Genomic DNA, 227,599 nt, shown 5'->3' with positions numbered 1-227,599 from the left:
TGAATTTCAGGCAATGTATTCCACATCACAAAAACTCTGTGTGTATATTTGTTTCTGCTCCTCATTTGCTTTATCAAAGCTCATCGTGATTTTGAGAAGATCTATAAATCCCTCCTTAAACCCTCTAAGAGAAATAACCCCAGTTTTTCAATCCTCTCACTGTAATTGTAATCTTATCCTAGATTCTAGTAACTCTACAAGGTCTTTGACATCTTGCTTAAAAGATAATGAAATATGGTGCATGGAATTGGCCATAGTATTCCAACAAGAACAAAACAAATGACATATAAAAGTTCAACAAAACTTCCTTAATGTATTACTCTCTGCCTCCATTTAGAGATCAAAGGGTCTCCATGGTGCAAATGCATTCCTTTGTGTTAAATTAACCCTTTTCCTTTCATTATTTAAAATATATATTTTATTCATTAAAATATCTCTATGTAGATACATAGCCACTAAAGAGTTAGGTTCTACAGGAGCATATAAAGAAACAAACATACATTGGAGTTTGACTCTATCCAAAGAAACCAAAGGCATTTCTTACTTGTACAATATAATATGTATATATTTTTGAGGCACCTGGAGGGTCTGGTGACTGAACAGACACCTATTTAACTTCTGCAGAAAGACTTTACATTGTAGTCTTTCCCCATTGTGGGTTGGCAGCAGCTGTCCCAAGCTTTGGTGTGTCCCTCAGCAAGTGGTCCTCAACAATGGTAATTTTCCAGTCTACAACACTTGGTCGAGATCAACTCCTTCCTCTGAAAGACCAACAAATTTCAGGCACCAAAGAGCATCTTTCACCAAGCTGATGGTCCTCCAGGCATAATCGATGTTTGTCTCAGTGCGTGTCCTGGGGAATAGCCCACATAGCATAGTCCTGCATCACGGAACTACTCGGGACAAATCTTGACAAGAACCATTGCGTTTCTCTTCAGACTTCCATTAACTTTCACCTGTTTTATTTATTCATGCATTAGTATTTAGTGGCAGAGGCCACTTAAGAGTCAACCACATTACTGTGGGCTTAGTGTAGGCCAGACCAGATAACGGTGATAGATTTCCTTCCCTACGGGACATTAGTGAATCAGCCCCCTCCTATCTATCTCTCAGCCCCCTTGGCACACAAGCCTCATTCCTGATGAAGGGCTTATGCCCAAAACATTGATTCTCCTGCTCCTCGGATGCTGTCTGACTGGCTGTACTTTTCCAGCAGCATTCACTTCGACTCTAATCTCCAGCATCTGCAGTCCTCACTTTCTCCGTCTGAGTTGTAAGTAGAAAATAAAGAAAGCTTGTCCCTTCTTACTCATGTACTTATCTAAATGTCTTTTAAAATGTTGTAACTCAACCTGCACCCATCAGTTCCTCTGGAAGTTCATTCTACACACAAACCACTTACTGTGCAAAAAAAAAATTGCCCATCATGTTATTTTAAATCTTTCTCCTCTCACCTTAAAAATATGCCCCCTCATCTTGAAATTCCCGATCCTACAGAAAAGACACCTGCCATTCACCTTACCTACACCCTTCATTATTTTATATATAAGTCACCTCTAAATCGCCTACATGCCAGTGAAAACAGTCAGACCTAGGACCTTAATTGTTTACTATCTATGTTAACCTCATTGAGGGGATAGGGATAAGTATAATGTATCCAAATTTGCTGGTGATACAAAAATAGGTGGGCAGGGTGGGGAGGGGGCATAATGTGCTGAGAACATAAGGAATCTGCAAGAGGATTAGATTAGATTAGATTCCCTACAGTGTGGAAACAGGCCCTTTGGCCCAACCAGTCCATACTCACTCTCTGAAGAGTAACCCACCCAGACCCATTTCCCTCTGACTAATGCACCTAACACTATGGACAATTTAGTGTGGTCAATTCACCTGATCTGCACATCTTTGGACTGTGGGAGAAGACCAGAGGAAACCCATCAGAAACAGGGTGAATGTGCAATCTCCACACAGACAGTTGCCCAAGGCTGGAATTGAACCTGGGACCCTGGCACTGTGAGGCAGCAGTGCTTACCACTGAGTCACCGTGCACCCCACAGATATAGATAGGGTGAGTGAATGAACAAAACCCTGGCAGATGGAGTTTAATGTAGGAAAGTGTGAGGTTGCGCACTTCAGTTGGAAAAATCAAAAGCAGTTTAAATGGAGACACTTCAAAAGAAAGTGCAGCACAGAGGGATCTGGGTGTTTTTGTTCACAAAGCTTGCACCCAGGTGCAGCAAGTAACTGAGAAGTCAAATGGAATTTCGCCCTTTATTACTAGTGGGTTGGAGTTTTGAAATAGGGAACTCTTGTTTTAACTGTACAAGGCATTGGTGAGACTGCACCTGCAGTACTGTACACTGCTTTGGTCCCCATTTTTACAAAATGATATCCTAGCCAAGAGGCAGTTCAAGAGAGATTCACTCGGCTGATTCCTGAGATGGGGGAGATGACTGGTCAAGAATGGATAAACAGGTTAGGTCTTTTTTCATATGAGTTTAGAAGAATGGGGAGTGATCTTACTGAAACATACGAGATACTGAGGGGACTTGACAATGTAAATATTGAGAAGATGTTTCCATTAGTGAAGGAATCTCAAACTGGGGATATAGTTACAGAATAAGAGGACACTCATTTAAAGCGGACATGTGATTTCTTCTCCCAGAGGATAATTATTGCCTGGAATTCGGTACCTCAGAGAATTGTGGTGGCTAGGTTAATGAAAGTGTTTAAAGAGATGGTAGAATTTTTTTTGAAATGTAAGGGAGCTGAGGGCAATGAGAAGCTGGCATGAAAGTGGATTTGAGGCCTGGAGCAAATCAGCCATGATCTCATTGGCTTTTGTTAACCCCGTTTCTCTTTCCACACATGCTGCCTGCTCTGCTGAGTTTCTCCAGCAATTTCTATTTTTATTTCAGATCTCTAGTATCTGCAGTTGCTTTTGTCATTGAATGGCGGGGCAGGCTTGAATGGAGGGGCTGAATGGCCGGCTCCTGTTGCTATTTCCTATGTTCTGAGCCATGGGTAGGGAAGGGTATCATTCTGAAATATTGGCATCAGATAAATGATAGAAAGTAGAAACCACGCTGTCTCGAAAGCAAAATGTTCCCTTTAAAGTCGTGTCCCTGCGTCTGGTTGTTAGGGGGTTGCTAGGAGACTGACTGGTTATATTCCAAACAGATTGTAACCGCGATAAGCTCAGGCATTGAATCCATTAGCAACAGCAGCGAAGGAGAGAGTGCAGCAGGGACAGGGAGGGAGAAAAACAAAAACAGAAAGAGAGAGAGAGAGAGAGAGAAAGAGAAAACGAGAGTTGACAGAGAGAGACAGGGAGAGATTCAGACAGAGACACAGCGATGGCTGACGATGAGGAGGAGATTGTGTCGGGGCCAGTTTGCTCGTACCTCACGTACAAGTCCGAGGGGGACCGGCTGTACATGCTGGGGGAGTATGAGAAGGCCATCAACAGTTACACACATGTAAGTTTCATCGGCAGCCAGACAGCAGGGACTGGGGTCTGCGTTAACCATTGCAACCGGAGCTGGGGATACAGTGAGGAGAGTTTCAGGGCAGGACAACTTCCCAAAACCAGTTCACAATCGTCCAAATTGCTCAGAATCAGAATAGTCAATACAGGACGGCTGATGTCCCCCTGCATTGCTGACAGATATGACCCACCAACTAGGGGGAGCATGACTGATACTTCAGCATTGGCACTGCCTGGATAACCCTGCACTGCCTTGGTCAGATGGCAGCATCTTTGATTTCCTAAAGGTCATTTAAAGGTAACAGACCTTTTTTCTGAGTGTGTTTTAATGGGCTTTCTTCTGTTCCTAACACAGTGCTGTCCTGTCCTGGGTGTGGTTGATGGGGTCAGTGTCAAGGAAGCTATAGTTTTGGTTTAATAACAGAAAAGAGAGCTTTACTGGGTATCTAACCCCGTGCTGTTATGTCCTGTGAATATTTGGTGGGGGAAAGTGTAGAGGAAGCTTTACATTGTATCTAACCCCGTGCTGTCCCTGATCGGGGAGTGTTTGATGAGTACAGTTGCAGAAGGAGTTTTACTCTGTATTTAACCTGTTGCTGTGTGTAGATAACTTAGAGTTGCAGACTAAGTGTTGTGTGTCAAAGTTTGCACATGACACTAAGTTGAGTGGGAAGCAAAGTGTGCAGAGGAGGCAAATAGAATATTGCCCTTCATTGCTAGAGGGACAGAGTTTAAAAACAGGGAGGTTATGCTGCAGCTGTATAGGGTGTTGGTGAAGCCACACCTGGAATACTGTGTATAGTTTTGATCTCCTTACTTGAGAAAGGGTGTAAAGGCCCTGAAGGGAGTGTAGAAGAAGGTCACTAGGTTGATTCTGGAGTTGAGAGGGTTGGCTTATAGGAGAGATGGAGTAGCCTGGTACCATACTCATTGGAATTGAGAAGAATGAGGGAAATGTTGAAAAATATAAGGTTATGAAGATAATAAATAAGATAAAGGCAGGCAGACTGTTTCCTCTAATGGAGGAAGCTAGAACTAGGGGGCATAGTCTCAAAACAAAGGGGACCAAATTTCGGACTGAGTTGAGGAGGAACTTCTTCAGTCAAAGGGTTGTGAATCTGGGGAATTCCCTGCCCAATGCAGCAGTTGAGGCTTCCTCGTTAAATGTTTTTAAGGTAAAGATCGATAGATTTATTTGAACAGTAAAACTCTGAAAGGTTATGGTGAGCGGGTGGGTAAGTGGAGCTGAGTCAATGAAAAGATCAGCCATGATCTTATTGAATGGTGCATCAGACTCAAAGGGCTACTCCTGCTCTTGGTTCTTATTGAAGTACCCTGGAATATTTTGGTATTATGTGGTGATTGTGGAAAGTGTTTCTTTTAGGATTACTTCTGATCTCAATGAATGCATAAGGGAGAATTTTGAAGAATGCATTTTTCATGTGTATATCGTAGTTTTCTGTAATTCTATTGTTCCCAGTTCTGAGCCGAACCATTAACTCTGATTTCTGTCCACTGGTGCTGCCAGACCTACTGAGCTTTTCCAGCAATTTCTGTTTTTGTTCCTGATTTACAGCATCACAGTTCTTTTGGTTTTTATTCTGTCAAAGGCTCTTCAACAAGAACCAAAGAACAGGAACTGTCTTGTTGCCCGTTCCCGATGCTACCTGGCAATGGGAAACACTACGCTTGCTTTGAAGGATGCAGAGGCCTCCCAGTTGGGCAATAAGGAGTTCTATAAGGTAATCCTGGTACAACAATTCATTAAGTGGATTCCTTCCCTTTGATGTTTCTTCAGTTTTGGCAAAGCACCTTATTTTGTCTTTAAAGAATCTTAGTATCACAGAAGAGCATGGGAGGAGGTCATTTGGTCCAGCAGATTTATGGCAGTTCTCTGCAAAAATATCCCCCCCACCCCACACACATGCTCACACGCACGTGCACGCGTGCGCGCGCACACACACATATTTCCCATGGTCCTGCAATGGAGCAAGAACAGAGCTGGATCAGATAGTCTGGAACAAAAAGTTGACAGGACAAGCTGTAGCTGAACATTGGGTTGCCTTCAGAAAGGGGCTTGTTTGAGTACAGTAAGGGTATATCCCCACAAAAGAGAAACGGAATACACATCCAGAGCTCCCCAGATGACAAAGGAGGTAGAGATTTAAATAATGAAGGAAAGTGTCCTTACAATGGGGGTGAGATAGAAATTACAATCAAAAGGAATTCAGAAGGCTTGGGACATTGTGGGGGGTGGGAGGGGGGTGGTGAATGGTGGTGATGAAAATTTACCTAATACAAATTAGTTAAATGAAGAGGGATTATGAGAAGGGATTGCTGGTCAACATAAAGGAGAATGCCAAAGTATTCAATGGACATATCAATGGTAAAGGAGTAGGCATGATCAGAAACCCCCAAAAATATGAAATGAATACTTTGCATTTGGTTTTACCAAGGAGGTAGATACTAACTGGACATGGGCCAGTTTTCAAGGTTGTTAAGGAAGAAGTCTTTGATAGACTTAACGCTGACAAGAAACTGGGACCAGATTTTTTTTTATTCACTGTGGAACATGGGCACCACTGGCTGGCTAACATTTCTTGCCCATCCCTATTTGCCCTTTGCCCTTATGAAGGTGGTGGAGAGCTGCCATCTTGAACCACTGCAGTCCATGTGCTAAAAAGTGCATGGAAAGTTTTTGAAGAACGTGAGAGTGGAAATTATAAGGCACTAGCCATATTATTTCAGTCTTCTCTCGACTTAGGCAGGTACTTGAAGATTGGAGAAATGCAGATATTATGTCCTTGAACAAAAACTACAAGGATAACCCCAACAATTACAGACCTGTCAGTTTAGCTCTTATGATGGAGAAACTCAAAACAATTATTTGGCTAAGAAACATCTGCCACATGAGAAATGATGTGTTGTTTATGAAGAGCCAGTATGGACTTCTAAAGTTGTGTTTCACCAACTTGCTGGGGTTTTTGAAGGAGTCAATCAAGGTAATGCAATTGATGTGATGTACTTGGATTTTCAAAAGACATGTGATACAGTGGCACACAACAGACCTGTGAGAAAAGTTGGAGCTCATGGAATAAAAGGGTCAGTAGATACAAAGTGATCCTGGATACAAGGAGAAAGTGAGGACTGCAGATGCTGGAGATCAGAGCTAAAAATCTGTTGCTGGAAAAGCGCAGCAGGTCAGGCAGCATCCAAGGAGCAGGAGAATCGACATTTCGGGCATGAGCCCTTCTTCAGGAAGAAGAAGAATTCCTGAAGAAGGGCTCATGCCCGAAACGTTGATTCTCCTGCTCCTTGGGTGCTGCCTGACCTGCTGCACTTTTCCAGCAACACATTTTCGATCCTGGAAACAAAACTGGCTAAGTAATAGGAACAAAGAGGAGCGATCAATGGCTAATTTTCATGCTGGATGAAGATTTGTATTGGAGTTTCCCAGGGTCTGGTATTACACCCTTGCTTTTCCTGAGAAGTGTGATGAGATGTATTTTGGTAGGAAGAACATGGACAGACCATGTGAAGAGAGAGGTACGTAAATGGCCTCCTTCTTCAATGGAACAATTCTGTGATTCTATAAGTTGCATGTTTCCGCAACGGAGAGAGTGATTGGAAGAAGGAATTCAGCTGATTTTCCCACCTTAGTTTTTGTATCCAAGACAGTGAATCCATCATCACTGCTGTGCCAATTTAAATCAGCAACGACAAACCAGACCAAGTAATGTACCTGGAATGGCTCAAGTACTCATAGGGATATACTGTAAGTCTTGGGACATTGTGATGGAGCTATCCTTGAATTTGGAATCTCTTTGGTGAAGTGGGTTTTTTCAGTAGGTGGAGGGGGGAACATGTAGTCGTGTGAGACCTGACAAAGTCCTAGGAATGCATGACATTGATGCACTGTGCTGGGTACTGGCAAACAGAAATTTAAAAGCTTGTAATTCTTCATTAATGTGAATATAGGAGGTACCATTAGTAATTTTGCAGATGACACCAAAATTGGAGGTGTAGTGGACAGTGACAAAGGTTACCTCAGAGTGCAATGGGATCTTGATCAGATGAGCTAATGGGCTGAGAAGTGGCAGATGGAGTTTAATTCAGATAAATGCTAGGTGATGCAGTTTAGAAAAGCATATCAGAGCAGGACATATACACTTAATGGCAAGGTCCGAGGGAGTGTTGCTGAACAAAGCGAACTTGGAGTGCAGGTTCATAACTCCTTGAAAGTACAGTCTCAGGCAGATAGGATAGTGAAGAAGGTGTTTTGTATGATTTCCTTTATTGGTCAGAGTATTGAGTACAGGAGTTGCGAGGTCATGTTGAAGCTGTAAAGGACATGGGTTAGGCCACTTTTGGAATATTGCTTGCAATTCTGGTCTCCTTCCTATCGGAAGGATGTTTTTTTTTTAGATTAGACTTACAGTGTGGAAACAGGCCCTTCGGCCCAACAAGTCCACACCGACCCGCCGAAGCGCAACCCACCCATACCCCTACATTTACCCCTTACCTAACACTACGGGCAATTTAGCTTGGCCAATTCACCTGACCCGCACATCTTTGGACTGTGGGAGGAAACCGGAGCACCTGGAGGAAACCCACGCAGACACGGGGAGAATGTGCAAACTCCACACAGTCAGTCGCCTGAGTCGGGAATTGAACCCGGGTCTACAGGCGCTGTGAGGCAGCAGTGCTAACCTGTTGTGAAACTTGAAAGGGTTCAGAAAAGATTTAGAAGGATTTTGCCAGGGTTGGAGGGTTTGAGCTATAGGGAGAGGCTGAATAGGCTGGGGCTGTTTTCCCTGGAGCATCAGAGGCTGAGGGGAGACCTTATAGAGGTTTATAAAATCATGAGGGGCATGGATAGGATAAATAGACAAAGTCTTTTCCCTGGGGTGGGGGAGTTCAGAACTAGAGGGCATAGGCTTAAGGTGAGAAGGGAAAGATATAAGAGAAACCTGACGGGCAGATTTTTCACACAGAGGATGGTACGTATATGGAATGAGCTGCCAGAAAAAATGGTGGAGGCTGGTACAATTGCAGCATTTAAAAGGTATATGGGTGGGTATATGAATAGAAAGGATTTGGAGGGATATGGCCAGATGCTGGCAAATGGGACTAGATTAATTTAGGATATCTGGTCGGCATGGACAAGTTGGACTGACGGGTCTGTTTCCATGCTGTACATCTCTATGACTCTAATTAAGGGTTTTGTGATGTTAACAAATGCCGTGCACAGTTATGTAATTTTTATTGAAACCAATGTGCAAGTTTTAAAACCACAAAGGGAGTTACTCTTGTATTTTGTTTCTCAGGGCCTTTATCGAAAGGCTGAAAGCCTTTACGCTAAAGGTGAGTTTGAACTTGCATTAATGTTCTATCATCGAGGACATAAACTCCGTCCAGATGACCGGAATTTCCGCCTGGGTATTCAGAAAGCTCGGGAAGCAATCGACAATTCAGTTGGAAGTAAGTGTGTGTTTTGGGAAGGAATAGGTTCTGGTGTTCCCCTCCTTCCCTTTCTCTCCGTCTCTCTGATGTTCAGGCCAGGACTGAGCTCCACATGGAGCTGTTCACACAGAGGAAGCCACATAGATCATGTGACATGGGGGAATAAAGGGAATATAGACAAGGAAAGAGATGCTGGGGCAAGAAACCCCCTGGAGGGTGAAAAGGAGGGATGTTTCAGAACGAAAATCAAAAGTTTTGGAACTCCTTAGCTAATCTGGCAGCATCTGTGGAGTTAGTGTTTCAAGTCCTACATGACTCTTCTTCAAAACGGAATGAAAATGGGCATGGCTTTGATGGTTTTGCTTCCCAATTGATCACCTATGGGCGCTCCATCTGATTCAGGACAGGACAAAGGCTCCTTCTGATGCCAGTCCAATCAGAAATCTCAGCAATGATACTGTAGAAGCTGGGTGCTGCTGAGACAGCCAAGTACTTTGACAGACTCTCAGACTGGAGATAGTTTTGGGCAGGTATTCACAAATAGTAACTTAGGGATGGCAGAGGGCAAAGGGCCCCACCGATCATTGGGGACTGCTGGATCTTGGTTCTGCCTTTCACACTTACAGCTCCCTCTCTTTGGTATGAATCCTCTGTCACTTGATGGTCTCCACTGAACTGCCACCATGTTACCAGCCGGGTATTTTATAATGTGACAATGCTATTGTTAGGCCCCCGTAATATAAGATCTCGACATGGGTAATGTGGCATTGAAAAGTTTAACAGATGTTTGTTTCAGCTCCTCAGATATGCATACTTTATAGTCACAGGCTATACAGTGTGCACTAATGTTAACCTATTCCTTTACAAACAGTATCATTCTTTAATGAATATACCATGCTTTAAGAGGCCCCATTAAGATGAAATTTGATACTGATATGCCCTAAGGTTTCAAGCTATGATATTAGTTTAACCAAGGTGATAATATTACAGACAACCCTTTTTAAAGTGTTCTGAATACTGACAATGGAATATAACACAACACTTCCCTCCCACATAGCCGCCATCCCCCCAAACCCCACCTGCCTCAAGGAGTTAGCCTCCATGCAACTGGCACCCACTCAGAGGCACCCTATTACTGGCAAAGCACCAGCTTTCCCACATAACAATAACATTTCGGGGATTCATTGTGCAAACTGCTCCACAGCAGCCCTCGCCAATTCCCATCTTGACCAACCTCCTGGTCATTGCCAGGAAACAGCCCTGAGAGCGAGGATAACACTCCCAACTCATACAGGCCTGACCCAGTGCCCAAAACCTCTACAGCTTCTCTCTCTCTTTCTCTGTCTCCCCCTGCCACACCCCACCCACCCCATCCCGTAGATGCTGACATATGTGCTGAATTTTCTCACCATTTTCTAATTTATCTCAGGTTTCTAGCATTGGCAGTCTTTTTCTTTTGCAGTCGATGCATTAAGTGGTTTTTGAAATCAAGAACATGGTAGCGTAATGGAGGGAGTTAGGAAAAGGGCAAGAGAAATCTCCTGCTCGTAAGATCAGGGGAGATCAAATAAAGGGTCTAGAATTTGGGGAATCTTACAAAGGCAGTGAGTAACTGAAAATCAGGAGGTTCAGTCTCTACATGGTCACCATCACTTCAATCTCATAGAATTAACATAAAACAGCCCTATGCTGTTTGACCTGAATTGCAAGCAGCGAGGGACCTGAGCCACTGAGCCCTGAGTCACTGTCTAACTGTGTTACCTCCCAACAAGAATACTCAATAATTTTCTAATTCATTTAATTCCTACAGGCCCTTCCTCAGTGAAGCTTGAAACTAGAGGCGACCTGTCCTTCTTTTACAGAAGAGAGGAGGTGAGCAGCTTTAATCGGGACAAAATAGCTGGACTGATTCTGGAATTCACAAGGGTTATAAAAATAATTTCTCTACATGGATCAAGGTAGCAGGCTGGAGTCACTATTAGGGTTTCAGGGATGTATGAAGAAATTTGGGTTAAGAGATGGTAAAATTGTATTTCTTGGAATTGAGAGTCAGGTCAATATTTATTATCCTTCACTAATTGCCCTTAAGAACATGATAATCAGTCCATGCGAGTCATAGCTTTCCCCAGCAGTTTTAATACAACTGAGTGGTTTGCTAGATTATTTCAGAGAGCTGTTAAGAGTCAATCACATTGTTGTGGGTCTGGAGTCCCATGTCAGCCAGACCGGGTAAGGACAGCAGATTTCCGTCCCTAAACGACATTAGTGTACCAGGCGGATTTTTATGAAGACCCAACAGTTTCATGGTCATCATGAAGGACACAAAGTTTTCATTCTAGATATATTTAATTTACGGTTGTACAGGGCGTTGGTGAGGCCTTTTCTGGAGTGCTGTGTGCAATTCTGGTCACTCTGCTATGGGAAAAATATTATTAAATTGGAGAGGGTTCAGGAAAGATTTACCAGGATGTTGCTGGGCATGGAGTGTTTGAGATATAAAAATAATCTGGAAAGGCTAGGATGTTTTTCATTAGAGTGTCGGAGGTTGAGGGGTGACCTTATTGAGGCTTATGAAATCATGAGGGGCATGGATAAGGTGTATGACTTGGGTCTTTTCCCTAGAATGGGGGAGTTCAAAACTAGGGGACATGTTTTTAAGATGAGAGGAGAAAGGTTTAAAAAGGACATGAGGATCAACATTTTTACACAGAATTGTTTGTGCCAGAGAAAATGGTGGATGCAGGTACAGTTACAACATTTTAAAAGACATTTGGATAAGTGTATGACTGAGAAATGTTTGGAGGGATATGGACCAAGTGCAGGCAAGTGGGACTAGTTTAGTTTAGGAACATTGTTGGCATAGACTGGTTGGACTGAAGGGTCTGTTTCTGTGCTGTATGACTCCAAGGCTCTATGACATTGAATTTATATTAACCAGATGCTGTGTTGAGATTTAAACTGCGATCTTGTTTAGTTCTGTTGTTACTCCAGGACAGTGAGAGCAGACTGATCACAATTTCTATCTCTCATTAAGAAAGTCCTACCAAAAACCAAATCTCAATTGCGAAGGCAGAAATTAAACCTGAAGCAGCAGAGTATGAAAACCGAACAGGATGCACCGAAAACCAATAAAACAGTGCGAGTGCTTCTGGGAGAGCTATATGGAGACAAGGAGTACCTGGAGAATCTGCTCATGGACAAGGGTAAAGATTCACTGTCTGTATAAATTCACTGCTCGATCTGCCCACCTGTGTGAACACTCTGAAGTGACCATCAGATGTAGCACCAAGAGCTGGAGCCTGGAGTTAATCTTTATTTGTAAGTAGGTTGATTGTGGTGCTGCAACAACCTCTGAGAGTTGAATCCACCAACTCAGCGCACCCTCTGGTCAAACTGGAAGGTCCTCTATTCTTTGTGGTAGACTTCCACACCCCACAACAGCCCTCACCCTCCACCACCCCCATGTCATCCACTCTCTACTGTACAGTCTTTGGGCCCCAGCATCAACATTCTCACCCCTCTCTATGTCTGGGACCTCCTCCAGCCTCACCCTTTCATTTGTTGTGGTGGTCCCAGATACCAGAGGTCTCTCAGGATAAACCCAAACCCTTCCCAGTTCTATGTCTGACATTTAAAGCAAGACTTTTCCATAATTATTGTTTGTCCCAGTTAATTTCCTCCCAAGAGAATAACCTCTCTCTCCCTGGGAGGGAGGCCTGCACCTTCATTTGTGCTGACTTTCAGTGAGATCAGTTTGTACTCTCAGGAGGATCGTTCACCCATCCATAGTCTGTAATAGGCTACATTCTCAATAGGAACAAATTACTGCAGATGCTGGAATCTCTCCTGAAGACAACAAATGTTGAGATCAATGTGGTCAGGCAGCATCCATGGAGATAGAAAGTAAGCGAATGTTTCGAGTCTATTTATGATATAGTTTGTGGGGGGGGGGGGGGGGGGGAGGAGCACACACACGGGGTCTGGAGGTAGTGGATGTAGATGGCCAAGAACAAAAGATGTTGATAGTACAGATTAAGTGATTAGAATCATTCTCACACACTCTGTCCTCATAATCTGAAGTATCAACATCGTTTATTCACCAGCTGTCTACACCCACCACCACCAGGCCCTGCGCTCTCTCCTCCTGCAACTACAGCATAAATGCCATCCCCTCCACACTTCATTTCAGCTCTGCTGAAGAGTCATCTAGACTCGAAATGTTAGCTTGCTCTCTGTCCATGGATGCTGCCTGAACTGCTGTGATCTCCAGCATTTGTTGTTTTCACTTACATTCTCAGTGACCCAGCCAACATTTATTCCTCAATAACTGCCTAATCATCACCTAGAGCAAATGACCTGGTTATTACTTAATCACTATTTATCGAATGTTTCTCTGCACTGATTGGCTGCCACGCTTCCTACACTGCAACAATCACTGCACTTCCAAGAGTACTTTGCTGACTATAAAGCACTTTGAAATATTCTGAGGTGTGAAAGGTGCCACATAAATGCAACTTGCTGTAGGCGGTCACAAACCACTAGTGGGAGCTTCAGTCCATCTAAAAACAACAAACCTTTCACAATTTTAAATAAACTTTCAAACTGTCATAGAGTCATAGAGATGTACAACATGGAAACAGACCCTTAGGTCCATGCCGACCAGATATCCCAACCCAATCTAGTCCCACCTGCCAACACCCGGCCCATATCCCTCCAAACCCTTCCTATTCATATACCCATCCAGATGCCTTTTAAATGTTGCAATTGTACCAGCCTCCACCACATCCTCTGGCAGCTCATTCCATACACGTATCACCCTCTGTGTGAAAAAGTTGCTCCTTAGGTCTCCTTTATTTCTTTCCCCTCTCAATGTAAACTTATGCCCTCTGGACCCTCCACCCCAGTGAAAAGACTTTGTCACTTTATCCTATCCATGCCCCTCATGATTTTATTCTTCACTATCCTATCTACCTGCGACTCCACTTTCAAGGAGCTATGAACCTTCAGCAACACTTCCCACGACCTTACCATTAAGTGTATCAGTCCTGCTAAGATTTGCTTTCGCAAAATGCAGCACCTCACATTTATCTAAATTAAACTCCATCTGCCACTCCTCAGCTGATTTGATTAAGATCCCATTGTAATCAGAGGTAACCTTCTTTGCTGTCCACTGCACCTCCAATTTTGGTGTCATCTGAAACTTGCTAACTATACCTCTTATGCTCGCATCCAAATCATTTATGTCAGTGATGAAAAATAATGGGCCTAACACTGATCCTTGTGGCACTCCACTGGTCACAGGCCTCCAGTCTGAAAACAACCCTCTATCACCACCCTCTGTCTTCTACTTTTGAGCCAGTTCTGTATCCAAATGGCTAGCTCTCCCTGTATTCCATGAGATCTAACCTTGCTAATCAGTCTCTCATGGGGAACCTTGTTGAAAGCCTTACTGAAGTCCATATAGATCACACCCACTGCTCTGCCCTCATCAATCCACATTGTTACTTCTTCAAAAAACTCAATCAAGTTTGTGAGACATGATTGTTGAGCAGGAAGAGGTTCTGTGAGGTGCCAGCTGGAAGGCTCATTGCCCTGAACATCAGTGTTAATGATTCAAGTGGCTGTCACCGAGAGGAGGCTTGGAGAGAGAGTCCAGTGCTTCCCCACACAGACTGAGGAAAGTATCCCCTTCTCTACTGCCCCCAGCACCAACCACCCAGTCTATCAGCTGCTTTTGGAAGGGGAGCTAAATAGAAGGTTGAGTCCCCTCCTGTTCTGTTTGTCCAGCAGAGAGTCTGCTCACCAAAACAACCAAACAAAGGTAATCCTAAAAATGCCTCCCTTGACTCAGGACCACTCGGGTTCAGGAAGGCCCCACCCTGCAGCAAACTCTGCTGTTACCTGATCTCACCTTGGACAGGTGTAGTAGAGGGGGCACAATTTACCTCAGTACCCCAGCGCTGAGGGAGAGGGGGATTAATGAGTGCAAAGTTGGACATATGGGGATCGGTCCTCCTGAGACCTATCTGATGGTTCTGTTGCAAATGGGTCTGAAAGGGTTAATACTGGGCAGTAGCATAAGCGCCACCCACCATTGCAATCTCTAATGAATTTGGAGGCAGAACAGTTTAGGGTCTTCAAGGAGTGAGACCCAATAACCAGTTCCTCCTTGAAGTCACTGTCATAACCTCCATTATATCAGAGAACACAGGAGAAACTCAGCAGGGCTGGCACCATCCATACAGAGAGAAACACAGTTAAAGCGCCAAGCCCAGTATGACGCTCCTTCAGAACTGTCCTGTCACATGCTGCCAAAACTGCTGAGTGTTCTCCAGCATTTTTCTGGTTAGCTCCCGGTTTCTAGAATCCACAGCACTTTTCTATTAAATTGTAACTAGTTGCTAACAAACAATATCTTATTAAATACAAAGGCCTCTTCTAGTGAGACCAGGAATCATAGAATCGCTACAGTACGGAAACAGGCCATTTGGCCCAACAAGTCCACACTAACCTTCCGAAGAGTAACCCACCCCGACCTATTCCCCTATCCTATTATTCTACATTTACCCTGACTAGTGCACCTAACCTACACATCCCTGAACTCTATGGATAATTTAGCATGGCCAATTCACCTAACCTGCACATCCCTGAACTCTATGGATAATTTAGCATGGCCAATTCACCTAACCTGCACATCTTTGGACTGTGGGAGGAAATCAGAGCACCTGGAGGAAACCCACGCACACGGGCAGAATGTGTAAACTCCATATAGACAGTTGTCTGAGGATGGAATTGAACCCAGGTCCCTGGTGCTGTGAGGCATCAGTGCTAACCACTGAGCCACCTTCTCCCACACTAGACCCTTCAGTGTCTGACCCTTAGAAAGGATGATGGCAGCAACCTTCATGATGAGCAGCAGCAGCTCATAAAGCAACGTGAGCTGGTCCTGCCCTTCCAAGAGAGACATTCCGGGAGAAGTAGAAAGAGTGAGGGCTTGAGGAAGGGGGAGGTTGGTAGGTGGTGGTGGGGGTGAATTTATTGTAAGAATTGTTGATGCATTTTCCTTATTGTGAGATTGACAGACCACGATGTTCCCTATCCTTCTTTTCAGAACTGATGAAAACCAACACAGAAAGTGGAGGCACCATCCAGGAACTGATCGTGAATGGGATCACATTCCTGGATACACGCACTGAGTTCTGGAGGCAACAGAAACCAATCTTCGCCCGAGAGCGTGAGCAGCGAATAAAGGCACAAAGCTGGAAAACCCAAAGGAAGCAAGCTGAGACAGAGCAAACAACCTTCATCCTCCAGCGTATGGAGGAGATCGACATGTGTATGTGAGAATGACAACTCCTGAAAAAGATCCTTCATTGTTGCAGTAGGAATTTTCACTAGAATGAATCTCCCACTACAGGCACCTGAGTAACATGTAATGTGGTCAGGTATATTAATCTCACTCTCTGCCAAATTGTTAGGACAGGGACAGCACAGGGGTTAGATACAGAGTAAAGCTCTCTCTACCCTGTCCCCACATCCTGGGACAGGGACAGCCCAGGGTTAGCTGCAGCATAAAGCTCCCTCTACACTGTCCCCATCAAACACTCCCATTTATCTGTGTTCTGAACCACCAAGTCCCAGGGGTGACCCACGCTCAGTGCCGAGTCAATAGGGTTAGTGATCAAAAGCTGGTGATTACTGCTTTAAAAGTCATGAGTGAGGCTGATGAGTGAGGATGGTATAAATGAATGATGTGTCTTGAGGCTCACTCACTTTCATTTTTGCCTTGTGTTTGCTCAGTGTTGGCTGATGGTTATCCTGAGGAATGTAAGACTAAGGCCATGGAATTGGTGCAAATTGTGAAAGAGTGGTCACAGAGAGAGGTTCCTAACAAGGCTGAATTCCTGGGAAACCTGTATAACACCATCGGGCTCGCCCAGGTTGAGCTGGGAGAATTTGAGGATGCTCTGACAAGTCATCAGAAAGACCTGCAAATTGCCAGGAAATTGTGAGTGTAATCCATTGCTTATTACTGCTTCCAAACCATCCAGATAGGCAAACAGTGAAGGATGGGACTGGAGGCGATTTAAACTTATGGGATTCTATTTACAGAGACACACATTACTAATGTGCAATTCCTAATGCGACTAGCAGTTTCCACCTGTATAGGAGCACAAGAGTATTCTCAGTCAATGATATCTTCCTGAATACAACAAAACACCCGATTAATGCACAATTAATAACAAGCTTGAAATCCCAACTCTGGAGTTGGGTTCAGTTTTCCACAAAACTGTACTGACACAGTGTCCCGCAGCAGAGGCCTACGCTTCCTCATGGTTTGTCTGATTTTGAAGGGGATGATGTAGCGACTGTTGGGCATTTCCTGAGGGATTGGAATGAGGGCATGGGAATGGGAGGAAAGGGGGAGGTAAAATCCAGTCTTCTTCATTACCATTGTGAGCCCTGCCAGAAAGTATTGAGTTGGAAGGGCAGGTTGAATCTCACAGTCTAGACTCAGAAAAAAATGTTGATCAGTTGATGGAACTGGGAGAGGGAAACTGATGCCAATAGTGATAGAACAAAAAAAAGGCTCCTTTTAGCAGGGACAAAAACATAAAATACATGCTGTTTCAAATCCTTCAATGGCTTTGCCTCTTCCTATCTCTCTAATCCATTGTGATTCCTTTGTGAATGTAGTTGTGTGTCCAACCCTCTGTCCCAGGACATGTGACTCAGTGATAAACTTTTTTTTCTGATGAAGTGCTGATAAAGTAGTTTTATTATGTGAAGGCATTGTATAAATGTTGCTGTTGACAGTGCTCAGTATGTCTTGCGGCTCTATACTGCCAGTGCAACAGCTGAATGCAAGTCGATGGTGGGCAGAAAACCAGAGGCTTCGGGATTGAGAGCAGGGCTGATCAAAAGACTGAAAGTACCTGCCTGACTCTGAGCCTGGTAATGAGGGTCAAATCCAGCAACTCAACCTGAACAATTGGACAGAATTAAGATAATTAAAAATAGCATTACAAAGAAGTACTTCCTCATCATTGTTTTTATAATTGTAAACAGTGACAACTTAGAAGCAAAATCAAGAGCCCTTGACAACATCGGCAGAGTGTATGCAAGGATCGGTGAATTTTCAAAGGCTGTGGAGACGTAAGTATAAGGCTTGGTGTTGAGATGCCCATAAGGATTAACTTGGAATCCCATCGACAGGTGTGTCTGGTTCCAAATTCTGAAGGTATTTTGCATGGGAACAGGATCTTGTACAGGGGGGGGTGGGTAAACTCCTACCTGACGCTTAGTCCTGGTACAAGATTTCCTATAATCATAGGTTGTATTCTAGTGAAGGTAGAAGGGTAGAGTCCATTATTATAAGCATCCTACGCACCTGACTTGAGTTTAAGGCTGTAGGGCAAAGGTACTGCAGTATCCAGAGAGCAAGGTATAGACGTGACACCAGATTTCCAGCTTATGTTGAAGCATGAGTGCCCTTGGCATTTTGGGGTAAAGCACTGAGTCCAACATTGATTTCTCACCCAACATACTTGTGTTTGGAATCTCATTGTGTGAATAGTTATCTACATATTGATAGGCAATTGCTGTGACCTGTTTCTGATGTGATGAAGAAGAATATCAATGAGAGATTTCTCACTCTCAAGTTCAGGGCTTCCCAAAGTGGAGATTGGGACCTCAAATGGGGTCATGAGTTGAATTTTAGGGTCTGGTGATATCTGCTATGAATATAGTAGTAGCTGTCCTCCTGTTTTTGCTCTCATCGCCCATCTAGCCAGTTCTCACTGAGGGATTAAGACAATTTCCAAGCATTGATTTGTGGTCACAATAGGAAAATGTTTGGGAAGCATTGGAATCCAACCATCCAGCATTAAATGATTAAAAAAAAAGATTTAAACAGATCCTTTTCTCTTTTATGTTGATGATTCCAGATTAAAAGGTGAAATCACTGCAGTCCTACTTTCTGATTAATGATGGTTTAACCTGAGGGTCACCATGCCTCAAGGAAGGGAAGAGGTTGAGAAGGAGAGTCCTTCACAGCAACCGCAGCTGGTGGGAATTGAAACCACAACAGGGGCATCACTCTGTATTACCAACCAGCCAGCCAACTGAGCTAACTGACTTCCATGGTCCAGGTTTGCTGTCACAGTAAATAGTGAAGCTGGAAGCAGAAAGTTGGAAAGCAACATTAATAAATGACATGAGAGAGAAACAGTCTAGCAGCTGCAGTGTAGGAAATATGAAGTTATCCATTTTTGGATGTCAAGAAAGAGCAAAGTATTTTCTCAATTGCGAGAAACCAGGAATAATAGGGAAGTAGAGAGATTTCAGGGTTTCTTTCAAGTGTGGAGTTTACTAAAAAACTGTTATCGAGTAAAAGAGATAATATAAGATTATTGGCCTAAACCTTAAGGGCAGTGGATTGCAAAGGGAGCAGAGACGGCTAAACGGAGATGAGGAAACAACTATTCCTCTCAGAGGAAATTCTTTGAAACTTCCTTCCTCAAAGGTAGTGGATGCAGAATCTTTAAATATTTCTAAAGCTGAGGTAGGGAGATTCTTAATGAGCAAGGGCTTGAAAGATTATCAAGGGATATGCAACAATGTAGAGTTGAGCTTAAAATCAGATGAGCCATGGTCTTAGTGAATGGTGGAGCGGGCTTGAAGGACTGAGCAGTATCCTTTTGCTCCATGTGTTTGTAAGGATGGAATTTGCTTTCACTTCTTTGAAACTCTGTGGAGACCCCATTTCACCTTACCTTTGAGTACTGCACCTCAGGAAGAACTACTGGTCTAGGAGTGGGACAGATTGACCAGAATGATCATGGGTCTCTGGTTATGAGTTTGCATTGATTAGGATGGTGTTTCCTTGAATATAGAAGATTGAGGGAACATCTAATTGAAGTGATGTAGATGATCAAAGGAAGTAATAGTTGTTGGTAGAGAGAAAATTTTTCCCCTGATGATGGGGGAGGGGATGTCCAGAAAGAGGGACAAAACATTAAAATTACAACCAGGTTATTCAGGGGTGATGTCATTAAACAATTCTTCATACAAAGAGGGGTGAAATCTGTAACTCTCTCCCTTTGAGGTTGAAGGACAGTTTGTTTGAGATGGAGGATGGTGGTCAGTTGGAAATTTCAGAACAGAGATTGATCGATTTTTTTGAGACAGGGTGTTGTGTTTCAAAACCAAAGAAAGGTCAATGAAATTAAGATTCAGATCAGGTAAGGTCTAATTAAATGGGGGACAAGCTTGAGGAGTTGAATAGCCTTCCTTTGTCTTTGTGTATTGGGGTGTTGGTGGTGGTCTAGTGGTAATGTCATTGAACCAGTAATGTTCAATGCTCTGAGGATAGGGTTCAAATCCTAGATGATTGAACTTAAGTTCAAAAACTAGCCTAATGACAACCTAGTGATTGTTATAAAAATCCACCTGGATCATTACTGCCCTTTAGGAAAGGAAATCTCTCATTGTTACCTGGTCTGGTCAACATATGATTCCAGGGACATAGCAATGTGGTTAACTCTTAACTGTCCTCTGGGCAATAGATGTTTGCCCAGCCAGCAACACCCGCCATCCAATAAATGAGCAGAACAAAACTAATAACTGTGGGATTCTAGTTTTCTTAAAAAGGCTGGGCTTATTGTTATCACTGGAGTAGACCATTATTCAGCTCCTCGAGCCTGTTTTGCTATTTACAGAGATCCTGCCTGATTTGTAACCTCACTCCATGTACTTGCCTTTGGTTCATGTCCCTTAATACCTTTGGTAACGAAACTTTACCTATCTCAGATTTAAAATTAACAACTGATCCAGTGTCCACTGAGATTTGTGGAAAGCATTCCAAACCTCTCCCACCCTTTGTATGTAGAAATGCTTCCTGACATCTCTCCTGAATGGTCTGGCCCTAATTCTCAGACTTTGATCCTCGTTCTAGAATCTCCAACCAATGGAAATCATTTATCTTTATCTACTCTGTCTTGTCCTGTTAATATCTTGAAGACTTCTATCAGATCACCCCTTAACCTTCTAAGTACATGAGGTCTCTTGCTATTGAGTTTGTGCACGTAAGTAGATTAACCATTGTGCCAGAACAGTGGTCTATGATTTTGTGTAGCACTTTAACATAGCAACTGGAAAATCCCAATATTGTGCTCCATGAATTGATCTCAGCTGGTGTGTAGAAATATTACTCAGCACTTTAGGCTACGAAAAGGCAAAATCAATCAGGATTCCATCACCCAATGATTCTGACCAAAAAGCATTTGGCTGTGTGGATCATCAGACAGGGCATGATGAGGCTTGGATGTGTTAACTGATTAACCTGAAAACACACATCATCTAGACTCAAGACAGAAAGAGAGCTAAGTAATTAGGAAACTCATTAAATGTCACCATTTATTGTGAGGGTTTTGAATACAAAAGTAGAAAACTTTTGCTTCGATCTTAATGGGGTCTGGTGAGACCACCTCTGAAGGATTGTGAACATTATTGGTTTCTGTATTGAAAGAAGGGCGTAAATGCATTGGAAGCAGTTCTGGGACGATTTACCAGACTAATACTTGGACTGGTTACTGTGAGGAATGTTGGACAGGCGAGGGAGTCTGCTGAAGTTTGGAAAAGTTGTTTAAGAAAAAAGTAGTTTTTGTTAAACAAAGGTAGTAAGGGATATGAACCAAAGGCAAGTACATGGAGTGAGGTTATAGATCAGCCATGATCTCTATAAATAGTGAAATGGATGATGATACAATGTCTTTAAGAAGTATATTTTGTCGTGGATCTTTTATGAAAAGTGGTTGAGACAGAGGTGTTGAGGGGCTGTTCCAATCCAATAAAGTAAACAGCTTGTGAGGGTGTGGGTTTTTTATAAATAGAAACAGCATGAATGGGTGGAGTCAGGCTCCCACAGAACCAGGTTTTCATTTAACTTTCGGTAGTTGTTGGGGTTATGAAGCTGTCATAGATCTCTCCCTGCTACAGCAAAAGGCTTGAGCTCTCTTTCTCTGCCAGAATTTTTTTCTTCATGTTCTTTCCTCCTGGATTAGAGACACATTGCATGTGAGACAATCTGTTTTACTGAATTTGCCTTTACCAATGCTGTCTTTATGGGATGTTACTGTAATGGAATAGTTGCTGTTTAGTAACTAAGTAATCTGTTATGGTTAAGTTTTCCACTAGAGTTAAAGTTATACTAACCCTTCTTTCTTGTGTTTACATTATAACTGTAGATGAAGAATAAAGTCTGTTTTGCTTAAAGACAAGTAGTGTGACCAATCAAATTACATGTAGAACGCAGCACCTTATATTTGCCTTTAAATAAGATAAAAGTGAGGATCTCGGCTATCTCGTTGACATATTTAAAGGGGGTTTGGTCTGGTCCAAAACAGACATGATTTGATTGAAAGATGTAAGATCCTTAGAAGTAAATGAGGAAAGGATATTTCATTTTATGAAGAATTGAGGACTAGCGGTCACTGTTGAAAGATTAGGAGCAGCCCATTTAAGAAATTAGGCAAAAAAAATCCCTGACAATCTTTGAAACTCTCTTCCTGATAGGGCATCAGAAGTAAAGTCTCTGAATATTTTTCAGTCCAAGGGAGATAGGTTCTTCTTATGTGAGGAGTTGAAAGGTTATCAGGGGCATGTGAAAATGTGGGGTAATTGAATCAGCCATGATTTTATTAAATGGTGGAGCAGACTCAAACAGAAGAATGGCCAGCCCTTGTTCATATATTCATATATAGAACCAGAGCCAATGAGGAGAGTGCCCCAGTTTCCTTGACTGAGAGCACCTACCCAGGGGAGACTAAAGGCTAAAATTTGAACCTTTTCTAGTCTCTGTAGCTGAGTACCACAATCTGCTAGTTCCAACACACACAGGGAAATTCTGTGTGGTTTCTTTATGTTTCTGTGTCAGGCGAAGCAGCATTAACTGAGTCACTGATTGTTGTTAATTTTACCAAATTAAAAATTATCCCTTTAAAATTTCCTGCTTTTGGGAAACTGCATCATTTTATTTGGGATTTTGACAGTTGGTCAGAGAAGGAACCTCTAACGAAAACCCACCTTGAACGTACTTGGCTCTTCCATGAGATTGGGCGATGCCACCTGGAACTCGGCAACAATGTGGAAGCTCGAGATTATGGTCTGAAGGCTTTGGCATCGGCGCAAAAGACGGGAGATGAAGAGTGGAAAATGAACGCCAATGTACTTGTGGCACAGGCTGAACGTAAGATGGAATATTTTGCAAAGTCTTTCCCAAAATCAAACTCATGATAAATCCTCCCATATTCATCCAGTTTGGACATAAATGTAGCTTTAAATTTCTATTTATTGTCACTTTCCATAGTTTGTACTAAAAATGAGGTATGCCATTACAATTAAAAAAATCCATTTGGGATGATGAGTTTATAAATTTCATGTTTATAAATTTCATCATCTGGGATGTTGCAGAATTTTGAGGAGCTTGGTTCTAGGTTTCTGGTTTGAATATCTTTCTAACAGAAACTAGCTGAGTTCACACACATAGAAAGAGTAAGTCACTGCCTGAGGCATCCTAGAATGTCCTGTCAGAACTTTATTTGCCTGTCGGAGAATTGAAGACTATATTATGAAGCTAACATTAATTCTGGTGGGAAATGTACAAAATTTCAAGAGTTTTGATACAAGAGTTCATTGATCACCTCAGGCTCACTATCTAAGATTACCTTGTATATTTGGTCACTGCTCGAGCTTTGCGTTGGATACAATACTATCGAGAATGACCAAATGTGACAGATGGCTGGAGTCAGTGTCCTTTTGAACAGCATTTTTTTTAACACACTCAAGCCCCCTGCACATCCATAAAATTGAAATCCGGTTCTTGGAGGTTCCAGCTCTCTGCTGTGCAAAGCCAGTAGAGTTAAATCCAAGAGCTTCCAATCAGAGGAGCAAGAATATTAAAGGAAACACCCTCATGTGCTTGTCTGATGTACTTGGTGATGCAGTTCTGACTCAGTAGACAAAAAGGACACATGCTTCATCCCAGGACTGCAGAGGAAAATAACAGGAAGAAAATTCACACAATCCACAAACTTTCACTATTTTTTATTCTTCCAGTTAAACAAAGCAAACTTCAGACGGCAGTTACATTCTTTGAACAGGCATTGAGCAAAGCCAGGCTGCTGAATGATGAGCCAGCACAGGAGGCAATCTCAAATGTGAGTAACTCCTGTTTAATCCATGTGGTGTTTCATTGTTGCTACTTTCGGGTGGTTCGGAGGTACAGGGTCCCTGCCGATTTAGCAAAAACGGGAAAGACCCAGGCACTGACTCTGTTCAAATTGGCAGCTGCTGGATAATTCAGGGCAGATTCACCATCCTCTGAGTTTCACTGAAATGTTTGAAGTGTTGCCAACTTTAATCACAGCTCCGTTCAGCCTGTGTGTCCCTTGATATAATCCAGATACTGTAATGCACTGTCCAATCCGCTTCCTCCTCAAATCCCACTGCATCAAACTGACAGACATTTTCTTAAATAGAACATAGAACATTACTATGCAGTATAGGCCCTTTGGCCCTCGATGTAGCACTAACCTGTGGAACCAGTCTGAAGCCCATCTAACCTACACTATTCCATTCTCATCCATATGCCTAACCAATGACCATTTAAATGCCCTTAAGGTTGGAAAGTCTTCTACTGTTGCAGTAGTGTGTTCCACGCCCTTACTACTCTCAGAGTAAAGAACATCTGTCCTAAATCTATCACCCCTCAATTTAAAGCTATGTCCCTTGTGCTAGCCATTACCATCAGAGGAAAAAGGCTCTCACTGTCCACCCTATCTGACCCTCTGATTATTTTATATGCCTCAATTAAGTCACCTCTCAACCTTCTTCTCTCTAACAAAACAGCCTCAAGTCCCTCAACCTTTCCTTGTAAGACCTTCCCTCCATACCAGGCAACATCCTAGTAAATCTCCTCTGAACCCTTTCCAAAACTTCCACATCCTTCCTATAATGCGGTGACCAGAACTCCAAATGTGGCCACACCAGAGTTTTGTGCAGCTGCAGTATGATCTCATGGTTCCAAAACTCAATCTCGCTACCAATAAAGCCTAACACATCGTATGCATCTTAACAACCATATCAACCTGGGAGGCAATTTTCAAGGATCTATGCACCTGGACATCGTGATCTCTCTGCTCATCTACACTACCAAGAATCTTACCATTAGCCCAGTACTCTGTATTCCTGTTACTCCTTCCAAAGTGAATCACCTCACACTTTTCCGCATTAAACTCCATTTGCCACCTTTCAGCCCAGCTCTGCAGCTTATCTATGTATCTCTGTAACCTACAACATCCTTTGTCACTATCCCCAACTATACCGACCTTTGTGTCATCTGCAAATTTACTAACCCATCCTTCTATGCCCTCATCCAGGTCATTTATAAAAATGACAAACAAGAGTGGACCCAAACCAGATCCTTGCAGTACATCACTAGTAACTGAACTTCAGGAAAAATATTTCCCATCAACCATCACACAGGGTTGTTTCTACTTCCCTTCTTGAACAAGGGGACAACATTTGCTATCCTCCAGTCTTCTGGCACTATTCCTGTAGACAATTCAAGAATAAACCAAAATGTCCAGCAGAAACATTGACCAAATATAGCTCAAAAGACAAGAGAAAATAGTGTAAAATTAAAGGAAGAGCCCTGTAATGCTACTAAAACAAGTTGTAAGCCTGAAGATTGGAAAGAATTTAGATTTAAGCAAAAGATGTTCAAGAAGTGGAAAAGATAAAAGAGAATTTAAGAGTAAACTACTCACTGTGTGAAGAAAGTTTCTCCTCATGACACCATTGATGCCCTTGTTATTGATCTCATCTGAGTATTGCTTGGTTCTCGGCCCTTCCACTAACTGAAGCAGTTTCTCCCTGTCTACTGTCTCTGGACTCTTCATGGGTTTGAACACTTGATTGAATCTCCTCTCAACCTTCTTCTCTCTAATGAGAAGGGCCTCAGTTTCTCTGGACTAGCCACAAATTTGTTTCAGTAACTACTTTTCTAAATAATTTCTGCACCCTCTGAAATTTAGATCTTTTTATCAATTACCTCCTTTCATTATTTCAAAGAAGATGTTACTACTTCACAATTCTCTCCATCAGAATTCATTTATTTATGCCTCCAGCCTGTTCTGTGTTCTGTCGAAATATGTTACTATCCTCCTCACAATTCACAATACTTCTGAGCTGTTAGTATTTTGAAACTTGAAATGATGCCATGTACAGCTAAGTCCAAATCATTAATATATCCCAGAAGAAACAATGGTCCCCCAGCTCCTGGGGACCTCTCCTGTATTTTTTTCATTCATTCATTGGATGTGGGCATCACTGGCTGGGCCAGCATTTATAGCCCAGAGGGCAATTAAAAGTCAACCACATTGCTGTGGGTCTGGAGTCACATGTAGGCCAAACCGGGTAAGGGTGACAATTTTCTTCCCTAAAGGACATTACAGAATCAGATGGGACTTTTCCTGACAATCGATTCATGATAGAACATAGAACATTACAGCGCAGTACAGACCCTCGATGTTCCACCGACCTTTCATATCAATCTGAAGCCCATCTAACCTACACTATTCCATGTACGTCCATATGCTTGTCCAATAACAACTTAAACGTACTTAAAGTTGGTATCATCATTTGACTCTTAATCAGATTTTTATTGAATTCAAATTCCTCCATCTCCCATGGTAGGATTCAAATCTAGGCCCCCAGAACATTATCTGGGTCTCTGGGTTATCGGTCTAGTGATAATATCACGAGGCCATTGCCTAGACTGAACTGCTTACCCAAACTACTTCATATTCAGCTATCATTGTCGCTTTTATTTCATGAGTTCTAAATTTGCTGACAAGCTGGTCTTTTTGCACATTATTGAACACCTTTTTCAAGTCCATTTATACCACAGCAACTGCACTATCCTCACCAATCCAACACTTCATGAAAGAATTCAACCAACTAAGCTGAATAAGGTTTATCTTTAATATTCTGTTCTGCTTTTCCTTATTTGTTTTTGATTTGTCCAGATGACTGTTCATTTTGTCCCAAATTATAATTTCTAAAAGCTTTCCCATCACAGAGGTAAAACTGACTGGCATGTGGTTGTTGGTTTTATTCTTGTGTTCTTGTTTGAATAAGGTGTAACCTCAGTAATTCTCCAGCACTCTGGTACCACTCTGGGTGCTCTATGAGGAGAATTGGAAAACTTTGAAAAATGCACTTACCAAACACACTCCCACCATTCCCTTATCCTCTAGTTTCCTCTCTCAGTAACATTGGGTACATCTCATCTGGCCCGATTTTAAATATATGCAGCCTTTCTAATACCCTACTTCATCTGTTTTAGCCCATCCAGTGTTTCAACTGTTTCCTTTTTGGCAACTTCTTCTCCATTGTGTAGTGATTGGAACAGTCGTCCAGGTGGAGCTCATAGAATATGAGTTCCCTGATTGGAGCTGTTCATCCAGTCCAACAGGGAGCCCTGGCTGACAGAAATGAACAGGAGTGTCAAGGTTCTGGTCACTGTAGGAGCTGGCTGTGAGGGAGCTGGGTCAGTGTCATGTACAGCGTAAATAAAGGGGGACTTAATGGCAGGATACAGATCTTGTGTGATGTTATTGGAACTTGGTAAATGCAGCTGCAAAGTCTTTATTCAGTATCATGGCCATGCTGTCTGCCTTCTGCAATGATCCCGTTTTGGTCATTAATCAGCCCTTTTGTGACCATTTTATTATGCATATCTTTAAGGAAGATGTTTGAATCTGTTTTAATGACTGCTGCCTGTCTCCTTTCATCCCACTATCCCCCAACCAAGTGGTACTGAGCTTAATTGTGCCACTGCAACAGCTACCTATCTCTGATCGAGCAACCAGTACCAAGCTGGGCATAAACGCCAGGACTTGCTCTTTCATTATTATTTAATGTTTTGTAATCTGACCATATGAGAAACTGTTGCACATTTGTGTCTGTAAGTCTCATTAACAATGCACTGGTTCCACCACAGGCCCTGAAAGATAATAAAAGGCAGATCGAGCAGGCCGAGCAGTTGAAACAGAGGGAGATTGAGCAGCTACATGAGAAACAGAGAGCCCACCGGCTGAAACGTAAGAAATCTAGATGTGCCTTGTTGCATTCCCTTGAAAACACCAAACGCACATTTCCTGGCGGTTCATTCAATTATCTATACACAGGCTGGATGAAGTTATACCAAGGCTTTTACTTTGTGCTTTACCTTGAGATCAAATTGAAGTTATTTATTACTATTTATTTATATTCCAGCCAGCAGTAACTGCAGTGGAATAACAGTGTTTGCATAGTATGTATGGAGATGGTAACATAGTGGTAATATTACTGAGTGGTTATTCAATGGCCCAGCTGATGCTCTGAGGAGGTGGGTTCAAATCCTATCCCAGTAGCTGCTGGGCTTTAAATTCAATCAATATACCTGGAAGTGAAAATGATGGTGGCCATGAAACTATCATTGATTTGATGCTTTAACAAAAGACATCTGGTTCACTAATTTCCTTAGGGAGTGAAATCTACCGTCCCTACCTGGCCTGGCCTATGTGTGACTCCACACCACTGAGGAGACTGACTCTTGACTGTCCTTTGAAATGGCCAAGCTGCCCATTTCAAGGGCAGTTAGGGATGGGTAAAATTGCCATATTTGTCAATGATGCCCATATCCCATGGAGTAAGTCAAGGATGTTGAAGATATTTATGAAGATTACTATATCCTTTCCTATTTATTTATTCTTCTTCTCAGTGACGTAGCTCTCCGTAGATCACCTGCTAAGATTTCAAAGATCCCTAAAACCTTGATATCTGCTCTCTGAGAATTACATACCGAGATTGAAAACTCAGACATTTCAGTTGAGAGCTCACCAATTTTTATTTTCCTGTATCTGATTTTCTTATTCATGAAACTGAGCAACAAAAAGCAAAGTGTTTTGTGTAATTCAACATCCTCGATTCCTGCAGGTTCGATTACGTCAAGCTCCTGATTACTGTCCCCAGCATGGTGCTATAATCTGACATCAGAACAGCAGGCCCATTGTGTGGCATTTTAAAGACACGAGATACTGTCATTGATAGTTGTGAAAATAAAGGTGACAGACACATGTTCAAATTAGATTCTTCTGGACTGGGAGAACATATGATGGAGATCATAATGGAGCAAACTCTGTTGGTATAACAAAAGGATGGTCAGAATCTGATTCAAATCTCTTACCAACCTAGACGTTCTGTCTTCAGTGATGACCACAGGAGTTTGGTATCTTTAATCATGAACTTATTTTCTTTGTCCTTGATTGTCTGCACTAACTTTCGGGCTATTTTTCTTGGGCATAGTTCTGGTAACAGTTGACCTCATATACTGAATGTGGGTGTGAAATGTTCCCACGTTTTGGATGGTCAGGATTATGACCTCAATATTAACACTGTGGTCTTGATGGACAGGGCAGAGATGAATTGTTACAGAATGGGTTTGACTAGCTGGAAAGCAGATAACCGTCCTGTTCTCTGTTCAGCAACTGAATACCAGGAAACTCAAGCCAGTGATATTATGTATCAAGTCTCCACTCAGGATGTTCCCAGAGTGATGCAACCGTGTCATAGCACTGCACCTTGTATTTTGCCACATTGTGCATTGATTCTCTATTCAGCCTCGTCAGCTCACAAGCTTTTTTCTGACTTTGTAACACAATATAACTCTAGTACTTTTCCTCTAAGTCACATCTCTTCCATAACTGCAACTGCAGTTGTGTATATTGACTCTTTTTGTACTCAAGACTCTGAACATTGATTAGTAAACAGAAAATAAGTAATAATGAAGGATTTGCAATCACAGCTCAGGCAGGATTAATTTCTGTGATTTGCAGACACCAGCGTAATAAACAAAAGTAAGAATCTGATTGTTTTTTTTCAATGTCCTTCCTCAGAATCTTGCTTCTGAATACCAAGGTTGAATATATCAAAATAAAGTAATGGGACGAACGAGGGCCACCAAGATGCTGGGTTTGATTTTGTGAGGAGCAAAATTGAAAAGTAGTTATGTGAAACTTCCTTTGAACCTAGTTCAACCACATTTACTGTGCACTGTTCCTGTCTCTGTGTTGCAGAAATTAGTGTCAAGTTGCAGGAACTGCTATAAAAGACTGAGATGAAAAGATGTTTCTTCCATCAGACAGTTATGGAGTTTCAGAAATCTCTATTATAGTAACCTATGGATGCTTGTTTTCTTAAACATATCAAAACTGACATCAATGATTGTGACCAATCTTTCGCCTTTAAGGGAATCAAGGAACATGAGGATAATATGAGAAAGTAAAGTAAGTGTTGAAGATTGGCTTTGCTGTTATTGAATATTGGAGTGTCTTAGAGAGACCACATGACCTACTCCTGCTACTCCTTACTTAGTCATTAAAAACAATGCAGAGACACTGGAGAAGATGCAAAGATGATGCACAAAGATAATACCAGACAGATAAGCTGTTGTCGGGTACATTAGGGACATCTAAGTGACTCTTGCATAGGCACATGGAAGTTAGTAAAATGAAGAGTTTGTCCTTAGTCTGATCTTAGAGTAAGATAAAAGGCTGGCATAACATCAAAGGCTGAAGGGCCTGTACTATGCTGTACTGTTCTATGTTCTGTAACTTTAAGAAAGGCTGAACAAGCTGGAGCTCTTTTCTCTCAGGAAGGGAAGGCTAAGGGGTGTCAAGAGAGGTTATGAATATTATGAAGGGGTTAAATAAGGTGGATGCAGAATAGATGTTTCAATCTGGGGAACACCAACAAGAGCCATCAGTGGAAGAAATGAATCCAAGAAGGATTTCAGAGCAAACTTTCTTTTTGTTTATACAAGAGGTAAGAGTATCGCTGCCTAGGACAGCATTTATTTCCAATCCGTAATCGTATTTGAGAAGATGATAACAAGCTGCCTACTTGAGCTACTTGAACAGTGCTGTTAGATATGTAGGATGTGGAGATACCGGTTTTGGACTGGGGTGAACAAAATCAGGAGTCACAGATTATAGTCCAACAGTTTCATTTGATATCACCAACTTTCAGAGCGCTGCCCCTTTGTCAGGTGGAGTGAAGAGAAGCACACAGGCACAGAATTTACAGATAAAGGAGCAGCTCTCTGAAAACTTGTGATCTCAAATAAACATGTTGGATTATAATCTGGCATCATGTGACTTCTGACATTTGGTAAATAGTTCCAGGATTTTGACCTAGGAACTGGATGGCTTGCTGATCAATTGGGGCTTGCTTTGTTCCTGATGGTTTTGAGCTTCTTGAGTGTTGGAACTACACTCAGCCAAGGCAAGGGAAGCGTATTGCATATCACTCCTGACTTGCACCTCGTTGGAACTACACTTTGCTCAGTGCGTGATGAGAATGTCAAATTTGCTGTCAGATGGAGCATTGTGATTGGTGCATTTAAAGGACGGCTAGATGTTTACAGATAAAAGTACAGAGGAAATGTTAATAGTATGTGACCAAGTAGAGTGAGATTAGCGTGAACCATAAACACTGGAACAGGTGAGTTATTCCGAATGGCCTGTTTCTGGATTGAAAATGTAAAATTAACTCTCTATTCGAATGAGTAACATTTTTAACCTCTGCATTTTACTACTGTAGTTGGACCGCTGGTTGTTGATCATGTGAGGACTAAGAAAAAGAAACATACCGGTAGGTTCTTCATGTAGACAACCTGTACTCTGTCACAGGGACATCTGCTCATTCACATCACCACCACAACTCACCCCCCCCCCACCCCATGCATTTTAATTAACCCCCTGCTGAAAGATGGCTCACAAGGAATGGTTGTCATTATAATCCATTCAACAGTAGAAAATGAGATGACAGACAAATCAGACAGATATTTTGCATCAGTCTTCACTGCAGAGGGTACAGCTAGCATTGTAGAAATAACTGTCAGTCAGGAGTTGAAAGGGAGGGAGGAACTGAAAAAAATTACAATTACCAAGGAAATTGAATAGAGCAAATTGTTAGACACAAGAGTTGGCAAGTCCCCAGGTCCTGATGGATTTCATCCCAGAGTCTTAAAAGAAGTAGACAATGAAATAGTTGATACGTTGGTTTACATTTTCCAAAGTTCATTAGATTCAGTGAAGATTCCTTTAGATTGGAAAAGTTTTAATGTAACTCTTTAGTTCAAAAGGAGAGGGAAGCAGGAAGCAGGAAACTATAGGTCAGTTATCTTAACCTCTGCCATAGGGAAATGTTAGAAGCTATTATTAACAATGTTATAACGGACACTTGGATAAGTTCAAGGTAATCAGGCAGAACTAAATGGATTCATCAAAGGGAAATCATGTTTAACTAATTTTCCAGAATTCTATGAAGAAGGAAGTTGTGCTGTAGGTAAAGGGGAACCAGTAGATGTATTGTACTTAGATTTCCAGAGAACATTTGATAAGGTTCCACAGCCAGGGTCGCTGCAAATAATAAAAACTTATTGTGTTTGGAGTAACGTAGTGACACAGAGAGATGATTGGCTGGATTACAGGAAGCAGAGAGGAGGAATAAATGGGTCATTTTCAGGTTGTTGGATGTCCCAAATGGTGTACCGCAGGGGTCAGTGCTGGGACCTCAGCTCTTCACAATTTATGGAAACAATCTGGATGATGGGATCGAAGGTGCAGGAACTCTTCCTAATGACACAAAAATAGGTAGGAAAATGGGTTGTGAAGAGAATATAAGCATCCTACAAAGGGAAACAGATAGATTCAGTGAGTGAGCGAAGATTTGACAAATGGAGTGCAAGGTGGAAAAGTGTGAAATAGTCCATTTTGGCACAATGAATAAAAAAGAAATATATATTATACATCATCTAAATGGTGAGAGATTGTAGAGCTCAGAGAAGCAGAGGGATCTGGATGTCCTAGTGCATGAATCACGGAAGGTTAGTCTGCAGGTGGAGCAAGTAATCAAGAAAGCTAACAGAATTTGATGGTTTATTATGAGAGGACTTGATGCAGGAGTAGGGAGGTTATGCTGTGGTTATACAGGGCATTGGTGAGACTCCATCTGGAGTCCTGTGTACAGAACGAGTCACTACTAGTGATGCTAATGCTTTGGAAGCAATTCAGGGAAGGTTTATTCATCTAATCCCAGGAATGAGTGGATTGCCTTCTCAGGCAATGTTAGGCAGGGCTGGGCCTGTATCCTCCGGAATTTAGAACAGTCAGGGATGATATAAACACATAAGATATTGAGGGGATATGCCTGGGTGAATGTAGAAAGGATGTTTTCTCTTATAGGAGAATCTGGAGGTCACAGGGGTCATAGTTTGAAGATAGAGTGGGATGCCCATTTACTTTCCTCTCTGAGAATTGTGCATGTTTGGAATTCCCTTTCTCAAAAGGCAGTGGGTGCAGACTCTTTAAATATTTATGAGGCAGAGTTAGATAGAATCTTGATGATCGAGGAGATGAAAGATTATTAGGGATATGCAACAATGTAGAGTTGAGCTTAAAATCAGATCAACCATAAACTTACTGAATGATGGAGCAGGCTTGGAGGGCTCAGTGGTCTACCCTTGTTCCTTGTTCATATGTTCATTTCCATCCCTTGGACTCTGGTCATTCCAAGCCGTTGGACCAGTACATACACATCACCTTTAACAATTATTGTGAAGGTACTACCTGTCTGTATATCAAACTGGAGTGTAATATTCTCATTCATATTGGCTGATGGGCACTTCAACGCCACTTACCCACACTCTCCCCGTATCCCTTAATTCCTTGTAAGGATGGTGAACAGGAGGAGGAGGTTTGGTGAGTTTAACCCTTCAGTATCTCAAGGCTCCTATAACAATAATAGGATCCCTCCCATCACGCTAATTGAGATCCACTGACTCAGCACAGAACAGGCATAAACCCAGCAGTACCCTGGACTCAATGGTTTGACCGTCTGTTGGATCAAGTCCTGGGGCTGCGATGGAGCTTTGCAACTGAGCCAACCCTGGCTCAACAACTCAATCATGAAGACTGGAGAACAGTCAAGCCCGATCAAGGTGGCTGTGATGAGGAAAGTGCTGTGGTCAGTCCATTAGAGAAAAGATTAAATGTAGCACCCTTGCTTCTTCCTGGCTCCCCAGTTGGTTGTTGCAAACAGTCCCTGGAGATGGGTTCCTGGACTGCAGCCTGCAATACATGTTGATGTCGGTGCAGTATATATCCCGGAGAGAATGAATGCGGCTCATGTGACTGTGGAATTTCTGTAACCTGCCATCTTCCCACTGCAGCCTTCTCAACTGAGGAGCCCTCTTCTCTGGAAGCTGAAGATATCACTGATTCCACCCTCCGCCATCAGGGTAGGTAATCAGACCTCTGTGCAGTTCCTGTCTAGTCAAGCCTTTGTACAGTCTCTTCTGAATCAGGATTGGTGTGCTATGCTATGCCTTTATCTGACCCTTTAAATTTGGACCATTTCCCTCTCCTCCTTTCCTGTTATTTACACTACTGAATCCCAAAACCTCAATTTCCATATTTGGGATGAGGCATAGATGAAATGATAATTATTGGCTAAACTAATATTTGGGCGAAAAGTAAATATGGATATAAGTTACGACAAAGAATCCTGAGCGACCCGGAAAGATATTGTTTTTAGCGCTATATTTGGGGTATATTGGTTTAAAGTAGGATGTTTTTAACGGAGAGGCGATGTTTGGATTTCAGCTTACCAGACCAAAAGAAGCTTCAAAGCATTTACATTTTTAAAGATAATCTTTGACAATTATATTCAAACATGATCGATGTGTCCAAATGAGATGCACAACATAGTGCAGCCATCTCTTTTGCCCTTGTCACACGCCTTTCCCTGCCGTTCCTGCTGTTCGGAGGATCAATGTGGATTCGATGGGCTGAATGGCCTGCTTCCACACTGTAGAAATTCTACTAGATAAGTGTAATGACTGCATTCCATCTGCATGGACTGACCTGGGGTGAGGGTGTAAAATTATTCTTGTGTCCAAATGAACAATAGGCCAGCATGGGGAAGCCAGCCCAGTCCATTATACAACAGGCTGTCAAATGTGGAACTGCTGGACACAAATGTATGTGCCGGCGTTATACAGAATCCCATCTGTGGATTAGAAGGTAGCAGCATTTCCAACAAAAGCAGCTATCAAAATAGTATTTTTGTCAAGAGGAACCAGTGATTAGGATTTTCATAAAGTATTGAGGTGACGCTTTGTTGATTGAGCAGAATTATTTAACCTGATGTTTTCCTGCAATAGATGCCAAGAAGCCTGATGAGGCAATAGAAGCAGAGGAATCCTGCTCTGAGGGTAGGTTCTAATGTAGCCAGCACCAGTACCATCATCCCTCCCCCATCACGGCAGGGTTACACTATATCACTGAGACATCTGTGTTGAGAATGTGGTGCTGGAAAAGCACATCAGGTCAGGAATTCCTGATGAAAGGCGTTTGCCGGAAACGTTGATTCTCCTGCTCCTCGGATGCTGCCTGACCTGCTGCGCTTTTCCAACACCACACTCTCAACTCTGATCTCCAGCATCTGCAGTCCTCACTTTCTCCTCACTGAGATATCTGCACATCCTCAATCAGAATTCCAATTTGAAATACGTCCCTGATTTCTCAGCACACTATGGGGTTCCATATCTGTTTGGTGCTCCATTAGATCACAAATAACTTTCAAAGGCTTTTTGAGAAATACCTGAAAACATAGGAAAATACATGACTTTATGTAATTTGAATTGTGTTTGCTATCATCAGGAGTGGAGGGTTCGCTCAATTGACTGGATGGGTGGTGAGTGATGCCAACAGATTGGGTTCAACTTCCCACAACAGCTGAGGTTGCTGTGACAGATTCTCAACCTCTCCCCTTCCCTGAGGCATGGTGACCCTCAGGTTAAATCACCACCAGTCATCTCTGTCTTGGTAAGACCATGGTGATTTTACCTTTTAGTCAGGAATAATCACTGAAGTAATGCAGACTTTCCATTTCACTCTGAAACATTCCCAAGGGCTAGATACAAAGTAAAGCTGCCTCTACACTGTCACCATGAAACACTCCCAGGACAGGAACAGCGTGGGGTCAGAGACAGAATAAAGCTCCGTCCACACTATCACCAGGAGATTTTGTCTTTGGACACACACAGTGGTGGAGAATAGACATGCATTGTCTGAATGGGAAATGGAAGTTACTAAGTAACCCATTGTCCTTGAACTCCCACATTGTTATCCTGTTAAAACTAGGCCTTTACCTCACACAGTCAGACTAGATGTGGAGCAAAGTTTGTATTATCGGCGGAGGAAGAGAATCCTTTGTATTTGGAATATTTATTGGAATAGTAGCAGTTGGCCTTAGGGAGGACAAACAAATGCACTCCTTTCACAACCAAACACTTAAGTAACCCCTAACTACCAAGCATGGCCCCTATTCCACAATTGGCTAGGGTTTCAAGATCTTGTTCTGTTTTGGTACCAAGATATCGGAAAGCCTCCTCGTTTTGCTTATTTCTGAGTGCCCACATCCCACACAGAGGGAACCAGTGGGCAGGTTGCTGTGCCCTGACCCCAGGTAATTATCCACAGTAAAGGTTCAGGAGCATTCCTGTCCGTTGAAGATAGTTGATTAGTTATACACATTGAAGGGCAGCAAACAATACCAACCCTGGGGCAAGGCAAGGTGAGTGGCCCACTGTGGATGTTCATTTCTGCATTGGTATCATTCTGCATCACACACCAGAAATCTAAGAGAAGCCCCCTCCAACCCCAACTTAACAGCACATCCTCACTCCAATAAGGGATAACTCTCAGTTATCCCAAGGGATAACTGATTTGTGAACAGGGGCCTGATCTCAATGGCCACCCAGTTAATCTGCAGGTTCTCAGGGTGGGTATTACATACGGATCATTGGCAGCTGTGTTGCAGACCGTGCTGCATTGTAAACGGGATGTCCCTGTTTAATCTGCATTCAGCACTTTGTTAAAGCACACGCTGGGGATATCGTTGCCAGCAGAGGTATCTGTTTTAGAGTATTCCACTTATTCAGTTACCTAGGACCTTCAGTTCCCAGCACAATATTCTTGGTTTAGAAATTTTTCATCTCCTGGGGGTTATCAGAGGTTGGAGGAGCTTGGACTGCCTGCTGGATCCCAATGCCAGTGGCTGCAGCTTTCAAAGAGCTACCCCGGGAGGAATGTCTGAAGCAGTGAGCCAGACACACCACACTGACCTGGGGCCACCCCAGCCCAGGCTCCATGGAAGTGAATCACCATTTTATTCCCATCAGAGTCACATTGAATTGTTTAATGAGGAAAATTAGAGACAGTCAGCCGTATATTGACAGAGTTAACTTGCTGTTTGTGTAATTTCTTATTTTGATGCAACAGAATTCAGTTCGTCGGATTCTGTCTGTGGGCTTTATTCATCAGAAAGTGATCGCGTTTCAGATGTGTCTCCTCAGGGTAGGTTTGCTGGTTAATTGTGTGTGTGACACACGTGTGTCTGTATGTATGAGAGTGAGAGAGAGTGTGTGTGTGCATGTTTGTGTTCAGTGCTGGATTGCGGTTAGATCCACACAGAAGTGTAGAAGGATCATTTTAATAATGCTGTCTGTGCTCTTTCTCCTGGATTGCTCACTTATTGTCCATATCCATTGTTAATCTCTGGATTGAACATACAATCTGGAGTCCCTAATTTAAAGCACAGATGATTGGGCTGCTCAAATGAAATAAAGGGATTGTGATAAATACAGGATGGCTCCACACACATGGGTGCTCATGGGGAGCAGGTGAATGTGACCTTAGGTGAAGCATTACATTCACCACAATTAATTCTCATTGTCCACAAGCTGGAGGGATGCCTGAGAGAGAGCTGTTGGCAGGCTCGTATTGTTTAGCTATATAGCTCACCCTCAGCCAATCTCTTTTATCTTTTTATTAGTCTTTTGTTATTGTTTATTCTTACTGCATTCTGAAAAACATTGACGTAAAAAGTGTGCAGTGTTTCCCCTTTAGTTTTGCTGGTTACAGGCCTGTATCCATCAAGCCCTTTGTGTTATCAAAGAGCAATGGGCCTTAATGTGGAATTATATTTCCAAAATTAAAATAAGTGGATATGTGGAAATGTATTATAATAAAAACTGCCGCAAGGCCTCAGCAGATGATATCACATTTGTGAAGCGAGGATTGTAGTTTGCATCTCAGACAGAGAGAATATCAGCCAGAAATACCAATCCCTCCTCCCTCTCTCCACAGATGTGAGTTTCTGTACAGTCTACATGGGGCACTCATTTCTCTGCCATCACCACCATTTACTGTCAGTGCTCATGTGTAAGAGAGCCAGGGTGGTTTGTAGCAAAATGCTGATGCCTGGGAACTCTACCTGAGCAAGGGTCAACTTGCTTCAGGAGAGAAAATGAAAGAATTAGAAATACAAAGGTTAAGTGTAGTTTGCACAGTTGAGTAGATTTTCTTTGACCTTCTGTTTTTATACAGCAGAATCCAAGGTCTCTCTTGATTCAGCAGCCATTGCTAAACCTCCAGATGGTAAGAGAATTGAACGGGTTAGGTTCAGAGGGGAGCGATCGTGAATAGGCTGTATGTAAAAATTCAATGATGGTCTCAGATTCTCAACTGCTCTTTCTCATTTTGCGTTCGATCCAAGATGTTGCTGATGAAATAATTTCCCTGTTGTTTCTTGTTATCAGCCTCATCCACGTGTTTTCATTCCTTCTCATTTACTTGTCACTGTTATTGATTCCTGCTCTGTGCAAATCAGAGCTGAGTACTAATTCCTGATGTACAGGGCTGGAGCTGATTCTGAGAGATGTGATGAGGTGTTTAATTGTTCAGTCCTTTACTGTGTCATATCCTAGGATGATAGCACCTTGTTAGCTGACTGATACAGTAAAGCACGTTAGGTTCCTGCTCCCTGGAGAACTGAGCAGCAAGTACAATGGCAACATCCTGGCTGGGTGGTGAACATTGCTGTCTCACAGCACCAGGGACCTGGGTTCGATTCCAGCTCTGGGTGACTGCATGTATGGAGCTTGTACGTTCTCCTGTGGGTTTCTTCATACAGTCCAAGGATGTGCAGGTTAGGTGGATTGGCCATGCTATAGTGTCCAAGGTTGTGCAAGTGAGGTGGGTTAGCCATGGGAAATGCAGGGTTATTGAGATAGGGTCTGGGATGCTCTTTGGTGAGTTGGTGTAGACTCACTGGGCTGAATGGCCTTCTTTGGCACTGTAGGGATCCTAGGATTCTGAGCTTGGAAGCCAGCAATGTGCCTGAAACACCACATGTACCCCAGATGGAGCAATGAGTGCAGAAGGACTTGGAGTATCTGCTGTGCTTGATAGCCCTTGAGAATGTGTTTCAGTGAGGCACCTGCCTTTCACAATGACCGAAATGCTTAGGCAGATGCTGTAACTGTCTTGCTGGCTTTCAGAATTAGATAATGGCCACTTCATTACCATTAAAGCCCCTCATCCCAACATCACTGATACTCAGCCAGTGGAGAGTTGAGTGGAGTTGGATTTGTTTCCAGGTTTCTGTGGGTTTCCCTGGTTGACAGGAGCTCAGTGACTGTGATTGAGAAGCTCAGCGGCAGGGAGGGATTTATCCTCTGCTTGTCCCCTACCCGGTGACTGCCCACCCCATACAACCAAAACCTGTATCTTACACATTCCACCCACACCCGGATCAAACTCCACCCACACCCGGATCAAACTCCACCCACACCCGGATCAAACTCCACTCACATCCGGATCAAACACCACCCACACACGGATCAAACTCCACCCACACCCGGATCAAACTCCACCCACACCCGGATCAAACTCCACTCACATCCGGATCAAACACCACCCACACCCGGATCAAACTCCACTCACACCCGGATCAAACTCCACCCAGACCCGGATCAAACTCCACCCACACCCGGATCAAACTCCACTCACACCCGGATCAAACTCCACCCACACCCGGATCAAACTCCACCCACACCCAGATCAAACTCCACTCACATCCGGATCAAACACCACCCACACCCGGATCAAACTCCACCCACACCCGGATCAAACTCCACTCACATCCGGATCAAACACCACCCACACCCGGATCAAACTCCACTCACACCCGGATCAAACTCCACCCAGACCCGGATCAAACTCCACCCACACCCGGATCAAACTCCACTCACACCCGGATCAAACTCCACTCACACCCGGATCAAACTCCACCCACATCCGGATCAAACTGCACTCACACCCGGATCAAACTCCACCCACATCCGGATCAAACTGCACTCACACCCGGATCAAACTCCACCCACACCCGGATCAAACTCCACCCACACCCGGATCAAACTCCACTCACATCCGGATCAAACACCACCCACACCCGGATCAAACTCCACCCACACCCGGATCAAACTCCACTCACATCCGGATCAAACACCACCCACACCCGGATCAAACTCCACTCACACCCGGATCAAACTCCACCCAGACCCGGATCAAACTCCACCCACACCCGGATCAAACTCCACTCACACCCGGATCAAACTCCACCCACATCCGGATCAAACTGCACTCACACCCGGATCAAACTCCACCCACATCCGGATCAAACTGCACTCACATCCGGATCAAACTCCACCCACACCCGGATCAAACTCCACCCACACCCGGATCAAACTGCACTCACATCCGGATCAATCTCCACCCACACCCGGATCAAACTCCACCCACACCCGGATCAAACTCCACCCACATCCGGATCAAACTCCACCCACACCCGGATCAAACTCCACCCACATCCGGATCAAACTCCACCCACACCCGGATCAAACTCCACCCAGACCTGGATCAAACTCCACCCACACCCGGATCAAACTCCACCCACATCCGGATCAAACTCCACCCACACCCGGATCAAACTCCACCCAGACCCGGATCAAACTCCACCCACACCCGGATCAAACTCCACCCACATCCGGATCAAACTCCACCCAGACCCGGATCAAACTCCTCCCAGACCTGGATCAAACTCCACCCACATCCGGATCAAACTCCACCCACACCCGGATCAAACTCCACCCAGACTTGGATCAAACTCCACCCACACCTGGATCAAACTCCACCCAGACTTGGATCAAACTCCACCCACACCCGGATCAAACTCCACCCAGACTTGGATCAAACTCCACCCACACCCGGATCAAACTCCACCCACACCCGGATCAAACTCCACTCACACCCGGATCAAACTCCACCCAGACTTGGATCAAACTCCACCCACACCTGGGTGACTGGGTTTGTTCAGTAAAATTTGCTGCATCACAATGTGTATCTCACGCTGAATCAGTGGAATAATTTCAGAGGCTTACAATATGGGGACTCATACTCCCATGTGTTTAGAAGATTAAGGGGTGGGTGTAAGGATGAAGGTTAAAGAGACAATAGCAAGACACCTCACTGGAACATTACCTCAAATAGCAAATGAAAATATTATTGGGGAGATTTAAGTATATCTCAAAATTATTGAATAAAGTTTAAGTAATCTACTGTGTTTGTTCTATAGACGTAAAGATACTTCATGATCAGACAGTTCCGTCTCAAGAGAGAGAAGGAACTGAGCATGGTAGGTTCAGAATACAGTTATAGCGTCATAAAAATAAAATCGTAGAACCTTCGAACAGGAAAGGAGGCCATTTGGCCCATTGTGTCAGGACCAGCCTGCTTGCCAGCTCTTGGTCCTCAGCTTTGCAGGTCACAGCACTTCAAGAGTAAGTCGAAATGTATTTTTTAAATGTGGTGACCTATTTCTTCAGGCACTAAACTGCAAGTCCCTATTACCTTCTGGATGAAAGCTGTAATAGCTGTTGAAAAACAAATATTGCACCAGATTCCTGTCTGTGTTAAGGTTTTCTTGTTTCCTGTCCCGGTGTTTTGAAATGTGTTTCACCTTCTTGAATTCATGCACAGCTTTTCATTCCTTCTTGTTTAATCATTGGTGGGATTTTAAGTAGATTGCCCTGAGGCCTATTCTACACCAAGGGAATCTCCAGTCTGGAGTATGGCCACATCATAGAGTGAGTGCTGGGTACATTAATTAGCTCCTGACACAAAAGCAAAATACTGCAAGTGCTGAGTTCATCCATGGCTAAGAACAAACGTGACAACAATGGGGTATTGTGAAAAGAGATAAGTGTCATATGGAAAATAAAGAAAGAGGAATACAGGAAGAACATTGGCAATCCAGAAGAGAATGATGAAAGGAAATTCAAAGGGTTACAGAAAGATGACAATATAATTAGGAAGCAAATAAGGAATTAGATGTAATTATTTCTTTGATATGTCCTGCATAGACAACACAAAACCAAAGGGAAATTAAGATAGGCAGCAATGGCAGGAATATTGAATAGTATTGACTGGAGATCAGTCAGTTCACAATGCAGAATGATGCCAACAGCATGGTTCAATTCCCACACCAGCTGAGATTTCCATGGAGGATTCTCACCCTTCACCTGAGGCATGGTGACAGTCAGGTTAAACCCGCATCTGTCATCTCTGTAGTGAGAGCGCAGTTCCCTAGCCTGGTTGTGGCATGGCAGCTTTGCATGTACCTTATTGAATAGTGAATGAGATTCAAAAAGGACATCAAAATATTTAAGGCAGATAGGAGAGAGATAATTAATAAATTGGAGAAATAAAGATTAAATCATTTGAACCTGGTAAACAGAAATCTGTCAAAATTTTAAAATTACATTAAATTGTGTATTGGGAAAATGCTCAATAACATTTCAACAAATTTACAGCATATTTTTCTAAATACAAAATGAACTTTAATAAAGCTGAGGACGAGGTATTCAAATTTGATCAGATGAACAATGTGATTAATGATTCCTTGGAAAATAAAAGTCTAAACAAAATACCGGCATAAAGAGATTGAGGGTCATGTAGATTAATAAATTCAGAACATATAAATGCCAAACACTGGAGTTCATTTCTGGCAGAATAAAATGTAAAGAAAATGGTTCCTCTTGCAAGGAAGCCATAATTTGGTGATCGTAAGTGTAAGGGTTACTACTAATAAACTTAATGAGGCATTCATGAGAAATTTCTCAAGGTAGATAGAGAGAAACAATTATTTCTATTGGTTGGAGATTCTATGACTCAGCCATGTCTCAGTTTACACCTGCTGTAAAAATTAAAGCCTGACTTTATTCTGTGAAATGTATGTACACTTTCAGACTCCAATAGTGGTAAAAGTCTGAAACTTTCTTGCTCAAATGGCAATTGATGTAAGATTAATTGTTCATTTTAAATTTAATACTATCAATTTTTGTTAGCCAAAGGTATTGAGGGATATAGGGCAAGGGTGAGTGTTTGGAATTCAGTTGTAGATCAGTCAGAATCTCTTTGAATGACAGAACAGGTTCAAGGGGCTGGACAATGTCTTCCAATTCCTATGCTCTTTACTCAGAATCGTAGGAATATGGAACTCTCCACACAGAGCAATGGAAACAAACTTTTGGGATAAATTATGCCAGACAATAGCTCAGTATGTAATGGGAAAAGAAAAAGATATTTTGACAGACTAAGATGACATTGTGGGAGAGAAGGTGTGTGCACAGCATTGATCTGTCTCCTGAAAACTGTAACTGTAAAAAAAGGCACATCACCTCGATGGGTCCGGAAGACTGAATGTTGATTATCAAAGAGAAATGCACCAGGAAGTTGCAAGCACAGTCCAGGATGAGATTGGAGGATTGACAGAAAGGAGTGTGATAAACAGTGGAATTGTCAGCTTTTCCTCTGTGTCCCAGCTCAGAATCCTGATTCTTGCTGAAATGATAAATTAGACAAACTAAAAGTTACAGTAGAACATTTCTTTAACGCCTACAGTGGCTGAGATCTGCTGGTGTAAGAAAGCTGATGATGTTTCTGATGTAGCCAGCATAGAGTGTACTGAACAGTAACATACAGAATTAAACTTCAGCTCGTAACTTCTCATTTACTCTCTGGCCTTTCAACTCCAAATGGATTACTTTCTGAAATCTGGTTGATATGATCTGTACCTCCTCCATTATTGGTGTCATTCGTTGACCCAGTTAGTGCTGGGGAAGAAGGGAGCTGTTGAAACGGGGCAGGTTCTACGTGAATCATGCCAGGACCAGAATCCTGGCAAATCATATAATGAGAGCTACAGTTAGGGCTATAAATTAAACAATAGTGGGGAGGAAACACAAATTGCTGGAAAAGCTCAGCAGGTCTGGCAGCATCTGTGGAGAGAAATCAGAGTTAATGTTTTGGGTCCAGTAACCTTTCTTAGAAACAGTAGTGGGTCAGTTGATGGGGAATTAGATGATGGCAACTTATTATCGAAATGGAGAGAAACTTCAGAGTGTTTCAGTGCAGAGGGATCTAGGTCTCCTTGTGCAGGGAACGCTGGTATCCAGGTACAGCAGGTAATAAAGAAGGCAAGTGGAATTTTATAGAGTCATAGAATCATACACCATGGAAACAGACCTTTCAGTCCAACTAGTCCACACCAACCATGTTCCCAAACTAGACTAGCCCCTCCTGCCAGCATTTAGTCCACGTCCTTCCAAATCTTTCATATTCATAAACATATCCAAATGTCTTTTAAATGTTGCAATTATACCTGAATCTACCACTTCTTCTGGAAGTTCATTCCAAACTCGAACCACACTCTGTGTAAAAAACGTTGCCCTTCATGTCCTTCTTTCACCTTAGAAATATGCCTCCTAGTTTTGAACTCCCTCACTTGAGGGAGTTCACCTTATCTATACCCCTCATTATTTTATAAACCCTTCAACCTCCAAAGCTCTCGTGAAAATAATCCCAGTCTATCCTTATAATTAAAACTCTCCATTCCCAACACATCACAGGTAAATCTTCTCTGAACCCTCTCCAGTTTAATAATACATAACAGGGCAACCAATTTTATTTATTGCTAAAGGAATAAAATATAAATGTAGGGAAGTATTGCTGTAATTGTACAATTGCACCTGGAGTTTTGTGTACAGTTTTAAAGAGGGGTGTAGTTGTAATAGAGACAGTCCAGGGGAGGTTTATTGGATTGATTCCAGGGATGAGGGGTCTTGTCTTATGAAGAGAGGTTGAGCAGTTTACAGAGTTTATGAGAGTGAGAGGCCATCTAATTGAGATCTATAAGATGCTAAAGGGGATTGATAAGGTAAATGTAGAAAGGATGTTCCCTCAAGTAGGACAGTCTAGAATGAGAAGGTATAGTTTTAAGATAAGGGACAGCTGATTTAAAATAGCTGAGGGGAAATTACTTCTGTTAAAGGGTCATGAATCTGTGGAATTCACTCTCGGAGAGTGTGGTGGATGCTGGGAAATTGAGTAAATTTAGGAGGAAGAGAGACGCATTTTTAATGAGTAACTGTTTGAAGGGTTATGGGGAGCAAGCAGGAAAGTGGAGTTGAGGCTGAGATGAGATCAGCCAAGATTGTATTAAATCGCATAGAAGGCTCATGGGGACGTATGGGCTCTTCCTGCTCCTGGTCCTTGTGTTATTCTATGCGAGGGATTCATACTCTACATCGGTGCCACTGAGACTCCCACTTATCCTGCACCTTCTCTCTGTTTGTGGAGACAGCGACTCCTTCCTTCCCTTTCCACTCTCTTGTGCTTCAGTATCTTGAACACTTTTTTTTTGATCTGGCCTTTGCAGTTTCTGTAGCAGCAGTAATTTTATTTGAAGGTGATGTCCCCGGTTTTAGGAAGCTGAGTGAACTAGACTAAGCAACAGAAGCAGGGGAGCTTAGAGATCCTGAAAGGTTGGAACGTAGGACATACACAGTGCTGCAGAGTGACCTGGTGATAGTTGACTGAGGAGGAAATGCCTACTGAGACCTCAGGATGAACACAAGGAAAAGTCACTTTTTGCTCAATCTTGGCTTCTTCTGAGTTTCTGGTTACAGACATTTTCATTGCAAGGACCTCTTTCCCAAAGATCTAGCTGGTATGATCCTATATGGTCTATGGGGGAGGGGTGGTGAATCACAGGTAATAGAATGAGGGAGGGATATTGGAAGATGCAGCACACTTCTGAGCAGTTCTTCGATAGACAAAATATATGTACAGCAAATTGTGTGTAATCTGTTGTATTTACCCCATAGGCTCCCGAACATCCAACGGTCGTATCATTCCTGGCACTCCCAGTAATAGCCTTGCGGATGGAAACTGGATGGAGCAGGGTGGGTTTCTTCAGCATGCAGCAGGCAACATTAATTCCCAATACTGAGTCTACTGTCTCACATTCTCATTAGCTTGTTATTGCTTTCTCTCTGAGTTCTGGTTTGAAATACTCTTGCCATTGTTTCTCATATACCAAGCGCATCCATCTCTTCTTCCTGTTACTCTTTCCCATGTGGGGTCTTGCTATTCTGAAATCTGAGTGCAGGGGCTCTTTGTATTGATTATGGGCAATGGGTTTTGCTGGTTGGGCCAACATTTATTGCCCCTCCATAATTACCCTTGAGTGGGTGGTTAGAAGCTACCGTCTTGAATCACTTCATTGTGTAGGGACATCTCCAATACTGTTAGGGATTTTGACCCAGAGACAATGAGGGAACTGTGACATATTTCCAAGTCAGCATGGCATGGAGGGGAACTTGCAGGTGATGGTGTTCCCATGTATCTTCTGCCTTTGTCCTTCTGGATGGAAGTGGTCATAGATATGGAAGGTATTGTTTAAGGAGCCTTGGTGAATTTCTGCAGTGCATCTTGTAGATAGTCCACACTGCTGCTACCGCGCATCGGTGGGAAGGAAATCAATGTTGAATATTTATGGGTGTCGTGCTAATAAAGCAGCTGCCCTGACCTGGATGATGTCAAGATTCTTGAGTTTTGTTGAATCCATCTCCATCCAGACAGTAATAGTCAGGCTTTAAGGAGTCAGCAGTCAAGTTACTTGCCACAGAATTCCTCGCTCTTGTAGCCATTGTATTTATATGGCTGTCCCTCTTCAGTCTGTGATCAATAATAAGTTGCAGGATGTTGATAGTGGAAAATATTACTGGTTATGGTTAGAGTCTCTCTTATCTGAGATGGCTATTGCCTGGTGCTGGAAATGTTACTTATCACTTGTCAGCCCAAGTCTGGATATTGTCCAGGTTTTGTTCCATAAGTACATGGACATACACCTGAGGAGCAGCGAATTGTACTGAACATTGTGTGATCATTAATGAACATCCTCACTACTGACCTTATGGTGGAGGGAAGGACATTTATAAAGCATCTGAAGATGGTTGGGCCTGGGACACTATCCTGAGGAACTCCTGCAGACATATCCTGGAGCTGAATGATTGACTTCCAATAACCACAATCATCTTACACTGTGCCAGGTATGACACCAATCAGTAGATAGTTTTCCACCTGATTCCCAAAAGCTTCAGTTTTGCTAGGGCCCCATGATGCCACAATCAGTCAAATATGACCTGGATGTCAAAGACAGTCACTTTCACCTTGTCTCTGGAATTCAGCGTTTTTTGTCCATTTTTGGTTAGAGGCTGTAGCGAGGTCAGAAGCTGGGTGACCCTTGGGGAGTGTCAGTGAGTTTTGCTAACTTGATCTATCAGTTTGCTAATAATTGAATGTAGGCTGATGCGAGGTGGCTATTGGCCTGCTTTTTGCTACGTTACCAGTAGATGTCAGTGTTGCAACTGTGCTGGAATAGCGTGGAGGCATGAATGACTTCCAGAATCATCAGTAATATTATTGGAATGTTGTCACGGCCCATAGACTTTGCAATATCCAGTACCCTCAGCCCACTCTTGATATCACATAAGGTCAGACAAATTGCCTGAAGACTGGGATCTGTGATTTTGGGACTTTTGGGGGAACTCGAGATGGACCATTCTCTTGGTATTCCTGGGTGAAGATGGATGTTAATGCTTCAGTCATGTCCTGTGCACTGGGTGAGCTGGCTCCCCCATCATTGAGGATGGGGTGGTTATGGAGACTCCTCTTCCAGTTAACTGTTTAATTGTCCGCCAGGTTTAATTGCTCAAAAAGCAGTGGCTGCACCTCAGAAGTGATTTGTGTGGAAGTGGCAGAGGTGTTTCTGAGAATCCTGCTTTTTAATGAGCAGTGGTGAGGTCATGACCCGATCACCTGCTTCAGCAATCAGTTAGAACATAGAACATAGAAAAAATACAGCGCAGTACAGGCCCTTCGGCCCTCAATGTTGCGCCGACCGAAGCCTACCTAACCTACACTAGCCCAATAACCTCCATATGCTTATCCAATGCCCGCTTAAATGACCATAAAGAGGTAGAGTCCACCACTGCTACTGGCAGGGCATTCCATGAACTCACAACCCGCTGAGTAAAGAATCTACCCCTAACATCTCTCCTAATCGGTTCTGAGAGTCATTAGAAAGACAAATTATAGAGTGGCCAACAAGTTTGGAGAAACCAAATAAAGAAAGCATGCTCAATTGTACAGGGCTTTGGTGAATACCTAGAATACTGTTGTTATTTTGGTCTCTGTTTCTAAGGAAGGATATAGACACATTGGAAGTGGTAGAGTGAAGTTTCACTAGATTGGTCCCTGGGATGACAGGGCGGAGGGAATTGAGTCTATATCTCTGGAGTTCTGACAATTGAGAGGTGATCTCATTAAAATTCACACAAGATTCTGAAGGGGATTGTTGATAGATAGCATGTGGTATGAGGATAAAATTCTTTGTTCAAATAGTTGTGAATCTTTGAAACCAACTGCCCCAGATGATCAGGGATGAACCCATCATTAAATCGACTTAAGGCTGAGAGAGATGAGGAGTCAGTGGGAAAATAAGTTGTGATTAAAGGTCAGAAATGGCGGTATTGAATGGTGGAGCAGATTTCCAAGCGTTGAAACGTAGACTCCTGCTCTTATTTCCTACTCATTTACTTGAGACATAAATATCCCAGGAAACTGGAGAGAATTCCCCCACTATCCTTTGGGATGGAGATCTTTAGCATCCATCCATCTCTGAAAGACAGTACTTCTCAGTGCTGCTTCGGTTTTGTGCTCAGATCCCAGGAAGTCTGGCTTGAACTCAAAATCATCTCATGTCTCTCAACTTAGCAGTTGCACAAGGCTTCATTTCGGAATTAGATAAGGGATGTTTCCAGCACGGGGAGTAACTTTTCATCCAGTGTATTAACAAATATAAGTGCAAAAGCAGAATGATGTTTTAGTTTAGTTACTTTGAATAATGAAGAAGTGAAATGTAAAACTCATGTCACCTGCTACTTTCTGACAGTACATCTCAGCAAATCGGAAACATTGGCTGCGATTCAAAAGCTGGAAGTGGTCCAGGAAACCAACAATGTTCAAGAGGGTAGGGGAAATCTCTTTCCGCAGCATTATTAGTCCTCCAAGATGATTAAGATAAAGACTGCTGTACCTTTTAATTAAATAGATATATGAAATAGGGGTGGTTCATGGCTACAGGGAGAGAGCAAGGCAGGGAAATAAGTTTCATATTGTTTTAACAAAGAACCAATTTGAAGTTGTTGAATATAATGGTCTCTTCCTGTAAACTGATTTGCAGAATTATTCCTTCTCATGCCAGAATCTGCTATTTCTTACCCACCTGCCTTCCCCTGCCATCACTTTGTGTGCTGCCCCTCATAAAGGTGCCTTCTGCTTCTCCTGCCCACAAACATCACAGTAAAACCAAGAAAAATATCCTTCAGGGAAGGAAACTGCCATCCTTACCTGGTCTGGCCTACACGTGATTCCAGACCCAGAGTGACATGGTTGACCTTTAACTGCCCTCTGGGCAATAAATACTGGCCAGCTAGTCCCATGAATGATTTTTTTTAGCAAGATTATGAGATCTCCAGGACTCTGGTCCCATTGGAACAGTTCCCTCCTTCCCTCAGTACTGTTGCCAATATCACATGAATTTGAACCATTTCTTCCACACCAATCTTTGAACCATACATGTATCTCTTAAATCTTGTTGATCCTGTACCAATTATCTTGTGGATCAGCTAGTAACCCAGAAATTATTACCTTTTTGGTTCTACTTTCTAATTTAGCTCTGAGCTGCTCATATTCCCTCAGCAGAAGCTCTTTCCTGTCTCTTCCAATATCGCTGGTACCTACATGGACCACAACAACTGGACCTTTCTCCTCCCACTCCCAGTTCCTCTGCAACCCAGATGCGATATCCTGAACCTGGGCACCAGGCAGGCAACACAGCGTTTGGGACTCGAGATCCTGGCCACAGAGAATGGTGTCTATTCCCCTGACTGTACTATCCCTCATTACAATCCACTCCATTGTGAATCAGCAACTATGTGGACTGTTATCAGCAGCAATGAGTAAGAATCTACTTGCATTGACTTCAGTTCACTCATTGTTTAGTGTTTAAAGTTAGTTAGACTTCTCATAAACCATTACGGCTGAGCTTGTGTGACTAAGAAGGTATTGTTTAACCAACTGTGCTCCTGTACTAGTCTCTGAAGAGTTAAAATGAAATGTTAGAGGGAGAACCCAGTGCTGGTGAATCGCATTCTCCAGGTACGTTCTCACTAAAACCAACAGTTCAGTGCCACCATCACTGTGACATCTCCTTGCCTGCTCTCCATACCATCCTCCTTCCCCTGGGCTTTAAACTGAAGTAATTTTCCAGTCACTCATCAGAAATCTCCCCAGCAGTTTCCGTCCTTGTTATTTATTCTGATCATTCAGGGGCTGCTGGAAAATATGGACACGGACTAACTGTGATGAGATGTGCTTATTTTTCACCTCCCTGGTTACAGCTCCATGAATGACACAGTGTGTCATTGACCAGCTACCTCACTATTGGGGAGGGCAATGCAAGTGGAGGTCATGTCAGGTGGGAGGTAGCGTCCTGTCTCTAAACCAGAAACCCTAGGATTGACTCCAGGACCTGAGGCTATTGGAGGTGTGTTTATCAGTTGGCTTAGCAGGTCGATTACCAACCTGCAAATTATCTGAGAAACTTGATGACAGGTGATAGGAGTAGGAGAGATCTCTGGGGTCAATTATACACCAGAAGGCAACAGCAATTCACTGGCAGATCTTAGTCATGGCCTAATATTCAATCAGAAATGGAAATCCATGGTCATCAATGTCCCAGTCGGAACACAGTACATGGAGTGTGTGAACGTTAATTGTCAAACGTAAAATAAGGAAAAATAATATAAACTAAATAGTACAAGTAATGGGGTTGTAGAACAGAGAACCCTCAGACAATGTTTTAGAGGTGATGGGGGTACACTAATATCATGGTTACGTTACTGGGATCGTAATCCCAAGGCTTGGTCCATTCATCCAGTGACAACAATTCAACCCCAATACATCAGCTGGAGAATTTAAGTTCAATTATTCAATTCATCTAACGAAGTCCCCTTCACTTTGGGGAAGTGTGCTGAGGGTATTAATGGGGTTTCTATTGATGTCCTGTCACAGTTACAGCCACAGAGTGGGAGATGCCCTGAGAAAATCCAGCCTCAGATCCCGGCTGGATCCCCAAGGCAGTGCTGCTCTCTCCGCTACACTGCCATTGAGCTCACACCCTAGCAGCCCACTCTGTGTCATGTTAGTGATCCCAGGCCATCTCTCAGAGAAGAGCAGTGAGTTTATCGCAGTGTCAGAGCCAGGATTTCACCATTCATCATCACCAGCAACAGTTCTTTCTGTTTCTGGGATCTTGCTATGTGTAAACCGGTTACCAGGTAACCAACATCAATCATTGCATTTCAAAGTAATTTGTGTTTATGTTATTCTTAAGAGAATCATAAGGTTCTGAATTGGATAAGACGCAATATGTGAAAGACATTTTTCTCCAGACACAATGTTGGATTATCTGTCAGCTTTATTTGACATAACCTTTCATTTTTCTATAATAGATGACAAACAAGTTGAGGAAGAAGTGCCTGAAAAGGTTGAGAGTGAAGGTGTCGTGTCTGAGGGTAGGTTGTCAGTATAGACAGTGACCAGGGGGTAGTGACCTGTTATAGCAGCTCACACAGTGACCTTCCTCTGACCAGTTGTACTCTCTGTCCTCAACTCCTTATTAAAAATGCTGCTCTTGCTCCTTCCCCATAGGCATGTACACAAATCTCAGAAGGTCAGGAGGTACTCTGCTCTCATGGCTGTGTGACTGGGTTAGTTATCCCAAGACCTGGACTAATGACCCAGAGTCATGAGATCCAATCCCAGCTCAGCCGCTAGAGAATGAAATGAATCTGGACCATGGAAGTACCAGATTCTCATAAAACCCACCTCATTCACTCGTGTCATGTAGGGAAGGAAATCTGCCATCCTTACCTGGCCTGGCCTACTTGTGACTCCAGACCTATATCAACGGGAATGACGTGTAATAATTTCCTGAAATGTTCTTCTAAGTCACAAAGCATTGGCTTCATGGAGGCAGGTTACCCCATCTTCTCAAATGTATGGAATCATAGTATCCCTACAGTGTGGAAACAGGCCATTTGGCTCAATAACCCACACTGACTCTCCGATGAGGAGTATCCCACCCAGACCCATTCCCCAACACTATTACTTTACATTTCCCCTAACTAATGCATCGAACATAAACATCCCTGAACGCTATTTAGCATGACCTATTCACTTAACTTGCACATCTTTGGACTGTGGGAGGAAACCAGAGCACCCGGAGGAAACCCAAGCAGACACAGTGAGAACTTGCTCTAGACAGTTGCTCTAGACTGGAATTGAACCTGGGTCCCTGGTGCTGTGAGGCAGCAGTGCTAACCACTGAGCCACCATGCCAGGAGCAATACTGTGAAAGACAGTTTTCTCCAGAGGTGATCAGAATTTATTTGTTGACATTGATATCCCGATATGATACATAACCATTTACTTTTCTATAATAGATGCCAAACAGGTTGAGGAAGAAGTGCCTGAAAAGGTTGAGAGTGAAGGAGTCGTGTCTGAGGGTAGGTTTTCAGGAGAGGTCGTGACCTGTTACAGCAGCTCACACGTTGACCTTCCTCTGGCTAGTTTTACTCTCTGGCCTTGATTCCTGATTAAAATGCTGCTGTCACCTTGACTGCAGGTGTACGTACACAAACCCCAGAAGGCAGGAGGGGTTTGTTTGTAATGTGGCTGTGTGACTGTGTTAGTGACTAACACCCCAAGGCCTGGGCTGGTGACCCATTGGCAGGAAATCAGTTCCCAGCACAGCTGCCAGAGGATTGAATTTCAGTGAATAAAATAAATCTGAAGTAAAAAGTTTCTGTTCATAACAGGGACCATGAATTAATGAGGAAAAAATAACTCCAGACTTGCTAGTGATATACATATTCTGTAAATAAATCAAATTAAACTTGATCGGATTGTTTAAAAATGAAATGGTTTTGTAAATGGAAGGGCAGAGAGCAAATGTTATGTGAAAAATGTGCGATCACTAAACCTTAGCTAGAGTATTGTAAAACAAATGGTAGGAAGGAGAGAGTGTAGAAGAGATTTACTGGAATGATGTCCAGGGTGAGGTTAAATTAAGAGAATCTGGGATTATTTTTCCAGGATTTCAGGAAAGATTAAATAGAGGTTTTCAACATTAAGAAAAGTTTTGATAGTAGAGAACGGGGGAAGCTGTTTCCAGAACGGGACAGTCAGTAACCACAGGATTCAACATCATTCACACAACTTTCAGGGGGAATATGAGCGGCGCTATTTCAATGAAACTACCTATTATTGTCTGGGATCCTCTGCTTGAAAGTGCACCACATGAAGCCTCATAAAACCAGCCTGAGAGAGAGAGATCCCCTGACAATGGGGCAGAGTCAATGTCACAATCTGCAACTCAGACCCAAGTTCTCATTTTGGAACCGGGACTTAGTGTAAAAATGATATGAGGCACAATGTTTGATTTGTGGATTCACAGATCGAAAATTAAAACAACAGTCATAATTCAATTTGCATGTAATGTTACAGAATCTTTATCCATTGATCGAACTGAGGCTGGGGAGTTCAATCTTCATTCTCATGTTTGAGAACATAGAGAAGGAAATGTCCTCAAAGCTCTTCCTGATACTGAACTTCACTTCGGGGAAGTGTGCTGAGGGTATTAATGGGGTTTCCATTGATGTCCTGTCACAGTTACAGCCACAGAGTGGGAGACGGCCTGAGGAAATCCAGCCTCAGATCCCGGCTGGCTCCCCAGCACAGTGCTGCTCTCTCCGCTACACTGCCATTGAGCTCACACCCCATCAGCCCATTCTGGGTCATATTAGAGATCCCAGGCCATCTCTCAGAGAAGGGCAGAGAGTTTATCGCAGTGTCAGAGCTGGGATTTCACCATTCATCATCACCAGCAACAGTTCTTTCACCCGATTCTGTTTCTGGGATCTTGCTGTGCATAAACTGGTCAATGAACCTCAAAGTAATTCATTGTCTTTGAAACCCTCAAAGATGTTTCTGAATTGGAGCAGACACATCATGTGAGGGACATTTTTCTCCAGAAATGACTGGAGTTTATCTGTTGACTATATTTTACATAACTTCATATTTTTATGATAGATGACAAACAAGTTGAGGAAGAAGAGCCTGAAAAGGTTGAGAGTGAAGGAGTCGTGTCTGAGGGTAGGTTGTCAGTATGGACAGTCACCAGTGTGTAGTGACCTGTTATAGCAGCTCACACATTGACCTTCCTCTGGCCAGTTGCACTCTCTGTCCTAGATTCGTGCTGAAAAATGCTGCTGTCACCTTGCCTGCAGGTGCATGGATACAAACCTCAGAAAACAGGCGTGGGTTTATTAGTAATATGGCTGTGTGACCGTATTAGTGACCTGGACTGGGGGGGTGGTGGTGGTGGTGACTGTCTCAGGGTTTGGGGAATCAATTGGTAAATGACTGGGAGTGTGTGATTGCGGAGCTGGGTGGGGGGTCGGTGGGTGATTGGGGAGCTGGGTGGGGGGGTGGGGGGGTGATTGGGGAGCTGGGTGGGGGGTGGTGAGTGATTGAGGAGCTGGGTGGGGGGTGGGTGTGTGATTGGGGAGCTGGGTGGGGGTTGGGTGGGTGATTGGGCAGCTGGGTGGGGGGTGGGCGGGTGATTGGGGAGCTGGGTGGAGGAGTGAGTGGGTGATTGGGGAGCTGGGTGGGGGAGTGAGTGGGTGATTGGGGAGCTGGGTGGGGGGTGAATGGGTGTTGGGGTGATGGGTGGGTGGGGTTGAGTGGGTGATTGGAGAGCTGGGTGAGGGTGAGTGCATATTAAGGTGCTGGGGAGCGGGTTGAGGGTTTCAGCGATGCTGTAGTTTGCAGATGGTGATTCAGTGAGTTTCTGACTGACTTGGGAATCGGGATGAATGGGTGAGTGAGTAACTGAGGGACATACCCTTAGTCCATTCCTCCTCTTTGTTCTACTCCTCCTCCAGCACCACATCCTCCACCAACCTCCACTGAAAAACTCATGTTAGTGATCCCAGACCATCTCTCAGAGAAGAGCAGTGAGTTTATCGCAGTGTCAGAGCCGGGATTTCACCATTCATCATCACCAGCAACAGTTCTTTCACCCAATTCTGTTTCTGGGATCTTGCTGTGTGTAAACTGGTTACCAAGTAACCAATCACTGCATTTCAAAGTAATTAATTGTTTGTGATACACTTGGAGATGTTTCTGAATTGGATAAAACACATCATGTGAAAGACAGTTCTCTCCAGAGTGATCAGAATTTATCTGTTGACATTGATATCCCTATATGATACATAACGTTTTATTTTTCTATAATAGATACCAAACAAGTTGAGGAAGAAGTGCCTGAAAAGGTTGAGAGTGAAGGTATCGTGTCTGAGGGTAGGTTGTCAGTATAGACCGGGGGGTAGTGACCTGTTACAGCAGCTCACACATTGACCTTTTTCCGGTTGGTTTTACTCTCTGGCCTTGATTCCTGATTAAAATGCTGCTGTCACCTTGACTGCTGGTGTATGTACACAAACCCCAGAAGGCAGGAGGGGTTTGTTTGTAACGTGGCTGTGTGACTGTGTTAGTGACTGACACTCCAAGGTGTGGCTGGTAAATCTGGAATAAACCATTTCTGTTCATAACAGAGACCGTGAAAGTACCAGATTTTGTTAGAAACTCATCCGGCTCAGAAATATTCTTTAAGGAAGGAGATCTGCTGTTCCTTCTCCAGATGATTTTACAGACTAGGCCGTGTGGGTGTGCGCAGGCTGCAGTGTTGGGCCCTCCCTGGGTGGGGCGAGGGGGGAGGCAACTGGATGATTTTGGAAAAGACCCTCCTGTCCCATGGTCCATTTCTCTTGGTTAGCCCTGACCTGTGACCCTCTCAGCAGCAAATGTGGGAGTGAGTCTGTCCATTCCTCAGGGAGCAGTAAGCTGTGCATGAGGAGAGATGGAACAAGCCTGGCACTTTAGGTTTTGGGAATCAGGACCATCCAGGAAGGGAGGGCATGGACAGGCAGCCAGCTGGTGTTGGGATGGAGGGCTGGTGGAGGACAGCAGATTGCCTAATGCAGGGAGGGGGGTGTTAGGGATTGAACGTCCGACTGGTCAGCAGCTAGGGAGGGCCTTTTTCCTTTTCGGGGGGGTTGAGGACTCTCTGTGGTTGCAGCAACTGTGGGACCCCCGGAGTGTGGACTGGGCAAGGGAAGCGCAAATTAATACCTTCACAGCCACCTGATGCTGTTTTTCAATGATACTGATCCCAAACCAGGTCAGTGGGGTTGGGGAGATGGGTGAGGAAGTGGGAATGGAGGGGAAGCATGGGGGGGTGGTGACTGGTGAGAGTGTGGTCTTGGGTGAGGAACTGGTGGAATTAATTAGTAAATGACTGGGAGCTGGGTGAAGGTAAGTAGCCACAACGTGGTAGCTCAGTGGTTAGCATTGATGCCTCACAGCGCCAGAGCTCCAGGTTCGATTCCACCCTCTGGTGACTGTCTATGGGGAGTTTGCATGTTCTCCCTGTGTTTGCTTGAATTCCCTCCAGGTGCTCCAGTTTTCTCCCACAGTCCAGAGAGGTGCAGGTCAGACAGATTGCCCTTAGTGTCCAGGGGATGTGCAGGCTAGGTGGATTAGCCATGAGAAATACAAGGTTATAGGGGTAGGGTAGGTATAGGTCAGGGTGGGATGTTCTTCAGAAGGTTGGTATGGACTTTATGGACCAAATGGCTTGCTTCCACAATGCAGGGAATCCATGATGTATGAATAGATGACTGAGGTGCTGGGTGCAGGGGGGAGGGTTTCAGAGATGCTGTACTGTGTAGATGGTGAATGAGTGAGATTCTGATTATAACCTGGATGAATGGGTGAGTGAGTAAATGGTGTTCTCAGGGACATACTCACCCTTAATCCCTTCCTCCTCTTCCAGCAGCCTAGCCCCCACCCCTCTTGCAGAACCAGGATTTCACCATTCATCATCACCAGCAGCAGTTTGATCACCTGGTTCTGTTTTGGTGATTTTTCTGTGTGTAAACTAGTTACCAAATTAACAAGGATAATCCCTGCATTTCAAAGTAATGCATTGTGTATGTTAACCTTATAGAATCATAAAGGTGTAAGTTGGATACACATGATGTGAAAGACATTTTTCTCCAGAAGTGATCAAAATTTATCTGTTGACTATATTTAACATAACCTTGTATTTTCCTATAATAGCTGACAAATCAGTTGAGGATGAGTTGCCTGAAAAGGTTGAGAGTGAAGAAAGAGTCGTGTCTGAGGGTAGGTTGACAGTATAGATAGTGACCAGTGTGTAGTGACCTGTTCTAGTCACTCACACACTGACCTTCCTCTGGTTAATCTTGCTGTCTGTCCTCGAATCCTGATTTAAGCTACTCCAATTGCTTTTCCCCTGGTGTATGTACACTAATAGTTGAAGTTATTGGGCTACAGCAGTGTCTGGGACTGGTCATTGTGAGGCCTGGAGCTATCATCATCAGCTTGATTTGAGAATGAAACCCATGAGTTTCTTTCTTGGAGTGAACAATACAATTCTCCACCCACAGATTTCAGACATATGGCAGGAAGTGTCATGAGCTGGTGGGATGTGGAGTGCACAATTTACTTCCTTCTCTTTGTTGCCATTACTCTTTGTTGTAATCTTAAAGTATTTGGACTCAAAGTCTGATGTGTATCAAGGAGCAAATTGTCAACATTTCAAATGCTTGTTAAGAAATCATTCTCAGTCATTCCCAGTTAGTAACTGCAATCCTGCTGTGCCTCAAGGAAAACATCAAAGTATCTTTGCAGCCTTTCCTTCATCTTTCCCGGAACACTGTCCAGTTGAGAGGACAGGGTCCGGCTGGAGAGGTTATCCAGCCCCTGGACTCTGAGTCCTTGTCCAGCGTAATTGGTTTGGCAGGAGTCTTGCCTGACTCCTCGTGGAGCTGCCTTCAAGAGGGACAGTAGAATCTATTTGACATTCTGATTGTTAAACCCAGAGAAGACCATGAGGCGTTGCTGCTGGAATTTCTCTAACACTCTTACACAGTCCAGGCCCCACCACAGTACGGGGTGTGGTGACACCAACTGCTCTGCACACCTACGACTTTTGAAAAAGTGAGGACTGTAGATGCTGGAGATCAGAGTCAAAAGGGTGATGCTGGAAAAGCACAGCCGGTCAGGCAGCATCCGAGATGACTTTTTTTGACTTGTGGAGATCCTTGTTGTCAAACATTCACTGCTGTTTTTTCTGGAAGGCTGAGCTGGTCCAGTGATCCTCATAATCAATGACCTCTTGAGAAAAGTGGCTGCCTATGAATGGGAAGTGGTCACCACATCCCAGAGCCTCATCAGTGTATAAAAGAGACAGGATATATGACCAGCCCTGGGCTGATATTCCCATAGAATCCCATCAGTATGAAACCCAAACAGACACAAGGAGAATGTGCAAACTCCACACAGACAGAATTGGACCAGGTTCCCTGGCACTGCTAACCACTGAGCCACTGTTCTGCACCTAAATGAGTTTTGTTTTGGCAACATACAAGGACAGACTGAGCCTTGTGTCTGCAGAGTTCAGGAGGTTGAGAGTGACTTGCAAATCTGGCAGAGTGGACAATGGCATTGCCATTATCCACAACATGTAGATCAGCTATGTCCACAGTGATCGGTTTTGTTTCGGTACAGACACAACTTAATGAATCACTTTCGACCAGTCTCCAATATCCTTTCTTAAATATCAAGGACCAAATCAGGACACTGTACTCCAGGTGCGGTCTCACCAACATCTTGTACAGCTGTAACAAGAGTTTCCTGTTTTTGAATTCAAACTTCCTAGGCAAAATTCCATTTGACTTCTTAATAACTTGCTGCAACTGCATGCTAATGTTTTGTATTTGTTGCACAAGAACACCCAGATGTCCTTCCAAATCCATAAAACACATTAATGAAGTCTTGGTCTGACAAAAGTCAACCAACTTCGAAGATCTCAGCTAAAATACTACTAGGGCCAAGAATTTGTTGTTTTTCATCGACTTAATTGCTAGTTGTAACTGTTCCATCAATGGTACGCCATCCATGGATTCTGTCCCACTGGGGGATAGCCTGGGAAGTATCAAACACAACTCTGGCCTTAGCAGAGAAGGCCACATTCTGTGAACAAATTTTAAAATGTTGCTAATGTTGTTTAAAAAAAAAGTGAATGGGATTCGGCATTTTATAAATAAGTTTTAGCTCATAGAATAAACCCGAGCTGGAGTATAAAAACACAAAGGTTCAGGAAGAAGAGAGAGCAGAAGGAGATTTATCAGAATGGTGCTTCTGATGATGGACTTTGCTAAAGTGAAAGAAATCTGGGATTATTTTCATTAGGATCTGAGAGCATTGCAACTTTAATAGAGATGTTCAAAATTAAGGCAATTTCTAATCATGTGATGAGAGCATAAAAAGGGAAATGTTGTCAAAACTCCTCCTGTTCCTGAGCTGAACTCTGGTCAACGCTGTGGAGTGGATTTCTGCAGATTCTATTGAAGTCTGTTTCTTTTTGGATCTTCCAGTGTGTGAATTGCTTTACCAAGTATAACCAACAACAATCCACTGCATTTCAAACCAATCCATTCAGTATGGAATCCTTAGAACTATTTCTAAAACGTAAAAAATAAATTATGTGAAGGTTTAAAAACAGAAATGTTTAGAACTGACCTGTTATACATAAAATATATAAGCTCACATCTTACAAAATAGATGCCATCCAGGCTGAGGAACAATTACCTGAAAAGGTTGGCAGTGAAGGAGTGTCATATCTAAGGTTGAGCGGCCAGTGTATACCGGCTCATACATTCACCTTCCTCTTACTAATATTGCTCTTTGTCCTTGATCCCTGATTTAAGATGCGTCTCACTTTTCCCACAAGTTGTTTGGACACAGGTCTCTGAAGGTGGCGGAGGGTATCATAGGGTTCTGATTGTATAACCTGGACTTGAACTTCTGAGGCCTAGACAAATGATCCCAACGCAGCATCTGGGAATTTAAATTCTGTTAACAAAATTATTCTGAAATATGACGTTGGTCTCAACAACTGAGACCAGGGCAGTATTAGATTGTCTTAAAAATCGATTTGACTCAGTAATGCACTTTATATAAGGAAATCTGCCAGCCTGTATTGGAATTCAGAGAATTGAAAGGTGACCTTATTGAAATTTACAAAATTAAGAGCTTTGACTGGCTAAATGCAGAGAGGTTTTTTTAACCCCCTGTGGGAGCGTCTAGGATCAGAAAACATAATCTCAAAGTAAGGAGTGACCGATTTAACTCTAAGATAAAGAGGAATGTCTTCTTCTCTCAGAGAGTAGTGAATCCATGGAGTTCTTTACTTCAGAAAGCTGGAGGGGCTGGGTTGTTAAGAACATTCAAGACTCATGCATCAGATTAATCAGTAAACGGGATCAAGGATTTTGGGGAAATGGCAGGAAAGTGGGGTTGAGGATTATTAATTAGCCATGATCTCATTGAAGGGCAGAGAAAACCTGATGGGCTGAATGGCCTATTTCTACTTCTTTGCCTTATGGACTTACATGTGACTCCAGGCCACTTTGTGACCTTCAAACCTGAGTTCTCATTAAGGAACTGGCACTGAGTGTTACCAAGATGAATTAATAAGATGCAATGTTCGATTTGTGGATTCACGGGTAGAAGCTCCATAAACTAAACCAACAGTCACAGTTTAATCTGCATGTAGTTATACACACTCTTTATCCATTGACTGGATAGAAAGCTCTACCATCACGGTTAAGGGGGAAATTACTCCACGCTCCACCAACTTCACTTTGGGGAAGTGTGCTGAGGGTATTAATGGGGTTTCCATTGATGTCCTGTCACAGTTACAGCCACAGAGTGGGAGATGCCCTGAGGAAATCCAGCCTCAGATCCCGGCTGGATCCCCAATGCAGTGCTGCCCTCTCTGTTGCACTGCCTTTGAGCTCACACCCATCTGGGTCATATTAGAGATCCCAGGCCATCACTCAGAGAAGTGCAGAGAGTTTATTGCAGTGTCAGAGCAGGGATTTCACCATTTATCATCACCAGCAACTGTTCTTTCACCTGGTTCTGTTTCTGGGATCTTTCTGTGTGTAAACTGGTTACCAAGTAACCAACAACAATCACCACATTTCAAAGTAATTCATTGTCTATGAAACCCTTGAAGATGTTTCTGAGTTGGATAAAACATTACATAAAGAACATTATTCTCCAGAAATGATTTCAACTTACCCATCAACTTAATTTTACATTACCACATGTTTTTCAATACTAGATGCCAGCCAGATTGAGGAACAAGTGCCTGAAACCGTTGAGAGTGAAGGAAGTGCTGTGTCTGAGGGTAGGTTGTCAGTATAGATAGTAACCTGTAACCAGTGCATAGTGACCATTGTACCAGCTCACATGCTAACCTTCACTCTACTCCATGTCCTTGAATGCTGATTAAGGATTTTGCCTGCTGATGTATGTACACAAATGTTTGAAGATGGGAGGGTGTATGTAGTATCATAGTTGTACAACTTTCGTAGTAAAGCGAAGGTATAGACAAGTTACTCAGAAACAAGAGTTCCAATCCTAACACAGTATCTGGGAATTCATTTCACTTAATGAAATGATTGCAGAGCAAAACATTTATATCAGTAATGGAGATCATGAGAAACTGTCATAAAATCTATCTGGGTCACTAATGTCCTTTAGGGAAGGAAATCTGCCATCCTTACCCAGTCTGGTCCACATGTGATTCCAGACCCACAGTAATATGAATGACCTTTACTTGTCCTCTTGTGTAAACACAGCAGCACCACATTCTCAATTAATAAGAAATGATTGCGTTGCCAGTGATTCTGTGAATTAATGAAACTAAAGTTGGTGATGTTGCTTAAAAATTGAACTGGATGTTTATAAATGAAAGCACAGAGTGCAAAAACAAAGAGCCTGTGTTAAATCTTTCAAACTGCTTATCGGGGATACTGTAAGGCAGGCTGTAGAAAGGAAAGTAGCTTTACTAGAAATGATTACAGATGACTATTCTACATAACCATGTATTTTTCTATACCAGATGCCAACCAGGCTGAGGAACAATTGCCTGAAAATGTTGAGAGTGGAGGAGTTGTGTCTGAGGGTAGGTTGTCAGTACAGTCAGTAAGCGCAGCTTACTGTTAAACAGTTCTTTCTGTTTCTGGGGTCTTGCTGTGTGTAAACTGGTTACCAGGTAACCAACGACAATCACCACATTTCAAAGTAATTTGTGTTTATGTTACTCTTAAGAGAATCATAAGGTTCTGAATTGGTAAGACCACATCATGTGAAAGACAGTTTTCTCCAGACACAATGTCAGATTATCTGTCGGCTTTAATTGACATAACCTTTCATTTTTCTATAATAGATGACAAACAAGTTGAGGAAGAAGTGCCTGAAAAGGTTGAGAGTGAAGGTGTCGTGTCTGAGGGTAGGTTGTCAGTATAGACAGTGACCGGGGATAGTGACCTGTTATAGCAGCTCACACAGTGACCTTCCTCTGGCCAGTTGTACTCTCTGTCCTCAACTCCTTATTAAAAATCCTGCTCTTGCTCCTTCCCCAGAGGCATGTACACAAATCTCAGAAGGTCAGGAGGTACTCTGCTCTCATGGCTGTATGACTGGGTTAGTTATCCCAAGACCTGGACTAATGACCCAGAGTCAAGAGTTCCAATCCCAGCTCAGCCACTGGAGAATGAAATGAATCTGGACCATGGAAGTACCAGATTCTCATAAAACCCACCTCATTCACTCATGTCATTTAGGGAAGGAAATCTGCCATCCTTACCTGGCCTGGCCTACTTGTGACTCCAGACCTATATCAACGGGAATGACCTGTAATAATTTCCTGAAATGTTCTTCTAAGTCACAACACATTGGCTTCATGGAGGCAGCTTACCCCATCTTCTCAAGGGCAATTAATGAGAAAAAAATAGCCTTGTCAGTGATGCACATATTCCATGAATAAATAAGATTAATTTTACATGGTTGTTTAAAAATTAAACATGACTTTTATAAATAAAGGCATAGGATGAAAAATCAGTGAGGTTATGCTAAACCTTTTAAGTCATTGGTTAACCACTATCTAAAGCGTTGTAAAGTAACACTGTAGTGAAGAGAGAAGTCATCTCATGATGATGCCAGGATTGAGGTTAAACTAAGGGAATCTGGGATGTATGTCCTTTGAAGCAGAGAGACTTCAGGAAAGGTTAAATAGAGATGTTCAACACTTTTAAAAAAAGACTTGACAGAGGTAAAAGAGAGAAACAGTTTCAACAACAGGACAGGCAGTAACCACAGGATTTAATGCCATTGACACGAGTAACCTTTTCAATGCAGCAAGATATTTTCTGAACCTCCCTGTTTGAAAGGTCAGTAATTAATAACATCAAAATGAAGTTGAATAAATACTTGAAGAGGAGAAATTTACAGGATGATGAGGGGGAAGCTGGTGCTGGGGGAAGGTGTAGCAGTGTATAGTTCTTTCCATCACCATTTCCAGCACAGTGAAGCAGTTTTACAGAGATGTGACCATGTATCATTGTTACAAACGGCACCCTCACACAAATTCTCATTATCAAACTGGAACTTAGTGTAAACAACACATGAGACAATAAGGCACAAGGTTTGGTTTGTAAGTTCACAGGTAGAAACTTCTTAAACTAAAACAATAATCACAATTTAATTTGTGTGTAGATATCTGTTGATTGGACTAAAGGCTGGATGAGTTCAAATCCCACTTCCATGGTTAAGAACCTAGAGGGGACAATGTCCCAGTGCTTCTCCCATTCCTCAATTTGTTACAATGTGGAGGGGCTGGTGTGGAACTGGGGTGGGCAAGGTCAGAAGTCACATGACACCAGGTTTGAAATCACTTTCAAATAAACCTATTGGACTATAACCAGATGTCATGTGACTTCTGACCTTGTCCAATTTATTACAGTAGTGACAGGAGGAGTATGCCAATATCCAGCCCCACTACTTCAACATTCACACTATTAGTATCTATTTGTTGATTCAGTTTGCAATAAGGCCAGTTCCACTCTTTGTTACAGTGTTACACTGTGTTACAGTCAAAGGGAAATCAGGCAATTTTAAATTAGGATTACTTGTCCCCCCTTAAACCCAAGGCAACAGTGTTTTGTTTAACTTTTTTTTAATCCCATACCTTATTGAATTCAGCCAAGAATTCTGTAAACTCTGGTGTTTTGTCTTTCGGTCTTAGAAATAAACTTGGAAATAGTAAAATGAAAACAAAGATCAGGCTTATTATCATATCATTTGGGTCGAATTGCCTATTCCTGTTGCTATTTTCTACGGAAGGAAATGACAAATTATGAATTTGTTAAAAGTTAAAGCTATTGGTATTAATTTACATGACTTAGAGTCCAGTAGGTCAGTGTCCAAATTGGGAGTTTGTCAATTGGCTTATTTTATACTATTTTCTTTCTTGGGAGTTAGAATTTCAGTAAAAGGTGCAACAATATTTTTGCGCCAGGAAATTAGTCCAGTTTAGCAGGTGAGGTCTGAGATTCTTTCTGAGGATGATGACTTCTGAGAGATAGCCTTCTGGCTGTGAAGGCCTGGAACTGCGCTTGTCTCGGTGTTAACTCAGCAACCGAAATCAGAAATTAAACCTGTATTTAAAGGGGATTCAATTATCTGTAAAAACCACATCTTATTTTTCTTTGTTTTGGATTGTGGATTAAAATGGATAAAGGACTCTTTTAAACCAAGGACTGTGGAAGGAGTTGCTGCACATTTAGAAACTCATTACCAGAACTCAATGTGAGTTGTGTTTACACTGTTGCTTTGTTCAAGCAGTGGGAGTAGATGTCAGCTACTCTCTCACTGTGGGTGTGTACAAAGCAAGATTCACCCCGAGACAGATTGCTGACTGCACCCACCAATCAGGACCAGTGGTGGAGACCAGGAGTCATCAGCATGACAACTCCTTATGATTGGTTCCTAAGCAAGTGTGGGTGATACTCAGAAGAAGCTTTGAGGCAGCAACAGAGGAAAGATTTCTCTCTCTTTCTCTGTCTTTGTGCAGTAAAGTAACCAAAATCTGGAAGATATTCTCTCCCAAAAGGTTCTATAAACTGGTGCCTCTAACCAGTGTCTGAAAGATTGAACACTTATTGAGTCAATTGCCATGTCTGCATTTAAGAACTGAAAGATCTTGGAAAGCATAGAAAGTCGTAAATTAGAAGGATATGGGAAGCTAAAGGGATGCTTTGTTGAACCCTGTAGAGTGGTACTCTTGAACTGTGTTTCCCCAATAACATCCATGTTTGTTACTCTCAGTCTTTTTGGAGGTGTGTGGGGGATAGGATTTAAGAAGTGGTTAGACGTTCAGCTAGGGGAATCATATTGATAATTCAGTTTTGTTTGCCAGTGATTAGAACTGACTTCTTTGCAATAAATAACATTTCTTGTTAAGTACAGAAACCTGGTCAGTGTTTTCTGTTAATAAATTCATTAGACAAGAAGATTTTGAGTAAACTGATTAAATCTGAAGGGCTTTTGCCCAAAACATCGATTTTCCTGCTCCTCGGATGATGCCTGACCTGCTGTGCTTTTCCAGCACCACTCTGCTCTAGATCTGATCAAACCTTTAACTTTAGTGACCAGCCCAGAAACAGTGGGGCTTGAATATCAGAACATTTCCCCAAGTGGCTCCTGACAGCTCAGTTTCAATTACAAACAAAGCACTGTGGATGCTGAAGATCTTAAATAAAAAGCAGAAAGTACAGAAGAAATTTATCAAGTCTGGTAGCATCTGTGGGCAGAGAAACAGAGTTAAGGTTTTGCATCCTTTTTCAGAACTTTGGGATTAGTTTGCAATTCATATGCTGTGTTCTCAATTGGACATCAGACATCACTAGGAAGCTCTTAGTCACAATAGGTAGTCCTCAACGTTCACTCAAAACTGCAAGCTGACTCCGTTTGTAGCAGTGTCACTGTTAATCATCATCAGTAAAAAGCTCTTCCATCTGGTTCTGGGATCTTGCTGTGCCAGAACTGGTTAACAAATAACCAACAACAATCACTACATTTCAAAGTGATTTGTTGTATATGAAAACACTAGAGATGTTTTTGAATCAGATAAAACTCTATATGAAATAAATTTGTCTCCAGAAATGATTAGAGATTACCCATTGACTATATTTTACATAACTGTGTATTTTTCTGTAATAGATACCAACCAGGCTGAGGAACAATTGCCCGAAAAATTTGACAGTGAAGAAGTCATGTCTGAGGGTAGGTTGTCAGTGTAGCCAGTAACCAGTAACCTGTGCATAGTGACCAGCTTTAGCAGCTCATACATTAACCTTCCTGGTACTAATGTTGTTCTCTGTCCTCAAATCGTCATTAAAATGCTGCTGTTGCCTCACTTGCAAAATTCCTTTCTTAATAGCGATTAACTAAAAATATGAAGACTCAGCAAATCTTTAACACTTTTGTTCATTTCTAAGAACAACTTGCTTTATTTTTATGACTCCTGCCTCCCTGTCACAGCCACATGTCCTTTTCTCCCGTCTCCCTGACCCAGGCTCTAACTCCCATCTCCCTGACCCAGGCTGTAACTCCCATCTCCCTGACCCAGGCTGTAACTCCCATTTCCCTGACCCAGGCTGTAACCCCAGTGTCCCTGACCCAGGCTCAAACTCCCGTCTCCCTGACCCAGGCTCAAACTCCCATCTCCCTGACCCAGGCTCAAACTCCCGTCTCCCTGACCCAGGCTGTAACTCTCATTTCCCTGACCCAGGCTCAAACTCCCGTCTCCCTGACCCAGGCTGTAACTCCCATTTCCCTGACCCAGGCTCAAACTCCTGTCTCCCTGACCCAGGCTGTAACTCCTGTCTCCCTCACCCAGGCTGTAACTCCCATCTCCCTGACCCAGGCTGTAACCCCAGTTTCCCTGACCCAGGCTGTAACTCCCATCTCCCTGACCCAGGCTCTAACTCCCATCTCCCTGACCCAGGCTGTAACCCCAGTGTCCCTGACCCAGGCTGTAACCCCAGTGTCCCTGACCCAGGCTGTAACGCCCATCTCCCTGACCCAGGCTCTAACTCCCATTTCCCTGACCCAGGCTGTAACCCCAGTGTCCCTGACCCAGGCTCTAACTCCCATCTCCCTGACCCAGGCTGTAACTCCCATCTCCCTGACCCAGGCTGTAACCCCAGTCTCCTTGACCCAGGCTGTAACTCCCATCTCCCTGACCCAGGCTGTAATCCCAGTGTCCCTGACCTCGGCTCCAATTTGCAAGGCCCTGGCTCCCTCCATCAAGCCTGATGGTGAATCCTCCTCTGGACCATAATCAGCTTTTGAATTGTCCCAGTTAGATAATAACGTAATAATATAACCAAACTGATGTATAAGTAGAAATAAATGAGTTGATAGCTACTACAGAGACAAAGTTGCAGAACTGGGAACTCAATATTCAACGGCTTCTGATATTCCAGAAGAATAAGCAAACAGGAAAAGGAGGTGGGATAGCTTTGTTAATAAAGGTTGATGTCAGTGTAGTGTTGAGGATTGATATAGATGCAATAGATGGTGACGTGCTCAATTTGTGTTGAAATGAGGAATAGCAAGAGAAAGAAGTCATGGGTACGAGTCATCTATACATTGCCAAAACATTACCTCACAGTTGGACAAAAGTATCCATCTAGAAATAATGGAAGGGGATTAAAATTGTCATGGGTGATTTTAATCTGCAGATTGACTAAACAAATCATATGAGGAAGGTTATCACAGAATGTGTAGAGTGAATCAGGGATTGTTTCCTACAGCAGTATATTGCAGAATCTACCCAGGAACAGGCTGCTCTCAATCTACTATTGTGTAATGAGGAAGGATTAATGGGAAATCTCATGGCCAAAGGTCCTCTAGAGACTAGCGATCACATTGTGACAGAATTTCAAACTCAGTTAAAGTCAAAACAACCTGGGCCTCATACCAGTGTCCCCACCTTAAAGAAGGACAATTACAGAGGTACAAAGAACGTCGTCTAAAGTAGGTTGTAAACAGAACCATTGGGGAAGATCAATGGAAGAGCAATGGCAGACATTTAAGCAAAGTTTTGACACCATTTAGCATAAATATATTCTGAGAATAGGGGACTCAGTGAGAAGGAGATCACCGGGCCCTCTGCTGCTGATGGCTGAGCAGGTATCTGCTGTCTAGCAATCACCTCGTGGCAGTGGCCCAGCAATTTCTTCCTTGACCACCTCAAGATATAAAAGCCCCCAGGAAGGCCTGATGCCCTCCCCTACCAAACAACCACCTTCCAACCCAGGGACTACATTGAGGTGTAGCGGGAGGGAGAGAGAAAGTAAAATCTATTGTGGGCGGCTGGGTGGCATGGTGACATTCATCAATTCTTGTGTTTTTATACATTTCACTGTCTTGTCTTAATGCCATGGTTTGTGTGACCCTCTGTCTGACCCAGTAATGTCCTTCTACAGAGGTTTCAAGGTTGTCAAGGTGAGGAGTGGGAGTAGGGACAAGCTCCCACTACCTAGAAAGTGCTCCTCACGGCATGCATCTCAAATAGTCTCTGACAACCAAGTCCAACTCCTGGCCTTCCCGTGTGGCTTCACCTCGAAGCCTGGTGGAACTGTTTCTACTGATAGTAGAAGGTCTTGGTGCCTTAAAAGCAATGCTTTGAGTAGATAGAACTCGTCAGTCTGGGAAAGCAGTCTGTCTAAGAGAGGGAAAACTCTTACTTCAAACCTGCACTGTCTTGCGCCCATATCCTCTCAGGAGTAAACCCTAAGGCAATCCGACGTTGTCTTCAATCCCGTTCTGGCAATTCCTGTGAAGACACTAGTGCCAAGCTGTATTGGCCCTTGCCCTTCTCTTGGACAAGATCAGTGACATGGAGAGGGGAGACCTGCTACATGGGAAACTGCCAGTCTTCCATACAACCTTACCCAGGCCTTCGCCCTGGAGAGAACACTCCAGCATCAGCTCACCATGATGGCACAATGCGGAAACCAGCAGTCTACCGGTGATAGACTGTGCTCAATTAGTGTAGAGCAAGGTGCCGGGGCTGCCATCAACAGTGAAAGGGGCCATCACGCCTCACTGGACAGCTACCACCCACCTCAAGCTGTCCCGTCACAGTCTGCCCTCCCCACTCGGTGCATGGGGCTTGGGGATATAAGTATCATGAACTGCGGCCTGTAAACACTGGACCGAGCACAACAAGATGACAAAGAAAGAAGCCAGCACTCAGACTAGGATGTTGGAACATATGGACCATGACCACTGGTCTATCAGATTTTCGGGAGATCAGCGACACACAATTAACAATGAACTGCTGAGACTCTAAGTGGAACACCTGAAGAGACATACCTCATAGAATCAGGAACCCTACGTGAGAGAGACTATACCTTCTCCTGGCAGGGGCAAGTCCCAGATGAGACCAGAGAGCATGGTGTCGGCTTTGCTGTGAAGAATTCGCTGCTGAAGGTGGTAGAGCCGAGTGAGAATGGGACGGAGCGGATTTTCTCAATTCGACTCCACACATTTAATGGGCCTGTCAACCTTGTCAGTGTCTCTGCCCCAACCCTCCACTCTAACAAGACGCAAAGGACAAGTTCTACGACCAGCTCTCAATGATAATACGGGGATCCCAGGTCAGGAACAGTTGCTGCTACTTGGTAACTTTAATGCTAGAGTGGGCGCTGACCACGACTCCTGGCCAAGCTGCCTGGGGCAGTATGGGATTGGCAGGATGAATGACAACAGGCAACGACTGCTCAAGCTTTGCACGCTCTGCGGACTGTGTGTCTTCCAGACCAAAGCTCAGCACAAAGTGTCTTGGCAACATCCCCGCTCCAAACACTGGCACCAGATAGACCTGATAATCGCCAGTTGCCACCACCTGAGAAAGGTGCTCGTGCCTTGCTGCTATCAGAGTGCCAACTGCAACATGGGTCACTCTCTAGTTTGCTGCAAGATCAGACTGGATGAGAGTGTAGAAGGATGGGTTAGTAAATTTGCGGATGACACTAAGGTCAGTAGAGTTGTGAATAGTGACAAAGGATGTTGTAGGTTACAGAGATACATAGATAAGCTGCAGTGCTGGGCTGAGAGGTGGCAAATGGAGTTTAATGTGGAAAAGTGTGAGGTGATTCACTTTGGAAGGAGTAACAGGAATACAGAGTACTGGGCTAATGGTAAGATTCTTGGTAGTGTAGATGAGCAGAGAGATTTTGGTGTCCATGTGCATAGTTCCCTGAAAGTTGCCATCAGGCTGATAGGGTTGTTATGAAGGCAAGCTGTGTGTTAGCTTTTATTGGTAGAAGGATTGAGTTTTGGAACCATGAGATCATGCTGCAGCTGTACAAAACTTTGATGCGGTCACATTTGGAGTATTGCATATAGTTCTGGTTACCACATTATAGGAAGAATATGGAAGCTTTGGGAAGGGTTCAGAGGAGATTACCAAGGATGTTGCCTGATATGGAGGGAAGGTCTTATGAGGAAAGGCTGAGGGACTCGAGGCTGTTTTTGTTAGAGGGAAGAAGTTTGAGAGGTGACTTAATTGAGACACATCAGATAATCAAAGGGTTAGATAGGGTGGACATTGACAGCTTTTTTTGTTGGATGGTGATGGCTAGCATGAAGGGACATAGCTTTAAACTGAAGGGTGATAGATATAGGACAGATGTGAGAGGTAGGTTCTTTACTCAGAGTAATTGGATGGGCAATGCCCTGCCTGCAACAGGAGTAGACTCGTCAACTTTAAGGGCATTTAAATGGTCATTGGATAGGCATAGAACATAGAACATTACAGCGCAGTACAGGCCCTTCAGCCCTCGATGTTGTGCCGCCCTGTCATTCTAATCTGAAGCCCATCCCACACCTACACTATTCCATGTACGTCCATTTGCCTGTCCAATGACGACTTAAATGCACTTAAACTTGGCGAAACTACTACTGATGCAGGCAAAGCATTCCATACCCTTACTATGCTCTGAGGAAAGAAACTACCTCTGACACCTGTCTTATACCAATCTCCCCTCACTTTAAAGTTGTGTCTCCTTGTGTTTGCCATCCCCTTGGAAAAAGGCTCTCCCTGTCCACCCTATCGAACCCTCTGATTATCTTGTATGTCTCTATTAAGTCACCTCTCAACCTTCTTCTCTCCAACGAAAACAGCCTCAAGTCCTTCAGCCTTTCCTCGTAAGACATTCCTTCCATACCAGGCAACATCCCAGTAAATCTCCTCTGCACCCTTTCCAAAGCTTCCGCATGTAGGGGCAAGAAAACAATAATGTAGGATAGATGGGCTTCAGGTTGGTTTCACAGGGCAGCGCAACATTGAGGGCCAAAGGGCCTGTACTGCGCTCAATGTTCTATGTTCTAAGTGTAGCTGGTGTAGAATTGTAGCTGGATCACTGAAAGTAATAGAAGATGAGGTAGAGAGATGTTTGAAATATCAGGGCTGTGAGAATGAGGAGTTTGGACCTGGGTAGATTCCTGATGAAGGACTTACGGTGGCACAGTGGTTAGCACTGCTGCCTTACAGTGCCTGAGACCCAGGTTCAATTGCCGACTCAGGCGACTGACTGTGTGGAGTTTGCACGTTCTCCCCGTGTCTGCGTGGGTTTCCTCCGGGTGCTCCGGTTTCCTCCCACAGTCCAAAGATGTGCGGGTCAGGTGAATTGGCCATGCTAAATTGCCTGTAGTGTTAGGTAAGGGGTAAATGTAGGGGTATGGGTGGGTTGCGCTTCGGCGGGTCGGTGTGGACTTGTTGGGCCGAAGGGCCTGTTTCCACACTGTAAGTAATCTAATCTAATCTTATGCCCGAAACGTCGAATTTCCTGTTCCTTGGATGCTGCCTGACCTGTTGCGCTTTTCCAGCAACACATTTTCAGCTCTGGGTAGATCAACCATGATCTTGTTAAATGGCAGGGCAGTAATAAAGACCTTTTCCTGCTTCTATTTCCTTTGTTGTTATGTGTCAGTAGTTTCCAAAAATGGAGAACAAGCTGGACAAATGGGCACCTGCTTGCCTGAGGGTTTTAAGATGGTGGGTGAGGTCACCTGCTCAGATTTCAGTGTGGCTGTGATTTCAGGAAACAATTCTTTCTCTAAAGTATTAACTGCACTTGAGTGAAGCATCCAGCCACAGCAGGCACACCATTCCTGGCAACTGAAATAACTCCACCATACCTGGGAGATAGAATGAAAATTTAAATCTAAATCAAAATTTAGCCTGCCACATTTTACAGTGCAGTACAAAGGAAATGCTGCACTGTCAGAAGTACAGTTTTTCAAACTCAATGTTCCAAAGAGGACCTGTCTTCTTTCTCAGGTGGAAACAAAAGAATCTATGGCATGATTAAAAAACTGGAGGGGAATTTTCCCTTGCTGTCTTAACTCAACATTTATCTCACAATCAACATCACCCTCTTTCCCTTCGGTTTTTCCTTTGTTATGTAGGGTTACCACAATCCTGGCTGATTGGCCCACTCGGTCTCCAGCTGGTTTAGATTTAGTGGGTGTTTTTTTTACAAACAGATGTCCTTTCTGTCACTGAGTCCCCCACTTACCCAGTCTCAGTGTGTGCCAGCGTGCCTGCGCCAATAGCTGGATTCTTCCATTGCCAGCAAGTCCTGGATGACAATTCAAACCTGGAGGATTCAGAGGCATGAATACTACAGCCTGCGCCACCAAAACCCAACCCCACTACATTCCCTCAAGCAGATTAACCAATCATTATCATTCCTGTCTCTGTGAGATCTTACTGTTGTTCATAATTGGGCGCTGCTTTTTAATTCATCAGCAACTGCATTTTAGAACATCTTGAGGTTATGAAAGGCACTACAGAATCCAAGTCCTTTCCTTTTAATGTATTTGTGTTCACATGCAGTAAAATAGCTACTTTTCAAGAAACAAATGTTTCAGAGAAAATCCTTAAATTCTTCTCATGCAGGATTTCTAGTTTGACTTTGATATCCAGACAGTTTGGTGTCTTGTCAGCCTAGCATGTGAAGAATAATCATGAAGGGCATGGATAGGGTGAACAGCCAAGTGTTCCTAGTGTGGAGGAGTCAAAACTAAAGGGAATAGGTTTAAAGTGAGAGAGAAAAGATTTTAAAATGATTTGAGGGGTAACTTTTTCATGCAGATGGTGGTGCAGGCGCGTACAATTGCAAAGTTTAAAAGGCAACTGAATGGGTACATGAATAGGACGTGTTTAGCGGGATATGGGCCAAATGCTTGCAAATGGGATGAGATCAGATTGGGTTGTCTGGTCAGTGCAAAAGAGTTGGACCGAAGGGTCCACTTCCATGCTGTATGAATCCATGACTCTATATTTCATATAACTGGGTGAAATAGCCGAAAGTGGTCGTAATATATTGTTTGCTTAGAATTCACAAAATAATCAGGATTTGTTGTTATTACCAAGTAAAAGAGCTCAGTGGCTCTGGTGTCCATTCACATCCAAACAAACATGAAAATCCTGCTTTTATCCTAGATAAGTGAATAATAATCAGTACTGTTTACGTCTGTGGGAATTCATCAATGTGATTGGCTGTTCAGTCTGTTTGGTGATTTCACTGTTGCAGGACACTGGAACTCTCTTACTGATTGTAATCGAGTTCTAGAGGGTCCCAGACTTACACATTTACTCATTCTTGCTCACAATCCCATACAGGGGCGTCATTATAACAATCCAACATATAAACATTTCCTGTACTTAGGAACAGCTACTTTATTTTCTCCTGCACTGCATACACATTGACTTGCAAATGGACTCCAGAATGGAGTGTGTGTGTGTGTGTGTGTGTGTGTGTGTGGGGGTGGGAGGAATTCTCCAGCGTCCCAACCAGCTTCCTCCCTCAACCAACATCAGTGGACACATATTCACCATCTCAGAGTTCTCTGCAGCATTATACTGCGCTGTGACAACTGGATTTGATATTTATGAGCAAAACAGCAATAAATATAAAACATTATTTATTGTGAGTGCTTTTGAATGGTGCTGAATAAATAGAAATAATTTACATTTATGTGGTACCTTTTACATCCTCTGGATGGTGCAATACATTTCACAACCAATTAGGTACTTATCATGTACTCCCTTTTGTCATGTCCAGGTAATATTGCTTTAAATTGATAAAGACATTGCATTATATATATTATCTAAAAAATGACAAACACTAATGGGCAACCTGCAAAATGTTCGAGGAGAAAGTGAGGACTGCAGGTGCTGGAGATCAGAGCTGAAAATGTGTTGCTGGAAAAGCGCAGCAGGTCAGGCAGCATCCAAGGAGCAGGAGAGTCTCCTGCTCCTTGGATGCTGCCTGACCTGCTGCGCTTTTCCAGCAACACATTTTCAACCTGCAAAATGTCCTCACCAAACTTCAATATTTCACTTCCAAGCATGTGAGAGGAGAGGTGAGCTGTGAAAAGAATTAGTTGATGTTGCAGGCAGGTCAAACTCAGCTGAAGAGGAAACCTGAAGCCATGATGATCAGTTGGGATCGATAAATTACGATTCTGTAATAATTCTTAAACATCTCCTAGCCGAGAGCACAGCAGGTACTGGGATTTCAGTGTGAATGCTCCTGAATTTGTTGGCGCTTGGTAATGAAATTGATTTTTTAAAAGGTGCAATTGGAGACCAAAAATGATGTAATTAAACATTCTGTGACATAAAGAAGGAATTGTACATTCCTGCGAATGGGCCTTAACTTTTGGTGCTATTCTGTGCTGTGCTGTTGCAGGATTTTTTTACTGTTGTTAGATATTATGCAACAAGTAATAATTAGTCAGAGCCATCTGTTGTATGTAGAAAGGACCTCAAAGGGCTAATAGTGAGGAATGCTATACGCACCAACCATCACAATCATGTGATATGGGACTTATAGCAGAATAGCTCAGGATCTCAAAGGAGCAAAGCATAACATCTGGTCCTCTTCAACGTCTTTGCCACAATGTCTATTGTTACGACACGGGGTAAAGCCCTCTGCTAATTTAAACCAATGACATAGAAAAGATTCACACTGTGCTGTAAATCTGTTAAAATTTGAGAGGCAAAGACTTATCCCAGGGGTAACTATTTAAAGTAAAAATTAACAAATTTATTCTTTAAGTCCAACAGAGAGTATTAAAACCAACAACTATTTACAACGCCTTTTTATTAAGCCTATCTTTTACCTCCCACTCTATAATATTAGTCTGATAAAAAAACAAATTAAGACTTACTAAAAAAAATTCAACTTTCAAAACCAGTCAGCTGTTGAATCTTCTCATTGTATCTTCCACTGCAGATTTTCCTGTCATCTTTTTGATATTCTGTTGTGCAAACTTCTTACAGCCAGCTATCTATTGGACAGCTCTTCTGCTGGCAGTCTGTACTTGTTGGTGGCTTGGCAGTTCTCCCTCAACTGCTCAAAAATGTCCAGTTTTGTACCCCAAAACATTGGATCATTTTGGTTTTAATATTATCAAAATATTAAATTCAAACTTGATTGGATTTTGGTATCTTGGGCATAATTTAAACTGATTGGCCTAATTTGAATGTTTTCGTCTCATGGTAACCCAGCTGCTAGATGTGTTGGCCAAATGTTACATTGTCAGTTTGATCAGAACACTTTATGCTGTTGTTAGGCCGGCCTTGCTAGCTTTTCAACTCTCTTAAAGGCACAGAACTTCAACACCTTCACAACACCTCCCCCTTTAAGAAAAAGTGAACTATCATAATGAAAAGATGGCTTCTGTTTTTTTTCTCTATTCCTTAACCACAATATCAGGACATACTTATGACTTTAACCTAAGTTCATATTAACGTCTTCCCACATAAATATAAAACATTGAATACATGTCAATCTTTGCTTTATCAGTTAAATCCACGATAACGCATCTATGATTACATTCTTATGACCCACAACATGTACGATATGTAAATTAAAAGTCTGTAACTTAAAACTCCAATGAAATAGTCACATATTCTTGTCTTGAAAGCATTCCAAGAATGTAAGAGAATTGTGAACTATGTACACAACTGTCTCCAACATATCGTTTGTGACATACACATTAAAATGTTGTAAGGACAAAGCCAAACTCAATAGTTCTTTATCAATTGTGTACTATTTTCTCTGATGGATGTTCAGTTTCTTCGAAAAGTAACCAACTGGCAATTCAATCCTATCATCATCTTCCTGTAACAGTACACCTCCAACTTCTATGTCACTAGCATTGGTGGCGACTTTAAAAGGTTTTGAAAAGTTTGGTGTAGCTAAAACTGTACCATGGTTAATATTGCTTTCAAAATGATTGAATGCCTCCTGGCATTGTTCTAGCCACCAAAACATTGTATTCACCAAATCAGTTAACGGTGCCACTACACTGCTGAAGTTTGGAACAAACTTCTGATAAAATCTGCTTAGTCTAAAGAATCGAAGCACTTCTTTCTTCGAGATTGGTTGTGGAAATTTCTCGATGGCCTTCATCTTTGCGTTCTGTGGGGTTAACCTTCCATGACCGATGTTATGTCCCAAGAATGTCGCCTCTGCGTTCGCAAATTCCATTTTATTTGCTTCTCATAGTCATTCAAAGAGCTCTGCCAACTGTACTATGTGATCTTTCCAGGACTTACTAAAGATCAGTACATCGTCCAAATGGACTGTACAGTTTGTTAACCCAGCCACAACTCTGTTCATGAGTCTTTGGAATGTGGCGAATGCATTCTTCATTCCAAAGGGCATCACTTTAAACTGATATAGCCCACTTGGGGTTACAAACGCAGAAATTTCTTTCACCATCTTTAACAAAGATACCCGCCAGTAACCACACAGTAAATCCAACTTGGTGATGTAACTGGCTTGTCTGAATTTCTTGATACAGTCCTCCAATCTCAGAATTGGATATGAGTCTGATTTTGTAACGGCGTTGACCTTCCGATAATCCACGCTGAATTGTTGACTCCCGTCCAGCTTGGGAACTAAGATATCGGTGAACTCCACTCGCTCTGGCTTGGTTCAATGATGTCCTTGTCAAGCATGGCCTCCACCTCCATCTGGACCTGTCTGGCTTTGAAAGGATTGAGCTGATAGGGCGGTTGTTTTATCGGAGCAATATTCCCTAAGTCTACTTCCATGCACAATTGTATTAGTTCTCCCCATCTTACATATATCCTTATACTGCAGGAACAAATCTTTCAACTGTATTCTCTGGTCCTGAGAGAGATAGTTTACTAACCTAATCCATTCCTCAAGGACTTCTTCATTTTTAAAATCTATTTTGAGGCACATCAAGATCCACATCATCTGGATTTGATTCCTCACTCTGCGGGGCAGTAATAACACCTACTTCTCCAGTTCTTTCTCTCTAGAACTTGTTCTATACCATTTTCTTCCTATCTGGCATGTTTACTAGATAGTTCACCTGACTCAATTTGTTAGGGACCACCAAACCTAGCTTTGAGGGGATCTCCTATCACTGGTAACAGTACTAACACATCAAACCCCACCCCCACCCCCCAAATGGGGAAAACGTCCGAGTCTCAGAGGTTTTATCTGCCACATGCTTCATTCTATGCTGTGCCCCTCCTGAGGTGCTGTTTAGCTAACTCACCTACTCAATTTAATCTCTCCCTCACCTCTGATACATAAGTGTGAGATCTCTGACTTTGGTCCTGTTAAGTTTTCTTTATTTAATTTCAAAGGGCCACTCACTTCATGCCCAAATATTAACTCAAAGGGAGTGAACTGAGTAGATTCATTTGGGGCATCTCTAATGGAAAACAACACGAATGGGATACTTTTATCCCAATCATTTGGGTAATCCTGACAGTAGGCTCTCAACATGGACTTCAAGGTCTGATGCCACCTTTCTAAAGCTCCCTGGGATTCAGGATGATACACACTGGATTTAAAGTGCTACATACCTAAGCTATCCATAACCTCCTTAAACAGCCTCGCAGTAAAATTTGACTCTTGGTCCAACTCAATCTCTCTGGGTAGCCCATACCGTGTGAAGAAAGCTACTAACTCCTCTACCACCATTTTTGCCTTGATACTCTGCCTCCAGAAATCTGGGAGACACATCCATTATGGTTAACAAATACTGGTTCCCACTTTTCGTTCTCGGGAGGGGACCTGCACAATCAATTATAACCCGTGTGGAAGGTTCTTCAAATGTGGGAATTGGCAACAAAGGAGCTGGTTTTATTACCGCCTGTGGCTTACCTACCATTTGGCAGATATGACACATTTGGCATAAGTTAACCACATCCTTGTGCATTCCTGGCCAATGAAAATGTTTTTGTACCTTAGCCTGAGTCTTTCATACCCCTATGTCACCTCCTACAGATAGTTCATGTGCTACCCATAACAGCTCCTGTCTGTATGCTACCGGCAACACAATCTGGTGCACTTCGGACCATTTCTCCTCTGCACTAACCTGCCCTGGTCTCCATTTCTGTCTTAGGATTCTATCTTTCAGATAATGACCCTCAGGAATATCCTCTGCCTCCTTTTCAGAGTAGGTATCCACATATATATCTTTTATCATCTTATATAACTGAACCTCAACTCCTTCATCTTTCTCTTCAGTTTTCGCTTTGTACGGTGACTTATGATAGGTGAATCTGTCTGGGAAAATACCAGGATATATCTGTTTTAAGTCCTCAGTTTCTTGGTCTTCTCTACAACAAGGGGTATCACTCCCACTTGGACCCTGCGAAATCACTCCCAAGAACAAACTGATTTCCTGGAACTGACAATCAGTTGATCATTCCCACTGTTACTTCCTCAGTGTTGAGTTGGCACTCCAACCTGATCTTACATAAGGAAACGCTAAATTTCTGTCCATCTATACCACAAATTATCACATTCTCAAGTAGCAGATCAGAAACAGTACAAATATGCTCATTTCTAGAATGACTACAGTGTGGAAACAGGCCCAACAAGTCCACACTGACCCTCCAAAAAGTATCCCACCCAGATCCATTACCCTACCCTATTACTCTACATTTCCCTTAGCTACCGCACCTAACCTACTCATCCCTGAACACTACGGGCAATTTAGTCTGGCCAGTCCACCTAACCTGCACATCTTGTGGGAGGAAACCAGAGCACCCGGAGGGAACCCATACAAACCTGGGGAGAACATGCAAACTTCACACAGTCACCCGAAGCTGGAATTGAACCCAGGTCCCTGGTGCTGTGAGGCAGCAGTGCTAACCACTGAGCCACCGAGCTCACTATCAGCGACTGGTTAGATCCTGTCTCTCAAAATGATAACTTCTTGTCCTTCTCCCCCGTTCTTTCTGAGTAAATTTTACCCACAGAGGCAAATTCTTTGTAGAGATCAGGTACTAACTCCATACCCAGCCCCTGCCCAGGCTGTGCACTCTCCTGCAGCTCCTTGGCTCTTCTTGGGGTTTCCTTTACTACTTTCACTGATGCCACTGGCTTAGCTTCTTTTACCATAACATTTCCCACAGCACATTTCTTTAACGCCCAGCACAATGACTTTATGTGTCCCACCTTCTGGCAGTGAAAACTCCTTTTCCCAGTGCCCTTCTGAAACCACCAGCACTATAACTTTGTGTGTCCCACTCCATTAGAGTGAACACACCTGAGGCCTTTCACCTCCAGTCCACCTCTTGGGCTTCTTTTTTAACCTGTGGAAAACTCTTACCAGTGTTCTCTACTCTTGGTTTCATAGTGTAGGATCTCCCCTTTGCCCAACTTCTATCCCTCACAGGAAGAAATTCTGGCTGGCAGTTTGTCTTATGCACCAACATGTATTCATCTGCTACTTCTGCTGTCCTTCTTACTTCCTGAACTTCCTGTTCCTCCATGTGACTTCTTATCATTTCTGAAAGTGAGTTGTTAAACTCCTCCAGCAGAATAATTTCTCTTAGGCCTCATAGGTCCTATCTATTTTTAAAGCACACACCCATCTATCAAAATGACTATGTTTAATTCTTTTGAACTCAACATAAGTCTGACCTGGTTCCTTCTTTATGTTTCTGAACCGCTGTCTATACGCTTCTGGTACCAATTCATAAGCACTTAAAATAATCTGTTTGACCTCTTCATAATCTCTTGACACCTCGTCTAACAGTGCTGCAAATACCTCACTTGCTCTGCCTACCAGTTTAGTCTGAACTAGCACTACCCATAAATCCTCAGACCACTCCATCAGCCTAACCGATTTTTCAAATGAAAGAAGGCTTCAACATCTTTCTCATCAAAACGTGGCAAAGTTTTGACATATTTGTATATGTCACGACCTTCTTTTTTAATCTCCATCCTGTTAATTTTATTTTATTAAGTTTCAACTTCTCAATTTCAAATTCTCTCTTTTTGCTCAGCTAAAAATCTTCTGTTTCTTTTTCCTCCCTCTCTTTGCTTATATTCTAACTCCATTTTCCTCAATTGTAATTTGTTTTTCTACCTCCACTGCACTTGTCTGGTTCTCTGACACACTGAAGTGTTTGAATAATTCCCTGACAATTTCAGCTTTACTTTTGTCCTTGCTAAACCCAAATCTAACTTCTTTGCTAATTCTAAAAGTATGGCCTTTTTCTTTCCTTCTAAACTTTCTTGGGAAAGTTGAGAATCATCTTCAAATCCCAGGACTTATTTAGCAATTTCAAGAGCCATTTCTCTCACTTTTAATTTAATTAACCACAAGTCACCGAAATTAAATAAATTGTCTGACCTCTGGGACACTAACCTGAATCTGTTTAAATCAATTGAGCTTTCTCGTACCCAAATTTATTCAAATCTGTCCAGATCTCAGACTGGATCTGTCTAAACCTGTTCAAATCACAGACGAAAGCCCCCAAGCTGTTATGACACAGGGTAAACCATTTCGATAATTTAAACCCAATACACAGGAAAGATTCACCCCATGCTGTAACCTATTAAAATTTGAGAGGCAAAGACTTATCCCAGAGGTCACTATTTAAAGTAAAAATTAACAACTTTATTCTTTAAATCCAACAGAGAACATTAAAACCAACAACTAGTTACAACTCCTTTTTCTTAAACCTATCCTTTACCTCCCACTCTACAATACTGGTCTGATAAAAAAAATCTCGATTAAGAGTTACAAAAAAAAATTCAATTTTAAAAACCAGTCAGCTGTCAAATCTTGTCTTTGTATCTTCCTCTGCAGATTTTCCTGTCATCTTTTCGATGTTCTGCTGCACAAACTTCTTATAGCCATCCGTCTTTCAGAGAACTCTTCTGCTAGCTTGGAAGTTCTCCCTCAAATGTTCAAAAATGTCCGGTCTTATACCCCATAACATCAGATCGTTTCATTGGTTTTAATGCTATCAAAATACTATATTCAAACGGGAATGGGTTTTGGTATCTTGGGGCATAATTTAAACTGATTTGCTGAATTTGAATTTGTTTTTGTTTCATGGAACCCAACTGCTGCTAACATTGTTAGCTTGATCAGAACACTTTGCGCTGTGTCAGGCAAGCCTTGCTAGCTTTTCAACTCTCTTAAAAGGTACAGGACCTCAACACTTACAGAACACCATCATGTCAATGATGTGTAGGAGCCAGTGTTGGATTGTGGTGGACAAAGTTAAAAATCACACACCAGGTCATAGTCTAACAGGTAGCAGTGCTCCAAATAAACCTGTTGGACTATAACCTGGTTTTGTTTAATTTTGAACTTTATCATATCAATGTAATGCTCCAGCTGAGCCTATTGACAACATTATAACTGATGTAACTTGGAGAGCAACACAGTTTGGTGAATGTATAGCCATGGCAGATTCAAACCTGATATTAGATGCTGAGGTTACGTGCGAGAAACAGGTTCAAGCAGAATATTTAACATCCTTATCTTCCTAGGAAGGATCCTCAGTAACTGTGACAGAGATGCAGGTGCAATTCTCACATAACAATTAAGGGTATTATCTGTGAAATCAGCATGTTGATACCATCACTGAGGGTAAATAAGAGAGTCTAAATGAATCAACATGTTAAATATTTACATGCCTCAGCAGAAATACACAGGGAGATTGAGAGTAAAACTTTGCGATACACATTGAAGATGTTGTACAGACAACTCCACAGATGCCACCACTGAGAAGGAATGGAGAAAGTGAGGTCTGCCGATGCTGGAGATCAGAGCTGAAAATGTGTTGCTGGAAAAGCGCAGCAGGTCAGGCAGCATCCAAGGAGCAGGAGAGTCGACATTTCGGGCATGAGCCCTTCTTCAAGAAACGTCGACTCTCCTGCTCCTTGGATGCTGCCTGACCTGCTGGGCTTTTCCAGCAACCCATTTTCAGCACTATGAAGGCATGGCCAATATCCAAAAATTCAAGATGCTGCAAAGAAGAAATGATCTGTTTCAGTAGAGAAGACATCCTCCATGGAGGAATTCCAAGAGTCTAAAGGTCTTCAAGTTGAAAGGGAGTTACAAGCCATGGACTGTTAAGGGGACAATCAAAGACAATGGCCTTCCACCTACAAACTACCAATTTCCCAAGTCTGGAGAAAACATGTTCCAGGGAATACTGAAACCTCCAGACTGCTGGCATGAGCAAACACAGAAACTAGAGGGAAGATGGGTGGTAGTAAACACAATTATCATCATCATTGATGGTCCCTCACAGACGAGGAAAGGATGATAGCAACAAACTTCATGGTGAGCAGCAGCAGCTCATAAAGCAACGTGAGCTGGTCCTGCCCTTCCAATATAATTAAGCAACTGTATGTTTGAAACTTTCAATACAATGGACCTTCACTTTAATCAATATGAACCTTGATTATTAAGCACAATAAAATTGCAACATCTATATCACATGAATGGTTTATTTCTGTGCAAATGCTACTACACTTAAATTATTTTATGCCATCCACAATTACTAGCATGCTGAGGCAAAATATAAAGTTTATGTATCCCCTGTGCTTGACATCCCCACCGCCATAAAAACCTTTGTCATTATTTGATTAGTCAATATGAGCTATTCCACAAATTAATGGTAAAAATAGGTATCCTCGTGAATGCATATGACTTCTTTTAGATGACAACAAATAGATGGTGGATACGGTTCAATGTTGAGACGTATGAATACGGGAGAGAGGATGAAGAAAGAAAATTTGTTCAATGAAACAGCAATTGGTACACAGACGAGGAAAGAGACTGATGGAACATAATAATTACCTTTGTAAAACCACGAGATCATAGGTTTCATGAAAAGGGCAAACAAAAAATGAACCCCAACCTCTTTCTAAACCCAGCATATTAGAACTTTTATATTTCAACTTTCTTTTCACAGAGACAAAGACACAAAGTGGTGACACAGAAAACACAACCGGAGAAGTTAAATTAGAGCAAGGAGAAACAGCAGAGGATGGCGAAATAGAAAAGGAGACAGCAGAAGAGGTTGAAGCAGAAAAAGAAGAATCAGCAGAAGAAGTGACAGAAAAAGAAGAAACAGGGGATGACATTGAAAATGAAAAAGAAGAAGCAGCGGAAGAAGAGACAAATAAAGGAGAGACTGCAGAGGAAGCTGCGGCACCAAAGAATGAGTGAAACATGTCAGGGAATAACTCTCCTCAGCCCACCTTTGTTGATGTGATAATGTCTAGAAGCATATTTCTGTGTAACTAACTTTGTTTTTATTAATAAATGATATTACCTTTAATTTTTAAGTTCGGCCCTTGTAAGCATGAAGACATTGATTAGATTACTTACAGTGTGGAAACAGGCCCTTCGGCCCAACAAGTCCACACCGACCCGCCGAAGCACAACCCACCCATACCCCTACATTTACCCCTTACCTAACACTACAGGCAATTTAGCATGGCCAATTCACCTGACCCGCACATCTTTGGACTGTGGGAGGAAACCGGAGCACCCGGAGGAAACCCACGCAGACACGGGGAGAACGTGCAAACTCCACACAGACAGTCGCCTGAGGCGGGAGTTGAACCCGCGTCTCTGGTGCTGTGAGGTAGCAGTGCTAACCACTGTGCCACCGTGCCGCCCACTAATTGCTATAAGTACAGATTATAAATAACCACCTGTTTGTTGTTTTTAATTCCATTCCTAGCAGACTTGCATCAGAGCTCAGCTCAACTGTTTTCTGTACCAGTTTGGAAACTCTGACGGCTGTGATCAGAGGAATAGTCATAGTCATAGAGATGTACAGCACAGAAACGGAGGTAACCAATCAGTCCCTCAAACCTGTCATACTAATCAATGATTTCATGGCTGATCCATATCTTAATTCCATCCATTTGCCTTGACTTTAATCCTTTAATCCATTCATTCCCTCGGTTCAAATCAATGGAAATGAACAACAGGCAGGTTCTACCATCGATGGCTAATCTGCTCCGTCAGTTTTATACCTGGGGAACAGCAATAGGTGCACATCTTGATAAAGAGAAAATATTAACAAGAGGTAATCATGTTGACAAGTGGGTAATTACCCCAAAAAATGATTCAAGTGAGAAAATCGGAACTTTAGAAGAGTGAAAATATTTGGATATTCATTCGGTAAAAGAAAAATAAACAAATACAAAAGGTTTCCAGAAATCACAAAATACTGTGGATGGTGGAGATTCAAAATAAAAGCAGAAAACACTGGCAACATTTAATAGGTGAGGTGGCATCTCCGACTGAAAGAAACACATAATGTTTAATCTATTATGACGCATGGTCAAATCCAGCAATCCATTCACTTCTCAAAGACACGAATCACCACCTCTCGGACTAGGCTTTGGACAACAAATACAGAAATGTCATTATTCTTACATAATTGAGTCATAACAATTAAGATGCAATGATTTTATCTTCTTATCAAACTTTCTCAGTCTTTAATATCCATCACTGAATGTTTAACCCCTTCCTCAGAACTTGTGTGCAGTGACTAGGGAGGTGAGAAAAACACTGATAGTAAAAGCAATTTGTTTTAATTTTTGGCATTTTTCTGTTTGCATGCAGTAATATTTGTACACGTGATAGTTTTTGGTTTATTGGAATGTGATGTTTGTCTCTACCAGTGCTTATACACTTTATGTGTGTCTACGTTAGTAATTATTATATTTATGGTGTGAGAGCACACTGTGAAATAAATGTGTAAACTTGTGCTGTATCTGTACATATATGTCCATGTGTATCATATATTTTGAAATTATATTTAATGTGAAAAGATTTACATTTAAATATTACAACAAAGCCACAATACCTGCAGGCAAATGTGAGAATATTGGCTTTATATAAAATCAATGTCCTGATTTCTCATTGGTATAACATTAATGTAAGACAATCAGCATTATTTAAAAGATTTCAATATTGTTTTAAACATCAAAGGATGAACAAATGTAAATAATGCAACAGTAAGACATATTCAGCACAAGTTTCAGTTTAAATATGTGTTAAGTAGAACCTCCGATGGGATAGTGATGGGGACATAACAGATCTCACTTCCAGAATGTGTGAAAATTACCAGCCAAGCTTCTTTGCTCACCCACACTGCCAGTGCATGTCAGAGCGAGTACCACCGTGTCTCGTGTGAGTGCGTCACCAGCATAGGATTGCAGTGTGACTCCAAGAAAGTCTCAGCAAACTCATCTTCTTAACTGCAATGTCCAAAAGGTACCACACACGAAGATGCTTAAAAAGAGCCCATTGTGTTTGGGATGGTATCATAGCATGGATGGAAGATTACCTCTGATGAGTCATCTAGACTCAAAACATTAATAGCTCTCTCTCCATGGATACTGTGTGGCCTGCTGTGATCTCCTGTATTTGTTCTTTTCAGTAATAGAAGACAGAGTTGGAATAAAGGTGGCATTTTCAGAATGAATATCTGTGACTAGTTGAGTGCCACGGGGATCAGTGCTGGGGCTGCAAGTAAGAATTAATGACTTGAATGAAGGAAGTGTCAAAGCCAAGTTTCAGATGACACAAAAATAGGTGGTAAGGCAAGTGGTGAGGACGGCATAGAGAGGAGTATAGACATCATTTGAGTGGGCAAAAACATGGCAGATTGAACATAACGTAGAAAAAATGTGAAGTTGTGCATGTTGGGAGGAAGATCAGAGGAGCTTTATTTAATTAGGAGAAAGATTGCACAAAGCTGCAGCACAGAGGGATGAGGAGCCCTCATGCAAAAGCTAGCATGCAGGTTAGGTAGGTAACAGGGAAGGCTAATGGAATGTTAGCCTCGATTCCAAAGGGAATCAAGCATAAAAATAAGGAAGTGTGGCTGAAAATATACAAGACACTACTTAGACCACACCTAGAACATTGTGAAAGTTTAGGTCCCCTTGGCTAAGGAAAGCTATATGTGTATTGGAGGCTAACCAGGAAAGGTCCACTAGGTTGGTCCCAGGCATGGAGGGATTTCCTTATGAGGAAGGGCTGAGCAAGTTGACCCTGTGCTCACTGAAGTTGAGAAGAGTGCGAGGCAATCTTATTGAAATATACAGAATTCTTCAGGGGTCTGACAGGGTAGGTGCCAAGGTTGATTCCTCTTGCAAAGGAGTCCAGGAGCAGAGGGCATAATCTCAGACCAAGGGGCCATCCAGTTAGATCAGAGATGTGAAGGACTTTCTCAGTGAATCTGTGGAATTATCCACTGCAAAGGGCTGTAGAAGCCGGGTGTTAAGTATACTCAAAGTTGAGGGAGAAAGGCAGGAAAGTGGAGTTGAGAATTATGACATCAGCCATCACCTTGTTGAATGACAGAGCAGTCTCGATGGGCTGAATTGCCTACTTCTGCTCCTACACCTTATGGTCTTATGATGCCACATCAATGAGGCAGGTAAACCAGAAGTTTCAGCAGGTCAGCCACTGACTCAACACAGGATGTGCAGGTAACTCCGAGCACACCACACCACTCATTGTATCAATGAGTTCAGTTAATTACAGTACCATTTGGGAGGGGGAACTGGAAAAAGCATGAGGGAAAATGGAATAGAAAAGCTTTTTACTCTTTTACAAATACTTTTACAGATGTAGGTGTTGCTGGTATGACCAGAATTTGTTCTCCCTAATTGCCTTTCAACTGCTAGGTTCACTAAGTCCTTTCAAAGGGCAGTTAAGAGTCAACTACATTGCTGTGGGTCTGGAGTCACATGTAGGCCAGATCAAATAAGGACAGCAGATTTCCTTCCCTAAAGGACATTAGGGAACCAGATGGGTTTTCTACAACAATTGGTCATAGGTATTATGTTCACTAGGAGACTAGCTTTCAATTCCATATTCATTGAATTTGACTTCCACCAACTCTTGTGATGGGATTTGAAACTAAGCCTGCAAGGCATTAGCCAAGGCCTCAGGATTACCAATTCTTTGACATTACCATGGTGCCATCATCTCCCACAGGACTGATTGTAGGGTAAGATGAAGTAGGAGGTCTGGAGCATAATCTCAGCATGGCTAGATGGGCAGAATGGTCTATACTTGTGTTGTAAATTCTATCTGACCTTACTCTGAGGTTAGGGGGGTCCTAGTGCTTTGTGACCTAATGGTGCAGTTGGACAGAAGGAGATCAACACTCCTCTACTCCAGTGATTAGTAGATTAAAGACCAGTGTCAGCCTGGGCTGCCATTGTTTATTTTGTTATATAATATACCAAAGAACATTTACAACACCTCATAAATCCAAGCAGTTTTCATCATACGAAGGCTATTTGCTAAGACAGCACTTTTAAAAACAAACAGCAATACACTGTTGCAGCAGCGAATGTACCAGACGTAACGTGGTACCCATTGCACCTAGAATCCCCATTGAGCCCCAGCTCTATCCCTTTACTATACAGGCTGCCAGACAGAAGGAACTACTGGACACTGACTCTCCTTTGGGTGATGGATCTGCTTACTTTATCAGAAAAAGGTAAGGGGAATACAGTAACTTGATACCAAGAATTAAGGAAGTTCTGAACTCAATCAACTTAAACCAATGATCGGGACATTAAATAATCGATTGATGGTAATTCAGTAAATGTGAAACAACTATTTTCAAAAATAGGTAGGAGGGAAACCTACTATTTGATTATATGTCTCACCTGAATAAAAGTCACTCCTTTCCTTGTTAATTAATTGACATCACCCCTTATCAGTAATTTTGGAACTGACCTCAACATACCTGTAAATTACTGTGAGACCTTATATTCAACAATTCAGTTCAACCCCATGTGAAGTTAACTTCTCCCCATGCTCCCAGCCCCAAATTTTTCTCCTCTTTCAAAAGATAGGGGCCACTGGTATCTCATTCAGTTGGTGGATCCCCAGTTTTAACCCAGTCAGTGAATGCTGAGAGTTGGCAGAAAGAGTCACATCTGAGTCCAATCCTGTGCTCAGCCAAAGTGGCAGTGATCAAGAAGAGGAGCCCTGGCCCATTTTCTTTGAGCCTCTCTCCTCCCTGTTCCCCAGGATGACATGGGCTGATGGCATTGTGGCCAATTGGAGAGTCTCAACAGCTGACAGAGCTACATCACACACCAGGAAACCAATCTGGATGGAGTGGTTCAGAAGCAAATCTGGCACTGCCCAAAACTATCAAAGAGCTCATTTGGCAGAATTATAACTTCCCTTAACATTCACAAGCCAACAATTGCTTACATCTGTGGAATATGACAATCAAACATATCCGTACTCTTAAAGATTAATTTAAAAAAACAAATAGAATCAGCTGCGCTTTACATCAGCTTTTAAAGTTCTGGACTTTCTCACATTCGAGGAATCTCCTACAGTACAGACTGAAATATTTGTTAGTAACTGCAAAAAGCGATAAGAAACAGGTTCAACAGTAAATCGTCCTTTCCCCACTCATTGTTCAAGCTGAACGGGTATAAAAACAAAGTTGGGTTGTTGGGAGGGGAATTAGAAATGCTTATTTTGTTCTCAACGTAAGCTGAATGTTCTAATTACATGCAGTGTGCAAGTAGACCCAAAATCCTTGGAGAGGGTACAGGAGATTTATTACAATGAGGGACCACAGTTATGTGGAGAAATCGGAAAACCTGAGTTTGTTCTCCTTACAGCAGAAATGATGGAAATGTTAAACAAGCAGGGATTGTTCCTTGTGGAAGAAGGCTTGGTAACTAGAGGAAAGAGATTAGAGGTAGAAGAAACCAGAAACAATATTAGGAGATATTCCATTACACAAGAGAGTTGCTATGATCTGGAAATCACTTAATGAAAGGACGATGAAAGCAGATTCAATGGTAACTTTCAAAATATTAAATAAATATTTCAAAAGGGCACATTTTGCAAAGCTATGGGGAAAGAGCAGTGAATGGCTTTAAATAGATAGACCTTTTGAAGACCTGGTACAGATCCCATAGGATGAATGGTCTCCTTCCGTATTGTGTTATACTATGATACTATGAGGTGAAATGGAACATAATACAAGCAGCAGGAGAGCATCTAACTCTTTGAGCTGACACCAAGTTCGTGACTGACATATCTCAACTTGATTTCCTGCAGTATTCCCACATACCTTAATTTTTTAGTACCCAGAACTCTCTGTCTTGAATATAATCATTTCACGACTGAGCATCAATAACTCGCTGGGATAGAGAACCAAACAGATTGACAATCGTTTTGAGCAAAGAATTTCTCATGTCAGTTCTAAACCAACCTCTTATTTTGACTGTGACTCGAAGTTCTTAATTCCCCAGCAAACATCCTTTTAACATTGGCCCTGTCAAATTACTTAAGAATTTCATAATGAGATCACTTCTCATTATTCTAATCTCCAAGATTAGTCTACTCAAACACTAGCCATAGGAAAATCCCCTCATCCCAAGAAATAGTCTAGTTAACCTTTGCTGGACTCTTTCTAAGGCAACTATCCTTTCTGAGGTAAGACGACAAAAACTAGTGGAAAAACAAAACACAAATAATAAACTGAGGAACTAAGAGGTGGAAACAGATATAACACAGAACTGAAACCATTTCACTCAAATTCCGGTCACCATACTTGATAAATGGCATTAAATTTGAGAAAACTTTACAGAAACAAATAACTTCATGCTTCTCCTTCTACATAAACCAAAGCACAAAACAATTCATTTTATTTTAGCTTTTTTTTTAAAAACAAACACACAGGAAATGACATTACGGTCAGAAAATAGTGCACATTCCACAGTAGAAATTTCCTTGTGATGTTGCAGGAAGTGGTCTGATATCACTTCCAAATAGCGTCGCAAAGTGGTTTAACTGGCTGGCAGCCTCTGACCAGGCTGAGGACTGTCCCTTAAAAAGGGAATTTCTAATCAACTGAACTGCCCCATAGTCCTAAAAGGAAGATAAACCTATAAATGTGAATGCTTGAACGTGCACAGTATTTGCCTTGGTTCTGTTACTCCCTCAAATATAAAGGATGGATAGTTAGATGATGGCCCAGTGGGACAGCTGGAAACTACAGAAGCACAGATTTTATGAGATTTGCCGCCTTTGAAAAGTGAAGGGGAGGTAACTGGACAAACACCCGTCTCCAATTCTTCCACATTTAGGAACATGGAGCCATTCTGTTCTGTATTTAATTCTTTTGAAGTACTACATGTTAACTTGGAAAGACTTCTTGTGGAACGCTTGCAGGGAGCTTGCGATACACAAGAAATTTTCCCATCTTGTTGAGATCCATGATACTGAGAGTACAGGAGAAACCAGAACAGGACACATTGACTGGGATTTTCAACCCATTCACTGTAACGGGCAGAAGCAGTGTCAGCTGTTCTAAAGAAGAAAGTGGGCACTGATTGTATTCTCTCGTCCCCACTGCATTTAGCTTCAATTAAGAAATTTATTATCAGTCATCTTATACCATCCAAAAATTATATACTAAAATAAAGTCAGATTTCCTTCCAATCAAAGCTCAAAAATATAACCAATATTTCTTTGAAGCAACTGTAAACACTATGCTTATTGATCTATTAAACATTGCAGATACTACAACCTCAGGATTTCATTTTAAAAATCTTTGTTTTTAAAAAGAATTATCTTCTTTTTCCTTCTACTGTTTGTCCAATGATGACATTAATTTGGACGTAAATCATCTCATGATCCTGTGTCAGAATCACACTAGGAAAATAAAAACATATTGTTTTTTTAAAATAAAAGTAATAGCAAACTGACTAATTGAAAAGCCTCCATTCAATCACAGTACAATACTCTCATTATCATATGTGACAAAATCTAAGGCAACATATTATTAGAAACCAAGACATCGGCAAAGCTACACCTGTGTTACACAAGGAGGAATGGACAGAACCACCCAGAATGGGATCGGGATTGCTTAATCTCTTCACATTGGTTTCCTCTCTGCTCCAGCAGCCTCCAACCCAACCCCAATCCACTGCGCTCTTCATGCTGTGCCACATCGCTGGTAAATGGGTTACCACAGTAATGATGTCTTAATGCATCTGTAGCGTTGGGAGGGGAAGGCGGCATATAAACCAAACATGACCCCTCCCTCCCTCCAGAAAAACATTTTTTGTTAATTTCTTTTCTTTAAAAATGTGAAAACAAAGAAGAAAATGTTCGACTTGTGTTGCTAGGGAGACCAATATCTCCCGTGCGCCCCGCAGTCTTTACACCAAGTTCTTTGTGTTCAAGTGTGTTTTGTAGTGTTTGGTCAGGTGGTCACTCCTCATGAAACGCTTGTGGCACTGTCCACACTCGAAGCGTTTGTCACCTGTAACACATAGTTAGCACAGAACTTTAATTTTTCACAACAGATAAAACATTACTTCTGCATAGCCCTACATCAGACACTTAAACACAAAAATATAATGTAACATTCCCAGTGTGGATCTGAGGGAGTACTTTCTCAGCCCACTCTATTCCCTACAAGCAAACGCCGCAGAACTGCCATCCCAGAGTCACGCCAAGTGGTGCTTAACACACAGCTTTATCCCCACAGCGCAAACCATCATTTTCTGAGATGGAAGGCAGCCACAGACTGAAGGAGTACTGAATTGTCAAGATGCTGTCTTTCAGGTGACACCCCATTATTTCTCACAGATGAAACTAAATACCCATTATTGCAAAGAAGAGTGGGGGTGGTGGGGGGGAAGAAGGGGGAATTCCGCCTAGTGCCCTGATAAACATTTATTGTCTAAACCAACATCTCTTTAACAAAAGGAGAAAGTGAGGTCTGCAGATGCTGGAGATCAGAGCTGAAAATGTGTTGCTGGAAAAGCGCAGCAGGTCAGGCAGCATCCAAGGAACAGGAAATTCGACGTTTCGGGCATAAGCCCTTCATCAGGAATGAGGAAATCTTAGCCTGCTGGACACACTTTCCTCATTCCTGATGAAGGGATTCCCGAAACGTCGAATCTCTTTAACAAAAAGTGATCACACAACATCAAAGAAGTGATCTAGTGTGATCTCATTGTGCACACATTAACTGCTATCTTTCCTTTATGATGGTAGTTTATTTAATTCATTCATGAGGGAATCACTGGCTAGGCCAGCAGTTAACAGTCAACCACATTGCTGTTTGTGTGTGTAACATGTAGGCCAGATAAGGTAAGAATGGCAGTTTCCTTCCCTGAGGGATGGTAGTGAACAAGATGGATTTTTCTGACAATCAATAATAGTTTCATGGTGATCATTAGTCTCTCAATTCCAGATTTTTTATTGAATTCAAATTCCACAATCTGCTATTGCAGGATTTGAATCTGGGTCCCTCAAATGTGAGCTGGGTTTCTGGATTAATCGTCCAACGGTAACACAACTAGGCAGTCACCTCCCCAATAAGTGGTTGGTGTAGGTCATTCTATTATAATGCGACAGTTACATTCCTCTGCTGCCCCATACTCCAGAATATCGCTACACCCATTCAGTGTAACGATCACATTATCCAAAATTGACAAAAATTTGTCAATTGTGTTGTAGACAATTAGAGTTAACAAAACACATGTTATACCAGAATGACATGTACACTTCAAAAGCACTCATTGACTGTGAAGTGCTTTAAGATGTCATGAAATCGTGAAAGACACTGGAGAAAGTGGTGTTCTTTGTAACCCATGGAACATCTTGTCATTTCTAAGTTTTTTTAAAAACTAGATTTGAGTACAAAGTTGGGAAATAAATGTTTACTTGAACATGCCTTTTTTACAAAATATAGTAAAACATCAAAATCAATGCATTAACAGGTTTAGAAATATAAGGGCCTAATCTGAGTACCTTGGGAGCAATAGATTATGGTGCACGAATTTACTATTATGTTAGTGTTAGTGAACAATGGCTATTTTGTGGATGGGTCTTCAGAAGGCATTTGAGAAAGTGCCACATGTGAAACTTTCACAGAAGATATTTGGAATGAATAGGCAAACCAAATTAAAAGCTCTTATGACACAACCAGAACTTAGTATATTGCATGCATTGGGTTAAAGATGAGTACCAAGCATTACGAACAACATTACTTGGTGCAGCACTGACCTGTGTGAGTTCTGGAGTGCCTCTGTAGCTCATCACTACGAGTGAACCTCTTCCCGCAATAGACCCAACTACAGACAAACGGGCGCTCCCCTGTGTGCAAGCGAACGTGGGCTCGTAGCAAGGATGTTTTCCGGAATACCTTCTCACAACCTTGAATGTGGCAAACGTGCTTCTTCTTCCCTAACTCTCCGCTCCTAGATTTAAGACAAAATATTTAATTCCAGTTTTAAGTACCAGGTGGATTAACAAGATTAACAACAAATGCAGATTAACAAGTGTTACGACATGGGGTAAACTCTCCCGCTTAATTTAAAGCAGCAACACAGAAAAGATTTATCCCGTGCAGTAATCTGTAAAAATTCAAGAGGCCAAGAACTAATTAAAGTAAAAACTAACAACTGTATTTCTTAAAGTACAACAGAGAATAATTAACTAACAACTATTTACAACTCCTTCCTCTAACCTATCTTTTACCTTCCCCTTTGACAATTATAGTTCGATAAAACTCCCAATTAAGATTTACAAAACAAAACTTCTTATCTCAAACCCAGACAGCTTTCAGTTTTCTCTGTGTTCCCGTTTTCTTCTTGTTGGGGATTCTGCTTCACAGGTTACTGATCGATAAAGGTACCTTTATCAGAGCTATTTTTCAGGCAGTCTTTACACACTGGTAGTTTGGCCGTTCTCCTCCCAACTGTTTGATTTTTTCTGGTCTTATATTCCCAAAGTATTGGATTGTTTCATTGGTTTTTAAGATTGTCAATATACTAAATTCAAACTGGATTGGAGTTTGAGGGTATAATTTAAACTGATTGGCCTAATTCAAATCTGTTTTGTCTCCAGGCAACCAGCTACCCTAACTGCTGGACCAAAACCTTACATTGTTTCTTTCTTCAGAACAATTGGTGCTGTGTCAGGTAGTTCTGTTGCTTTTAATTCTCTGAAAAGGTACAGTACACCCACATCTTCATAACATCTCCCCCCACTTAAGAAAAAAATGAACCATCATAACGGAAAGATGGCTTTTTTCCCCCTTTTTTTTGAAACACATTACCCGAACATTCGGATAACTTTAGTTATATGTTCACCTTAACTTCTTCCCATCTACCTTACATATTATATTATATATAAAAGATTAATTAAATACAAATCATATCCAAACTCTATCAGTTAAATCCGTGATAACGCATCTGTGATTACATTCTTACAAGTCTCAACATGTATGATTTTAAAATTAAAAGTCTGTAACATAAGACTCCAATGAAACAGTCTCATATTCTTGTCTTTAAAGTGTTCTAAGAATGTAAGCAGATTGCGATCTGTGTATACAACCTTCTCCGACACATTGTTGTGACATACACATTAAAATGTTCTAAGGCCAGTACCAAACTCAATAGTTCTTTTTTGGTTGTGTAGTATTTCCTCTGCTGGATGTTGATCTTCTTCGAAAAGTAATCAAGAGGCAGTTCAATCCCATCGTCATCTTCCTGTAGGAGCACAGCTCCAACTCCTATGTCACTAGCATTGATGGCAACTTTAAAAAGTTTTGAAAAGTTTGGTGTAGCTAAAACTGGTTTGGTGGTTAATATTGAATTCAAATGGTTGAATGCCTCCTGGTATTGTTCGAGCCACCAAAGCTTTGTGTCCTTCAGCAAATTGGTGAACGGTGCCACTACGCTGCTGAAGTTTGGAATAAACTTCCAATAAAATCCACTGAGCCTAAGAATTGATGCATCTCTTTCTTTGAGGGGAGGGTGGGGGGGAGGCGTGGGAATTCTTCGGTGGCCTTCGTCTTTGTATTCCGTGGGGGCAACCTTCCATGACCAATGTTATGTACCAAGAACACCACCTCTGCTTTCCCAAATTCTGTTTTATTTAAGTTTATCGCCAGTTTTGCTTCGCATAGTCATTCAAAGAGCTCTGCCAACTGCACCATGTGGTCTTTCCAGGACTTACTAAAGATGACTATGCGATCCAAATAGACTGCATAGTTTGTTAACCCAGCCACAACTCTGTTCATGAGTCTTTAGGATGTGGTGTATGTGTTCTTCATTCCAAAGGGCATCACTTTAAACTGATATAGCCCACTTGGGGTTACAAACGCAGAAATTTCCCTCACCATCTTTAACAAAGGTAACAGCCAGTAACCACGCATTGATGATGTAACTGGCTTGTCTGACTTTCTCCATAGAGTCCTCCAATCTTGGAAGTGGGTATGAGTCCAACTTTGTAACATCGTTGACCTTCCGATAATCCATGCTGAATTGTTGACTCCCGTCCGGCTTGGGAACTAAGATATCGGTGAACTCCACTCGCTCTGGCTTGGTTCGGTGATGTCCTCATCGAGCATGGCCTCCACCTCCATCTGGACCTGTCTGGCTTTGAAAGGACTAAGTCGATAGGGATGGTGTTTTGTCGGAGCAATATTCCCTATGTCTATTTACATGTACAATTGTATTAGTCCTCCCCATCTGATTTTTACATATGTCATTATACTGCAGCAACAGGTCTTTCAACTGTGTTCCATGCTCCGAGACAGATAGCTTACCAACCTATCCCATTCCTCAAGGACTTCTTCATTTTTTAATCTATTTTGAGGCACATCAACATCCATATTATCTCAATTTGATTCCTCAGTCTGCGGGGCAGTAACTAACACCTGTTTCTCCAGTTCTTTCTTTCAAGTATAATACAGTTTCAACATGCTCAATGACATACTCTATACCATTTTCTTCCTATCTGGCATCTTTACTAGATAGTTCACCTGACACAAGTTTTTCTCAATTTGACAGGGACCACTAAAACTGGCTTTGAAGGGATCTCCTATCACTAGCAACAGTACTAACATGTCATTCCTTCGGGAAAACATCCAAGTCTCAGAGCTTTTATCTGCCACTTGCTTCATTCCACACTGTGCCCTCCTCAGCTGCTGTCCAGCTAACCCAACTGCTTGATTTAATCTCTCCCTCACCTCTGATACATAATCTAAATGTGAGATCTAAATGTCAATTTTGCTTTAATTAATTTCAAAGGGCCTGTCACTTCATGCCCGAATATTAACTCAAAGGGAGTGAACTGAGTAGATTCGTTTGGGGCATCTCTAATGGAAAACACTAGGAATGGGATATTTTTATCCCAGTTGTTTGGGTAATCCTGACAATACGCTCTCAACATGGTCTTCAAGGCCTGATGCCACCTTTCTAAAGCTCCCTGGGATTCAGGATGATACACACTGGATTTAAACTGCTGTATATCTAAGCTATCCATAATCTCCTTAAACAGCCGAGCAGTAAAATTTGACCCTTGGTCTGACTGAATCTCTCTGGGTAGCCCATACCGTGTGAAGAAAGCTACTAACTCCTCTACTACCCTTTTTGCCTCCAGAAATCTGGGAGACACATCCATTATGGTTAATAAGTACTGGTTCCCACTTTTAGTTCTCGGGAGGGGACCTACACAATCAATTATAACCCGTGTGGAAGGTTCTTCAGATGTGGGAATTGGCAACAAAGGAGCTGGTTTTATTACCGCCTGTGGCTTACCTACCATTGAGGCAAAAGTGAGGACTGCAGATGCTGGAGACTGGAGTCGTGTGTGTGGTACTGGAAAATCACAGCAGGTCAGGCAGCACCCGAGGAGCAGGAGAATTAATGTTTCAGGAAAAGCCCTTAATCAGGAATGAGGTTGGGACCCTTGGGGGTAGAGAGATAAATGGGAGGGGGTGGGGCTTGGGGGAAGGTAGCTGAGAGTGTGATAGGTGGATGGAGATGGGGGTAATGGCAATAGGTCAGGGGAGGGTGCAGCGGGGAGGTGGGAAGGAAGATGGACAGGTAGGACAGGTCATGAGAGCGGTGCTGAGCTGGAAGGTTGGAATTGGGACAAGGTGGGGAGAAGCGAAAAGTCCTTGGAGGAGTGGGAGGGGGAGTTGAAGTGTTTGACCACAGGGCAGTGGGTTTCCTGAAGATGTCCTCTGAAGTACTCTTCATCACAGGAATTGCAAAACCTGCGCCCACACTCTCCCCTCACTTCTGTCCAAGGCCCCAAAGGAGCCTTCCACATCCATCAAAGTTTCACCTGCACTTCCACAAGTCATTTACTGTATCCATCGCTCCTGATGCAGTCTCCTCTACATTGGGGAGACAGGACAACTACTCGCATAGTGCTTCAGAGAACATCTTTGGGACACCTCACCAACCAACCCTACCGCACCATAGCCGAACACTTCAACTCCTCTCCCACTCCACCAAGGACATGGACCTCCTCCATCGCCACTCCTTAACCACCCGACGCTAGGAGGAAGAACACCTCATCTTCTGCCTCGGGACCCTCCAACCCCATGGCATCAGTGTGGGTTTCACCAGTTTCCTTATTTCCCCTCCCCTACCTTATCCCAGTTCCAACCTTCCAGCTCAGTACCGCCCTCACGACCTGTCCTACTTGTCCATCTTCCCTCCCACATATCCGCTTCACCCTCCCTTCCGACCTATCACTATTACCCCCACCTCCATCCACCTATCACATTCTCAGCTACCTTCCCCCCCAGACCCAACCCCCCTCCCATTCATCTCTCCACCCACAAAGTTCCCAGCCTCATTCCTGATGAAGGGCTTTTGTCTGAAACATTGATTTTCCTGCTCCTCAGATGCTGTCTGATCTGCTGTGCTTTTCCAGCACCAACTCTTGCTTACCTACCATTTGGCATGTATGACACGTTTGGCAAAAGTTAACTACATCCCTGTGCATTCCAGGCCAATAAAAATGTTTTTGTACCTTAGCCTGAGTCTTTCATACCCCGAGGTGATCTCCTACAGGTAGTTCATGTGTTACCCATAATACTTCCTGTCTGTATACTACCGGCAAAATAATCTGGTGCACTCTGGCCCATTTCTCCTCTGCACTAACCTGTCGTGGTCACTATTTCTGGCTTAGGATTCTATCTTTCAGTTAATAACCCTCCGGAATATTTTCTGGCTCCTTTTCGGAGTGTGCATTCACATGTGTATGTTTTATTGTCTTGTCTTTCTGTTGCAAGTCTCTTAGTCTTTCAGAAGTAAACACTTCTGTCTGACCCTCTGTCTGTTCAGCTTTTTCCTGCACCATTACATCAAACAGTATCCGCTAACTGAACCTCCTTCATCTTTCTTGTTACTTTTCTCTTCATGCTATGACTTATGAGAGTGGGATCTGGCTACTACACAGTCTGGGAAAATACTAGGATATTTCTATTTTAACTCCTTAGTTTCTCCGTTTTCCTTGGGCTCCTCCACAACAAGGGATGTTGCTCCTACCTCAGATCCTGCCAAATCATTTCCAAGAGCAAACTGAATTCCTGGAACTGACACTCTGTCAATCACTCCCACTGTTACTTCCCCAGTCTTAAGTTAGCAGTCCAACCTGATCTTACATAAGGAAACGCTAAATTTCTGTCCATCTATCCCACAAATTACCACACTCTCGGGCAACAGATCAGAAACAGTGCCTGGTCGCTGATCCCTTTTTATCAGTGACTGGTTAGATCCTGTATCTCTCAAAATTATAACTTCTTGTCCTTCTCTCCCTGTTCTTTCTGAATAAACTTTACCCACAGAGGCTATAATAACACTACTATTATAGGACAAGCCAAACTATAATAACACTACTATTATAGGACAAGCCAAACAGAGAACAGCCAGGGAATTCCTAGAGGCATGGCACTCATCCACAGATTCAATCAATAAGCACATCGACCTGGACCCAATATACCGACCACTGCAGCGGATAGCTGGAACTGACAACCGGAAGCGGCAGATTCAAACCACTACAAATGCTGGAGGAAAGATCACAGAAGCGCTTCACAGGAGGCTCCCAAGCACTGAGGATGTCACCGAGACAGGGGACGAAACATCTGCAACACAAATTCCCAGCTCGGCGAACAGAACCACAACAACGAGGACCCAAGCTACAAATCTTCTCACAAACTTTGAATCCCTTCACTAATGCCACTGGCTTAGCTTCTTTAACCACAGCTTTTCCCATAGCACTTTTCTTTAACGACCAGCACTGTGACTTTACGTGTCTCACTTCCTGGCAGCGAAAACACCTTTTCCCAGTGCCCTTCTGAAACCACCGACACTGTAATCTTCTGTGTCCCACTCCATTACAGTGAACACACCTGAGGCCTTTCACCTCCTGTCCACCCTCTTCGGCTTCTTTAACCTGTGGTAAATTCTTACCAGTGCGCTCTGCTCTTGGTTTAGTAGTGTAGGATCGCCCCTTCTCCCAATCTCTATCCCTCACAGGACAAGGTTCTGGCTGGCAGCTTGTCTTATGCACTGACATGTACTCATCTGCTAATTCTGTTGCCCTTCTCACTTCCTGTTCCTCCACATGAATTCTTACCATCTCTAGAAGTGAGTTTTTAAACTCCTCCAGTAGAATAATCTTGCTTGGAGTCTTATCTATTTTCAAAGTACGCACCCATCGATCAAAATGACTATATTAAATACTTTTGAACTCAACATAAGTCTGCCCTGGTTCCTTCTTTGTGTTTCTGAACCGCTGTCTATATGCTTCTGGTACCAATTCATAAGCACTTAAAATAGCCTGTTTAACCTCTTCATAATCTCTTGACACCTCGTCTAACAGTGCTGCCAATACCTCACTAGCTCTGCCTACCAGTTTAGTCTGAACTAACATTACACATAAATCCTCAGACCACTCCACCTGCCTAGCCAGTTTTTCAAATGAAATAAAGAAGGCTTCAACATCTTTCTCATCAAAATATGGCAGAGTTTTGACATATTTATATATATTACTACCTTCTCATTTAAAATTCATCTGGACCGATGCATGAGTAGGTAGGGAGCAGAAGGATACAGATGCTTAGGAATTGGGCAACAGGTTTAGACAGTAGATTTGGATCGGCTCAGGTTTGGAGGGCCGAAGGGCCAGCTCCTTGGCTGTAAATTTTCTATGTTCTTTAATTTCCATTCTGTTAATTTGACTTTGCTAAGTCACAACTTCAAGTTCAAATTCTCTCTTTTTTGCTCAGCTAAAAATCTTCTCTCTCTTTTTCCTCTTTCTTTCTCTCTTCCTTTATCCTCTAACTCCATCTTCCTCAATTAAAATTTAAAATTTTCTACCTCTACTGCACTTGTCTGTTTCTCTGACCCACCTATGTGCTTGAGTAATTCCCTGATATTCTAGCTTTACGTTTGTCCTTAGTCAAACCCCATTCTAACTCACTTGCTAATTCTAAAAGAATGGCCTTTTTCTTTCCTTCTAAACTTTCTTGGCAAATTTGAGAAACATCTTCAAGTTTCAGAATCTCTTTCGCAATTTTAAGAACCATTTCTCTCACTTTTAATTCAATCAACCACAAGTCATCGAAAGTAAACAAACTGCCTCACCTACATTTTATTTAAAGATCTGGGACACTAACCTCCAGGTGTGTAAATCTGCTGGGATACTTCGTACCCCCAAATCTGTCTGAACCAGTTCAAATCCTGGACCCAAGCCCCCAAACTGTTACGACACAGGGTAAACACTCCTGCTTAATTTAAAGCAGCAACTCAAGAGGCCAAGAACTATTTAAGGTAAATACTAACAACTTTATTTCTTAAAGTATAACAGAGAATAATTAACTAATAACTATTTACAACTCCTTCCTCTAACCTATCTTTTACCTTCCCCTTCGATAATACTAGTCAGATATAACTCCCAATTAAGATTTACAAAACAAAACTTCTTATCTCAAAACCAGGCAGCTTTCAGGTTTTTCTGTATTCCTGTCTTCTTTTCTTCTTGTTGGGGATTCTGCTTTACAGGTTACTGATCGATAAAGGTACCTTTAACAGAGCTATTTTTCAGGCAGTCTTTACATGCTGATGCTTGGCAGTTCTCCTCCCAACTCGTCAATTTTCCCCAAAGCATCGGATTGTGTCGTTGGCTTTTAAGATTGTCATTATACTCAATTCAAACTGGATTGGAGCTTGGTATTTTTTGGGGGCATAATTTAAACTGATTAGCCTAATTCAAATTTGTTTTTGTCTCCAGGCAACCAGCTACCCTAACTGCTGGACCAAAACCTTACATTGTTTCTTTCTTCAGAACAATTGGTGCTGTGTCAGGTAGTTCTGTTGCTTTTAGCTCTCTTAAAGGTACAGTACGTCCACATCTTCATAACACAAATCACTCAAATAAACAAGCTCAGTTCATCTTCACCAGAAATGCCAACTTTGCAAAACAAGAGACAGAAATGCTGAAGAAAGAATTTCCAGAATTACGTGCAGTAAAGTAAGATTTGAAAAACCAAGGGACCATCAAGTTATACTAAATGTTTACATTATAATAAATCTTTATAAACCACTATTTGCACTGAACATAGGTACAGAAGGAATTTATTAGAATAGCACCAAGAATGAAGAACTTCATTTTTCATCTGTGGACAGACCGGAGTTTATGATGGCACTGTACATACCGTTAGTTTGCCATAACTAGAGTGTGCAGTTTTGGTCATCACACTAAAGGGAGGGTGCAATTGCATTAGAGAGGGATGGGAGGAGCCTCACCAATATGTTGCTTGGACTGGAGCAATTCAGCTGTGAAGAGAGACTAGACAGGCTGAGAAAGCTGAGAGGGCACTTAATTGAGGTGTGCACAGTTCTGCGGGGTATAGACAGGGTAGATAGAGAGAAACATTTCCCCTTAGTACATGGATTAATGCAAACAGAGTAGAAGGCTTAGAAGGAATTTGGTGACAATATTTTTTAACCCAGAAAATGAAAGTTATCTGGAACTCACTGGCTAGAAGGGTGAAAGGGGCTAGAAGCCTTCTATAGAAAGAAAGTGGTTAAACTTGAGAGGGTGCAAAGAAGATTTACAAGGATGCTGCTGGGATTGACGGGCTTGAGTTATGGAGAGAAGCTGAATAGGCTGGAGCATTGAAGGCTGAGGGGCAACCTTACAGAGGTTTATAAAATCAAGAAGGGCATGGATAGAGTGAACAGCTAATATCTTTTTGCCACGGTGGAGAAGTCCAAAACCAGAAGGAACAGGTTTAAGATGAGAGGGACAAGATTTAAAAAGGTCCTGAAGGGCAGCTATTTCATGAAGAGGGTGGTGCATGTATAGACCTAGTTGCCAGAGGAAGCAGTGGATACAGGTACAATTACAACATTTAAAAAGCATCTGAATGGGCATATGAATATGAAGGGACTAGAAGGGTATGGGTCAAATTGTGGCAAATGGAACTTGGTCAGATTGGCACGAGGTCTGCACTGACGAGTTGGACCGAAGAGTCCGTTTCCGTTCTGTATGACTCTATAATCCTCAAGCCTTTAAGAAGTATTCATACAAGCACTTGAAATGCCATAGCATACAAACCTGAGTGTTGAAAATGTGCTGAAAAACAGGATTTAAATAGATACGTGCTTGATAACCAGTGTGAACACAATGGGCTGAAGGGCCTTTTTCTATGCTCTAAAACCTCCATGACGCTAAGCTCAGGTTTTACTTCTTAGAACAAAGAAGACTAAAAGGCAATTTCATGGAAATGGTCAAAATCACAAACACAAAGTTCAGTTTCTAATGGCAGAAGGGTTGGTAACTACAGAACACATAAGCAGATTGGCAAAATAACCAGCGATGACATGAGGAAGTATTCTTTTATAGCAGTAGTTGTGATCAGGATGTGCCGCCTGAAAGGTGAATGAAAGCCTTTTCAAAAATAATGTTCACAGGGACATTAGATATGTGCTTGAAGGGAAGGTGAATCACAGCACTCCAGCAGAACAGCAGGCGTGATGGGAGCAACTAATGGCTCTTTGGGTCAGATCATCCCCTTTTACATTTTATTATTTATGATTCTACGTATAAATAAATGGAATTGTAGAATGTAAATCCAAACAAAATTCCATTAATAAATAATAGAAACTGCCTCATCAATGTTTCTGCTCACTCTATGTTAAGCAACAGTACAAAATATTGAAAAAGTGAGCTGGATCTAAGACAGGAAAATAGATTTACACTTCAGGTATACTCCGGATTCAGCCTCAAAGACTTTTTAATCTTAATTTTGTCTTGTCACACCTGCCGTCCTCATTCCGTTATTTGTTTAAAATTATCTTTCCATTTAGTTTATTTCCCTTGCTACACAATTCTCAGAAGTACTGTAACACAGTGGATATTGAGGGAGAACAGGAACTGAACTCCAACCTCATTTGTCTGATGCCAGCTCCAACGGAGTGAGTAATACAGAAGCAACTGCTGTGGGCACAATGCTGTTTCATGATGCCGGTGGGTCATATATCAGTCATGAGCTATTTCCAACTGGAACAGTCAACTGACTCATGGGCAGGAAACAGCGAGTGGGGAGAAGGGGTTCTTTTTCAGGTTGGTGACCTGTGACCAGTGAAGTTCCACAGGGATCAAGGCTGGGACCGCTACTGTTTCTAATATATATTAATGACTTCGAGCTGTAGAGAAGTACAGCACGGAAACCTTCGGTTCAACTCATCCATAAAACCTAAGTTAATTTAATCTCATTTGCCAGAATTTGGCCCATATCTCTCGAAACTATCCAGATGCCTTTTAAATGGTGTATTTGTACCAGCCTCCGCCACTTCCTCTGGTAGTTCATTCCTTACACGTACCATCTTTTGTGTGAAGAAGTTGCCCTTTAGGACTTGAAGGAAGGAAATGAATGTACGGCAGCCACAAAAATAGATGAAATGGCAGGCAGTGAGAGGGATACAAACAGGTTACTAGATTAGATTACTTACAGTGTGGAAACAGGCCCTTCGGCCCAACAAGTCCACACCGACCTGCCGAAGCGCAACCCACCCATACCCCTACATTTACCCCTTACCTAACACTACGGGCAATTTAGCATGGCCAATTCATCTGACCCGCACATCTTTGGATTGTGGGAGAACGTGCAAACTCCACACAGTCTGTCACCTGAGTTGGGAATTGAACCCGGGTCTCAAGCGCTGTGAGGCAGCAGTGCTAACCACTGTGCCACCGTGCCGCCAATGGAGATAGTGATAGGTTAAGTGGGTGAAAAGTTGGCAAATGGAGTATAATGTGGGAAAAAGCAAGGTTGTTTATTTGGAAGAGAGAACTAAAGAAAAGTGTAACGGAAGTCTTACTTCAACTGTACATGGTGCTGGTGAGACCGCATCTGAAGTACTGTGAGCAGTTTCAGTCTCCTTATTGAAAGAAGGATATCATTTCATTGGCGAAAATTCAGAGAAGGTTGATTCAGAAAGATGATTTCTGGTATGGAGGGATTGTCTTGGAAGCAAAGGTTAAACAGGATGGGAAAACAACCACTACAGCTGAGAAGACTGAGAGATGATGTCATTGAAACATATTGGATTTTTAAGGGGCTTGACAGGATAAATGCTGAGAGGATGTTTCCCTCATGGGACAGTCTAAGACCACAGGGTAGAGTCTCAGGATAAATGGGGGCAGTGATTTACGGCTGAGATTAGGAGGAACGTCCACTGTGGGAGGGTCAGAATTCCTTGCTTAATAGAGTGAGTGAGTGTGTGCGAGTGACAGAGTGTATATGTGTGTGTGTGTGTGTGTGTGTGTGTATAGTTACGGGGAAAGAACAGGAAAGTGGATGTCAGGAATGTCATATCAGCCATGACCCTACTGAATGGTGAAGCAGGCTCAAGGGGCTGAATGGCCTACTCCTGTTCCTATTGCTTATGGTATTATCCTTTTCCTGAACAGGATGGCAAGTGCACAGAAAATTTTGCCTTCATCGTCAGTGGGTCAAATGCTGTCAACCCTGACCTAACAGCACTGCGGGAGGCACCTTCCATTTCATGGCCTGCGGTGGGCTCAGCAACACCTTCACAGGGAATGATACAGGGATGAGACAACAAGGGTTGCTCTTATCACTCATGTTTACATCACATACATGAACAGGAGAAAAGGGAAATCCAAAGGTAGAATTAAAGACAGGAATGGAAAGAAAGCACACCTTTTCTCACCATCCTTGCAATTTGGACAAGTGCAGGCCATTCTTTTCATCTTCTTGTTCTGTTGCACCTGCTGCTCTGCAATCTCATCAGTTGGTAAGGCTGGTTCCATGTGTAGCTGGCTAAGCTGGCTCGAACTCAGTCCAGTGATAGTGATGTTGTTGGCAGAAACTGGGGACATGACCCCTGCCTGCACATTTAACTGTTGCTGTCCTGTCAGGATTAAAACAACATTTTTCATGAGTTAGGAAGAGAACTTTACAGCTGAACAGGAGACCATTCAGCCCATCAGACCTGTGCTACTTGCCTGAAAGAGCCATATATTCAATTATCTATATTCTAGTCTCCTACCTTGATTCTTTTTCTATGTCATATGATTATTCATGTCCCTTATAAAAGTTGTTAATGTTTTCACTACTGTTTACATTGGGTTATCCATGGTTTAGCAATCTTTTGTAATAAAGGAGTCAGTCTGCAAGGAACACGGTGCTGTGCATTAATCGGTGTATTTTCCAATATACACAGGTGGACCACACTGAGAACTGAATTGATAATCCTAATTTAGTTGTCATTGCAATTCCTTACAAATTTGGGATTAGACAGCAAATATTGTCCAATTAGAGAATCATATCTAATGGTGGACATGGCTTTGCAAGTTCTCAAAATGTGGGCTGATTAGACATGATCAGTACCTTATTGCAAACAGCCAAAGGGACCTGCTCTTCAATATTATCCTCCAGTCTTTGAGGTGTATGACCTACAGGCTTGGCATGAGACCAGAACTGAAATTTAATTCTGTTCTTTACTTTGCAGAAATAAAGAACATGTACATGGACTATGCCTGTTTCAACTCATCAAAACGGTCGACAGCCATTCACTGGTACATTCTGCTGGGCAATGCCCTGACCAATCAGGCTCAACCTGCTTGGTTTAAAATGTAAACAAAGGCTGGCAGTTAACAGTCCATCAGCATTAATAGGTGCATTCTCCATGGCAGTGCTTCTACCAGACAATGTCCATTTACCAACCAATCGGTTCCTGTCTCATGTGGTATTAAACATTAGTTTTTCCCTGGAATTGGCATTCTAGCAAATTATCCCGATGAGTATAGGACGAAAAGCTTTGACATAATGTATCATTTTTCAGCAATCTTCACACTCTGTACTACCAAATGACAGCTTCCATAATTTCTTATGATTTGGGATTCCTACTAGATCTCCTCAACTTCTGCCTTTCAATGGAACTATTAACAAACGCCCAAATCAAAAACTTGACGACACTTCAAAATTACTTCAATAGTTGGAAAATAATTCGCAATTTCCTGTGGTTGTGCCAGGTGTTATATAAATGCAAGGCTTATTTTTTCTTGTCACTCTCCTTATCCCTGGTATTATCTTAATGAAGCTCTTCTTCACTCAATCTATGGCCTTGACAATCTTCTCAAAACAGAAGTCTAAAGAGGGGATCCTAATGGAAGTTTTCTCATCCGATAGGCACTGAATTCCAGAATCTTCCGTTTCTATCGCCCTGCAACACAATAAACAGTGGCCCAGCTGGCAGACCCCACATCACTTGAACAAATAAAACATAATTCCAGATCTTAACAATCCTTCAGAAGAAAATCTTTCTCCCTGATTTCCCTTTAAATTTCTGCCAATGACATAATGTCCCTAACTTCAGTTATTCAACTATTCATCTAAAATATCCAGAGTGAGTGGAGGAAGCAGTTAGGATCAGAAAACAATGGGACAGGATACATGGAGGGATGGTGACGGTGGTGTCTGGAACATTGTCTGTAAGTTATGATTCTATGAGTTTGACTACATCAGGCTGTTGCCTGACTGGTCTGTGAGACAGCTCTCCCAATGTTGGCACTATCCCCCAAATGTTAGTGATGAAGACTTTGCTGGGTTGACAAGGCGGTTCTGATATCGTTTTTCCAGTGCCTAGGTCAATGCCAGGTGATCCATTTGGTTTCATTCTTTGAGACTTTGTAATGACTGATACAACTGAATAGCTTGCCAGGCCATTTCAGAGAGCAACTGGGAGTCAACCGCATTGCTGTGGGTCTGGAGTCACATGTGGGCTAAACTAGATGAGGATGGCAGATTTCCTTCCCTGCAGGACATTAGTGAACCAGATGGATTAACAATGGTTTCATGATGATAATCTTAATTCCTTAGTTTCTGGATTAATAGCCCAGTGATAATACCATTATTCCACTGCTTCCCCGATGTCCTGGGGACAAATTTGCGACTGTAGTTGGAGAGAGTTTAAACTAAAATGACAGCAGGATGGGTATCTATATAGGGAGATGAATGACAGGAAAATAAAGACTAATTACAAAGAAGAAAGGTGATAGACAGAGAATTCAAAGGATAGAATCGAGCAGGGTCACACTGAACATGACTAAGAATGCTGAAAAGACAAGCCTTAAGGCCTTGTATCCTCATTCATGAAGCACTTGCAATAAAATGGATTAATTAATTGCGCAAAGTGATCTAAATGGGTATGATTTGGTAGGCATTACAGAGATATGGATGCAGGGTGACCCGGAATGGTTACTGAATATGTAGATGTTTTCAGTTTTTAGAAAGGGAGTCAATGGTGGTTTCTATGACTTGGGTTCTGAAGTTAAATAAAATAAATGGTGATAGAGTTGCCAACTGGCTATGATAAATTGGGGATCGTTGTTTAAGGGATGAAGGTAGCTAGGCAATGGCAAACATTTAAAGGGTGCAGGAACAAACCGCAAACATTATTCATTCCAGTCTGGCATAAAAATAAGATGAGAAATATGGTCAGATCATGGTTACCAAGGGAAATTAAGACAGTATTAAATCCAAGGAAGAGGCTTACAAATTATCCAAAAAGAGCAACAGACCTGAGGTTTTGGGAACTGTTTAGATTCCAATAAAGGAATATAACAGATGATTAAGAAGGGGAAAATAGAGTTTGAGAGTAATCTTGCAGGAACGTACAAACTGATAATAAAAGATTTTATAGATAGCTGAAGAGAAAAAGATTAATAAAGCTGAACACAGGTCCCTGATAGTCAGAAGCAGGGGAATTTATAATGGGGAACATTGAGACAATTAAATACATATTTTAGTTCTGTCTTCATAGAGGAAGGCACAAATAACATCCCAAAATATGGGAAACACAGAGGTATAATGGGAAGGAGGAAATGAAAGAAATTAGTATTAGTAAGGAAATGGTACTGAGGAACCTAATGGCAGATAAATTCCCAGGGCCTGATAACCTTTATCCCAGAGTAGTTAAGAAAGTGGCGCAGGAAATAACACGTGCATTTGTGGTCTTCTAAATTCTATAGACTCTGGAACAGTTCTTTTGAGTTGGGCGGTAGCAAATGTAAACCCACTATTTAAGAAGGGAGACAAAGAGAAAACACCAAATTATAGCTTCGTAATGTTAATGGGAAAAATGATGAAGATCATTATAAAAGATGTAAAGCAGAGCACTTGGAAGATTGTGACAAGATCAGAGAGTCAGCATGGATTTACAAAGGGTAGGTCGAGCTTGAGAAATCTGCTGGAATTTTCTGTGGATGTACCTAGTAGAGTGGATAGGGTGGAGTCAGTGGATGTGGTTTACTTAGGTTTTCAAAGGCTTTTGATGAGGTCCAACATAAGAAATTAGTACTCAAAACTAAAACACATGGAATTGGAGGTTGAAATGGATGGAGAACTGGTTTGCAGACAAGTAACAAAGAGTAGAGACAAACAGTTCTTTTTCCGAGGGGTTAGACAGTGACTAGCGGGGTAGTATAGAGATCAGTGCTTGGATCCCAGCTATTCACAATGTATATTAACGATTTAGATTTTGAGGAGACTAAATTTCATATCTCCAAGTTTGCAGCTGACATAAAGCTGTGGGAGGATGGGCTCTGAGGAGGACAGGAGCCATGATGCGGAGGTGTTGGAGTGGGGTGGACAAAGTTACAATTCACACACCAGGTTATCCTCCAACAGGTTTATTTGGAAGTACAAACCTTTGGAGCACTGCTACTTGACAAAGGAGCAGCGTTCCGAAAGCTTGTACTTTCAAATAAACCTGTTGGACTATAACTGGTATTGTGAAATTTTTAAACGATGAAGAGGAGGCAGAGATGCCTCAGTGCAATTTGGACAAATAAGTGGGCAAATGCATGGCAAGTGCAGAATAATATGGATAAATGTGAAGTCATTCACTTTGGTAGCAAAACCAGGAATCTGAATGGTGATAAATTGCTGAAGCAGGGTGCTGCTCTGAGGCTTGCGTGTCCTCATGCTAAAAGCTGCTGTTGTTGTAAGCATGCAGGTGCAGTAGGCAAATGGTATGTTGGCCTTCATAGCAAGGATATCTTACACAAGGCAATGCAATATTGTGTGCCATTTTGGTCTCCTTACTTGATTGGTTACAACTTGGTGCTAGGCACCGAACCAGGCCAGGTGTCAGATCTCTCGATGGAAGAGTGTTCTGGTGACAGTGAACCCAACTGCCTCACCTTTACCATAGCCATGGAGCGGGATTGGAGCAGACAGTATGGGAAGGTATTTAATTGGGGGAGGGGAAATTATACTGCTATGAGCCAGGAGCTATGAAGTATAAATTCAGAACAATTGTTCTACGGGAAATGCACAACAGAAATGTGGAGGCTGTTTAAGGAGCACTTATTGCGAATGTTGGATAATATTGTCCTACTGAGACAGGCAAGGAATGGTAAGGTGAAGGAACCTTGGATGACAATAGAAGCACCTCGTCAAGAGGAAGAAGGAAGCTGACTTAAGATTGAGGAAGCAAGGATCTGGCACAGCTTTACAGGATTACAGGGTAGCTAGGAAAGAACTCAAGAATGGACTGAGGAGAGCTGGGAGGAGCATGAGAATACCTTGGCAGGAAGGTTTATGAAAAATCCAAAGGTGTTCCACACTTAAGTGAGGAACAAGAGAATGATCAGAGAGGGTAAGGTCAATCAGGGATAGTGGAAGGAACTTGTGCCTGGAGTCTGAAGAGATAAGGGAGGGCCTAAATGAGTTTTTTGCTTCAGTATTCACTAGAGAGAGGGACCTTGTTCATAGTGAGAACACAGTGGACCAGGTCAATAGGTTTGAACAGATTGATATTAAGAAAGTGGATGTGCTGGAAATTCTGGGAAACAGCAAGATAGATAAGTCCCCAGAGCAGGACCAGATATATCCAAGGTTACTACAGGAAGTGAGGAATGAGATTGCTGAGCCTCTGGCGATGATCTTTGCATCCTCACTCTCCACAAGAGTAGCACCGGATGATTGGAGGGAAGTGAATGTTTTTCTTCTGTTCAAAAAAGGGAATAGGGAAATCCCTGGGAATTACAGACCAGTCAGTCTTACATGTGTGGTAAGCAAGGTACTGGAAAGGATTCTGAGATATAGGATCTATGAATATTTGGAAAAACATAGCAAACTATGTTTAAAGATGGTCAGCATGGCTCTCTGAGAGGCAGGTCATGCCTCACAAGTCTTATTGAGTTCTTTGATGATTTTACAAGACAAGTTGACGAAGGTCAAGCATTGGATGTGGCGTACATGGATTTCAGTCAGGCATTTGATAAGGTTCCATATGGTAGGCTCATTTAGAAAGTTAGGAGGTATGGGATACAGGGAGATTTGGCTGTCTGGATACAGAATTGGCTGGCTGAGAGAAGACAGCAAGTGATAGTGGATGGAAAGTATTCTGCCTGGAGCTCGGTGACCAGTGGTGTGCTGCAGGGATCTATTGTTGAGCCTCTGCTCTTTGTAGCTTTTATAAATGACTTGGATGAAGAAATAGAAGGGCGGGTTAGTAAGTCTGCTGATGACACAAAGGTCAGTAGTGTTGTAGACAGCGTCGAGGGCTGTTGCAGCTACAAGACATTGACAGGATGCAGAGCTGGGCTGAGAAGTGGCAGATGGAGTTCAACTTGGATAAATGCGAAGTGATTCATTTTGGAAGATCGAATTTGAATGCTGAATACAGGGTTAAAGACAGATTCTTGGTGGTGTGGAGGAACAGTGGGACCTTGGGGTCCACGTACACAGATCCCTCAAAGCTGCCACCAAAGTTGATAGAGTTGTTAAGAAGGCGTATGGTATTTTGGCTTTCATTAACAAGGGGATTGAGTTTAAAAGCTGTGAGGTTTTGCTGCAGCTCAATAAAACCCTGGTTAGACCACACTTGGAATATTGTGTCCACTTCTGGTCACCTCATTACAGGACGGATGTAGATGCTTTAGAGAGGGCGCAGAAGAGATTTACCAGGATGCAGCCTTGATTGGAGGGCTTGTCTTATGAGTGAGCTAGGGCTTTTCACACTGGAGAGAAGAATGAAGAGAGGTGACTTGATAGAGGTGTACAAGGTAATGAGAGGCATAGATAGAGTAGATAACTAGAGAGTTTTCACCAGGCGGAAGTGGCTGTCACACGGGGTCATAATTTTAAGTTAATTGGAGAAAGGTATCATAGAGATGTAAAGGGTAGGTTCTTTAAGCAGAGAGTGGTGGGTGCACGGAATGCACTGCCAGCAGTGGTTGTAGGGATATTTAAGCAATTGCTGGGCAAGCACATGGACGGCAGTAAATTGAAGGGTGTGTAGGGTAGGTTGATCTTAGATTAAGAAAAATGCTCGGTATAACATCATAGGCTGAAGGGCCTGTTCTACGTTAACTATATTCATTAGTTCACTGGGGAATGGGTGGGAGGGATAGAAGTCTTATGGAAACCTATAACATTCTGACAGGATTAGACAGGGTAGTTGCAGAAGAATGTTCCCAATGACTGGGGAGTTCAGAACCTGGGATCACAGTCTAAGCATAAGAAGTAGGACAGAGCTGAAGAGAAATTTCTTCATCCAGAGAGTGGTGATCATGTGAAATTCCTGCCACAGTGTGTGGCCAAAAATTGAAGACTTTCAAGAAATATGTCGTTCTTCGGACTAAAGGGATAGAGAAAGTGGAATCAGGGTACTGAGTTGGATGATTAGCTATGATCATATTGAATGGCAGAGAAGACTCAAAGGGCAAATAGTCTACTCCTGCTCCTATTTTCTGTGTTTCCATGCCAGTGTTGTAGCTGTATTGGGACAGCTTGGCTAGGGGCATAGCAAGTTCGGGTGCACATGACTTCAGTACAATTGCCAGAATAATGTCAGTTTTCATTGCCCGTGTATTATCCAGTGCCACAGCTGTGTTTAGAAATCAAGTGGAGTGTACTGAATTGGCTGAAAACTGGCCTCTCAGATGCTGGGGACCTCAGGAGGCTGAGATAGTTCATCCAACTGGCACTTTTGACTGAAAATTGTTGCAAGTGCTTCAACCTTACCTTTTGTCCCGATGTGCTGAACTCTCCCATCATTGAGGATGGGGATATTTGTGCAGTCTCCTCCTGCAGTAAATTAATTGTCCACCACTATTCAAAATTGAATATAGTAGGACTACAGAGCTTAGATCTGATTTGTTGGCTGTGGGACCATTTAACTCTGTCTATCACTGGGTGTTTATGTTTGGCACGGATGCTGTCCTGTGTTACATCTTCACCAGGTCAATATCTCTTTATAAGGTATACCTGATGTAGCTTCTGGCATGCCCCCTGCATTTTTCATTGAACCAGGGTTCATCGTCATGGCAATGGTAGATTAGGGAATATAGGCAAAAGTGAGGACTGCAGATGCTGGAGATTGGAGACGAGAGTGCAGTGCCGAAAAAGCACAGCAGGTCAGGCAGTATTCCAGGAGCAGGAGAATCAATGTTTCAGGCAAAAGCCCTTCATCAGGAATGAGGGAATATGCCTGGCCACAAGGCTACAATTGTGGTTTGAGTACAATTCTATTGCAGCTGATTTAACTATTTATGTCAAGTCTTGAGCTGCTCAATCAGTTCAAAATCTATCTCATTTAGCACCACACAACATCTTGGTAGTGCCACAGAACATCATGGTGTCTACCCTCATTGTGAAAACAGGACTTCATCCCGACAAGGAAGGTGCAGTGATTGCTTGTACTAGCACTGTCATGGACTTGACTAGCTTAGCTCAGCAGTTGAGCCACTCTTGGTTTGAACACTGAAGACTCACACCAAAAGTACGCTTTCCTTTATTAGTCAGAGTATTGAGTACAGGAGTTGGGAGGTCATGTTGCGGCTGTACAGCACATTGGTTAGGCCACTGTTGGAATATTGCGTGCAATTCTAGTCTCCTTCCTATTGGAAAGATGTTGTGAAACTTGAAAAGGTGAGAAAAAATTTGCAAGGGTTGGAGGATTTGAGCTATAGGGAGTGGCTGAACAGGCTGGGGCTGTTTTCCCTGGACCATCGCAGGCTGAGGGATGACCTTATAGAGGTTTATAAAATCATGAGGGACATGAACAGGAAAAATAGACAAGGCTCTTCCCTGGGGTGAGGGAGTCCTGAACTAGAGGGCATAGATTTAGGGGGAGAGGGGAAAGACGTAAGTGGAGGCTAGTACAATTGCAACATTTAAAAGGCATATGAATAGGTAGGGTTTGAAGAGAATATGGCAGGGTGCTGGCAGGTGGGACTAGAATGGGTTGGGATATCTGGTCGGTATGGATGAGTCGGACCGAAGGGTCTGTTTCCATGCTGTACATCTCTATGATTCCAAATACATTCTGTGTCTTTGCCATTGTCAGTGCTTCTTTAAAGAGGTATTCAATGTGGAGGAGAATAATTCATCAGCCAAGCTAGGAGGCTGTAGGTGACAATCTGGTGGAGGTTTCCTTGCCAATGTCTGACCTGTTGCCATGAAGCTAGAGTCAATGTTGAGAACTGCTAGGGCAGCCTTCCTCAAACTGTATACCATTGTGCTCCCACCTCTGCTAGATCTGCCCTGCTAGTGGGACAGGATACACCAAGGAATGATAATGGTGGTGTCTCAAACATTGACTGTAATGGATGAATCTGTGAGTATGAATACGTCAGACTGTTGCTTGACTAGTCTGTGGGACAATTCCCCAAATTTTGGCACTTGCCCCAGATAGCATTGTAGAGTCATAGAGATGTACAGCATGGAAACAGACCCTTCGGTCCAACTCGTCCATGCCAACCCAATTTAGTCTCACTTGCCAGCACCTGGCCCATATCCTTCCAAACCCTTCCTATTCATATATCCATCCAGATTGCTTTTAAATGTTGCAATTGTACTAGCCTCCGCGACTTCCTCTGGAAGCTCATTCCACACACGTACCACCCTCTGCATGAAAACTTTGCCCCTTAGGTCTCTTTTATATCTTTCCCCTCTCACCCTAAACCTATGCCCTCTCATTCCGGACTCCCCACCACAGGGAAAATAATTTGGTTATTTATCCTATCCATGCCCCTCCTGATTTTAGAAACCCCAATAAGGTCACCGCTCTGCCTCTGACGCTCCAGGGAAAACAGCCACAGCCTATTCAGCTTCTCCCTATAGCTCAAGCCCTCCAACCCTGGTAACATCCTTGTGACTCATTTCTGAACCCTTTCAAGTTTCACAACATCTTTCCAATAGGAAGGAGACCAGAATTGCATGCAATATTCCAAAAGTGGCACAACCAATGTCCTGTACAGCTGCAACATGACCTCCCAACTCCTGTACTCAATACACTGAACAATAAAAGAAAGCATACCAAAAGCCTTTTTCACTATCCTATCTACCTGCGACTCCACTTTCAAGGAGCTATGAACCTGCACCCCAAGGTCCCTTTGTTCAGCAACACTGCCTAGGACCTTACCATTAAGTGTATATGTTCTACAAAGATTTGCTTTTCCAAAGTGCAGCACCTCACAGTTATCTAAATTAAACTCCATCTGCCACTCCTCAGCCCACAAGCCCATCTGATCAAGATCCCGTTGTAAACTGAGTTAACCTTCTTCGCTGTCCACTACACCTCCAATTTTGGTGTCACCTGTAAACATACTAACTGTACCTCTTATGCTCACATCCAAATAATTTACATAAATGATGAAACGTAGTGGACCCAGCACCGATCCTTGTGGCACTCCATTTGTCACAGGCCTCTAGTCTGAAAACCAACCCTCCACCACCACCCTGTCTTCTACGTTCGAGCCAGTTCTGTATCTAAATGGCTAGTTCTCCCTGTGTTCCATGAGATCTAACCTTGCTAACCAGTCTCTCATGGGGAACCTTGTCAAAGATATTAGGAAAGTGGACTTAGCAAGGTCAAAGGGATGAGACTGCCCCTGTCATTTCCAGCGCTTTCGTCAGTATCCACTGGTCTGTCCAGCTTTATTCATTTGAGTCTTTTTAAGACTCACTACAATTGAATGGTCTGCTACGCCATTCAGAGGTCAGTTTAGAGTAAAACACATTGCTGTGGGTCTGGAGTCACTTTTTGGATATGACCACATAAGGATGGCAGATGTTCTTCCCTAATGGATAGTAGTTGGCTCACCATTAGATTTTTAATTCCAGATTTCTTTTACTAAATTTAAATTCTATCATCTGCTATGTGGGATTCAAACCCAGGTCCCCACAGCATTACATGGGTATCTGGATTACTCGTCCAATAACTGTATCACTATGTTATCACCTCATTATAAAGTGGTAGGTTTGAAGGACTGTCCTTAAGGTAGAATGAAGAGGTTTAGGGATGTAATTTCAGAGTTTTGTGCCCAGACATTGAAACCATGTCCAACAAGGATGCAGCGATTATATATGGAGGTGCACAGGAACCCAGAATTATAGAGGTGCAGAGATCTCCAAGCTGAGTGGTGTTGAAGGGGATTAAAGAGACAGGGAATGGTTAGAACACTGAAGGGATTTCAAAAAGATAATCATTTGAAAATTGAAGCGTCAAAGAGATTTTCCAGCACAGAAATAGGCCCTTTTGCCATCGTGTCCACATTGGGTCATCAAGCATCCATCTATTCTAACCACATTGTCCCAATCAACGTGCACTGCCTGCTCCTGCTTCTGCTGTACCACTTGCTTTTACTGCAGAACACTGGACCAGGGCTCTGCACAAAGTGTATACATCTTTACAGTAGGTGAGTCTTGAACACAGGACTCTTGGTTCAGAGGTATGGACACTGCCACAGCACAACAAGAAGCATGTCCAGATATATTAACTGAATTTAACTTGCACCAGCTGCTGTGGTGGAAGTTGCATTGATACCTCCACAGGATCAGCCTGGGCCTCTGGATTGTTAATCCAAGGGCATTACAAATGACATGCTATGTGATTTGAAATGCTGAATGGCGTCTTACTGTTTCCTTCCATTATTTCAATCGTTCCAATAAATTCCTTTCATTTACACAAAGTCCAAGAATCAAAGCACAGTAAAGGAGACCATTCGACCACCATGTCTGTGCTAGTTCTTTAAAAAAGCTATCCAATTTGTACCACAAACTCCTGCACTTTTCCTGTAGCTCAACAAATTGTTTCCATTCAAATATTTGTCCAATTCCCTTTAGAAAATTACTATTGAATCTGTATCCACCAGCCTTAGTCAGTGTATTCCCACTTGCAACAACTCATTATGTTAAATTTGGTGAATTGACACTTGTATAAATTGCCTCTCACCTGCAGCATTGGTGACAGTCACTGGAACTCCGGGCACCTGCAAGCCGTTGATGCTGATGGTCTGAATTGCCTGACCAGTGGCAAACTGCGCGCTGTTCAGGTTAATGGCACCCCCAGCTGGTGCAATTCTCGGCAAAGCAGTCCCCTTCCGGATCAAAGAGCCCGCAGAGGTTCTCTTTCCACCTGCGGCTGGAGCAATCCGGGGAAAGCTGCCAGAGGGACTGGAGCCTTGCTGAAGTGCCGTGGAACTTTTCACCTGCACTGCCTGCCAGTTAACCTGTCCTGAGGAGGGTATGGGTTGACTCCTGATGATAACCGGTGGGGAGCTGTGCTCACTGGTCTGAATCTGCAGGCTCTGTGGGGATTTCTGGGGTACGGTGGGAAGGTTGTGACCACTCATGGAGGCTGCCTGCACAACGCGGATGGCCTGCTGAGGAATGGTCTGGACCGCCTGCTCCTGCTTCTGCTGCACCACCTGTACCTGCTGCAGAACATTGGAGCCTGGACTCTGCACCAAGAGTATGTTGGCGCCTGGCTGGATGACATTTCCTGATGAAGCCTCCACAAGTGTGACTGTTTCCGCCACCGCTGCAGGATTTGTTGATTTCCTCCTCAACCTTTTGCTGAGCTTCGTAGAACCACCTCCTCCACACACAGCATCACTGGCCAACTGTATGGCTGTTCCATCACCGGCGCCAACCAAATTACTAATTGGCACAGACAGGGCAACGTTTCCACCACTTGCCAGCTTAATGACGTTGCCCTGGCCTTGTACAGTTGTGCCCCTGGTCTTCTGCACTTGGGCAGGGACTGATAAAGCGGGTTTCACATGCATTGCCTGAGGGGAGACCTTCTGTGTATTGGCTGCTACTGCAGTGGTCACAAATGCCTTGTTGGTGCCTGGAATGATCTGGATCTGACCTGTCATATTTTGCTGAACATTGGCAATCTGAAGGGACTGCCCACCCAGGGTCTGGACCTGGGGGACTAACTGATACTGAACGTTCTGCCGTGAGCCTTTGTTGACCATCGCTTGGCTCTGAATGGCCAGCACTAACTGTCCAGAGAGAGAGGGGCTTACGGCTGGACCGGTGACCTGTGATCCCTGGATCTGAAAGACTTTTCCATTAGCTCCAATGAAGCTGAAATTGCCACCATTTTGCCCATTAGGTGCTGGAGCTGGCTTCAACAGCGGCAGTTTCTTGGTGACCATCTGTACAGCCACTGGAGAGGGTGTGGAGCTGGATTCCACGGCTGGGGGTCCAATCTTGCTGCATGTTGCTGCCAGAAGAGCCAGAGGAGATGGCTGTGAATCCTGTAACAAGAGCCAGAGAAAGGAAAAAGGGGAAGAAACAAAGCAACTTAGAGAGTCTTGTATTTCAATAACGCCCTTCAAACCTTCAGGTTTCCAACCACATGTGGCTACTTTTATAATATAGGAAATCTGGCAGCTGACTTGTGTACAGCAAACCCCCGATGTTGATTGAGACATAAATATTGATTAGGACAATGAAGAGAACGTTCCTGTTTGACTCTGATTTCTCCCGTGCCATCTTTTATGCAATATACTGAGGAAGGTAGATCCAAAGCCCACACAGCCATGATAGGGGAAGAAACATAAAAAGTGGGGTGAACAATATTAATTTAGATGCATTTGCAAAACTTAGTCTCAGCACAGGGCCGGAAATTTGAAAATATCAAGTGGCTAAGTATGTCAGGGAAGGTACCCACTTGGTGCACGGCACTCGGCTTCGCAGCAAGTGGGCAGAAGCAATGATAGAGTCACAGAGATATACAGCATGGAAACAGACTCTTTGGTCCAACCCGTCCATGCCGACCAGATATCCCAACCCAATCTAGTCCCACCTGCCAGCACTTGGCCCATAACCCTCCAAACCCTTCCTATTCATATACCCATCCAGATGCCTTTTAAATGTTGCAACTGTACCAGCCTCCACCACTCCCTCTAGCAGCTCATTCCATACACGTACCACCTTCTGCGTGGAAAAGGTTGCCCCTTAGGTCTCTTTTATATCTTTCTCCTCTCACCCTAAATCTATGCCCTCTAGTTCTGGACTCCCCCACCCCAGGGAAAATACTTTGCCTATTTATCCTATCCATGCCCCTCATGATTTTATAAACCTCTATGAGGTCACCCCTCATGCTCCAACACTCCAGGGAGAACAACCCTAGGGTATTCATCCTTTCCCTATAACTCAAATCCTCCAACCCTGGTAACATTCTTGTAAATCTTTTCTGAACCCTTTCAATTTCACAACATCTTTCCAAGAGAACAAAACTGGTCCTGACAACGAGCTGACTCCAGGTGTTACAGACTCCTGGAGCTGAAATGTTGTTTGATGGTAGGTGCTCCAAAGCAGAAACATCTCCCTTACCTCAATCATTGTTGATGCTGCTGGCTGCAGGTATTCACAGTGACTAATGGTGGCAGTGGCAGCCATAGTGTCCTGCTGGTCTGAAAATGAAAGCACAGTGCCATTTATAAAGAGCATGTGGAAATCTCTTCATGAGACCTCAGGGGTTTGTTTCAACCTGCATGTCTCACTCTTGGATTTTAGTTCACTCTTCCTTCAGTGGTCCCTAGCCCTGCCAAACTTTACTTTCCTCTTCTGTGAATAGTAGGATTTGATTTCAGCAGGTCCTAACTGCTCTCAGCCATCTCTCACCTGCCTGACTCTTGAAATCAATTGCAGAAACTGTTCAATACCAGACATCTTCCTTTGTGCCAGGTATGACTCCAACCAGCAACAAGTTTTCCTCCTGATTCCTATTGAATTCAAACGAAAATACAGTGGATGCTGGAAATCAGAAATAAGAATTTAAAAATGCTGGAAAGTCTCAGCAGGTGAGGCACCTGATGGGTCATTGACATGAAATGTTAACTGTTTCTCTCCAGCCTGACCTCCTGAGTTTTTCTAAACTTATTTGTCGTTCTTATCCCATTGTCTTCAGTTCTATTAGTATTCAATACCCATGCTCAATACCACACTTGGTCGAATGCCATTTTGATGTCAAGAGTAGTTACTCTTACCTCATCTCCTGAGTTCAGCTCTTTAATCCTCATTTGGACCACAGTGAGATCAGGAACTGAGTAGCTCTGGTGAAACCTGATCTGAGCATCAGTGAGCTAGTTATTGTTAAGCAAGTGCTGTTTAATAACACTGTCAATGACAACTTCCATCATTTTACTGATGATTGTGAAAAGACTGATTGAACCACAAGTGACCTGGTTTGTCCTACTTTTGTCGGACAGGATATACCTGGGCAATTTTACACATTGCAGTGTAGATGCAGTGTTGTAGGTATACTTGAACATTTTGGCTAGTTCTGGAGCATAACTTTCAGTACTACTACCAAAATACTGACGGGGCCATAGCCCTTCAGCTGATTCCTGATATCACAAATAATTGAATAGTCTGAAGCCTGGTATCTGTAATGCTGGGGACCTCAGGAGGCTGAGATGGATCATCCACTCAGCAGTCTGGCTGAAGGTGGTTGTAAATCACAGAACTCTAACAGTGCACAAGGCCATATGGCCCACTGTATCTGTGTCAGCTCTCCAAATAAACAATTCACCCAGTTCCATTCTTTTGCATTCTCTCTATAACCCCTACACATTCTTCTTTTTAGAATAACTCTCCACCTTCTTTTTGAATGCTTGGCTTGAACCTGCCTTTATCACACACTCAGCGTCGTTGTGTGAAAAATATTTACTCTTGTTGCTTTTGCATCTTTTGTCAATTCCTTTAAAACCATACTCTCTCATTCACAGTCTCTTTCCAAGCTGTTCTCCTGCCTTGTCTTTTGCACTGGATTCCCCCATTCATGAGGATGGGGATACTTGTGGAGCCTCATCTTCCTGTTAGTTATTTAATTATCCACAACCATACAGAAATGCAGCACTACAGAGCTCAGATCTGATCTGTTTGGTGTTGGATCACTTAGCCTGTCTATTGCATGTTGCTTCTGCAGTTTGGCATTTAGTACTCCTGTGCATTGAGTTCACCAGGTTGACACCTTTGTTAGGTATGCCCAGATACGGAATTTTTCACCCAGCAGAATACTGTATATTGCAGCAGTGCTGAACACAGTATCTTATACCCAGCAGGATACCGTATACTACTTCCTGAGCTTAATACAGTATATTATGTATACATTACTGTATATTGCACCCAGCTCTAAACACATTATGTCAATTGCCATGTTTATGTATTTTACATCATTGAACACAGTACACTGCACCGTCTGCTGGATACAGTACATAATACATAGCTCGTAAAAAAGTTTATTACAACCCAACACTAAACATAGTATATTACAATCAGTGCTGAAGTACAGTATATTACACCAATCCATACTTTAAAATAGCATATAACACATCCATCCAGTCCATATCAGCATTTATATTCCAGGCCAACCTCCTTCAAACTCTCTTTATCTCAAACAAACTGTATTTCCTTCAATTTCATTGTTCCTAAAGTGCTTCTGAATCTTGCCCTTCATCGAGACTATTTGCTTCAACCACTCCTAGTGGTTATATGTTGTTGATTCTCAGCACTCATTGAATAAAGACTTTTCTTTTGCATTTCCTATTGGATTTACTGGCAACTATCTTAGGTTGATGGCATCCAGTTTTGCTCCTTTCTACAATATTGCAGCTGTGTGCATTGTGATCCCATAGGACTGTACAACAATATCTAATATTTTACAGTACTGAGCACAGCAATTGGTGCTAGAAGATCAGAGTGAGGCATGATGGGTATTGCTGAACAAAGAGACATTGGAGTGCAGGTTCATAGCTCCTTGAAAGTGGAGTCACAGGTAGATAGGATAGTAAAGAAAGGTTTTGGTATGCTTTCCTTTATTGGTCAGAGTATTGAGTACAGAAGTTGGGAGGTCATATTGCGGCTATACAGGACATTGGTTAGGCCACTGTTGGAATATTGCATGCAATTCTGGTCTCCTTCCTATCAGAAAGATGTTGTGAAACTTGAAAGGATTCAGAAAATATTCACAAGGAGGTTGCCAGGGTTGGAGGATTTGAGCTATAAGGAGAAGTTGAATAGGCTAGGGTTGTTTTCCCTGGAGTGTCGGAGGCTGATGGGCGACCTCATAGATGTTTATAAAATCATGAGGGTGATGGATAGGATAAATAGACAAAGTATTTTCTCTGGGGGGGGGGGGGATTCAGAACTAGACAGCATAGGTTTAGGGTGAGAAGGAAAAGATATAAAAGAGACCTAGGGAGCAAGTTTTTCATGCAGAGGATGGTACGTGTATGGAATTAGCTGCCAGAGGAAATGGTGGAGGCTGGTACAATTGCAACATTTAAAAGACATCTGGATGGGTATATGCATAGGAAGGGTTTGAAGGGATATGGGCTGGGTGCTGTCAGGTGGGACCAGATTAGTTTGGGATATCTGGTTGGCATGGACGAGTTGGACTGAAGAGTCTGTTTCCGTGCTCTACATCTCTAAGACTCTATGTTAGATAGTAGTTTAGCGATCACTAATTTCAAACTCCAATTCACAAAGTGCAACTTTTAGAGACTCCATTTAGGTCACGCAATTGCCGACTTGTAATAGTCGATAGTTAATCTCCTGTCAATGCTTCTTGTAGCATGTGCTTGCCCCATCGTGACCAAGAGGATACAAGACAGGAAGTGGGGCGATGGTCGAATGTTGACATTGCTGCATGACCCTAACCGGTGGCACATGACCCTCTACCCCCAGCCTCTGAACCCATCACCCTCGAAACCCACCACCCTCCCTCTGACAACAATCTGGAGGGAGTAGAGAGGGCAGCAACCTGTGGATTTCATTGCCAACCCATTGCTTGCCCATTGATGGGCACTTTGACATTGCCAGGGCAAAACTGCAGCAGCAGTAGGAAAACGAAATGCACAACACTTTCCATTTTCCTTTATATTTTTCCGGGGGGAAAAAAAGAGAGAAAATGTTAAGAATTATCAATATTTTGCAATGCAACAGATGCAAGGTTTTGCAATGCAGCTCTGGCAAGAAAATATTCCCCGTCAGGATGCATACGATTAATTATATTTTGCAAATCTCCTTCTCCTCCCACCCCCTGCACAAAGTGCGCCTTTAAGTGTCGGAGGGAAATAAAACAGCGGCAGCAGCGGCGACGGTGGCGGCCGGAGGGAGGGAGGGAGCGAGCGGCTCGGTCCCGGCCCTGGCCCCATCCCCCACCCCATGGGCCCCGGGGCCCGGCCGCCGCCTGTCAGCCCGCTTCCCCCGGATATCCCTCACCTCTCGCGGACCCGGTCGCCCCGCCGCCTTAAAAAAAGATTTAATTCCCAATTATTTATTTTAATTTTTTTTAAAAAAGCGAACCTACCGCTCATGATGTTTTATTCACTTTAAGAGGGTCAAAGTGGAGCGCGCCGCCGCCGTCCAATCGGCTCCTGCGTCCCGCCCCCCCACACCCAGACCGACACCAGACCCGGCCAATCGGACGCCGGATTGGCGACGTTCGCGTCTGACGCCAAGCCGCAAGGGAGAGAGATTTTCACACTCCCGCTTTCTGATTGGCCGGCGCTCAATTTTGACCGACAGCACGGTGTGGGCGGATCCTACATATGCCTGCAGTTGGATTGGTCATAATTCTGACTGATGGTGCTGTGGACCACCAGAGATGCGGCAGGCGATGGGGGCGTTATCTGCATTTGGGAGTTGATTGGCCGACAGCTGCGTGGGCGGGGCATTGTCGGAATGATTGATGGGGGGGAATCTGGGGATCGCTGGCGCAGCTGCAAATGAACCAGAGGCGGCCAGCAGCCATTGTTCACCCTGGGGAAAGGAATGTTCTAACAGGCTGCAAAACAGGCACCGCCCTGCACTCAATGTGAAACCATCCAATTGCAATGAACTTTTTAACTTGACATGTCTTCAATGTTTGCAAGTCCAGTCGTAGTTTGAAACAGACAGGATGTATACCTAAATACAAGGAACAAGCTTTGAAAAAAGTTTGCAAGCTTTTGCATAAAAAGTTGGGACTTTTCAGCAGGCATTAACCAGCATCACTTTTGAAATAACTCCACAGTGGTTGGTATCCTGTCACCCTCTTTATTTACATGTGTGCCATCCTCGGTACTGGTCCAGCTCCCTCCTTTCATTCCTGATGAAGGGCTTTTGCCAGAAACGTCCTTGGATGTTGCCTGATGTGCTGTGCTTTTCCAGCACCACTCTAATCCAGCTCCCTCAGAGCCAGCTCTCAGAGTGAACAGAACCTCTTGACACAACTGTTTATGTCTGTCAACAAGGGTTAACAGCCCCAGTCAGGGAACTCTTAATCTGTGAGGTCCATACAGCTGAATTGGTTACAATCACTACTTTATTACCTATTTTGGAAAATATTCAGGAACACAGACTTACAAATGGGTGAACTACAAGAAGTCCTGTCAGTGTAGAAGGTAGTTTGCACAAAGGTAGGTCCCACCACCAAATGGGATCTAACTAACCAGGTAATATATTTTAATGGTTTGAGGATTTAGGTCATTGTCATGCTGAAATGGCTGGCTTCATATTTTCTAATCAACCCATTCAGAGATGTTATTACACATTGGGACTGATTAGGGATAAAACATCTCACTGATTAGGGATAGTCAATATGGCTTTATGCATGGGAAATCATGTCTCACAAACTTGATTGAGTTTTTTGAAGAAGTAACAAAGAGGATTGATGAGGGCAGAGCGGTGGACATGATCTATATGGACTTCAGTAAGGTGTTCGACAAGGTTCCCCATGGGAGACTGGTTAGCAAGGTTAGATCTCATGGAATACAGAGAGAACTAGCCATTTGGATACAGAACTGTCTCAAAGGTAGAAGACAGAGGGTGGTGGTGGATGGTTGTTTTTCAGACTTGAGGCCTGTGACCAGTGGACCACCACAAGGATCGGTGATGGGTCCACTACTTTATGTCATTTATATAAATTATTTGGATGTGAGCACAAGAGGTTTAGATAGTAAGTTTGCAGGTGACATCAAAATTGGAGGTATAGTGGACAGCGAAGAAGGTTACCTCAGATTACAATGGGATCTTGACCAGATGGGCCAGTAGGCTGAGAAGTGGCAGATGGAGTTTAATTTAGATAAATGTGAGGTGCTGCATTTTGGGAAAGCAAATCTTAGCAGGACTTATACACTTAATGGTAAAGTCCTAGGGAGTGTTGCTGAAGGTAGATAGGGTGGTGAAGAAAGCATTTGGTATGCTTTCCTTTATTGTTCAGTGTATTGAGTACAGGAGTTGGGAGGTCATGTTGCAGCTATAAAGGACGTTGGTTCGGCTACTTTTAGAATATTGCATGCAGTTCTGGTCTCCTTCCTATTGGAAGGATTTGTGAAACTTGAAAGGGTTCAGAAAAGATTTACAAGGATGTTGCCAGAGTTGGAGGATTTGAGCTATAGGGCTGTTTTCCCTGGAGTGTCAGAGGCTGAGGGGTGACCTTATAGCGGTTTATAAAATCATGAGGGGCAAGGATAGGATAAGTAGACAAAGACTTTTCCCTGGGGTCAGGGAGTCCAGAATTAGAGGGCATAGGTTTAGGGTGAGAGGGGAAATATGTAATAGAGACCTAAGAGACAACGTTTTCATGCAGAAGGTGGTACATGTATGGAATGAGCTCCCAGAGGAAGTGGTGTAGGTAAGTACAATTACAATATGTAAAAAGGCATCTGGATGGATACGTGGATAGGAAGCGTTTGGAGGAATATGGACTGAGTGCTGGCAAATGGGTCTCAATTGGGTTGGGATATCTGGTCGGCATGGACGAGTTGGACCAAAGGATCTGTTTCCATGCTGTACATCTGCATGACTCCATGACTCTAAGATTCCCTTGGATAAGTGGATATTTTTTGGCTGAGGTTATTAACCAACAACTACAAATTTAGGAGATAATAACGTTATCTGTAGAGGCATAGTCACTGTTGAGCAGTATATTGATGAAACTAAGAACAAAGAATCAGCCAAACTATTTGAATCAGCCAGTTATAAAATGGAATTCAGTGAACCTTGTAAATTTGAGGTCTGCTTCCAAAAATTAAAATACCATGAACACCACAATATGGAATGAACTGCCAGGGCAAGTAGCAGATGCAGGTACAGTTATAACATCTACAAGACATTTAGACAGGTACATGAGTAGGAAAGGTTTAAAGGGATATGGGCCAAACACAAGCAAATGGGAAATAAAGCACAAATTACTGGAAAATCTCAGCAGGTCTGGCAGCATTTGTGAAGAGAAATCAGAGTTAATGTTTCGAGTCCAGTAATCCTTCTCAGAACTTGAACGGGACCAGTTCAGTTTCTGGAAATGTGGTAAGCATGGAAAAGTTGGACTGAAGGGTCTATTTTCACGCAGTATGATTCTGTGACTCTATAAACAGAACCTTAAACATTATCCAGCCCAATCTTCTTTAAATTTGTTTTGGAATGTGGAAATCACAGTTAAGATCAACTCTTAAGCCCGTGGCCAGTTTAATGTGGTGATCGTGTTACCAATATTTGACTCCCTTACGTTACAACCCTGGTTATACCCCTCTGCTAAATTAGACCCTATCTTTTATCTCACACTCTACAATACCGGTCCGATAATAAAATCCTGATTAAGATTTACCAAAAACGAAACATTTCAAAACCAGTCAGCTTTGTAGATTTTCCTCTGGGTTTTCCCTTCTTTGGTCTTTCTATTAGATTAGATTAGTTACAGTGTGGAAACAGGCCCTTCGGCCCAACACGTCCACACCGACCCGCCGAAGAGCAAACCACCCAGACCCATTCCCCTACATTTACCCTTTCATCTAACACTGCGGGCAATTTAGCATGGCCAGTCCACCTAACCTGCACATTTTTGGACTGTGGGAGGAAACCGGAGCACCCAGAGGAAACCCACACAGACACGGGGAGAATGTGCAAACTCCACAGACAGTTGCCTGAGGCGGGAATTGAACCCAGGTCCCTGGCACTGTGAGGCAGCAATGCTAACCACCGTGCCGCCCAACAGTTTGCTGCACATTTCTTATGTGACAGGTACCGTTCAGAGAGCTATTTGGCTACTAGTCTATACTTGCTGGTTTTCTTGGCAGTTCTCCTCCCTAACTCTTCAAAATGTCTGGTTTTATACCCCAAAACACCCGATCATTCCATTAGATTGATGTCATTAAATTCAAATTCGATTGGATTTTGGTATCTTGAGACATAATTTATGGCCAAATTCAAATTTGTTGTGTATCATGGCAACTCAGCTGCACTATTGGTTTCACAGTCAAATGTTACATTTTAAATTCTTTCAGCACACTCTGTGCCTCTCTAAGTCCATGCCAACTTCTAGTCTCTCTTCAAGGTACAGTACACATCTACACCTTCATACCACTTATCATAAAATGTGGTGGATTCTCCCCCTTGAGGTCAGTCTAGAAAATACTGTTAGACTGTAAATCAAGAGGCAGACCTAGGCCATTCTGCTCATCAGGTCAACTATGTCTTTCAATGAGATCATGGCTGAGCTGATAATCGTCAACTCCACTTTCCTCCTTTAACCCCATTACATTTGGTTCCCTTTACTGACTAAAGATCTACCGTTGGACCATTCTTGCCCATTTCTCTTGTTGAGTGTTGCTGAACAAAGAGACCTTGGAGTGCAGGTTCATAAATCCTTGAAAGTAGAGTCGCAGGTAAATAGGATAGTGAAGAAGGTGGTTAGTATACGTTCTTTTATTGGTCAGAGTATTGAGTACAGGAGTTGGGAGGTCATGTTGTGGCTGTACAGGACATTGGTTAGGCCACTTCTGGAATATTGCGTGCAATTCTGGTCTCCCTCCTATAAGAAGAATGTTGTGAAACCTGAAAGGGTTCAGAAAAGATTTACAAGGATGTTGCCAGGGTTGGAGGATTTGAGCTATAGGGAGAGGTTGAATAAGCAAGGGCTGTTTTCCTGGACCGTCAGAGAGTGAGGGGTGACCTTATTAGTGGTTTATAAAATCAGAAGGGGTATGAATAGGGCAAATAGACAAGGTCTTTTCCCTGGGTTGGGAGTCCAGAACTAGAGAGTATAGGTTTAGGGTGAGAGGGGAACGATTTAAAAAGGTTTTAAAGGGAAACTTTTTCACGCAAAGAGATGGTGCATGGATGGAAAGCGCTACCAGAGGAAGTGGTTTAGGCTGGTACAATTACAACGTTTGAAAGGCATTTGGATGGGTATATGAATAGGAAGGAGGTAAAAAACAATGACTGCAGATGCTGGAAACCAGATTCTGGATTAGTGGTGCTGGAAGAGCTCAGCAGTTCAGGCATACTGCTCCTCGGATGCTGCCTGAACTGCTGTGCTCTTCCAGCACCACTAATCCGGAATCTGAATAGGAAGGGTTTGGGCCAAAAGCTGGCAAATGGGACTCGATTAATGTTGATATCTGGTCATGATATGGATGTGCTGGTGTTGGACAAAGGTGGACAAAGTTAAAATTCAGGAGAAACTGAGGACTGCAGATGCTGGAGATCAGGACTGAAAATGTGTTGCTGGAAAAGCACAGCAGGTCAGGCAGCATCCAAAGAGCAGGAGAATCGACGTTTCGGGCATGAGCCTGAAGAAGGGCTCATGCCCGAAATGTCGATTCTCCTGCTCTTTGGATGCTGCCTGACCTGCTGCGCTTTTCCAGCAACACATTTTCAGCAAAGTTAAAATTCACGCAACACCAGGTTATGGTCCAACAGGTTTTTTTGGAAGCACTAGCTTTCGGAGTGCTACTCCTTCATCAGGAGGTTGTGGAGGAAAAGATCGTAAGACACAGAATTTAAAGCAAAAGTTTACAGTCTGATGCAACTGAGATTATATTTTGAAAAAGACCTGGATTGTTTTTATGTCTTTCATCTTTTAGAATGACCATGTTGGTTTCAGTTCTTTCATATGCAAATCCCAGAATCTTTCTTAAAGTTACATTCTCAAGTGAATTTTAACAATAGGTGCCATGTCAGCCCAGATAATGCATTGAAGGTGTGAGGTGCCCTGTGTGAGACTGTCTGTGCCCCAATGTTCAGACTGATTCTATTTCTAAAAAATGGATTACCAGAATCTTACATGGATTATACAGTTTTTGAGCAAAATGAAATGTAATTCTGCAAGTACAAATTCATCCCACAAACTTATATGTGTGTTAGCGAGTTCTGAGAAGATTTGTAGCTCAGGTTGAGGTTCTGAATGTAGGTTTGCTCGCTGAGCTGAAAGTTTCGTGTGTGTGTGTGTGCATGTGGGTATATGTGTGGGGGGCTGTCAGTGTCTGTGACAGTGTGTATGTGTGAGTGTAAAGGGGTATCAGTCTGTGAGAAGGTGCATGTGTGGGTGTGAGTGTGGTTATGTATGTGTGAACGCATGGGAGAGAGCTTGTGTATCAGAAAAGGTCTGCGTGAGCATGTGAGTATGTAAGAGTGTGTGTGAGTGTGAGAGAGTGTTTAGTGCAGTGAAGTCACCTGTAGTGTGAATGAAGCTGAAAATGTGTTGCTGAAAAAGCGCAGCAGATCAGGCAGCATCCAGGGAACATCCAGCAGCATCCAGTGTGAATGAACCCAAGGCCCTGGTTGAGGCCATCCCCATGGGTACCGAACTTGGCTATCAGCCTCTGCTCAGCCAGTTGGTGTTGTTGCCTGTTCTGAAGTCCACCTTGGAGGATGGTCACCCGAAGGTCCAAGTTTGAATATCCTGGACCGCTGAAGTGCTCTCCAACTGGGAGGGAACACTCCTGCCTGTTGATTGTTGTGCAGTGTCCATTCATCGGTTGCTATAGCCTCTGCTCAGTCTCACCAATGTACCATGCCTCAGGGCATCCTTGCCTGCAGCGTATGATATAGACAAAGTTGGCCAAGTCACGTGAGTACCTGCCGCATACATGGTGGGTGGTGTCCCCACATATAATGGTAGTATCTGTGTCAACACTGTGACACATCTTGCAGCATCTGCCGTGACAAGGTTGTATGGTGTAGTCCTGAAAGCTGAGCAGTTTGCTAAGAACAATGATCTACTTAAGATAATATAGTTGTTTAAAGGTGTGAAGTTGAGGTGCTCATCCTCATTGATAGTGTGTTGCAGAACGCGAAGAACACGGTGTAGCTTTTCAGCTCCTGAGAAGTAGAGAACAATGAAGGGTACCCTGTTGGTTGCATGGCGGTCGATGAGTTGAGTATCGTACTCTGTTCCTATGAGGGCATCCTTGGGTACCAAGTGCTCATCATGATCTTCCTCATCTGAACGGATCCTATATATGTGTAGGGCTTCTCCATACGGGCTGGCTGTTTTAATAAGTTTCAGGTGGAAGCTGTAGAAGTGTAGCACTGTGAGGTTATCCATGGGTTTGCAGTAGAGTGAGATGCTAAGGCGCACACCCTTGATGGAGGTGCATGTGTACTACTCTTTAGTATCTGTCTCATTCTTGGACACATGCATCTCCAGCAAGGATGGGTACCTCACTCAAGAGTGCCCTCATAAGAACGGGGTACAATGCTCAACCACCACTACACGTGGGGACACCATCCAACATGTACGTGGCAGGTACTCATGTGACTCGGCCAATATCTCATTTACCATGGGCAATAATATCCTGAGGCATGGTACATTGGCGTGACTGAGCTGAGGCCACAGCAATGGATGAATGGCTCCTGAGAAGTACTGACCCACACAACAATCAACAGACAGGAGTGTTCCCTCCCAGTCAGAGAACACTTCAGTGGTCCGGGACATTCAACCTCAGACCTTCAGTGACCGTCCTCCAAGGCAGAAGTACCATAAGGAATACCAGGGGCAGTCTACCCAGTGCCCAGACCAATAATCCTATCCATGTAAGATAACGTGGTTTTTTTTACAAATTTGGACTGGCTCACAGCAGAAACCTTCCCTCTCCCTCTCACTTTTTGACCATGTGGAGACACCAGTGTTGGACTGGGGTGGACAATGTTAAAAAGCACACAACACCAGGTTATAGTCCAACTGAAGATCCGGAGCCGAATATCCCTGAGCACTGAGGTGTTGTCCAACAGGGAGGGAACACCCTGTCTGGTGATTATTGCGCAGGTTCGATACCCATGAGAATGGCCTCAACCGGGACCTTGGCTTCATGTCACACTACACATGACCCCACTATACTATCCATATACACACACACACACACACACACACACACAATCATGCAGACCCTCTCTCTCACACACACATACAACTCCCACACTCTCTCCACGCACATATCCTCTCACAGACTTATACATCACATTCACACACACTTTACCAAGCTTGCACACATGCAAATACAGACTCTCACACATGCACTCACATTCACACACACCCACTCTTTCTCTCTCTCTCTCTCTCATGCACACACACACACACACACACACACACACGTCTTGGGGATGAATTTGCATTTGCAGAATTATATTTGCAGACACATTCTATTTTGCTCAAAAAAAACACACAATCTGCAGGCAGTCAATCTATGTAATATTTTGTAAATTCCACTTTGGAAATAGAACCAGCCTGACTCAAGATTTGGATACAGACAGACTCAGAACCTCACACCTTTAATACATTGAGCTAAACTGTCACTTTTTAATAAAACCTTAAGTTATCTCAAGAATGTCACTTTAAATAAGTTCGGGGATTTACATATTAATGAACTGAAACCTGCAGCCCATTCTAAAAGATAAAAGATTTAATAACAATCTGGGTTTGTTAAATATATCATTTCAGTTGCACAACACTGTTATCTTTTGCTGTAGATTCTGTGTCTTATGGTCCTGTTCCACAGCTACCTGATGAAGGAGCAGTGCTCTGAAAGCTAGTGTTTCCAAATAAACCTGTTGGACTATAACCTAGTGTTGTGTGATCTTTCACTTTTTGATGCTAGCATTGCTCCTAACAGACATTCCTTGGAACTAGGAGAAAGTGAGAATGGCGGATACTGGAGAGTCAGAGTCAAAAAGGGTGGCTCTGGAAAAGCACATCCGGTCAGGCAGCATCCGAGGAAGGTTTCAATTGGCTGCATGGGTGGTACAGGGAAAGAAATATATGTAAAATAAAGAGTTTTCACAATGGTGTCTTCTTGGTCTTACTATATAAAACTTATAGAACCACAGGTGATTGGGGGAAAATATAGAAATATTAAGCATTACTGCTGGGCCCTGTTATGCCACAGTGTTAAATAACCACAAAAAAACAAAACAAAGACAGAAGTCAGACCAGATGGAGGAGTGTTGACCTGTTTCCAAGAGGCTTCAGAGATTAGTGTCTTTGGGTAAGTTATCACTTGGTTGTCAAGTGTTGCTTTATTGTTACTTAATACATCCTCTTAATTTTTTGCACTAAAACTAGTGACTGCCAACTTTTCATCCTGTTCAGAATATAAATAAAAAGCCAAGTAATTCACAGAACCTTGAAAATTGGTGGGTACAGATGAGAGTGTAAATTATCTCGATGCTGCTGTAGGCAAGAGTTGACTGTGAGAACATCGACTACCACTTTTCCTACATGGTGCCTGTGATTCTCTAAAACCTCACTTCATTGATGAAAAATACTCTGGGACATCCTGAGGTTATGCAGGTGCTTTAGAATTGCAGAGAATTTCAGATATTTCCTCTTGTTAAACTGCTATGTAAATTCAAATTGTTGTTGCTGACAGAGGTGAAACATGAAGCACTGTCTCTTGAGGGATGGGGGAAGGGTTATGTGGTAAAATTAATAAAAAAAGGTTAAATAATAAATGTTATAAGAAATAATAAAATCAACAAATAATAAAGCACAATTATTCAGTATTATTTAAAAATATAGTTTGAAATACATCTCATAAGACAGTCTTTTCCCTGAAGTAGAATTCACTCAACAACCCAAAATATAGAAAGTATCTAACGTAAAATTTTAAGTACAATGGAGCTTTCAGAAAAACAACATTGTACGAACATTAAAGTTCACAATAATTTTGCTTTCTCCATTTATTTTTCAAGTGGTGTAATTTGGAATGCAGACTCCAGTCTCTCCCGTTCCTTTCTCCATTTCACTCCCAATAGGTCACCCCATTTCTGCAGTCAGTAATAACCTTTGCAGATTTAACATACTCTCCCTTTCCAGCAACAAGCTTGCTTGTTCAAAATCAGTGGCTCCTTGGTGAATACATCTTCTTGGAGATGGTCTTCTTCGAGGCAGCTTGATGAATGATCTCAAATCACCTTTACTGCCCACTCTCTGTTGTACTGTATCAGGGCAAGAGTTTCATTCCATCTTTTCTGTCAGCTTCCTCACTGCCCTTCTGGAACTGGCACATTTACTGTTAATCACTGCAATAAAGTCACATCCCCTTCTCCACACACAGGTAATGTAGTCTGGAACATCTATGTCTCAATGTCAGAATCCACCTCCACCACCATCCCCATCAACTTCCCTGAACGTTCCTGGCTCCTGCTGTGATGAAGAGATCGCTGCCTTCTCCAAATGACTCATGAATCTAGAGAGGAGATTCAATGGGTACCCAACCAGGCCAGAACCAGAGACACAATCACACACTGCTTGGAGACATCAGACAAAAGACAGAAGCAGGATCAGAAACTCTCACTGACATTCCCTCTCGCTCTAAACCAGGGATCATTGGACAGTGATCAGTAGCAGGAACCTTGGCTGATTTCCCCTCTCTCTGGATAACCCTGAATGTAAGTGGATAGTGATCAGGAACAGGAATCCTGATTGATTCCCACTCCCCAACATTCCTCTCTCTCTAACCCAGGGATCACTGAATAGTGATCTGGAACAGGAATCCTGGTTGATTTCCTAAGATATTGAAACTGGTTGTGATTTTTCAACAGCAAAGTAATTTGAATATTTTCTAAAAGAATGAATCCTCTTTTTACAAATCAACAATCGACTGAAGGAGCAAGTCCTATCCCAGGACAGTCCATTCTGAACCAGGCTCAGAGAAAATGAACAAGGGTCTTCAGTCACAATCTAAAATCACCAACTAAACAAAAATCCACCAGAAGTCGACTTTGATTGCTGAGAATGTTGCTCAGTCTTTAAAAAAAACTGACTTTGCAGTTTCACACTGAGTTTCCATCAGTTTCTCTCCCTTTTCTCTGTCCCTGGAGGATGATGTCAATTACACCATTGGGTAACACTGTCAATGGCAGCAATACAAACCCATCAGGCACAAAGAGGGACACCAACTCTTGGGATAGTAGCCCAGGTCAGTGGGGAAATATCAAGATCACTGAACATATCTGGAACCATGTCTAGATCAGCGAGAAGTCTAATAATTTAATGATAAGGATCTGAGGTAGAGTCAACAGTGAAGACTTGTTTCCAATAGTGGAGAAGTCAATTACCAGAGGCACAGCTTAAGGTGATTGGTGGAAAAATTAGATGGGCATGAGGAGAAACACCCAGAGATTGGCTGGAAGTCTCTACCTAGTTTGGTGGTTGAGGCAGGAACCGTAAACTCATTTAAAAGGCTTGTGGCATTAGAATGAATGGCTATGTTATGTATGTAGTTGAGGGTGCTACCCCTTTGAGAAAACTAGCCAGAGTACTCTGAGGGTTTGGAGCTTGGGAGTTTAGGGAAAGATATAAAAGAGACCTCAGGGGGCAACGTTTTCATGCAGATGGTGGTACATGTATGGAATGAGCTACCAGAGGAAGTGGTGGCTAGTACGATTGCAACATTTAAAAGGCATCTGGATGGGTATATGAATAGGAAGGGTTTGGAGGGATATGGGCCGGGTGCTGGCAGGTGGGAGTAGATTGGGTTGGGATATCTGGTCGGCATGGACAGGTTGGACCGAAGGGCTGTTTCCATGCTGTACATCTCAATGACTCTATGACTCTAGCCTAGAACTGGCTGTGGAGGTGTAAACATCATTAATAAAGTGTTCCTGTTCAGATTTACCATTCATCTACCTTGTGTGTAATTCCAAGTTCTGAGTGAATCATCAACGTAACAGGCTAGTTTAAAAGCATAGGAGAGTGTGAAGACTGCAGATGCTGGAGATTAGAGTTGAGAGAGTGGTGCTGGAAAAGCACAGCAGGTCAGGCAGCATCTGAGGAGCAGGAGAATCGATGTTTCAGGCATAAACACTTCATCAGGAATGAGGCTTGTGGGTCAGGGCTGAGAGATAAATGGGAGGGGGGTGAGGTTGGGGGAAGGTAGCTGGGAATGCAATAGGTGGATGAAGGTGAGGACGAGGGTGATAGGTCAGACGGGGCCGTGATGGACAGGTTCAGAGGGCAGTACCGAGTTGGAGGCTTGGGACCCAGCTAATGTGGGGGGGGGGAGGGGAAATGCAGAAGCTGTTGAAATCCACATTTATCCTGTGTGGTTTAAAAGCATCTATGGGGAATGGACAGAAAATGAGAATTTGGCAGAGAGATAGAGGACATCAGAGAGATGAAGGGCATCCTCCTGTTCTGAGTTTCTATTCATGTTGCACAGACATGATGGGCTGAATGGCCTGCTTTTTGTGCTGTAACTTTTCCATGGGTCGATTTAAATAGGCTTTTTAACTTAAAACTTTTTTCATTTCAAAAATATACTTTATTCATAAAATTATTTGGACCTCTATACAATTGGTCATGCTATTCTTGTGCACACATTACATACAGACATCGAAATTTATTCTTCCTATATACAAGTCTGTACATTTACTTTCCAGCTCTTCTGCTGAGGCATCAGCGGAGCCCAACATTACTAGTCACTTCACAGGAACATCATCAAGCACAGTTAGGCACAGCCACATAAGGTGAGATTATGGCAGATGGATAACGGTTTGGTCAGGGAGGTACATCTGAACTTGTGCTTTAAATTGACAATGAGAAGGTGCTGGAGGGAATTTCAGACCTGGGCAGCTGAAGGCACTGCTGCAAGTGGCTCAAATCAAAGATGCTCAAATCGTCAGAATTGAGAAGAATGCAGAGACCTCTCTGCTGATGCTGCCAATCCCTGTGTACTCACCATGCCTTTAATATTTTAGAATCTCCAAAATGGTGCAGTGCAACAAATACCCACTGGCGGGAGCAGCTGGTCAGGGGTCTCAGCAGCCCCACCAGCAGGAATACAATGAAACTGCAGCATTGTCCCCTCAGCCCCTCCTCACTGGGATCCCCACCTTTGATGGAATAAGTGACTGCAGTGGGCAGGCAGTTTGGTTTCTCCATGGTGGTCTTGTTGCGGGTGAGACGTTTTCCCTGAGCTAACGGTTTCACTAAGAAATTCCCCAGGAGCTTCCGAGTCATCAGCTGTGATTTGTCCCTGGGGAGCTGAGAGAGTTTGTTGGTGAAATACACACCTGAGCCAGGGGTCAGTTCACACTTGGGTCTTCCATTTTCCTGGTCAACAAGAAAACCAACTTGCATTTATATTGTGCTTCTTTACAACAACTTATATTTATATCACACCTCACAAAGGAAAACATCTCTTTATGGAAACTTTACCAAACAAAAAGTGAGACCGAACGATAGATATTTTGAATCAACCTTTTTGGATATATTTGACACTCGCCTTGACCTCTGAGCTACAACAGCCTTGTTCCTCCTTAAAACAGTGAGATTTTGTCAAATAAACAGATAATCCCACTCACATGCCCACGTGTCTGTCCTCAACATGTTGCAGTGTTCCAGTGAATCACAGCACAAACTTGGGAAACAACACCTCATCTTCAGACCAGGCACTTTCCAACCTTCTGGACTTATTTCTGAGTTGAACACCTTCAGGTTGTGAACCTATTCACATTCCTTCCCTTTCTTTTAGTTTTGCTTGATCATTCTTGATCATTTTGCTTGAGGGATGGTATGTATAGGACTGATGTTAGGGGTAGATTCTTTACTCAGCGAGTCGTGAGTTCATGGAATGCCCTGCCAGTAACAGTGGTGGACTCTCCCTCTTTATGGGCATTTAAACGGGCATTGGATAGGCATATGGAGGAAAGTGGGCTAGTGTAGGTTAGGTGGGTTTGGATCGGCGCAACATCGAGGGCCGAAGGGCCTGTACTGCGCTGTATTTTTCTATGTTCTATGTTCTATGTTCTCTGTCACCATGTCTTCTCTCCCCTTCCCCCACCCCAGTGAGACTGTCTATTCTTCCCAGTTTGGCAGTTAGACACACCATGTTCTGCCATTCTCATATTCCGATCACTTAACACCCCTTCTCCTCCAGCACTCCACCTTCCACAGAATATTGCATAAATGCTGACCCCTCCACATTTCAGGTCAGCTCAGTTGAAGAGACAAATGTTAGCTTGCTCTCTCTCCATGGATGTTGGCTGACCCACTGTGATCTCCACTGTGATGCTGTGTTTTCAGCATCTGCAGAAATTTGCTCTTATATAAACAGATACAAGGGCTACTGGCCAAAAGCTCAGGTAATGACGTGAGTTTTCAGTAACTTTTTAAGTGAGAGCACAGTGGAGAAGCTGAAAGATTTAGAAAGGGAGTTTCAGAGCACAGAGACTCTGCAGCCTCTCTGATGTTTGGGTTAAAATTGCACATACACGGAGGAGTGCAGAGATCTCAGGGGCTGTTCGGGTAGGTGGAGATTCGATGTTTCGAGCACAAACTCTTCATCAGGAAGAGCTCAAAAAGTTTGATTCTCCTGCTCCTCGGATGCTGCCTGACCTGCTGTGCTTTTCCAGCACCACACTCTCGACTCTGATCTCCAGCATCTGCAGTCCTCACTGTCTCCTTGGTGGTTATTGCACAGATAGAGGGAGGGGAGGAGGAATTTGAAAATAAGGATGAGAATTTTAAATATTGGTGAGTGTTGTAGTTTTGGGAGTGAGTGTAGGTCAGTGACTATGACGGTAACAGGTAATGGGCATTTGGGATGAGTTACAATAAGAACAGAAAGTTGATTGAGCAAATGAAGAGGTGGCATTAACAGTGGGTCCTGAACCAAACAAAGAGGATCTGACTGACCATACCTCAACAGCACATGCCCAGGCTGGTGAACCATCCGGTAGTTTGTCTTTTACGGAATGGCTCAGAGGTAGAGCTTCCTGACATCTGAGGGGATTGGAAACCCCCTGCTCCACCCTATTCCACAAGGTGGTGACACTGGCATTGCCTGTAAAATCACAGACACCACAGACTCACTGGGAAACAGAGCGAGGGCTGGAACCAGCAGGCCCGGTCTTGAGCATATAAACAAGACACAGATAAACACCAGTAAATACCCCCAAAGGGAACCCAATTAATCATGTTAAATCTAACATTGTTTTCTACCAAAAATGACTCGTTGTAAAAAGATTTACATCCAAGCCAGTTGCGTGGAGTTCAGAACCAAATTAGCAATGATCTCACTGGTCTCCTTCTCCTTGCACCCATTTCCAGCATTGGCCCTTACCTGTGTTACCACGTTGACTTGAACAGTTCAACAAGATTCTTCAGGGCCTTTGCAACAAAACAGACTCCAGACGACAGGTGGAAGACCTGGAAAAATGGTGCACTGAGAACAACCTGGCTCTCAATGCCGGCAAAACCAAGGAACTCATTATTGACTTTCAGTGGGATGTTACTCATGCCCCCCTACACATTAACAGCACAGAGGTGGAACGAGTGGAGAGTGTCAAGCTCCTGGGAGTGGTCATCCACAACAAGCTTTCTTGGACTCTTCATGTGGATGCACTGGTTACAAAGGCCCAGCAACGTCTCTTCTTCCTCAGGCAGCTGAGGAAATTTGGTATGACGGCGAATACCCTCGCCATCTTTTATAGGTGCACCATCGAGAGCATTTATAGGTGCACCATCAAGAGCATTCTGTCCGGATGTATCACTACCTGGTATGGCAACTGTACCATTGAAGATCGGAGACGGTTACAGAGAGTGGGGAACTCGGCCTGGACAATCACAAAGGCCAACCTCCCATCTATAGAATCCCCCTACCAGGCCCGCTGTCAAGGAAAGGCCACCAGCATTCTCAAAGATCCATCTCAGCCTGATAATGTTTTTCTACAACCTCTACCATCGGGGAGAAGGTACAGAAGCCTGAACAGATGCACCAGCCGGTTTCAAAACAGCTTCTACCCCAGTATTATTACAATACTGAATGGACTCACAAACTCTTAACATTCACCTGTACCTGTGTTTTTGTTTTTGCTGCTGTTTACCTATTATTTACTTATCTATGCTACATAACTCTATGGTCTGCCTGTATTGCTCACAACTCAGAGCTTTTCACTGTGCCTCGGTACATGGGACAATAAATTCAATTCAATTTATGCTTTTTCTTGGATGTGTCTGAACGAACAAACAAAAAGTTTGCATTTCTCCAGCATCTTTTTCAACCTCAAGCCGTCCTGCGGCGCCTCCGTTGACAGTGAAATACTCCTGAAACGTTGTCACTGTCGCCTGCAGGAAACGTGGCAACCACTTTATGCACAGCAAGATTCCACAGAGAGCACTGAGATATCCATCAACACATTTGCTTTACAATATTGACCAATACACTAGGGAAAATGTCCCTGCTCTTGTTCACAATCATTGGCTGTGGAATCTTTTAGACACTATGGGGCAGGGAGTGAGTGGTCTAGTGAGAATATCACAGGACCAGTAAGGCAGCTTAATGCCCTGGAGCTACTGGTTCAAATCACACCCCAGCAATTCACTGGATAAATACGGAATTGAGAACTAACTCAGTAATGGCAATCAGAAAATGATCATTGTTTGTTGTTAAAGACCCAACTGGTTCATTAATGCCCCTTACGGCAGGAAATCTGTGATCATTACCTATTACTATAGTAACGTGGTTGATTATGAAATGGCCTAAGAAGCCACTTAGTTCTGAGTACTTACAAATGGGTAACAAAAGTTGATCTTGCCAATGACGGCTGCATCCCTTGAAAGAATAATAGGATCTTAATAATCCATCTCATAGAACAGATGGGGCTTTAGTGCATCAGAGAATTGGCCTGAAATATCTGCTCAAGTTTCTGTTTTTTGGGAACAGTAATCGCCAGCCTCTGGCTTAGAGGAATGAGAGCAGTGAATGAACAGACCCTGCTTTCCAAATGAAGCAGAGACAACAACAATCTTCAAAAAAAAGTTAAATAAATATTTAAACTGAAGGAAGATGCTGTCTGCAAGGACGATGCATGGCCATGGGATTAGTTTTGGTGACTTCTCTCAACGAAATAGGCTGAACATGATGGGCTGAATGGTCTCCTGTGGGCACTCAATTACCTGAGCATTGGAGGGGAGAATTTGTCCGGGTGAATCACTACACTCTCTGTTGGTACTTAGACAGTACAAGAGCATCCTAATCTCAGAATCCACTCCCCAAATGTCCCTAAAACCAAAAGAACTGCAGACACTGGAAATCTGAATCAAAAACAGAAATTGCTAAAAAAAACCTCAGCAGGTTTGGCAACAATTGTGGAGAAAAATCAATTAACAAAGAAGGGTGACTGCACCCAAAACGTTAACTCTAATTTCTCTCCCACAGTAATTGCTGTTTTTGCCCGAGATGTATCTGTCCAGGGAGAGTACACTGGGACACGGTCAGATGCATCTGTCCAGGGAGAGTACACTGGGACACGGTCAGATGTATCTGTCCAGGGAGAGTATGTTGGGACACGGTCAGATGTATCTGTCCAGGGAGAGTACACTGGGACACGGTCAGATGTATCTGTCCAGGGAGAGTACACTGGGACACGGTCAGATGTATCTGTCCAGGGAGAGTACACTGGGACACGGTCAGATGTATCTGTCCAGCGAGAGTATGTTGGGACACGGTCAGATGTATCTGTCCAGGGGGAGTAGACTGGGACACGGTCAGATGTATCTGTCAGGGAGAGTACACTGGGACACGGTCAGATGTATCTGTCCAGGGAGAGTACACTGGGACACGGTCAGATGTATCTGTCCAGGGAGAGTACACTGGGACACGGTCAGATGTATCTGTCCAGGGGGAGTACACTGGGACACGGTCAGATGTATCTGTCCAGGGAGAGTACACTGGGACACGGTCAGATGTATCTGTCCAGGGAGAGTACACTGGGACACGGTCAGATGTATCTGTCCAGGGAGAGTACACTGGGACACGGTCAGATGTATCTGTCCAGAGAGAGTACACTGGGACACGGTCAGATGTATCTGTCCAGGGAGAGTACACTGGGACACGGTCAGATGTATCTGTCCAGGGAGAGTACACTGGGACACGGTCAGATGTATCTGTCCAGGGAGAGTACACTGGGACACGGTCAGATGTATCTGTCCAGGGAGAGTACACTGGGACACGGTCAGATGTATCTGTCCAGGGAGAGTACACTGGGACACGGTCAGATGTATCTGTCCAGGGAGAGTACACTGGGACACGGTCAGATGTATCAGTCCAGGGAGAGTACACTGGGACACGGTCAGATGTATCTGTCCAGGGAGAGTACACTGGGACACGGTCAGATGTATCTGTCCAGGGAGAGTACACTGGGACACGGTCAAGGGAGCTTTACTTTCAATTTGAAAGATTGGATAAAGGGACTTCATGTATCTAAACCTGTGCTGACCTCATCCTGGGAGCATTTGTTGAGGACAATATAGAGGTAGCTTTACTCTGTACCTAACCCTATTCTGTTCCTGTCCTGGGAGTGTTTGGTGGGGGTCAGTGTAGCAGCTGATAATTCTATACCTTGATAGCATAGCCAGACAGTAGCTTGTTCCCCCAGATTTGTAAATTAAAAATTGATTTTTGTTTCACTCATTCTTCCTTTCTCTCTCTTTCTGCACCTGATCTAACTCATCGCATTTACTGGTCTTTTGTTCAGTTTTCATCCCAATTCTGATTCCCAGGTTAAGATGAGAGACCATCAACCCACTGATCACAGTAGGAGAGTTGATGTTTTGGGCATAAACCCTTCATCAGGAATATGGGGATGTCAGTGGACTGAGGGATAAATCGGAGGGTGGGGGTGGGCCTTGGGGGGAAGGTAGCTGGGAATATGATAGGTAAATGCAGGTGGGACGTGATGGTGATAGGTCAGAGTGGAGGGTGGAGCGGATAGGTGGGAAGGAAAATGGACAGGTAGGACAGTTCAAGAGGGTGGTGCCAAGTTGGAGGGTTGGATTTGGGTTGAGGTGGGGGAGGGGAGATGAGGAACCTGGTGAAATTGATGTTGATGCCATGTGGTTGGAGGGTCCCAAGGCAGAAGATGAGGTGTTCTTCCTCCAGGCATTGGGAGGCTTGGATTTGGCAATGGGGGAGGTCCAGGACTTGCATATCCTTGGTGGAGTGGGAGACAGAGTTGATATGGTCAGCCACAGGGCAGTGGGGTTGTTTGGTGTGTGTCCCAGAGATGTTCCCTGAAATGTTCCATAAGTTGAAGTTCTGTCTCCCCAATGTAGAGGAGACCGCATTGAGAGCAACAGACACAGTAGATGAGGTGTTTGGATGTGCAGGAAAGTCTCTGCCGGATGTGGTAGGATCCTTTGGGGTCATGGACAGAGGTGAGGGTGGAGGTGTGGGCACAGGTTTTATACTTTTTGTGGCAGCAAGGGAAGGTGCTGGGAGTGGAGGGTGAGTTGGGGGGGGGGGGGGGGGGGGGGGGGGAGTGTAGACCTAATGAGGGAGTGGCGGACAGAATGATCTCTGTGGAATGCAAACCAGAGGAGTAGCCATGGGCACCCACTTGGGCCCCAGCTATAGCTGCCTCTTCATTGGATACGTGGAACATCTTACACAGCAACACTGGCACCATCACCCAACTTTTTCTCTATTACATTGATGACAATATTGGTGCCACCTCATGATCCCACGAGGGGGCTGAACATTTCATCAACTTCACGAACATCTTCCACCCTGACCCCAAGTTTACCTGGACGATCTTGGACACCTCCCACCCCCTCCTGGACCTCTCCGACTTCATTTTCAGCAAACTCAAAACGGACATCTACTTCAAACCCACCAACTCCCACAGCTACCTGGACTACTCCTCCTCCCATTCCTCCTCCTGTAAAAATGCTATCCTTACTCGCAATTCCTCCGCCTCCACCGTATCTGCTCCCAGGAGGAGCAATTCCACTCCAGGACATCCCAGGTGGCCTCCTACTGCAAGGCTGACAATTTCCCCTCCCAACATGATCAACAATGCTCTCCAGCACATCTCCTCCACTTCCTGCACCTCTGCCCTTGAACAACACCCCTCCAATTGCAACAAGGATAGAACATCCCCCCGGTTCTCACCATCCACCCACTAATTCTCATTCCTGAAGAAGGCCTTATTCCCGAAACGTCGACTCTCCTACTCCTCTGATGCTGCCTGACCTGCTGAGATTTCCAGGACCACACTTTTCGACTCTGATCTCCAGCATGTGCAGTCCTCAGTTTTTCCATCAAGAGAGTCCAAGTCTAGTCTATCGACCTGTCCTTATAACTTAACCCCAGACAAACTAGTGAACCAGTGCCGGACACTGAATGCACTAACACCAGATACAGTTCATTGAAACTCTGTGCAACTAAATCCACTGAATTAAACCTGCTGACCCATAGCTGAAACCTGCCTTCTATTGGGTTTGTAAGTTCAGTCTTCGTGCTCCTGTCTTGTCCTTTCACCTGTCGGCACCTTGCTGAGTACCTGAGCTCTATAATCTGCAGGTGGAAGTGCACTCACTGTCCTGCTGCCAGGGAGGACCAGACACTGGGGCTTTGGAAAAGTCAAATTGCCCACGTGGCCTCTCCTCTCCGGTGCATCTCTCCTCCTTCCCCTTCCTCCTGATCCTGCTCTCCCCTTCCTCTCCCCTACTGCCTCAATGCTGTTTCCCGCTGTCTGTGACCTGCTCAGTGTACACAGGAGCTGACTCTGGGGCAGACAGCAGAGGGTGAGCCGTTCAGAGTCAACTCCAGGCTGACTGCACCACCTAGCACATCCCAGCAGCTCACCATGATTCTGACACATTGGTCAGGACGTGTCAAACACATTGTCCATCCCCATTTGCTCACGGAGCAGGGAGGGGGCTCTTGTTTGTCAATCTACAATCGCTTTGGAAGGGACAGCTGCCAATCACAAACCCAGAGGGAGAACAATCATCACCAAAGCAAATTGCACCTCGAACAGAGTTAAAAATCACGCAACACCAGGTTATAGTCCAACAGCACATTACCTGATGAAGGAGCAGTGCTCCGAAAGCTAGTGCTTCCAATTAAACCTGTTGGACTATAACCTGGTGTTGCGTGATTTTTAACTTTGTACACCCCAGTCCAACACCGGCAACTCCAAATCATGACCTCTAACAGAAACACACTGGGGGAGAAGTGAATGTTTGTCCCCTCTAATGCATCACTCTGCTATTAATCAAAATTAAATCCCGGTCTAGCAAGGCTGTATGTCTTGGTAAAGGTTTTAACGGGATCCGATGCCAAAAAATTGCAATTATTAATAGGTATGTTAGAGGGAGCAGGGTGATTGCACTGTCTGTAATGGTAGTAGAGACAGAAACCCTCATCACATTGAAGTGTGTAGCTGTGCCAAGACATACAAGGCTAGGATAAGGCTATAACAAGATTATAGGACAAGGCTATATGATAAGGCTATAGGACAAGGCAATAGGACAAGGCTATAGGACAAGGCAATAGGACAAGTGCTGGAAAGTAGGATTACAGTACAGTAGTTAGGTGGTTGTTTTTGACCAGTGTAACTTGATGGAATGGAAAGCCTTCTTCTGAGCTGTAGGCCTCTCTGGCTCTATGATTGTAATGCTTCCATACATAAACATGGTTAGAGACAAACGTTCTCCAATTTCAAATAACCTCCTTTCCCAGCCCCTGCCTCTCCCTTCGAGTCCTCTGACTGACCCTTCCTCCCATCGACCAACCAGGTCCTACCCTCTACCTGTGTTCGCCTACCCCTACCACACCACCCCGCTGACCCCCCCCACCCCCCTCCACCATCTTTATCTACAACTCCCCCTACACCCACCCCAGTCCTGAAGAAAAGTTACACCTGAAACGCTGACTTCTCCACCTTCTGATGCTGCCTGGCTCGCTGTGTTTTTTGTGCCTCCTGCCTGTCTCCCACACGAAAACAGCTGAACACTCACCCTTCCCATAGCTTGTCATTTTAATACAGCATCCTGCTCACATGCCTACGTGTCCATCTTCAGCATGTTGCAATGCTCCAGCAAATGACAGTGTAAACTGGAGGAACAACAGACGGGCAGTTTATCAGTTTCTGGACTTAATATTGAGTGCAGCACCTTCAGATTGTGGACCCACTCCCATTCCTTCCCTTTCTTTTAGCTTTTCCTGTTGCATTTTCTGTCACCACATCTACTCCCCCCTCCTCCCTCCAGTCCATGGGACTGTTAGTTCTTTCCAATTTGGCAGTTATTGGAGCCCCGAATACCAGTGAGAGGAACTTAAATTCAGTTAATAAAACGGTGGAATTGAAAGGTGGTAACGATGACAGTGAAACTAATTATTTGCTCTGATGAGCCACTGTTCACAAATGACCTTTAAGGATGTTCTTCTGACCCGGTCTGGCCAAATGTGTGAGCAAGCCATTCAACTCAAGCCATTTGCAATGGCCAACAAAACAGCAAGACCAGCTTCTGCCCATGTCCTGTATGAGAATAAAAGGAACGACTTGCTTGTTTATCTCACACCACTCCCTCTCGCTGTGAAAATGGGTCCCAACATTTTCATGGTGAAAGGGATCTAGTGAAAGCACCTTCATAGAGAAAGGAGAAAACTGAGAGGTGGAGGGCTGTAACTTTAAAAGTACAAATTAAATAATTATGGAATCATACAAAACAGATAAAGGCCATTCAGCCCATCACTCCTGTGCTGGCTTTCTGTCAGTGAGATCTAAATTAGCTGAAATCCCCTGCTGTGTCTTCTTTGAACTGCAAATCATAGCGTGGAAGCAGGCCATTCAACCCATCGAGTGCACACTGACTCTCCAATGAGAATCACATCCCAACCACCCCCAACCCTATCCCCATAACACTACATTTACCATGGCTAACCCACCTACTCCTCACATCCTTGGACACTATGGGCAAATTAGCATGGCCAATCCACCTAATCTGCACATCCACATAAATGATTTGGATAGGAGTAAAGGAGGTATGGTAAGGGGAAAGATATAAAAGGGAGCCAAGGGCAACATTTTTGTGCAAAGGATGGTGCGTGTATGGAGTGAGCTGCCTGAGGAAGTGGTGGAGACTGGTACAATTACAACATTTAAAAGGCATCTGGATGGGTTTATGAATAGGATGGGATTAGAGGGATATGGGCTAAATGCAGGCAAATGGGACTAGATTAATTTAGCATATCTGGTCAGCATGGATGAGTTAGACTGAAGGGTCTGTTTCCATGCTGTACATTTCTATGACTCTATAACTCTACATTTCCTCATTTTACCTTTGGTCTTTTAGTGATCACCTTTAATCAGAATCCTCTGGTTACTGACCCTTCTATCTCAGAGATTACTCCCTACTTATTGCAGCAAAAGCTTCCTTATTTTGGACACTTCTAATACATTCAGAACAATCCTTTCTTACTTAAACTATACAAAGCACGAGGCAAACCACATCTGGAATACCATGAACAGTTTTGGGCTCCTTATCTAAGGAAAGATACACCGGCATTAGAGTCAGTCCAGGGAATGTTCACCAGGTTGAACCGAGGTGTGGAGGGACTGTCCTATGAGGAGAGACTGAGTAGGTTGGGCCTGTGCTAATTGGAGTTTAGAAGAATGAAAGGTGACCTTATTGAAACATAGAAGAATCTTAGGGGACCTGACAGGTGGATCTTGAGAGGTGCTTCCATTATAGGAGAGTCTAGGGATTAGAGGCAATAATCTCACAATAAGGGGTGACCCATTTAGAAGAGGAGGAATTTCTTCTCTGAGGGCAACGAATGTGTGGAATTATTTTTACCACAGACTGTGTCATTAAGAATATTCAAGTCTGATAGAGATAGAATTTTAATGAGTAAGGAAATGAAAGGCTATGGGTAAAAGACAGGAAAGTGCATTTGAGGATTATCAGATCAGCCATGATCTCATTGAGTGGCTAAGCAGATTCAATGGGCTGAATGGCCTACATGCACTTTTTTGTCTTACGGTCTTGTGATGCCAGTTTCTCCTGGCTCTCCATATTAACCAAGGTTGCTCATCTATGGCATAAAGACAGAAAGTGCTGGGAAATCTCAGCAGGTCTGGCAGCATCTATGGAGGGAGAAACTGAGTTACAAAAATGGGCTGGACATGGCCCTCCAGCTGAGACCTAAGCTGTGATAATAACAGGATCGGGAACTTTCAATCTCTTTTACTGTGTGGTTTTAAACAATCTTCCCAACTTACTCAGACACTTTCAAAGATTTGTATTAATGTGAAAGGTCTGGAGTGAATCACATACATAAATATTTGGTAGTCTACAGATGAAATTTAATTCTACTCCTCTCTCTGGTTTATCCATCACAGAAATGCTATCATACCTCTGTACATTCTGAATTTTAAACTAATTTTTGTATTTTAAAAACTGACCATTGAAAGCTGCAAAAAGCTGACAATCTAAGGTTCACCTGACTTTTTTTGTGGACTGAAATATACCTGTGTCCAGAAAGAACTAAATGAACCATCCAACTGATGATGACTCCATACCTTTTCCTAACAGGCACTCACAAAATAATTTCAAATCGAATTGATCATTCAAATACAAAGACCCTGGATGTCTCAAACTCTTGAAATATGAACATTGCAATAAGAATCAAGCAGCTAACCCACATGATTTTGGAAAAGAACATCATGTAGTGACACAGCCATAGTTGGCGTTTACTTTTAAATTTCAGCAAGATGCTGCTAGCAGATAAAGCTCTATCAGAAAGGCTCTCTCAACTGTTCAACTAATTGTCAAGGTAATAAACAAGGACATCTAGAGAATGGACAAGGACTCTCCCCAATCAGATCCAAGTTCAACTTCATTTAATTCTTGCTGCAGAGTTTGTAGCCTGGAGGAACAACGGGAAGCATATAGTCATCCACGCGTCCTAGTCATACTCTCTTCCTCATTACAAGAAACCTCAGTTTACTGCTTTATAAGACCTTAATTTCATCTAAAGCAGGAGCTCATCTAAGAAACTGCAGCTCTTCTAAAAAAGTAACTGATACATTAGTATATTCGAATTGCATTTTATTGGGTGCAGCATTGTGAGCGAAGGAGGGAGTGCAGTGAGATATTGCAATTTTTTAAACTTGGAAGCAAGTGTATGATAAGAAGTATTTATTTATTTAATTAGTTAATTAAATTGGGTCAATCGCAGAATAAGAAAACACATCCCCTTCACATACAAACACTGGCAGTAAGAAACTACTAATAACTATGATGACGAGCTTGAGGACTATGCTACCTTGTGGAAGACTTTTGTTTGTTTAAACCTCCAGCCCTTCCTTCGATTGGCGTTTCTTCGTAGATGTCCGAGAATGTGTATCAGCTGAAAATGTGTTGCTGGTCAAAGCACAGCAGGCCAGGCAGCATCTCAGGAATAGAGAATTCGACGTTTCGAGCATAAGCCCTTCATCAGGAATGAGAGAGAGTAGCCAAGCAGGCTAAGATAAAAGGTAGGGAGGAGGGACTTGGGGGAGGGGCGATGGAGGTGGGATAGGTGGAAGGAGGTCAAGGTGAGGGTGATAGGCCGGAGTGGGGTGGGGGCGGAGAGGTCAGGAAGAAGATTGCAGGTTAGGAGGGCGGTGCTGAGTTGAGGGAACCGACTGAGACAAGGTGGGGGGAGGGGAAATGAGGAAACTGGAGAAATCTGAATTCATACCTTGTGGTTGGAGGGTTCCCAGGCGGAAGATGAGGCGCTCCTCCTCCAGCCGTCGTGTTGTTATGTTCTGCCGGTGGAGGAGTCCAAGGGCCTGCATGTCCTCGGTGGAGTGGGAGGGAGAGTTAAAGTGTTGAGCCACGGGGTGGTTGGGTTGGTTGGTCCGGGCGTCCCTGAGGTGTTCTCTGAAGCGTTCCGCAAGTAAGCGGCCTGTCTCACCAATATAGAGGAGGCCACATCGGGTGCAGCTGATGCAATAGATGATGTGTGTGGAGGTACAGGTGAACTTGTGGCGGATATGGAAGGATCCCTTGGGGCCTTGGAGGGAAGTGAGTGTGGAGGTGTGGGCGCAAGTTTTACATTTCCTGCGGTTGCAGGGGAAGGTGCCGGGGGTGGAGGTTGCTTCAGAGAACACCTCAGGGACGCCCGGACCAACCAACCCAACCACCCCGTGGCTCAACACTTTAACTCTCCCTCCCACTCCACCGAGGACATGCAGGTCCTTGGACTCCTCCACCGGCAGAACATAACAACACGATGGCTGGAGGAGGAGCGCCTCATCTTCCGCCTGGGAACCCTCCAACCACAAGGTATGAATTCAGATTTCTCCAGTTTCCTCATTTCCCCTCCCCCCACCTTGTCTCAGTCGGTTCCCTCAACTCAGCACCGCCCTCCTAACCTGCAATCTTCTTCCTGACCTCTCCGCCCCACCCCACTCCGGCCTATCACCCTCACCTTGACCTCCTTCCACCTATCCCACCTCCATCGCCCCTCCCCCAAGTCCCTCCTCCCTACCTTTTATCTTAGCCTGCTTGGCTACTCTCTCTCATTCCTGATGAAGGGCTTATGCTCGAAACGTCGAATTCCCTATTCCTGAGATGCTGCCTGGCCTGCTGTGCTTTGACCAGCAACACATTTTCAGCTGTGATCTCCAGCATCTGCAGACTTCATTTTTTACTCGAGAATGTGCATCACCCAAGTGACATAAGCACATTATTTAATTTACTGATGTTCGCCAAAAACACACTTATCTGTGCTCTGACACCCAGCAAGTACAGGCAGCTCTCATTTAAAGTTTCATAAATACGTTGCAAATAATGATTAACCAAGTCTGAAAGGTAATAGATCAGTTAACAGTGTGTCTGTCTGGGTGTGTGGGAAACTATTTTATCGAATAGCGTTCATACTGCAGTGTGACACACACACACACACATATGCAAATAGTGTCCCTCAGGCTGCGATGTGGCCGCGTGTAATTGACATTCGCAAGATCAGTTTCACCGTTCGTTTCCTCAGAGGCTCCACCCCACTTTGGTTCGGTAACAACAGTGTATTCCCACCATCTCCAATCGGTAATATGTCCACTTCGTCCTCCGACCCTAGCCTTGCGGTGGCCGCCATGAGAAAGAGTTACAAATGCGACCAGGACGTGAGTAACAAAATGTAACAATCCGATGTAACAAATGTAACCAGTTCTGACCCGCGAATGTATCCAGTTTCGGTGAAATGTATCGAGGGGAGGGCGGAGCGTGTTCTGATCTTTCCCCTTCGAGACCTCCACTGCATTAAAATAAACATTTTCACCTTTTTATATCATGTTTCACGAAATTAAAACAACACAAAGCGCCTCCCCATGGAAAGCTCGTTCACCTGCAGGTTTTATAACAGTGTAATTCTGACTCGGGCTCCATTTTCGCTTGTCAGTCAGAAGCAAATACAGAATTAAAATATTAGCTTAATTTTGCATTGAAGAGATAATGTCTACGATGAAATTAAGAATTGCAATTTGAGAGAACCAGCGATATCTAGGCCCCGCTGTGTCACCAAAAGACAGTCCTTGGGATGACATTCACGGTTGTCCACTATATTCGTCCGTCTGTACATTAAGCACAACAAAACCCCTGCGTTTATTTAGAAACTCTCCTGCACAATCACCACAACAATGTGCATTTATATAGCGTTTCCCACGTATTACAACACCCATCGCTGTTTACAGGAGCGTTATGAAACCAAATTTGACACTGAGCCAATGGAGTAATCGGGTCAGGTGACCAAAGTGGAGAAAGCAAATTCCAAGTTTAAGTCCAGATCAAGGGGCATGGCCTTCAAATAGGACCTCGCCTTTTGTTTAATCAACATGTCCAAGGGAACGGGTGGGACCTGAAGCCGGGGGGTGTCAGGAAGCACATCTTCACACAGCTTTATCACTAACATCTGGATAGACTTGAGGAGGGGCTTAGATATAACCTCAACAAAGCGACCCGGTGCCCAGGGCTAAATGAACTTTAAAAGTACATCCCTGTATCCAGCTGCTGTTCTGTCATTTCCGTGATATGTGTGTTTATGTTTCCCTCGCTCCTTCAGGCTTTTGAAGAGAACCAGCTGGTTTCTCTGGACCCTATGAAGCAGTTTGCCAACTGGTTTGAAGCAGCCACGAAATGCCCATCGATTCAAGAAGCCAATGCCATGTGCCTTGCTACCTGCACCAAGTAACCACCTTTGCTAATCTTCTGGCTGAAATTTACAGGGCATCTCAAAAAGTTAACTAAAAAGCCTGAATTAGAGTTAGCTTTTCAAATTACATGGGTTTCCCCACCTTCCTGAAACTGACTTATGAAAACTGTGTTGCAATATTGATATGAAAGTTCACTGTTATTTTACTGAATTAGGTTCACACCTTTGATAAAATATAAGCCAAAGAGCAAGTTTATAACTGCTCAGTAATGAGGTGCAATGCTAACAGACACGATTTAGGGTGAAATGGGGGAAGTGGAGTGGGAGCAAGTCAAGATGTACTGAGGATGGAAGCATGTTCCTGTGCAGTATAGGCTCTGGTATAAGTCAGCTGGGCTGAACAATCTGTTGTTGCGTTTGTTTAATTTAATTTAATTTAACTTGTGTGGAAAACATGGTGAGACTCCACTTAATGAGCACAGTTTTGGTCTCCACATTATGAAAAAGACATAACTTAACTGGAGAAGTTATAAAAAGATTTACAATGACAGGTTGGACTAGATTGGGTTGGGATATCTGGTCAGTGTGGACAGGTTGGACCGAAGGGTCTGTTTCCATGCTGTAGATTCTATGACTCTATGACTGACAGCACTGTGGATGTCCTTACATCCCCAAGGTCTGCAGCGGTTCAAGAAGGCAGCTCACCCCCACCTTCTCATGGGCAACTAGGGAGAACAATAAACACTGGGCCCAGCCAGCAAAATGCACATCCCATGGACAAATATTAAAAGTGTAGAGCCTAAGACTTCAGGAAAAACCAAGAAGAGGAACGACTGGATGTTTAAAATTATGAAATAGTTGGGTAAGTGGTGGTATACTGTACTGTCACTGGGACCCAGGTTAATGTTCTGGGGACATGAATCCCTCAATAGCAGGTGGTGAAATTTGGAATTAAAATCTAATCTAATGTATGATGTGGAGGAGCCAGTGTTGGACTGGGGTGGACAAAGTTAAAAGTCACAGAACACCAGGTTATGGTCCAACAGGTTTATTTGGAAGCACTAGCTTTCGGAGCAACGCTCCTACATCTGGAACTTCCACAACCACCTCTGAAGGTCCGAACATTACTGCTTCCAAATAAATCTGTTGGACTATAACCTGGTGTTGTGTGATGTTTTTAAACTTAGTCTAATGTAATTACCATGAAACCCTAATTGATTGTCATAAAAACTCATCTGGTTCCCTAATTCTTTTAGGCAGGAAAGTTCTGCCCTGTTCACGCTGGTAGCCGTGTGAGTCCAGACGATGAAATGTCCTGTGATTGTAACAAATTGCTACAAAGTTTGGTAGGAGGAATGAAACTGGATAGACCACCGAATCCTGACAAAGGCACAGGATACAACAAGGGCACCTGCGCGGTCCCCTTACAAACATCTGGAAGCTGATACCAAAATTGGGAGAGCTGCCCCAGAGGTGAATCAAGCAGCAGCCTGACACCGTCATGGTTAGGGAATCATACCTGACAGACAATGTCCCAGACACCCACCATCACCAGAGATGGGGTAGCATTATACAGTTGGGAGGGAGATGCCCAACGATACTCAGCATTGATGCTGGACCTCATGAAGTCTCATGACATCAGGGTAAAAATGGGTAAGGAAACCTCTTGCTCATTATGCTTATGCCCGAAACATTGATTCCCCTGCTCCTTGGATGTTGCCTGACCTGCTGCACTTTTCCAGCAACACATTTTCAGCTCCGATCTCCAGCATCTGCAGTCCTCATTTTCTCCCAATGCGATGAAGAGGCCAGTTCAGTGATGCTCAATTTGAGTTCTGCCAGGCCCATTCAGTTCCTGAGCTCATTGCAGGGATGTTCCAAACATGGGCCTGACAGCTGAGCTACAGAGCGTAGGGGAGCATGACTCCCCTTGATATTTAGGCTACATTTGACATCAAAGAGCATGACCAAAACTGGAGTTAATGGGGATCAGGACACTTCATGAATGAAAAAGAATGTAAAGATTTTTCCACTTGTTGGAGAGACCATAGTAGAAACATGAAAATAAGATAGTGATGAATAAATCCAATCAGGAATTCAGGAGTAACCCAGTGGTGAGAATGTGCAGCATGATCCACAGGGAGTACTGAAGAATCAAAGTGTTGTACCGGGAAGCTGAATAATTACATAAGTTTGAAAGGAACAGGAGGCTATTCTGATGAAGTGAGCTGACATAAACAGTGAGGGAGGAGATTGACATGCAACAGGATCACCAGCATAGACTCTGAACTGAATGGCTTTTCTGTGCTGTTTATTTGATGTAATCATACATTCCTGCGTGTGCTCAATTATTTGTTTAATTCTTCTGCTGATCATATGCCCTTTAGTCCTCACAATGTTCACTCCATGGGTTGGTGCCTGCTACCCTCTGAGACCACACTTCAGAAACTGTAGGCCTATCCATTCACAATGTGTATCACAGGCATGCTTTCATCTCACCTCATCTCTACTGACGTGCAGTGTCTACTAGTGATTGTAGCTGTGTATGAGAATTCCTGCAAATTACCCACCTCCCTTGTCCAAATTTGTTCCCACAAACCTGATGGAGATCTGATAAATCGCCTCAAGTGGAATTGAGCCCCACTGTCCAGCTCAATCAATTATCCTGCTGTCACATGATATGGCCATGGGAAGGACTCATGCCCGAAATGTTGATTCTCCTGCTCCTTGGATGCTGCCTGACCTGCTGTGCTTTTCCAGCAACACATTTTCAGCCCTCTTTCCTATACCAGAGGACAGCTGCTGGCTGGGATCACAGCTTGAAGGGAACGGGAAGAAAGTTAGTGGGAGAGGATTGGGAATGTTGGGGAGAAGAAGAATGGCTGTCTTTACCTTATAATTACTGGAATTGTTTTCTAACCGGACCGGGTCAGAGAGGAGGAATTTGTGTGTTTGTACGTGGGGTGATAGCATTCACAGATAACCCGGTGGGATTTGAAAGCAGGATCAGTTAGCTCAAATTCCATTTCTGTACCTTCTGTAGGGATGGAAAGCCGTCTGCTCGAATGTTGCTCCTGAAAGGGTTTGGACCTGAGGGATTTAAATTCTACACAAACCATGAGAGCAGGAAAGGGAGAGAGCTCGTAAGTAAATACTTTACAGGTCACTTTTGTACCAATTACAAATGCCAACCTTCATTATCAACTCATTACCACCTCTCCCCTTCTTATAATATCCTCACAGAAATACTGTGTTAAACATTCTGATTGTCAGTCTCCTGGTTTTGTGCGTCAAGGGCAGGACTGAATAACATGTTGTTATATCTGTTTTCTAGGAATCCAATCCAAATGCGGCAATAGTATTTTACTGGGAAGCCCTGAATAGGCAAGTACGTCTTCAATTTACATATTTGTTATTTTTTAAAAAGCATTCTTTACTTTTTCTCCCATTTCCACCTCCAGTGAAAGCTTGTTGACCTGAACTGTTAACTATGTTTTGCTCTCTAAGGTCTAGCTGAACATTTCCAGCATTTTCTCTTTTTATCTAACTTCCACCAGCTGTAACCTGTGACTTTGGATTTATTTAATGGATTTCAGGATGTATCCAAATGCCTTTCAGCTCATACAGCACTTTAATGCACGGTTACTGTCATTAAATGGAAAATCTGATGGGATACTGTCTCTGTGAGGGATAGATATTGACCAGGATACTGGTAAACATTCCCTATTCCTTATTGGAAAGTATAAATCATCTTTTGCAGGAACCTGATAGAGCAAGCAGTTTAACATTTCATGTGAAAGACAAACCCTCTGACAGTGCAGCACTCCCTCAGCACTGCACTGCACTCAGTGTCAGTGGCAAGAGATGGACTTGAACCTATGACTTTCTGATTCAAAGCAAGAATGCCTCCCAGTGCTGACTATTGGTATGCTTTACCACACAGTTAGGAGGAGAGGGAGAAAAATCAGCTAAGAGTTGTGGCCCTTATCACTAATTAAATAAAGCAGAAAATGCAGCATCTGTAGATTAGTTCTGGTGAAAGATTACAAACATGAAACGTGAACTGTGTTTCTCTCGTATTGATACTGCCTGGCCTGCCAAGTATTTACAGCAATGTCTTTGCTATTACTAATTCAGTATAGCATTCTCTTCCAAATCCATTGATCAATTTGCTGCCTCTATTCTGCTTCTGCTCCACTTGCTGTGAGATGAACAAGAACCCGGGTCCTGACCCTCACCAACATTCACTCTCCTCAGGTACGCATCGAAGGTCATGTGACCAAGTTGCCAGTCGCAGATTCGGAGGAGTACTTCCATTCTCGGCCCAAGAGTAGCCAGATCGGTGCTGTGGTTAGCCGGCAGAGCACAGTGATCCCTGACAGAGAGGTGTGTGTGTGTGTGTGTATATACAAAACCATATGGGTCTCATTTATGGATTTGTAGCAGAAGGAGACACAAAACTAGATCACACACTGGTAATTGGTAATCCATACGTTATCTGTTCCATCATGAAGTCTAGCCACAGACTTAATTTCCTGGTTTGAGGGTCTGATGCACAAAAGGAGTATTACAAAAACCCAATGTGGGAGCAAACTTCTAGACTTGAAACATTACCTTGCTCTTTCTTCATGGGTGCTGCCTGACCCACTGTGATTTCCAGCATTTTTTGTTTTCAGTACAAAAACCCAGAATACTCAGTCACCCTCACAGCTCAACCACACGACCTGGGTCTGCTAGACTGCAAAAACATCATCACCTCCCCACTTTACCTTTTCCAAGTTTGTGACAAGTGGCTTGCTTCTACTCCAACCCATGTTGTCCTCTTCTCCCATCGCCAGAACTTCAGCCCACTCCCTCCTCAGCGTCGATTACTGACCGTAGCTAATGTATAGAAACATTTCCCACTATTCCCTCACATCTTAAAGTTTTCTGTAGCTGAATGTTGTATTTTAAACTGTTCCAGTCCAGAATCTTGAGCAAAACAAAATGTGAGATTCATGAATAAATAATCTGAACAGTAATTTATAAATTCAACAACTTATTCACTAAATCTAAAGAAGGTTCCCCAATCTCGTATCTAAGTAAAGCTGCAAATCAGATAATTCAACACCATTCAGACAGTTTATGACTGACCTGGAACTTCATTCTATTTTCTCACTTAGTTCTGTAAATGTTAATGTCCTGACCTGCCTATTTCACATAAACCTGTTGGACTATAACCCAGTGTTGTGTGATTTTTTTGGCTTTGTCCACCCCCAGTCCAACACCTCCGGCACCTCCACATCCTGGCCTGGCCTGACAAGTGACTATCAGTTTCAGTATTGACATTTTGCACTAACTAGGAGAAAGTGGGGACTGCAGATGCTGGAGATCAGAGTCCAAAGTTCAGCTGTGCTTTTCCAGGGCCACACTTCTTGATTTTGCACTAACTCCCCACCCACCCTCTTAGCCTCAGCATCGTTTTTGTGAGAGAAAGTAACAGATTATCACTCATATTTTTGTGAAGCAACGCTCCCTGGCATTGCCCCTGAATGATCTGGTATGAGGTTGTTATGTCCCTCTCGTTCTTGATTCTCTGTGTCTACCCTGTCAAATCTTTTCATCCATCCTTAACTCCTCGTTTAGATCAACCTTTAATATTGTATGTCCTATTAGCCTGTCTTTACAACTTAACTGCTTTAGGCAGAGTATCATTCTAGTGAATCCAAGACTGATCGATCCTATGGAAGAAAACAAGGAGGAGCATGGGGGCCATTTGGCCTGTCAATGCTGATCTGCCAATCAACAAAATCATGGCTGATCTTCCACCTTGGCTATACTTTCCCACAATATCTCCCTTATCATTTGATGACCAAAATAACTAAAAGATCTGTTGGCCCTATCTTGAATATACTCAGAACGCTCTATAGAAGAGCATTCAAAACACTTGCAATTCTTTAAGTTCCGAAATTTCTCTTCATCTCAGTGTCAAATGGCTGACCCTCTGAGACACCTGAGGCAAGGGAACCACCCTCTCAGCATTTTACCTGTTGCAATGAGATCATCTTCATTCTTCTGACCTGGAGAGAATATGGGGACAAACCTGCAATTTCAGAAATCTATCTTCATGAGTAGTTATTGGATCTGAACGCAGTCCTTGAAAATTTTTATAATTCCTCCAGTGTGACATTTGTTTCATTCTCTCCTTTTGCCAGTTTCTGAGGAAGAAGAATGCACAGCTGGAGGAACTCTACAAAGACAGGGAGGTGCCAATGCCTGAGTACTGGTGAGCGATGTATAAAACCAGAGAGTTGGAAGCTTGCTTAGAAAGTTGAGAAATGGACTTTTCTGGTCAGTCTTATTCCAATTTACACATCAAGTCCAACGCCCTGATTATTCATTCCGCATGTACAAGCCCTGTTCACCCATTTATCCCTCTACTTACGTACAGCCATCACCTGTTTCCCAGCTTCATTTGGTCTCAGACAACTCTGCTAGACTCTACTACATAAGTACACGTGATGGCTACATGTGACTGAGCAGAACCCTCACTTCTGCGGTTATGATTCATGTAGTGATCAGAAAACTGAATTAGTTAATCCCGGGGATTATTTTATTCTTTCATGGGATGTGGGCATCGTCAACAAGGTGGCATTTTGGTATTCACCCCAAATTACCCTTGAGCTGAGGGTCTTGCTGGGCCATTTTAGAGGACAGTTAACGGTCAACCACATCACTGTGGGACTGGAGTCACATGTGGGTCAGGCCAGGTGAAGATGGCAGATTTCTTTCCCTAAAGGATGTTAGTGAACTAGATGAATTTTTACAAAAAAAAACAGTGTCATTCGCATTATAACTGAGACTAGTTTTCAGAACAATGAATTGAGGTTGTAAGTTTGCTCACTGATTTGTAGATTTGTTCTCAGACGTTCCATCACCATGCTCGGTAACATCATCAGTGAGCCTCCGGTGAGCTACTGGTATTCTGTCCTGCTTTCTATTTATGTGTCTTGGTCTCTTAAAGGTGGATGATTTCTGGTTCTTTTCATCAGAGGTTGGTAAATGGGGTCCAAATCAATATGTTTGTTGATGGAGTTCCGGTTTGAATGCCAGGCTTCTAGGAATTCCTGTGCTTGTCTCTGTTTAGCTTGTCCCAGGATGGCTGTGTTGCCCCAGTTGAAGTGGTGTCCTTCTTCATCTGTATGTAAGGATACTAATGATAGTGGGTTATGTCTTTTGGTGTCTGGTTGGTGTTCGTGTATCCTGGTGGCTAGTTTCCTGTCTGTCTGTCTGACTGATGTAGTGTTTGTTACAGTCCTTGCAGGGTACTTTGTAAATGATATTTGTTTTGCTGGTTGTTCGTACAGGCTCCTTTAGCTTCATCAGTAGCTGTTTCAGTGTGTTGGTCAGTTTATGTGCTACCATGTTGCCAAGGGGTTGGAGTAATCTGGTCGTCATTTCAGAGATGTCTTTGATATATGGTAGTGTGGCTAGAGTCTCTGGGTGTGTTGTGTCTGCTTGTTTGGGTTTGTTCTTTAAGAATTGGTGGAGTGTGTTCATCAGGTACCCGTTGTTTTTGAATAGATATTCTTCTGTATAGATATTCTTTTTCTATTGCTCGTAGTTTCTGGGTGCTGCAGTGTGTTGTGGCCCTTTTAAATAATGTCCTGATGCAGCTCCGTTTGTGGGTACTGGGATGATTGCTCCTGTAGTTGAGTATCTGGTCTGTGTGTGTTGGTCTGATGTCCTCCATTAACTGCTCGCTCCACTGTGACATCTAGGAAAGGGGCGTCTATTGTTGTTCTCTTCCTCTTTGGTAACATTTATGCCAGAAAGGACGTTGTTGATGATATTGTAGGTTTCCTCTAATTTGTTCTGTTCTGTGATGACAAAGGTCTCATCCGCATAGTGGACCCAAAGTTTGGGTTGGATCGTGGGGAGGGCTATTTGTTTGAGTCCCTGTATTACTGCTTCTGCTAAGAACCCTGATATTGGTGATTCCATGGGTGTCCCATTGATTTGTTTGTAGATCTTGTTGTCGAAAGTGAAGTGGGTTGTGAGGCACAGCTCTACGAGCTTGAGGATGCTGCCTTTGCTGATGGAGTTGGTGCTGTCTGGTGTTTGTGTCCTTGGTTCATCCAGCAGTGAGGCCAGTGTTTCTTTGGTCAGGCTGATGTTAATTATGCGATTAGGGCCATTACATCGAAGGAGAACACAACTTCATCCTCTTCTATCTTGATGTCTTTGATGTTCAGGAAGTTTTGGATGGAGTGGATAGAGTGTCATGAGTCTTCTACTGGGGATTTCAGTTTACAGTGAAGTTCCTTTGCTCATCTGTATGTCAGTATGACAATGAGACGATGGGTCTGTGGGGGGTCCTGATTTGTGTACCTTAGGTAATCCGTACACTCGGGGTGTATTGGATCCATCAGGTTTCATTTTTTGGAGATCTATCTTGTTAATTTGACCTGATTTATGGAGTTTCTTCAGTGATGCAGTGAGACGGTTTTCTAGCTGTGGAGTTGGGTCCATCGCCACCTGTTGGTAGGTGTTGGTATCTGTGAGCAGAGAGATTGCCTTTTCAATGTAATATGTTCTGTTTAGGATGACGGTCATGTGCCCTTTTTCAGCCAGTAGGAATTCAATATTTCTGTCTTTTCTGAGTCCTTCCAGAGCTTTCTTTTCCAGTGTGTTGAGAGTGTTCCTTTCTTTCTTTCTGCTTAGTGTTGGTGCTACTGTCTGTCTGTTGGCCAGCTGGATTTATTCCATGAGTCCTTTGTCTTTAAGGGTTGATCCTAGTGCTGCTAGGATGTCCTTTTTGCCCATGGTTGAAGTTCATCACTTGTACTAGGATGGCTTTTTCCATGTCTGAGGGTGGTCAGTCCAACAGGTTCTTTATCCAAATCTCTGAATTGTCTGTGTTGTTCTTTTTTGTGCACGAGAATTCCTGGAGGCCTGGCATTCAAACCGGGACTCCTTCAAGAAATGCATCAATTTGAACCCCATTTACCAACCTCTGAGAAAAAGAACCAGAAACATTATTACCCACCGTACCAGACCAAAACACACAAATAGAAAGTGGGACAGTACACCAGCGCTTCACCGGAGGCTCACTGATGATGTTACCGAGCATGGTGACAAAACATCTGAGAACAAACCTACCAGCTCAGTGAGCAAACTTACATCCAGAACCTCAACCTGAGCTACAAATCTTTGCCAAAATCGGAAGCTATGAATTGAACTTAAATCCTCACAGCGTTCAACCCGTGTGCCCTGATGGCCTTGGAATAACTAGTTCAGTAACATCGTCACCACGCCATTGTCTCCCATTGTAATGTGAGTTTAAAACTGAATCAGTAATCCTAAAAAAAATCATAAAAATATTGCCTGTCAGCTCATAGCAAAAACCCAACTGTTTCACTTCAGGGAATGAGTTCTGCAATCCTTTACCTACATGTTAGAGAGGTGGGGAGGATCAAGACCCTAATTCTGAGTTCTACCAGTCACTCAGTATCTTTTTGCAGTTTGCATTAATAAAAGAGTTACTATTTAATTCAAAAAGGAATTTAAGAGTAACTTATTTCTGAAGAGTGGTTAGAATGTAAACCTAGTGGTTACATGAAGGGAATAGTGTAGAAGGATGTAAGGGGAAGCTAGACATGTACATGAAGGAGAAAGGGATAGAGGGATACGGTGACCGAGTAAGGTGAAGAAGAGCATGGGAGGAGGTCAGTGTGGAGGTTAAGCAGCTGCATAGACTAGATGGGCCAAATGGACAGTTTCTGTGCTGAACTGTCCTTGTAATTCTATCTGTGCTATTGTTTTGAAGGGGAGGATATCTTCTGGAGCCCGACACCATTGAGTTCTGGCAAGGCCAGACCAACCGTCTACATGACCGAATCCAATTCCAGCGATTAAAAGGAGGGAACATTGCAGATGCTGCCATGACTCACGCGGCTGAAGGAGATTGGGTGTATAAAAGACTGTCACCCTGATAACTGCCAAGATGTTTGGAATTCAGTCTTCAAACCATTCCTCATCCAACCAGAGAATAATAATAATTTCTTTTAAATTAATTGAGTCCTGGCACATTTCACATCAGATTGTTATTTTAAATCAAAGGTTACACAATTGGGATTATTGTTGTCCCATTTTCCCCTCAGTTGAAGCAAAGTGCTCAGAGACACAGAGTAGTTTTACCTCTTCATCTTTATTCAGTGCCCTGGAGGGAGAGAGAACGATTGCCCTACGTGCACACAGATATGAGTTCACAGTCTTCTCTGGAACAGCAGTGTGTCAATGAACTACATAGCCATTTTACAGGGAGGAGCATCCAGATAAGGCAACATACATATTGATTGGGTGACCGTTACAATCAGCGAATGTCAATAGTAAAGATTAAGCCATCTGCTGTTACACAATGAATAACTGGCTTCACATAATGAATTCTTTTCACCTTACATACTGAATGCTACATCATCATGTTAAATGGCTCAATGCAATGACTGCTTTTCCACCTTGTTAACCCATTACCCTTGCCTCCAGCACCCCATTGTTAACTGTAACCTTTTATCTGATCTGAATCATGCTCAGCTGAACCTCTTCATTCACAAAACTCAGAACTTAACTCTTTCTCTGCCTCCGCTCAGCAGAACATCTTGTTTCACAAACTCAAAACTTAACTCTTTCCATGCCTGTGTATACTCTACTCACATTCTCATTATCTCCAAACCTTCCCAAGAGTTGAAACCAAAAGAGAAAATGCTGGAAAATCTCAGCAGGTCTGGCAGCATCTGTAAGGAGAGAAAAGAGCTGATGTTTCGAGTCTAACTGACACTTTGTCAAAGCTCTTTTCTCTCTTTACAGATGCTGCCAGACATGCTGAGATTTTCCAGTATTTTCTCTTTTGGTTTCAGTTTCCAGCATCTACAGTAATTTGCTTTTTTCCCAAGAGTTGAACTTGATTTCTAATCTTCGCAGTTGGATCGAGGCCAGTTACTTCTCACCCTGACATGCTGCACCTTGAACAGTAGAGTGCCACAAGGATCAGTGATGGGCCCACTACTTTCATTATTTATACAAATGATTTGGATGTGAGCATAAGAGGTGTAGTTAGTAAATTTGCAGATGAGACCAAAATTATATGTGTAGTGGACAGCGAAGAAGGTTACCTCAGATTACACTGGGATCTTGATCAGATGGGCCAATGGCTGAGAAGTGGCAGATGGAGTTTAATTTGTATAAATACGAGGTGCTGCATTTTGGGAAAGCAAATCTTATCAGGACATATACACTTAATGGTAAAGTCCTACGGAGTGTTGCTGAACAAAGAGACCTTGGAGTGCAGGTTCGTAGCTCCTTGAAAGTAGAGTCGCAGATAGATAGGATAGTGAAGAAGGCATTTGGTATGCTTTCCTTTATTGGTCAGAGTCGTGAGTACAGGAGTTGGGAGGTCATGTTGCAGCTGTACAAGACATTGGTTAGGCCGCTGTTGGAATATTGCATGCAGTTCTGGTCTCCTACCTATCAGAAAGATGTTGTGAAACTTAAAGGGTTCAGGAAAGATTTAAAAGGATGTTGCCAGGGTTGGAGGATTTAAGCTCTTGGGAGAGGTTGAATAGGCTGAGCTGTTTTCCTGGAGTGTCGGAGGCTGAGGGGTGACCTTATCGAAGTTCATGAGGGGCATGGATAGGATAAATAGACAACGTTTTTTCCCTGCAGCAGGACAGTCTAGAACTAGAGGGCATAGGTTTTTGGTGAGAGGGGAAAGATATAAAAGAGACCTAAGGGGCAATTTGTCACGCAGAGGGATGTACATGTATGGAATGAGCTGCCAGAGGAAGTGGTGGAGGTTGGTACAATTGCAACATTTAAAAGGCATCTGGGTGGGTATATGAATAGGAAGGGTTTGGAGGGATATGGGCTGGGTGCTGGCAGGTGGGACTAGATTGGGTTGGGATATCTGGGTGGCATGGACAAGTTGGACCTAACATTCTATTTCCATGCTGTACATCTCTCTGACTCTGTGACTCTATGTTGGTTACATTTGCTGACAGAATTCACCTCTGTCCGAGAAAGATTAAATTCATTTGACCAATTGATGTAGAATCCAGTTTTCGTCATTGACTGTGGAGGAGACCCAGAGTGTTTATCCATTTTGGATTCATAGCGCAAAATTAACTTTATAGTCATTTATCAGAAACAACTAATAAAGAAACAATGGTGTTCTTCCAACAATGTGCTTTAATAAGGCACCTTTATCCTAGTTAAAGGAACACAAGGAGTTTTTTGGAACATCTTCAGGTAAACACTTACCACTAAACCATATTTCAAAATATTATATTTCAAAAAGGGTAGAGAGATGGAGAGATTTAGGAGGGATTCCTTAGGCTTGGGTATCGGCAGCTGACAGGGTGGGCCACTGGATGTGAAACAAAATTGGAGGTGAGCAAGGATGTCCTCAGGGTGAGGTTTCACATAGACATCGTTCTGGCTAAAACTTTAATCTCAAAGAGCTCATTGGGTGTGGGGTTTGGGGGGGTGGGGTGAGGGTCTGTTCAGTAAGCAGGGCAGGGAAGGAAGGAAACAGATATCCTAACAAATGAGAGATGGGTTTATAGTTTGTTCCTGTTGATCTCCACCATTCATCCTCAGTGCTTCTGGGTTGCCTACTCTCCAGGATTGTTCTGCAGTCTCTTGGAAATAAAAAACAATCTCCAGGCCTTTGGTGCTTGTAAAGCATGGGATACTAATCACGGAGGGGACAATTACAAGGAAAATTGAATCCCTCAGGTGCTAGTTGTGAAAGTATAGGAGTCAGCAAAATGGCAATGTTAATGCAAAGCATCACCTAATTGGATAATGAAGCACCTATTCACTTTCTGATTGGCCACTGGGAGGAAGGTGCCGTGAACATGTGGACAGCTCAGTGGCAGGAAGGTGGGAAAGGTGATGGTTGGAGGTAGGACACCTCAAGGGGATGAAGAAGGTAACACTGAATCAAGGACAGGGAATATTGGGCAAGACTCCAGTCTTTTCCTGGCCTGAACTGACATGCAGACATTGAACAAAGACATGGTTGGATTGGAGGCGCACTTACTCCTCGAGTTTGGACCTGAAAGAAGACAATTTGGGTGAAGATGCAACTAATATTTGCACCCCCACAGAAGCATTACCTTTGTTGTTAGGGCTGGGTGCTAATGGGTTAATTACATCTACTGCCCTGTGCCACCTCATTAACTGTGATGTGTAAGCTAGAGATATAGATGTATACATCCTCTGGCTGTGTTAGGGTCCATTCCAGTTATCCTACACATTGTAACCCCGGCCTATTCTTTAAAGATTGTTTTTTTTTCTCTCTATGGATTGTCACACTTTTAATAAATAGTTGCATTTGGGAAATTGCAAAAGATTTCTGAGAATCACAACGAGTGAGTGACACAATGATGTGTGTTTTGAATCAGTCAGATAAAGGCGATGCACTCCTGTGTGGTCTGCTTCTACCAGTGAGTGTCTGATCTAGGTCAACCCCCATCATCCTGGTCAATGCCCTGTCCTTATTCTCTGCTCTTTGTATGGGCTTTTATAAGACCCAATTAGTTTCTCTATTGTGAGCTATTCCACTTGAACCGGCTATGGGTAGTGTTGTGGTAAATTGCTGGAATTGTGATTCTGGATTAATAAATCCCAGAGTAGTGGTTCTCAAGTTTTTGTGTTCAAAGGATGCCAATTCAGATGGGTTAGTATCATGTTCTCCACATACATTATAGTGCTATTTCATGAATACTATCATATGAAACTGCTGGAAATGCCTGTAAAGAATGCTTCAATAATACTTTTAAGGAAATAGGTATTTGTTTACATAGATCAATGGGATGCAAACAGGTCACCCATATTATATAAAAGACAATACTCACAACAAGGTGTCTTCTACACTGGAGAGATGAAATGCAGACTGAGTAGCTGCTCTGTGGAACATTTATCTTCGATCTGTAAAAATGACCCTGAGCCAACACACCTGCCCCAGATTTGCTGCAGTGTTCCAGGGAAGCCCAGCACAAGCTGGAAGAACGGTACCTCATTCTCCCCTTGGGAACCCTGCAGCCTTTGGGACTCAATATCCAGTTCAATGATTTTAAGGCCTGAACATCCCCTTCCATATCCTTTTCCCCAATCCCCACTTACCTAGCCCTGTCATGATATGGGCTGCTTTCAGCACAGTCAATCAAAGCTCCATTATTAGCATTTACAGGTTCAGAAGATACAGGAGCAGAATTAGGCCATTCAGCCCATTAAGTCTGCTCCACCATTCAATCATGGTTGACATGTTTCTCACCCCCATTTTCCTGCCTTCCCTCCATATCCCTTCAACCCTTCACCAATTCAAAATCTGTCTAACTCCTCTTTAAATTTAATCACTGTCCCAGCATCATTTGGGGTAGCGAATTTCACAGATTCACAACCCTTTAGGAGATGTAGTTTCTCCTCAACTCTGTTTTAAATTTGCTACCCTTTATCATAAGAACCTTTCATCCTAGAACAAAAGGAAGCATCCGCTCCACATCTATTTTATCCAAACCTTTTATCATCTTGAAAACCTGAATGTGATTCTTCGAAAATCCAGACAGTATAGGCCTAAACTGTTCAATCTCTCTTCATGCGACAACCCTCGCATCTTTGGGATCAATTAAATGAACCTCCTCTCAACTGCCTCCAATGCCACTATGTTGTTCCTCAAATAAGGGGTCTAAAACTGTGCACAATACTCCAGATGTGGTCTCACCAATATCTTGCATAATTGCAACAATACTTCCTTACCTTTATATTCTATTCCTTTAGCTTTAAAAGCTAACATTCCATTTGCTTTTTTTATTACCTGCTGCACCTGCATGCTAGTTTTCTGTGACTCATGAACGAGGACATCCAGATCTCTCTTCTTCCCTGGCTTATTATCAACTAGACCTTTGTCTATCTAATTTTCTTTCTCTCTCTCTAAGATCCGTCTCCATCTATCTGCTTACTCCATCTGTATGAATTCAATTTGAATTCGATTTAAAAGAATTGAAAGAAAAAGTTAGCTTAATGGTGACCGTGTAACCATGTTGATTGTTATATAGACCCATCTAATTCATTAATGTCCTTTAGGGAAGGAAATCTGCTGTCCCTACCTGGCCTGGCCTACATGTGACTCCAGACCCACAGCAATATTGTAAAAACAATGACTGCAGATGCTGGAAACCAGATTCTGGATCAGTGGTGCTGGAAGAGCACAGCAGTTCAGGCAGCATCCAACGAGCAGCGAAATCGACATTTCGGGCAAAAGCCCTTCATCAGGAATAAAGGCAGTGAGCCTGAAGCGTGGAGAGATAAGCTAGGGGAGGGTGGGGGTGGGGAAGAAAGTAGCATAGAGTACAATGGGTAAGTGGGGGAGGGGATGAAGGTGATAGGTCAGGGAGGAGGGTGGAGTGGATAGGTGGAAAAGGAGCTAGGCAGGTCGGACAAGTCCGGACAAGTCATGGGGACAGTGCTGAGCTGGAAGTTTGAAACTAGGGTGAGATGGGAGAAGGGGAAATGAGGAAGCTGTTGAAGTCCATATTGATGCCCTGGGGTTGAAGTGTTCTGAGGCGGAAGATGAGGCGTTCTTCCTCCAGGCGTCTGATGGTGAGGGAGAGGCGGTGAAGGAGGCCCAGGACCTCCATGTCCTCGGTAGAGTGGGAGGGGGAGTTGAAATGTTGGGCCACGGGGCGGTGTGGTTGATTTGTGCGGGTGTCTCAGAGATGTTCCCTAAAGCGCTCTGCTAGGAGGCGCCCAGTCTCCCCAATGTAGAGGAGATCGCATCGGGAGCAACGGATACAATAAATGATATTGGTGGATGTGCAGGTAAAACTTTGATGGATGTGGATAGAGGTGAGGGAGGAGGTGTGGGCACAGGTTTTACAGTTCCTGCGGTGGCAGGGGAAAGTGCCAGGATGGGAGGGTGGGTTGTAGGAGGGCGTGGACCTGACCAGGTAGTCACGGAGGGAACAGTCTTTGCGGAAGGTGGAAAGGGGTGGGGAGGGAAATATATCCTTGGTGGTGGGATCTTTTTGGAGGTGGTGGAAATGTCAGCGGATGATTTGGTTTATGCGAAGGTTTGAACTGTTGTTGACGTTTAAATGCCGTTTGAAGGAACTGGGCATCTTGAAATGTGCATTGAATGCCAGTCTTGCAAGGGACGCCCATTTCTTAAGAAATAAAATTCAGTTAAGGGCGTGGCTGATTATTCTAAAATAAAAACAGAAAATTTTGCAATCATTCAGGACACATTCCATTGAAAGATCATTGACTTGAAACATTCACATTTTCTCTCTCTCTGACAGATGCTGTCTGACCTGCTGAGTAGTCTCTGTACTTTCTGTCTTTAATGGTGATTTCCAGCATTTGCTTTTGATCAGTGTCTGGATATTGTGATAAGACCTTGCTCTTTTAGCCATCATTTATGTGGTGGGGATATTGTAAAATTACAATGTATGTTTGTATTTAGTTTCTAGTCATTCTGTCATTCAGAAACTCAGCACAAACTTTTTGGTAACTGTGTTAATGCTAAACCTGCTGTTAATAAAGACTCTAATCTCATAAAAAAAATGTCCTCCTGTGTTCCTCGTACATCTGATCCACAATAGCAGATTCTCCCACATTTCTGTTTGGTTTAATTTGTTCTTTACTCATTTATTCATCAACTGTTACATGAGAAGGACAATGAGCAATTTAACACCAAACAGACAACAGATGAAGATATCAGATCAGTTAGTTGTAAGAGACTGTGTGATTGTCCTAGTAAATATACTGACCAGGAGGAGGCCATTGATAATTACATTGTGTGTTACTGCTGCCCCATTATTTTTAAACTGTGTCCCACAGTTCCAGTCTCTCGAAGGACAGGGAATATCCTTTCAGCATCCACCCTGTCAAATCCTTCGAAAGATCATCTCCCATCTAAATTCTGATGGATAGCTGCACAGGCCCTTGTACTTCTTCTAACACATTTACATTTTTTATTAAACAAGGAAATTGAGAAATTAGTCCATAATTGCCATACTTTTTTTGTTTTGTTTTTATCTTGGAATCCTTACAGTGTGGACAGCCCTACAAGTCCACACTGATCCTCTGAAGAGTATCCCAGTCATCACCATTCCACTACATTTACCCCTAACCTGTATATACCTGAACACTACGGGCAATTTAGTGCAGCCAATTCACCTAACCTGCACATCTTTGGATTGTGGGAGGAAACCAGAGCACTGCACCCTGTGGAAACCCATGCAGACACGGGGAGAATGTGCAAACCCCACACAGACAGTTGCCTGAGACTGGAATTGAACCTGGGTCCCTGGTTCTGTGAGGCAGCACTGCTAACCACTGAGTCACCATGCCAGTATTTATTGCCTATCCCTAATTGTCCAGAGTGCAGTTAAGAGTTACCACATTGCTGTGGGTCTGGAGTCACTTGTAGACCAGACCCAGGTAAGGATGACAGTTTCCTTCCCCAAAGGGCATTAGTGAACCAGATGGGTTTCTCTTGACAACTGGCAAGAACTCCAGAAAATTAGTCAAATTGACTTAACCTTCATAAAACTATGGGGTAACTTTGGATGCTGCCTGAACTGCTGTGCTCTTCCAGCACCACTGATCCAGAATCTTCATAAAACTATGCTGAGTCTAACGGATTCTGTTTTGACTTTCCAAATATCTCATAATTATTACCTTAAGAATGGATTCAATTCTAACAGTTTCCCAATGACACATGTTAAACTAACTGGTCTCTAGTTTCCTGCTTTCTGCCTCCCTCCCTTTTTGAACATAGGTGTTATATTAGATTTTTACCAAACGTTTGGAACCTTTCCAACATCCAGGGAATTTGTGGTACATTACAACCAATGTGTCTCCTATCTGTGCTGACACTTCCTTTAGGGGAGGATGGAGACCATTGGGTCCAGGAGACTTGTCTGCCTTCAATCTCAATAGTTTGCTCAGCACTTTTTCCTTAGTAATGATGATTGTTTTCAGTTCAGCCCTTTCTATAATCTCTGTGTTACCTGTTACTATTGGGACAGTACAAGTATCCTTCACTGTGAAAACTGAGGCAAAATATTGGTTTAGTGACCCTGCCATTTCTGTGTTCCCCATTAGTAACTCCCCAGTCTGACCCTCCAAGGGACCAACATTCACTTTAGCTACTTTGTTTTCTTTGTGTACTTACAGAAGCTTTTGTTATTGTTTTTATATTTTGCACTGGTTTTCTTTCATAATTTACCTTTTCCTTTTTTAATACTTTTTTGTGGGTGGCAGGGTGGTAGTGGGTGGCATGGTGGCACAGTGGTTAGCACTGCTGCCTCACAGCGCCAGAGACCCGGGTTCAATTCCCGCCTCAGGCGACTGACTGTGTGGAGTTTGCACGTTCTCCCCGTGTCTGCGTGGGTTTCCTCTGGGTGCTCCGGTTTCCTCCCACAGTCCAAAGATGTGCGGGTCAGGTGAATTGGCCATGCTAAATTGCCCGTAGTGTCAGGTAAGGGGTAAATGTAGGGGTATGGGTGGGTTGCGCTTCGGCGGGTCGGTGTAGATTTGTTGGGCCGAAGGACCTGTTTCCAGACTGTAAGTAATCTAATCTACTATTTTGAGTAACCCTTTGTTGGTCTTTGAAAGTTTCCCAATCTTCCAGTCTGCCACTCACTTTTGCAATATTGTATGCCTTAATTTTTGTCTTTATAATAGCTTTCACTTCCTTGCTTAGTCATGGATGTATTTATACCCTCTTATGATTTTGCTTCCTTTCAAGAATATACTTTAATTGGGAGAAATTTAGCTTCTCCTTAAACATCTGCCACTGCTCATCAACTGTCTTGTGTGTTAGACTTCCTCCCCCCTCCATTAGCCCCAGATTTGCCCTCATGCCTGTGTAAGAATCTTTGTTCAACTCCAGAACACTAGTGTGGGACTCCAGTTTCTCATCCTCCAATTGAATTTGATAACCCAGCATTCTGTGATCATTGTTCCTTAGAGGATTCTTTACTAGGAGTGTATGAATTAATTCCACTTTATTACACAATACCAAATCCAGAGTAGCCTGTTCCTAGATTAGATCCAGAACATACTACGCAAATAAATCATCTCTAATATATTCAATGAAGTCTCCCTTGAGGCTACCTTTGCTAATTTGATTAATCCAGTCACACTGTGTTCTTCAAACTGGAGAGGGAATTGATCCAACATGATTCAGATGCACAAGCACCAACCACTGAGCGACACTGATTGACACATCTGCATGTTTTTTTCTGCAGCATCTAATGAGTGGAAGACACATTGCCATAACATCATTACACTCCAGCCCAATGATGCCCTTTAACTCAGTTGGGTGATGAAAAGGTTTCAACAGAAACCAAAATAGAAGATTGGAAAGAAACTGGGATTCAGTTTCTTTGTGGTGAAAGAATGAAAGGGGCTTGTGTTTGATTTGCTTGCTGCATGTCAAGTCTGTCTTGAATTTCTGGTTTGGTTCACGAGCTGATTCTATGAGGTGTTCTGTTAATTAAACTAGTACAGGAAATAGGCAGCTCCCTCAGCTGGCACAGCTAGCTACACCATCTGATTGCAAATGCAAAATTCTCAGCCAACCCTGTCAAATAACCATGATGTGGAGGTGCTGATGTTTGACTGGGGTGGACAAAGTTAAAAATCACACAACGCCAGGTTATAGTCCAACAGGTTTATTTGGAAGTATTCACAGCTATCTGATGAAGGGGCTGCGCTCCTAAAGCTAGTGCTTCCAAATAAACCTGTTGGACTATAACCTGGTGTTGTGAGATTTTTGACTTGGTCAAATAACATGAGTGAGGCTTTAATATGGGGATTTAATAGCAGCAGCCTCTGTTCATAAGTATAGAATTTGATGTAACTGTCTCAAAGAGAAAACAGCACAGATCAGAAGCAGAGGCTTGAGGGTAGTGGGTAGAATCTTCAAACAGTTTTAAGGCAGAGATAGCTAGATTCTTGACAACAAAAAGATGGAAGATTATCGGGGGATATGATCTTATTGAACGGTGGAGCAGGGCTTAAAGGGGCCAAATGGCCTATTCTTGTTCCTCATTCACACGTGTGTGCCCTCCAGCGACAGGCAACTGGCAACGGGCTCATTCCAACTTCACTGGGAAAGTGTTCTTGTTCAGGAGACTAGAGCGATCAGCAGTGATCTGCCAAGTGAGGTACTGGTGGCTCAGATGTACTGGGAGAGCTGACCTCCCCCCTGACTTGAGACCCTCGGTTAGGGCTCTCTCCTGCTTCCAGTTGGACCTCAGGGTCTTTCCCCCCATGTCCTGCAGAAGGATGTGCAGATTGAGGGGAATGGGGCTGGTGCTGCTGCTTGGTTATTGGTGGTGGGGGCGGGCCACTCTTCCCCTGTCAGCGGAGGTGGCCATTGGAACTGCCTAAGCTGCAGGGAAGTGCAGCTGAAGGTGGCTGAATGAAATGCCTGCTCTGGGATCTTGAGGAAAACATTCAAAATTAGGAAGGATTTGAACAGAATAGGTGGGAACATGTGATTCCTACCTTCTCCTCTCTGCGTTTCTCCGCAGAACTTGCTCACCTAAGGGACATAATTCTTGACGCTTGTATCATATATAGACACGGGTGGTTAAAAAACTGGCCTTCATTGCTCACTAAGCATCATAGAGATGTACAGCACGAAAACAGACCCTTCGGTCCATGCCGACCAGATATCCCAACCCAATCTAGTCCCACCTGCCAACACCCGGCCCATATCCCTCTAAATCCTTCCTATTCATTTATCCATCCAGATGCCTTTTAAATTTTGCAATTGTACTAGCCTCTATCACTTTCTTTGGCAGCTCATTTCACACACGCACCACCCTCTGTGAAAAAGTTGCCCCTTAGGCCTCTTTTATATCTTTCCCCTCTCACGCTAACCCTAAGCTCTCTAGTTCTGGACTCCCCCATTCCAGGGAAAAGACTTTGTCTATTTATCCTATCCATGCCCATCATGATTTTATAAACCTCTATAAGGTCACCCCTCCGCCTCCGACGCTCCAGGGAAAACAGTCCCAGCCTGTTCAGCCTCTCCCTATAGCTCAAATCCTCCAACCCTGGCAACATCCTTGGAAATCTTTTCTGAACCATTTCAGATTTCAAAACATCCTTCCAATAGGAAGGAGACCAGAATTGCATGCAATATTCCAAAAGTGGCCTAACCAATGTCCTGTACTCAATACTCTGACCAATAAAGGAAAGCATACTAAATGCCTTCTTCACTATCCTATCTACCTGCAACTCTACGTTCAGTGAGCTATGAACCTGCACTCCAAGTTCCCTTTATTCAGCAACACACCCTAGGACCTTCCCATTAAGTGTATAAGTTCTGCTAACATTTGCTTTCCCAAAATGCAGCACCTTGCATTTATCTAAATTAAACTCTATCTGCCATTGGCTCATCTGATCAAGATCCTGCTATAATCTGAGGTAAGCTTCTTTGCTGTCCAATACACCTCCAATTTTGGTGTCATCTGCAAAGTTATTAACTATACCTCTTATGCTCACATCCAAATCATTTATATAAATGATGAAAAGTAGTGGACCCAGCACCGATCCTTGCGGCACTCCACTGATTACATGCCTCCAGACTGAAACTTCTTTTAGAATAATGAGGGGTCCTTTCTGGGGAAGGTGGGACCTCTATAAAAAGGATGGGCTACACCTGAACCTGAGGGGCACCAGTATCCTTGGGGGGAGGTTTGCTAGTGCTCTTTGGGAGGGTTTAAACTAACTCCGCGGGGGCATGGGAACCAGGACTGTAGCTTTAGGGTACAGGACCTTGAGTGTAGGGAGGTTAGGAATAATGCAGTGATCTCTAAGGAGGGTGCCTGTAACCAGAAAGGTGGATTGAAGTGTGTATGCTTCAATGCCAGAAGTATAAGGAATAAGGTGGGTGAACTTGCAGCGTGGGTTGGTACCTGGGACTTCGATGTTGTGGCCATTACAGAGACGTGGGTAGAACAGGGACAAGAATGGCTGTTGCACGTTCCAGGGTTCAAATGTTTTAGTAGGATCAGACATGGGGGTAAAAAAGGGGGAGGCGTGGCATTACTTGTCAAAGACAGTATCACAGCAGTGGAATGGACGATGGAAGAGGACTTGCCATCTGAGGTAGTTTGGGCTGAGGTTAGAAATAGGAAAGGTGAGGTCACCCTGTTAGGTGTTTTCTACAGGCCTCCTAATAGTCCTAGAGAAGTAGAGGATAATATTGCGAGGATGATTCAGGAAAAGAGTGAAGGTAGCAGGGTGGTTGTTATGGGGGACTTTAACTTCCCAGATATTGACTGGGAGAGCTATAGCTCGAGTTCATTAGATGGGTCGGTGTTTGTACAATGTGTACAGGAGGGTTTCCTGACACAATATGTCGACAGGCCAACAAGAGGGGAGGCTATATTGGATTTGGTTCTAGGTAATGAACCAGGCCAGGTGTTAGACTTGGAGGTAGGTGAGCACTTCGGGGACAGTGACCACAACTCGGTGACTTTTACTTTAGTGATGGAGAGGGATAATCGTGCGCCGCAGGGCAAGAGCTATAGCTGGGGGCAGGGAAATTATGATGCAGTGAGGCATGACTTAGGATGTGTGGATTGGAAAAACAGGCTTCAAGAGAAGAACACTAATGAGATGTGGGGATTGTTCAAGGAGCAGCTACTGCGTGTCCTCGATAGGTATGTACCAGTCAGGCATGGTGTAAAGGGCCTTGTGAGGCAGCCGTGGTTTAGTAAGGAATTGGAGTCCCTTGTGAAAGGGAAGAAGGCGGCATATGTAAAGATGAGGCGTGAAGGTTCAGTTGGGGCGATTGAGAGTTATAAGGTAGCCAGGAAGGAGCTAAAGAGGGAGCTAAGAGAAGCGAGAAGGGGACATGAAAAGTCTTTAGCTGGTAGGATTAGGGAAAACCCAAAGGCTTTCTATAGGTATGTCAAGAATAAAAGGATGACTAGGGTAGGTATCGGTCCAGTCAAGGATAGTAGTGGGAAGTTGTGTGTGGAGGCGGAGGAGATTGGAGAGACATTAAATCAGTACTTTTCATCAGTATTCACTCAGGAACAGGACACTGTTGCTGATGTGAATATGGAATCACAAATAATTAGAATGGATGCCCTGGAAATATGCAGGGAGGAGGTTTTGGGAATATTGGAAAGGATGAATATAGATAAGTCTCCTGGGCCTGATGGCATTTACCCCAGGATCCTATGGGAAGCTAGGGAGGATTATGTTCATCTTGGAGTGCAGTTACTAGCGGTGTACCACAAGGATCTGTTTTGGGACCATTGCTTTTTGTTATCTTTATAAATGATCTAGAGGAAGGACTTGAAAGCTGGGTAAGCAAGTTTGCGGATGACACAAAAGTCGGTGGAGTTGTGGATAGTGAGGAAGGAAGTGGTAGGTTACAGCGGGATATAGATAAGTTGCAGAGCTGGGCGGAAATGTGGCAAATGGAATTCAATGTAGCTAAGTGCGAAGTCGTTCACTTTGGTAGGAATAACAAGATGATGGATTACTGGGCTAATGGTAGGCTACTTGGTAGTGTGGATGAGCAGAGGGATCTTGGTGTCTATGTACACAGATCTCTGAAAGTTGCCACCCAGGTAAATAGTGCTGTGAGGAAGGCATATGGTGTACTGGGCTTTATTGGCAGAGGAATTGAGTTCCGGAGTCCTGAGGTCATGTTGCAGTTGTATAGGACTCTGGTGAGGCCTCATCTGGAGTATTGTGTGCAGTTTTGGTCGCCATACTATAGGAAGGATGTGGAAGCTTTAGAACGAGTGCAGAGGAGGTTTACCAGGATGTTGCCTGGAATGGTAGGAAAATCTTATGAGGAAAGGCTGAGGCACTTGGGGCTGTTCTCATTGGAGAAGAGAAGGTTTAGGGGAGATCTGATAGAAGTGTATAAGATGATTAGGGGTTTAGATAGGGTAGATACTAAGAACCTTTTACCGCTAATGGAGTCAGGTGTTACTAGGGGACATGGCTTTAAATTAAGGGGTGGTAGGTATAGGACAGATGTTAGGGGTAGATTCTTCACACAGCGGGTTGTGAGTTCATGGAATGCCCTGCCCGTATCAGTGGTGAACTCTCCTTCTTTATGGTCATTTAAGCGGGCATTGGATAGGCATTTGCAAGTTATTGGGCTAGTATAGGTTAGGTAGGATTCGGTCGGCACAACATCGAGGGCCGAAGGGCCTGTACTGCGCTGTATCCTTCTATGTTCTATGTTCTATGGGTATAGATAGGGTGAATGGTCATTGTCTTTTTCCTAGGATGGGGATTTCAAGACAATGGGACATATTTTTAAGGTGAGAGAGGAGAGAGATTTAAAAAACAAGAATGCTTTTTTTTACATAGAGGGTGCTTCTTGAGTGGAATGCATGTCCTGAGGAAATGGTGGATGCGGTTACAATTACAACATTTAAAAGACATTTGGGTGAGTACACGAATAGGAAAGGTTTGGAGGGATAAAGGCCAGGAGCAGGCTGGTGGGACTAGTTCAGTTTGGGATTATGTTCAGCATGGACTGGTTGGGCCGAAGGGTCTGTTTCCACGCTGTATGACTCTATGAGTCCATGACCAGCAGTAAGATTGAATCTTGCTCCGTTGTAACAGTAACCAGCCTTCATAGATTTTTCTTTAATATTTCCCAGTGAAGTGATGTATCTCACTTGGCCAATATTTATTAACTATCCCTAGTTGCCCTTAAGAAGATGTTTGTAAACTGCCATTTGAACCAGTGCAGTCAGTATGCTTGGGTAGACCCAAAATGCCCTGAGGAAGGGAATTTCAGAATTTTGAGTCATTGATACATTTCCAAGTCAGGACAGTGAATGGTTTGGTGGGTAACTTGCAGAGTATAGTGTATCTACTGCCCTTGACCTTCTAGCCGGAAGTGGTGATGGGCTTGAAAGGTGTTATTAAATAAGCCTTTGAGAGTTAATGTAATGTATCTTGTGGATGGTACATTGCTGCTATTGGAACTCAGTGAGGAAAGGAATTAATGGTGAAGATGGTGAACAGTATTGAGGTTAGTCAGTGTTGAGAGTGTTCCATCACACTTGTGTTTGCCTTGTAGATGGTCGAGAGGCTTTAGAAGATAGGATGTGAGTTACTCACTACTGGATTCTCAGCCAGTGTTTACATTGTCTATCGAGTTCAGTTTCAGTACAATGGTAACTCTCAGGGTTATTTCTAGTTGGGTATTCAGTGATGGCTTTACCACCGGACATAGAGGTGCAGACTTGCTCAGTTTCTCCAGCATTCTCTGTTTTTATTTCACATTTCCACTGTCTACAGCATCTGGAGAGTTCGAGCTCACTGAGAATTTCTAAATTCTATTATAGCCTGAGATTCCCCATTCCCCCTTCACCAGTCAGCAGGCCCCTGTTCAGTTGTAAAGGAAGCATCAGAAGTTCACTGCAGTAACATCAGGATCTGGGCTGAGAAAATAACATCCACTAACAGCAGCTATCGCTGCACTAATAACTGAAAATCTCCTGTCCTATTTACACAAAATTTGTGTTAATCCTAGATCATAGAAACTGCCTTCTCATATAGCCTGATATGTTTCTGTATTTTAATAATATGTAAATGAATGGTAAATTGATTAATTTCTTTAGAAACTGGAGATTGGAGAGGGATGGTTAGTATACACAGCAGTAAGATACCCAGGAACACATTATAGAACAGAATCTAATTGAAGGGCTCAGATGGTTGAACCCACTGCAGTTTCATGGGTAGATACACCCAAAATACCATTAAGGAGGTCATTCCAGAGGTTTGACCCAGCAAGTATGTACATATAGTTGACAAATATGATATAGCTCTAAGGCATGATGGTGTGACTGGGAGCAACCCTCTGATTACAAAGGAACATCACCACAAGTCCAAGGGAAAACTTCAGGCAAAGGATCAGTGAAGGGTCTCAGTTGACTAACAGAACAATTAACAAGTAGGAGATTCATAAGCAGCAGAACAATTCTTTCCAACATGTTGAGTTGAAATGTTTGACAAACACAGCGGTATAGTTCAGTGGTTTAAAACTAATGTCTGTGTTTCAGAGATCTCAGAAATGATTCCCAATCAGTGTTGGTGATATGAAGCTTTAGCCTGGGCCATGATAGAACAAAGAAAGAACAAAGAAAATTATAGCACAGGAACAGCCCTTCAGCACTCAAAGCCTGTGCCAAGCACTTATTTTCTGTCACCTATTTCCTAAGGATCTGTATCCCTCTGCTCCCTGCCCATTCATGTACCTGTCTAGATCCATCTTCAATGATGCTATTGTGCCTGCCCCTACCACATCTGCTGGCAATGCGTTCCAGGCATCTACTACCACCTGCCTGAAGAACTTTCCACATATATCTCCCCTAAACTTTTCACCTCTCACTTTGGACTTGTGACGCAAGTAATTGAGTCGTCCACTCTGGGAAAAAGCTTCTTGCTATCTACGCTGTCTATGTCTTTCTGATTTTATAAAAGCCTCAATCAGGTCCCCCCTCAATCTTCGTCTTTCTAATAAAAATAATCCTAATCTACTCAACCTCTCCTCATAGCTAGTACTCTTCATACCAGGCAACATCCTGGACCAACCAACCCAACCGCCCCGTGGCTCAACACTTCAACTCCCCCTCCCACTCCACCAAGGACATGCAGGTCCTTGGACTCCTCCATCGCCAGACCATAGCAACACGACAGTTGGAGGAAGAGCACCTCATCTTCCGCCTAGGAACCCTCCAACCACAAGGGATGAACTCAGATTTCTCCAGTTTCCTCATTTCCCCTCCCTGCACCTTGTCTCAGTCAAATCCCTCGAACTCAGCACTGCCTTCCTAACCTGCAATCTTCTTCCTGACCTCTCCGCCCCCACCCCACTCCGGCCTATCACCCTCACCTTGACCTCCTTCCACCTATCGCATCTCCAACGCCCCTCCCCCAAGTCCCTCCTCCCTACCTTTTATGTTAGCCTGCCTGGCACACTCTCCTCATTCCTGATGAAGGGCTTATGCCCGAAACATCGATTCTCCTGTTCCTTGGATGCTGCCTGACCTGCTGCGCTTTTCCAGCAACACATTTTCAGCAACATCCTGGTGAACCTCCTCTGCACCCTCTCCAAAGCATCCACCTCCTTTTGGTAATGAGGCTCTCTGATATAAATGAATTGTATCAATTCACTCTCTTTACTGAACCATCTACAGTTACTCCCCAGAACATTAAGAAGCTCATGTAACAAGGTTTAAATTTTTATAGCATAATGATATGGGTGAAACATTAACCTTCCAATCAGCTCAGAATCAGAGTCATACAGCAGAGAAACAGGCCCTTCAGCCCAACGCATCTGTGCCGACCAGATTTCCTAAACTGAACTTGTCCTATATCCCTCTAATGTACCTGCCTCTACTACTTCCTCTGGCAGCTTGTTCCAAATATGCACCACCTTGTGTAAAGGTTGCCCTTAGGCCCCTTTTAAACCTTTCCCCCCCCCCACACCTTAAACCTATGCCGTCTAGTTTTGGACTTGCCCACCAGGGGAAAAGACTTTGGCTATCCACCTTATCTATGCCCATGTTTTTAATAAACCTCTATTGTGGTAATTAACCAGTAAATGAATTTCTGTAACACTGTTCAGATAGAAGTTTGAAAGTTATATTTTCCTTCGGGGATTCACTCTCTGTGCTTTGCTTTAATTACTCCTGCCTCCTATTCTTACTCAATGCTTGCCACTTTCCATGGGATTTCAGAAACAATCCACAATCTCTATATTATAAAAAAAATCTGATTTTAGCAAATTAATTTTCTACCAATAATGAGGTAACTCTAAGCTGAAATCCCTCCACAATAAAACAACAACTTGCATTTACATAGCTTAAGTTATGAAAGTCTACTAAGGTAACACGTATGAGAGATTAAATGACAAATAACACTGAGCTACATAAAACTGTATTGGTCAAAAGGATAAGTTTTAAAAGGAGCATTTTTAATGGGAAGAGAGAAGTGGAGAGAGTTAAGGAGAGAATGTCAGAGGTCAGGGCCCAAGTAAAATTAACAGTGACAAATATCCTGTAAATCTGTCTAACATGAAGCTGATGGGGCTGTTGATGGGAAAATTAAGAAACAGGAGCTGCTATTACTCAGATAATTTACCTCCACACAATCCACCTGCACAGCCTTCCTGAAAAATATTCAAGTAATATTGTTAATCTGTCTCTAATCCACAGCTTCATCACTCATGGATAATTATTAATTAAAATACTTGTTGTCTCTGTTCCTGCTCCAGAAATGCACCATCTGTGAGAATAATCATTCCTAAACAGAAACCTTGCTTAAAGTGAAGCTGGATAACATTGAAATGGTGTACTTCCATTTCTCAAACCTTTCTGCTTAATTTCCCAGATAAACTGAAACTGAAATGGATCAGCCATAAAAATACAGTGACCACAATGGCAGATCAGAGGCTTGGAATCCTGCAGTCAGTAACTCCCCTCCTGACACCCCAAAGCCTGTCCACCATCGACAAGGCACAAGGCAGGAGTGTGATGCAATATTCCCCACTTATCTGGATGGGTGCAGACCCAACAACACTCAAGAAGTCCCACATTGTTCCAAAGTCACTTGATTGGAACCCATTCACCCCCTCCATTACTGACGCACACTGGCAGCAATGTGTACTTCAAAAAGGGCATTGCAACAATTCATAAGGGTCCTCCAGCACCAGCTTTTCAACTTGCAATCTCTACCACCATGAAAGGCCCCAGAGTAGCAGATACCTGGGAACACCAGCATCTGCAAACTCCCCTCCACATCACACGGCATCTGGACTTGGAAATACATTGCTATTTCTTCAGAAACTGGAACTAGATTAGATGGGATTGCGGTTGACAATGAGGAGGTTTTAGCAATTTTGGAAGATCTGAAAATAGATAAGACCTCTGGGCCGGATGGGATTTATCCTTGCATTCTCTGGGAAGCCAGGGAGGAGATTGCAGAATCTTTGGCTTTGTCTTTATGTCATCATTGTCAACAGGAATAGTGCCAGAAGACTGGAGGATACCAAATGTTGTCCCCTTGTTCAAGAAGGGGAGTTGAGACAACCCTGGTAACTATAGGCCAGTGAGACTTACTTTGATTGTGGGTAAGGTGTTGGGAAAGGTTATAAGAGATAGGTTTCATAATCATCCGGAAAGGAATAATTTGATTAGGGATAATTAATCTAATTTGATTAGGGATAGTTACCCTTTGTGAAGGGTAGGTCATGCCTAACTAACCTTACTGAGTTCTTTGAGAGGGTGACAAAACAGGTGATGATGGTAAAAGCAGTTGATACGGTGTATATGGACTTCAGTAAGGCTATTGCACAAAATACGGAGTTTCAGGGTTGAAAGTGGTTTAGTGAATCGGGTCAGAAATTGGCTGGCTGAAAGAGGACATAGGGTGGTGGTTGATGGGAAATTTTCATCCTGGAGCTCAGTTACTAGTGATGTGCTGCAAGGATCTGTTTTGCTGTTTGTCATTTTTGTAAATGGTCTGGATGTGGGCGTAGTAGGATGGGTTAGTAAATTTGTAGATGACACTAAGGTAGGCAGAGTTGTGACAGATTGTGTCGAAGGATGTTGTGGGTGACAGAGGGACATGGATAAGTTGCAGAACTGGGTGGAGAATTGGCAAATGGAGTTTAATGTGGAAAAGTGTGAGGTTCACTTTAGCAGGAATGCAGAGTACAGGGCTAATGATAAAATTATTGGTAGTGTAGATGAACAGAGAGATCTCAGTGTCCAGGTGCATAAATCCCTGAAAGTTGCCACTCAGGTTGATAGGATTGTTAATGGTGTGTTGGTGTTTATTGTAGGGGGATTGAGTTTTGGAGCCACGAGGTCATGCTTCAGCTGTACGAGACACTAGTAAGGCAGCACCTGGAGTATTGTGTGCAGTGCTGGTCACTACATTATAAGAGGATGTGGAAGCTTTGACAGGGTTCAGAAAAGTTTACTAGGATGTTGCCCGGTATGGAAGGGAGGTCTTACGAGGAAAGGCTGAGGGAACTGAGGCTGTTTTCGTTGGAGAGAAGAAGTTTGAGAGGAGACTTAATTGAGACGTATAAGATAATCAGAGGGTTAGATAGGGTGGACAGTGAGAGTCTTTTTCCTCAGATGGTGAAGGCTCTCACAAGGGAACATAGCTTTAAATTGAGAGGTGATAGATTTAGCACAGATATCAGGGTAGTTTCCTCATTCAGAGAGTCGTAGGGGGCATGGAACAGCCTATCTGCAACAGTAGTAGACTCGCCGATGTTAAGGGCATTTAATTGGGCATTGACATACATATGGATAATAATGGAACAGTGTAGGTCAGATGGGCATCAGATTAATTTCACAGGTTGGCGCAACATCGAGGGGCAAAGGCCTTGTACTGCGCTGTAATGATCTATAGTCTAAAAGTATTTTTGTGGAAAGGGTTAGTTAGGCTGTGGAGGCTGTGGGGTGGCACGGTGGCACGGTGGTCAGCACTGCTGCCTCACAGCGCCAGAGACCTGGGTTCAATTCCCGCCTCGGGCAACTGACTGTGTGGAGTTTGCACATTCTCCCCGTGTCTGCGTGGGTTTCCTCCGGATGCTCTGGTTTCCTCCCACAGTCCAAAGATGCTAAATTGCCTGTAGTGTTAGGTGCAGGGGTATATGTAGAGGAATGGGTCTGGGTGGGTGCGCTTCGGCGGGTCAGTGTGGACTTGTTGGGCCAAAGGGCCTGTTTCCACACTGTAAGTAATCCAATATTTAAACTATTTAGGGTTTTGAGGAGATAAGTCAAACAGTATGAGAAACACTGTTGAGACAAGTGGGCAAGGTACTGGGAGGAGGGGGTAGGTACCAGATAGATATTCAATACGTAGATTAATTTAATAAAGTTTGAGTTGTGAGCCATCTTTGATTCGTACACTTCCCATATCTGCATGAATAAAAGTTTAAACAAAGAAACTGGAGTCTGTTGCAGTCTGAAAGAAGGATTAAAGGGTTAAGAATACCCTTTCTATGAGAAGTAAAAGCAATGGGTTAGGCATAAAGTTCAACTTAAAAGGGTATAATGACAGACCTGGCTAGAAATGGAGCAGTTAGAATGAACTTGGACAAGTTATAGGATCTTCAGAAGGAAAAGGGAAATTGACTTTGGAGGTTGCAATATTGATGAAGGACCCAGCAATGGTAAAGTAATGTAATTGGACATCGGAAACAACTTGAATGTGTTGATGGGCTGTTTCCTGGCAACAATTAAACTTACAAACAAACCAGCTATCAACTTCACCTCAGCCCAAGTAGTCTCACTGACAAAAGGGACAATAATCTGAATGATGAACACTAGCTATTGTGGTGCCTGAGTGGACATCTGCAAACGTCAGAACCTTGTTCTACATTGTCTGACAAAACATTGCAGACTACGGTGATTTAAAAAACTGATAATGATATAAATGATGATTCCATTACCACATATTTCCAGTGAGGAGTTATTGTATTTTGCAGGTAATATGGATTAGAATCTCAAAACTACAGTATTATCACATGACATCTTTTGCAAAATCAGTCCTCTCCCATTATCTTACCTCCCATTACATTTGCATAATTCAAATAAACTGTTGAGTACCTCAGGATAGAATCTGCAACCAGGGAATTTCATATACAGGTCTCAGCGGTCAATAACCCACTTTAAGAATAGGTTACACTGAAATATGAATTAGAGCGTATGTGGCCTGTGTAACACTACTTTCTGAAGACTCCTTACGTCACTTTAATAATTCACACAAAATATAAATGATAAACAGCCTCAGATTCATTAACTATAAAAATACTTTCATCCTGTGGTTTGAGAGCTGCTCCTGTTTCTATTAAACCCAAATTACAAAAATGCTGCTTGCCCTTGGCTGACCATTACTCCTAAAAAGGTCAACCCTGTGAAGGGCCATGGTACCATTCACCTTTGTGTAAAAGTTCAGTACTGAACATCTATTCAAACCAGATGTTGGCCTGAGTCACAAACTGACACTTCCATCAAGGAATTTTCATTTATAATGTGAATACATTTCCTCTCAAGTTTGCATACAGATTGGATGTCAGTTTTTATGGGACATGAGTCTCTCAGAGACCACACAACCACCCTACAGGTGGAAATGCCCAATGATTATGGCAGGGGGTGGGGGGAGGGGTGGGGAAATACCTTGACAATGCCACTAGGCTTTGTGCTGATCTGCTAACCCAGTGTTGCCCAACAGAACTCGCTGACTAGACACGGGTGTGGTTATTGCGACACTTTATGAACAACATGAATATTTAATGTAGAAAGCAACTCACTTTATTTAAATTTTTGAACCAACCTGTTCAGAGTTGTCATCATACACCTCAGGAGCAGTGGGACTCAAACCTAGATACCCTGGCTCAGTGATAGGGACAGTACCACTGTGCTACAGAGTCCTACTTAGAAAACACCTTGCATGCAATAACTTGAGGATGGGTTATTAAGTAAATCAAGCTTGGAACAAACATATTTAAACAGTAATCAAGCATTATGGGACAAGGCAGGAAAATGGAGATGAGGATTATTAAATCAGCTGTAATCTCATTGAATGGGGGAAGGGGGGGGCTCAATGAGCTGAATGACTGTGGTTTATCGATATTGACTTAGCCATCAGAGACAGGAGGTGGTGGATCAAGGTTTTGCTCCAGATATTTAAACACAGGAGTGTTGTGAGGTCATGTTGTGGCTGTACAGGACGTTGGTTAGGCCACTGTTGGAATATTGCGTGCAATTCTGGTCTCCTTCCTATCGGAAGGATGTTATGAAACTTGAAAGGGTTCAGAAAAGATTGATAAGAATGTTGCCAGGGTTGGAGGATTTGAGCTACAGGGAGAGGCTAAATAAGCTGGGGCTGTTTTCCCTGAAGCGTCAGAGGCTGATGGGTGACCTTATAGAGGTTGATAAAATAATGAGGGGCATGGATAGGGTAAATAGAGAAGGTCTTTTCCCTGGGGTCGGGGAGTCCAGTGGGGCATAGGTTTAGGGTGAGAGGGGAAAGATACAAAAGAGACCTAAGGAGCAACTTTTTCATGCAGAGGGTGGTACGTGTGTGGAATGAGCTGCCAGAGGAAGTGGTGGAGGCTGGCACAATTGCAACATTTAAAAGGCACCTGGATGGGTATATAAATAGGAAGGGTTTAGAGGGATATGGGCCGGGTGCTGGCAGGTGGGACTAGATTGGGTTGGGATATCTGGTCGGCATGGATGGGTTGGACCGAAGGGTCTGTTTCCATGCTGTATATCTCCATGACTCTAAATGATCATAAGGCATCTACGACATTCTGTAGGCTGACATTTCATTGCAGAATTGTGCTGTGCCCTTAAGAGAAACTGAAAGGAGATTCAAGATGGCGGCGACTCAGCAAGTCTGAGTCTACAGAGCCCTTCCCAAAACCTGGGAAAAGTGGGTTTCCTGCCCCCACCACACTTGCCAAACCACCCAAAAAATTTCTTTAATCTTAATTAGCTGCTGAATATTATATTTAAACAGTCTAATACTGAGCGGATAATGAGTAAATCAAAGGGACCCCGCAGCTCTCAGAAAACAAAGACCCCTCCCCCACCCTCCTCTCCTCCGGCTGCAGCTGATGTAAAAACAGGCCTTATAGAGATGATTGCCAGGCTGGAAACGACACTCGTCAATTTCATCGCAGAATCCCGACAGAGATGGAATGCATTCGAAGAAAAGCTGCAGAAACAGAATCACTCTATCGGAGAATTACAGGGCCGAGTGGAGGGGGCGGAACTAAAGGCCACGACCTCCGAGGCTGCAGCACAAACAGCTGCAGAACAGGTGAGAGCTCTGGAGCAGAGAGACCGGGCCTTTGAAATTTACATCGATGATATTGACAACAGAAATCGGAGAAAGAATATTCGGTTGCTGGGCCTTCAAGAACAAGAAGGGAAAGGACAGTTAGCAGCATTTCTGGAGCGATGGCTGCCCCAGCTTTTAAACCTGGGGGCTGAAACTGACCGGGTAAGGGTGGAGTGGGCTTACCGGGTCGCAGTACGCGGATCTGGCCCAAACCAGCGCCCACGTCTGGTCCTGTTCTGGCTGCAGAGTTATAGGGAGAGGCAGATACTCCTGGATGCCTCCAGAAAGCTTGGAAAGGATCCTAAAGCTATGATTCATGAAGGATCCAAGATTATGTTATTTCAGGACTTCTCCCCGGCTTTGGCACGAAGAAGGAAGGCGTTTGATGAGGTGAAGAAATGTTTAAGGGACTTAGATATTCAATACACCTTACGCTACCCAGCGACGTTATGCTTTACCCACGAAGGATCCGAGTATAATTTTAGATCATCGGAAGAGGCCAAGAAACTTTTAGACTCGGTTAAATAAATCGTAAGAGGCAATTTATGTTGGCTTGCCTCTTCCACACTCCGTGGGGAGAAATGGATACTTTATTCTACTTTACTTTTGCCTCTGGGAGTGGGGTTGTCTTCCTTGCTATGTTATTATACTTAACTGTAATCTGTTGGAGTTGTAATTTTATAGTTATGTGTGTTTGTACGTGGCATTGATGCAAGCAGATATACTCAGGTATGGGTGGGGAGGGGTGGGGGTGCGGCGCTCACTGTTAACTCTAGCTCGGTATTATATCTAAATCCTATTAAGGAGCGCCCGGGTTGAGGGTGGGACACTGTTTGGGAGAGGATATGGTGGAACGTTGGAAAGGTAGTAAGGCCCCCTGAGAACAAGGGGGAAGATCTCCATTCAAACATGTTTAATTTTTTTTGTTCTTATTGTTTGGAAATAACTTCCTTTTTATCATACTGTTATGAGTGTATGAGAGAACATTTTCTCTTATTTGAAGGATGTAAGCGACTCAACTATACACTCTGGATGATTGTGGATTAGTTGAATTTTGATGATTATATATTTAAGATCTATTTTTATATTAATGTTTGTGCTTGAAAATTCTGCTTATTTTTGTAAATTTGTTAAAATGTTAAATTCCCAATAAAAATATCTATTTAAAAAAAAGAGAAACAGAAAGAATATGATGTGGTGGCATTGTCACTGGATTGGCAAGAATCAAGAGGACCCACTTATTGATTTGGGAATATAGGTTCAAAGATTAGATTAGATTCCCTACAGTGTGGAAGCAAGCCCTTTGGCCCACCCAGTCCACACCGACCCTCCAAAGAGTAATCCACCCAGACCCATTTCCCTCTGACTAATGTACCTTACACTATGGGCAACTTAGCATGGCCAATTTACCTGCCCTGCACATCTTTGAACTGTGGGAGGAAACCAGAGCACCCAGAGGAAATCCACGCAGGACAAGGAGAATGTGCAAACCCCACACCGACAATCACCCGAGGCTGGAATTGAACCTGGGACCCTGGTGCTATGAGGCAACAGTGCTAATCACTGAGCCACCGTGTTGCCCAATCATCACTGCACTTGGTGGAATTTAAATTCAATTAATAAATCTCAGAAACGGTGACCTAGAAATGACCATTGTTTATTGTTAAAATCCACCTGGTTCATTAATGTACTTCAGGGAAAGAAATCTGCTGTCCTCACCTGGTCTGGCCTGGTGTGACTCCAGACCCACAGCGATGTGGTTGACTTCCAACTGCCCTCTGCAAAATCTGATAAGTCACTCAATTGAAGGACAGTTAGGGACAGTCAATAAATGCTGGCTTTGCCAGTAATACTCACCCCACAAATAATGTTTAGAAATACTGGAAGTACTAGAAAGATGCCATCTGCTCTTTCAAGAGGATGGAAAAAGAGCCATGGCATTATTATAGAGAGAGAGAGAGACATTGCACAAACTCTGATATTTCATAAAATGATAAAGTAAGAGACCTAGTATAGTTCACAAACATACCATGGTGGTAAATATTAATATCGACATGGTCAGTAGTGTATATTATTCATTTTTCAAATCAGAAGTACAACAACCAACTTCAATGGAATCTCAATGGGTTCCAATTCCACCATGGCAACTAACTAGAATTTAAATTCAATTAAGAGAATCTCCAATTTAAATTAAAATAAAGTTCGTCTTTGAGTGCGACCATTAAACCATTATCACTTTAATAGTCAATTCAAAACATAAATAAATGAAGAGGAACCTCAAAAACATTTTGAACATTTTTGCCTATAAAACATTTTGGTCCCACGGTCATGAAAGGTGCTATACAAATGCAAGTTTACCCTATTGCTATTGCACCCAAAATACAGAACTGTCTATTGCCCTTGGCTGGCCTTTGTTCCCAGGTAGCAGTAGAGAAAGATCAGCTCTGTGAAATGCAGTGATACCATGCGACTTAAGGTAGGATTCCAATATTGAGCTTCCTTTGGAGATGTTGGCCTGAGTCACAAACTAACACTTCCATCTAGGAATTTTCATTTTAATTTATAATTGTGTTTCCTCACAATTTTGCGTAAATGTCGGATGTTAATTTTCACAAAATTATGGGAAGTGTGTCTCTTCGAGACTACACAGGCGAAGTGTGAGATGATCACGGCCGGGGCCAGGGGGCGGAAGAAACAACTTGACTAAGCTGCTGGGTTCTGAGCTGATCTGCCACCCCAGTGTTGCCCAACGGAACTGGCTGACGAGACACAGCTGTGGTTATTGTAACACGTTATGAACAACATGCAATATTTATAGTAGGAAACACCTTGCATGCAGTCGAGATAAATGTGGATATTAACTGAACCGTCTGAGTCAGACCTGCTCCGGTTTTGTTGCCAAAATGTCTAAACCAGGTCAGTTTTCTTGTGCATTTTATTCCGATAATCTGTCCAATCTTGACATCATTTAGTGTTCAGGCAGACCCAGGAATGGTTTTTTTTTATAAAACTTTCTAGTTCTGAAGAATCATACCAGACTCAAAACGTTAACCGTTCCCTATCTCCAGAGATCCTGCCAGAGCTGCTCGGTTTCTCCAGCACTTTGTTTTTATCATCGATTTCTAGCACCCAGTATTTTGCTTTTTATTTATTAAAACCTGTTTCTAAACCATTTGGAACTTCCTAGAAGACGTGGTTGTATTAGACGTAAAATCCCTACAGTGTGTGTGTTGGGGAGTCGGGGAGAGCAGAACTGCGGGCAGTAGGCCATTCGGCCCATCAGCCTCCTTCACCACTCAGTTAGATCATGATTGAATACTTACTCTCTCTCACCTACAAACACACAAACCTACAAATTTCTGTTAGATCTCTACCCTCAAGGCCAGCAGTCTATGACTGGATAATAACTTGCATTTAGATAGCACTTTTAACATAATAACTTGCCTCGAGGCATATCACACGAGTGTTAAACAAAAGCTGACACAATCATAGTCGAGTTAGGTCATTTTTTAAAAAAATCAGCTTTAAAAAAGGGGTTTCTGAACATTTCCCGCCCCCCCCCCAAATATACTCTGCCACTCTGAATTCTCTTTGAAATCCTCTGGTTACGCTGTACACTCATCGGCTTCCACACTAAAGCCAGTTTATCTAGCATTCACTGGTGACCAAATACAATCCAGTGTCGTTTTTTTTGCACATGTAAGGCTTCTCCTAATTCCTTTTTACTGTGATTCACCCCCATCGTTCTCTTTTATATTGTCTCAAAAAGAAACGGGGAAATCTCACGCACTCGCAATACAGTACAATGTCTGGTTGAAACATTCAGTTACAACCTTCCCACCCCAGTGGGATGGAGTGTCCTCCTGTCCTTGAACCCCATCAACCTCCATCCATTTTCTTCCAGTGGTTTCCACATTCCAAGAACCCCGCGTGGAATATTCATCCCACGAAGATGAGTCTTTGTTCAAATAACTGACTCCAAGAACCAAACTGAAAACCCACAACCTCCTCTCTTCCAGGTAAACTGTTCAGAGCAAAAACGATGATGCTTCTGAAGTTGGAAAGGATTCCAAGACTTTAAAGTGTGTGGGGGAGTGAGCGAGGAGATTGCCGGTATTTCCCCCCTAGACAGGTATTAACCCTTTAAAAGGAAGGTCCGGCTTGACCCGGCCGTTGTTACTGACGGACGATTTATTTCATTCTGTGCAGGAGAAGCCTCTGGTTTCTACACGGTCCCGGGGCTATAGCCCTCCCCGGGAAAGGGGGCATCGGTCCCGGTGGGAGGTTCAGGACTGCGCTCCCTCGCCGTTGCCTGAATCGTTGTAGAAGCCGGGGCTTTCTGACAGACTGGTCCGTACTTTCTTTTTCTCCTTGAACCTGCCAGAGTTGGACACTCTCACGTGTCTGCCTTTGGTGCTTTTGTCCACGATTTTCTCCAGACGCGCTTCCAGCTCCGTGTCCTCCCCGTTCTCGGGGCCGCCGCCGCCCTCCTTACTGTCGGGGCTGCTCTTCTCTCCCGGGACCTCGTACACAACCTTCGCGCTGTTCTTCTTCTTGCGCAGGAAGGTAAGTTTCCACCAGCTCGGCGATGCAGACTCACCCATCCCTCTCACTGACTTGGTAAACACACACAGGGAGCTAGCAGCACTGCCTTAGCGCGGGCTACACGTTCCCACCTCAGAGTAACTCATCACCTCTCTACGGGAACATAAACAACCTGCCCCCAATCTTGGCCAGCTCCAATCTCCCGTCCCCCTTGTCAGTGACAGTGACTGTCTCACTCTGTGTCTCGGTCTAGGTCTGTGTGAGTGTCTGTATCCCTCCGGCAGGTAAATAGGAGCTCACCTGCCCAGGTATAAATCCACCTGAGCTCAACCTCCTTCTGTCACGTGGCCGAGAGATCGCTGTGGCTCATTGGCCAATGGGGAGTATTTTACATATTTGGGAAGGCGAGCCTCAGTCACTGAGTTACTGAAACTTCCTGAACTCCACCCTCTGTCCCTGACTGGGGGGGGGGGGGGGGGGGGGCAAATGTGGAACATAGGTAGGGTCAGGGGTGTGTATGGGGATATGGGGACGTGTGGGTATGGGGGGAGTGTGGATGGGAGTGAGGGGGGTTTGGCGGTGTGGGTGGGGAGTTATGGGGGTAATTGTGGGGAGGTGACTGGGGACATGGGGGGAGGATGTTGGTGGGATGTGAGGGGCTCAGGTGTGTGGCACAGCGTGTGGGTGCTGGGGTGTGCATGGCGGGTAGGTGGTGAAGTTTGTGCGGAACATTCTGAGGCCTTCTCTCTCCCAGCAAGCTGTGGCCAGGAAGCTCTTCTAACAATGGGCCGAAGGGCCTCTCTTTCTCTCTGCACATCCTGCATCCATGGAGGTGTTTCTCAAAGTACACTAATCATCATTTCAGACAAAAGGAGCGGCAAATTTGTGCACAGAAAGATCCCATAAGGTAACTTTGCGATCTGACCAGCTTTTAGCGTTTCCAAGGGGATCACTCTGAATTCCAATTAAGATCATAGAGGGAGGAGACTTTTTGGCCCATCAAATCTACAATAAATCTACACTAGTTCCACCTTCCTATCCTAGGCCTACAGTCATGAATATTGTGATATTTCAAGTGTTCATCCAAGTGCTTTCTAAAGGCTTGGAAATCCCACCTGAACTACCCTCCGTGGCAGTGCATTCCAGATCCCTACCGCCCTCTGGGTGAAAAGATTTTTCCTCAAATCCCCTCTAAACCTTTACTTTAAAATTGTCACACTTCATTATTGATAAACATTCCAAGATCCCTCTGAGTTTCCTAGTCTCCCGCCATTAATTGAGTACTCCCTTCATAAAATCTGTCAATCACCCAGGCAATCTTTGTGTGTCATTGACAAGCCTACTTATCACCTCCCACGTTCTCATATACATTGTTTAGATAGATCATAAACCATAAGAGATACTGTAACCCTTTTGTTCTCAATTCTGTGTCGTTTGATCATGATCCACCTGATGAAGGAGCAGCGCTCCGAAAGCTAGTGCTTCCAAATAAACCTGTTGGACTATAACCTGGTGTTGTGTGATTTTTAACAATAAGGGACCCAGCGCTGATCCTTGTAGCCCTCAGCCCCTGGCATCATGGAATGTACAGAAGCTGCCAACTTAACTCTCCGTCATTGATCTGTGGTGTTCCGCATCTCATTCAGTCTAATGAGATCAGTCTGCTTGATGAACGAAGACTGGCTTCCTGCTGAGGTGTTTCGGAAAGCCACTCGACTACATGACGTGCTTCTCAAGTGTCTGTGGGTTTCGGGTTGCCTCACTGTTTGGGATTGTTGTGGATTCAAAGTGACGTCCACAAGAAGCAAGGGTGATGCAAGAAAAGAATATTTCACCCAGCAGGTGGTTAGAGTATGGAATGCAATCCCGGAAATGTGATGGAGATAAGTTCAAATGAAGCATTCAAGACGGCATTGGATAATTATTTGGATAGAAATGGTATGCAAGGCTAATGGGGAGCGGGCGAGGGGAGTGGGGGGGGGGGGAGTAGGAAATTGGCAATGATCCTTAGTTGAAGAGAAGTGCAAACACGATGGGCCAGATGGCCCAATAAATTGCCCATAGTGTCCAGGAATCTGCAGGCTAGGTGGATTAGCCATGGGAAATGCAGGGTTACAGGAAGAGGATTGGGTCCAGGTGAGATGCTTTCCCGCGGGGGGCGGAGAGCGGGGTGGAGGAGGTGGTGAGTTGATGTGGACTCAGTGGGCCGAATGGCTTATTTCCATGCTGTGGGGGATTCTGCAACTGACTCCACGTACATTTTTGCCTGCTGTTTGTGCTCACCACGTTCCAAGGGCTGAGAGGATCCCATGGTGTAGTAGTTCTGTCCCAGGCCATGAAGGTGCAGGTTCAAGTCCTGCCTCAGGATGTCCATGAGAATTTGTCCTAACGCGTTCAAACAGGTTAATCAAACAAAAATCTGAGGCCAATCTCCGACCTGTCCTCACCTTCAGTGACAGCGTCCACTATGGCAGGGACGGTCATCGTTCAGTTAAATAGTCAACAAAACTTCAAAGAGGGAACACACTGAACTCTCAGTCAAAATGTTGTGTGTGTTTACATTTCCAACTGAGAGATTCAGACCCGTTCTCCTGGCTGACACTCCTTTACGTAGTTACGGAGTAAGTAGATGGTTTGTTATAATTCGTTCATGGGATGTGGGTGTCTCTGGTTTGGCGAAATGCCAGCCTCAAGGTGTCTGCTTGCACCAAGGTCCCACTTAGCCTCAAAAAACATCCCATTTTGAAGAGAAGGGAGTCCTGCACGGTATCTTGGCTAGCATTTCGCTGCTCCTTGGATGTTGCCTGAACTGCTGTGCTCTTCCAGCACCACTGATCCAGAATCTGGTTTCCAGCATCTGCAGTCATTGTTTGTAACCTAGCATTTATCCCTCAGCTGACGTCACCGATTGTCTGGCCATCATCCCAGCGTTATATCTGGGATCTTGCTGTGCGGTGGGAGATTGCTCCCTGGCTAAACCTCAAAGGTACAACAATAGCTATAACGTGATTTAGAACAAACTGAGATCGTGAAGGGCACTATATAAATGCAAAAGCTTTGTTCAGCCATGTCACAGGTGGCACACAGGTAAACAATGATGGAAAGGAAGGGTTTGGCTTTGTCACAGTCACATGGGGTGTGATTTGTGACTTTGGTAAGGGCCGCTTCGATGCGGTGGCAGCTGTGGAAAACAGTTTAGAGACATTCAAAAAGGAGTTGCAGAAAAGCTGGAAGTCAGCAATGTGTTCAATATCTCTGAAGAGGGAAGAGATTGAAGATAGGAAGGTAGCTTGATATCTACATACTATTGTTCAATTACTCAGAACCCAACAAACCCAGTCAGGTTTTGTAGTGAGTTTGAGTTACTCTGTATCACTGATTATAAGTGAGTGTTGTAGCTCTGACACTGGGAGTTGACACCCGGATCAGTGCAGCCATGTACTGACCTTCACAACAAGGTAACATTTCACCAGGTGACTCAGCAAGAAGGTGTTTTGCTAAACAAGTCCCCTGAGGCCAGTTAAACTAATATTGCCAGAGTTAGTCATGTTAATAAAAGCTGGATTCTCCACTGACAATTGTTGATTGCTGCACCTGGGAACTTGCTGTCTGAGAAAATAGACAGGAGGTAAAACAAGCCGTGGGTGCACCAAGAACAATCTTTACATTCACCATCTTGGGGCATCCTGTTACACCCATGTTGGCATTTGGAGTGTTTGATGGGGACCATGTACAGACAGCTTACTCTATATCTAACCCTCTGCTATCCCTGTCCTCGGAGTATTTGATGGAAAAATTGTTGAGTGAGTTTTACTTTCATTTTAAGAGTAGAGAAAGCTTTACTCTGTACCAAACACTGTCCTACACCTGTCCTGAGAGGGTTTGATAGGGTAGAGGAAGCTTTGTTCTGTAGCATACCCGGGCTGTCCCTGTTCTGGGAGTGGTTGATGGGGGACAGTGTAGAGGGAGCTTCACTCTGTATCTAACTCCGTGCTGTCCCTGTCCTGGGAATGTTTGATAGGGGACAGTGTAGGGAGAGCTTTACTCTGTATCCAACCCAGTGCTGACCCTGTGCTGGGAGTGTTTGATGGGGACAATGTAAAGGGAGCTTTCCTTTATAGCCAAACAACAGCAATATGGTTGTCTCTTAACTTCAATAACAGTTAGGGATAGGCAACAAGTGTAGCAACACCCTTTGTTCCATGAAAATATATTTTAAAAAGAATGCACTTGTCCTGGGAATGAAAGAAAGAAGCAAAAATAAATTATCAAATTTCCAAAATATTTATATCGCTGACCTTGAAATAAACATGTCTGTGAATTAACCCAGACTAGAAACAATGAGGAGCAGATCGCACGTAATTTAAGATTGATCTTCATACATTTTATTACAAATGAAACATTTAAATTCTGATTCTGATGTTGCCAGGGTGATACTTGTATCTTCTGTCTCTGCAGTGTTTGTTTGTGTCAGTCGCCTGGTTACCTGCTTTTGTCACCCAGTGATCATCACCAGCAGAGTGTCTGATAGCCAGTGTAACCTGATACTGTGCACTGAGCCCTCTGCTGGTCCCACCCCGAAACCGAACCAACTCTCCTCTCTCACCGTACGTCTGTGGGAACTTTCCCACCCCACCTCCCGGAATGCTGGGCGAGGATGTTTCCCAAACACTCGGGGTTGCCACTGACACTTTGATGTCGTTCCCCCCCCCCCCCCCATGTGGCCCCAGGGTGAGTCGCAGTGATGAACAGAATGCTGTGTTTTCCACTTGCATTTATACCTGTCACTGACTGTCAGCGATTGTGCAAAACCAGTTTCACACCCAGTATCAGTCTCAGACCTCTGTTATTCTCGTGTTCTGCTGACAAAAATAGAAAATGAAAATAAAACAGAAGATACTGACAGCGTGTGATAGGTTGAGATTTCTGATGTATTATCCTTTGTTCTCCTTCATTTACTTAAGACCATTAAACCTCCAAATTGATGACTTTAAAGATTTAGGGCCCGCTGGTGTTCAACACACAACATCCGCCCCCTTGCTGATTTCGAACCCTCCTAACACCGAAGACTTGGTCTGGTTGATTGTGCCTCAAGGGCACAGGACTTCCTCAATAATTGGATGTGTTTATTTTTACCCTGGACTGACTCCAGCAGCTAGAGATGAAATATGGCCAATGGGACAGGTTAGACTACTCTCAATGCACAATGCCAAAAGAAACTGGTAAATAATAACTTCCATAAAGTGAAACTCTGCTCTGAAAAAGACACTAGCTGCCTGCTTCCTCTAGAATGGTTGGCTTCAACAGAGCAACCATTGAAACTAAGAGATGCCACTGGCTCAGTGGATAGCACTGCTGCTTCACAGGTTTGATTCCTGCCTCGGGTGACTGTTCGTGTGGAGTTTGCGCACTCTCCCCGTGTCTGAGTGGGTTTACTCCGGGTGCTCTGGTTTCCTCCCACGGTCCAAAGATGTGCAGGTCAGGTGAATTGGCAATGCGAAATTGCCCATAGTGTTCAGGGATGCACAGGTTAGATGCATTAGTCAGGGGTAAATGTAGAGTAATAGGGTAAGGGAATGGTTCTAGGTGGGTTACTCTTCGGAGGGTCTGTGTGGATTTGTTAGACCAAAGGGCCAGTTTCCACACTGTATGGATTCTAATTCTAAAAAAATATTACACTCCACAACTATCAGCTGGAAACAGAACGGCATAGTAACACAAAGTGTGTTTCACACCCCCTGGGAGGGTTCATAGATTGAAAATTGCTTAGTATCCTTGTCTGAATGATCTTTTTGAAGTTTGCTTTTCCAAATTAAAGAATGTAAAGCAATATCTTCACACATGCTTCTGGCGGAGCAGAATAATTAGAGTCATGGAGATATACAGCATGGAAACAGACCCTTCGGTCCAACCCGTCCATGCCGACCAGATATCCCAACCCAATCTAGTCCCACCTGCCAGCACCCAGCCCATATCCCTCTAAATCCTTCCTATTCATATACACATCCAAATGCCTCTTAAATGTTGCAATTGTACCAACGTCCACCACTTCCTCTGGCAGCTCATCCCATGCACACACCACCCTCTGTGTGAAAAAGTTGCCCCTTAGGTCTCTTTTATATCTTTCCCCTCTCACCCTAAACCTATGCCCCTCTAGTTCTGGACTCCCCAACCCCAGGGAAAAGACTTTGCCTATTTATCCTATCCATGCCCCTCATAATTTTGTAAACCTCTATAAGGTCATCCCTCAGCCTCCGATGCTCCAGGGAAAACAGCCCCAGCCTGTTCAGCCTCTCCCTGTAGCTCAGATCCTCCAACCCTGGCAACATCCTTGTTAATTGGTAAGGAGAAAGTGAGTACTGCAGATGCTGAAGATCAGAGTTGAATCTGTGGTGCTGGAAAAGCACAGCAGGTCAGGCAACATGCGAGGAGCAGGAGAATCAACGTTTTGGGCATAAGCCCTTCATGAGGAATGAGGCTTATGAGGCCAGGGGGACGGAGAGATAAATGAGAGGGGGGTGAGACTGGGGTGAAGGTAGCTGAGAGTGCTATAGGTAGATGAAGATGGGGGTGAAAGTGATAGGTCGGAGGGGAGGGTGGAGCACATAGGTAGGAAGGAAGATGGACAGGTAGGATCGTTCAAGAGGGCGGTGGTGAGTTGAAAGGTTGGGACCGGGATAAGGTGTGGGGAGGGGAAATGGCGAAACTGGTGAAATCCACATTGATCCCGTATGGTTGGAAGGTCCCAAGACAGAAGATGAAGTGCTCTTCCTTCAAATGACAGGTGGTTAGGGTTTGGCGATGGAGGAGGTCCAGGATCCGCATGTCCTTGGCAAAGTGGGAGGGGGAGTTAAAGTATTCAGCCATGGGGCGGTGGGGTTGGTTAGTGGGGGTGTCCCGGAGATGTTCTCTGAAACCTTCCGCAAGTTGGCATCCTGTCTCCCCAATATATAGGAGACCACATTGGGTGCAATGGATACAGTAGATGATGTGTGGAAGTGCAGGTAAATCTCAGCCAGATGTGGAAGGATCCTTTGGGGCTTGGATGGAAGTGACGGGGGAGGTGTGAGCACAGGTTTTACAATTCCTGCAGTGGTGGAGAAGGTGCTAGGAGGATAGGGTGGGTTGGTGGGGGGGTGTGGACCAGAAAAGGGAGTCGTCGGGGAAATGATCTCTCCAAAATGTAGATAGGGGTGGAAAGGAAAATATATCTCTGGTGGTGGGATCTGTTTATAGGTGGCGGAAATGGCAGAGGATGAAAGGTGAGGACCAGGGAGGTTGTTGTAATTGGTAACAAAAACAAAGACTTGAATTATATAGCACCATTTTAAAAAACTCAGTCCATTCCCCAATCATATTACAATCAATTAAGTGCTTTATTTGAAATGAAGTCATTGTTGTAATGTAGGCAATCTGACAATCAGTTCATGCACAGCAAGATCCCATAAACAGCAATGTGATAATGTCATAAAAATCAACTTTTAGTTTTGTTAACTGAGGTACAATACTTTGGGAAGAGCTCGTCTGCTCTTCTTCAATGTGGAGGTGCCAGCACTGGACTGGAGTAGACAAAGTTAAAATTACACAACACCAGGTTATAGTCCAGCAGATTTATTTGGAAGCACTAGCTTTCAGAGTGCGCTTCCTTCATCAGGTAGCTGTGGAGCAGAATTATAAGACACAGAATTTATAGCAAAAGATAACAGTGTCATGCAACAGTGTCATCAAACCTAGATAATGATCAAACCTAGATTGCTTTTAAGTCTTTCATCTTTTAGAATGAGTTCCAGGTTTCAGTTCAATACAATGCCCTGAGGGGGCAGATATTACCCTGTTTTCAAATGTAATGCTCGTACTGAGTTCTGGATTCATAATTAATGCAGCTTCTTCTCAGTGGGACTTTGATTGCAGTAAGAGTCCAGTCAGTTTGTGGGAAAAACAAACAGCAGAGCACTGGGCTTCTCTAAAAGCAAGGTCCATCTGAATCATATGCTCAGGTGTTTGGAGTGTGTATGTGCAATATCAGGTCTAAACATAGAGTCAGAGTTTCAATTGGCAGTGAGTCACTTTCTGTACACAGGGAATCTGATAAGGTCGGCTGTGCCTTGCCAAATGATCTCACACAGAGGCAAGCCCCGGTCGGAGATTAATCAGCTCTCCAAATAACAATTCAGAACTATTTGATTTACATGTTATCAAAGTTACAAACTTGAGGTTATCAACCTCAAGCCTCAGTAAAGTGAATAAATCACGCTCAAATAAAAGCAATTAACTGAGGCTGGTGAAAATCTGAAATAAAACAGAAACATTAACTCTGTTTCTCTCTTCACAGATGCTGCCAGATGTTTCTCCATCAATTTCTGTTTTCATTTGATTAAATAATGTCCTAGTTACACAGATGCCTTTTTACTGTTCCTTAATCCCCACACCCAACAAAGATCACAGTGATGCAGATTTCATTAATTTATTCAGCATCGATGTCCTGTATGGGGTTAGAGTTCCTCATTTGTACAACTTTCATATGGAAAGTTGTGCAAATACGGTGGCTCAGTGGTTAGCACTGCTGCCTCACAGCGCCAGGGACCCGGGTTCAATTCCTGCCTCGGACAATTGTCTGTGTGGAGTTTGCACATTCTCCCTGTGTCTGCATGGGTTTCCACCGGGTGCTCCGGTTTCCTCCCACAGTCCGAAGATGTGCAGGTCATGTGAATTGGTCATATTAAATGGCCTGTAGCGTTAGGTGAAGGGGTAAATGTAGGGGAATGGGTGGGTTGCTCTTCGGAGGGTCAGTGTGAACTTAAGTGTGGAGTTAAGTAGCTCAGAAAAGTAAATAATAGGTAAACAGCAGCAAAAACAAAAGCACAGGTGCAGGTGAATGTTAAGAGTTTGTGAGTCCATTCAGTATTGTAATAACACTAGGGTAGAAGCTGTTTTGAAACCGGCTGGTGCGTGTGCTCAGGCTTCTGCACCTTCTCCCCGATGATAGAGGTTGGAGAAAAACATTGCCAGGGTGGGATGGATCTTTGAGGATGCTGGCGGCCTTTCCTTGACAGCGGGCCTGGTAGATGGCTTCTATAGATGGGAGGTTGGCCTTTGTGATATGGCTAAGTTCACCACTCTCTGTAACTGTCTCCAATCTTGAATAGTACAGTTGCCATACCAGGTAGTGATACATCCAAACAGAATGCTCTCGATGGCACACCTATAAAAGTTGGCAAGGGTATTTCCTGTCATGCTAAATTTTCTCAGCTGCCTGAGGAAGAAGAGACGTTGCTGGGCCTTTGTAACCAGTGCATCCACATGAAGAGTCCAAGAAAGCTTGTTGTGGATGACCACTCCCAGAAGCTTGACACTCTCCACTCATTCCACCTCTGTGCTGTTAATTGTAGGGGGGCATGAGTAACATCCCACTGAAAGTCAGTAATGAGTTCCTTGGTTTTTCCGGCATTGAGAGCTAGGTTGTTCTCAGTGCATCATTTTTCAGGTCTTCCACCTGTCGTCTGTAGTCTGTTTCGTCACCCACTTGATGATTTCAGTTAAAATGGTTATATTATACATAATGTAACAATAATGTAACAAATGGAACTACAACTATATTTGTGCCCCTGTGATTCTGAACTCAGCCTTCAGAGATTTCGTTTTTCCCCACATTCTTCCCTCCAACAGGCTTTTGAAAATCAAATTTGACATAGAATCTTGGAGATGTACAGCATGGAAACAGCCCTTCGGTCCAACCTGTCCACGCCGACCAGATATCCCAACACAATCTAGTCCCACCTGCCCGCATCCAGCCCATATCCCTCCAAACCCTTCCTATTCACATACCCATCCAAATGCCTCTTAAACATTGCAATTCTACCAGCCTCCACCACATCCTCTGGCAGCTTATTCCATACACGTACCACCCTCTGTGTGAAAAAGTTGCCTGTTAGGTCTCTTTTATATCTTTCCCCTCTCACCTTAAACCTATGTCCTCTAATTCTGGACTCCCTGACCCTAGGGAAAAGACTTTTGTCTATTTATCCTATCCATGCCCCTCATAATTTTGTAAACCTTTATAAGTCATTTGAGCCTTGATTTATCTTATCTCTACTCCCACTGGGTGTGGTTTGCTGTCAATGTGTGATCACTGTAGAGTTGTTAAGTCCCTGTAGTTGCCATCAATCTCCAGAAATAGGGTATTGATCTTTACAATACCACAATCTGCATATCCCAGATGTAAAAAAAAGACCTTAAGAATATCCAGTTTGTCCATTTTTAAATATGTTGATTCATTAGTTATAGAAACATTAGTAATGGCGTGGAAATATTGTTTGGGGAACACTCAAAGGCTGTACAATAGTGTAAAGAAAATGGTGTTTGCCTTCTGATTCGGATATCTCGCTAATAAACAAATTGTGAGACTATTGGCAGGAGGCATGAGAGTGAGACAGATGGTCCTGAAAGGTCATGGAGCAATATCTCCAGGAGTATGTCCTTCTAGCATTGGAGTTACAGGTGTAAGGGAGAATGAGAAAGACTGTACAAACACAGGTGAGAGGAGAAAGATTTCAAAGGGATCTAAGGGACAACTGTTCCAGCGTATTTATGGAATGAACTGCCAGAGGAAGTGGTGGACGTAGGTAGAATTATAACACCTAAAACTCATCTGGATGGGTGTATGAATAGGAAGGGTTTAGAGGGATATGGGCCAAATGCTGGCAAATGGGACTAGATTAATTTAAGATATTTAGTTGGCATAGACAAGTTGCTCTAAAGGGTCTGTTTCCATGTTGTACAACTCTACGACTCTATCCACTCCCTCCAGCACTGATGCTCAAAAGCAGCAGTGTGTACCAAGAAGCACTGCAGGAACTCACCAAGATCTCTTTGACAGCATCTTCCAAATCTACAATCACTACAATCTGGAAGGACAAGGGCAGTATATATGTGGAATAGCACCACCTGCAAGTTCCCCTTCAAGCCACTCACTCCCTCAACTGATAAACTTATTGCTGTTCATACACTATTGCGGAGTCAGAATCAAGGAATTCGCTTCCTCATTGCACAGTGAGTGTACTTGCACGACAAGGACTGCTGTCATTTAAAGATATGGACCGCCACTCCCTTTTAAAAGGCAATTAAAGACAAGTAATAAACACTGGTCCTGTTAATGATGCTCACATCCCACTAACCAATCAAAAGTGTGTTGCCCTACCTTTGTATGTTGTTGCTTAAGACTGCGCCCTGCATTTATTGCATTGAACATTGTAATAGGTGAAAATGTTCCTGTTGCCAACACCAACATCCCATCACCATGACACAAAATTCACAAAACAAGAGGCCAGGGGATTTGATGTGCTCAGTTGAAAGATATTCTAGGGAGCGGGGTTGGGAGTGGTGTGTGCAAAGTCTGAAGATCAAATACCATCTAGGGTACAGAGAAATAAAGATTTTCTGGCCATTCTCACAATGTTTAACAAACAGCAGCTCAATCATTAACTACACTGACAGTTGGTGCACTTTCAATTTCAGCTGCCCTGTGATGTGGAAAAACTTTACACAACAATTGATTCCACTTTAGTTATAAACCTCTATGCAAAGCTGTCAGCAAGATCACTGTGACAGTAAAAGACTTTTGTCAAATTAGATAGAAAGAAGTTTTACAGCTGGTGGAACTCTGTTGTTTGATCATCCCACTCATCTTTTTCTCCTCCAACCTCATTCCATGACCAGCTTCTATCCCTGTCAGACTAAAACTAATCCTCCTGTGAAACTGCCGCTCCTAAGCTCCAAATACAGATTGGATGTGGTGATATTGTAGCTGTGTTACTGTCTTGTACTCCAGAGGTTTGGTTTAATGTGGTGATATTTTAGATTAGATTAGATTAGACTTACAGTGTGGAAACAGGCCCTTCGGCCCAACAAGTCCACACCGACCCGCCGAAGCGCAACCCACCCATACCCCTACATTTACCCCTTACCTAACACTACGGGCAATTTAGCATGGCCAATTCACCTGACCCGCACATCTTTGTGACTGTGGGAGGAAACCGGAGCACCCGGAGGAAACCCACGCAGACACGGGGAGAACGTGCAAACTCCACACAGTCAGTCGCCTGAGGCGGGAATTGAACCCAGGTCCCTGGCGCTGTGAGGCAGCAGTGCTAACCACTGTATTGTAGCTGTGTTACTGTCTTGTACTCCAGAGGTTTGGTTTAATAATTGAGAACATGTTTGAGAATTTGAATTCAATTGAAAATGAAAATTAGAAAATGCATCTAGTGATCACAAAGCTGTCAGATTCTTGCAATACCCAAAAAGGCTCACTTTATAGAAGGAAACTTACTGCCCCTATCCAGTCAGGGTCTATAGGTAACTCCAGGCCCATGCCAATGTGGCTGACATTTAACAGCTTTCCGGAATAACTCAGGAAAATGCTCTGTAACATTCAATTGCCAAAATGGTCTCGGGCAACTAGGGATCAGCCTTATTGCCAACCTTGCTGACATTCCGAGAATGATATTCAGCAGAAATTCTTTTCTGCTCTCTGGCATAGAATCATAAAGCACTGAAGAGACCCTTTGGCCCCCTGAGTCTATACTGCCATTTTTATTATGTTGGAATTAATGATTCTTGAATTATCTCCTTCAATTCCAAGACCACAAAACTGATTATTCTGTAATTAATGGGTTCTTCTGTCTCACCCCAGAATCGTGATTCAGTGTGTGGGTGAACACTCAGGTCAGAGTTCATCGCCACAGGCATGCTGGTTTCCAGGAAAGCTCCATCGTTGTGCCTGCAAGGGCTGCTCAATCTGAACAAACCCTATAATTGTGACAGGTAAAAACAAGGACTGCAGATGCTGGAAACCAGAGTCTAGATTAGAGTGGTGCTGGAAAAGCACAGCAGGTCAGGCAGCATCCGAGGCGCAGGAAAATCGATGTTTCAGGCAAAAGCCTTTCATCAGGAATAGAGGCAGGGTGCCTGCAGAGTGGAGAGACAAATGAGAGGGGATGGGGGGATGTGGGTGGGGAGAAAGTAGCATAGAGTACAATAGGTGATTGGGGGTGGGAATGGAGGTGATAGGTCAGAGTGGAAGGTGGAGTGGATAGGTGGGAAGGAAGATAGACAGGTAGGACAGGTCATGAGGGCGGTGCTGAGCTGGAAGGTTGGAGCTGGGGTGAGGTGGGGGAAGGGGAAATGAGGAAACTGGTGAAATCCACATTGATGTCATGGGTTGAAGTGTTCCGAGGCAGAAGATGAGGCATTCGGGTGGCGAGGGAGCGGCGGTGGAGGAGGTCAGGACCTGCATGTCCTCAGCAGAGTTAGAGGGGGAGTTGAAATGTTGTGCCACTGGGCGGTGGGGTTGATTGATGCAGGTGACCTGGAGATGTTCCCTAAAGCATTCTGCTAGGAGGTGTCCAGGCTCCCCAATGTAGAGGAGACCGCATCGGGAGCAACGGATACAATAAATGATATTGGCGGATGTGCAGGTAAAACCTGATGGATGTGGAAGGCTCCTTTGGGGCCTAGGATGGAGGTGAGGGAGGAGGTGTGAGGTTGTCCCATGGAATGGATTGCATGTTGTCATCTGAATATTAGATCTGTTAAATAAGTAAACTGATCAAGCCATTTCAGCATCACAGCATTTGGTGCTTTTTGTTCTGTTCAGGTATAAAGATGAATGATGAGTTGCAATCAAATAATTCAGAAATGAGAATATACCATATGAGTATGCTTTGGGTTTTGAAGTTACAACTCATAAGAACATAAGAAGTAGGAACAGGAGTAGGTCATTCCATCCCTCAAGCCTGTCTCCCCATTCAACAATGTTGAAAAGTGAGACTTATACTCGAAATGTCGACTCTCCTGCTCCTCGGATACTGCTTGACCTGCTGTGCTTTCCCAGCGCCACACTTTTCAACTCTGATCTCCAGCCTCTGAAGTCGTCAGTTTTTCCTCCCCATTCAACAAGATTATGGATAATCTGCTCCAGGCTCTTTTCTGTCAGTTCCTCATAGCCCTCAACTTCCTGATATTTCAAAAATGTATTTACCTCCGCATTAAATACTCAGTGATATAGCCTCCACAGCTCTCTGGGGTAGAGAATTCCTGAAGTTCATTATCCCCTGATAGACAAAATTCCTTTGTATCTCAGTTTTAAATGAGTATCCCTTATTCTGTAACTATGTCCCCTTGTTCACAATTCCATCACTAGTGGAAATATCTCTCAACATCTCCCCCGTCAAGCTCCCTCAGAAAATTGCATGTTTCAGTAAGGTTACCCCTCATCCTTGTAAACTCTAATGAATAAAAGGCTAATCTCTTTAGTCATTCTCGATAAGTCAAACCTGATTTCCCTTCTCAATTCTGTTTGATTAGGTTAAGCTTTTCTAAATTCTCTGCTATTTCTTTCATAATAATGCACTCTAGCAATTTCCCAGAGACTGATGTGAAACTAACTGGCCAATTGTTTGTTGCTTTCTGCCTCCCTTCTCAGCCAGAGGGTGATAAAGCTGTGGAACACATTGCTGCTGTGGGCTGTGGAGCCAAGTCATTGAGTGTCTTTAAGATAGAAATGGATAGATTCTTGATGAGTAAGGGGATCAAGGGTTACAGGGAGAAGGCAGGAGAACAAGTTTGAGAAATATATCAGCCATGATCGAACAACGGAGCTGACCAATGGGCCGATTGGTCTAATTCTGTTGCTTTCTCTTATGGTCTTTTTCTGAACAATAAATCAATAATTTTATTGTTTGTTAAAGAAACCTGGTTGGTGGATCTTTTTATTATAAACTAGATAAAATATCTAATTGGCCAAATTGGTAACTGAGTAAAACATTTACATTGACACTGTGCACCTTCCCAGGCTCAGAGTCAGGGTCTGGTAAAGCACAGGATTCTCAGCAGACTGCCAGGCTTCCTGTCATTGAATTTCTAGGATGGTGGTTCTCAGGTGAACTTTAACTGGAACAAGTTGGAGTAGTCCCTCTTTTTGCTGGAATCTCCTGCTTTTCAAGAGATTGCTGTTAGTCTCTCAGCTGCTTGGATTGCTTGTAGTTGTTTATTTTAAGGAATTCCACTTACAAATAGTTTCTACCTGGAATTGATCATGGTTACAGGGATTGGGTAGGGGGAGCCTAGGTAGGGTGCTCTTTGTAGGGTCAGCGTGGATTCGATGGGACAAATGGCCATAGGGTTTCTATGATTCTCTGATCTTAAAAGATGAGAACAGTGTAGTTCCCTCATCATATGATTTTAACAAGGTCACATTCATTTTCCAGAAAAAAGCTGGTGTTTGTGTTGATTCCAACATCCTGTGTTTTCATTTAACACCATGTGTGATTGAGACAGTCAGTGTCTGTGCTTTTAAATGCTCCGTTTAATTTAATGATGCCATTCTGGATTAGATTCAAGAAAGGGCATTGATTCCCATCAGAGCTGAAAATGTGTTGCTGGAAAAGCGCAGCAGGTCAGGCAGCATCCAAGGAACAGGAAATTCGACGTTTTGGGCATAAGCCCTTCTTCAGGAATGAAGCGCTTTCCTGAAGAAGGGCTTATGCTCGAAACATCTAATCTCCTGCTCCTTGGATGCTGCCTGACCTGCTGCGCTTTTCCAGCAACACATTTTCAGCTCTGATCTCCAGCATCTGCAGTCCTCACTTTCTCCTCATTGATTCCCATCAGTCTGGAGTGGTCTATTTGTTTGCTTTTTGCATCTTGGGCAGCAATCTTTCCCAGTCTTTTTTGAAAATGGATTAAATAGACTCAGGCATGATATCGCAGAATCATTTCAAATAAATTCTAAAGACAATAAAACTTGTGACAACTCTGAGCACTCCTCAATGAGAGCTAGAATCTATTCAATAATTCACTTGTTTATTTAATATTTCTTGGGGGTTAAGCATATGTTTAGGTGAAATTTGCACACAGCAGGTTAATAATTATTACAAAACTGGAAAGGGGATTTCCATAATAAACTGACTCATGAACCATATAAATCCAGAGTGCAAGGATGGTTTACAGAAAGGATCCAAGACTGCAGAAGTCAATAAAATTATAACATTGATGGGTTTTGTTTGAGGAAATCAGGAGAAACTGTTTCTATTGGAAGAAGAATCAGCAACCAGAGGGAGATGGATTTCGATTGATGGGTAAAAAATGAGAGAATTTTGTTTACACAATGAGTTGTCATGATCTGGTATGTTCTGACTGAAAGGGAATTGAGTAAATATCTACAAAGGAGTTCTCCTTTGCACTCTCTCCAGGGCTTTAACATCCTTCCTTAAATAAGGTGCCCAGAACTGAACATAATACTCCCAATGTGGTTTGACCAATAACAAAACAGAAGCTGCTGAGAAAGCTCACCAGCTGTGGCAGCATCTGTGAAGAGAAATCAGAGTTAACCTTTCGGGTCCAGTGACCCTTCCTCAGAACTAGGATCACCAGACCTAAAACGTTAACTCTGATTTCTCTGCATAGACGCTGTCAGGCCAGCTGAACTTTTCCAGCAACGTCTGTTTTTGTTTCTGATTTATAGCATCCACAGTTGTTTCAGTGGTCTGACCAACAATTTGTGGAGGTGTAGCATCACTTCCTTGCTTTTATATTCTATGGAGAAAGGACATAGAGAATCGTTGCCTTGTCTTTTTATACTTTGCCTCCTCAGCCAGAGATACAAGGCTCATTACTTGCACCTTGTTGTTTAATGCAGACACAAAGCTAAGAAATTTGTCATGGCTGTCAGCAGGTCTCAGTCAAGTCAAGAGAGCTAGCTTTTGGTCAGTGTTTCTTGGTTTGTATAGTAAATCCAAGGACAGTCTCCGATACTTGGGGCTTCAAGGTCAGTCAGCCACTTGGAGCAGTCAGAGTCAGGATGCTGTCCACGTAACAGATGAGGAGTTGAATGTTGGGCAGGCCAGCATCCTATCCTGCCTCTCTGCTCCATTGTGAGCTGTCTTCTTCTGGAATGAGAGAGAAGCAGGTATAAAGGGAGGTGAAAGTGGTTGCCACAGCGATTACAGTTGGTGCAGGGAGGAGGTGTCCTGAGTGAGTGGCTAGGCAGCACAGAGGGGAATGCAGGGTTAGGTGTGATGTAGGTAACAGCAAGGAAAGATGTTGCAGACAATAATTAGAGGGCTTCAGCCTGAGCCTTGGGAAGTGAGGACAATACTGAAGATAGAGTAAGTGCAAGTTATCAGGGAGAAGATGGTGGCACCTACCCTGGCAGATTGAAGAAGGTCATTGACCTTCGTCCTACAGTACTGGGCATTCCTCCAGGTGGCTGAGACTACACTGACTCAGGGGGTAACCTCAGACCAGGCTGGGCAGGGTCTGGGGTTGTGGTCTTGTCTGATGGCCCTTGCGGAGGAGCAAGTCCTCCCTCTGTACTGCCCCGTCCAGCAGTTCCCCCAGGTCTTTGCTCATCAAGCTGAGCACCACTTTCCCTTCTCTGCTATAGCTGGGGCAAATATCAGAAACTGTGCAGGGTAGCTTGGGATAGACAGGGCTGCTCTGGATGCACAATGGGCTTTGAAAGATGACACAGTGGCAGGGCATGCTGGGGTGCTCACTGAGTGGTGAGTTGTTCTGGGAATGATGTGCAGTAAGTTGGGGCCGGATTCAGACATGAGAGATACCGGAGGGACAGGGCGTCTTTGGCAAAGCCTGAATTGTGTCATGTTTTGCTGGAGAGACTTTCACTGTGAGAACTGGAGTGTTTTCACACTGTATCTTATCAAACTGACCCTATGGCAAAATATTTGTTTAGTATCTCCCCCATCTCCTGCTGTTCCACACTAGTCAACGACATTGATCTTTAAGGGGCCTTATTCTGTCTTTAGTTAATCTTTTGTTTTTAATATACTTGTGGAATCTCTTTGGATTCTCCTTAACCCTATTTGCCAAAGCTATCTCATTTCCCCTTTTTGCTCTTTTTGATTTCCCTCTGAAGTATACTCCTACTGCTCTTACACTTGTCTAGGGATTCACTCAACCCCAGCTGTCTATTATTAACAAATGCCTCCAGAGCCTCAATTTTTCTAGTCATCCAGCATTACCTACACCTACCAGTCTTGCCCTTTGTATGAACAGGAACATACTGCCTCTGGACTCACATTATCTCATTTTTGAAGGTGACCCACTTTCCAACTGTCCCTTTACCTGTGAATATCCGCCCCCAGTCAACTTTTGAAAATTCTTGCCTCATACTATCAAAATTGGCCTAACAAAATTGACTCCACTGATTACAAAATAGTGATACAGCAATTTTAAAATAATGTGGGATCAGTTAGTTCAGTTGGCGAGAGGGTGAGTATGTTTCTCAGAGTAATTACAGCACAATGGCTCAGTGGTTAGCACTGCTGCCTCACACGCGGGTTCAATTCTCCCCTCAGGTGACTGTATGTGTGGAGTTTGCACATTCTCCCTGTGTCTGTGTGGGTTTCCTACTTGAGCTATAGGGAGAGGCTGAATAGGCTGGGGCTGTTTTCCCTGGAGCATTGGAGGTTGAGGGGTGACATAATAGAGGTTCATAAAATCATGAGGGGCATGGATAGGATAAATAAACAAAATCTTTTCCCTGTGGGGGAGTCCAGAACTAGAGGGCATAGGTTTAGGGTGAGAGGGGAAAGATATAAAAGAGATTTAAGGGGCAACTTTTTCATACAGAGGGTGGTACGTGTAAGGAATGAGCTTCCAGAGGAGGCTGGTATAAATGCAACATTTAAAAGGCATCTGAATAGGTATATGAATAGGAAGGAGTTGGAGGGATATGGGCCAGGTGCTGGCAAATGGGACTAGATTGGGTTGGGATACATGGTCAGCATGGACGGGTTGGACCGAAGGGTCTGCTTCCGTCCTGTACATCTCTAAGATGTATGACTCTATGATTCTATGACTCTATGTGCAGGTTAGGTGGATTGACTACACTAGATTACCCACAGTGTCCAGGGATATGTAGGTTAGGCCATGGTGTAGGATAGGGTAGGAGAGTTGGTGTGGACGTGATGGGCCAAATGGCTTGCTTCCAAACTGTCAGGATTCGATGATTCTAATTTCCAACAGCGGAGCTTCAATCCCTGTACTGGACTTTTAAAAATATGCAAATGTAATATTGGCCATTATTTTAAAGAGAATGCAGTAGAAAAGTCGGAAACTCTTGCTAAAACTAAGCAGGGTGCGAGTTAGATCACACCTAGAACACTGTGAACAGTGTTAATTCTCTTACCGAAGAATTGGTACACTGGTATTGGAGCCCATCCAGAGAAGGTTTCCTTGTCTAATCCCTGGTATGGAAAGATTTTCTTATGAGGAGGGATTGAGTAGGTTGGGACTGTAATGTTTGGTATTTGGAAGAATGAAAGGTGATCTTATTGAATCATAAAAGATTCTTAAGTGGCTTCACAAAGTAGATACTGAAAAGTTGTGTCTCCTTGTAGGAGTCTCGGATCAGACAGCACCATCTCAAAGTAAGGGGCCGTACATTTCAAACACAGATGGAAAGGAATTTCTTCTCTCAGTAGGAGAGTGAGGCTGTGGAATTCCTTACCAGATGGCGGTTGAGGCTGGGTCATTAAGTATATTCTTAATGAGACTGAAGGGATTTTAATCAGTAAGGAACTCAAGGGTTATGGGCAAAGACAGGATAGTGACAGGAAGGATTATCAGACCAGCTGTGATATAATGAAGTGGTGTTGAAGATTTAATGGATTAAATGGCCTACTTCCGTTCTACATCTTAATGTCGTACGTGATTGTGGGTCCTCATCAGGATAACACACGACAAGGGGGCATAAGGAAAAGGGCAGCAGGAGTGGAACTAATTAGTTACCTCTTTCAAAAAGCTGACATGGGAAGGATGGCTGAATGGCCTCCTTATAGACTCCAAGGACCAGAGAATCACAGAACTGTTACGAGCCAGTAAGGGGGCTACTTAGCCATTTGTACCTGCACCAGAGATTCCACCAAGTAGGGGAGTACAATGTCAAAGGTTAACAGATGATTTTATCTAACTTTTCTATAAAAGAAGGGAACAGGCAGGATAGACAGAGAGGAAAACCTCTTTGATTGGTTGGGGAGTCTGGAGGGCAGAGTCTAAATTACAACCAGACTTTTCAGCAGCAAAAGGAGACCTTCATTTGGAAAGTGCTAGACAATTGGGTTTCCTTCTGTAAACTGTAAACAATAGCAGATAAATTCTAAATATCAAATTCAGGACAGATTGGTTTTTGTTCAGAGGGACATGTGGATTAGACACCCTCTTTGCAAATAGTTTAATCAGCTGAAAGGATTGAATGGCCTCCTCCTGTTTGTGCTGTAGGATTGTAGGATTCTGACATTGGAGTTGAGGGAGTTCCCTTGACATTAGTGTTTCTGTTCCTCTTTGTATCGAGGTCACAGCAGTGGGTGGGGCTGTGACTTCTCCCATACAAAGTACAAACTACAACCGTTGAAAATGTGTTGCTGGTTAAAGCACAGCAGGTCAGGCAGCATCCAAGGAACAGGAAATTCGACGTTTTGGGCATAAGCCCTTCATCAGGCTTGTGCCCGAAACGTCGAATTTCCTGTTCCTTGGATGCTGCCTGACCTGCTGTGCTTTAACCAGCAACACATTTTCAACTGTGATCTCCAGCATCTACAGACCTCATTTTTTACCTTTACAAACTACAGCCACAGAGCATCTGAATATCCACAATAATTTGCCACAATAATTTTCTCCTATTCCTTCCTCAAGGAGGAGTTAATCATTAAAATACCGGAGCCTGAGAGCAGAGGGTTCATAACATGACAGAGAATGAAAAACTGGAGTGAAAGTTGGGGGCGGTTATGGGTCGAGATAACGATGAGAAAGGAGTGAGTATCAGGTTAGCACACACCGGTGTCATTGTAAAGCAAAGCCAGACTGATGTCTGCTGAGTGAGCTAGATTCAGTAGCAAACACCACCACTGCCCCCCACCCCCCCCCAACTGCTCTTCACCTCCCCCCCCACAACCAAATCAATGGCAAACACCTTCAATACTTAAATAAAACTAAGAGCTGTGAATTATGGACATCTGAAACAAATAAAAGCAGAAAGTGCTGGAGAAACTTGGCAGCATCTGTGGAGAGACAGAGTTAACATTTAGCTCGTTCTCTCTCTCCATAGGTGCTGCCAGATCTGCTGAGTTTCTTCAGCCATTTCTGCTTTTGGCTCAAATACTTCATCCAGTGGCAGGGATGCTGACAGTGAACTGATCCCCGCTGGATGTTGCTGTGACCCCTGTGGGCATGATTTTGGAGAAGAGTGGGGAACTTGCTCCTGATGTTTTGGCTAACCTTTTTCTTCAATATCACAAAGCAGACGTAAGGGAGCTTGCTGTCTGCAAACTGGCATTTTCTACATTATAAAGGTGCCCACAGAGTGCTCTGAGGCTCGGTGGTTGTGAAAAACACTATGTAATTTTTTTCCCCTTAAATATCAAATCTAGGAATGATAGGTTTTATTATTCATAGGGACTTGACATAAAGGCAGGTGTAGAAGTTAGGTTATGTCTTCACAAATAGAGTTTGTTTCTTTCCTTGTTCTTGATTCTCCCTGTGCAATGCCATGGGGAGGTTACTGAGGACAATGCACAGTGGTAGCTTCCTGGGAAACAGCTGGGAGGGGAGTTAGGGTGGTGAGCACAATTTGAAGGGATTGGTGAGTGAGGGAAGGGAGCAATCAGGAGGGAGGGTGAGTATCTGATGAAAGGAGGCAATCGAGAAGGGGCTGAGCTGAGGTCAGTGAGGTCACAGAGGGTAGGAGAATGCACTTTCTGGGAGTGTGGCAGGGACTCTCACAACATTTAAGGATGAGCACAGAAAATGCCAGGGCACAGTAGGCTATAGACCAAATACAGGTAAATGTAGTTTGGTGTTTGTTGGTCAGCATACACATGGTGGGCTGAAGGGCCTGTTTCTATGCTATGAGTCAAGAGTGTGACACTGGAAAAGCACAGCAGGTCAGGAAGAATCCCAGAAACAGGAGAATCGACGTTTCTGGCAAAAGCCCTTCAGCAGGAATGAGGCTGGGAGTCTCAGGGGTGGAGAAATAAATGGGAGGGGGTTGGGGCTGGAGGGAAGGTAACTGAGAGTACAATAGGTAGATGGATGTGGGGGTAAAGGTGATAAGTCGGAGGTGGGGGTGGAGTGGATAGGTGGGAAGATTAGATTAGATTCCCTACTGTGTGAAACAGGCCCTTTGGCCCAACCAATCTATACCGAACCTCCAAAGAGTAACCCACCCAGACCCACTTCCCTCTGACTAATGCAACTAATGCAATTTACCATGGCCAATTCACCTGACCTTTACATCTTTGGACTGTGGGAGGAAACCAAAGCACTCGGAGGAAACCCACCCAGACACGGGGAGAATGTGCAAACTTCACACAGACAGGCAACCGAGGCTAGAATCGAACCTGGGACCCTGGTGCTTTAGGCAGCAGTGCTAACCATTGAGCCACCATGCCACCCAAAGGAAGATGGACAGGTAGGGCAGGTCATGAGGGCAGTGCTGAACTGGAAGGTTGGAACTGGGATAAGGTTGGGGGAGGGGAAATGAGGAAACTGGTGAAATCCACATTGATGCCATGGGGTTGGAGGGTCCCAAGGCGGAAGATGAGACATTCTTCCTCCAGGCATTGGGTGGTTGGGGAGTGGAGATGGAGGAGGCCCAGGACCCGCATGTCCTTTGCGGAGTGGGAAGGGGAGTTGCTTCTGATGAGGTCTCCACAACATTGGGGAGACAAGATGCTTACTAGCAGAGCGCTTCAGAGAACATCACACCAACCAACTTCACCACCCCATGGCCAAACACGTCAACTCCTTCTCCCACTTCACCAAGGACATGCAGGTCCTGGGCTTCCTCTATCACCACTCCCAACCACCCAATGCCTGAAGGAAGAACACTTCATCTTCTGCCTTGGGACCCTCCAACCCCATGGCATCAATGTGGATTTCATTAGTTTCCTCATTTCCCTTCCCCCTCACCGTATCCCAGTTCCAACCTTCCAATTCAGCATCGCCCTGATGACCTGTTACACCAGTCCATCTTCCTTCCTACCAATCCACTCCACCCTCCTCTCCAACCTACCACCATGACTCCCACCTCCATCTACCTATCGCACTCTAAACTACCTTTCCCCCAGCCCCCCCCCTCCCATTTATCTCACCACCCCCGAGGCTCCCAGCCTCATGCCTGATGAAGGGCTTTTGCCTGAAACATCAATTCCCATGCTCCTCGGATGCTGCCTGACCTGCTGTGCTTTTCCAGCACCACACTCTCGATTCTAATCTCCAGCATCTGCAGTCCTCACTTTCACCTCTCTGCTGTAAGAGTCCATGAAGTCCACATTCAGGGAAGCCTTCAGTTTGGAGCTTCCCTTTGAGATCATTGGGATATTCAGTGACAGGGAGATCTGATCTCAGTAAGGCAGGGACATGTTGCATTTTGTGTAGGGAACGGAACTAAAACTGCAGGTGTCTCAGACCCTGTTTGGATACAGAGACCGAATGCTGATGTCAGGCAGTAACGTCTGGGCTGTTATACTCCAGTATTGACCAGTCAAGGGCAGGAGATTCACCAGAAGGTGTCTCCATTGAGAATATTTCCAAACCTCTCGGCATATTGGGCTCTTCTACACCTGGCATGAATGAGTGCACGATAAAAGATTCCAGAATCCTGCACTACAACCTAGTTAAAAATTAAACATAGTGGCTGCTTAGGATGGATGAGGTGGGGGTGTCAAAAATGTGAAGAATTTAGGAATGGTGAAGTTTGAAACCAGCCGTTTAACCCCACCCTGGGCTGAGGCTGATTGAGAATTTGTTGACAATGGGAGCTGCTATCATCAGTTCGATTTATTATAAGGCACTCACATCTGATGCCAAGTGTGAATTATACAGGCTCTGGCTGCGAGCTCAGCTGGAATATTTTGTCCTCGCAATACTGGCTATTGATTCTCAAAGCTGAGGTTAATAAAATGGATTCTATTCAAAACCCCAGCACTGGTTAATCAGGTCTTTGTTGGCTAAATAAACTTTGTATTCAGAGGCCTTCAATTTCCCAAAGCACACACAGGGGAATGACAATAGGAACTTGGTCTGAAATAACCAAGCAATACTGTACCAGGCGTTCCATACAATAAAAATAATGTGCATTTATATTGCACCTTTTGTATAACAAATAGGGACCATTTGATGCAGTTGGCTAGTGTGTGATGCAGAATAGTGCTAACAGCATGAGTTCAATTCCTGTTCTAGCTGAGGTGGGTTTGCCACCTACCTCCGCCCACTGTCCCTGAGGAAGACAGAACAAAGTGAAGAATAGTTACAAACCACCACTGACAAAACTGCCGTAAAACAGCCCCATCAGCAGACAATGAGTGAAGGACTGGGCTCTGGGCAGGGCACAAATAGAATGGAACATATTAAACCATTCCAGGGTGTTTCTCAGGTGTGTTACCAAACAAAATGTGACACACAAATACAACACCAAGATATTATGAAAGAGATTATGTTTTATGGAGTGTATTAAAACTAGAGGAGAGGTTTCGGGCCCAGGTATCTGAGTAGTCAACGACGGATTGGTTAGAACTGGGGGATGTTGAAAATACCAGAGTTAGAGAACTGCAGACATCTCAGAGGCTGTGGAGGGGGGTGGGGGGAGGTTACAGAAATGGGAAAGCAGAGACAATGGAACAAAGGTGGAAATGAGAAAATTGAAATGCTACTTTGTAGGTCAGTAAACACAAGGATAATGCAAGTTAAGACACGGTAGTACAGTGCTGGATTACCTCAGAGGGTACAATGCAAGAGATTGACTGGTATTGCATTAAAATACTCAAGTCTAAAGGTAATAAAATCTGTCCTTAAATAAGACAACCTGTTCAGTTCAATGCAGCCCAATTCTAACTCTTTTTAAACAGATGCCATTTACACTACACTGGTGCCAGCACTACTGTCTCATATACCTACAGAAAAACTCCTGGAAATCAAAAGTTTTGGCATATAAATGGTGCATTGCCATATTCCTCAAACATAAACGGGCGGCACGGTGGCACAATGGTTAGCACTGCTGCCTCACAGCGCCAGAGACCTGGGTTCAATTCCTACCTCAGGTAACTATCCGTGTGGAGTTTGCACATTCTCCCCGTGTCTGCGTGGGTTTCCTCCGGGTGCTCCAGTTTCCTCCCACAGTCCAAAAATGTGCAGTTTAGGTGAATTGGCCATGCTAAATTGCCTGTAGTGTTAGGTGTAGGGGAATGTGTCTGGGTGGGTTGCGCTTCGGAGGGTCGGTGTGGACTTGTTGGGCCGAAGGGCCTGTTTCCACACTGTAAGTAATCTAATCATAAACTAGTCGAGATTAACATTTGGTTAATAAACCTAACTGGGGCCTGATGTAATCTCTAACAGGCCTGGCTGTTTACAAAAAGCTAGGGCTGGCATCTTCTGTTCTGGAGGTCAAGTTCAGAGTTGAACATAGAAGTGTTTTTCACTTCTGCTTTGGGAGGTGGGGGTGCAGGTTAGCTTTTCTTGTGCAACACACAGTTGTCAGCTCATTGCATTTGTACGGCCAAAGAGCATATTGTGCAGGGCTGGGTAAATACAGGTAGTTGTCATGCCACTGTTAACTGACAGGCTCGAAGGTCTATTTTTAAGGGCAGGTACTTCTTACCTGAAAGCCACTTGGGCCCTTAAAGTGATTGCCTGCAGCTAAATGTTCTGGCCGTTCCACCCTCTCCCAGGCAGACTCCACCTTTAGCCAACTGTTTTGTCTTGTACCCATTATATACCAGCCTCCCTCCCTCAGTCATCTTCCCAGCCCTGGGCAACCCAAGCTCCCATTCAATCATCACCTGACACAGACAAACTCTCTCGAATGGAGAGGACAAAGCAGTGGTTACTCATTCCAAAGTTCAGGAAGGTGACGACCCTACCTACAGCCGCCACTTCTGCGCAGCAATTAATCCAGACACATTTATTGCTCACTTGTGTTTATGAGGGAAAACACAGTTTAAAAAAACAGTATGATGTGGAAATGAATGTATTGGTTTTTTGGTTAGGCCACTGTTCGTCTCCTTCCTATCGGAAAGATGTGAAACTTGAAAGGGTTCAGAAAAGATTTACAAGAATGTTGCCAGGGTTGGAGGATTTGAGCTATAGGGAGAGGCTGATCAGGCTGGGGCTGTTTTCCTTGGAGCCTCAGAGGCTGAGGGGTGACCTTATAGAGGTTTACAAAATTATGAGGGGCATGGATAGGATAAATAGATAAAGTCTTTTCCCTGGGCTGGGTGAGTCCAGAACTAGAGGACGTAGGTTTAGGGTGAGAGGGGGAAGGAATGGGATACAGGGAAATTTAGCTGTCTGGATACAGAATTGGCTGGTCAATAGAAGGCAGAAGTGGTATGTGAAGGAAAATATTCTGCCTGGAAGTCAATGGTGGGTGGTGTTCCACAGGGCTCTGTTCCTGGGCCTCTACTCTATGTAATTTTTATTAATGACTTGGATGAGGAGATTGAAGGATGGGTTAGCAAATTTGCAGACGACACAAAGTTTGGAGGTGTCGTTGACAGTATAGAGGGCTGTTGTAGGCTGCAGTGTGACATTGACAGGATGCAGAGATGGGCTGAGAGGTGGCAGATGGAGTTCAACCTGGATAAATGTGAGGTGATGGATTTTGGAAGGTTGAATTTGAAAGTTGAGTACAGGATTAAAGACAGGATTCTTGGCAGTGTGGAAGAACAGTGGGATCTTGGTGTGCAGATACATAGATCCCTAAATATTGCCACCCAGATGGACAGGGTTGTTAAGAAAGCATATGATATTTTGGCTTTCATTAACAGGGGGATTGAGTTTAAGAGCCATGAGATCTTGTTGCAGCTCTATAAAACTTTGGTTAGACCGCACTTGGAATACTGTGTCCAGTTCTGGTCGCTCTATTATAGGAAAGATGTGGATGCTTTGGAGAGGGTTCAGAGGAGGTTTATCAGGATGCTGCCTGGAATGGAGGGCTTATCCTACAAAGAGAGGTTGACTGCGCTCGGACTTTTTTCGTTGGAAAGAAGAAGGAAGAGAGGGGACCTAATTGAGGTTTACAAGATAATGAGAGGCATAGATAGAGTTGATAGCCAGAGACTATTTCCCAGGGCAGAAGTTGTTAACACGAGGGGTCATAGTTTTAAGCTGTTTGGCAGAAAGTATAGAGGGGATGTCAGAGGTGGGTTCTTTACGCAGAGAGTTGTGGGAGCATGGAATGCGTTGCCAGCAGCAGTTGTGGAAGCGAGGTCATTGGGGATATTTAGGAGACTGCTGGACCTGCATATGGTCACAGAAATTTGAGAGTTCGTACATTAGGTTTACCTCACATGAGGATCAATGGTCAGCACAACATCGTGGGCTGAAGGGCCTGTTCTGTGCTGTACTGTTGTAAGTTCTATATAAAAGAGACCTAAGGGACAACTTTTTCACGCAGAGGGTGGTACTTGTACGGAATGAGCTGCCAGAAGAAGTGGTGGAGGCTAGTACAATTGCAACATTTAAAAGACATTTGGATGGGTATATGAATAGGAAGGGTTTGGAGAGATATGGGCCGGGTGCTGGCAGGTGGGACTAGATTGGGTTGGGATATCTGGTCGGCATGGACGGGTTAGACCGAAGGGTCTGTTTCCATGCTGTACATCTCTATGACTCTATATATGAAACAAGTCAGAGCACTGTGCATCATTCAAAAATTTTACTGACTTTTCCTTCAAGGTTAGACCTTCTTTGGGAAGAGAAACCTAATTCTGGAGAACTATCTTTGCAATGAATCTTCATGGCATGCAAATGCCTGCAAAATGCTTATTGCTAAGTGTCAGAAAGCTCCATCCACCTTGAAAAGTCTGAGTAATATATTGCAAACTTCAACAGTTCAGTTCAAAAAAACTTTAAGGCTTGAGGCATCCATATCCTTACCCCACACAATTACATACAACCCACTGTCAGCTACCAATTGTCCACAAATAGCCATTCATTCTCCCACCCTGACCATTATCCACTCTTTTGTTTGTCTAACTGCTCTTCTCTCTGGGCTCTATCCCCACCTCTCATTTACTCCTTAGCCCCTCCCTCCACCCTATCTTCTATATCAAAAACAACATTTTCTTAGCTAACATTAGTTCTGAGGAACGGGGTCACTGGACCCAAAATGTTAACTCTGATTTCTCTCCACAGATGCTGTAAGACTTGCTGAGCTTCTCTAGCAATTTCTGTTTTTGGTTCCAGCATCCACAGTTCTTTCGGTTTTTGATTCAATCTTTCCTTTCTCCATTGGGAACCCGATTCCCAGTCACTTGACTAATTAAAACTCCCCTCCCCCACCTACCTCCAGGAGAAGTTCAAGATTCCACCCCATATCATTGCACTGAACATATTTTACAGAAAGAAACTTTAGAAAATACCTTATCTGTTCTCACACTGTTGCTATGCATCTTTGTTTAAGCTTATGATGTGGAGGTACCAGTATTGGACTGGGATGGACAAAGTTACAAATCACACAACACCAGGTTATAGTCCAACAGGTTTATTTGGAAGCACTAGCTTTCAGAGCGCTGCTCCTTCATCAGGGAGTTGTGGAGTAGCTATCAGCAGTCTGGGCTTGTTCAACATCCCCCACATATTTTGTCACACAGCACTGGCTTCAGCCTTGGTCATTCACAGCTCCTAATCTCCCTATCATCCCTCTACATAATATCTTCTACATAAAAAACAACATTTTCTTAGCTAACATTAGTTCTGAGGAACGGGGTCACTGGACCCAAAATGTCATCATCATCTCTTTATTGCTGCCATGACTCACCTTCTCTCAGCCTCGTATAAATACCTCCCTATTTCTCCCCTTTTTCCTAGCTTTGACAAAGGGTCAGTTAGACTCGAAACGTCAGCTCTTCTCTCTCCTTACAGATGCTGCCTGACCTGCTGAGATTTTCCAGCATTTTCTCTTTTGGGTTTCAGATTCCAGCATCCGCAGTAATTTGCTTTTATTTTGTTCAATATCATTTCAGTTGCATGACGCTGTGATCTTTTGCTATAAATTCTGTGTCTTATGGTACTACCTCATGAAGCAGCAGCGCTCCCAAAGCTTGTACATGTACTTCCAAGTAAACTTGTTGAATCTGTGATTTTTAACTAAGTTTATGGTGACAATGGTTGAGGTGACCCCTGCTGGATACTGTGGATATAGCATGTTTCCGCTCTGTTGGAAATGATTCAGTCTGTACAAGGACGGTGCATTTCCTTTCCCGGAGTACAACTAATGAAACTTTACTACACATACCAGATTGGAAACTCGTTTTCTTCCTCTGCATTAGAAAGACACTGTCCCTGATCAAGGAGGAGAATGAGAAAAGCAGTGAGCAATTTCTGACAAACTGCACTTTCTGTGTGTCCCATTTCAGTGAAGATCCAGTATTTGCCCTCACCACTTACCCAGTCCTGTTCGAAGCTGCAACGTGAACATCCTCTTCAGAGCCATGAGCTTCTTTACCCACCTGAGGAAGGCTGACAGCTATTACACATGGAGAATATTGTATAGGCTTCCATATAATGTGGGAGATGAGGCACAAATACCTACCAGGAAATGTAAAACTTGCGCCCACACCTCCACACTCACTTCCCTCCAAGGCCCCAAGGGATCCTTCCATATCCGCCACAAGTTCACCTGTACCTCCACACACATCATCTATTGCATCCGCTGCACCCGATGTGGCCTCCTCTATATTGGGGAGACAGGCCGCTTACTTGCGGAATGCTTCAGAGAACACCTCTGGGCCGCCCGGACCAACCAACCCAACCACCCCGTGGCTCAACACTAACTCTCCCTCCCACTCCACCGAGGACATGCAGGTCCTTGGACTCCTCCACCGGCAGAACATAACAACACGACGGCTGGAGGAGGAGCGCCTCATCTTCCGCCTGGGAACCCTCCAACCACAAGGTATGAATTCAGATTTCTCCAGTTTCCTCATTTCCCCTCCCCCCACCTTGTCTCAGTCGGTTCCCTCAACTCAGCACCGCCCTCCTAACCTGCAATCTCCTTCCTGACCTCTCCGCCCCCACCCCACTCCGGCCTATCACCCTCACCTTGACCTCCTTCCACCTATCCCACCTCCATCGCCCCTCCCCCTAGTCCCTCCTCCCTACCTTTTATCTTAGCCTGCTTGGCTACTCTCTCTCATTCCTGATGAAGGGCTTATGCTCGAAACGTCGAATTCTCTATTCCTGAGATGCTGCCTGGCCTGCTGTGCTTTGACCAGCAACACATTTTCAGCACAAATACCTATCTGTCAATAGATATCTCCTGGTATCAAATTCACAAAGTAAATGTGAATTGCTGCTGACCATCTATGGAGGATTTTTTTTATAGATATTTTTATTAGAAATTTAACATTTTTACAAGTTTACAAAAATAAACAAAACTCTCAAGTACAAACATTGATATACAATTAAATCTTAAATATATAATAACCAAAATTTAACAAATGAAAAATACCGAGAAAAAAAAGCAAAACTCAACTAACTACTAATCTAACCTACAACTAACTAAAGTGTATAATTGAGTCTCTTACATTATTCAAATAAGAGACAGAAAAAAAACGGATAACATAGATAGTGAGATACATGCTCGGAATGTGTTAACATCAAATGTACCAAAACCCGTATTCATGCGGGATTCCTCTCCCAAGGGGCCCCGGACCAGCCAGGTTCATAATCTCAATTATATAAAAGCCCTTGTTAGGATGGCCGAAATATCTGTATTCATATAATTCAAGAAGGGCTGCCATATTTTATAAAATAATTTGGTCTTTCAGTGCACCATATTTGTAAGGAAGTCAGGGGGAATACATCCCATAATCTATGGAGGATTTAATGCGGACAACAATCCTCTGGCTTCATCCAATGTCCACACACGTGCATCTCTGTCCACACATGTGCATCTCTGTCCACACATGTGCATCTCTGTCCACACATGTGCATGATGCAGCTGGGGTCATGGGAAAAGGAGGAAGATTAGCAGATCAGGGCAAAAGATAAGGCTGAAGCCAGAAGTGTCAAGTAGATAATCCATCTCAGCCCCTTCCTGAGGTCCCCAGCATCACAGATATCAGCCTTTAGCCAAAGTTACAAATCACACAACACCAGGTTATAGTCCAACAGGTTTATTTGGAAGCACTAGCTTTCGGAGCGCTGCTCCTTCATCAGGGAGTTGTGGAGGAGAAGATAATAAGACACAGAATTTATAGCAAAAGATTACAGAATCATACAGTGATATATTGAACAAACCTGGATTGTTAAGTCTTTCATCTTTTAGAATGTGTGTGCGCGCGCATGAGAGAGATCTATGGGGTGAATTTGAATTTGCAGAATTATATTTGCAGACACCTTCTATTTTGCTCAAAAATGCACAATCTGCAGGCAGCCAACCCATGTAACATTTTGTGAATTTCACTTTGGAAATAGAACCCGTCTGACTCAAGGTTGGGATACAGACAGACTCTGACTTCACGCCTTTAATGCATTGTCTGAGCTGAGTTATCACCTTTTGTTATAAAACCTTCATTATCTCGAGGAGGTGACTTAAAGAAGTTCTGGTATTTACATATTAATGAACTGAAACCTGCATTCTAAAAGATGAAAGACTTAACATTCACTGTATCCATTGCTCCCGATGCAGTACAGTGAAAAGCTACGTGTAGTACAGGCAGATCATAATATACAAGGATATACAGGTCATATAGTACTTAGAGCGAGGCATAGAAGCACATGGCTGCACAGGAGGTGCACAAAACAAGATCAACATTAGATTTGAAATTAGAGAGGTCCATTCAGCAGCCTCCATCTCCTCTCCCATCACCCTTTCTTATTTGTGTTCATATTTGGGATTTTGCCTACTGAGGAAGCAGTATTGATTGCTCATTCCTTGAAGAGGTGGTGGTGTGCCAACCTCTTGAATATAATTTGAGTAGGTTATTTCAATTAAGAGTTAGTTAAGAGCTGTGTCATGACAAGACTTCGTTTACAGGGACAGAGTCCCAGAACCAGGAAGAGCTCTGAGGACGGGTCACCGGACCCGAAATATTAACCCTGATTCCTCTCCAAAGATGCTGCCAGACCTGCTGAGCTTTTCCAGCAAATTCTGTTTTCGTTTCTGATTTCCAGCATCTGCAGTTCTTTTGGAACTTTCATTGAGTTTGTATAAGACATTAAAACAAAGAACAAAGAAAAGTTACAGGCCCTTCGGCCCTCCAAGCCAGTGCCAATCCATATCCACTGTCTAAATCTATCGCCCAATTCCTAAGCCTCTGTCTCCCTCTGCTCCCCACCTACCCATGTATCTGTCCAGACACACCTTAAATGAATCTACCATGCTTGTCTCTACCACCTCTGCTGGCGATGCATTCCAGGCACCTACCACCCTCTGTGTAAAGTACTAGCTGCGTATATCCCCCTTAAACTTTTCACCTCTCACCTTGAGAGCATGCCCTCTCATTATTGAATCCCTCACCCTGGAAAAAAGCTTATCTCTATCCACCCTGTCTATACCCTTCATGATCTTGTAGACCTCAATCAGGTTCCCCCATAATCTTTTTTCTAATGAAAATAATCCTAATCTACTCAACCTCTCTTCATAGCTAGCACCTTCCATACCAGGCAACATCCTCGTAAACCTTCTCTGCACTCTCTCAAAGCGTCCACATCCTTTTGGTAATGTGGCGACCAGAACTATACACAGTATTCTAAACGCGGCTGAACCAAAGTCTTGTACAATTTTAACATGACCTGTCCGAAGAAGGCAAGCATACCATATGCCTTCTTCACCACTCTATCCATCTGTACAACCACTTCAGGGTACAATGGACCTGAACTACCAGATCTCTCTGCTCATCAAGTTTTCCCAAGGTTCTTCTGTTTACAGTATAGGTCGCTCTAGAATTAGACCTTCCAAAATGCATCACCTCATTTTGCCTGGATTGAACTCCATCTGCCACTTCTCTGCCCAACTATCCAGTCTATCTATATTCTCCTGTATTCTCTGACAATACCCTATGCATTCTGCTACTCCACCAATCTTGGTATCATCTGCAAACTTACTGATCAGACCACCAATGCCCTATTCCAGATCATTTATGTATATCACAAACAACAATGGCCCCAGCACTGATCCCTGTGGAACACCACTGGTCATCTTTCTCCACTTTGAGAAACTCTCTTCAACTATTACTCTCTGTCTCCTGTTGCTCAACCAGTTCTTTATCCACCGAGTTAGAACACCCTGCACACTATGTGACTTCACTTTCTCTATTAGTTTGCCATGGTGAACCTTATCAAACACCTTACTAAAGTCCATGTATATGACATCTACAGTCCTTCCTTCATCTATCAACTTGGTCACTTCCTCAAAGAACTCTATTGAGTTGGTACAGCATGATCTCCCCTGTACAAAACCACGTTGCCTATGACTGATAAACCCATTATCTTCCAAATATAAATAGATTCTATCCCTCAGTAACTTCTCCAGCAACTTTCCCACTGATGTCAGGTTCATTGGTCTGTAGTTACCTGGAATATCCCTACTACACTTCTTGTATAGGGGGACAACATTAGCAACTCTCCAATTCTCCGGCACTTCACCTGTGTTTAAGAATGCTACAAAGGTATGTGTCAGGGCCCCAGCTATTCCTTCTCTGTCCCTCAGCAACTTGGGATAGATCCCATCCGGTCCTGGGGATTTGTCCACCTTAATAATCTCTAGCCTACCCAATACATCCTCCTTCCTTATGTCAACGTGATCCAGAGTAAACAAACTTCTAACATTAGGGTGGACTCAGCTGGAGTATTCTATCTGGCTCTGGCTCTGCACATTAGGAAGGTTGTGAAGACATTAGAGAGAGTGCAATAAATACTCAGGAGAACAGCTCTATCTGAAGAACTTCACCTTTGAAGAAAAACTGGAGAGATCATGGGTGTTATTGCCGAAACAGGTCAGGCAGCATCCAAGGAGCAGGACAGTCGACGTTTCGGGCATGAGCCCTTCTTCAGGAATGAGCTCATTCCTCATTCCTGAAGAAGGGTTCATGCCCGAAACGTCGACTCTCCTGCTCCTTGGATGCTGCCTGACCTGCTGCGTTTTTCCAGCAACACATTTTCAGCTCTGATCTCCAGCATCTGCAGTCCTCACTTTCTCCTGTTATTACAGAAAAGCAGGCTGACAGAAGATTTGAAAAGGATTGAAGGGTCTAGACAAAGGAAATAGGAAGAAACTGATTTGATAATGAAAAGATCAAAACAGGACGGCACAGATTTGATAAGATTGGTGCAAGTAGGAAAAATGTCTGAAGCAACAATATTTTAACACAGCGAGGGGTTAAAGAATGTACTGCCTGAGAGTTTGGTGGAGGCCAATATAAGCATTCAAAAGGGAAATAGGCAAAAGTGAATTATTGAAAAGAAATAATGTGCAGGTATACAGAGAGAAGACAGGAGGGTGGCAATTGGTGACTTGCTTATTGAGACAGTCAGCACAGGCACAATGGACTGAGTGGCCTCTTCCAGTGCTATGATAATTCTGCAATATAAATCGGACCAGGTGGGGGACTGCAGATTTCCATCAGAGAAGGAGATTAGTGAGTCAGCTGGGTTTTTGCAACAATCCTGTAGATTCAATCAGTTGCCAAGTAACTGCACCATACCTGGTTTAATGCATATAGCATTGGTTCACTTACTTGAGGAGGAATCTAGTTACATTGGAGGCAATTCAGAGGAAGTTCACTAGATTAATTCCAGAGGCAAGGAGTTTGTCTTATGAAGAGAGATTGAGCAATTTAGGCCTATACTCTCTGGAGTTTCGGAGAATGAGGAGGAGATCTAACTGAGGTGTGTAAGATGCTAAAGGGGATTGTGAGATATTGTGTTGTAGTTAGTTCACTCACCAACTCGCTATATTTTATTGTATTTCCATACAATATCAACCATTGCTACAAGCAATGTTTACCTCTAAATAAATGTAGCACACAAAACACTACCATCCCTATCAAGTCTCCACAAAACGTTATAATATTAATCAGCACTTACCAACCATCTCCTCAACCTGTACAGATTCCCGAATGAGTAAGTACCTGTTAAATACCTTTAAGAAACTAACTGACAAAACAGAGCTTCCATGGTATTGCATGAATGTATAAAACTCATACAGGCAAATAGTAAATAAATGTCACAACGAAGCTGCAGTACAGGGCAAACTTGATTATCCGAACGACACGGGCAGGGAGTATTTTGTTCGGATAATCGAATGTGTCAATAGCACAGTTTACCCAAGCATTGGGACTTTGAGATCTTGTTTGGACAATCGGAAATTCAGATAATCGACCTTCAGATAACTGAGGTTGCCCTGTAATCAGTTTAATATCCTTTAATCTTTTATAATAATTTCTAACTTATTTCAAGCATATAGGCCTAGTATCTTACTAACATTTACTAATTTAAAAGACAAAAGAACTAATAACTCTTGATTATACAATCAAACCAGACAGACACCCTTAATCCCATCAGAAATTACAGCCAGCATTTAGCACGTTTTAACCCATCTCCTGTCTCCCAGGACAGAAACCCTTCAAACCTTTGTGTACTTATAGATAAAAAATGTAACACCATCGTAATGGAATTTTAATATATGCAACAACTGTATTTCAGGATTCTATTACTGCCTTGAACTCGTGCTGTGATTGCTAAGTAAAAGATGCTTTTTTAGCCACTCACCAATTTCTGTTGTCATTTGAACACGATCCCATTGGATTAACAAAGTAGACATAGAAAGAATGTTTCCTTGTGGGGCTATCTAGTATGAGCTGTCAAAGTCTTAGGATAAGGGGGAGCAAAATTTAAAATAAAGACAATGACAAACTATTTCTGTAAAAGGGGTCATGATTCTGTGAAATTCACTCACCCTGAGTGCAATGGGTGCTGGAACACTGAGTAAGTTTAAGGAGGAGATAGATTTTAAATTTGTAATGGGTTGAAGAGTTATGAAATATGGGCAGGTATAAGTAAGGATTTTAGATACAAGATGAGAGAAATTGGTGGCTCAGTGGTTAGCACTGCTACCTCATAGCACTAGGGTCCCAGGTTTGATTCTAGCCTTGGGTGATTGTCTGTGTGGAGTTTGTCAATGGCTGTCTTTTATTTCCAGCTACATTTGTCGCAGTTTTAATTTGGCTTCAAATAATTTCAAGTTTCAAAGATGGAGAATAAAAATTAAGAAATGTTCAATCAGACTCTGCTCTCAGATAGGTGCAGCCTAATGTCGACAATGAATGCCAAGTCACAGCCAATTCTGCTCACTCAGCTCAGTTTCAGGTTGTCCCTTACTCTTAGGGGTGGTATGGTGGCTCAGTGGTTAGCAGTGCTGTCTCACAGCATGAGGGACCTAGGTTCAATTCCCACCTCAGGCAACTGTCTGTGTGCAGTTTACACATTCTGCATGGGTTTTCTCCCACAGTCCAAAGTTGTGCAGGTCAGGTGAATTGGCCATGCTAAATTGTGGGTGGCACAGTGGTTAGCACTGCTGCCTCACAGCGCCTGAGACCTGGGTTCAATTCCCGACTCAGGCGACTGACTGTGTGGAGTTTGCACGTTCTCCCTGCGTCTGCGTGGGTTTCCTCTGGGTGCCCTGGTTTCCTCCCACAGTCCAAAGATGTGCGGGTCAGGTGAATTGGCCATGCTAAATTGCCGGTAGTGTTAGATAAGGGGTAAATGTAGGGGTATGGGTGGGTTGCGCTTCGGCGGGTCGGTGTAGACTTGTTGGGCCGAAGGACCTGTTTCCAGACTGTAAGTAATCTAATCTAATCTAAATTGCCCATAGTATTAGTTGCATCATTCAGAGGGAAATGGGTCTGGGTAGATTTGTCTTTGGAGGGTCAGTGTGGACTGGTTGGGCCAAAGGACCTGTTTCCACACTGTAGGGAATCTAATCTAATCCATGGAACAGAGAAGATTAAGAGGTGACCTTATTGAGACATTCAAAATTATGATCTACTTTGACAAAAAAAGGATATTCTGTTTACTTGTTAGTATGTTAGTAACTAGGGGTCACAGTTTCAAGATTATCATCAAGAGCTAGGAGTGAGAAGAAAGAAACCTCTTTATTCAGACAATTGTTAGGATTTGGAAGGCGCTGCCTGGGAGAGTGTTGGAGGTTTCAAAAGACAATTGTAATCTAAGTGGAAGTGATGAAGTTAGAGGGCTGCAGAGATAGGACTAGCTCTTTTGGGAGCCAGTACAGACATAATGGGTTGAATGGCCTCCTTCCATACTGTAAAACTCTATGAAATTAGAGTTGAGATCAAATGGAAGAGCAGGCTCGATGGACTAAATCGCCAAATCC

At 43.5% G+C, this 227,599-nt stretch overlaps 4 protein-coding genes across 4 annotated transcripts; 2 read left to right on the top strand and 2 right to left on the bottom strand.

The window, feature by feature from the left end:
• Positions 1-3,236: 3,236 nt before the first annotated feature.
• Positions 3,237-84,333, top strand: odad4 (outer dynein arm docking complex subunit 4). Its single transcript, XM_060848758.1, has 12 exons — positions 3,237-3,479; positions 5,098-5,229; positions 8,815-8,968; positions 10,761-10,822; positions 11,985-12,153; positions 16,062-16,286; positions 16,751-16,958; positions 18,020-18,106; positions 23,002-23,198; positions 24,068-24,168; positions 28,017-28,116; positions 83,807-84,333. Exons 1-12 carry the CDS (start codon positions 3,357-3,359, stop codon positions 84,061-84,063), a joined length of 1,815 nt encoding a protein of 604 aa, XP_060704741.1. The 5' UTR covers positions 3,237-3,356; the 3' UTR covers positions 84,064-84,333.
• Positions 84,334-88,078: 3,745 nt separating this feature from the next.
• On the bottom strand, positions 88,079-123,921 carry sp2 (sp2 transcription factor). The gene is made up of 6 exons (XM_060848666.1): positions 123,837-123,921; positions 119,855-119,934; positions 117,459-118,773; positions 105,911-106,121; positions 93,937-94,130; positions 88,079-92,182 (listed from the first exon to the last, which is right to left on the bottom strand). The coding sequence occupies exons 1-6, from the start codon at positions 123,841-123,843 to the stop codon at positions 92,079-92,081; spliced, it is 1,911 nt and encodes a 636-aa protein (XP_060704649.1). The 5' UTR covers positions 123,844-123,921; the 3' UTR covers positions 88,079-92,078.
• Positions 123,922-150,464: 26,543 nt separating this feature from the next.
• On the top strand, positions 150,465-162,441 carry pnpo (pyridoxamine 5'-phosphate oxidase). The gene is made up of 7 exons (XM_060848693.1): positions 150,465-150,691; positions 151,627-151,751; positions 154,760-154,859; positions 155,051-155,104; positions 155,974-156,102; positions 157,911-157,981; positions 161,525-162,441. Exons 1-7 carry the CDS (start codon positions 150,503-150,505, stop codon positions 161,688-161,690), a joined length of 834 nt encoding a protein of 277 aa, XP_060704676.1. The 5' UTR covers positions 150,465-150,502; the 3' UTR covers positions 161,691-162,441.
• Positions 162,442-188,953: 26,512 nt separating this feature from the next.
• Positions 188,954-190,468, bottom strand: LOC132830828 (proline-rich protein 15-like protein). Its single transcript, XM_060848703.1, has one exon. The coding sequence runs from the start codon at positions 190,239-190,241 to the stop codon at positions 189,924-189,926; it is 318 nt and encodes a 105-aa protein (XP_060704686.1). The 5' UTR covers positions 190,242-190,468; the 3' UTR covers positions 188,954-189,923.
• Between the last annotated feature and the right edge of the window lie 37,131 nt (positions 190,469-227,599).

The sequence above is a fragment of the Hemiscyllium ocellatum genome, chromosome 32 (genome assembly GCF_020745735.1).
Source record: "Hemiscyllium ocellatum isolate sHemOce1 chromosome 32, sHemOce1.pat.X.cur, whole genome shotgun sequence".
Taxonomy (NCBI): Eukaryota; Metazoa; Chordata; class Chondrichthyes; order Orectolobiformes; family Hemiscylliidae; genus Hemiscyllium; species Hemiscyllium ocellatum.
This window is presented reverse-complemented; position numbering and strand designations above follow the sequence as displayed.

What these genes read in the sequence shown, in the direction of transcription:
- odad4 (XM_060848758.1), top strand. Translation starts at nt 3,357, where the DNA reads ATGGCTGACGATGAGGAGGAGATTGTGTCGGGGCCAGTTTGCTCGTAC. An exon ending in AATCGACAATTCAGTTGGAA is followed by an intron (nt 8,969 to 10,760) that starts GTAAGTGTGTGT and finishes TAATTCCTACAG; the next exon opens with GCCCTTCCTCAGTGAAGCTT. An exon ending in GAATCTGCTCATGGACAAGG is followed by an intron (nt 12,154 to 16,061) that starts GTAAAGATTCAC and finishes CCTTCTTTTCAG; the next exon opens with AACTGATGAAAACCAACACA.
- sp2 (XM_060848666.1), bottom strand. An exon ending in TGCAAGGATGGTGAGAAAAG is followed by an intron (nt 94,131 to 105,910) that starts GTGTGCTTTCTT and finishes TCTTAAATCTAG; the next exon opens with GAGCGGAGAGTTAGGGAAGA. An exon ending in GCACTCCAGAACTCACACAG is followed by an intron (nt 92,183 to 93,936) that starts GTCAGTGCTGCA and finishes TATGTGTTACAG; the next exon opens with GTGACAAACGCTTCGAGTGT.
- pnpo (XM_060848693.1), top strand. Translation starts at nt 150,503, where the DNA reads ATGTGGCCGCGTGTAATTGACATTCGCAAGATCAGTTTCACCGTTCGT. An exon ending in GTTACAAATGCGACCAGGAC is followed by an intron (nt 150,692 to 151,626) that starts GTGAGTAACAAA and finishes TCGCTCCTTCAG; the next exon opens with GCTTTTGAAGAGAACCAGCT. An exon ending in GGGAAGCCCTGAATAGGCAA is followed by an intron (nt 155,105 to 155,973) that starts GTACGTCTTCAA and finishes CACTCTCCTCAG; the next exon opens with GTACGCATCGAAGGTCATGT.
- LOC132830828 (XM_060848703.1), bottom strand. Translation starts at nt 190,241, where the DNA reads ATGGGTGAGTCTGCATCGCCGAGCTGGTGGAAACTTACCTTCCTGCGC.